This window comes from Mauremys mutica, chromosome 5, assembly GCF_020497125.1.
Source record: "Mauremys mutica isolate MM-2020 ecotype Southern chromosome 5, ASM2049712v1, whole genome shotgun sequence".
NCBI classification, from domain to species: Eukaryota; Metazoa; Chordata; order Testudines; family Geoemydidae; genus Mauremys; species Mauremys mutica.
Window position 1 is genome coordinate 87,667,629 of NC_059076.1, and position 216,040 is coordinate 87,883,668.

Sequence of the window (216,040 nt, forward strand, 5' to 3'; positions counted from 1 at the left end):
CAGCGCTGGGAGTTACAGCGCTGGTCGTGCAGCTGTGCAGGGCCAGCACTGGCGTGTGGCCACACTCACAGCTACCAGCGCTGGTGTGTGGCCACATTTGCAGCATTTACAGCGCTGTTGGGAGTGCTGCATTATGGGCAGCTATCCCAGCATTCAAGTGGCAACAACGTGCTTTTCAAAAGAGGGGGGTGGTGTACTGTGACAGGGAGCGGGGAAGATAGAGAGAGTGGATTTTTGGAGCCAACACTGTGTGTTAGCTTCCCTGGATTGAAAAATCACAAAATGTTCGCGAACCCTTAGTCTTAATTGCAAACAGCCTGCATCCAACGCTGTTTCTCTGTCAAGCAAACTGCTTGCCTTTCATTTGATCATTCACAGCCAGGTACAGATAGCTCCTGTTTGCTGTGATCAGTGTTTGTTTTTTAGATAAGCAGTTCAACGGAGCTCCGATCGGAGTTCACAACAAAACAAAGAGAGGCTGCATAACAAAACAAAGGAAGTAATTTAGTTAAAAGCATTCTGGGATATCTCCTTATTCCCTGGAGGCCAATAAAAGCGCTGGTGTGTGTCCACACTTGATGAGCAGCGCTGGATCACCAGCGCTGCAATCGCTACACCCCAACCTGGCCAGGTGTACAGCCAGCGCTGCAGCCAGGGAGTTGCAGCGCTGGATGTGCCTTGCAGGTGTGGACGGTTACTAATTGCAGCGCTGGAAAGCCTCTACCAGCGCTGCAACTTGCAAGTGTAGCCAAGCCCTATGGGTCTGATTCTCCTCTCACCATCTGAGAAAATCAGGAATAACTCCACCGAAGTCAGGGGTCCGATTGTCTAGTGCCTTGCATTGTGAGCATGTTTCCCTGTTGACCAGCTACTTATGTATAGTCATATGCACATGGTGCAAAACAAGTGAAAAATGGGTGTAAAGTGTTGGCATTCTGATTTGATAGCATGTTACACCCACTTAACACTGATATTTATGGCTATACAAAGTGTATGGTGGAGAATCAGTGAAGTGACATTGATATAAGTGAGCAAAGAATCAGGCAAAACAATGCTGTTTTTGTGTTGTTTTTTCAATGTTGTTGAGCCTCTTATGCTTCCATAGGGGAAAAAATAGTTTAAAAAGTAGATGGTATCCATTGAGTCACAGATACTACAGTGATGGTGACCATATAAGAAACTATTGCATAGATAGACTTTACAGGACATTAATATATTTGTTACCTATCTTATTCAAATTAATTTAATAGGAAGTAATGAATACCATATGGTAAGAAAACCCCTTTGAAAAACTATTGAACAAAACTGTTCTTAAAAATTGCACCAGACACAATATAAGGAGAAAAGCAGATTATTTTATATGCATTTAAAAAAAATAAATGGAAGGAATAAATATTTAATGATACACAAACCCATAGACTGTATGTAACAGATAGTGGCCTAGGAAAGAAAAAAGGTTTTGTTACATTAAGGAATCAAGTGAACTACAATTAGTCTAATGGTTAAAGCTTTAAAGCAGTTTACTTTATAGCTGTTCTTCAACAATGCTCTTACTGGATTTTAATATAAAGGACCATAACCAACCTTGGTGAAAGCTAATTGAAGTCAATAGATTTACAGATGGGATGAATTTGGTCCAAAGATCTGTTCATCAATATTTTACCTTTGTGGGTATATCTTTATTCTTTGTCGGGATGCCTTTTCTGCAGAGTGCTCATCATCATTAAGAAAGGATCAATTCCTACAACCCTTACAAGAGCACAGGATCAGAACCATACTGACATCTACCTATGCTTTCGGCAGAGTTGGTCTTACCAGTTTTCTTTGGAGGCGTTAGAATTGTCCGTATGTTGGCAAAGCTGGAAGCATGCAGTTGTATTTAAGACAGAAAAAGGTCTATAAGTAGACAAAGAAATCACATGTACATAGGCCACTACTTGAAGTGTACTGTAATGAAATACTAGAGAAATAAAGATAATAAAAGTTACTAATTAACCATACCTCAGAAAATGTTGATAGCTCTGAGGTGTAGTGTTAAACTTTTATTAAAAAGGAGATTGGGGCTTCCCTCCTGGAAACTTATAAAATGCCAAATAAAAAAATAAGTTTATTCTGCACAAGCAAACAAAAGGTGAGCAATGTGGTTTGGAAAACAGTGATTAGAATGTCAAAGTGATTTTTCTCCAGCTCCTTAAAAAAAAAAATGCAGCATATATTGACACCATAGCACACTGGGAAACTTTGAGAAGAAACCAGTGCTCCTGACTGGTCTACAATACAGAGAACTAGGCCAAGCCACAAGAATATGAGCAAACCCTCAAGTTCACATTTCCCTAAGAACAGGCAGAACATGTCCAAGGTTAATAATAAGAAGTAGGTAATTACCAAGAAAAAGACAATTATTTAACCACAATATCCAAATGATGTAGCTAGAAATATTAATTTAATGCAAGTATCCATAAGCCTAAAATTTCAAAGACACAATGCCAGGAAAGAAACGAGAAGTTGTCCTTATCTTTCACTATCTGGAATCTGAAGGCTTTGCTGGGATAATAGCTACTGGTCTACCATTATTTTTATAGTCTACAGAGCAGTCCTTTTCCATCTGTAATGACTGCTGACAAACTGGCACCTATCACTTCTGCCTATTCCTTGAGTCCCCTTTAATTTTAAGTATTTTCAAAAATGCCTATCTGACACTACTCAGCACAAGTTTTCCTTCTCCATACCCTCAGATTGACAAGAATTGGGCAGACATCTGCCAGGGAAATACAGTAAAATGACCTCTCCAGCTCCACTGAGAAACCTCAGTTGCTTGTTTGAGGTAATGTTTTGTGACCTTTATTTAAAATGAGAGCTTATAGTCTGTTCAGCTAATCAAGTAATTTGACACTGATTTTTTTGTATACTATGATTTAAAGGGACACTGTCAACTTGAAATCAGATCAATTTAAAAATAAAAGATGAGCTAAGAGTAGCACTCGGGCACCTTTCCCTGAATTCACCAACAAATTTCTGTTGTAAAAACACAGTGTGATTTTTTTTTTTAAACAATTGCTTTTCTTTCCCATCTTGCTGCATGAAAGACCCACTGAAACAATAGGGGAAAGAGTAAAAATGAATATTCTCATGGGGCTGTCAGATGGGATGGCTGTAGGAGAGACTGAATAAACCATGATCTCTAGGGGAAAAAAATCAATGTGACAAGCTAACCCTAGCAATCAGTTGGTATTTTCAAGGCTCTCTTTGCAATAACAAAGATAGAACTTGAAAAAAAAAATGGAAGATGAGATTAGCCTTGATATTTATAGTTCTACTAAATTAGGGCTTGAGGTCTATGCCTGTGGGCTTTGTGAGGTCCAAAGGCTGGCTCTGCCTGCTATTTGTCACCTAGCTCTATGTAAACAGTAACTTAGTAATAACAGAACATATAGGTTTTGTGATATGTCCAGTCATGGCAGTCGAGTCCTGCTCGGATGTCTATTAACATGGGACTCTGTTTTCCAATGATAGAAATAGAGGGGTTCTTATTTGTAAACCCTGACATTTGGAATTTGCTCCCCCAATGGCCTATCAGAGACTGAGGACTCAATCCTACAAGGTGCTCACTCAGCACTGTCACTGATCCAGCAAAGCAGTTATGCATCCGCTCAATATCAAGCACATTAGTAGTACCTTTGATTTCAAAGGGCTGTGGATCAGTCCTATAATCACTGTGTAAGGATACACACAATTGGCTCATCATGGGTGGAAGTAAACTATTTTGTTTGCCTTTACTACTAAGCTGACCACCAAAAAAAATAAACAATTTTCTTTCATGTTGTGACAAAGCAAAACAATGGAGCTGCATTCCACTCATTTTTTGTTAGTTTGAAACATACAATACCCTGCTGACATGCTCAATCCTGAATTGTATTCAATGTATATAAATAGCGTGCAACTGTGTACAGTAGCTAGGAAAAAGTTGGCTCAATCACAAAAGAGAACTTTTCCTACAGAGTCGACCAATCTATACTGAATAGGTATTCCATGATAGATAGCTTGTAGGTTCTCAAGCCACTGTGTGCCAGGGGTGCAGAGGGAGAAAAACTCTGCCAACCTTACTGGCAATCGGAATCTTTAGCAATCATCTCATAAGGGAGGTCAATGGATGTAGTAGAAACCAGACAAAAGTGATCTACTGAAAATTATGAGGGACCAGTTTCACCTACTGAGATGCATGGCTACAGAGCACTATTTTTATACTGTCAGAGTGATACAATGCCCTTCAGTAGCTCTGTTTCCTTATCGTTGAAATTTACTTCACCTGCATAAAAACAAATCATGAGACATGAACCTTTGTTCCAGAAGGGGAAGAGGTCCTTTGTGGAGTTTTGGGGTTCACAGGGTGCGAGGGGACAGACTGGAGGACAGCATATTTTCCACACCAAGCCCCAACAGGGAACCCAGTGAAAAGTTAATGAAATATCAGTTCGCCTTGACACTGTTGACCCCATACTCCAGGAGACAGGTAGGAGGGGGAAGAAATCTAATCAGTACAATTCTGTTGGGAGCCTGGGAGTCTCCACATCAGCCCATGTAGGCCAAGTTGGAGGGCAGCAATGAGGGCAAGCTAGGATAGTGGTCACAGGATTCACTGGAGGTGTGCTGCTTGGTAGTCAAGGGGATCAGGTAGCTCTAAAGCCAGGGCAAAAGCACGGGGCCTAGGCATAGATTCTCTTTGCCTCCTTCAGGCCCCATGGGATTTGTACATTAGGGGGCCGAACTCTGTTCATTTCACATGGGTTTGGGGGCAAGTGAGGAAGGGGAAAATGCTGCTCTGTTCTCTCTCCCCTACTGAATAATTTTGGAGAAATTCTACTAGGGGAATATCTCAGTTTTCAACCTCCAGGCCACCTCTCCGGCACATTTTTCATGGGGATAGGGTGACTGGTTCCATGGAGCCAGGTGACAATAAGAAGGTGTACATTAAGACTGAGTGAAGGATTTGGTGATCAAATCCAAATGTGAGCCACAGAAATGGGGTTATTTCTAATAAAGAAGTAGGAGCTCCTTTAATCAGATTTGGATTTATTCACCAAACTCCTCCCCCGGGTCTAATTTACATGAAACCCCAGCAAATGACTAAGTAGTTTTTTACATGATGCATAATTAATCTGTGGAACTCACTGCCACAGAATATTTTATAGGCCAAGATATAGATGGATGAAAGGAGTAGACAATTCTACAGATTCTCAAACAAAAAAAAAAAACCCTGCAACAATATAAAAAAAAATACAAGGGCTATAAACCTATGTTTCAGGGCATAATCAATCATTAACTACTAGTTCTTGTGTTCAATCCCTAGCAATGAACAAGATGATTGTAATTTCACATCTTTGAACATGCATTTAACTACACTTATACATATTTAGGTCAGCATAAGATTGACTAGTGGCACATGAGAGACGTATGTTTTAAAAGGTTATAATAGTGTCCATTTCTATTGCCCTTTAATTTAAGGATTTCAAATCAATGTTATTTCAATTCCCATTTTTCTGATAAACTATACATTTTATCATAACATGAATATCACAGATCATACAAGATGTGCAATACAGATGCGTTAACATTGCCATTGAAACCTTTGCTCATGATTTCTTGAGAAGATTGTTTGATCTATGCAACCTTAACATTGAATTAATACAGTACTTTGCAATTATATCCTTATTTATTTCACATATGTACTAACATTAAGCAGATTTAAAATAATTCTAATTCACACTTATATCATGCTTTTCCCCATTCATAAGTCTAAAAGCACTTTACAGAAATAGCAGGATGACCTTCCTCCTTTACAAAAAAAAGCAAGGCAAAGATATCAAGACCCAATAGTAGGAGGTGCAGAGCACTTCCTGTGAAATGCTGAATATCCTCAACTACCATTAAAGGGAGTACTCAGCAGGGCCGGCTCCAGACCCCAGCGCGCCAAACGCGCGCTTGGGGCGGCATTTTGCCGGCAGGGCGGCAGGCGGCTCCAGCGGACCTTCCACAGGCATGACTGCGGAGGGTTCGCTGGTCCTGCGGCTCGGGTGGACCTCCCGCAGGCATGACTGCGGAAGGTCCGCCAGAGCCGCCTGCCGCCCTCCCAGTGCACCCTCCGCAGGCACGTCTGCAAGAGGTCCCCCGGAGCCGCGGGACTGGCAGCGCGCCCCCTGCAGCATGCCGCCGTGCTTGGGGCGGCCAAATTCCTAGAGTCGCCCCTGGTACTCAGCACCTCATGTGATCAGACTAAGGGTGGGATCCACAAAGGAATTTAAGGGTTTCAACATTGAGCATCATATGGGTGCCCGAAAATTCATAGGAACAACAATTAAATTACTAGGAATTAACTAGTAGTTAATGTCATCCACAAAGCCTGAGTTAGGCTCCTATACAATGAATGGGGAGAGATAGGTGGCATCAGAATGTGATCCACCAAAGCTAGGATACTAGGCAGAGAGCCACCTAAGCTTGGCATTCCCATAGGCTATGACAGGGTTTGTGCTAAGCCCCCAGCCCCCTCAGAGATGGGCATCTATCTCTGCTTAATGACCCACAACCTGGAACATGCTGCCTAAGCCACTCTTGTGGTAATGGCTTAGGCACCTGCCTCACTCCACACATAAAATGGCAGAGGAGTCACTGCTCACCTTCTATCTTTTACCCCAGATCACTCACCTGTGATGTGGGAGACCCAAGTTCTGTTACCAGATGGGAGAATGGACTTCAAACAGAGGTGTCTTACCTCTCAGAGAGGTGTTCTACCCACTATGGGCTATTCTGGCCCAATGACTGTTCCATTGTGGATAAACAGTCATTGGGTGTGAGAGAGACTGGAAATGACTTTGTAGTCCGGTGGTTAGGCCACCGACCTGGGAGGAGGGAGACCCAGGAGCCAGTCCCCATGCTTCAATCACTCTTTCATTATTTATCCACAAAGGAACAGCTTCAATAGAGACTGAGGAAGTACATCAGACTCTTACATAACTCAGTGGTTAGTGTATCCTCCTGAGAGGTAGGCAGATCTCCTGGTCAAATCTTTCCTCCCTTTCTTGCAAAATGAGGAGAATTGAACCTGGGTTTCCCACATCCCATGCAAGTGCTTTAACTACTGGGCTAAAAGTTATGGAGGTGGCCCCTCCACCAGCCAGATTTTAAATGGGAGTTATCCAGTAAGTGGCCTCTGAGCATACTCACTGTATAGGGCTCCACATGTGACTTAGGCAGCCCCGGTTTGTGAATTGCTCTGGGGCTTAGGTGGGAGACCAGAATGTCTTAAGTAGGGCAGCAGCATGCATGCCCAGAGCCTGAAATATAGGTGCCTAGGGAACTTTTACCTTGAAAATGTAGGCACTAAGCATGTTTAGGCACCTACAGCATTTGGAGGGAGTTTGGTGGATCACAGTAGAGCCAAACCTGGGACTTAAGCACCTAAGTCTAGGGTTTAGGTGCCTAAATACCTTTGTGGCTTTGGGTCTAAGTGACTTGCCCAACATCATGCAGCAAATCACTGACTCAAAAGTCTCATAATGCTCAGCTCCATGTGCTATGCTTTAAGCTACACATACAGTACTCTAAAAACAAGGTGAAATAAAATAGGATTATAACTAATAACTATAAAACCTAACTAATACACCCAGCAGCTATATAAAAGGTGGGGCAAGTCCAGTAAGGTGACATGGGTAACAAAGGTGCAAAGCTAAGCTTGCATGTGAGAGCTACCCAAACTGCAACTCAGAGCATTGCTAATTAGTCATCTAACTTAGAACATGATTCAAAACAGCTGAAGACCTGTGACAGTAATGTCAGATCTGTAAATTACTCTTATGCCTAGCCTTAAGAACCTCTCCAGGTTATAAACTTGTAATGGATGATTCTCCAACAACAAAGATGTAAGAACTCCATACCTCAAACAGTGGAATGTCTGTCACTACCCTTGGCAGACACTTTCATAGTGTAAAAGGCAGATCCTGCAATGGATGCCATATGGCACACCCCTGTGCCTATCATACTACAGTGCAGGATTGGACCCTAAAAGGCCTCTAGGTTAGGATGATTTTCCTGATATTCCCTTTTCCTAGTTGCATCCTGTTACTCCTAGTTATTGACCGATTAAGCCACTCTAACAGCTTCCTCTCTTTTCCTCGAGATTTGCATCTGATTTCATGTATTTAAATCAAATGAAAAGAAAACAAATTTGTACCTCTATAGCTCTTTCAGGCAGCGGCTCTCAAAGTACTTTGCAAAGATGGAAACACGTTACTAGCGCCCCCATTTAACAGTGTGGGCAACCGAGGCACGGAGAGTTCAAGTGACAAGCCCAAGGTCACCCAGTGAATCTGGCAAAACCAAGCACAGTATTTCCGTGTCCTATCCCCCAATTTCCTGATCTAAGCACTGTCTCCTAAGATCGGGACCAAACCCAGCCGTCCTAGCGCCCACCCGCCTTTACAAATCACTACCCCAGACTTTCTCCCTCAGTGGTGGGTGCAGGCAAGCTTTCCATTACCAGGGTCCGTGTTTGTCTATTGCACAGGCAGGTGAGAGCGGTTTGCAAGCGGCAGCCGGGACCGCTCCTGCGGGAGAGGGAGACTGCAGGGAGGGGGCTCCTTGCCGGCCAGGTGCGCTCCTGTTGGGGGAAGGCGCTTAGGTGTGCTGACGTCACAAAGCAGAACAGGTGCCGCTAGTGCCCGAGGCAAAAGAAGGAGGGAAGGCGCGAGCCGCCCTGCCTGGCTAGTATTGAGCACGCGCGCCCGCGAGCCCCGGGGAGAGCGAAGGCGCGCACGGAGCCAGCAAGGGGAGCGCCCGAGTGCAGAGCAAAGCGCAACTGCAGGGGGAGGTGAGTGGGGCTGTGCCACGCCGGGTGGGCTGTTGTTCAGGGCTCCGGGGTGGGGGAGTTCTGAGAGGGCCGCTCTCTTCTCCCGCCCCATGGCGCGGCTCTCTGTGAATTGCCGGGGATGGGGGCTGGAAACTTCCCAGTGCGAAGGGGGCGATAGGGGCTGGTGCAACTTGTGCGGGGTGTTCCGCGGGCCTTTGGGGCTGGGCTGCCAGCCGCCCTTCTCCGCCCGTTGCAATGCAGCTGGCTGTACCTCCAGCAACTGCAGCGGTAGAGCGCCGAACTTCTCTGTCCAGGGGAGTGGGACGGGGAATTGGGAGGGGGGTGGCGAGGACCTGGGGCTTTGTGAGGGTTGGGGGATGTTCCTTTCTGGCGAGTCTCCCTCCCCACCCCTTTCAGAGGGCAGTGGAATGGCAGCAGCAGCGGCGAAGGAGGTACAGTAATGGGAGCGTGGAGCTGGGTTTCTCTCTTGGCCCCTCCAAGCTGCGTTCTCCCTTCTCGTTAAATGTCTTGGGCTGCCTGCGACGCGGCTCCATGGCCTCCAAGGGGCTGCTGCAGCGACTTGTTCAGCTTTTCTTCCGTGCTTGGCCGCGCCGGACCTGCAGCCCCGGTGGCTGACTCAGAGCTCCGGCAGCTGGGCTTGCGGTAGGTGATTCTCCCAGCAGGTAGAGCTTTTCCCTCCTAGTCACTGCCAAGGACGTAGCGAAAAAGTTGGCCAGGTTTCCTGGCGCGGCGCGGGGAGAGGGAGCAAAGGGCTGGCTGCGCCCGGGGCTGCAGCCTGTCCTAGCTGATCGGGTCAGTTCCCCCATACTGCGTAGCCGAGGCTGGAGAGGGAAGGTAGGAGCTCAGTCGCTGACAAGCACCCGGCGGGCTGTCACTTTGCTGAGCTACTTCTTGACTTCGCCGTGAACTTGAATAACTAGTTTTCATTACCACGGCGCTGCGGCTAAACTCGGGCCGTCTCTGGAAGGGAGGCAGTGCCCGATGGAATCCGTGCATGTCCCATGCCTGCGCTTGGGGGCTTGGTCAGGTGACTGTTTTTGTGGCAGCCGCTGCGGATAGCAGTAGCTAGATGTGCTCTCTCGCCCTGGGTCATGCGACAGTCTTTTCTCTTGCACTTCTAGCTGCAGTCTCCTGCTTTTAGTCCTTGCCATTTTAAACAGTGTCTGTGGTCTTGGTATTACATCCTGCCTGTGTGTGTGGGGAGGGGGAAGATGGACAGGATGACCTCCTGAGCTCCTTTCCAGCCCTATATTTCTATTGTTCTATATTACTGTGAGAGGTAAATGTATGGGGATATTGGTTTGATTGTAGTTCCCAAGGCAACCTACTTTTGATGCAGATTATATTGCATAAAGCAACACAATGGTGGTTATGTTTGTCAGTAATGCATGTAAAGGTATGTTTTAAAAAAAGTAACCCATTTTTGACAGGGTTTAATGTTTAAGGGACCTTCAAACTGAGCTGTTCTAGTTGAACTGGATAAAACAACTTTAATGGGACGCTCTCATCTTGAAATCTAGGCAGTTTCAAAATGAGTTCAAAGCAATCTAGGTATTACTCCTGCTGATAAATCCCTTTGCTGATTTTTATGTTCTTCAATCCACATTTTTCCTCCTATTTTTGAAATATTTTTTCTTTGTGGGAAAAGTACCCCAGACAATTTTATATAGTGAAATATGAAATTGTGTATATATACAAAGTGCTGTCACATACATTAACGTGGGGGAATACATTTTTCTCAATTTACACAAGTCTTGGGTGTTAATTGTAAAAGGAAACAAAATACTCAGACAAGTGATTTCTTCATTGTTGTTGTCCCATTGATGTCCTTTGTTTTAATTTTGAGTAGCTTTGTGCTGACAGAACAAGGGATTCAGCAGTGATGGACCAGAAGTCATCTGCTCCTCGCTCCAGGGATTTACTTCCATTTTGTGTTACTATATTACTGTATAAATGACCTTAGCATTGATCCTGGAGGACTCATCTACTTTCTCACTGTCTGGTAGAGTTGGGTAGTGAAGTCCTCTTTAGAGGATTAAAATCAGTGTTGACATTTCTTTGGAGCATGTAGTTAAAGTAGTAGACTATGATGAGTGTCTCCAATTAAAATGGAATTTCAAAAATGTTAAAACAATGGTGACATTTTTAACTACTAGTAATTGCTAGCACCCACCTTTATCAATTTAGTGTAGGAATAAGAGCTATAACATTCTTGCCATATTTTTTGAAAATATTTTGAATGTTTACACCTCCTTTTGTTTCTATTTATACAACACAAAGTTGGCAAAGAGAAGAGCACTAAAGTTTGAAAAGGGCATTGAGCTCAAATTTGACACCATTGTTCTAAGGCCAAGCAGGGATTGTAGGTTTAAAAAAAAAATCAAGTTCACTATCAAATTGAAGAACCAAAAGTGCTCCGTAAATACTTGTTAAAGAAAGCTGCTTTAATTTAATAAGTATGCATGACAAAATGTGCTATTGGGACAAAGATGATGAAATCCCTTCATAGCTTGCTTCACAACACAGGCTCATAAAGTACCACTAGGTTAAATATTTCTAGGGTTCACTCATAAAGGTTTTTCTAGAAGATCGGGTTACGCTATTGCAAGTATTTAATATGCAGTGCGTATACAATGACAAGATTCAAGTTTTACCTGCCTTAAGGAACAATGGTACTTTTCTCTCTGATGTATCAAGGGTTTGGCTAGGCTAGTCTGACATTTATTTTGTTTTAGGATACTAATACTGTTGAAGGAAGAAAATGTACTTAGTTTAACAACTGTACTTGGTGAACACTTAAGCTATATTGTATAGCATGATGTTGTTGGTGAGCTGAGTTATTGATATACAGTAGTTGCTTCCAACTTTCTTATGGGAAAAACTTGTCATGCTGTTAATGGACTTGCATTTATGTGAGTAGGAAGGCTTTGAGCTTGCTGACTAAATCCTCAAGAATTTAAAATCAGTTAATGACACACATGGATGCAGTTAATGAGTCTGGATTACAAATATGAGCTGACTTTATTTACTGCCTTTTCTTGACTGTGAAATATAGTATGTCCTAAATGTCCTTTTCCTGTATCGCAAGTGATAAATTGTAGTGGCTGGCTGACCACAGATTCTGTTGAGATCTAATAAAAGATGTTTAACTCCAACTGTGTTCTCTTAGAGTAAAATACTGAAGATTAATCTTAGTCTTGCTTTACAGTCTTCATTGTACCAAACATATAGGAAAAACAAACAAAATGTGAGGGATGTGGTTTAATTTACTTGTCTGGGAACTATCTGGCAATAACTTGTCCATTCAGATCCTCATTACTTCCTTGCTCATTACTACCTCTTTGCTCTTGTCATCGAGGCACCCATTGTGGGCCCGCTTACCCTGCCCAGATTTTTCTGTTACATCAATGTGGCATGAAGAATGGTCTGCATCAGAAACAGTCTCTCTTATAAACTGACCTAATCATGCAGGTACCCAGCTCTGATTTGCCATGCCTTTCTGAATCGATTCTCGATGGGTTAGGGTCAGTATTCAGCCAGCCTCAGACCTGGGGCCAACAAGAGGACCCCACATGCAGCTGTGGCAAAAGACATTGTCACATCACTGATGGCTGCCCTCTCACCAGATTTGATGGTGGTCTGAGAGCTCTGCACTTGGCTGATGGGACTGCTGCAAATTGGCTTGGCAAGCTGTATCCTATAAGAACCACCTCTTCAAGGAGTGCTGCTGTCAACCACCACCCTGGTGCTGGGATTCCACCACACTCCTGTGTCTGAGGGTTAAGAGGCTAGGGAAGGGGATTGTCATCTTGCTAAGCCAGATGTTATGAGCCTGAGCTTAACCCCATTCCCTAGCTTCATTAGGGGATGAATTACCTAAATCTGCTTCTGAGACTGATTTACTAGGGAACCGGACCCACTATGAAGTGAGTTCCTGCACTTGTTACCTGCCTCCAGGAGGTGCCAGCTATTAACTTGGCTGCCACCAACAACTGTCACCCAGGTTCCCAAATAGTTAATTGCCTCCCTAACATTGGCCAAAAAATCTGCTCCCTAGTTGAACAGGTCTCTTTCTTCTTTCCTGAGTGACTCAGCTATAAAATATGTATATTTTTCATGGGTAACTACCAATCATCCCCATTTATGTACAAATTAAGTTGCTTCCTGATTTGCACATTTTCTGGCCTTGTCAATTTGTGGAGGCCTGGCAGCTCCCCACCCTGCTCTGGTGCAGCATTTTGGAGTTTACAGTTGCCCCTGGGAGAAGGCCCTGATGATTGTCATAAAATTCTAAATTGTCTTCACTCAGGTGCACTAGAATCCTGTCCAGTGGCTACTGCCTGGATGTCTGAGTGCAAGAGAAGCATCAGCTAGTCCCAGAGCAGCTCCTTCTTTCATGCCAACTCAAAATTGCCTTGCTTGTGAACTTGCAGGTGAACTAGCAGCCCACCAGTGGAGCCAGTGCACAAATCATGTCTGCAGATCCATGCATCAGTTCATGTGACCCACTCCTTTGCTCTTGAAAATTGAATAGATATTAAAATTAGCCATTCATGCTGTTCAACTCTGATTACCCACTGGAGGCGTCACATACATTCTGTACTCCATTTGAATGCCAATGCCCAATTGTCTGCATGCCTCATGCCCCTATTCTCTGTTGGGCAGGGACAGTGGCAGCACCAAACCTGAACAAAGGGGACCTAAATTCATTAGGAGGGAACTGTCACATTATTAAGCCTCCTTGATTGCCACAAAATGGTACTCTTTTGAGGTAACTCCCATTGCCCTGAAGAAAGGCAGGCCCATTCTTAGCTGGTCTCAATGCTATATAAACCCTTAATCTCCTGACCAGAAAATCCCTGCCTCACCACCCTCTTGTAGCACTATGGACTCAACTTGTCCTCTCTGATTTATTTTTTACATCCACAAAGTCAAGATGACGGCTCACCATCCTGAGACCCCTAAACTCCAAAGGCCTCCCTGAAGTATCCCTTGCTGCCCCAGGTATTGGTTCACTGGCTCATAATGCTCCAAAAAATGCCATCAGGAATGTGGTCTTGAACAGTACTGCCTCCTGGCTGCACTGGCATATCTAGTGGAGAACTTGTACCAGATATCTAAGAATCTGAATAATGAGTTGGGGATTTTCTCTTGGCCCTCTATCTCAAGAGCACTCCTCTAACATCTTAACTAAACCTGCTGCAAGGCTAGAGTAACCTTTTATCCTGCTACAAATGATGCCTGGTAAGTGACCAGATATGGTTGGCACCAGACCATGGTGTATCAATAATACCATATGCCAAAGTAACTGATCTTTGGGAATAGGGCAAATTGTAGGAAGGTCTATTCTTATCTGATTTTGATCAAATTTCCTAATCCCTCTCAGAAACCTTAGATGTTTGAGATTCTACTGATCTTTGGCTAATCCAATAGCAGAAGAACTGCTTAAGCTTGAAAGCTTGTCTCTCTTGCCAACAGAAGTTGGTCCAATAAAAGATATTACCTCACCCACCTTCTCTCTCTCTCTCTCATCTAATAGCAGTCATACTCCAAGTTTCCAAAGGGCCAGTGGCATCTGTATTGTTTCTTCGTCTGTCCTGTCCACTTGAAATTGAGACACAACATCGGCTATGCCATTATTAATTCCAGACCCAAGTTTACCAGTAAACCAGAAGTTATTAATTGAATGCTGTAGGACAAGTGCCCTTGCAAACATCATCACACTGAATGATCTAGAGGACTGTTGATCAATAACATGCATCGCTCCTGGATTGTCACTCCAGAAATGCTTTGGTTTGTAAACTCCTTCTCCCAAATAGTCACTGCAACTAAAATGGGAAAGAATTCCAGGAATTTATTATCCCCTTTTTGCATTTGGTCAGCAGGCCATTTCTGAGCACACCACCTGCCTTGGTTTTAAAAAAAAATTATCCTGTTGCATCAGAGCCAATTTTTAGGTCTGCCTCTAGCATATCATCCATTCCTCTCTCTGAAAGGAAACTCCATTAAAGTGATTTAGGAACTGTTCCCATATCCATAAATCTTCCAATTCTTTACTCATTCTAAAAAATAATTGGCCCACAGTACCCTAGCAGTAGCAGCTGATGGCCAAGCACAAAGTGCTCATCCTGGGGCCGTGACTTTGTATGCAAAAGTAGGATGACCAGTAATAGTCTGCAGTTCATGTAGTGCAAGCTTATTGACTGCCTTGGCCCTCTTGATTAATCCTAAAAGCTCTGCCAACTTATTTCTGGAGTGTCCAGAGATCCCAACTTGGCGATTTAACACAATTCTTAAGTAAGTGACCTTAAAGGCTGTCTTCTGTTCTGCTAGTGATGCTCCCAACCTACCCGCCATGGTCTGGAATGAGGCAGATACCTAATGGAGCATGAGTGTGCATGGCAGGACATAAAGATACCCTCCCACTGGCTTACCTGAGCCCCTCTGATCAATGCCTAGCTCAAGTGATGTCACTTCCCAACCCAAAAGAGGAGGAACACTTAAAAGAGCTATGACCCCTTCTTCAACCAGACAAAGGCTGCCAGCTTTTGGAGTTGGAGGGGGTCGCATTGGGAACATGAGATTTAATTTTATACCTAATAAGCCTAAATTTATGTTGACTCATTTTAAAGTGTATTTCACAACTCTTTACAAGTTACTTGTTGATAAGGTTGCTTTAAAACTCTTGATTTTGGTTGAAAATAAAATGGAGCAGATAAACCTGCAGATACAATTCAGTGCAGTGGTTTCACCAGTTACACACGATCGAGCACATGAAGAGTCTACAGTTCATAAATACCCAGTGAACAAATGTTGAGCTCAAACTAAAAATGGCATACAAAATAGTGGCTGCTGGGCATCTTTGTTAAATAACAGCAGAATATTACTCTTCATTTTTTGAGAGCTCAGATGATTGAGTATATGGTGGTACTGTGTAAAGAAATGTTCTTTCCGTACAAATAAATGGCTCACATTATTCTTGGATGCACAGATTTACTTTTTCCCCCCCTTCATTCTACTTAGATTATAGATCAAAAGAACAACTCTATCTCAGCACTTTTGAGGTAGCGATTTCAGCCGTAAGCATAGACCTGTAGTATTTCCAACCCTGAGTGTTATGTAAAGTCAGGGCCCCCAAATTCATGAGTGAAGAAAAAATCATAGGTTTTTAATTGCCTTCTGAGCTTTAGGGCACATGGTTTCAAGCTTTTCTCTGCAACCATGAGGGCTAGAAACATTTTTATAACAGCAGAGATTCTCATGTAGTCACAGGACCACAAGGGCAGGGGACTTCAGAAACACAAAGTACTATGAGACTCATGATAAAATAACCAGAGTTGACAAACTAGATCTGTCTAGTTGAATGCACAGTAGCTGTTTGATCTAAGCATTATGAAAATATTGTAAAAGTTAGAACTGAAGGCTATGGAATCTAACCTAGCCATCCAGTAAATAATGGATAACAGCAACTATAGAACTGAAAGCATAGCACATTCCTTTTTTGGGTGGGTGATGAGGATGCAAGTTTCATAGTATGAGCAGAGACTCCAAATGCCATGTGATTATGAGACCTCCTGCTTAAGTCCCTAATGTTCACTTCCTTCTATAATATATCATGGTTAAGGCCCTATTTGAATTGTGGGATGATTGTCAAATAATTATGGCTGAGTTGCAGAGAAGACATGGAAAATCCCAGAAAAGTAGTAATGGACCTTTTTATTAATTGCGGTAATTTGGAAAAGCCAGAGAAAACCCATTTGTTTAAGAAAAATTTGCTGGAACAATATAAACACTGAGGTATTACGTTATGCCTGATAATAGTTTCTGGTTACCAGACATTTTGCTGCAACTCTATTACACTCATTAATGCCCAGGGCTCACAGTGGAAGCCTCATCAGACCCAGACAGCGGGAGCCCAAGCCACTATCTGCTCAGATAAATGGGGTTGCACTGTACCAAAGGGGGGGAAGTGTGTTGCAAACCTCAAAATGTATGCAAAATTGTGGACTGGGCAAAGTAAGCTAATTAAAATCAAAATTGCTGTGGAAACCTAGTATTGTGGGATCCGCAATTTCTGCAGTATCACAAATTAAGTAGGGCCTTAATCATGGTCACTATGGTAACTGTAAGGCCAAGAACTCTGCAAGTTCAACTTAACTCTACAGGCTTAAAAAAGATCACTTGAAAAGTTACTGGAATTGCCAGGTTTATGGCACAAAGAGGAACTTTTTTCATCTATCAACAAATACAGCTAACTGTTCACTGGAAGTGCATTGATCCAGTCTTAAAGTACCTTTTGAAAAGGTCAAGCTTTAAGTTCATATTCAAGTTTTAAGTAGTAGAAGAACCTACAGAATATTTCACAAAGCAATACTGTATATGGAACACTATAAATGGAGGTACCTCAATGTGTGGTGAAAGGTGAAGTGTCTCAAAATTACTTGAACTAAAAGGGTATAATGCGAAAAGTAATTTAAACAAAACTGTCTAGGGAAGTTGTTTGCCGTATGTCTCACAACAGAGAAATTCATTTAGTTCTTCCGAAATTGTGGTACCAAAGTAACTTGACTGTTCCGTTTTTCTGTATCAAACTTAATATGGAGCACCAATTAGGATTTCCTTAATGTAATTACATCTTTATTGGGCAAAATTACATATCAAATACACATTAGAAGTAGCTTTGCAACTCGGTTGTCATGTTAGTTTGAAATAGTCATCTAAAGTATAAACTGTTATGGCAATTATTCAACCCCTTAATCTATAAGATTCAAAACTTCATAAATCTAATGCCTGACATACAGAACAGGAAAACTGTTTTTACTACTTCCTAGCCTTAAGACCTTTTGTTTCTCAGTGTTTAGTATTGTTTGATGCAAACAAAAAGGTAAATTAAACAGCAAGAAAGTTGCCAATTTAAGACCATTGACAGAACTTCTAATAGTTAAGTTTGCTAGATGCTGAAAGTCAATGCTAGCTAAATAAAACTGCTGTACTCCAGAGTCTTCAGAACTTTGTAAGATTTGATGCAAAGCTCTCAAAGCTTATTTGAAATAACTCCTTCACTGTTCATGAACAAAGCAGGAAAATGAGGTTGTCATAGGAATAAGTACCAGATGATCTCCCCACTTTCCACCCGAAAAACTGTTTTTACTACTTGACTTTAAAAAACAAAATCTAATCAGGTAACAGCAACAGTGACCAATAGCACTAATTATGATTTTAGCAGTCAGTTTGTCCATCTTTCTAAGGTTTTTCTAGTTCCAAAAAGTTGCCCAAAGATTTAAAATAGCTTAAATACTAGTGTCTTTTAGCAATAGAAAGTAACCTTCTCTTCTACTCTACAGTACAACCCACCCTTCCCCCACCCCCAATATTAGCCATTGCTTTGGCACATTTTTTTCACTATTTTATTCTTCTTGCTCTGGGATGAGTAGAGTTATTCTAATTTCTCCTTTAGCTAGAGAGATAATAGTTGATGTTGAGTGACCATCTTTATTTCAGCTATGGTTGCTGTTTACCCAGTGCACTTAAGGCAACGCAAGCTCAGTCAGTGTAGTATTGACTGCTTTCCTAACATCATTAAGGAATTTGACTGTATTGATACTCCAGTGGCTCAGTTCTTGCCATTCTAGTGTAATTTAATTTTTCTAGTTCTGTGTGAGTTCATTGACTTAGTGATGCTTGATTTTTTTTTTTTTAAACATAAACTCATTTTCAAGTTACTGCAGTCTTGGGACTATGGTGCCAACTGCCATCAACAAATTGTAAAGATTGGTTTTTGCACTGTCACTTCATACAGATTCAAATAGCTTATTCTAAAACAATGGTTCTCAAACTTTTATATTGGTGACCACTTTCACACAACAAGCCCCAAGTGTGACCCCCCCATTATAAATTGAAACCAATTTTTTTTATATTTAACACTATTATACATGCTGGAGGTGAAGCGGGGTTTAGGGGTGGAAGCTGACATCTCGTGACCCCTCACATAATAACCTTGCAACCCCCTGAGGAGTCATGACCCCCCTGCCATGCTTGATCCAACCTTAATAGTGACTTCACCAACAAGGAAGGTGGGATGAGGCCTTTCAGATGCAACTCTTGTGCGAACAAAGAGGTTGTAAAAAGAAGCAAGCAGGAGACGACTTAAAGGGAAGTCAGGAAGCTGTTGAGAGGATGTATGAAATAACTGTGGTGTTCAGTGATCCCCTAACAACTGAGGGGAGTACATTTGTTTATCTAAACTGAGGGTGTACGTTCTGTACAGCTGTGGCCAGGAGGAGTTTTTCAATATGTACGGGCAAGTACAGCCTCTGCTCCTGGTGTGGGCCTTGTTAGTTAGTCATACCTCTGTCTCAAGAGTCAACCGTAATGTGTTCTGCATGGGGGCTATGCCTTGAGAGTGCAAGGAAGTCGGAGGATTTGGAGTGAAGATGCCAGCTGTTTCATGTACAGAGTGCATGGCACCAGTCTCCTGTTTGCATTAGCTATCAGTTTTGGGGTGAAATCAACTGTTGGTTTAAAGTCTGATTCAGCTGAATTACCAGCTTTTCTAGCTGCGTGACTTTTTAGCAGTTGAAATCAACAGGGATGCTTGAGTTCACAGTCACATAGCTTTGGAACGAAGGAAGGGAGGTGATGGCAGGGCACTTTTTATGAACTTGCTCCTTCTGCTCTTGGTCTACCAATCCCTGTCTTAATCTCTGGGTACTCTGTAAAACATCTCTTTTTGTGAGGAAGGAACTACTTGAATTATTGGGGGAGGGGGCAGTATGAGATTATGAACAAGTGGTATTGTATAGGAGTTTGCACATATTCTGGATTGTAATTTTTGATATTGTGTATATACTTTAGGACAAAAAATCTAGCGCTTAAATTAATGGATAAGTTCTTGATTTTGAGGGGGTTAATTTTGTACAGAATTTATCATCCAGTCAGTGTGCAGGGCTGCTGTACAGTTGTTGACCTGTAACTGATTACTTTCTTCTCAGTTATGCATTTCCCTGTATTCGGATGTTCAGGTTTGCATAATGACAGTATAGTCTGTAAATTAATAACTCATCATATAAATCTTTGCAGTCTGACTGCTGTCCTCAGAATGTCTCATATGCCCCCAACTAACACAGCTGCTTCCCTTTCTGACCTTCCCATCATCTTAATATAATATAGGGAGATATATCTATCTCCTAGAACTGGAAGGGACCTCAAAAGGTCATTGATTCCAGCACCCTTCCTTCATTAGCAGGATCAAGTACTGTTTTTGCCCCAGATCCCTAAGTGGCCCCCTCAAGGATTGAACTCACAACCCTGGGTTTAGCAGGCCAATGCTCAAACCACTGAGCTATCCTTTCCCCTGTTTGACATTAAATCAAACTTCCTTAAAAAGGTTGCTCTTAGTTGGAGGGGGGGATGCTAAACTTCTGAAGGGGAAAAAGGAGGAGTGGGAAAAGTGACTTTTTAAGAGTAGAACTAGGTGGGTGTCTGGTTAGTGAGGCAGACAGAAATTGAAGTGGACCTTTATAGGCATACATATCAATAATTACAAGGATAATAGTCATTTGGAGTGCTGGGATGAGGAGACAGCACACTCAATCATAGTTGATGGACCACTTTGTAGCAACTGTGCTGGCATACTTTGGAGTTTTATTAATCCAGGTTAATTTTTACTGCATGTACAGAAGGGAGCATTCATTAGTTACCATTTAAATATAAAATTGGATGTAACTCAGACTAGTAGAAAGGTTTACTTTTTAAAAATAATTACAATACGCCTTTATAAAGCTGGTGCGTATTAGGACATCTAAGCGTCTGTAAACTTCTGTTATTTTAGCAAAATACTATAGTAGTTTTGATATTTCCATGTTTGGTGGAAATTAAATTGTAAATGTTAAATCTGAATAATCACAATGGTCAAAAGTTAAATCATCTATTTCTCCTACAATAGAAAATAGTTGGGTGACCAGCTATGAACAGCCCAAACATCAAACTAGCTTCAATATCCATTAGCAGTACCTTTTTCAATAATCTTATATTAAGCCACTTCTTATAAGCAAAGCAAAGATATTTTATGGCAAATTTATGGATTGTGAATATTTGTTTAGGAGCTTCTTCTTTAAGGGAAGATGTGGAGAAAATGGTGCAGTTAATTCCTTTTGGGAGACAACTGTGTCAGCAGATGCAATACGTTGCTTGTAGTCCAGGGCTATGTAAAGACAAGTTTCTTTGTTAAGGGTCTCGAAGCATTGTGAGCTTTCCATTGATGTCGCTTTGGGGAGAGTTAAATGAATAACTTGAAGTTAGGTTACTTTTCTTTTTTAAATCTGTCCAGACAAATGTATAATGTCAGTGATAGATAATGTTAACAGGGATTTCAGTGCAACTTAAGAAGAAGAATATATGCACCAATTTTTCCCTTGTCATATAGCTTGACCTTCAACAGCTCTGAATTGCCTTAATCTTGCTATCACTAGCATTTGTTTTAATATTTAATATATATCCTGAACTGATTTGTACAGTTCCTGCTAATTTTAAAGTATCTTAGCATTTGGGTCACTCGCAGTCCAAGAAATCTTTGTTTTCAGAATATACGACTTGCAATGAAAAACATCCTTATTCAGGGACTGACAATATAATAGTGGAGAAACCGCTGACTGAAGACACTGGAGCAGAACTAAAACAAGGTGTAGCTATGTGGGAAAGGCAAAGCTGTTCTAACCACTGGGGCAGGACTCTGGGGTCAAATGTGTATCTAATATTTGGATTGGCAGTGTAGAATATAAAAACAGACATACTTTCTGTTACTGGTCTACACCTTCATTATAAGATTATGGGCTTCCACACAATAGGATTGAACAGTTAACATGGGCAGAGTGGGCCTCAACTTTGTAGACCTCTTTTCCTTTTGAAATATGCATGTGGGTTTGGGTTTCCTTGGTGTTCTGTCTGAAGTAATGTGTAGAATTAATCCATGTCTTAATACATGAGCCATGAGTGATCTTTGTTTTTACAACTTTATAATACTAAATCCCTCAATTATAGCAGAGTTAATTAAGCTTTTCTGTGTCCTGTATGTACTACTTGATATTTCATGAGCATATGCCTTTTAGTGCAAGTGAGGCCTCTAAATGTTTCCCATAAAGAACTCCAACTAATTAAGGGTTGAATGTGTGTATATACTGGACTCAAAATGGACTGGGTGGGTTTCCCCCCCCCCTCCTTAATTCCTTGTTATAACATATGGGGTGGGACAAAAAAGAAGAGTCACAAATACTTGATCTTTGAGTGATCCCCACAGACAGGTAACATGGCTTTTGTAATGAGGATAAAACAGTGTGGTGGAGGTATTCTGATTGACTAACATTTTAAAGCAAAGTGTTACATGTGCTGAACATGAGTTTGATATAGGATTATCCATAATGGCTGTATAATTAGAATGCATTAATCCCTTTTCTATATATTCTAGTTTCAAGGTTTCTCATGATTCTTATAATTTCAGTAGATTCCATAGTTCATACTATGCTGTATGCCTCAATTCATTGTTTCCTAATAGAGCAGTTAAATGGAATATTACTTCAAGGCTTTGTGCAGTAGCATCCTTGCATAAACCTTAATGTATACCAACATGCATTAGGAGAATATGCATTTATACAAGTGTACCTTCTGTGTCCATGCAAACTTATGGATTGTAAATGGGCACATATTAATTCATATGCTCCCCAGCTACTTGACTGAGAACAATTCAATTCAGTGAACTGAGCTAAGTTCTTTTGATTAATAACGCTAACAAGAAATATTAACAAAAAATCTTGCCTCATCATCTGAGATTTGTCAAGTGGGCAGGCCCCAAATTGATACAGAACATTGTTTTGTTTTTTGTTTTAAACAACCTCCTCCCCTGCCCCCCCCCAAAGTAGTAACATTCTTTTTTTTTAAATGGGATATTTTCAACTTTATGTAGGTTGGGAAGCAAGCCTTCACATGTTACTAATGGTTTAAGGTCTCCCAGTGAATAATAGTTCTGCCATTGACTGCAGTGGAATCAGAATCAGGCTTTTTTGTTGCATAAACTCTCATAGGATGTGTATCATTGATGAGAAGTCTGTTTGTTTCTGTGGAGGTCATTCCATAGTACTAGCTTAAGTTAAATTTAGGGCTTTTTCCTGATGGATTCATTTCAAAGTAAAGCTACTACTATGTACTGTTCATTTATAAATAAGCAGAACAAGTGAATGCCAACTTCCTGTAGTGAAGCAGCATGCATCTTCATTCTTCAGAAAAAGAGGGCAGGAATAAAAAATCAGTTGCAGTGTTACTTTTTAATATTGTTTTACTTTGGCAGCAAGTGACCAAATGTAAAATTGGTTCTAACTTTGCCAAATTTAAAGTATAGGCAACTGCTTTAATGAAATCTAAAGACTAAATCCTCAGATGCCATTTTAAAGCAACCCAGCCTGAATGAGTAATCATGTGGGTTAAAAATGTTACAGGGGAAAAGTAACTTGCCCTGCACAACTTTATTTCACTTTCAGTAGTTGAGTATGTAGGTTTCTTTTCATAAATGAAATATTGAGTGAGGAAATGAGCCAATTACATAGACTGTGTCTGCTTTATTCATTATTAGGAAAATTCTAAAAGTAGTGTTTCAGACTGCACACAATTCTGTACATAGAACTTGTCAAACTAGTGACCAAAAGCTCTGAATACATGGTTATTGGATTAGGATTGCAAGAAGAAAGTACTTTAGTCTGGACTCCTGTTCAAATTTTTCAATAAACCATTTCCCTTTCCTTTAAGGTTAGTAACTTAGTATGAACATGTAACACATCATCTCAGTGGACTTGTGCAGCAAGGTAACACAAGGGGGGCACTTGTGTAAATCTGTAAATAAACAAGTTATGTTCTGCATGTGAAAATGCAAATAAGTGGTATAATTACTGTGAGCATGGAGTATAGTAAGGGTTTCAGAAATTTTAAACAATCCTTTCCATGAACTTGAACTCTCCCAGGATTTGTGTTTTCCTGCCAATTAGACAGTGTCTGCTAGTTCCTGTCACTGGGAAAGGGATGGAAGCTTTAACAATGGGAGTGCACATCCAATCAGCCTTTTCATTATTACCTCAGATGGACCAGGTGCTCCGCCTACCCATGTAAAGACCAGCACTGCATGCCTACCACTGTCCCTTAAAAGGGACACAATTCTTTTTTTTTTTTCCTCATCCTGCTTTGTGACTTGCAATGTTTCCTGAACACTTCTGTGGATATGGAAATTAATCCTGAGACTTTGTAAAAAGAACCCCAAAATACAGCCAAGTAATGTCTAAATTCTGTAACTACAAATTTCTTCAATAATAATGTACTTAAACATTCCAGGATATGAACTCTTGTCAATTAACACTGATTAAACTGTATGATTTCTGTATTTCTTGTTCAGCAACTAGATAACCTTCTGGATTGCTGTTAAACAAAATTAATCTCTTGAACTCATGCCTAGTTCAGCCAAAGAATAGAAAAATATTGCAAATGGCCAGCACTGAATTAACAAATCATTCACTGTATCACTTTATATGCCCTAAAAAGTGGTCTAAGACACTGGTATGAAAATGTAAGCTGTGCCAAAAAATACTATCTTGTGAATACTAGTCTGATTGTTACAGTTGCTTTTAAAGGAATATAAACAAGCTACTTTATTTCTTTCCCCTCTGCTGCAACCAAAAATATAAAGGTAGGGAAAATGTAGATTTTGCTCTGGTTTGGTTATTTCTGGGGCTTCTAATATAAATGAAGTCAAACTCTAATTCGTGGTAGTAGCTTCTCTCTTCTCTCAGAAAAATGAATCTGACATTTCGTTCAGGGTGAAGTGGTGATGGGCACCAGGTCAAAAGCCTAAGATAAGTAAAAACTTAAATATCACCCCAGTTGAAGTGTATTTTGAAGACACTAATGCAAACACTTCATTTCTATTTTACTATAAATATTTTCCTATGAACAATTCTATGCAGTTATTTAGTCCCAGCATTAACTGATTTTTCTAAAGCAAGTTTAAAATATTTTAGAACACTTTCAATCTACATGCGTCTAAAGAAAACTGTACTGGTGAAGTTAATCTTTCTAGTCACAAACAGACTAGAGAGATTCCATCTACAGGTAATGGTTATTCTAGTGGCTTGACGGTTCCGTGCTGTATATGAGATGCTGATACATGGGCAATTTACATGTGGAGGTTTTTTGTTTGCTCCAGTGTCCGCAGTTGCAATACTCAGATAGTGTAGGTAAAGGGAAGAACCTACATTTTGTAGGTATATGAACATAAGTAGTACATGATCAATGCATGCTGTTATATCTAGGTGTTCTGAGGTAGTCAGTTGTTAGTGCCCAATGATTTTTCAACAGATACTGTATTTTAAAACCATTCTCTTGTAATCTAAATGCTAAAAGCAATTGCAAAAAGCACAGAGTCAAAGAAATTGTCCATTAGTGTTGGAGTGCAGCTGTTGGTGCTAACTGGAAAGAGGCATGTCCATCCCATGCCAACATAAATCTGACCTATGTGAAAACTAGGATGTCAGTGGGACTTTTTTAAATTCCAGCTTCCATAGATCAGGTCTGTTTTCTAGAGTAATTCAAATTGTTGAATCACTTAATGGCTGAGACTTATACAGCAGTGTACTTCAAGTGACTTGACACCAAGATATTCCAAAAATTACCCTTAGAATTTGGACTGGTAACAACTTGGAGGCTGAGTGGAAAGGTCTTGTATATTTTACACTAAAAGTCAAAATATCAATTTGGTGGTGTTTGTCTTCCTGTACTTTAACCCTCAAACCCCTTGTCAACAAACATTGGGAACATGAGGTATCGGACTATTCCTGTAGCTAAGCTATTTTTAAAAATAGACATGTTCTTTAGTTGGCTTACGTTCAGGACCTATATTCAAACAAGGTGAAAGTGATCCCGTATAAGTTGGGCCTGTGTTTTCCAGTTGTAATGTTTGGGCGGTGGGGTTAAAATCAATATCAAATTACTAAATTATACAGAGAAATCAAGCCTGATGTTGGATGCCTTACTGGCTAGCAGTAGGAGGAGTACTCTGTGTGCCACAGGGCAACGCCACCAAATGCCTCAATAGACAGGTTTCATTTATAAGACTTGAATTTTAAAGGAATAGGGTCAGGTTAAAAATTCTATTTAAGGAATTCTATTTTAATCTAAAAATTAATTTACACTTTAAATTAATCTCTCTCACTTTTTCTTAATTCCTAATCTTAATTTGGATAATGAAAACGTGCTATTCAATTGCACTTAGCTTTTAGTCTTTTGGGTTCTCAAGTTTTTACTGGGTACAGAAAACCCAGTACAGTGCTGCAATGGGTTGCTGGTTTCAAACACTCTGGGGAATATCAAATAAAAGTCGCCCTAACCTTGTTCAAGGCTCTATTGTGCTAAATGCTAGGCAAACAAGTAATGCAGAACCTGCCCAAGAGTATACAATTCAGTCTCTTGACAAGATACAAAAGGTGGATGAAACACATAGGGGAGGGGATAGAAGGACATGATATCAGTAAGAAGGCTACACTTTGCACAGAGGCAATGGTTTCAGTATTGACTCATATACACTTGGTAGGTATTTCCTGGAGACAGAACCACATGATGCTTAATCATAGTGGGGTGTATACTAACAAAGGACCCTTCCAACTCACTACACCATGATATAGGGAAAGTGCTTGCGTTGAGAAATAGCTTCATGAATACATCTGGAAGACTGCTGGAGAGTCGATGTCCTGACCTATCAGATCCTTCCTGTGAGGATGCAGAAGAGTCAAATACTGCTAGGATCACCCCCAGGTTCCAGTTCTGAAGTTACGGAGTACCCCAAGAGCTGCAAGCATGGGAAGAGCACACCTAATCATGGGGGTGGTCAAACTATTGACTATGTTGAACATGCACTGGGTCAGTCTTGGAGGCAGCAATGGTACTTGCTAACATACCCCAATGTGAATCTGTGGATATGAGGATAAACACACCACCATCAACACATTGGACAAAATGAATAATCTTAGTCCCTGATGCAGATGGACTTATTATTTGGCTCCCTTCTATCTCTCCTTGCCTTTTGGCCTCAGTGAAGGAGCATAATATGAAGACAGGCAGCAGATGATTCCTATTATTCATAAAAGCAGCAAAGAGTCCTGTGGCACCGTATAGACTAACAGACGTTTTGGAGCATGAGCTAGGTATTCTGGTTTGAATGCTGTCTAATGCAATGGTGAGAGAGACCTCCCTGATAGTGATGCAAAAGTGGCTGGTGCTCTTTGCACAGCCTGAAAGATCTGTAGCCTCTATAACTACATGGGCTGTATGTCATATGCTCAGAAAGCGTCTACCAAAGCATCAATTTACCTTCCACAATTTTCTTCATATGATGACATATTGGAATTTGTACACTCCATGTGTTGGACTGGCTTTGCTTAGCACACTGCTATCCAGGGTTTATTCCTGTTCCTTTCCAATCAAGCACAGAAAAGTGGAGGCCTGAGTTTTTGTAGCAGCAGACTGGCCTCTAAGGCATCTCTTAAAACCTTTAAGACAAAGTTACAATAAAAAGTTAATGTACTATATTTGTAAACTACTTGTTCAGGGTCAGTTAATATTCAAAGAACCTGGTTAAAGATTCTGGCTTGCTGGCTAGAGTTTTGTCGTCCTCCGAGTACGTTAAAAAGGTGATCAGATTTTAAATACCTATCCTTTTCTTGGTGCTTCTCTTTTATTTATTTTTTTATATAGTATGAAACCTTTTCCAGTACAAGAAAAGTTTGTATCTTACTATAGCATGATTCTCTGAGGAGGGATCACATTTTTCTAATAATGTGCAATAGAGTCTAGCTGCTGACACCTTGAGGCTTCTTGATGCCTAAAGGTTTATTAGCAGAGATGTCAGCATCAGGGCCAGCTCTAGACCCCAGCACGCCAAGCGCATGCTTGGGGCGGCATGCAGCGAGGGGCGTTCTGCTGGTCGCCAGGAGGGCGGCAGGCAGCTCCAACGGACCTCCCGCAGGTGTGCCTACGGAGGGTCCGCTGGTCCCGCGGCTTCGGTGGAGCATCCAGAGGCGTGCCTGCGGGAGGTCCACCGGAGCCGCGGGACCAGCGGACTCTCCTCAGACACGTCTGCAGGAGGTCAACCGGAGCTGCGGGACTTCTCCCTCTATTACAGAGACTTGGAGAGTGCACACACGCTTCTTTTCTGGGCCCCAAAACAGTATTTTATGTTCCATCTGAGTCTGTGGCAGCAGTAGGCACTTCCAAAGCTGTGTTGAGAGCAATGATGCTGGTGTGCAAAGGGTGTGTTGGCACAAGTTGTTACAAAACCATTCATTTTCCAGCTTTATTTCTAGTGAAAGGTTTTTTTATATGCTGAAAAAAACAGCTTTTAGGGGATAAATCAAATAATGGCATATTCTTTTTCCATTGTTGGCAATTGAAGGACTTTACCTCTCCATCACTAGAGAGATTTATCAGCATTCAGAAAAATAAGGGTAAAGTTGCTAACTCAAATAACAAATTTTGTGAACTCCCCATGTACTTTTTTTGTCTGACACAGATAAGCCTACAATTGTGTAAAAATACTAGTTTGCAATTTACTACCTCAACTATTTAGAAAGTCTGTCCAAATTTAAATGCCTCTTCCTTTGGGATTTCCAGGTTTTAATGTGGAATCTTAGTTTTAGAGAAACTAATATCCAAACTAAAGAATCCTCCCTCAGCGCCCCCCCCCCAATATTATCATTGAGTTTCCTTGTTGTCTTACATTCTGGCTGATCAAGTTCTCAAGCAATCGCTATGCAACAGGGAAAGCTAATTTATTCTAAGTTCTTCCCATCCTCCTATTGGACACTGATAGGCTAACTAGTTGCTCACTTTGTCATATCGAACTCTTGTCTTGTCTTTTACTGTAAATACGCTATGGAACTTGAAGTGCTACAGATGAATGTCTGTGTGCAAGTATCTTTTCTTAAAGTCATGAGATGCTTGGCAAAAATCTACCCTATGATGCATTGTTGGCAAAGAGTTCAAGGAACATTCTTTAGTTTGAAAAAGTCAAAGCTGAGCCCTATTATTGCTGCATGGCTGAGTTGATCTTTGGAAACTGAAAACTCGTGAGAGGACTTCCTATGCAGTTTGGCATTTGGATTTTTCCTACTCTAGTAGCGGCTTCTGTGCTACTGAGCAGAGCTTTTGGCAAATATCTGAATCTGATGACAACGTCTCCTTTTAAAAACGCAGCTTTCTGATAACTCTGGCAAGTAACTTATAGGGTTTTGTCTTTCATGTGGGAGGAATTATGCTGTGTTCTGAAAGTCATAAGCAGTTTTCCAAGCTTAAAAACATAGAGCTTAAAGCTGATTGTGCTATAAATATGAATTGAGGTGTACATCTCTTACTGTTTGTCCTGTGTGGTTAGCAGAGAATATACTTCCATTTCTTGAATTATGTGCCTGAATACAACACAAGGTTAATATTTCAGGAACAGACGATGGCACCATATTGATTATTGTAGTTTTTCTCAAGAGAGGAAACTTGCAAACGTCTATGTGTGACTGTCACTTAATGCTACAGTTCATTTAAGACCCTGGAAAAAATGAAATGAAGCAAACAGTTAAAACTAAGTATTAGTGGCTTTTGTTAATAAAAACATACCACACTAGGAAAACTACTAAGGAAATTGGAACTGATTTACCATATGTTGGCTGATGCACTGTATCCTGTAAAGCTGGCTGATGTGATGGCAAAAGTTAATGTGATATGCTCCCCTTTTTTAAGAGAGAACTACTGAACTGCTGCTTTTTAAATGGAGTGAGAGAAATCTGGTTTAAAAACTGGTCAGTCTTACTTTCTTCATGCTCCAGAAAATTTCAAGCAATCTTTAAATCCACTTTAATAGCCCTATGAATGTATTAAGTGTGATCTCTGATCAACTTTTGATCAGAATACTGAACATTTCCAAAGAGAAAATTGGTAAGAGTGCTTTTCTTAATACAGTAGTAATAGTATTTGTATTGCAGTAGTGTCTAGGAGTCTGTCCCAGACCAGGACCCTATTGTGCTAGGCAATGTATAAATACTTAACAAAAGACTGTCCCTATTGAAACTAACACTTCAAATGTGCTGTGAGGGAGTTTGAATGTACAATACTACCACCTGAATATGCAACAGAATCACATTTTTAATGCTCAAAACATTATTTGCTAGTGATCTGTGTCTGGCCCAGGTTTTGAGAAGACTAGAGAATCCTTACAGCTCACTGACTGATTCTCAATCTGGATAAGACTGAGGAGGTGCTGAGGAAAAATTGGAAAATGTTGCAAGGATCTATAATCCCCTTCTAAATGAGGATGTTTGCCTGTCATTTGTTACATGAGCTAGCAATGTAGAGGATAGGTTGGATTAAGGCATAAACACTATATGCCTGCACCTAAGGCCCCAGATCCTGGAGTCACAAGTTAGATTCTAAGGGTACGTCTACACTACGGGATTATTCCGAACTTACATAAACAGGTTTAGTAAAACAGATTGTATAAAATCGAGTGCACCAGCCACACTAACCACATTAAATCGGTGGTGTGCATCCACGGTCCGAGGCTAGCGTCGATTTCTGGAGCTTTGCACTGTGGGTAGCTATTCCGTAGCTATCCCATAGTTCCCGCAGTCTCCCCCGCCCCGTGGAATTCAGGGTTGAGATCCCAGTGCCTGATGGGGCAAAAATCATTGTCGCAAGTGGTTCTGGGTAAATGTCGTCAGTCATTTCTTCCTCCGGGGAAGCAACGGCAGACAATCATTTCGCGCCCTTTTTGCCTGGATTGCCCTGGCAGACGCCGTATCATGGCAACCATGGAGCCTGTTTTGCCTCGTCACTGTCACCGTATGTGTACTAGATGCCGCTGACAGAGGCGATTCAGCAGCGCTACACAGCAGCATTCATTTGCTTTTGCATGATAGCAGAGATGGTTATCAGCCGTACTGTACCATCTACCATGCCATTGTAAATTGGCAATGAGATGACGGTTACCAGTCCTTTTGTGCTGCACCATCTGCTGCTGTCATAGGTGCCCCTGGCTGAGATCGGCTGGGGACACAAAAGACAAAAATGGGAATGACTCCTCGAGTCAATCCCTCCTTTACAGTATCTAAAAATAGAATCAGTCCTGCCTAGAATATGGGGCAAGTGTATCAGAGAACAAGAGAGCACAGCTGCTCCGTGTCAGATTCCGCAGAAATGATGAGCTGTATGCCATTCACAGGGGGTACCCCTGCAACAACCCCACCTGTTGATTCCCTCCTCCCCCAGCCTTCCTGGGCTACCGTTGCAGTGTCCCCCCATTTGTGTGATGAAGTCATAAAGAATGCAGGAATAAGAAACAGTGACTTGTTAGTGAGATAAAATGAGGGGAAGGCAGCCTCCAGCTGCTATGATAGTCCAGACAGGACAGAATCTTTTCTTTACACATGAAGGGCGGGGGCTGATGGAGCTCAGCCCCCTGTTGCTATGATGAAGACGGTTACCAGTCGTATTGCACCATCTACCAGGAATGATCAGGAGTTTTTTACCCAGGCGCCCCTGGCCGACCTCACCGGAGGCCAGCCAGGAGCACTCACAGGCTGATGACAGATACCAGTCCTTTTGCACTGCACCATCTGCCAAAAGGCTGATGATGACGCTGGATATCAGCCATATTGTACCATCAGCCACCCATGGGAGGGGGGGGGGGGAGAATGCTGCTGTTGACTGCTGCAGCATCGAGTCTATCAGCAGCATTCAGTAAACATAGGGTGACATTTAAAAGACTCGAGAGGATTTTTTTCCCTTTTACTTCTGGGGGTGGGTGAGGGGGGTAAATTGACGAACTATGCCCTGAACCACTGTGAACAATGTGTTTGACACTACAGCCATTTGGAGCTCAGCCAAGTATGCAAATGATTTTCGGAGACTGCAGGAACTGTGGGATAGCTTGAGTCCTCAGTCCCCCCTCCCTCCCTCCATGAGCATCCATTTGATTCTTTTGGCTTTCCGTTACATTTGTCACACAGCAACGTGCTGAGTCCCTGCTGTGGCCTCTGTCTGGAGATTTTTTAAAAATGCTTTGGAATTTCGTCTTCTGTAACGGAGCTCTGATAGAACAGATTTGCCTGCCCATACAGCGATCACATCCGTACAGTCCATGCTGGAGCTCTTTTTGGATTTGGATTTGGGACTGCATCGCCACCCGTGCTGATCGGAGCTCCACGCTGGGCAAACAGGAAATTATATTCAAAAGTTCGCGGGGCTTTTCCTGTCTACCTGGCCACTGCATCCGAGTTCTGATTGCTGTCCAGAGTGGTCAGTGGTGCACTGTGGGATACCGCCCGGAGGCCAATACCGTCGATTTGCGGCCACACTAACCCTAATCCGATATGGCAATACCGATATTAGCGCTACTCCTCTCGTTGGGGAGGAGTACAGAAACCAGTTTAAAGAGCCCTTTATATTGATATAAAGGGCCTCTTAGTGTGGATGGGTGTGGCGTTAAATCGGTTTAACACTCCTAAAACCGGTTTAAACGCGTAGTGTAGACCAGGCCTCAGGTTCTCATAGTTGTGAAGAAAAGTTGTTTGTTTTTGAATAATGACCATAGTGTAACCAGTGTAATGATGTTTTCTGCAGTCTATAAACAGTCTCAAATAATAGCTGTCCTCTGTATCCCAATAGGATGTTCACTCCAAGACACTGCTCTGGGTGTTTTTTCAATTATTCCCCAGCAGTGTGGCAAAATGCAATGGACCAAACTCACAAAAGCAGATACCCCACCACCCCCAGTAGGGGTGTAAATATTGAGGGTCATCCTACTGTTGCATAGGTTTGCCAAGTTCCCTATTGCAAGGGATGTCCCTTATTTAAATAGAAAATCAGTAAGAGGTACCTTTTTATCCTGTATTTCAACAGCAGGGGGCCAGTACACACAGATGGATCTTTCTACTCCCCTGTGCCCCTTCAGTGATGTGCAGGGAAAGCAGACAGGGTTGTGTTCAAGGGCCAGGGTCAAGAAGGGAGTGGAAAGATTCACTTGTGCATATTGGTTGCTGCTGGACAGGGCCTCCTGCTGACGCTAGTGCTTGAGCATGGCCCCAACTGCTTTCCTTGCACAGGCTGTGTCTGGTAGGGCAAATGGATGGGGCTGCGTGCACTGGAGCTGTGCTGAAGGGCCAGGTGTGTCTCTCTCCTCTAGTTCCGTAGCAGTCATCCCCGAGTGCACATGTGAGCCTAGCTGGAGCCGCCACCAAGCTTTCCTGTAGCAGGATGCCAGAGTCCCAGCTGCTCTGAGGCGCACAAGAAGCTCCACATACTCTGGGGCGGTCATGGGAGGAAGCCAGCAGGGAAGTGGTTGGGGCTGGATTAATCAGGGCAGCATGGTGTCCTGGTGGAACAGGTGGCAGACGCCTGGCCTGGCCCAGCAGTGGGGCTTCTGCTGCTTGGTGCTAGGCTCTTGGAGGGCTTTGCTTGCCTGCCCCGTGCTCTGCACATGCAGTGCCACGTGGCTCTGTTGCAGCGAATCAGTGTCAGGCATTGTCCTTCCCCATCTTGGAGAGAAGTGCTGAACATGAACCTCAGACATGTGAACAGCACAGAGGCTGGGCACTGGCTGTTCCCTTGGGGAGAGCCTGGAGCTACTGGTAGGGGAGCCTCCTGGACACCGGGTATCTGGGCAGAAACTAGGAGAAATTTTGGCAAACATGGAGGGCTCTGTCTGTCTAGACACCTGCTTGATTGTGCCACAGAATGTCTGCACATTATTACACAATGGATTTCTCACTTGTTGGTTTTGCTCGTTTCTTAACTGATGCCTGAGTGCCCTGGTTTGATCACAAGCACCATCAGCATGGTCCTTACATTGAGACATCCCCAGGGCCACGCACTGTACAAGTGAGCGAGCCCCTGCCCTCAGGAATTTGCAGCTGATGGTGGGAGCGAAGCCAGGGTGAGGAAGTAGCGTTGGGCTGTAGCCTCCCCACTTGCAGAGTTTCTGCCAACATCCCCAGCAGAGGTGCATAACTGCTGGTCTGTGGCTGCTGCAGCAGTGGAGAAGCAAGATGGGCAGAGAGCCTGGTCCTGACAGCCAAGACCACCTTCAAAAAGCAGCAAGAAGTACCCCTGGCAAATGTAGGTGAGTACTGCTTATTATTAAAGATATCAGGAGGAGTGGTGGGGTGGGGCATGGTGCTAAAAACCTAGTCCCTTATTTTTTAAATACAATGTTGGCAACCCTACTGTCACCTCTCAGTTTCTGGATGTCATGGGGGGGGTGGAGACTGCTGGTTGATCATAAGGGGCAAATACCTCTGCTGCTTCTTGGGAGAAGAGGGTGTAAGAGGGGCTTTCCTGGGAAGGCAGGGGGCATTGCTACTTCAGATGGGGAGAGGGTGAGGCAACAGCAATGGGGCAGGAATGTGTAGGGACCCTAGAGTTCCTTAATCTGGCCCTGATCTATGAATATGTTGGATCTTCCCTGTTATGTGATTATCTAGGACTATCCAAGATCAGTGTCTAAGAGCTAAGCTGTTACTGAGTTATGTTTTTGGTATATCAATTTTCAGTTACTGCAGTGAATTCTTTGATAGCTACATCTTAGCCCAGAAAACTGAGATGGTATATGAGGTGACAACCTTCCAGTTAACATTGCTTACCAAGTGGGCTATCATATCAGCACTCTGGTGTACACTGACTCTCAGTTTGCTTCCAGGTGTGACGCAGTGTGGATTTGAACCTATATAAATTGCTTTGGCACGTGTTTGAGACTCTCTCTCCTGGTGCCATAGTGTAGTCGGTGGAGGCACTTGAGTTGGAATCACATCAATGTAGCTGCCAAGTTTTGTTGCATGTAGAATGCTATTGTTATCCATTAACCCAGGCAGTTAGCTAATAGTTGGGGTAAAAACATAAAAACAGCTGTACTGGGTCAGATCAATCATCCATCAGGCCCAGTGTCCTGTTTTCCAACAGTGGCCAATGCCAGGTGCGTCAGAGGGAATGAATGGAACAGGGCAATTATCAAGTGATCCATTCCCTGTTGTCCACTCTCAGCTTCTGGCAATCAGAGGCCAGAGACAGCCAGAGAATGGGATTGTATCTCTGACCATCTTGGCTAATAGCCATTGATGGACCTACGGATGCTCCCCGATTTACGCAAGAGTTCCATTCTGGAACACCTTGCGTAACTCTAATTTTGGGTAAGTCGGGAACGCATACCCAACCATTACGCCGCCAAAAAAATCCCAACTTTCTAGCTTACGGCACTTATGGAACTTTTCCCATAAATGTGGGTTTGCGTAACCCAGGGAGCGTCTGTATCTTCCAAGATTTTACAGGTTTTCTATTAGGAAAAGAAACTCAGTCTGATTGGTCTTGCCTGTGGCCTGTGTGTGGGTAGGGGCTCCTATTGTTTCAGCTACTTTTACTCCTGAAAAGAGCTTAACTGCCTCTTACATTTAGCCTGAATGAAGAGCAGTTTTCATGCTCACCAGCTTCAATGAAGTTTTGCCCAAGCCCCAGCCTATTGCTAGTCAAATTATTCAGTGAGAGAACTTGCAAATAATCCAATTTAATTTATGATCAACACACTCTGCCCTGAGCAATGATGGTGGGGAGAGAACATGGAGCAGAACTTAACAGCAGCTCTGTCTGGGCTAAATGCTGAAGAGCTCTGAAAGGGGGAGGTAACTGGGTGGATGGTTTATGTGACTATTGGCTCTGCTGTAGAGAAGGTGGTTGCTGAGGGTCTGGGGGAGGGGTTCTAGGTGGAGCATGGTGCAGCTGGCAGCAGGAAGGAGAGCTTGGGACCAGGTGAGGTCCTTCACCTGTGCTGCTGCCCAGAGCTTTATCCTCAGTTGTTGCCATCACTCAGCTGCTCATTCCTGGCTCTGATCCAGCAGGGAAAAGAGGTGCATCAGCAGTCTCTAGCAGCCAAAAAGTGCAACTTCAGGTAAATGCCTTCAGCTTTCCTCCACCTTAACTGGCTGTGTTAACATTGCAGCCGAGAAGTGGGAATGCATGACTGGACTGCCAAATCCTCATGTGTCACATGAAATGCATATGCGGCAGTCCTGCCTTAAGTTGAGAGGGGACTGATGACTCAGCATTCATCAAAGAGGGAGCCAGTAACTTGAAATCCACTTTCCTGCCCAATCCAAATAATCTGAGTTCATTGTCCTCATGGACATGTTGCAAGATCAGTCTATCCAGTCAGGATGTTGGGGAGGCAGTGGATTGATATCTGGGAGCTGCTGGTGTGCTTGCTGCTGTTATAATTTATCAAGGGCACCAAGGCACCTTTTTGCATACTTCTGTTTAAAATCTGGAGTGACACTTAATGGCTTCCTATGACCGCAATTCAAGGGACACTATCAAGTCAAATGTACAGTAACTTCCATTTTTAATTATTTAAAAGCCAAGGCAAATTAATGAAAACATTTGTTTAAAAACAAACCAGTGGAAATTTTTCCTGAAATGTCAAACCTTAAAGATTGCAAGTTTCTGTTGTTGTTTGAGAACCTGAAAGTTAAAATATCAATACTGAGCATTTCTTGTCTTGGGCAAATACCAACTAAACAAATGTAAAAGGCTAGTCTACTTGCATGATGATTAGACTGTTCTGCAAAAATCTGATGTAAATATGTAAGTGAAGCTTGTACTTTAGAAGTGTTTATTGAATTTGTTCTTTTTAAATCTTATTCTGGTATATTAATAATGCCTTTTGCCCTGCTGTGTGGTGGTGTTGGTGTTCAAGCTATTACTTAATTCAGTTACCATAGGTGCTGTCACCTCTCTAATGACAAGCTTAGAGCATGTGCCTCCACTGTTTGTTTCGGTCACAACAATGGAAAGGCTTCACCTATGCTTTATTTTAAGATCTTTAATATAAAGTATGCTGGTTCATACATCTTGTACACGGTAGATACTTGTCAAGTGCTCTGCTTTTTTAGGTTACATATTTGGTGTCGTCTTTAGTATTGAGAACTAGCAAATTTTGTCATATATTCAAAATTTCTTGTGTAAAACAAATTTACTTACCCTTATGTGACATCATGTTGCTCTGTGGTGGGATACATTTGATTGGTTCTTCATGATCAGCATCACTCCCATAACCATACTGGTCATTGGGGCACCATCATTGATGAGCATCTATCCCTGATGATTGTGTGTCAGTGCTTGAGTCTCTGCGAAGTCCATTCCTGTCCACTCTTTTATGTTGTCAATCCATCTGTTCTTCTGTCTACCTCTTCTCTTCCCCTGTATTGTCCCTTGGAGGATGCTCTTGGATAGGCCAGATCTTGTTATATGGCTGTACTACTTCAGCTTGTGCTTCTTCATGGTCGTCAGGAGATCTTCATATGATCCAGCACATTGAGTGATGATGTTGCGGGCCTCTTTGTTAGTGACATGGTCAAATTAGGAGATGCCCAGGATTTTACAAAAGCATCTCATCTCTACTACGTGTATTTTCCATTCAAGTTCTGCCGTAAGGGTCAATGTTTCGCACGCATACAGAAAAATTAAGATGACCAATGCTTGCAGCAGTTTCAGTTGGGATTCCAGGGAGATGTTCTTATTCCTCCAAATTGGCTTTAGCTTTGCCACTGCTGCTGTTTGGTTAACCTACCCTAAACAGTGGACCTACTGTTTTGATACGGCATTAAAGTTGTGGTGGTTATGATACTTAAGTTTAGAATAGCCTTCACTTTTTTTGTTAGAAACTATTTTAACAGGTGGACCTATTGAATATGTATTCTACTGACTACACATACCAGTAGGCAACATACAAATAAAGCTGAATAGTGAGGTATGTTCTGTTTAATTTTGGCATATAAGAGAGAGCACACAGCAGGCCTTAGTTAGCAGGCCTGTATAGCATTACAGCATCCAAATAGGTGCTACATCTCTTTTCTAATCTATTTTATTCAAGATTACTGTGCACTAGTCTTTGGTGTGACATGAGAAAAGAATATGTGGAGCAGTTGGTATATTTTACTCTTTGTTTAAAAAAATAAGTAGAAAATAAGCACTAGTTCATGGAATGGTCTGGTTTTAGTAGAGCCTTTTTGGCTTAAACAACCAGATTTTCTAATTTACTGGAAAGTTAATACTTACTGAAGTTAGTATCTTACTGTGTGGTCTACAGCAAGTTCTTAAGGCATTTAATCTAAGTTAGAAAGAGACCAGTAAAGACAATAATCAACTTCTTCTTTTCCCCGCTTTAATTTATTTAAAATTTGGCTACGTTCAAGCACTACTATAACTAGCGTAACACAAGCTATGTGCTCTGTGGAATGATGGCTGTAATGAAGTGAAAGTTTTGGTTTAATAAAGCTGAAGGGCAAACAAAATGTGCCAACTTGAATCTTTAAACTTACATTACTGTTTGGGAGACAGAAACAGGGATGCTAAAAAAAACCTTTCTATATATGTATTGCTTAAATCCAGACGTAAGATGAGGTATTTGTATACATAGACACAGACTATCATAATGGGGTGGGACACAAACCAGATAGTGCATATGACATAATTGTCAAGAACTGGTGATGGGGGGCAAACCATTAGTGGACATGTAAAATCCCTTAAGAATTGAGGGCTGGGGGAGAACGGGACAGAGTTGTGCCGGCTTGAGACTGAAAGTAGGATGAAAATAAGAAATCTGAATATGTGAACTTGAGCATGCTAAATGGGCATGTAAGGTGTGCTTTGTTTGTAGTAGAGGGGCCCCTAATACTATAACTTTGCATTCTCCCCTGATAGGCGTCCAGGCTCTTGCACTTCTGATGTAAGGAACTATAAATGTTTCAATGAACTACCACAAAAATCCTCCCCAAAATACCTTATCAGAGTGAAGAGAAACTTGTGCATGTGAGGAAGAGAAAGAAGCTTGTTAATATCTTAACTTTGGCTAAACTCACCAAATCCCAAGATGTCAGATGGAAAAAGCCACTCACCAGTAGCAAATAGTAACCTTTCTTCAGCATGCGTATGAGGAATCAACTTCTTTCGTATGGCTTAGGTAGGTAGTAACAACTACAAATTTATATCTAAGTTTGATAGCCAGCACGTTGCTGCAGCAGTGAGCTGGTGAATGTCCTTCAGGCTCCTGGCAAAAGAACGAAGGGGACATGCAGATGTTATGTGCTCTATCGTTTGTGCCTGGTTACCACAGTCGCATACAGGTGTTTGCCTCATTTTCCATTTAAAGAGGGTTTGTCCACATCTCCCATGAGATGTCCTGGTGCAGTTCAATCTGCACCAGTCTTCCTGATATAAATCAAAACCCGGGGGTTCCTCAACAGGATCAATGATGAGCTGTTTGTTTTGAGTGGTCGAAGTGCTCCATGTGAGACGGTGATACGGTTCCATAGAGGGTTGCTGGATTTTAATCTCCTCTGTGGTGGGTTCTGCAGGTCCTGGGGCACTGGGATCCTTGTATTTACATTAACATAATTATGAAAGCAAGATGTCTGAGCAGCTCTTCTAATCTGTGGAGGCTGGATGTGCGATACAACTGGGAGCCAGCCAGCTGGAGTACATTTGACCATCCCCCAACACTATGCACGTAGTTAACTTTATTGAGTTGAGTGTCAAGGAATTTAGTGTGACTGCTATGAGACTAAACTGTTACATGATATTCAGAGGCAGAGTATACCAAGGCAATTGTTGTGGCCTGTAAGGTCCATGGACTGTTTCAGCCTATTTTCTGATAAGCGTGACACGAGACTTGACCTTATCATGGGTGTTCTCAAGATATTGTCATAAGGTCAAACTCCTGTCCAGTGTATTGCCAGGATGCTTTGGAATAGCTTTGTGGCTGACGCGCTCACCGCAGAACTGCACATCAAGTTTGGTATTAGCCATTTTATTGTTCAGGTGGAAAGTAGTTACCGTGTGTGTGTGTGTGTGTGGTGTTTTTTGTTTTTATAATATATATAATATAAGGCCTAAGTTTCCAGCATTGGAAATAATCGGCCATTGTACTAAGATCTCGGGCTAGGTTGCACCTAGTGGTATGGAGGCTTGGGCAATATTATTTGCCTACATGAATTTCCTTGACTCCATCTCTGTTATGTCCATGATGTATAGATTAAAAAGTGTTGGGGCTGGGACAGAGCTCTGAGGGATGCCCAAGTTAAGAGTTCTTGGTCTAATGATCTGACCATTAAGGTGTACCTTAAAGCGGCGGTCCCCAGTCATTGCCACCAAGAGGTGTATCGTTTACCGGCAGTAAATGACGCAGGAGACCTTGAAGAGGAGGCTCTGTCTCCAGACAGCGTCATATGCTGAGGACGAATCAACAAGGGCAATTCCTGTCTTCAACTTGCATTGGAATCTGCCTCAGCATGGTTGGTAAGTGAAGGTACTTGGTCACAACAGTTCCTCTTCGGGTGAAATCCTGCTTGCTCTGCTGGGAGGATGTCTTCAATATTAGACAGACGGAGGAGTAGTGCCTGTTCCATGAGCTTGTTGGTGGTTGAGAGGAGAGAGACGGGGCGGTAGCTGGCTGCATCCTCTAGGGGTTTCCCAGGCTTCAGTAGGGCAATCCACTGCTGCAGGTCGCCAGCCTGTTGGCACTTCTCTGGTTCTATGCACGACAGACATTCCTGTCACCGTTTTACAGACCTCCTAGTAAACGTAGGAATCAACTGATGAAGAATGTTAATAGTTCATAGTGGAAAGCCACAGTTCTTGCCTTTTGTGGTTGTGAAGGTAACACTGAATTACTGCTAATGGTTTTCAGTGCCTCTGCTACATCCTCTGCACGTTAATTTATTTTGCAGGAAATTTGTCAATTAAAGAGCTCAAATGAGTGAATTAAGAGACTTTTATTGAATTCTGCAAATAAAAGTCAAGTATGTTCTAGATTGCAAAATTGATTTAATGTTTGTATGCTCTGTAGTCTGAAGCCTATGAGAGAAGGGAAGTAACTCAGTGAGCGCACTGCTGGAGAGCAAGGGGAGTTGACTGAGAAAGGCATACCTTGTTTACATATTAAATACAGATAACTAAATTATACCCCAGTGTCCCCAAACTAAGTTTTGTACTTGGGTAATATACAAAATATCAGCACCTCTTGGGAACCACCTGGACAATGACTGGGTATGGGATCACCCTGATGAAGACTGATGCTTGCTGAGATTGGGTAAGAGGACCTGTAGAGAGCTGAAGTTTTACGGGGAGGAGACTACATTTCTGGTTTGCTACTGGGACTACTTTGCTGGGTGAGAGAGATTCTCGTGGTTATTTTATGCTACTGATCCCTTTGTACCTTAGAGCTGAGCTGAAAACTGTAGCTGCCTTATGTGGGTAGAGCTCAGCAGCAGTTTGTCATTTGGCCTGTGGCAAGTAGAATGCAGAGCCCAGCAGCAGTTCTGCTCATTTGGCCAGCAGCAAGCAGAGCAAAGAGGCAGGTGGGTGCACTACAGCCTCCAGCAGGACTGCAGCAGACTGAGAACAGTTATGTGGACTAGATAGGAGTGGAGGAATTGATAACATCAGTCTACACTGGCCTGCAGGCTCTGGTGAGGCCTCCCTCTCCCAGTTGCTGAAATCATTATAGCAGGACAGGCAGTAGAGTCCTAGAAGCTGCCAAAAAACCTGGGACCCTAATTTTCCTGGGACTCCTGGAACCACAAACTGAGTGGGGGCTAGGAGGCAGCAAAACTGCATCAGCCACTCACGGTCTAATTGTTTGGAGCTGTGACTTGTGCACCCTATAGTAGTAGGTTGTAGAAAATGTTATATTGCAAGCAAGGCTGTCTGTATCCAGGGCAAAAATTCAGGCCAACTGGCTAAGCTGACATGCCCTGCAAGCAGAGGAATGGGAATAAGATCAGAAGATCCTCAATTGGCTAACAAGTGGTCCCTCCCTTAGGCAGACCCCCTTGCTATCCAGTCCAACAGGAAATTAGCAAAGCTTTCTTCCCAACGCTTGCACGGAAAGTTGAGCACTGTCAGTTCTCTTGGCAGGCTTTTTGGCTTATATGTTGCCTCTTTTCTCTCATGTCCAAGGTGTCTAGGAAGATAATTCAGTACCAAACAACAGTAGTGCCCTGGCCCAGATACATGTTTCCTCCAGGCTATTGGGATCTCATTTATCAGAGTGCTCTAAGGTACAAAGGGATCAGAGTGCCTGAAACCTGAGCAATCTTTCACCTGTATGAATTCTGTTCCAAGGGGTGAGTAAATTCTTAACTCAGATCCAGGAAGCCTTCAAATGACTCATAAAATAGTTTGGACAATGTGGTGTGTATGAAAGAAACTAAATGTCATATGCCTTAAGGATATAAATGTCAAATTTTAATTCTACTTAACTTCCTCCTGTCTCTGGTCTAAAGGATGCTGCAATGGTGAAATGTGGAGTGTTGACATCTTGTTCCCACTGATACAGAATCGAATTTTTTCTAGTGGTAGGAATAGGAGAATCTTTCATCTTTCTGACTTAACTCAACCACTTCTTAATAAACTCACTTTCTTAATTTCTTGGGCAATAGCATGTCTAGCTGGGTTGATCTGGCCTGGAACACTTTTGTCATCAGTAGGGTGAACAGATAGCAAGTGTGGGGGGAAAAATGTGCCCCTTTTTGGGTGGGGGGGAGGAAGGGGAAAAAGTTTTCATATGTATATATGACACCGCCCCTAATATTGGGATGGTCCCAATAATATCTGGACATCTGGTCACTCTGGTCATCAGTCACTTTAAAAGTAGGTAGGTAAACAAAGGATTACTTAAGGATAACCAGGTTGTCTAAACAATCACTATACTACTGTTACTTATAACTCATCATTTTATTCATAAGCCTTGGAAATCTAGCTGGTGCAATCATGTCGTACAAAGGCATGTTTTTAACCAATATACAACTCAAAAGGGCTTCCAAGGATTAGTAAGATGCGGACAGCATTGCCATTAGTAAGAAAATGGCATAAAGTTCCAAGGATTTCACTGAATCCAGTTGCTGCAAATGAGTGAATTACTTGGCACCTGCTTGACTTGGGAGTGGGGATGAAAGCTAACTGAGGGTCCATTTCTTTTAACCCGGGGAAGACCAACCAAAAAGATGTCAGAGAGCTGTCACCTGTTAATGATATTGGCAACTTAGTTGGGGTCAGTCTTGTTGGATTGTTGCATCTTCCAGTGTGTGTGGATTATGGCAAAGAGTGCTTATTTGCTTGATCTCAGAAAGCAACTTTTATCATCTTAGTATGTGGACCTTGCCATGGTTTTTCATGCTTTTGTATTCATAGTAATCCAGTCGTGAGTTAACAGCTAAGGTTCACCTTATTCAGCTTCTTTAGAACATGGCTGCCCACTTAAGTGACACATCATACAGACAGCACATGACATTTGTGTATGATAACCTGCACTTGCTTTGAATCATTCTTCAGTTGAAGTCAAAGGAATGTTCTGGCTTTGACATTCAGGGCATGCAACACACTGAAGCGATGGCAGGGGGGAGTGAGTGGGGTTACGGGTGTTTAATTTATGCTCCATTGGAAGCTGTTGACAGCTAAGTGCTTTGAATAGGAGAAAAACTTGAGAAGCAAAAACTTGAATGTGAACCTTGTATGGCTTTTAAGGTATTGGAAAGCCTAGAATTCTGATCTAGAGGCTAGATAAACTGGAAATGGTAAGCGGTTTAATAAAGTTGGTGTCACTTCTTGCAAAACAACAAGCAACGTTTATTTTGATGTATAATTTTTAGAAAATTCTTCTCCCTGGATCTAGTTGCTTAAAGTAATTGAAACAGATACTGATGCAACTATTTGCCTATTAAAATACAAATTCTAATTATCCTTTGGTGGCACAGCACAGGGTTTTCTAGTCACTTCAGGTAATCTAGAAATGGTCTTGTTAGATCTTAACTTTTTTAGACCTTCAGTATAAAGTCTGCATGTAGTGCACACCACAAGACTGCAGTTCCTCCAGTTCCCCAGGGCACTCTTCTTCATTCAGGGTTGTATCCCCTTGAACTGAGAGGGAACCACATTCAACTAGCAAACCTTAAGACATGATTCCAGAAGGCTGAACTTCTAGGCCGATTCTGAATCATGTGGGTGAGACACAAACACAACCTCCACCTGGCATTGTGTTGAGTGATCTATACTCGGCTTCTTTCTTTAAGAGTCCATTGGAATTTTAGCCCTTGGAAGTCTGCAGACAGGCTATCAGCATTCACTCAACTAGCAGTATGGAGAATCTCTGTTTTAGGGCTAGAGTAGTGTTGTCAGGCAGCTTCATGCTGTCACAAAATAAATTGGGCTGTTCCTTCAGATCTGCTCTGTACAACTTTGATTAAATACTATCTCTTTATTTAGGTAGCTCATCTTCTTGCCCTGGGATGTGCTAGATAGTACTATACCATACTTGACAGATTCTCCTTGTTTTGGGGAGTGAGTAAAATAGTGTGTGGTTTTTTTTCTCCAATGAGATGTTGTGTTCAGGGGCTAGTGTGCTATTATTCCATGGTCATGGAATAAGCTTCAGAATTCACCTCTTGCTTCAGAATTTTTCCATTTTTTCCTGAACAGTGTAACTGGAATGCAATGCATCAGAGTTTAGAGTCTGCAGCTATCCCATTACACCCTTTTTTTATGTTTAGCATGAAAGATGAAAACTGGAATATCAACACTATTTCACTACTTATCACTTTAGCTGAATGTTTCTGCTAAAATGTTTCTCAAAATCTCAAGCAACCTACCACACCAACTTGGATGCTAAAAGCCTCAACTGTCTTACCAATTTGTGAAAACCTCCAGCCTCCTCTTGCAACTTCTTTGATGCAGTTATGCTAGCCTCTTGTGTTCACAATGTATAAAACAGAACTTTATGTCAAAATATACTGGAACTATTGCACTGATGTCACCTTCATATTTAATCAATGAACACTTAAACTGGAAATTTAAGTGAGGTTCCAGCAAATCTTCAATCTTTTGCATCAAAATACAGCAAGATTGCTGGATTAGTGGCAAAAGTTAGTTTTCCCCTCACTATGGTCGTGATCTTTCTGGAGCAATAACCACTTCTTTTGTACTGGCCATATCTTTTTAAAGATCACAGTGGGATATCCTATGGATCCTACTGTTTTTAATTCATACCACATAAAGGATACATTAGCAAGAAGTCTTATTCCATATTGCATTTTTGAGTCATTAGAAACTCTGCCCCAGCTTACTTGACTTCTCTCTTTCAGGCAAGAATTAAATAGACTCTTGGTAAGTTGTTATATTAATCCATAATGCTAAATAGTAATACTGCATTTATTTTATTCCATTACAGAGTCTGGATTATCAACTTTAAAGACTTGATGTCTTTCTAAAATGTATGCTGAAGTTCAACCCCATAAATTCTGCTAGTTGTGGTAATTAGTGGGTGAAGTTCTATGGTCTGCTGTACACAAGAGGTCAGTAAATGATTGCCTTAATCTATGAAATTGCATTAACTCAAGCCAGTGTGTTTTGCCGAACTCTATACTGCTGTGCTGACACTATACATTACTATTGGATTACATAGTGGTCTATACTGTGGGTTGGAGGGTAGGGGCATATAATTCAAGAAAGAGGGGATTCCACACCCGAATGTGGTAATGCCAAGAGTTTCAGGGACATGACCTGATGCTAACTGACTTTTAACACCCATTGTTTGTAGTGCAAAACATACTATACAATTGTAATATGTTTTTCTGATGATAAAGTAGAAATTCTAGTACTATGAATGTGTTTGCATTAGACAGCTAAGGCCACAATTTTGCCTTGATTTCCAAATCTAATGGCATAGTTACAAGCTTATGACTTGGAAAATTAAAATCTTTTTCTGGGAGTCATGAATATCTTGTGCTACTTGAATGACACTCTCTGGGCTCTCCTTCCTTGCCTGCAACCTGGTGGTGTTGGTGCCTTCTGTGCTGTTCCCAAGGTTTATATTCCTGTTTTATGTATTCTCCTTAACAGTCTCTTATGCAAAGTCTTAAACTTGTCATTCAAGAGGAGACTTGTAGCAGGCAGCAGCTCCCACCTGTTGAGGAGCATATGTCATCAAACAAGAAGTGTCCCTGCAGTCATTTCAATTTCACTGAGGAGCTCTGCCATGTGAGTGGGAGTTGAGCATTTATTCAGACATCCTTCATACTTCGTAGGGCCTCAGAGGAGAGTTCCTTGTGGCTGCTCTCCTTCCCCATGATCCGATCTGCTATAGAAGAGGAGACCTTAGACAATGCCTCCGGTCTGGCTTTTGTTGAAGACATAGGGACCCCTTCTCCTGACAGAGGCCCTCTACTCATCCAAAAGGAAAAACAAGAAGTACTTGGACTCACCTTGGATAGGATGAGAAGCAAGTGGGGGCATGTTTGGAGGAATTTTGTGATGAGTGGGAAGAACCAAGTGATTGAGGCAGGAAGAGCTAATTGAGAAGGGGTTAGGATAGATCAAGTATCCCAACTAACTTAACAATATTCAAGGGAAAAATCAATAGGGGAAGATTTGCATTAAACAAGCTGAAAAGACGGAATTAGAAATGTCCTTCAAGGCAAAAATGACTCGTACAGTATTTTTTTCCAAGTTTAAACACAATGTTTTTTAACGTAGTGGAAAACATTCCAAGAAATGGAGAGTGGAAAAACAGAGACAAAGAAGCTATCAGCTCCCATGTAAGCAAAAAGACAGCTGTCTCATGAGCACCAAACTTCTTTCTTTCTCCATTAATGAACCACTAGTTGAAAGAGATGGGGGGGGGGGGGAAAGAGGGGTAGAATATTTGTTTGAAAATAGACATACGAACATAAGAGAGGCCGTACCGGGTCAGACCAAAGGTCCATCTAGCCCAGTATCTGTCTACTGACAGTGGCCAATGCCAGGTGCCCCAGAGGGAGTGAACCTAACAGGCAATGATCAAGTGATCTCTCTCCTGCCATCCATCTCCATCCTCTGACGAACAGAGGCTAGGGACACCATTCTTACCCATTCTGACTAATAGCCATTTATGGACTTAGCCACCATGAATTTATCCAGTCAGGGCCGCCCAGAGGATTCCGGGGGCCTGGGGTCTTCGGCGGCGTGGGGGCCCTTCCGTTCCGGGACCCACCGCCCAAGTTCCCCGAAGACCCGCGGCGGGGGACCCCCCCGCCGCTGAAGTGCAGCCCGGTCTTTGGCGGTAATTCTGCGGCGGGGGGTCCCCGCCGCGGGTCTTCGGGGCACTTCGGCGGCGGGTCCCGGAAGGGAAGGGCCCCCCGCCGCCGAATTACCGCCGAAGACCGAGCTGAACTTCGGCGGCGGGTCCCGCTCCGTCTTCGGCAGTAATTCGCCAGCGGGGGGTCCTTCCGCCCCGGAGCGGAAGGACCCCCCGCCGGCGAAGACCGGGAGCGAAGAAGCTCCTGCGCCCGGCCCCGCAAGAGTTTTCCGGGCCCCCCAGAGCGAGTGAGGGACCCTGCTCCAGGGGCCCCGAAAAACTCTCGTGGGGGCCCCTGTGGGGCTCAGGGCCTGGGGCAAATTGCCCCTCTTGCCCCCCCCTCTGGGCGGCCCTGTATCCAGTCCCCTTTTAAACATTGTTATAGTCCTAGCCTTCACAACCTCCTCAGGTAAGGAGTTCCACAAGTTGACTGTGCGCTGCGTGAAGAATAACTTCCTTTTGTTTGTTTTAAACCTGCTGCCTATTAATTTCATTTGGTGACCCCTAGTTCTTGTATTATGGGAATAAGTAAATAACTTTTCCTTATCCACTTTCTCAACATCACTCATGATTTTATATACCTCTATCATATCCCCCCTTAGTCTCCTCTTTTCCAAGCTGAAGTGTCCTAGCCTCTTTAATCTTTCCTCTATGGGACCCTCTCTAAACCCCTAATCATTTTAGTTGCCCTTTTCTGAACCTTTTCTAGTGCTAGAATATCTTTTTTGAGGTGAGGAGACCACATCTGTACACAGTATTCGAGATGTGGGCGTACCATGGATTTATATAAGGGCAATAATATATTCTCAGTCTTATTCTCTATCCCCTTTTTAATGATTCCTAACATCCTGTTTGCTTTTTTGACCACCTCTGCACACTGCGTGGACATCTTCAGAGAACTATCCACGATGACGCCAAGATCTTTTTCCTGACTCGTTGTAGCTAAATTAGCCCCCATCATGTTGTATGTATAGTTGGGGTTATTTTTTCCAATGTGCATTACTTTACATTTATCCACATTAAATTTCATTTGCCATTTTGTTGCCCAATCACTTAGTTTTGTGAGATCTTTTTGAAGTTCTTCACAGTCTGCTTTGGTCTTAACTATCTTGAGAAGTTTAGTATCATCTGCAAACTTGGCCACCTCACTCTTTACCCCTTTCTCCAGATCAGGGGCAGCTCTACGTTTTTGGCTGCCCCAAGCAGTCATGCCCGGGAGGCGCCCCGGAGCCGCGGGAGCAGCGGACCTCCCGCGGGCATGACTGCGGAGGGTCCGCTGGTCGCGCGGCTCGGCTGGACCTCCCGCAGCTGCGGACGGTTCGCTGGTCCAGCGGCTCCGCTGGAGCTGCCGCAGTCATGCCTGCGGGAGGTCCAGCCGAGCCGCGGGACCAGCGAACCGTCCGCAGTCATGCCTGCGGCAGGTCCGGTCGTCCCGGGGCTCCGGTGGACCTCCCGCAGGCATGACTGCGGCAGGTCCGCCGGCCCAGCCTGCCGCCCCCCCCGGGAAAGGGCCGCCCCACGCGCGTACTTGCCGCGCTGGGGTCTGGAGCCGGCCCTGCTCCAGATCATTTATGAATAAATTGAATAGGATTGGTCCGAGGACTGACCCTTGGGGAACACCACTAGTTACCCCTCTCCATTCTGAGAATTTACCATTAATTCCTACCCTTTGTTCCCTGTCCTTTAACCAGTTCTCAGTCCATGAAAGGACCTTCCCTTTTATCCCATGACAGCTTAATTTACGTAAGAGCCTTAGGTGAGGGACCTTGTCAAAGGCTTTCTGGAAATCCAAGTACACTATGTCCACCAGATTCCCCCTTGTCCACATGTTTGTTGACCCCTTCAAAGAACTCTAATAGATTAGTAAGACACAATTTCCCTTTACAGAAACCATGTTGACTATTGCTCAAGAGTTTGTTTTTCTATGTGTCTGACAATTTTATTCTTTACTATTGTTTCAACTAATTTGCCCGATACCGACGTTAGACTTACCGGTCTGTAGTTGCCGGGATCACCCCTAGAGCCCTTTTTAAATATTGGCGTTACATTAGCTAACTTCCAGTCATTGGGTACCGAAGCCGATTTAAAGGACAGGTTACAAAGCTTAGTTAATAGTTCCGCAACTTCACATTTGAGTTCTTTCAGAACTCTTGGGTGAATGCCATCTGGTCCCGGTGACTTGTTAATGTTGAGTTTATCAATTAATTCCAAAACCTCCTCTAGTGACACTTCAATCTGTGACAGTTCCTCAGATTTGTCACCTACAAAAGCCAGCTCAGGTTTGGGAATCTCCCTAACATCCTCAGCCGTGAAGACTGAAGCAAAGAATCCATTTAGTTTCTCCGCAATGACTTTATCGTCTTTAAGCGCTCCTTTTGTATTTTGATCATCAAGGGGCCCCATTGGTTGTTTAGCAGGCTTCCTGCTTCTGATGTACTTAAAAAACATTGTTATTACCTTTGGAGTTTTTGGCTAGCCGGTCTTCAAACTCCTCTTTGGCTTTTCTTATTACTCTCTTGCACTTAATTTGGCAGTGTTTGTGCTCCTTTCTATTTGCCTCATTAGGATTTGACTTCCACTTTTTAAAGGAAGTCTTTTTATCTCTCACTGCTTCTTTTACATGGTTGTTAAGCCACGGTGGCTCTTTTTTAGTTCTTTTACTGTTTTTCTTAATTTGGGGTATACATTGAAGTTGGGCCTCTATTATGGTGTCTTTAAAAAGGGCCCATGCAACTTGCAGGGATTTCACTTTAGTCACTGTACCTTTTAACTTTTGTCTAACGAACCCCCTCATTTTTGTATAGTTCCCCCTTTTGAAATTAAATGCCACAGTGTTGGGCAGTTGTGTTCTTCCCACCACAGGGATGTTGAATGCTATTGTATTATGGTCACTATTTCCAAGTGGTCCTGCTATAGTTACCTCTTGGACCAGCTCCTGCGCTCCACTCAGGATTAAATCTAGAGTTGCCTCTCCCCTTGTGGGTTCCCATACCAGTTGCTCCATGAAGCAGTCATTTAAAGTATCGAGAAATTTTATCTCTGCATTTCGTCCTGAAGTGAAATGTTCCCAGTCAATATGGGGATAATTGAAATCCCCCACTATTATTGTGTTCTTAATTTTGATAGCCTCTCTAATTTCCCTTAGCATTTCATCATCACTATTACTGTCCTGGTCAGGTGGTCGATAATAGATCCCTAATGTTATATTTTTACTAGAGCATGAAATTTCTATCCATAGAGACTCTATGGAACATGTGGATTCGCTTAAGATTTTTACTTCATTTGAATCTACACTTTCTTTCACATATAGTGCCACTCCTCCCCCTGCACGACCTGTCCTGTCCTTCTGATATATTTTGTATCCCGGAATGATTGTGTCCCATTGGTTGCTCTCAGTCCACCAGGTTTCTGTGATGCCTATTATATCTATATCCTCCTTTATCACAAGGCACTCTAGTTCACCCATCTTAATATTTAGACTTCTGGCATTTGTGTACAAGCACTTTAAAAACTTGTCCCTGTTTATTAGCCTGCCTTTTTCTGATGTGCCAGATTCTTTTTTATGTGACTGTTTATCATCTGATCCAGCCCTTACATTATACTTTTCAGTCCTCTGCTCCTGACGAAAACAAAGTGCTTGTGCCTGATCTTAGCTTTTATGTAAGTGTTGGGAGGTATAGGCAAATGGCTGGCATTGGTTTCTTTTCCTACAAAGCTAACAAAGGCAACTTCCATTAGCACACAAAATAAATCACTGCTTAATGTGACTCGGTATTGACTGTGTAGTTACAGTATTATGATACAGTAACACCAGTACAAAAGTACTTGAAAGTACAGCATTTTAAGTTCACTCAGTACCATATCTTTGATACTACCATATGCCTTGGCTCCTAGCCAAGTCATTGTGTCCATCAACTTGAGTGCTGGCTCTTGCTTCTCTAAGCTTCATCCCTTGCAAAAGAGAGGGTATAGGAAACACTGGCTTCTGAATGAGTGGCTACAGGAGGCCTAGGGAAAGTAGCCAGGGGTCTCAAGATGCAATATTGAAAATCAAGGCCAGCCCAAATGAGGAGAATCTAGAAGAGAGATTTCAGAACAGATATGTCATGCATGGCTGGTTGGTCAGACCTATCCGTTCCAAAAGGAGTCATTTTAATTTCATCCTATCCTAGTTATATCCTCATACTACATTTAATTCTTTCCTTTCCTTCATCTTCACAGCCTTCAAATGTGATAACTTATGTTGCCCATATCCTTGGCAGATTTATGTTATCGTCTCATAATCTGAAAATCATTGAATGTATAAATGTACACCTCTGAATTAAGACAAATAGAGAAAATCAACTTGTTCTAGTCTCTGGTTCCTTCATAATATTCAACGCTTAGGGTACATCTATGTAGCTTAAGCATACTTAAGCTAGCTGTAATCTAGTACAGTGAAGATCTGTATTGATTCAGCTAGTTTGCATTAAAGCTACACTGCCATTATCTTCTCTAGTGTTGGTAAACATAGGTAGATTAAAGTGAGCAAGTGTACACTGCCTCTGCCCCTGCCCAGAGCACTGGCTTCGCAGCTCCCATTGGTCGGGAACAATTTATGAAGGGTTTTAGTGGATTCTCCATCACTGACAATTTTTAAATCAAGATTGGATGTCTTTCTAAAACATGTGTTGTAAGAATTATTTCGGCAAGTTCTACAGCTTGTTACACAGGAGGTCAGACTTAGATGATCACAGTCATACCTGCTAGCCCTAGAATTTACAAATCTACAATAGGCCACATATGTGCCGTTATGTGCTATTTGTATACTTTAAAAACTTGATCAGTTGCCACTTTGTAACACCAACTGCTACATGAATGGAGCTGCTATTGAAGGCCTGGAACATGGGCTTAAATTACTGTTACAAGTGAGACAAACTCATCAGAGCTGAATGAGAAACTCAGTGTACTTTTTTAATCAAATAATTAAATATTGTTGTAGTAGGGACTTAAACCTGGGTGTCTCAGATTCCAGGTGAATATACCAACCACAAGGCTCTTTTAACTGAAAAACTCCAAGAGGTCTCAGATTCATTCTGATGAGGAATGCAAGTTTATTTTACATTTCTGAGAGACAGGAAATGTTTCCTATTCAGCTCTACTCATCATAGTCTGCCTTTCAATACACTGTTTCAGTTTCATTCAATGGTGCATTGGATCTCAAAGAATTAATTTCTGCACAGATACACAAGTTATTTGTGTGCTGTTCTGCTTTAGTCAGTTTAATCTTGTTTCCTATGACTTCAGCATTAAACTGGTTGAATTGAATATGGTCATATACTGACTATATTGTTTAGCAGATTTCCTGTTTAATAAAGTTAGAATGCAAAATCACTCAGTGCACTCTTAAATTAAGACAGTAAAATAAAATGTGTACATGCTTTACCAAATGCATTTCTTAGGACAATATCATGTCTAACTTTGTGTGGATATTTATAGCAAGCACTAGTTAATACTGTCATTAAGGTTATCTATGCATTTCTGATATGACCTTTTCAGTCACTTCAAACTCTACTGTTGGTCTGAAAACTTCACGTCTTGTAGCTGAGTGTCAACTCACTAAATATTGCAGCAAAAACAGCTCAGCCTCTAGTGAGAGTGGAAAGAACACCTTTATAGGAAATAACATAACATAAATCTTCACAGTTCTAATCAGAATTTGCTGGAAGGGGTAGATACTTATGAGTGAAATTTGTCTTCTGAGATCATGGGAAAACCAGTTTTGATATGATTGAGTATTTGAAAAGCATCCTTTATGCATGGATGTAAACGTTACTACTGTAAACAGTAAAAGGGTTATTCATCAACAATTGACCAACCTTACTCAGGACTAGTATGCATGATTAACTGTGCAATGACCACTTCTTCTGTTGGATCCCTGTAGCTTCTAGTCAAATAGCTACCCAAAAAAATCCATAACTGGATCTAAAATTAAGATTGCATGCACAGGTAAGCATTCAAATCGGGAAATAACTTTGTTTTGCTATATGATTGATTGCATGCTACTTTTTTAACAAACTGTTTTTTATAGTTTAGTAAGGTATCAAGCAAATTATGCGGGGAGGGGTAGCCCTTACCTAATTCACTGTAACTATTGTATGTGAGGTCTTTTTTAGAGACTGCTATTCATACTACACAATAGTAGATGCCAAGAATTTACATTAGCATGGTCATGTAAGTCTGTAATCTAGACTACAATGTAGTCACAACACAGCCCTGTAGTACAATTTACACAGAGAGAAAACTTAAGTTTATGTATGCAACATTAATTTAGTCATTTGACTCAAGTGACTGACAGCTATGTAACCTTAACATTCTCGACACTGCTCTTTTGATGGATTATATAAGCACTGCAGCTATCTTCTCATCTTATGTTAATACTAATTATACTTTCAATGGTTGTGCAATACTTGATGAACATGAGGACTGCCCCCAAGTCATGTCTGTCAAAAAGGAGGGTGTGTTCAAATATTTTTGCTCTTAGTACAAAACGTAGCAATGTAGCTGACCAAGGTTTTTGTGTGTAAACACTTTGATTGTCTGGGGGGAAGGTGTATAGTTACAACTCATGCTAACTCAGGTGACCTTCAGTATCCTATAGAAACTTGCATACAGCAATTCTTAAAAGCCTTATGAATAGAGCCCTACCAATAGGGCCTCTCCTCAGGGCCTCTCTGTCCCTTGCTTTGCTCCTCTGTGCTTATGGTGACTATAAAGAGGTGAGAAAGGAAGTCCTTGTGACGTTCTATATACTAATCTCCTCCTTCCTCATAGCAGGTATTTTATACTGATTAAGTTGGAACACGCTTATAACTCATTGCAGTACTGGTTGACAAGTTTTGACCTGAACAGTTTGGGACATCCTATAAAAAACTTAAGAGTGAGACTTGTGGTGGTTCAGAACTCTCCGGCTACTTGCTGAGAAATACTAACCATTGATGCAGCAAAGAATCCTGTGGCACCTTATAGACTAACAGACGTTTTGCAGCATGAGCTTTTGTGGGTGAATACCCACTTCTTCGGATGCAAGATGACCATTGATGACTCTACTAAAATATTCAACTGTATGACTCTTCAGCAGAGGAGACACATTGTAGTACAGCTCTAAACAGCTGATCATTTTAAATGCAGAATAATAAAAATGAAGGATGTGTATAGGCAACATCTTCACTGATTTTTTGAGTTACTCAGTTTTGTTTTCTGGCTTCCAATTACCACGCAGTTGCTTTTCAGTTTCAGAAAATATTGACACATTGTGGACAGCTACTTGACACTTTCTCTCTCTCCCGTTAAATGCAGGAGTGGTACTGGAGTTGTGGGGGTGGTGGGGGGGTGGAAATGAGGGTTATAATCTAGATTTACTTGTTTAAAAAGTTACTTTTTTGTTAGCAGATACTCTGAACTGTTTATCTGGTAGGACTGTTGAACATTTCAATTTTGATTAATTTTGAAGGCAAAAGGATTTCCATTTGTAAAAATGTACAAATTTGTCAAAGACTAAGAAGCCTATGAAATGTCCGGTATTAAATTCCGGTTCAGCTAACTTTCATGTCTTTTTTTTTTTATTTTAGAATACATAAGGGGTTCAAGTTGTAGAACATTTGTGGATCTACGTGAAGAGCGTGTAAGAAAGAAGAACTGAGTGTCTTATAACAAAACTGAACTGTTCTGGGGCCAAGCTTTGAATTCGCCAATACTCAGAAGAATCTACGTTTTCTAGAATTTTAAGTGAAAATAAGATGACAAAAGTTTTTTAAATTAAAACTCAGAATGAATGTTGAAAAATCAGAAAATAAGGCAAAGAATGGCTTGCAGTCTCCCTTATTTATCAGCGATGAAAATGGAAATAAATTTACATGTAACACAACTACACCACTCTCAATTACTCATACCACAAATATAAATGGAAATTCAGCTAGCCAATGTAATAAAATGGCTGAGCATGAAGATAACATGGATTTTAAGGATGTAAATGATTTCACAACTATTTCTTTAAACCAGGAATGTATTGGAGCACTTGATCTACAAAAGACTGGGGGTGAATTTATCTGTAGGGGGGCTTCATTGAGTGATATTGATGCCACGTGTGTGTCTTCGGCAACTGAACACACTTGTATTTATGTCTTGAAGCATAACATAAAGGAACCAACCAGCCTCCTAAAAGAGAACCTTGCTCTAAAAGGAGTGCAGAATCAAAGTACTGATCAACCAGTGCCTTATAGACAGATTGACTGTAACTGTACAATGCACCTTACCCCTTTGGAATGGAGCAAAAACTCTGACATCGAAAACGAAGTAGGTTTTGCTCATGTGGCATTAGAGGTCACTGGTGTCAATGAATCTCTTCATATGGTTAAAAACTTGGGGAAAACTATGGGAAGTGAAAATGAAGATGCATTTCTCCCTCTGACATTCATCTCTTCTGATGAAATGCATATGAGAAAAAGTTTTGAGACAAGTAGCCCTGAAAAACCTCCTAGTTCATCTGTGCTGGAAGCTTCAGGGGGCCCAAACGCATCAAATAATTGTTCAGATTTGGTAGTACCACCTCTCCCTTCTCCAGATGTTGGAGGGGTTAGTGAACAGTCTTTAAAAGGCACCAATTATGTTGATGTAGCACCACAAAATAGAGAGTCCCAAGAAATGGAAAATCAGTCCTTAAAACTAGTTGCTGAATGGTTAGATTGTCACTCTAAGAATTCGGTGTCACTAGAGCAATTTAATATGGATAAAGATTCAAAAAAGTATTTGCATAGCACACCTGAACATGCCGAAACTGACATATCTCCAACCAAGATGGTAATTAATTGCTCTGTAAATGATTTATATGCTCTGCCAATACAGAGTTTTGATGCAAGTATAGACCAAGAACAGGTGGTAAACAAAGTGAGTGAACATTTAGCCAAAGAACAAAATGTCTCAGCTAAAAACACTGCTTTCCAAGATGTACCTAGCTATTTTGCAGTGTCTGAATCAATACAAAGCAGTATACCAAAACCAGAAGGGGCTGCTACAGCTGAGCTGAAATGTGAGGCAACTTTTGTGGTCTTCAGTCCAACAGCTGGTGAAACCAGTCCTGATTCATGTATTTCTACGTCTATGACAGGATCAAAAAAACCAAAATTTTCTGTTTCAGCTTTGGCAGAAGCTGGAGATGGACCTTCTAAATTGGGAAAGAATGATGCATTAATGAGAGGATGCAACAGAAAGATTTCACTTAAAACTAGTTCTGAACAAATTGCAGTGAAACCAAAAAATCGGTCTCCTATTGTTTCAACAATAACCAAAGCTAGAAAAGCTGAGATTGTTAGCTTTCCAAAACCAAACTTTAAAAATGTGAAGCCAAAAGTTATATCAAGAGCTGTGTTACAGTCAAAAGATAATGCTTCATTAAAAATATCTCCGAGATCCCCTCAACTCTCTACTGCCTCATCGTCATCACCAGTTTCTTCTCCAAGGCAATTGCCCTCTTCCATCAAAGCATTGAGGGAAAAACGTGATTTAAACAGCGATACTAAAGCAGAAATACCAATGACTAAGCCTCATAAGCAACCTCTTAACAAACAGCTCTTTCCTAGCCAAGTTTTACATGCTACAACTCATTCAAAGAACACTTCTCTCAAAATTCCAAAAACACTTTCTATAAAGCAGACTCCAGAAGACATTGACAAAGCAAGCTCCTCCAATTCAGCATCCTCCTTTGTTTCTGCTGCAGTTGTAACATGTGTACAGAACTCAAAAGGGAAGTTAAATGAAAAAATGGAAAGCAAAAAGTCCTTGGCGCAGCCATGTGTCACAAGCACCTACTGGAGTGGAGCTGAAAATGAGCAAAATTGCAATTTTGGAACTCTTTTGGAAACGGAAGAGCTAATAAAAGATCCAGCAAATGAAACTTTTGAAGTTGACCCTGTTCCCTTGGTAAGTTTTATGCATCTGCTGTTCAATTAACTGATTTGCATGTGTTAAATCTGGAAACGGACATTGTACAACCGTGAATGGAAAGGTGAGATTTTTTTTTAATATGTAAATCTCAATACAACCTTGACTATGGAGTTAATTCTGCCTCCATAATACTGAGGGAGAGGGAAAATCTTGAAAGGAATCCTGCCATCTCAGTTGTTTGCTAACTACTTAAAACGTGCATCTACTTAACTTTTTTTTTTAAAAAAGGCCATGTTCATCTGTTCAGACTCAGTCCTGTTCTACTGCATGTAAAAATACTCTGAATATGACTAGCAGGCATGGATTTTCAAAATGGTGTATGAGAATCTCTGATATAAGTGAAGTTCTACAGTGTGACTTGTATTTTTAAAAGGTTCCATACATCTTTATTTCTGTGCACTTCATTATGATATGCACATTAACTTTTTGAGTATCTTCTCACACTAACACCTACCAACATTTTAAATGAAAAATATTTGGAATATAAAGCTCAAGATAAGTTTCTCATACCAGAAATTAAATTACTTGGTTATAAAATTAGATAATATCCAAATCAGGATAATTTATGGGAATTATGTAATCCACACTTACATTGTATGCTTGGTGTACAAGAAGTTCAGGATACTCATAAACTAGCCAAAATCAGGTATCTAAAACCAACCAGGAAAAAAAACTTTTTTTAAACACATTTTTATTGTTTAGAAGTAAGAGTCACTAGTTACACTACCTCAGCTAAACAAATATCAAGTCTAAAATGTATCTGCCATGACTTCATTATATCACTGATATTGAGTGTGTCTGCCTTTGTAATATTTGCCAGCATGAACCTATTGAATAAGTCAGGAGAGGTATAATCTAAGTAACTGACTAGGAGCCAGGAACTCTGGTCTAGGGTGAAATGCCGGCCCCATGGAAGTCAATGACAAAATTCCATTTGACTTCAATAATGCCAGGATTTCATCTACTGTCTCTTTAGTTTCTTATGCTGTACCTATGACCATGTTATGGTTTAATTCCTTTGGTCTTTATTGCCTTGAGTAAGACTGTTAAACTGAGACAGAGTTTATCACCTGTAAAATATGCTGGCAGTTTAGTACATTTGATACTTGGATGAATTCAAGGCTAAAATAACGTTCTGTTATGAGTAAGAATTCTAGCTGTTTAACAAATTTGAAATTTTGATTTCTCATGGTTTCACACTGTCAAGATTTTAAGATTTAAAAGTCCTAGGACTAAACTCCCTCTGTTTAGATGGAATAATTGGAATATAATAATAATAATAGGTATATCTACTATTATTATCTCCTAGAACTGGAAAGGACCTTGAAAGGTCATTGAGTCCAGCCCCCTGCCTTCACTAGCAGGATCAAGTACTGATTTTTGCCCCAGATCCCTAGGTGGTCACCTCAAGGATTGAATTCACAACCTTGGGTTTAGCAGGCCAATGCTCAAACCACTGAGCTCCCTCTCCCTCCCCCCCCATATTGCACTGGAGTTTCTTTAATCAGGTTCTCATGGGGGCGGGGGGGGGAAGTGAGCTTGTCTTTAGTAAAAATTTCTGGAAATGAGTCTGAACTATGGCTCAAGTACAAGTGGGTTGGGTTTGGTTCCCCTCTTGTACGATTAAATCATTGTGAACAAAAATCCACAAAATGTGCAGGAGCATGAATAGGTGCTTATATTTTGATACCTATTCCTATACTACATGTGCTTCTGGCTTATGCTTGTTAAAAATGAGAGTTCTGTGGTGAAACTAGCTGAATGCCAAATATGGCATTCAGCTTGAGCCAGTGCTACTTCTTTAATATGCCCTGCATCCACTCCTTAAAGTTGCAATAAGTAATACATCCAGTTAATATCCTTATTGAGATTCTGATTGCTGGCAACTTTTCTTAAATGACCAAACTGGGAATCTTTTATGTTAAAGTAGCCATGAAGACTTGTAGGATGTCACTAATTGTATTTCATTCAGTTCTTTAGCCCACTTGTGAACTACTACTTTACCGTGAATGTATTTTGAAATAAACTACTTGATTCCTATCTGTACCCAAACAAACCAGACATTCAGAATTTGATTTTAAATTAAACCTGAGTTGGAGCCTTTTTTTTTTTTGCACAGACTTTAATTTAGGTGTTCATGACAAATTTGGAATTTTGTGTCACCTCATATCCCAACCCATTATGTGATCTCTAAAAATGAATTTAGCAGATGCACATAACTCTGAATTGCAGTGGATAATGTTCAACTGTGTTTCTTCCTTTCCTGGACCAAATGATAACAAGCACCTACTTGAAATCACTTGCTTTGTGACTACTTTTTTCTGGTAATTGATGCTAAACGCCCCCCACCTACTTTATAGGCTAGCAGTAAAACAACTTGTTCTTACAATAACTGTGTTTTACAGGTTTCTTCAGCTAAAACTGGGGCAGCACAAAGAAAAAATATGCACAAGGAAGGCCCTATCACTCTAAGAAGTATACCTGCTCCCAAGGTGAAAGTGGTGCCTTCTGTGTTTCGCTCTAGGCGAGGAAGTGAAAATAAAAATGTGTGCACAACTAAAATGTCATCTCCTCAAAGAGCTGTTCTGCCATCGAGTTCTGGTAAGAGAATTTCTATTAGAGTAACAAACTCCTTAAAACAAGGTGTTAAACTTTATCATTATTCCAATAGTTTAGTTTTATAACATTAGTGACTAAGACATGTGACAGATCTGAACCCAGTCAGGAGTGCTGGAATCCACACAATGGTTAAAGCAACAACAGTAACAGTCCAGCATCTCAATGTGCATCAACATTCTGGAAGCTTCTCTTTTATTTGGTTTAGTCTGGGTTTCCGCATATCAAAATGTCATAAAAAATGCTACTTGTGGTGGCTTTTGCCAATGCAGATACTAGTGCATTAAAGCTGAGGAAATTGCTCTGTTTTTCTGGACAACAGAAAAAAATGTGGGAGGGCAGTCACTTTAGGTTGCTCTTGACCTGATTTAGACCTCATCAAGTGGTCTAAAGGAGTCTCTGGCCCTAAATAACTTCTTCCCTATCCTCTTTCCTCTAAGTAGGAGGCAGAGGTTATATGACAACCCGTGTCTACTAGATTTCTATCTTCAGTGTCCATAAATCTAATATAGAAATGAGAGGCTACTTGGATGAGTCTGAACAGTACAGTATTTTCATCTTTCACTTGGATGCATGATGATATAATAAAAGGAATTCATTTCAAAAGGCAAAAACAGTTTGTAGGTTCTTTAGTCCCCCAATCTCGTAAAGCCCTAATTATTAGGAACTCCATTACAAACAATATCTACAACTAGCTCTCACCAGCTTCAAAGCAGAGTTTTCATGACACTGGAAGGGCACCATTTTTAGGGTTAAACCTGATTTCTATCCCAACTATAAATCTGATTTAGCCGTGTTCCAATTAAATGTCTTCAAATCTCATTCAGTAAAGAATGCCTGAAGGAGGGTGTGGCAGTACTGTGAGGAAAATATATTAAGATTAAATATGTATCGGTGCTAAGTGAAAATAGAACTGAAATAGTTTGGAAGTTGTGAAAGCCAGAGAGAACAACTTAGGATACCACAGATATGAAACTTCATGATAACATTCAGCAACTCCCCGTGTGCATCTCAAGAGATTTGATAGAAGCCCCATTGCTTAGACTGAACAAAACATTAACAGGTACAATCCTCCACTTGCAAGGAAAGGGACTGGGTGACTTGATGGAATGAGGGGCTCGAATTTGTTGGCCTCTGGCCATTCAGACTCAAACTGAATGTTCTAGTAAGTGACACAGTTGATCTTACTTGTTGCAATAATGTAACTAATTACAAAGATAGTTTGAAAATAAATGACAGAACTTGTAATATACTATCATTTGAAAAGCATACACCCAGAAAAACTTGCTCTGCATTTTGCTTGACTTTTTCCCACCCAATTTGATGTGTAAAAGCACAAAATGCTCCCCTTAATTATACATGTGGTGAGGCATGATGAAAATCCTTCTCCACGGCCCCTTTGAAGGAGAAAATCAGTCAAATCAAGTGAATAGAACTTATTTCTGACTTCCCTTGCCCAGTATTACATCAAATATTTTTTCAGCTTTTCATAGTTTCCCAAGGAGAACAGTAAGATTCTTTGATCAGCTGCAGCATGCTCTAATGGTATAACAGAAAAATTAATATGAAATCTACCATCTGTTCAAACAGCTTTCCCTACACAACAGTGAATATTTTTTTAAAACAGCTTTATTAGAAATGTATTTCAAGAAAGCTTCAAATGACAATTGAAATATTGACCCAGTCATTCATTCATAATCAAGAAATACTTCCTTTTTAATTAATTTATCACTACTCATTCATGGATAAAGGGAAATTTAGAAAAGGATCCAATAATTAAAACTAGAACAGAAACCAGGCTATAACAGTACAAGGCAGTCTTAGATCACTGAATGTATGCCATTTATTGTACAAAGAATGGTTTGTCTAATAGAATTTAAACCAACTGAGTTTCCGTTGTCCCTATGCACAACTGGTAAAGCTGGCAGGTAACCAGTCTCTACTATAAACTTTACATATACTTCCCATTTTAATAATGGAGGCCAACCTTATTTCAAAGAACCATGCACTAAAGAGCTGGAATGATGAGAGCCAGGAAAACCTTTTGCAGCAAACAGTGTTTAATGTACCTCTTTTGTGTTCAATGTCTGAACAGAACTATGTCTACAGATTACCTCTATTTCAGATGGGTGTGTGTGTGTGTGTGTGTGGTTTTTATTTTATTTTATTTTTTAATTGGAGAGAATCATAGAATATCAAGGTTGGAAGGGACCTCAGGAGATCATCTGCCTCATTATTTAGTACTATGCAAGTCTTTAGTAAGTATTAAAAAAAGCTAACATACCTCCCAGGTACTGATCTGAAAGCATGTTTTCAGAAGCCTAGCAGAGAGGGTTCACACAAATATGCAACACCTCCACCCCAAATGCTTGCACGTGCTCTCCTGCTAAAAATCTGATGTGGACAATCCAAAAGCAGAAGGATCAATGCCAGATTAGGCGTTGCAATGGGTAGATCCTGTAACTCTTGCTTCCTTTTTGAGAGGTAGAAGCTACTTTAAAGATCCATCTTCATCCCAAACCAGCAGTGCTCTGTTTTATGGACAGGCTTATGGAAGGAGTTTCATTAACTGTTTTCAGTGGAGTCCTCTGTACTCTACCGAATTCCCATAAACACCAACATAATTTACAGTAGAACGTGGGTTGTTCCTGTGGAATGGTGTAGAACTTGCCAGGCACTAAAGGCTATACATTCTGATATAGTTCCTCCTGGATATCATTAATAGGGTTTTCAGCTAGCTCCTGTTTGGGACAACTCTTGAAGTCCACTAGGAGTGCCAAGTGTAAGGGGGCTCATCCCACTTTGGCTAGGTTCTTAAAGGTTATAACCTATCTCAGACTTTGCACTCTTGTCTTTGGTGCCCTCCAGTATGCTTTCCTAGAGTGATTTTACTTGAAGCAGTCACCTCATTCTAGATGGTGGGTTAACTCATGGCCCCTTCTTCTGCTATATCTTTTCAGTTCTCTATACTTGTTATAGTTTTCACGTCAGCAGGACTTCCTCTTTCCATGTCTAATCAAGTTATTTCTCTTCCTAAATTCTGCCCTAAAGCAAGGCACAGAATATCTTCCTCAGTATCTGGAGGGTTCTTTGCCTAACTCTGTGTGAAGTGTTCAGGTGACAATTTTTGTCCTTTGAATGCCCTTGCAAGGGACTTAAAGCCTCCTGATCATTCATTCCTCCTGAAGCTTTATTTCTTATCAATACATTGGTAAGTCATCTTTACCAGTCCAGCCAAACTTGTTCCCTCAAACTAATGATCACTTCTTGGTCAACCCTACATAGACATGCTTTGCTGGGCAGCTCTCTGGAGCTCTGTCCGTGCTCAAAGGACTGCCCTGAACCTCTGCATCAGCCAATGCATCATTTGGACACAGAATGGTCAGGAAATCAGACTTTATGGCTAGAAAGAAGCATTTTGATCTTTCAGCCTGACCTCAGCATAATGTAGGTGATGGAGTGCAACCAGTCATTAGTATTAAACGTGCAGTTGGAAGGAGAAATCTCACTGGCTGTGTATATTACAGAAGGTGCTATATTTGACAGGCCCAGTGACAAACACGAGGAGTTTTCATTGTGTATCCAAATCAGACATTTTCTCTCTGCTCTCATGTGTTAATGGATAACTACTACTGTTATCCAGAGTCCCTGTAAGATCTGCAGATGGTAGGGTCAATTAGAATAGACAGTTCACTGTTAGCAAGAGAAACACAGGTAAAAGTTAATGGGTGGTAAAATTGCTTTCTTTGTCATATGTCTCAAATTGTCTTAAAGCTGGAGTAAGTCACTCCATGAAGCTGTGCCTGGTATTAATTTGGTAGATTAGACTTCCTTTCTTCTTGCCAATGACTCTTGAGGCCTGGTTTTGATGCAGGGGATTGGGATAAACCTGACCCATAACCTTAGCAACAGAACTTTTAGAATGAAGGAAGAAATAAATAAATAAAAATACACCTAGACATTCAGCTTCTTAAGGTGAACGTTCTTCGATCTATGCAGTTTCATTTTTGGCACTATGGGGTTCAGCATATCCAGTCCTTTGGGTTTCAAGGCACACTCTCTCTTGTTTTTAATGCATTGCACCTGAAGCAGGACGCATGTTGTAACAATGCTTGCAGAGACTGGCTTTAACAGTCCAAATATCAGTGTTGTCTGAAATGTATCTACACCCATGAGAAAACTTTCCTCTTGGAGTGAGGTGTGTACCAGTTCCTGCAGGGCAATTTCTTGATACTAGAATATAACTTGTAAAGACTTGCTGGGATATTTTCATACCATTCCTCAACCATACTCATTAGCCTTGAATTTTGTTGAATATTTTCTCTGAGAAGACCAAACTAATAACCTTTTTTCTCTTCCTGAACTAATTATAAGGAGAGAGACTATGTAGTCTGCAAAAATGAATGCTTTTCCTCATGCAAGTCAGTGACCATGTAGTCTAATGAAACAGAAATTTGACAACTGGTATGTATAATATATGTAAGCAAGTACACAACATTACATGCTACCTGCAGGCTTCAATCCTATTGATGAACAAAATGTTCCTAAAAACTAGCCAGCTACTCACGCTGCTGAATTTGGGATGGGTCTTTTGACTTAAAGAAAAATTCTTTATAAAGTCTTCGTAATGCAAAGAAGCTTGGCAACTAGATTTGCTTTGAAGTCGGATCTCCTGATTGGAGGGGTGTCTTTCTCCCTCCCAGACGAGTGAAAATCCTTAAGACAGATGTTATGTATAGATGTGGACAACAATAGGAGAAAGCACAACGGGATCTGGCTTTATTCTGCATTCCTTGTATACCATTAATCTTTTTGTCTCCCTACAGTGCTTGTCATTACAAAGCCAGTGCTCCAACAGTGTTATGTGAGACTGTTTGTTTTTGACTATTCTTGATTAAAAAAAAGGGCGATGTTCTATTATCATATGATATTTGCAGGTAAATGTTGACTTTTAATTAACTCGCATCTGTGCATCGGTGGACTATTGCTGGTTCTACTTGTCACAGCATTGATTTATTCAAAACTCATAGCTGTGGAGCCTGCCCAGATGCACTGCAAAAACCTGAACAGCACCAGGCTGTAGCGTAGCGCTGCTGATACTCCGAAGCCTTCCAATCTCTGCAGCAAAGATTGTGCAGGATCATGGTATGGAGGCCAAAGCTTAAATTGGGTGAGATGACAGGGACAAAAGCATGGAAACCAGAATATGAAGGTCCTATGATTGCCTATTGGCAGAAGTGGAATAGGCAGGCCTTGCTACAGTAATGTATGTTGCCACTGGGGAAGCTGCAGCTAGCCTCCTGGAGGCTGAAGCACACCTGGCTGCTACCAGTACTCCTTAAGGAATTCTGCACCACTGCACAGGTGCAGAGTTCATGTCTCCTGCAGATATCTTTGCTTCCCTGCAGAAAAATTACTTTCTGATGGGGAAGCAAAGGGAAGCCGCAAGAGGGGTCATGCAGCCCTCCCCAGCAGTGTTTTTGGGTGCCTGGAGTAGCCAGCAGAGAGGTAAATAACCATGGGGGAGGAAGGGGGACACAGTGCTGGGGACACCCCAGCCTATGGCTCCTACCCTATGCTGGGCTTAGCTCCTAGTCCCGGCTTGGATGGGGGTTGGAGAGGATGGGACTTCATCTTCCTCTGCATGGAGCAGCCACAGCTAGGTCAGATCCACCCCCAGAAATCTTCCCTGGCTGCAGGAAGCTCTGCACCCTCCCCTGCTTCCTGCTCCCATTGCTCCTTAGCTGCAGGGGGAGGGGTCACTGTATGGGGAGCTGCTCCACTGTTCTCCCAACCTCTGTACATCTGGACACCCCCCACTCCCCGAACTCCTGCTGAGCCTTACCTCCCCTCCACCTCACTCAGCTGCAGCTAGACCCACTGCAGAGTCCTGTTACTCCTGCATTCAGAACCCAACAAGCCCCTGCACCTAGATCCCCACACTGAGCCGCCCACACCCAGATTGTCCCACACTCAACCCACACATGGATTCCCCCCCACTAAGCCCCTCCACACTTGGATCCTGTTGGGCTGAGCCTACACCTGGTGTGGAGGGGCAGGCCCAGTGCAGCCCTTGCACTGTGTCAGGGCCTGGTGCAGCCTTACTGCTAAGTCCATATCCTGGGCAGAAGCTGTAGCGTGATCTCCAACTCCATGCAGCCAGTGGCCCATGCTCCCCACTGCCATGCTGGAGCCTCCACCTTTATCTGACAAATAAAATTCGCAGAATTTTAACATGATGTTGTGGGAAGAATTTTTATTTTTTGTTGGTGCAGAATTCCCTCTGAAGTATACCAGGGGACTTCTGGCCCTGCAGCACAGACTGCAGGCAGCAGAGGGAAGAGGAACAAAAGTAGGGAAAGCAATCCTCTGTGGGACTATTTCAGTTCAGTCCCACAATGGCAAAGCATAGGTTGTTGGCACAATTCTGCTGCCTCTGTTTGGGCCCAGTACAGCAGTGTCAATGGGGTGGCTCCAAGCCTGCTGATGCGTTTTGGGGGAAAGTGGAAAGTCTGGAGAGTTGCATGGGAAGGAGTGTTCTGAGCCTCTCAATGCTGGGTGAATGAAGGTTCAGTGCAAGGGGCATATTTCTGAGCTATGAAGTGGTTAAATAAGGAGCCCCACCTTGGATGGTGCGGGGGTGGACAGCATGTTTCTGCTCAGGTGGGGGTTGACTTGGAGGGAACTGAAGGGGTTTGGAAGGTTCTGGGCAGAGAGTAACAGTCACTTGACATTGTGAATGAATTGGTGCTGTGGAGAATAGAGGAAAATAGTAAGATTCTAGAATAAAAGATGAGATTGGAACTGAACAGTAAGGAGGTAGCAGAGATAATACTTTCTCATGCTCTGTCCCACTTGTTCATTCTGGAAGGGGTGGTGATGGACAGGGAATAGTGAAACTATTTTCTTCTTGCTTCCAAAATATTGCTGTGTAACACTCATGACAGTGCACTAGTTTTATTTTGAAAATATTAACTTGTAGGGAGAGGGGTGTTTGTGTATACACAAGCTGCTGCTTACAGCTCCACCATATTTTTGGCATGTGCTGCTACTGGATCCTAAATCTGTGCCAAGGAGGAGCACTTTCATAATGACTTGTGGATAAATGAACTAATATTATAGAATACCATCTCACGTATGGAATGGGGTTTTGCCTTGAGTCATGTTACCCCCCAATCAGAGTCTCAACCGTTCCAGACTACTGTACCTCTTTCAGGAATCTGATTTGTCTTGCATATCCCAAGTTTCACTTCATTTAAAAACTACTTGTTTATGAAATCAAACATAAAAATACAAGTGTCTCACAGCACAGTGACTGAAAAATTGCTTACTTTCTAATTTTTACCATGTTATAAAATAAATTGCAATATAAATATTGTACTGGCATTTTTAGTGTATAGAACATAGAGCACTATAAACAAGTCATATGAAATTTTAGTTTGTACAGATTTCGCTATTGCTTTTTATGTAGCCTGTTGTAACTAGGCAAGTATCTAGATAAGTTGATGTACCTCTGGAAGAGCTCTGTGTACTGCCAGGGGTTGAGAACCAGAGCCCAATGTAAAGAGAAGTACTTAAAGGGACAGCAACAACCTAACTCACTTGTCTAAGAACTCAACACTATTATTAGTAATACCCAAGACTATCATAACGAAAACTTGTCTACATTTTTATTTTGCTCATTTTGTATATTTGACAGATGTTTGTGAATTGATAGTTTAATTCTTTGCCCTTGATAGTTTGCCAGTGTACTGTTAAACCCACAAATGGAAGAGAAATATTGAAAAATAAATGATAAAATTTAATTGGTAGTGGGACTTAAAAATATGTGTAGCACTTCATCTATTCTTTGTGTGTAGTTGCTCTGATAAGCACTATAAAAACAGAGGCAGGATTGATAAATTTCTGACTGCTAGCTGAGCTAGAATGTAGCACAGTCCACTTGTAGACTTAGTAGAACAATCCTTGGAACACTCAGCTAGATTTCTAAAATTTATTAATCCTGCCTCCTGGTTTTATAGTGCTTATCAGAGCAACTACACATGATTACAGAAATGTTTAAAGATGAGTCTGCTGGGAACAATGCCTTTGTGCATCTTTTCCCATGATTTACTTAATACCCTTGACATCTGCTGAAAATGTCTCGTATTAGAAAACATAGTCAAGGACTGCATTTATCTTAAAATGGCTAAAACTGCCTTCTCCTACAGATTAAAACTAAATAGATTTTGTCATCTCTCTAAAATTCAAAATATCCTCTTAAAATCATTGAACACGTGTAACTCTTCCAGGACGGGGACAACTACTTTTTTCACTTGCATAAAAAAAATAAAATTAAAAAAATCTAGGAATCCTGACCTGAATCTTAGAGGTGTAAAACTATCAAGATTCAAAACTGGTTCTTTTTCATGCGGAGTTTTTTTTCTCTGCAGCTCTAAGAGAAACATTCCCAACAATCTTCCTTTGTGCACTTTTATCTACCCAAATTTCCAGCTGGGAAAAGCCAAAAGGTTTATTCTCTGTATGTCGCAAAGCTCCATGAATTGTGGAAGCTTTTCAATCAGTCCTAAACCTGAAATATTTAAATATGGCTTTGATAAATGATGATGCTTTACCCTCAAAATTGGAATCTACTTCTAATCCTAGTGTTCAATTGACAAGTATGAACAGCAGAATTATAAACACACTTCCACATTGATTAGAGAGCTATGTGAGTACTGAGTATCTTTTTTCATTATCACTTTTGATGAGGGCTGGGATTTGATATGGGGAGGATGGAGGCATAGATCTGTCAAGAGACAATCTAACTTCTGACAACTTGATTTTTATTTATTGTTTTTGTCTCAAGCATATTTTCCCAGTATGACTTCTGTTTGAGCATTGGCCTGCTAAACCCAGGGTTGTGAGTTCAGTCCTTGAGGGGGCCATTTAGAGATTTGGGGATTGGTCCTGCTTTGAGCAGGGGGTTGGACCAGATGATCTCCTGAGGTCCCTTCTAACCCTAATAATCTATGATCACGAAACTTTTAAAGTTATTTTAGCCCAAGATTCACAAGTGAGGTTGACTTTTTGGTTTAGGTCATGAAGTTTGAGCTTAGCAAGTCTTGATAAATGAACATCATTATGTGAACGTTTTCATTCTGGTACAAGAGGTATTTTTAGCCTACTTGACACTATGTAGTACATTCATTTATTTATTTTTATTTATATATAGTTCTAAGCAGTAGTCCACTCATTACTCCAGGGATGAGGAATGCAGTACTTCTCACTCTGCATGACAGTAACTAGAATAAATTGATTCAGGCTTATTACACTGACAGGACAGGTGACTGCTTTTATTCTTTATAACACTGCTTATTCTTATCTGGCCTAGTGTCTTCTGACTGGCCAGGCTGTTCTTCCAGTGATACTAATGTATATGCCATATCTGCCTGTTTCTCTCTCAATAGTCTTGGGACTCTCTCTTTTTCTGCACTGTTCCCCATCTAAGGAACACCCTTTTTCTGATCTGGTTTGTAAAGTCACTACTATCCTTCTTCAAGAGATATTTAAGTTCCACTTCATTATGCCTACAGAAAACTTGTCAATTTAGCCTTCTACTTAATTCTCTATAATTTAAAAAAAATCACTTAAAAAAAAAACAAAACCCTGTTCCCTCATGCTATGCACTAGACTTTGCTAATTAACTGTATAATCTTAATGAGCTCCTCCTTTTTGTTCCCCAGTCTTATGTCATATCTGAAATTGGTCTAACTTCTAGGGGCAAGGATCCTGTCTTACCAGTATTGGGAAGCTTCAGCACATAAATGGGGTGCTGTTAAAATAAAACAAACAACTGTAGTAACATGAGGGAATTGAAATGGCTGTATTTTTAAGCGTGGGAGACTTGGATTGAATTGGTAGTTGTCACAGACTTCCGTTGTGAACTTTGGTAAAATAACTTCAGTGTATTTGTTCCCTTTGGGGGTACCTCTCTACTTTTACAAGGGGCCTTCTGAGGATAAACTATAAATGGCTGGGAGGTGATTCTGATACCAGCACAAGAGAGGGGATATATAAGCATCCAATGCCATTAAATTAAGAATGCACTTGTAGTATGTACTTGAGGAAGCTCTAGGACAGGGGTCAGCAACCTTTCAGAAGTGGTGTGCCACGTCTTCATTTATTTACTCTAATTTAAGGTTTTGTGTGCTGGTAATACATTTTAACATTTTTAGAAGGTTTCTCTAAGTCTATAAACTATATTGTATGTAAAGTAAACAAGTTTTTAAAAATGTTTAAGAAGCTTCATATTAAATTAAAATGCAGATAGTGCAGTGGTTCTTAACCTGGGGTGCATGCACCCCCTGGGGCAGGGTCGGTGCAAGGATATTTTGCGCCTTAGGCGAAACTTCTACCTCCCCCCCCCACACACACACATCAGCTCATTGAGGGGCAAATCCCAATGAGCCTTTATAGACCCAGGGCCAGCCATGCCCAGGGGCTGCTCCCCAGACCAGGTTTCCCCCTCCCCACCCCCTGGACTCCCCTGGAGGGTGCACAGCCCCCACTGCAGGCTTCCCCACCCAGGTGGCCCCTGCCCCGAGTCCACTCACTGGCTTTGCCAAGCTTAGGCCATGCAGCAGCTCAGCAGGAAGGAGCTGCCATCCGTAAGCACCGGAGAGCCAAAGCGTCCTGCTTGCAGCAGCAGTGAGCCCCAGCCATGGAGGAGCTGGCGCAGTGCAGCGGGGCAGCAGCCCTGCAAAGGCGGCGGCGCCACTAGCAGGGGAGTAGCTGTGCCCTCCTGCCCAGGCTGCGGCCTGGCACCCCCCGAGGAGCTCCTGCAGGCTGCGGTAGATGTAGGCGGGTGCCAGCCCCCATGCGCGCCCCCCCCTCGACTCCCCCCTCACCTAGTGTTACTATATTTCAACCCCCAAAAAAGAGGGGAGAGCCCTACCCTAGCCCCGGTCCCATCCACTCCCTCCCACTTCCCACCCCGACTGCCCCCATCAGAACCCCCAACCCCCCCCGCTCCTTGTCCCCTGACTGCCCCAACCCTTATCCACACCCCTGCCCCCAGACAGGCCCCCAGGACTCCCATGCCCCATCCAACCTCCCCCTGCTCCCTGACTGCCCCCCGGGACTCCCCTTACCATGCCCATGGCAGTCAGACGCTGGCTCCACGTGGAGGCCTGGGGTTCTGTTCACTCAGCCGGCAGCAGACTGAGCAGGGCCGACGGCTGGGATCCTGGCTGGCAGCCACGTGCCAGACAAAAACGGCTTGCATGCCACCTTGGCACACGTGCCATAGGTTGCCGACCCCTGCTCTAGGATTTTAATGAAAATTCAAATAAATTAATGTCAACTTGAAACGATTCTGCAGGTGAGAGGAATGAAATGGGTGCCCTAAAAATACTGAGCAAGAAATTAGTTACGATGATGCTGAGGAAATACTTAGCGTTTATTCATAGATTCTAGGATTGGAAGGGACCTCAAGAGGTCATCAAGTCGAGTCACCTGCCCTCATGGCAGGACCAAATACTGCCTAGACCAGGGGTAGGCAACCTATGGCACATGTGCCGAAGGAGGCACGCGAGCTGATTTTCAGTGGCACTCACACTGCCCGGGTCCTGGCCACCGGTCAGGGGGCTCTGCATTTTAATTTAATTTTAAATGAAGCTTCTTAAACATTTTAAAAACCTTATTTACTTTATATACAACAACAGTTTAGTTATATATTATAGACTTGTAGAAAGAGACCTTCTAAAAACATTAAAATGTATTACTGGCACGTGAAACCTTAAATTAGAGTGAATAAATGAAGACTCGGCATATCACTTCTGAAAGGTTGCCGACCCCTGGCCTAGGCCATCCCTGATAGACATTTATCTAACGTACTCTTAAATATTTCCAGAGATGGAGATTCCACAACCTCCCTAGGCAATTTATTCCAGTGTTTAACCACCCTGACAGTTAGGAACTTTTTCCTAATGTTGAACCTAAACCTCCCTTGCTGCAGTTTAAGCCCATTGCTTCTTGTTCTATCCTTAGAGGCTAAGGTGAACAAGTTTTCTCCTTCCTCCTTATGACACCCTTTTAGATACCTGAAAACTGCTATCATGTCCCCTCTGTCATCTTTATTACAAACTAAACAAATCCAATTCTTTCATCCTTCCTTCATAGGTCATGTTCTCAAGACCTTTAATCGTTCTTGTTGATCTTCTCTGGACCCTCTCCAATTTCTCCACATCTTTCTTTAAATGCAGTGCCCAGAATTGGACATAATACTCCAGTTGAGGCCTAACCAGTGCAGAGTAGAGCGGAAGAAGGACTTCTCGTGTCTTGCTCACAACACACCTGTTAATGCATCCCAGAATCATGTTTGTGGGTTTTTTTTGTTTTTTGCAACAGCATCACACTGTTGACTCATATTTAGCTTGTAGTCCACTATAACCCCTAGATCTTTCTGCCTTACTCCTTCCTAGACAGTCTCTTCCCATTCTGTATGTGTGAAACTGATTTTTCCTTCCTAAGTGGAGCACTTTGCATTTGTCTTTGTTAAACTTCATCCTGTTTACCTCAGACCATTTCTCCAATTTGTCCAGATTGTTTTGGATTATGACCCTATCCTCCAAAGAAGTTACAATCCCTCCCAGTTTGGTTTCATCTGCAAACTTAATAAGCGTACTCTGTCGTTGATGAAGATATTGAACAGACCCGGTCCCAAAACAGACCCCTGCAGAACCGCACTTGTTATACCTTTCCAGCAGGATTGGGAACCATTAACTACTCTCCGAGTATGGTTATCCAGCCAGTTATGCACCCACCTTATAGTAGCCCCATCTAAGTTGTATTTGCCTAGTTTATTGATAAGACTATCATGTGAGACCGTATCAAATGCCTTACTAACGTCTAGGTATACCACATCCACCGCTTCTCCCTTATCCACAAGACTCGTTATCCTATCAAAGAAAGCTATCAGATTGGTTTGACATGATTTGTTCTTTACAAATCCATGCTGGTTGTTTCCTATCACCTTACCACCTTCCAAGTGTTTGCAGATGATTTCCTTAATTACTTGCTCCATTATCTTCCCTGGCACAGAAGTTAAACTAACTGGTCTGTAGTTTCCTGGGTTGTTTTTATTTCCATTATTATAGATGGGCACTATATTTGCCCTTTTCCAGTCTTCTGGAATCTCTCCTGTCTCCCATGATTTTCTAAAGATAATAGCTAGAAGCTCAGATACCTCCTCTATTAGCTCCTTGAGTATTCTAGGATGCATTTCATCAGGCGCTGGTGACCTGCAGGCATCTAACTTTTCTAAGTGATTTTTAACTTTTTTTTTATTTTATTTTATCTTCTAAACCTACTCTCTTCCTATTAGCATTCACTATGTTAGGCATTCCTTCAGACTTCTCGGTGAAGACCGAAACAAATAAGTCATTTAGCATCTCTGCCATTTCCAAGTTTCCTGTTACTGTTTCTCCCGCCCCACTGAGCAGTGGGCCTACCCTGTCCTTGGTCTACCTCTTGCTTCTAATATATTGATAAAAAGTTGTCTTGTTTCCCTTTATTCCCGTAGCTAATCTTGCCTTTGCATTCCTGTGTTGTTTGCCTATATTCATCCTTTGTAATTTGTCCTAGTTTACATTTTTTATGACTCCTTTTTATTTTTTAGATTATGCAAGATCTCGTGGTTAAGCCAAGGTGGTCTTTTGCCACATTTTCTGTCTGTCTTACCCAGCAGAACAGCTTGCTTTTGGGCCCTTAATAGTATCCCTTTGAAAAACTGCCAACTCTCCTCAGTTGTTTTTCCCCTCAATTTTGATTCCCATGGGACCTTACCTATCAGATCTCTGAGCTTACCAAAATCTCCCTTCCTGAAATCCATTGTCTGTATTTTGCTGTACTACACTTCTACCTAGTGTACTTTTTCACTAGGAGGGTGGTGAAGCACTGGAATGGGTTACCTAGGGAGGTGGTGGAATCTCCTTCCTTAGAGGTTTTTAAGGTGAGGCTTGACAAAGCCCTGGCTGGGATGATTTAGTTGGGGATTGGTCCTGCTTTGAGCAGGGGGTTGGACTAGATGACCTCCTGAGGTCCCTTCTAACCCTGATATTCTGTGATACCCTTCCTTAAAATTGTGAACTCTATGATTTCATGATCACTTTCACCCAAGCTGCCTTCTACTTTCAAATTCTCAATGAGTTCCTCCCTATTTGTTAAAATTAAGTCTAGAATAGCTTCCCCCCGGTAGCTTTCTCAACCTTCTGAAATAAAAAGTTGTCTGCAATGCAGTCCAAAAACTTATTGGATAGTCTGTGCCCCACTGTGTTATTTTCCCAACATATATCTGGATAGTTGAAGTCCCCCATCACCACCAAATCTTGGGCTTTGGATGATTTTGTTAGTTGTTTAAAAAAAGCCTCATCCACGTCTTCCACCTGGTTAGGTGGCCTGTAGTAGACTCCTAGCATGACATCACCCTTTTTTTTACCCTTTTTAGCCTAACCCAGAGACTCTCAACACTTTAGTCTCCTATGTCCATCTCCACCTCTGTTCAAGTGTGTACATTTTTTAATATACAAGGCAACACCTCCTCCCTTTCCCCCGTCTATCCTTTCTGAGCAAGCTGTACCCATTCACACCAACATTCCAGTCATGCGTATTATCCCACCAAGTTTCGGTGATGCCAACAATGTCATAGTTTGTATTTATTTATTAGCATTTCCAGTTCTTCCTGCTTATTACCCATAGTTCCCACATTTGTATATAGGCATCTAAGATACTGATTTGATCTTGCCTCCCAGTTTTCCCCTGATCCTCCTTTCTCTCTGCCATTATGGCCCATGCTCCCTTCTATTTCTGACCCATCTCCCAGGTCTCCATGTTCCCCACTTACCTGTGGGCTTTGCTCACCGGTCTCCGTTGAACCTATATACTGTCTTCCATCTAAGAGCTCACTGTAGCTTCAGAATGCTCCTGGACGTTAGATAAATATTCTACAGTTGGAAAACTGAGTTGGAGGTTAAGTGATTTAATCAGTTTCCAGTAGAAATCTGTGGCAGAGCTGGGAATAAAACACAGGTCTCACGACTCCATCTTGTGCTTTGAACCAAATACCATAGTCCCCCTCTGGAAGAAGTATGTTGTCCTACAGTTAATATTTTTTTAGCCACTAGGTGAAGTGGCTGAATTAATTAACCACATTCCAGAGTGTAGGAACTAATCCAGGAAATATTTTGAGATGTAATTATTCAGTTTTTTCTTAGCATTTATCATTCTGCTCTTAATTTTGTAAACTAGAGGAAGGAACTTTTTTTTCCAGCTTACACATGATACTTGGTTTTTATGGTTTCTTCTTGGAATTAGCTACTTAATGGCCTATGGCCACTGCTACTTGGAGATTCCTCTCCAAATTAATTTTTCTAAAACTGCAGTTTGGTGTTTATTAGTCACTCCTTATGAGTATTTTCCAAGAGAGCACTGATCTCTAGGGAACCAAAAAAGAACATGGGTCACCTATGAACAGGACTCGTACTTGACGTTTCCAAAGCTGGGAACTCAACACCATTGACTGGCTATGTTTTTATGTAAATTCTCAATTACTTTTGTTATAAATCAGCTGCATTCTTAAGACCATTGTCTGAGCTTTGAAAACAAATGAAGGGGTCTGGAGATATTTGCAGCTGTTAAGTTCAGGATGTGCTGTTCAACCAGGGTTTCTTGAAGTCTTTCTCACACTTAGCTTCCAGATCTCTGGAGTGGAAGTTCATGGAAAGACTGAATAGGCCTCTTTTTGTTTTGCTTTTAAAGATGAACCCAGCAACATCGTTCAATGCCTGGCATCCTCAGTACCTAGAGATGTGTAACAGGTGGCTAACTGAACAAATACAGATTCTTATCAACATGAAAATATTGCAGATTCAGCTTATACTGTTTCTATACTACCTGATTCTGGAAGTTCTATAGTATTCTTACTTTGCCAAGCGTCTAACGTAGACTGTGAAAGAGGAGTAGTGTATTTTTTTTTTAAAAAAAATCATTTTACTAGATCGATTAGATCAAGTCATTCTGTAAAGTAAAAATTATTCTTGGCACTATTCAAAAAAGTGGTAGAGGTTGCTTTGTGGCTTTGAATTTTCTGTTTTTGGAACTGTTTAGCTTCATATGTTTTAATCTACACCACTCACAATTTGTACCAGATAGTGGTTTCTGGCCTCATGCAAGCTCCCACAAAAGATCCAAACACTCAAGAATGGATTCTAAATGTTTCTATGATTGCTTAAGTACTTCATTACCTTAGCGCAATAACTTGCAAACCAGAAAATCGCAGAAACCTGGCTCTTTATCAGGTCTCAGATTTAAAACTAGAGTGACAGTGACATCTTACTCAGATCAGTTACTCTTAAGTTACAAAATGTACACTTGTCAAAATAAGTAATAAAACAGCACTTGGTAAAGTGTTTCTTTTCTGGTATACTTGTAATGTCACTCATCTAATTTGCAGATTACTGAATTTTGCAATGAATCTTAATGATCAGGATGACTAATGAGGTCCTGCTACACATTTGTAACGTGCATATATAAGCGGAACATGCATTTATAACTGCTCTTTTGTATAGCTCAATAGTAAACCAATAAATTACTTTGCCTACCCTTAATTTTTAGTATTAAACAGGCCGGCATTGCCTATGAGCAAAACTCAATGAATTGTTAGTCTTTTGGGCTTGAAACTTTATGGACATAGTCTTACAGCACCATCTGGTGTTGAGAATTGTATTCGTTTATGCCAAGATGCATATACATTCATGAAGCTTCTTCCTTCCTAAATCTCCATGTAGTTGTCCTACTTTTTAAGACAGCCTAAAGGTTTTATGACCTTCATACAAATCTTATGTCTTTACAAAGATGTCACTTAATCCCTCATGCCCAAGAGTGAGAGGGAACTATTGACATACCTATATGAAAACTAATATGGATAAACTGGAGTAACTTAAATACCTGGTTTAATCATATTGCAGCTAAAGGATCTTGTGGGTCTAATACATGGTATTAATCTGAATTATGTGGTCATGGCAAGTGGAATGGGGAAAGTCCTTTTTTCTTGGTGAAACTGATGTGCTATATTTTAACATTGCATGTTTCCTAGAAAACCTGGAAGTCTATTTAGCTAAACCATATATTTAGTTGCAGATACTCTGGCTTAAATAGTAAAGTTGTCCTGTTAATTAATACTACAGTAAATGTCATCTGAAAGTGACAATAATACCTCCATTCTATCTCAAATAGGTTATATTTAATACTTCTCACTTTTGTCACTTCTGTTTACAAGCTCCAATTGACAGGACATGGTAAACTATGCAAAAACATCTTTGTGCCAGTATAACTGAATGACAACAAAGTTCTGAGAATACTATTTATCCAATCTTGCAGACCCAGAAGTCTTTTGAGCTATCATTTCAAGTATAGTAGAACTTGCTGCTCTTGTTCATTGCTTGTGCTCGTTCTGCTCGTATATGGTGCAATTTACTTTCCAAAAGAAATTTCATATTGGTGCTATTTGTCCCTCATCTGAGAATCAGCATGCATTAGGCTTCAGCTATCAGCATGGAAATAATTTCTGACCCCTTACGCTTTCAAAAACAGGAAAGAATCTGAGTGCCTTTTGAGCTAGAGGTAGTATTTGGAATTGCCAGTACAGAGAACTGTAACATGTTTTGTCCTTGCAAGATGAATTTTGACTTTCCCAAGTCAGGCACTTGCACAGAAGCACTGATTTGTGGAATCTGGGCAAATCCTGTTTTGATCATCGTATCCACAGTGCACAGATAAAATTGGATACTTTTGAATCTTCATAAATTCCTCATTGTATTAAAGCAGTCTTTGCAGGGTAAGTCAAATCTTGGACTTAAACCTTTTAAGGTGTTGTTTTACTACAGTCTTTTAAAATGTCTCCTAAAATTCTTTTTATTTATATATAGTAAAAATGTGCCTTTCTTCTTTGGGCCAGACTATATCCTTATTTGTACCAGCAGTAAGTGTCTTTTTAAAGTTCTATCTTTCTCTCCCTTAAATTAACAGGAGTGGAAACTTCTTCCAGAGGGAAGCCTGCCTCTATGAAAACATCTCTAGCATCTTGGGCCAGTTCTGGCAAATCACTAACTAAATCAAAAGTGCCCATTCGGAGAACTGCTAGCATCTCTTCAATCAGTAGTACTCAGAGTGAGCAAAGTACTTGCAGTAATAATTGTAAGTATCTTTGTCAGAGTTCTCTGCTGTTAACCATTGTTCTCCAGGACCAAATCTTTCAGTCCTTAGCTGGGAAAAATTTATTTGAACGGGATTATTGCCTAGCTAAGGATTACTGGTTTTGGCTCTTAAGAATGTTGCCTTTTTACACGTTTTTCTTCCTAAGAGGCACATCCTGTAGTCTTCTCAGTTGAAGGGTCTTGAGAGTTGGTGCCTGACTTAGCAAAAATGAACTTCTTAAAAAAAAAAAAAAAAAAAAAAAAAAGAGAACTTTCTACACTCTTGGTACATTCTAAAACTTCCTGGCATTACTGAGCATGATGCTTTCCTTGAAAGGGCTTTTTGTATATGGTGTAATAAGTTGAGAAAGTTTGAGCATTGTGAATTGGATGTTTTGTGGTAACACTGAGAACAGTGCAACACAGCCCCTTTGTACCCATTTTTTGATGAACTATAATTCATATGTTATCCTGGTGTGTTCTTAATGAAATCTACTATATAGATGAGACTTGAAATTTCATTACTTTCTTGTTTGAAAGTTCTGAATATACAGTTTGAAATTACTAAAGTGAACATCATCCGTACATTTGGGTGTACAATGTAAATGTAAAAACAATGAATTCCTGATAAAACGATGACCAGTCTAAATTACATATTGTTTATGTCCTTAAACAGTGGATAAACGAATGAAAACTCTCGTATATCAGTTGCAGGAATGTTAGGGAATGAAAAACCATGCAAAAAGCAACATAAATTAACCCATTGATGGGGAAAGTGATTCTAACATTAAAGCTATTTAAATTCAAATATCCTCTTACTATTACATTGTCCTATTTTATCTTTGGGATTGGGGAGGGAAGTTCACTTATGCTAAATTTATTTAAACACAAAAAAAAGTTGCTGGATTGAGGATGATCCATAGTACACTTTTCTTTATCACTGAGTTGTCCTGTTTGTTCCTGCTATTTTTCTTTTCTCCTGAAAATAAAAACCTACCATGAGCTGAAAGGAATATGTATTTTTTTGTATTAAAATTTGCAACATATTTCTTCTATAATCAGATTGCTTCTGTTGCCCTGACAGCCATGTTGACTTTTGCTGTTCAATTTTAGTACCATGACTGAAATTCCTAAGGAGGTTGTAAACGCTTTGTGCTCTCTCTCCTAACAAAGAAAGGTTCATCGCTTCATAACAAAGAGATGTATTCCTTTCAGATTAAGCATCCAAACCGATGACTCTTTCTTAGTGTGATTTGCTAGCTGGTTTAATCTGTTTTTGTCCTCTGCCTTGAAGCTTACAATTCTTTCCACTCTAATTCACTAAGAGCAAGCATGAGGAATATGAGAGGATGAACATGGCTGCAGTCTTTCTGGCTTTAAGCTTGCTTTGATTCTTTTTAAATGACTATACCAGGAGGACTCCGCAGTTGTACAGAAACTGATTTTTCTCCTCGTATTTTCATCAATTCTACACTAGCACCACCGACTGATTCAGGAAGCCACTATGATATTACCTTATTGACATTGCTGGTAGTGGGATCTTACAGCTTTTTTATTATTCCTTTGTTAGCCACGTTTACTGGGAAAAGAAGTAGGTCATTAGCCTTTTTTAAATAAAAGCATGTTTGGTTTCTTGTTAAAGTTGGTAAAATCTATCAAATTAAATGCTTTAATTTGCTGTTTTCCCAAAGAAAATACTTTTCTTAATTTAAATTAATAAATTTACAAAAAATGTTCAAACTAAATCTTGACTTCAATGTTTTTGTGATTTGTAATCATATTTGGATTACATGTGGTTAATATTTTCTGTGCAGTGCAATTTTTTGCTGACCTTTTTGAACCATCTTGTCAGGCGAATCAGTACCTTTTTTTACTTTTTTTTTTTCTAGAGGTATACAGAGTATTTCTTCTTGTCCTTATGTGATAGTTAGCTTATTAGACAATGGCATCAAAATAAAATCATAATTGGCAAAATCTAAAATTCTTCACTATCAGATTACTGGGACATTCAAAGGTCAAGATGGGATACTTCAGTAAACCTAGTGTAATGTAAAATTTAGGATAATATAGTCCTGTTTAACATTAAACTGACAAATTGTTTAGCTTGATATTTAAGATGAGTTGATATTTTTCTGTAAAAAATTAATGGAATATAACCTTCCTGTTGCTGCCTGCTCAGTCCTTTGTTGTGATTCTCTTAGAGGGTTAAGTTTCCTATGATAGTAATATTTTGCTTTTGAGTCTAATTAGCACTTCAGTTTTATGACGGTCTTCTATCTTCTAAGAAAACCGTGTTTGTGAAATTTTGGCATAATGTAATTGTGTATAATAAAAAAGAAAAGTATTATTTGCACTAGTAAATGTGGCTGAGGATTGAAAAATTAGAATTGCAGCACCCTGACCTTTTTTAGCAATTGTGTAGTGTGCACATGGTAAATTGTATTATGATGTAAATAAAGATTGAGAACACGGGTGTGTAAATCGTAAGGCTTGCAAGTATGAATTCCAAGTGCTATTTTTGTCCTTGTATAGAAGTAATTGCATGCAAAGAAAATAAAGCAAGGTGTAGTATTTCAGCAGTAAGATGCTGATCTCAACAATTCACCTTGAGCCATAGGAATATAAACCAATCTGCTTTCACCTTGGCTTGACTTGCATGATGCTGTTCAGTAACTTGGTGGGGCTATTTTACATCTTCTATTACTGTATATAGAACAATTTGGGGGTGTCTGACTGGTGGAAGTTTAATATATAACAGCAAAATTATTTTTGAGTAATACTTTGATATGCTATGAAATTCTCAGGAGTATAATCAGACAACTATAACTCGTTAGTCTGAACTATGGGCTCTAATGTCTAAAGTACATATGCATTTTTTGCACATGCCTGACTTGGACTGTGTGAACAAACCAAAGCTGCAAAATTTGGGCTTTGAAATGCGTACAGTGAGATTAGTCTTGGTGAATATCAGACAAAGCTTTGTGCCAATTTATCCATGTGGACAAGATGGAAATACAGAAGCCTATACTCAGCTATTTGTGATTATATTATAAAATGTTACTAATTAAAACTATAGGAAATAGGACCATCAGTAACTTACACAAGAGACTTAGTTTTTTATAAAACATCTAGCTAAAAGTGATAGGCTAATTCTCTAACTCTCTCTCTATACATGATTTTTGCAATAGCTACAAGTGCCACAATCATCATCAAGAATGGAGAATGGCCTTCAAAAGCTACGTGTCAAAATGGCATTTCTGGATCTATCTCTTTGAAGCCAGTGCCCAGACCTAGAGTGTACTCCTTAAAATCCACTCCAAAAGGTATCTGAATCTTTTTGTACATAATGAAACTAAAGTAATTCTTTACTAGCTTACTTTGTTTTACATTACTGTTTCCCAAAGCAGTGGTCCAAGAAACACTTGTTGGTAGTTTTGTGGAAAACTGGCTGATTACATGATGGTGTCTTATTTCCAGCTGTTGATGTTGCATTAAGATGGCCAAAAAGATATTCTTTCTGCTGTAGTTGCCAGAGGATTGCTATGCTGTTGCTAATGGGAGAGAAGTGGTCCACTAGATACTATATAAATGTATGTGCTCCAGAATGACCTTAAGACTACTTCCATTTCCAACAGATATTGAAAAGTAGTAACTCTCAGCACCTTCATCAGACTCTTACAGAAAGTGTGATCTGACCTCATACTCAATTATATCAGTTGCCACATATGACTGTAACAAAACTCACACATTGAATATTATTCTGCCTTAATGTTGCTAAGTTTGCCATTGAAGCTATTTTTGCATTAAGCCTAAGTTTGAAGTATTACTGTTGGGTATCTGTCGGAGATGGAGATGGAAAAGGGCACTTACCAATGGTTAAGTAAATGGTCTATCTGGGTGGCTGTCTTTGCCCGACTTGTTACCCGGTAACAGACCACAACATGAAAGAGCAGGGGTAAGGCAAGAAATACGTATAAAAGGAGTTCATGTCCTCAAGTGGGCAAAAAGAACAAGTGTCTACAAAGCAGAGACACCTGTGGCTGGATCGGGCTCACAGGGCTGTTTGCGTTGTTGTGTAGACTCCTAGGCTCTGGGACCCTGTGGCTGGGAGGGTCCTAGAGTCTGGGCTCCAACCTGAGCCTGGAAGTCTACACAGCAATGAAACAGCCCTGCAGCCTGAGCCGGAGTCAACTGGTACCGTCCAGATGTGGGTTTTACTTTGCTGTGTGGACATACTCCAAATATGGCCTCAAGAGACCATAGCCAGTCAATACACTGTTCACATGAACACTTGATGATACAGGGCCTGGGTATATCCCTACTGCTCCCCAAGCTAGACAAACTCAGATTGGAAATAAGGTGTAAATGTTTAACAGTGAGAGTGATAAATCCTTGGAACAATTTACCAAGGATCATGGTGGATTCTCCATCACTGACCATTTTTAAATGAAGATTGGATGTTCTATATAAGATCTGCTCTGGGAATTATTTTGGGGAAGTTCTATGGCCTGTGCCATACAGGTCAGACTAGATAATCGCAATGGTCACTTCTGGCTATGGAATCGATGAATTCCCATCCCCACTCATAAAAATGCTACTTTTAAGACTTGACCAGGATGAATAATAAGTATGTATGAATGTAAGGTTTCCTTCCTTATTTTAACTTCCCATTTTAAAGCTCTTTGTAAAATGCTCCCAAAACTAATTTTAGATGACGAACCTCCTGCCAGTCAGAGTTGGCAGTAACAAGGGCTGGGTTCAGTATCTAGGGGTTCCTTTTCACCAATACAACACAAAACAGTCTCAAGCCCCAACCCAGTGACTGGGATAATTATTATCCCCCTACCCCCGCCAGGTGCCTCTAAGAGGTTATACTTCCCCTCTCGTAAGCAAAGAGTCTGAGCGGAGCAAAAAACTTTTAAGAAAAGGAGGGAAATAATGCAGCATTAATTTGGGAAACACCACAAATGGGGTTTATAAACACAAATCATGTGCAAAAGATCCACCACCAAATAAGTTGGGCAGTGTCCTTTTTCCCTCAGGGTCTGAAGTCCAGTAACCCAAAAGTCCCTTTAACATGCCCATCCCTTCTCTGCACCCCATTCACAGTTGCTGTCCTTGGACAATGCAGACCACAGTTCAGAGGTGCATCTGCAGAGTTCACATCCCACCCTTGGTGGGGGAGGGGGGAGAGAGAAGGCACCTTACTTGCCCCACTGCTTGGGCATGCACTCACTGCTCCTCTCTGTGGGGCTCTGCTCTGGCACCCTCCAACAGCCGCCTTGCTGGCCCCATCTCTCCACCAGCTGCCCTGCTGGCTGCACCAAGATGTTTTCAGTGCCCCTCCTCTTAACACAGCTCTCAGTGATTTCATCTCTCAATGGGAGATCCTCACTGCTGGTGCACATGGGGCAGTCTCTTGCATCAGAGACACTGTTCCAAAGGAGGTCTAATACTTTGATCTAGGTATCAATGATTTCAGCTCTGCAGCCTGTAACAAGACTCTCAATTGAGTCTAAACCAGCTCTGTTATTACACAGTGGAGAAAGGAAGGGTCAAATGATGTCTGGGGCCCTTAGGCAAAGCTCATACCATCAGATACGCGTACCTGCCCCCACCCCCTGCCCTGGGCTTTGGAATGCATATCCCTTGCCTAGCAACTGCCATTTAGTTGAGGACGAATCCCTCAATTAGGAAATACCAAATACAGTTCTGCTTCCCTTGATTCACACTGCAAGGATAACAATGCTTTATTACTCCTGCCCCAATAACAAGGAGACTGGGGATCCTGCACCAGCCAAAAGTGACCATTTGCAAGCAATCCCATCATGCTGAGCACCTAGGCAAGGTGGGTGTGCCTATGCAAACGAGATCAGCTCCTGAAGTCCTTTTCCACAGCTCACCACTAGATGTCAGGGAAGAGCTCATTCGGACTCTACTTGCATGATAACATTGCAAGAGACTTCTTAATGCAAAATCTATTGTCACATATTATGTAACTTCACCTCATCCCTGACCTTCTCAACCCACAGAGGAGAGGGAGCTTGAGGAAAGGTAGTCGTCTAACTCTTCCAAGGGTGAGGGGACCATGGAGAGAATGCGCAGTCATTGAGTAGGGTACCTAGTGGCTGAGATACGTAGCCTGCCCTCGTCAGATGTTACTGCCCCACCTTCCAACAGGAGCCCAGAAACTCCTCAACCAGACACTAGCTCCTTCTGCTGCCCTCATTTCTAATTCCTCTTACCGGCTAAGGAGAAATCAGAGCTCTGCTTTTGCTTTTGCTTTTGGCAGAGATTGGTTACTTGTGCTATAACCTCTGCTGCTGCAAGTAGTTTATTTTAAACACCATCTCCTGTTTCTTGTTAAACATTTCATTCTGGTTCCTCTCCACTTACGCAGTGTCTGTACTGCAGCTGGGAAGTGTAATTCCCAGCTCCCTTAGGCCTTGTCTACACTACAAGACTATTTCGAATCAACTTAGTTCGAATTTGTGGCTTCGACCTTATGAAGTCGAATTTGTGTATCCATACTAAATACACTAATTCGAATTTCTGAGTCCACATTCACGGGGCCAGCGTCGACTTTGGAAGCGGTGCACTGTGGGAAGCTATCCCGCAGTCCCCGCTGCCCATTGGAATGCTGGGTAGAGCCCCCAATGCCTGCTGGGGGGAGAAATGTGTCGAGGGTGGTTTTGGGTAAGTGTTGTCATTGAACCGTCAATCACAACCTCCCTCCCTCCCTCCTTGAAAGCGCCTGCGGGCAATCTGTTCGTGCACTTTTCTGGTCAGTGACAGCGCGGACGCCACAGCACTGCAAGCACGGAGCCCGCTGCGATCATCGCCGTTTTCTCCTCCTCGCACTTTATCGTCCACCTCTTCCACAGTCAGCTGATGAGAAATTGGGCTACTTTTCAATGGTGCTGCAAGCACTGGGGGACCATAGGGGACGTTTTACAAACATCAACGTCGGGTGGCCGGGCAAGGTTCATGATGCGTGTGTTTTCAGGAACTGTGGGCTGCTCAGACGCCTGCAGGAAGGTAGTTTCTTCCCGGACCACGAAATAACTGTTGTGGATGTGCAGATGCCTATAGTCATCCTCGGGGACCCAGCCTGCCCGCTAATGCACTTGCTCATGAAGCCCTATACAGGCGCCTGGGACAGTGACAAGGAACTCTTCAAATACCAGCGAGCAGCGTGACCTGTGACTGTTCAGTGTCTTTACAGAGAAGCTGAACCTGCCCCTGTTTCTTTACCCAGTTACTGTTGACTTTCCTCTTCGGTTACATACCCCGGTACCCCCACTTCCAGCACACGTGTAAAAATAAAATACATGTCCCATTATTACTTAACAAAGGTTTCTTTATTCATGACTTTTCGTGAAAGGGTTGAAACTGGGACGCAGGCTGTGCTGGGTAGGGTGTACGGTGATGTAAAGACCGCCTCTAAACTCAAGGAATGACAGGCTCCTGCTCCTAGAGCGGTCCGCAGTGCCGGAATGCTTCTTTCAACGGAGCCTGCCATCCCTCTTTATGGAATTCTGTGTGCGGGCGGATATGTGACCTTGTGGTGGAGGAGGACGGATACAGATTCCTCAGCTGCGTGACTCAGCGGTCCAGGACAAGGACCGCTGTATAAGATCTGTAACCGCCCTCCCCCGCTGCAATGTCACATCTCCCCCGCCCACACAGATCCTGGAAACCACCATCAAAAACCGACCAGGGTGCCTACTGACTACACCGTGTGTGTGACCCGCTGCTGATCCTGCCCCCGTGTCTGTACCCTAGGAAAGGTGACTGTCCTATGCAATTAACCACCCCCTTCCCCACGCCCCCCATTCAAACACAGTCTTCTTTGAAAAAACATAACAGAAACAGTAATTAACAGCAAAGCATTTTTATTAATTAAGTAGACAGTTAGGGGATGGGACTGGGATTGGGACTACTGTGAGTCTGGAAGTGAAGGACTTCGGCAAATGTAGGGTATGAGAGCTTTTGGGTACTTGAGCACTGTGCTGTGGTGCAGTGACAGTATTCATGTCCCCGGCCGCCCCTCCTCCTGATTATTTTCGGTGAGGGGGGTATGGGACTTTGTGGCGGGGGAGTGCGGTTGCAGATACACTGCAGGGTGTGTCTGTCCTCCTGCAGTCCTGCAGAACATCCACAAGGCGCCTGAGCGTGTCCGTTTGCTCCCTCACTAGTCCAAGCATTGTTTCAGTCGCCTGCTTGTCTTCCTCATGCCACCTCTCCTCCCGTTCGCTGTGTGAGCGCTGGCACAGAGAGACGGTCTCCCTCCACTGGCTCTGCTGGTCCGCCTCTGCTAGGTAGCAGCCCATACGTTCCTCGAACATCTTGTCCCTTGTCTTTTTCTTTCTCCGCCTAATCTTTGCCAGCCTCTGCGAGGGGGATGCTGTGGCAGGTCTGGAGACAGTGGAAGCTGTGAGATGGGAAACGGAGTGAATTCCTTGCAAAGATACATTTTTACGAACAATTAACTGAGTCTAGGCTGTCTCTGTGAATTCTGGGTTGAGACCCCTGTGCCTGCTGGGGCAGAAATCATTTTCGCGGTGGATTCTGGGTAAATGTCGCCAGTCATTCCTTCCTCCGGGAAAGCAACGGCAGACAATCATTTCAAGCCCGTTTTTTCCCAGATTTGCCCTGGCATACGCCATAGCGTGGCAACCATGGACACTGTTTTGCCTTTTGTGTATGTCACCGTATGTGTACTAGATGCCGCTGACAGAGGCGGTCCAGCAGCGCTACACAGCAGCATGCTTTTGCTTTTGCATGACAGCAGAGATGGTTACCAGCCATATTGTACCATCTACCATACCATAAATTGGTAATAAGATGGTAATAAGATGGGCATGGTTACCTGTCCTTTTGCACTGCCCCATTTGGTGCTGTCATAAGTGCCCCTGGCCGAGCAGCCAGGGGCGCAAAAGCAAAAATTGGGAATGACTCCCTGAGTCAATCCCTCCTTTTTGGTATCTAAAAATAGAATCAGTCCTGCCTAGATTATGGGCAAGTGTACTAGAGAACCACTGTATCATAGAACCAGAGAGCACAGCTGCTCTGTGTCCGATCCTGCATAAATTATGAGCTGTATGCTATTCACAGGGGGTGCTCCTGCAACAACACCACCTGTTCATTCCGTTCTTACCCCAGCCTTCCTGGGCTACCATACCATTGTCCCCCCACTTGTGTGATGAAGTAATAAAGAATGCAGGAATAAGACACAGTGACTTGTTTGTGAGAAATGAGCGGAAGGAAGCCTCCAGCTGCAATGATAGTCCAGGCAGGACATTAAGGAGTGTGGATGAAGGAGCCCATCATCCCTCTGCTAGTCCAGGGGCAATTGAATCTTTTATTTACAATGAAGGGTGGGGGCTGATGGAGCTCAGCCCCCTGTTGCAATGATGAGGACGGTTACCAGCCATATTGCACCATCTGCCATCAAAAATTAGGGACAGGCGCCCTTGATCGACCTTACTGATGCTAGTCGGCATGGTTACCAGCCCTTTTGCACTGCCCCATGTGCCAATAGGCTGATGATGAGGACGGATTTCCATCTTTCTGTACCATCAGCCATCCATAGCGTGGGGGGAGCAAGGATGTTGGTGTTGAGTGCTGCACCATCGCGTCTATCTGCAGCATTCAGTAAAGATAGGGTGACATGTAAAAGAGTCAACAGAGGATTGTTTTCACTTCTGGTGGTGGGTGGGGTGTGTGCGCAAATTGCCGAACTATGCCCTGACCCACCGCAGACACTGTGTTTGACCCTAGAAGCATTTGGAGCTCATCCAAGAATGCAAATACTTTTCGGAGACAGCAGGAACTGTGGGATACCTTGCGTCCTCATTCCCCCCTCCCTCCATGAGCGTCCATTATATTCTTTGGCTTTCCGTTACGCTCGTCACGCAGCTGCGTGCTGAGTCTGTGCTATGCCGTCTGTCCGTAGATTTTTTAAAAATACTTTGGACCAGGCGTAAAATTACAGTAATTACCCTAATTAGATGCAGGAGTCTCCGAGCGAGATCACCCTGAGGAGGGTCACTGAAGGAGATAGAGAGCGCATGCTGCGTGAAAGCTAGCACGAACCAGGGCCCGATGCAGCCGTGCTCGGGGAGGCAGTGCTCCCTGAGTACCTCATGAAAGCCTTGCGCGGAAAACTGTGCTACCACGGAGCACCCAATAAGGCAGCTCTCCCCAGGAACCTCCTGCTGATGCTTTTCGATTAACGCAAGGAGAGCTTCGTGGAGATCTCCAAGGATGATTTCTGTTCTATCCCCATATCTAGAGAGACCTCCTTTTCACACAGTTAAGATTCCTGTTATATTAAGAATAAAAGTTAACATGGTTAAAGCACTTACCGACTGCTCCTTCCCCTGATTCAGGGTCCGGGTTAATGGCCGGGGAGGGTTGTTGGGGGATCTCCGTGACGGTGATGAATAGATCCTGGCTGTCGGGGAAACCAGCGTTGTAAGCGCTCTCGCCTGCCTCGTCCTCCACAAACCCTTCCTCATCTTCCCCGTCCGCGAACATCACCGAGGAACTGGCCATCGACACTGTCCCATCGTCAGAGTCCACGGTCACTGGTGGGGCAGTGGTGGCAGGCTCCGTAGCGTCCGTTTGCCGCTTTGATTTTTTGGTAGCCTTGTCGGGGGTCCTTGATTTTCACGCGGCGCTGCGTTGCATCCCGCCTGTATCCTCTGTCTCTCATGGCTTTGGAGACCTTCTCGTAGGTCTTCGCATTCCCTGTTTTGGAGCGCAGCTCCGAAAGCACAGACTCCTCGCCCCACACACCGATCAGATCGAAGAGTTCCCAGTCAGTCTATGCTGGATCCCTCTTTCTATTCACAGATAACATGAACTCCTCTGCTGGAGAGCTCTGCATCGTTGCAGGTGCTGCGGAGCTCGCCCCGATGTCCAGCCAGGACGTCAGATTCAAAGTGCCCAGACAGGAAAATGAATTCAAATTTTCCCGGGTCATTTCCTGTGTGGCTGGTCAGAGAATCCAAACTCCGACTGCTGCCCAGAGCGTCAACAGAGTGGTGCAGTGTGGGATAGCTCCCGGAGCTACTAAGTTCGATTTTCATCCACACCTAGCCTAATTCGAGCTAGCCATGTCGAATTTAGCGTTACTCCACCTGTCGGGGTGGAGTACCGAATTCGAACTAAAGAGCCCTCTAGTTCGAATTAAATGGCTTCCTGGTGTGGACGGTTGAGCGGTTAGTTCGAATTAACGCTGCTAAATTCGAATTAAAGTCCTAGTGTAGACCAGGCCTTAGAGACCCACATTCTAGCTCTCTTTGAGCTAGGGTACTAAAAATAGCAGTGTGGCCAGGGTGTCTTGGGCTAGCCATGAGATTACAACCCCATCAGAGATTCTAAGTATGTATTTGGGGTAACAGCAACTTCTATTTTAGTGCTGTAGCTCAAGTGGACCTAGAGTGTGTGTCTACCAGATCTAGGAATCACACCTTCTAGTTGCAGCATAGACATACTCTTAAGTGAGTTTATGTAGGACTTCTCCATCAGTTGACAAGCTTAATAATGCCGTTCATAACCATAAAATGCATCTGACCAGGTGCAGGTTTTTCTTAAATCTTTCTTTGTACAATATAGCATCTGAACTACTGCCATACATGGTATGAATGGAGTAGCAGCTTCATTCAGTGGCCAAAATCAAGTGGCGTAATAGGAGATGGCTGAAAAGCTTTCTCTAGAATACTTGCTGCTAAAATGCTTCTGTCAAGCACATTTTGGGCTAACAGGTTACTGAATTCTGACATGTCTTAAGTCAGGAGTGGTGGTGGTGTACATTATTGTATTTCAGTGAAAAGTAGGAATTTGAGATAATTTCATGAAAACCACTACACACAAAATTGGATTTAAAACACTGAATAACTAACAGAAGTAATTAAAGCTTTGAGAGGATGACAAGCTATAAAATAACTTGTATCTTTAAGTATGAAAGGCAGGGGCCTTGAGGTGGTGGTACTTTGCTGCTGTTAGTTGCAACTTCTATATTTAGATGTAATAAGGTAAATTTTTAATTTTGGAATACATCTGAAAATGCATTTCCTAACACTCCTTATTAATTTAAAACTATTTTAAGTATCTTATTTTTTCCATTCTCAATTTTCAATAAAGAAAATTGACTTAAAGTAGTTTTTATTCATCTAAGTCATTGTTCTGCCATTTTAAAAATCTTTCTAAAGGGGACTGTAGTTCGGAATCAATTTCCTCTGTAACTGTATGTTGATTCTTAAAAAGAGTTAAAGTTCAGGGTTTTAAATGATCAGCAACCTTAAGTTATTTTCTTAAATTGGACAAGTTCTTATCACTGATCTAGTTTTAAATTTAAAAACCTAATCTAAGTCTTTGGTTTTTTTAGGAACAAAGAACAAGTCTGGTTCACTGAATCAATGTATACCAAAATCAGCTGGACCATTTCTTCCAGCAAGGAAAACCAGTGAGCCAAGAGGCAACCAGATATTGGGTAAAGTCTTTCTCATTTACACTTTGCAGTCTTCCCTTTCTTTAGTGAGAGCTCTGCTGTTCAATTTTGAAATGCTCAAGATTGCCAGTTCTAGCAGAGCTTCAGCTGTAGCTGAAACTTTGAAAGTGGAGATGGATTTCACAAATCTGTCCCCAATACAGAAATCCCTAATTTACTTTCTTTGTCATCAGAGTGAAATACTAACCTTTCATTTTCTGGAAAAAAGATTCAAGGGCCTGTAATGTCACAAATTTAAATGTAGATAAACACGTATTTATAAAAACAAATGTTTTATAAGCAGGATTTGAATAATGCTTGCTTAGAGTATACATACAAGATGCAGCCCAAATTTAGCCCCTTCTTGGAGTTTTTGTTTAGCTTGGAGTCCCTGCCAGAGCTTGCTCCTGAGCTTGGCTATTTCTAAGATAACACCTCTGCCCCCTTACCTCCCTGCCTCAGATACTCAAACCCTTTTAAATGCTGAATTTAATTGTGGGGACCTCACCTGAATTGTTGGGTTTCAATTCTGGTGAGTTCTCAAATCTGTTTTCTCCCCCAAATTGTTGTTAATGGATAACAAGGGGAGGTCCCCACAATTATATATCCTTATATGCCATCTTTAAGATTCTTTTGGTATAGTATCCTAGTGTTTCATTCTTAAATTAAGTAGCCTCACAAGAAGTTAGTATGATGTAACAAACCATGAAGACTCAAGTTTCAAACATACAATTTTACCTTTTTCTCTGTGCTTTAGTTCTGTGCTATTAGACCATCCAGCTGCCAAACTGTAGAGTCTGTACTAATATTTGTTGTCATATGCTTTGTAGACAAAATGGAAGTTTTTAAAAGCAACATACAAGAAACATGTGGGTACAAATTTGGATATAGTTACTTTGCAGTTTAGTCATGTGGCAATAATTTGTTAAAACAAACTTGATGTGGTTTGGGAAAAATAGAAGATTCATGCTGAACAGAAGCTTGTCTTTTTTGATGGCTTGTGCTGACAAATTCTTGACTTTTATTTTAGTAGCAGCAGCCTCAGCATATGTTACTGCATGCTGTGCTTGAATGGTAGGTTGCAGTTAACTAGAAATGTTGGTATCAACTTGTGACATTGGGAAGAGTGACAAGAGGTTAAAAAAGTGGCTGATATTCTAAATAATTCTGTCCTGAGGCTTCTGTTTTGTATAATAGTTCTTCTCTCTCCTATATTTCATACCAGTCCACAAACCTGGAGCTAATTCTTACCCAGCCAGTTGATAGAGGCAGAATAAATCTTGGATGGACATTCCCTTGTACATAAAGATCTTTCCAACTCACTTGAACAGATTAATGGGGTCTTTGTGAAAAGAGATAAAAGGTCTGTGATAGGAATACTAAACTTGCCACTGGAGCATTAATGTGTCCCTTCACTAGAACTAGAAGCTTGTTGGATGCAACATAGGGTGGAAAGGTGCTACATGTCTCTGGAAGACACTACTACCTCCAAAATGAAGATTGGATGTCTTTCTGAAAGATGTGCTCTAGCTAACCAGAAGTTATGGGCCTAATGCAGGAATTACTGTGAGGAATTCTCTTGTTGTTCAGGAGATCAAACTAGATTACAAATCACTTTTGGCCTTAATTTGTGGATCATATTGGCTTTTACTAAAGCAATACAAGGATTCCAAGTGTCTGGAATTTGATCTTGTACACAGGAGAAGAGGTTTTGTGTGTGGGGGGGGGGGGGTTTGTTTTTGTTTACTTGTCTGCTTCCTTTCTTTGAGATTCATAGATTCTAGGACTGGAAGGAACCTTGAGAGGTCATAAAGTCCAGTCCCCTGCCCTCATGACAGGACCAAATGCTGTCTAGACCATCCCTGATAGACATTTATCTAACGTACTCTTAAATATCTCCAGAGATGGAGATTCCACAACCTCCCTAGGCAATTTATTCCAGTGTTTAACCACCCTGACAGTTAGGAACTTTTTCCTAATGTCCAACCTAAACCTCCCTTGTTGCAGTTTAAGCCCATTGCTTCTTGTTCTATCCTTAGAGGCTAAGGTGAACAAGTTTTCTCCCTCCTCCTTATGACACCCTTTTAGATACCTGAAAACTGCTATCATGTCACCTCTCAGTCTTCTCTTTTCCAAACTAAACAAACCCAATTCTTTCATCCTTCCTTCATAGGTCATGTTCTCAAGACCTTTAATCGTTCTTGTTGTTCTTCTCTGGACCCTCTCCAATTTCTCCACATCTTTCTTGAAATGCGGTGCCCAGAACTGGACACAATACTCAAGTTGAGGCCTAACCAGCGCAGAGTAGAGCGGAAGAATGACTTCTCATGTCTTGCTCACAACACACCTGTTAATGCATCCCAGAATCACGTTTGCTTTTTTTGCAACAGCATCACACTGTTGACTCATATTTAGCTTGTAGTCCACTATAACCCCTAGATCTTTCTGCCGTACTCCTTTCTAGACAGTCTCTTCCCATTTTGTATGTGTGAAACTGATTTTTCCTTCCTAAGCGGAGCACTTTGCATTTGTCTTTGTTAAACTTCATCCTGTTTATCTCAGACCATTTCTCCAATTTGTCCAGATCATTTTGAATTATGACCCTGTCCTCCAAAGCAGTTGCAATCCCTCCCAGTTTGGGATCATCTGCAAACTTAATAAGCATACTTTCTATGCCAATATCTAAGTCGTTGATGAAGATATTGAACAGAACCGGTCCCAAAACAGACCCCTGCGGAACCGCACTTGTTATACCTTTCCAGCAGGATTGGGAACCATTAATAACTACTCTCTGAGTACATATCCAGATCTTCTATTACAAGTTCATACCCTTGCCATGATGCAGCAGTTTAGCACAGTGACTTTGAATAGAGTTTTACTTTGGTTTCTGCAGTCACCTATGTTTTGCTAGTACTACTTTTTAGTTTCAGTTCAGAGAAGCAGAAAGGGTAATCTCACCAAGATTTAGCTATTTTGTCACCATTTGTTGGCAATGGGCGCAATTAAACCTATGCATCTGGACTGGAATAGAGATCTCGGGGGGGGGGGAGGAATGAGTTTCTCCATTCATTTGCTAACAAGTGAGCCACACTTTATACACTGAAATGCATAATTCATCACATGCCAGTGAAAGTTGATCCTCAAGTTAAAACACTTTATTTCCTGCCCTTTGGAATTATGGACCATGCACCATTTTATGCTCGCAAGCTATTCTAATGAATTTTTTTTGCCTTTTCAGAAGCTTACTTTTTTTGTTTTTCATTCTTATTGATCAGATTGCATAGAGCTATATCAAAGTGAAAAAAAATTGTGAGGAATACCGAGGGGTTTTGTTTTGGATGTTCTGCAGTACGCTTCAAGGAAAAGTCTGAAGAAAGAGATCATGTGAATAACTGAATGCTCAATGCCAGATAGTGCCGTGCAGAATGAGGCCCTGCAGTTCTTAAGTAAAGCTTTTGTTTTGCCATTTTAGACCTCCGTCCTTGACTCGACTGTGCGGGTGTCACTCTCAGTGAAGACGAAGTAAAATTTTTATTAATTGTCCATATGCTATATCTATGGCAGGGGTGGGCAAACTTTTTAGCCCAAGGGCCACATCTGGGTATAGAAATTGTAGGGTGGGCCATGAATGCTCACAATATTGGGGTTGGGGTGTGGGAGGAGGTGAGGACTCTGGCTGGGGGTGCAGGCTCTGGGGTGGGGCAGGCGATGATGTGTTTGGGGTGCAGGAGGGTGCTCTGGGCTGGGACTGAGGGGTTCAGAGGGTGGGAGGGGTATTAGGGCTGGTGCAGAGAGGTTGGGGTGTGGGGGCTCTTGGCTTGGGTGCAGGCTCCAGGTGATGCTTACCCCAAGCAGCTCCTGGAAGCAAGGGCATGTCCCCCGTCTGGCTCCTACACAGAGGCAGGGCCAAGCAGCTTTGCTGCACGCCGCCCTGTCCGCAGGCGCCACCCCTGCAGCTCCCATTGGCTTAGGTTCTTGGCCAATGGGGGTGGCGCTTGGGGCAGCATGCGGAACTCCCTGGCTGCCTCTACATGTAGGAGCCAGAGGGCAGCCATGCTGCTGCTTCCAGGAGCCGTGCAGAGTGGCCCCCGACCCTGCTCCCCCACTGGAGCACCGGAGTGGGGCAAGCACCAGACCTCACTCCCCAGAGGGAGCTCGAAGGCCAGATTGAAATGGCTGGCAGGATGTATTCAGCCCACGGGCCATAGTTTGCCCACCCCTGATCTATGGCATAAGGACCCTGTAATCTGCCAGATTCACAGAAAGTCTCCTACTGATAATAGAAAGATCACAATCAACCTGTGGTAATAAAACTTGTACTTAGGGAAGTTATTGCTGCATTTAACGTCGCTGGAGGAAAAAACTTTTAGAATAGAGTTTTTATCTTCTGACTATTTGCATATGTAGTTCATTCATGCTCAGATTGGGGGCATTATTTAGATATAAACTAATTGTCCTATCATCAGTAGGGTGTTGATATCTGAGTTTCAGGCATTCTACAGATTTGAGAAGACATCACTGCACTGGTTTTGCATTTTGTTCATGTTTGGAAGACTTTTTTACAATCATAAGAACTAAATTGTTTTCAAATGAGGGTTTTTCTCTGAAATCTAAATCAGTCATGATGAGCGTCAAACAAACTGGATTTTGCCTGAAAGCCGTGTTTTACAACACTGGCTTATTACTATGCCGAAAATAAAATTTACGTTCATTAAAGGAAGTTGTGAACTTGAGGTTTAACACCAGTCTCTGCAAAGAACACAGAGCTTGTCAAATCTTTCAACCTGCTGAACAATTTAAAGCAAGAACATTATACAAATAATGTTCTATTGCTAACGTAAATACTTCAAAAATTCTGAACTTGATTTAAAAAAAAACAACAATCCCCCTCCGTGTAACATGAGATGGAAATAGGATGCAGCTAATTGAAAAGTACATTAACGTGGAGCATGAGTAGTGGCAAAATCCAGGGCTGGCTTGGATTCAGGTTCTGTTTTATTCAAAATTGGAACAATTGAGTTTTTGGCCATTAGCTAAGAACTGTTTTTCTAGGACTCAGCAAGGACTTAATCTCAGGGGTTTATGGGTACAATATTATGAATTTATTAATTTGTGGGGGCTTTTGTGAAGGGCAGAGGGATTTGGCAATGATTAATTGGATTCATATAGTAATCACTGATATTTTACAGAAACTATAAAACCTGTTGCATTGGAGCTTAGCTGTGGGTTATTAAGGATGGTGACTGTTTTGAAGTGTAACTTGCCTAGATATGCTTATTCACTCATTAGCACAAAAGGTCTTGCTTATGTTTTAAAATCTGCGTTCAGAGTTCTTATCTGCAGCATGGCCTAACTTTCCATTTAGGTATCTATTTGTAGGATTAACAGACCTTTAAATATTGTGAGTGAAAACAGCCGTGACCTTGAGTTGTCCACTCTATCCACACTGATTGGTAGACCACAGCTGAAATGCTGGATTGGTGAAGGATACGTAGAAGGAGGTACAGTATTTTAAGCCAAAACACTGTCTACAGTGAAAGTGCAGTTAAGGCATGACTCCAGTGCTATTTTTGTGTATGTGGTGTAGCTACTGATTTGAGCAATTTGTTTTAGAAATCCTAGATACAACTTAAAAACCTAATGTTAGTTCACAATAGCAATTCTGCAGATAGGTAGACTGCTATTGTGCCAATAATTGAAGCTGAGGTTCTGAATAGAAAGTGCTGGCATTTAAATTTAGACACCACTTCCTATATCAGCATTTCTCAAATGCGGCCACCATGGCCACATGCGGCCACCAGGGGGGGCTTTTCGTGCAGCCACAGCTGCCTGGGCTGTGATGGTGGGAGAGGAGGCCTTCAGTAGTGTTTGGGCCCTGCCCCCCTCTGGGGAGACAAGCTGGAGGAGCAGGCAGCCAGTGAGTTCCTCACCTTCCCAGGGTCAGGATTCCGCCCTTGGGTGATGGGTGGAAGGCTCCAGCCCTCGGGCTTCAGGCTCCATTCCCAACAATACTCCCAGTCCCAAAGAACCAGTCGCTTTCCCCAGGTCTTTTGCACCTCTGATCACACACCAAAGACACTGCTTGTAGCCAATACTACAATTAACTAACTAAAGATTTATTAAGAAAAGGAAATGAGAGATTTACAATGTTAAAGGAGGTAAACATATACACAAATGAGTTAGTCTTAAGGTCCAGAAAGTAGTAGAAGCTGTTGTGATGTGCAAGCTCTACAAGTCCTTTAGGGCTAAGCAGCTTGGGGATCCTTTTGCTTGGAATTATTGCCCTCTCCAAATTCCAAGCAGCATAATGGCAATTTCTTCTTGACAGGGATTTTTGTTCCTTTTCCGCCAGAGTTCAAGCTGTCATCGGATGAGTATTTGTCCCCTCTTCATGGGTGTGGGGAAAAAATAGTCTTTTTTCCGATGATGTTCCAGAGTGGCTTGTCTGGTGTCTATAGGCCTTTTATGGGGCAGGAGATGACACCTCTTGCGGTAAACTACTGTGGGGATGTCTAGTTTCATAGTAAATACTTTCATAGTAACAGAACGAACAGTTAACAATTACCTTGTAACATAGGATACAGATATAATAAGTGAGATTAATGTATGCAGCAACTCACAAGCATTTATTAAAGTCCAAACACTAAACACATCTCTATGAATCTAATACCAGTTTTAACAACACTAGTGCACAGGTGAGCCGATTGAATATTGACAAATGCATAGCTGGAAACCATTGAGGTCTAGGGGCTTTGACATAAGATCTGCCAGCATCATAAATACCAAATCAACATGGCGCATGTTGAATGGATAATAGTGGCTGAGCGATCTCAAAATGTAATTGTAAATGGAGATTCATTACATAGTTGCTGGCTTGAAGTGGTTTCCATTATATAAGGGGTATACACTTTGGTCAATGGTTCTCATCACAGCCACTATCAAAATTGTTCCAGCATCCCTGAATCATTGAGTAGTGTTGGGAGTGGAATCCCAAAGGGATTGGTTCTTGACCCTTGCTGGGTAATACTTATCACTGACCTACAAGAAAAGAGAATAATTCATTTATTATAGTTAATACACAGATTGGGTGAGTGGTAATCTGCAAATAACAGGGACAGGTCACTGGTGCAAAGCAATCTGGATTGCTGGGTGCACGAAAACTGAGTTTCAGTAAACCCAAGTGTAAGCATGCAGGAACAAAGAATATAGACCATACTTGCAGGATGCGGGACTTTGGGGAAACAGTAACTGTTGAGGAAAAAATTGGGGGGGTCCTGGCTGAACACGAGTTTCCAGTGCAATACTATGGCCAAAAAGGTTTAATGTGATTCATGGGTGTATAAAAAGGGAATCTTGAGTAGGAGTGGAGAGATTACATTACCTCTGTATTTGGCACTAGTGTAATTGCTATTGGAATGTGGTGTCCAGTTCTGGTGTCAAGAATGCTGATAAATCGGTGAAGGTACAGAGAAGAGCTATGAAAATGATTAAGATTGGAAAACATGGCTTACAGTGATACTCAAGGTGCTCAAAAAAGACAGTTAAGGGGTGATTTGATCAGTCTACAGAAATTGGGGAACAGAAATTAGAGAATAGAGGGCTCTTCCAGTCCAGCAGACAATAGTATAACAAGATCCAGTGGCTGAAATCAGACAAATTCAGACTCAAAATAAGATTTATTTATTTTTTTAAAAGGGAGTGTAAATAATCATTGAAACAACTTACCAACGGCGGTGGAAGATTCTCCATCCTTGGAACTTTTAAATCAAGATTGGATGTTTTTCTAAAACGTGTGCTCCAGTTCAAATTGGAATTGATTCAGGGAAGTTTTATGGTCTGTTATACAGATGATCACAATAGTCTCTTCTGCCCTTATCTATGAATTGAGATGGGGAAATAATGGATTAATTCAGTTCACTGGCCATTTTGAAAATTGAATAATTTTGGTTTGGGTCAGCAAACTGAAAATTAGTTATTCACACACATCTGCTGTGTGGTACAGCTTGTGTTGTGAGTTGCAGAAAAGGCTGCTGACCCAACAACTTCTGGAAAGACTGCAGCTACTTTAGTCCTACAGGTTGCAGTATATCTGGCTGTGCAGCAGACCATACATGGCAGTGGGGAGAAGTTGCAGAGAATACAGACTGTATGAGGCTATTCAGGTCAGCCAGCCCAGAGTCAGAATATAACAGTATCTTTGCACACTCCGTTGTGCTTCTGCTCCTGCCTTTCCAGACCCAGCTTCAATTAAAGACTACTTCAAAACTGGATTGATGGGTGCTGATTAGGCAAAAACTCCCCGGGCCCCCAGCACAGTCAGGTGGAAGGGGACTGGCTCTAAGTAGAAGGTGAAGAGCATGGTGTGTGGGTATATGAATGTAGCAGGGAATTATCATTTTGTGAATGAGGTTGTGGGTTAAACTGGGTATGTGAAAGGAGATGGTAGTGTAAGAGGGAGGACAAGGAGAAGGGACTTAGAGCAACATCCTGCCCTTGAGTGTCCCAATTTTTTATACTCAAAGAGTACCCCTTTCTCTTCCCACTTCACCAAAAATACTTGTGTGACCATCTTGTCCCAACCAGTGCCACAATTTGAAAAAGAGGATCAATCTGCAAGGAAGGGTATGGTAGAATACACATTGCTACCTGCAGCTCAGCTCCGCCACATATTTTGGGCATCAACCACCACTGGGAAAGACTTACTTTTCAATGGTAAATAGATTCTTTGTTTGAGAGAGGGAGAGCTAAGAATTTCTGCAGAATTTAAGCTTTTGTTTTAAAAAATATATATATTTTCTGCCTTATGGATGTAATAACTTTCCAAATGTAAAGTGATGCAATGATATATTTCTGACCATGCAAATAGCTACAGTATCTCAGATACAGCTTAGCTTTCAAGTAATAGTATAAAATTGTGATACTATTCAGAGTTGTGGGTCTCAGTGAAACTGACAAAAATTAACCACACTTTTCTTCTGCTTAGAATAGCAGTGAGCTGTTATTTTCCATGTACAATTATAGGGTTCCCCCTCAAACTGCATGTTTTCTAAATTTCTATGGGATTTCTCTGGAAGAAAGAGTGCTGTGTATACTAAAACAGGCTGAAGCACTAATATTAGGAGATTAAAACATGAAGCTTGCACAATTCAGCTAGAGAAATCTCAGAAGAATTAAGACAGAGCTCCTGTTATTGCTAGGGAATTAAGGCTGTCATAGTTACCAAGCTAACTGCACCTCTGACTCCTCCTGGTCTCTCCAAGTGCATCCTATCTCCAATCTCAGGCTTCTTGTTTCTGTTGGGGTGGAATAGTATGACTCTCCCACTCAAACCCCACCCTGGATTGCAGTTACCTGTGTATCAACCATAATTTACTTCAGTGGGTCTGACAGGTATCCTGACCATGCAATTCTGTTCCCTCCAGGGCAGTAACAGTGGTCATCAGCAACTGAACAACCTCCTTAAAACCAAGTACTAAGAACAGAAGCCTCTTGGTGAAAGCAAATGTTAAAACATATTATATGAAACTGTAGCTTTCCGGGTGTGTAACCATCTTCTGCATGGGGACTCTGGTACAACTAGCTCCCTATAAACTTCTCTCCTTGTTAGTGCTCACTGGCAACTCCCTGGACAACCTCTGGCAATTCACTCCTCTTTGCAGGGCTCGAGCTACCTTTTGATCTGGTAACTCCCAGCTCTGGCAAAATGTTTGCAACTGCTTGGAGATAGCTTCAAGGAGCCTATCTGTGTTACATTGCCTTTCAGGTGTGTGTTTGCATGTTTTTATCTGAACCCTGTGTATTGCATTTGTGCATACACCCCACTGAATTAGAGAATAGATCAGTGTAGTAGCACATGAAATTCTAATAAACCAATATACAGTAATGTCCCTTCACTGATCTGGTCACCTACAGTTTTTATAAAATTGTGACATCTATGTATTCATAACTTTCCATATCTCCCTGTATCTCACAAAAGTGTCTCCATGCTACCTCTTTCTAAAAGAGGTGGACATCTTAAAATAATATCCTAAACAAGACTAGTTGGAATATGTCCTCTGATAGAGGGTGTATAAAGCATGTGTTCACAATTATGACCACTTGGCTGCTTTTGAGACTACATTGAGATTAGAGGATATTAATCAAAATCACTTTGCTCAAGATTCAACAATCCTCAGTTTAGCAGCAAGCTGCCTTTTAGACATTTCTCTTAATTAAAGTTGCATCAGTGTAGTTAAACCAGTGCCACTTTGTACATCGACTCGCAAGCAGATTTAAACATGATTTAATATTTCACTTGTCCAAAGAAATTTAATTTTTAAATTGATGTAATGTATCCATATAAGGGTTTGCAGTTATTTAACTGTACTGATAAGAGGGAGTGTAGACCAGCCCTTGGTGACAGCAAAACCGAAGGTATTGTTCCCCACCAGCAGCTATGTCAGGCGCACCTACCAGTAATTAACTTCAGAGGGTCAACACAGTTGAGGGAGCTCCTTGCTCCTGAATTCCACATGTGGATTCAGGTGGAAAACCTTGATGGCATCTTTAATACTTCCCTACCTCACAGGGTGTTGAAACTAACTTTGTTCATAAAGCATGTTGAAATCTATGGATGGAAGATGAATCCATTTACCCCTTGGGACTTTATCCTGAATATTCAGTTTCAGAATACTTGATAACAAATCACAGCTAACAGAAGCCTTATTTGCTTCTATATCAGCTAGATATCGCCAGTTAGGTTTACGTAATGCTAATAACTTGTTTGCAAGTTAAGTGTAGTTGATGGCTTTTTAGTGAATCTGTGCTCTTTCCTTTCCCAATTGTAAGTTTTTCTGTTTTTTGTTTTTTAAAGTGATAAGTGGAACACAGTTGAGAAACACTTTGCCTGGCTCCACTACAGTTGAGGTGGTGTTGGTAGCGCCTAGCCCTGTTAGTCTCTAATAACCAGCTACTCTACCCAGGAAAAACAGAAGCAAGACTTGCTGGTATTTCTACTGTCCACCTCAAGTCAGCAGCCCTGTTCCATTTTAAAGGTTTTTGTTCTTACATACTTTCTTTGCACCTCTTCTCTGGTTTTGGTTTCATCCTCTTTGTTTTTACCCTCTGCTGTGTCCTGTACTTCTTTTTTTATCCTGTGTCCTGCTATATTTTGCTCCTTATCCTTCACTGGATAGCAGAGGGCTGCTCAGTAATCCTCATGGGTATCCTTGGGTGTAGACTGTGCATGTTCTTGTCACAAAATGCCATCTCTGTTTGTGTTCCTTGCAAGTGAAAGGTGACCAGTGTAAATCTAGTACTGAGCAGCATTCAGTTTTAGAATTCATGTTCATATAAAAATGTGCTGTTGCAAAAGGAAACTGACTGACAGTCAGGGTCCAAAACACCCCAAAAGGAGAACAGGGATGTTGAACCCCTAAAGAATAAACAGTTGAATCAACTGATTGTACAATGTTGTTGTACTATTACAATAACAAGTACAATGTTATTGTACTATAAAAGTATATCAAGCAATGTCTTTTGCTGATTAATATAACTGTGAAATATATGGATTAACACTATATATGAGGAATTATGGACACTTACAGATACTGTGCTTTTAAAGTCTCTGATCAAACAAGAAAAACAGGATTTTTTTGTTTGTTTTTCCCCAGTCAGATGGAATGGTAACTATCTCCCTGTCTCTAATGTAAATTAAGCAATGGAAGCCCTATTTACATACAGTCAACAGGAAGAGAACAGTAATGAGTCATCCTGACTCTGGGGACAAAACAGTGAGTTTTCAGAAATACAAGGAGAAGCATAAAGCTATTTTGGCATCCATCTCTTAAGAGACAGAGGCCATTGCTCTTGGAATTCTGTGAAAGGCGCATCCCTCAGCCATGTGGGCTGAGGATGCTGAAAACTGATTGTGAGAAATTGCCTGAGACCAGTAGTCTAATCTGTTAAACTTTAGACACAAAAAAGCATGTTTTATTTTTTGTTTTGTTTCTATTATCCTGATTTCCTAGTAAATCCCGTTGGACTACTGTTCTTTGCTTTCTAGCTTTCAACTCCAGATTTTAAAAATAATAATTTTTTTTTTCCTGTTTGGCTATGTTACGGTCCTAGAAATCTGACGGCATTTCTTTCTACTTAAAGGTAGAATGATTTAATAACTTGCATCATAAATGAGTGGAAAAATATAAACCTTTTGAGTTATTTAAATACATACTAAGTCAGCATGTTGTGCAAGGACTTGCATAATGGTGGTTTACAGTACTGTTCGAATCAATCAGTTATCAGATTACAGCCGAATCTAGAAATACTGGTTTCTTGTTGAAGTCCAGACTCTGTCATATACTAAATTAAGATTAGTACTCCCTTGATCTTATCCCAGTACACTGAAATTTGCAGTGCCAGGCCACAAAACTGAATGATACTTAGCTTTCTAAATATTATTCTGTTTGTACAGAATAGCATTATTTTATGTGGACTTGTAAGGATTGATGTATGTTAGAAAACATGAAACATAATTAAATCAAGTTGTTGGGATAAATTCAAGTCAATTAGAAAATGGTCAGAATGGAATCAGAATTAGATGAGATGAAACAAGTCTTGATGATATTGAGTGGGGAGGAGAACTAAAATATGCCTTCAGGAATATTAAAGTAATTTTTTCCTTAACAGTCTCTGAAGTACAATTACATGATCTGTGACATTATTGGGTGATATTCAGCTTGGAGACCACCTACTTTTTCCTCCTCCTCCTCCTGCTAGGTCTTCATTCCCACTGAGTCGGGTAACAGATGAAGCATGAACAGTGTGATGTAATTCAGAGGCTGCTGGTCTTCTGAATCACTAAGAGAAGGTTTTATTCTGAGGACAAGCTTTGTTTCTGCAACATCTGGTGTGGAGAGAGGCTGCCAGCAGCATTTGCATTGTGGATATACGCTTTCTCACGTTCTTATTTTGTCTGTGAATATGGAATGACAGTGAAGGAATGAGGAATATTTGCTTTCTAGTCTTGTTTTCCTTGCCAAATATAGCTTGGCCTCAATCAGTGGTGAATTTAAATATATAGTATGACACAGTATATGGAGGCTGTTTCTTTCTTGTTTGTCTTCCAATTGCTCTGAAGACATGTTATGGTCCCCGAAATTTTCCTTATCCAACATGCATGTGCAACTGACTGCAAAGGGACTGCTCCGAAACCTTCGACTTCCTTCTGGGTATAGGAAAAGCACAGTTATATTTCATACAGGTTTGTGTTTTTAAACCCTGTACTTAGTGTGTGCTTGGGGGACATCTTGTTTACCTCTGCAGCTGCCTGTTAATTAAAATATATTCTGGGCATGAAACATTTCATTTTTCATAGAAACCTATAGCTTTTATAGAAATCAAGTCCTAGTTTATAAAAGTGGACAGTTTGATATTGGATTTTTCGTGTGTGTGTGTGTGTGTTTGTGTTTGTGTTTGAACTGCTCATCTAGAAAACATGTATTCTATTTGTTTATGGAATTCAGAATTGGAACTGACACGCTTCTCCAGATTCTGAAATAGAATCTGGAAATTGATCACCATTAGTGTCTCTGTATTTACTCATAACATAAAAATAATTACTGTGATATTTTCCCTTCTCTGCCCCTTAAAGGGGGGGAAAGAGTACATAATCACATTGTGTAGCTTTTTCTTGAGAGTTATGTAATTTTGCCTGACTACAATGTATCTTAATATCCCTGTTAGATATAAAAATATTTTAGATATTTCATGGTTTGTAAGTAGGGAGAGTAAATTTCATGCTTAAAGAAAATCCTTTTTAATTTTAGCCCTAATATCAATGTGATTGGAAATACAGGTGTTTTCATTTGTTATGACTAGCTACAGTATATTGTAGCAAAAATACTTGAAAATTTTCTTAAAGAAATGCAATCTGATTTATCATCAGTGAATTGTCTCCTAAGCAATAAGTCACATGTTTTTTATCTAGTAAATATACAATATATAAATGATTATGGATGCTGTTGATTTTTTTTATGTGAAATTCCTTTTGTGGAACAATTGCTATATATGGGGTCTATATTAGCCAGGGGAAAGTTAAATAAATAAATCTTCTCCCACCCCCACTTTATTTGTCTGACCTATCTTCCTTTCCCCTTCCCCCCAAATATATGTTTGTGCAGCTGCCTGTGTCTAGTTTTGCCTCCCAGGCATCTCCTTTCTCTCTTGGCCACCATTCATCTCTTCTAACATCTCGTGGAATCTCTGGGTCTCCTTGACAGGCCATTTAGCTCTACTAGTCACTGTTTTCTCATATCTCCTGGCATTTCCTATGTCTGCTTACATTTTATCATGGCCTCTTTTTCCTCCTCTATCCATCTCTTGGCAAGTTAATGTCTGTCTCTCTCAGCTCCCACTTAATGTTAAAATGAGTTAGGAGGTTGAATGCAACATAAAATCTCCAAGCAGACTTTCATGTGTGTAATGTAAATCACAAGATAACTTTAATGTAACTTGATGTTGCAAAACTCTTAATGGATAAATTTCCATATCTGTTCCACGTATCTGAATGTTACAGTCTGGTGTCTTCACAGGCAGCATGTCTCCGGAAGTATAGGTCTAGCAATAATGCAAGAAATCAGTCAATCTTAAACTTATTCTTTATTGGTTACCTGAATTTGTATATTTTAACATAGTAAAATATACCTAAGCTCTTTTGTTGGTGGTTTTTACTTCTCTTCTCTCCCCCCTTAACCCCCCCCCCCCCCGCCGGAAACTTCCTGGGTTTTACAAAAGGTATTTGCTTTTACTGATTTTTTTTTTAACCTGAATTTTGGGATTCTTACTTGTGGACAAGAAAATCCAATAGATTACATTAGATGTTTATATTAATAAATTAGACTAAGTGTAAATGTAAGGCTGTCCCTTTAAAGTAAGGCAATGTAGTGTAAGATTCTTACACATGTGCAAATGCAGGTGTGCATACTGTTAATGTAGAGTTCATGGGGGGAAAAAAAGCAGTAAACTGATTTTACTTTAAATACACATTTGTTGCTTTTTTGTCTTCCTGTCCCCCAATATTAACCCTAGTATTTATGCAAATAACTGAGTTTTTTTCACTGATTTTCACTAGTTTCTTTTTAATAAATACTAATAAATTCCCAGGAAACATTAAACAATAATAAAGGGCCTTGAATATTCCCAGTGAATCTATAGTTGTATATAGTTGTAATCAATTTAAATTTCCAGTATCATATTGCAGTCTTAAAAATAATCTTTAATTAATTGTTAGCATTAAGTGGACATCTGAATAAAATCTGCCTCCAGAGATTCCTATTCATAAAAACTATTGAATACAGTACATGAAATATATTGCTGGCCACATGTCCTAGTTAAACAAACATCCCTATAAAGAGGTTCTGTCTGTCTAACTTTCATGCTTTCAGGTATGACCCACAGCCCTTGGAATGGTAGTCAAAGTTCAGCTAGACCATGCTTCTCACTTTTCTCATCTCTTGTCACATCAGTGCTTCTGAACAAACAGCAGAGCATGTAACTGCACCAGCAGAAAGGGTGACCAGTGCTAAATATGTATTAAACTAGTTCACATTCAATACTGGGTGGTAGTAGTATATACATTCATCAGCACTTTACCACTGTTAACACAGCATAATATATTGACAATTATGTTTTTATGCAACTTGAGAGCAGATACAGTTTGTGTGGGCCACTTACTCTGAAATAAGGGTGACAGCATAATAAAATTCATGCACATGATCATCCTATGCATAACACTGATTTTTCAGATAATTGGGAATAAGCATATTTATACTGCTGCAGCATCAGCAAGTATGTCTCCTAATGCAGTGATTTGATTGCATTAAAAAAAAATAGTTTCCTCCTTGGGTCTCACAGTATGCCCTGGTGATTGCACTATATTTTCATAGAGTGGACTCTGTTTTAATAGAGATTATCATGGACCCTTCCCAGTTGCAATTGCATAGATGGCTTTCCTTCCCTTTAATGAGTGCAACATTCTTGTGACAGCTATGCTAATTGCTTATACAGCTGTAGTAATAAAGTAATATTTAATATAATTTGGCAGATTGAAAATAAAGGAGACAGTACCGGTTGATATGCCACGTCTTCACAGACCACCAGCAGTTCACAGATCAGATTCAGAACCTCTGGGAAAATAGGATTTAACTTCTGTCATAAGGAATGGTATCAGAACTTATTCACAAATTTGTAATGCTGTATTTTTATCCTCATTTTGTGAAAGTCTCTCAGCAAGCCATTGTTCTTTTGACAGTATGTATACCTACTGTAGAAAACTTAGAGATAATGTGAAATCTGAAGTCTACATGCGTAGTGTGACCTTTTAAAACATCCTTGAGTTCTCTCCCTCAGACATTCTTATTTTAATATGTCCAATTGTTAGCTTACTCAATCTTAAATAATTGCAAAAAAAGTCTTAATCGGCATGTGTAAGTGAAGAGGAGTTAAATGTGAATCATCCTTTTGATATTTTCATCAGTGAAGAGGGAAATGTATTTTCTATATTACATGTTTAAGAACATGTATACCAAAACGGTGAATAGAAGTGATCTTAAATACTTAATGCTCTTCATGCATGATTGGTGTGACAGATTAGATCAGCATCTCTGGGTCGCTGTCACCTTAAGAATGTTGGAGAAAGACTGTCTTGCACCATACATATATTCTCCTTCCTTTTTTACTGAAACATATAAAGCAATAAATTTGACAGAAGGACCTAATTATGGTACCTGAGAGCAAAACTACAGTGGTTTGCAGTGCTATAATTTTTGAAGGATTGTGGGTAAAACTACACAGTTCCTTTTATTATTCATATACTTTGAGTCTCGCAAGTCTTCACAAAACAAAATCTTAGTATCCTGCTTTTGGCTTGCTTAAAAAAAAAAAGAGAGAGATAAATGGTATGTGCCTGATTAATTGACCTGGAAACATGACATCTCATATCAAGACAGCCAATGCAGTCCTATCATGACAAGAATTTCAGACCATTGCAACCCCCGAAGCCTTTCCCCCTCAAACTCTAAAATAAGCAAACAAATCAGTATAGACCTAGGATCTTTTTAATTAGGCATATACCATTTGTTTGTACAACTTAGTTTTTAAGACCACTCCAAGTGTTGTGGTCCATGTGATGTGGGAATCTATCAAATTATTAAGGGTAACAAAGCAGTCCCTTCAAAGCACAATAACACACAATCTCCAGAAGGCTCATACCTTGAAATTGTTGCCTAATCTGAATATTTTTTTAAAATCAACTTTCCTATAGTACTGTTTGTTTTAGAAATAACTAAAACACAGGATAGTCAAATGACTGCAAAGTCATTTGATACAGTAGCAAGGAGCTATCAAAAATGCCTCTGAAACTGCTATAAGAAACTAACTAATCCAAAAGCCTACCAGAGACCGATTTAGTTTAATAAAGCAGAAATGATGCAACCTGTACGTAATGATAAATCTTAATTTCACAAGACAAGGAATACCACTCTAGCAGTAACTATAGAGCAAAATCTTCAGTGTAATCAGTATGACATACTTATTTGAACTCAAAAGTTAGTATAGCATATTCCAAATTATTGTCATACACATCTGTTTCAGAGTGTCTCAGCCATATTTATTGGCACTGTATTGGGTAAAAATCCTATGGAAACGAATACTAGTTATTCTTAAGACTAGTATCATATATTCTATTCTGTAATGACAAAAAAGCACCAGAATAACTTATGGTGAAATCTTCTCAGCACTACAGATAACTGCCAGTTCTGATCATCTGTTTTGGCAACCATACAGAACCACCAGTCCTTTAATTTCAATCCCAAATGCTTGATTGAAATGGACAATGCAACTTGATGCTGTTATCTACTAAACTTAATGTTTTTTATCCTGCCTATTTTAACTTCCATCCATACCTTCAAATTACTTTTAAGTCTGTGCTTAGTCAGTTTAAGGTCAGCAGGAACCACCCCATCATCTAGTATGATCTTCTCTGTATCTCAGGCCACCAACAGCACTTGCACACTAAATCAAAATTCGACCAAAATATTACAGCCCACAGGAGACTACTGTGCTGCAGGCAGAGAATGGGGGGGGGGACCAATGTGTGAAGCCCTGCAGTGGCAGAGAATTGGGTATCTCTCAATCAGACCTGCGCTCCATGCTGCAGAGGAAGGGGGGGAAAACCTCAAGATTGCCCCCAGATGAGACTGTTGGTAAACTTCTTCCTCACTTCCCCCCCTACATGGGGCGATCAGTCAGACCCTGAGTATATGAACAAGAGCCAGCCAGCCAAGCAGCTGAGAGAGTGCTCAGAGCACTGGGCTATGCCATCCAATGTCCCATCTCCAGCTATGGCCAACTCTGACCCTTCAGAAAAACCCAGAATACATGAGGCAGGGAAGGGGAGGAATCTCTGCCTGACTGCTAGAGGTGACCCAACCTGATTTCCTAACAAGCTGCCTAAACATGAAATGACTTAATCAGTTATTTATTTTATATAAAATATCTGATCTTTCATTGTACTATTTAAGAATTCGATGATGGGCATGAATGCCCCATTTAAGCTTGAGGTTTAATTGCAGTAAACTGAATTGAAAGCTTTGCATAGTGTTGTGGAGAGCTAGTAACTTTCCCATAGTTATGGTTGTAACAGCTGTTCATTATAAACCCTATTTTGCATCTTTCATAAATTTGGCTTGTTAAACGTGTTTAGATTAAATTGCCATATTTACTATGGCAGTAAAGGAGTGTGTTTCTGAAAACTTTGTCAGGTTTTGTTCCATCTCTTCAAAGAATTATTTGAAACTTTTGTTTTTGTCTGTCTCCTCCTAGCTCCAACAGCTTGTAAACTACCTCTTCAGACTTTCAATATAGTCCCATCTCATGCACTGGCATAATTTGAAGAGACTAGGTTGTAGTAAAGGGAAGTTTTTTGTAGTGGAGAGTTTTGGACCCAAGCTTATTCCTATTAGTCAATGGACGGTTTTGGCCACAGACTTCAATGAGCCCCAAATTGGGCACTACATCTAAATATAGTCCTTAATTGGTTGGTTTCAGCTAAAAGAACGTGAGCTAAAGGAAGATTTCATTAGCTGTCACCTATAGATTTATCCTCAAGTGGTTGGAGTTATAAATTCATGACCATTTCCATTGACAGCTGTGGCTTTTTATGGAGAGGAGCTGACCCCTTTCCATAATACTTTAAGATTAGAGCCACCTTCCCATTTTAAGGCTGACTTTTGTTTCTCTCTTCTCCCCCATAAGTTGAAGTACTGAGTTTCCCCTTGAACTTCTGAAAACTGAAAGGAAACGCCAGGATTTGCCAAATTACTCTTCTTGCTTTTCCTGCCCACTTTGAGTGCCACTCCCATTTTGGCAGTGGGAGAATGTGCCCAGGCCTGTTGAAGATGAGGTCACCGAGGAAGTTTAACCTGCGAAAGGATTATGTAGACCATTTGACACTCTCATAAATCTGCTCAAATTCCTGCACTTAGTTACACTAGTAAGTTGGGGGATAATGCTCATCTGTGTAAAATGATTAAAAGGCTATAGAAAAAAGCACCAAGTGCATTACTAGCTGATTTTTTCAGATGAGGTAACTAAAGCAGAGAGATGTTCAGTTGCTTAGCAGGAAGGTCTAGTTTTGGATGCTGGCTATGGAACAAATGACAGTGGGTTCTAGTCTGTCACTTAATGGGTCATGATTTTTAGTACTTCACCAATATTGGAATAAAGCAAAGCTGTCATACGTCTGGCTAACTTGACTTCAGATGTGATGTACACTTCTCCATTGTGCATTGAATGAGATGAAGAGCCACAATTAATTATCAGCAGCACTCAGACCTTTACCTTGGCAATATGGTGATGTGCCAAATTTAAAAAAATGTTTTGTTTTACTTGCATAAGGAAACATGAAATATTTAAAAGAAAATAGACACTACAGCAAGGCAGTAGTTCTTAATCAAGTATGACTTACTGTGTGTGTAAAAGTAAAAAAAATTGATTTTTCTTATCGCAAGAACCTTAATTATGACCTTCAACAAATATACACCCATAATTTCAAAATTCATTTTGTAAAGAATGTAATTATGCATAGGATAATGACACACATTGGTCAGCCTCGAATGTAAGCCTTGCATAGTTGGTTGTTTAGCTGAGGCTGTGGGGTTTTTATGTCTGGGGAGGAAGAAGTGGGGTTTTGAGAGAGCAGAGATGGGGAAACTTATATATGCGGCCCCTTTTTGTCTGTGGTACGTGGTTGGTTTGTTACTGTGGCTCTTAGTTGGGGTGTATTTTTAATTATCTATGAAGTGCACCTGAAGCCTTCTTTGATATCAAAGTAAAAAAATTAATAAAACTGATATTTTGCACTCTACTTCCTAAAAGAGTAACTTAGGTGCTAAAATCAGGAAAAGAAAAATACATAAAGCTCCAGTAATCTGGGGATTCTAATTAGGGTTATTGTGTGCACCAAAATGCATTTTGTTTCCTTGATACGAACAATATATATGTGTTTAAGCAATATAAGATTTATTATATAACTCTGTTTCCTTGCTTTCTAGCATTTGGGTTTTGTAACAAAGAGGTAACCATACCACTTAGCAATCTTAATGGCTTTTAAATAAAGGCTTTTAAAATTTTCAAATTCAAGCCTTTCTCATGCCAGTGGTGAAATCTGTACAAGTGAGCCTGGTATCAAAGGGCAGATGACTTGTGGTATTAGGAAAACAAAGCATTTCTATTACCAAACTGCTCATTTTAATTTTAACTTTCTACAGCACAAAGCAATAATTCTTTGAGGAAAGTGATGCCATTTAGCTTCAGTGCTGGACCATGATAGTTTCGGTACTTGTAGCTTGATTTCAAGACTATGATGAATTGGTTCATTGTTTTGTACTGTACTGTTAGCAATTTGAACTTTGTAGGCACACAAGCCCTTGCATTTTGAAACGTGTAATACTGGTAGAGGAAGAGAGTTGTCAGGTTACTTGTTGACTGAAGTAGGTTTAATTTGACTTTAATCAGTCAAAATCTTGCTGCATAGTGTCTTCTCCACTTGTAGTACTGTGGGGCTGTTACTGAATGAAATGGGACCATATGAGCCATTACTTTTGTTACAGATTCATGTCACAAGTGCAAGAATCACTGGTGTTGTAGACCAGTGTCATTCATTAGGTACAGAGGTTTTAACTCACAACCTGCAAAAGAACACCTACCCCTCATCACTGAAGAACATCAGGGGGTGGGGAGGGTATTGGTTTTATAGTCTACCTTTTAATGCCTCTATGGGTAGACAAGGTGCCAAAGCTCAAAATGTCTTCACATGGATCTTCAACAAATACCACGCTGTATAACTGCCACTTTGGGGTAAGGTGACCTAAGAAGACCGTGGAAAGGCAACAGATTTGCAAGTTGGACTCTTTTGGAAGAGGTAAAGAAAATCAACCTGGCTTATGCTTTGGAGACTAGTGGTTCACAGAAGTCAGATGTCCATTCTGATTTAGTCCAGTTGCCTTTGATAGATGACGGAAGTTTTGTTCATACTTGTTACCTGTAGCTGAGATGGAAGGAATCTTATTTCATTAGTTCTATTCATTTCTCTGTTGTGAAAGTCATATTGGGTCAACTGTTAAAGACCAGTGCCCTCAGAACAGTTTCAGGTGTGGTTCTATGGGGTTCTGTGCTACATCTTTTCAATTCAGCATGTATGAGGCTACTAGAGGAGGTACTGCAGTGTCAGCAGTATGATTGATTAGATGGATGAAGTGGTCAGCATAGGCTCTCCGGGGCTGGAGAACCCATGGGGAAAAATTGGTGGGTGCTCTGCACCCACCAGCAGCCAAGCTCCCCGCCCTGTCCCCCCTGCCCCAGTTCACCTCCACCTCTTCCCCTGTGTGTGTAGTGTCCCCGCTTCTCACCCTAGGTCCTAGCGCTTGCTGCTGCAAAACAGCTGTTTCATGGCAGCAAGTGCCGGGATGAAGGGGAATGTGGCGCATTCAGGGAAGAGGCGAGGGCGGGGATTTGGGGAAGGAGTCCAATAGGGGCAAGGAAGAGGCGGAGTTGGGGCGGGGACTTTGGGGAAGGGGTTGGAATGGGGGGCGGGGTAGCGACAGGAGGGGGTGTGTCAGGATGGAATCGGGGTGCGGCTGGGGGTGATGGGAGGGTTGAGCACCCACCGGCGCTGGGAAAAGTTGGTGCCTATGGTGGTTGGTCTGTTAGATTGACCTGCAGATCTAGATTCTACTTCGATCAGACCTGTATGGTGCATAGTTAGATGGAAGAAAAAACATATTTAAAATATTCATGAAAACAAATGCAGAGAATTTTCACATTTGGTGACATTAGCACTATCAGGCTAACTTAAATTGTGACCCCAGGACCTCTTGATGCTAACTGCCAGAGGGCAAAGGAGAATGTAGGGGTGCAGGGATCCCCTGGGTTCACCAAAAGAATGGTCTCCAATGAAAGCCTATGTCACACCAGTGGTCATAATCATTGCAAGATGTATATATGGAAAACGTGAGCAGGGGTGTGAGTCTGTAATAGTCTTTGAGTGATGCCACATGTCCATTCCACTGTACGTGTGTATGTGCACACTTGTCAGAGGTTGTTCCCTTAGGTGATACCCGTCAGAGTGGCACAAGCACATATTGCAAGCAGGCATAAAGGGTGGAGCTGCCCCTGACCCTCTCCTCAGGTCTTTCCTACCAGCTGTTGGACTTCTGCAAGTCTTGTGGTCTAGTGTGAAAATAGTGCCCTTTTAGTTTCTGTATGGTTGGTTAATGTAGTTTTAAAATTTGTTTGGGTGCCAGAGCCACATCAACTGGCTACTGGACCTGGTACAGGAGATATGCTGCATGCTCTAGGTTTTGAGTCCTGCCACTCTTGTGGTTAAGCAATGCTATCAGCAATCCGCACCCCAGCTACCTTAAGTACATGGGGGAGGCTCATGTAAGTGATAGATGTAGTGTCTGTGAAGGCTTTAAGCCCTGCTCCAAAAGGAAAGGGCAGTCTGACTTGGATATCTCCTCCTGGAATTGGCTTTCTGTGCTCCATCTTGAACAATCTACAGTCTGGATACCAATCACCTCTGCATCAATTAGGGCTTGTCAAGGTTTAAAATGCTGCAGTGGTGCCAGCGTTCTCCGATTGGTGTAGCTATTTCACTTCCCCAACCAAATTCTCCTATTGATCTAACGCTGCCTACACTGCAGGTTAGGTCCATTTAACTGCATGGCTTGAGAGGGGTGTATTTTTCACACCATAAGTAGTATCCTAGCATAGACCAGGCCTCAGTAGTGCTCCTCCAGCGTTACTGGTACCAAAGAGGAGGCACTGTAAATCAGACTCAGACTACAGTCATCAAAGGAGCTGAAGAGGTCAATTTCCTCTAAAGACCTGAGTGCACTCAAAGAGGACACTTACTGGAGTGTACTTCTAAGCAGGGGCAGTTGTTGACTCCAGAGCCTAATATGGGCCTGTTGATGCTGACTCTTGAAATACCATCATTGGGATCACATCATGTCCCAGTCCTGCAGGCTTCTTTTTCAATACCATCTACTTCAGAGGCATTTGAGGCTGCACGAGAGTTGTTGAACCTCTTGGTATCACCATCACGGGCAGTTCAGGAGTCTTCCCTGGCACCAGCACCCATCTACCAACATTACCGGCTTCACATCTGCACTGCGCAGGTCCAGCAGTTTTGGCTGTTAGTATACTGATTTTAAGACTGTACCATCACAGAGAACCACAGATGATCTCTCTTTCTTCATAGTCTGAATCTACTTCACTGGTACCAACAGGTACAGCCCTACCAAGTTTGAAAGAAGAGGATTTTTCTTCATCAGACTCTGAAGTGGACTCCTGGGTGTCCCAACCTAGCTGTTCTTTCCATCAAGAATATACTACCTGCCCACCTTGGTTTCAGCCTCAACATCAACAAGATGCTTGCAGAAAGGACCATTGGGCTATGCACAGTTGGGGACTGAGGCCACCCACAGTGGTCCTTTTGGAACCCTTGAGGGTTCCCACTCAATCAAGAGTCTCCACATCCATCTCAGCCAGCTATCTCCTGCCCTTCAGGAACACTGACTCAGTTAGCATCCCCACATTCACAGGGGCCAGCTTCTAACTTCCTCTGAGGTGCTCAACCCTCCCTCACCCCGGGCCCTTCACCCAAGGCCCCACCCCGCCTCTTCCTGTCCCCACTCTGCCCCTTCCCTACTCTTCCTGTCCAGTTCCGTCCCCTCCAAGAATGCCCCGTCCCTGCTCCTCTCCCTCCCTACCAGTGCTTCCTGCATACCATGGAACAGCTGATCCATGGCGGGCAGGAGATGTTGGAGTTGATCAGCGGGGGGAGCTGGCTACCAGTGGATGGTAAGCACCCACTCATTTTTTCCCTGGGTGCTTCAGGGCTGGAGCACCCACAGAGTTCACACCTATGCCTACATTGATGCTGAGCAGATTCAGGAGAAGAACAGGGACTGGACCAGCCACCAGTACAATTGGCATCCTTTTCATATTCTCCTGATGAGGCAATTGTGGCAGATCCTATTTTCTCATTTCCTGTTGGTTTCAGGCCACATCAGAAGTTGTTGAAGTGGTTGGCTTTGACCCTGGATATTCACCAGGAAAAGTCCAACAGTCTTGTGGGCATTTTGTCATCAGTGGTCCGGGGTAAGATAGCCTATTATGCTATTTTAGAACCCACCGAGCTTCTTTGGCAGACCTCTGCTTCCCTGCTACTTACAACAAAAAGGGTGGAAAGGTGGTGCTATGTCCCCTCGCAGAGGTGCTTGAACCCTTATCATTATCCCCCTCACAGCTCCCTTCTAGTGTTGGCAACCAATGAGAGAGAGAGGAAGAAAGTGTGACACAGGGTCCCCAGGCATGAACCCCATTAAAAAAGCCAAAATGCTGGACTTATTTTGGAGGAATTTTCACAGGCAGGTTACAGCTTCATATTACAAACCAGCAAGTTTAGGGGCACTATAATTTTACCCTGGGATACAGTTCAAAAGTTCAAAGACAAGTTCCCAGATTATGTGAAACAGTTTTAGACACAATCAAGGAGGATAAGGTGGTTGCCAGAACAGTGCTGCAAGCTGGTTTGGATGCAGCAGATTCTGCAGCTCGCAACATGGCCTCCACCATCACAATGAGGTCCTTCATTGGTTGCAGAGTCCAGGAGCTCCCATTTGAAGAGGCTTCAGACAATGCAAAGTTATCGTTCTAGGCTTGAAAGCTTAACCTCTCATGGTAGAAGCCTTAGTTTTATTGGGACACATGGCAGCATGCACTGGTGCAGTCCAATATGCCAAGTTGAGTTTGACTGCTACAAGGCTGGTTGGCTACGGTATATTCTCCAAGGAGGCAACACAGAGACATGCTAGTGCATGAGCCATAACAGATCTTATTCTTCCTAGATTGGTGGATGGATTCAGCCAATGTCTGCAAGGGAGTTCCCTTTACCCCACCTCGACAGTCCCTTACATTAGTCTCTGATGCCTCGGACCTGGCTTGAGGGGCTCATTTGGGCCCCGTGCAGGACCAAGGTCTCTGATCTCCCCAAGATCTCAGACTACACAGATATCAGGGAATTGCAAGTTATCCTGTCAACTTGCATGGTGTTCCTTTCTCACATCAAGGGAAGAGGCGTGTTGGTGCTGACTGACAATACAACGGACATATTTTATGTAAACTAATGGAGGGATGCCCAAGCTTCACTACTCTTTCAGGAAGCAATTATGCTTTGGAACTTCTGCATCAGCAACTTCACTTTTGAAAGTGGCCCACTTCCCAGGAGTTCAGAATGTGGTGGCTGATTGCCTGACTAGGCTGTTTATCAATCCTCACAAATGGTCCCTTCACCCAGACATAGCAAGGTCCATTTTCCAACGCTGGAGAACTCAAGTGGATCTGTTCGCAACAGAAAACGTCAACAGTTTTTTGCTTCTGAGCAGGCCACAGCCTGAGTTCATTGATGGATACTTTTCTGCTATTGTTGTCAGTGTTTCCTGTACACTTTCCCTATCCCTCTTCTGCCTGAGTTCTGTGCAAGGTCAAGAAAGACAGGCCCATCTTATGCTGTTTGCCCTGGCATGGCCCTTCAACTACTAGTTTTCAGACCTCTTACACTTACCTATCAATCCCCACTGTCACTCCTGCTTCACACAGACTTGATTTCATAGACACTCAACCACCTCCTCCACCCTTCATCTGACAGACTGGAGGATTCATGGTTAGCATCAGCAGAAGAGTCCTGCTTTAGAGAAGTTCAGGATGTGCTGCTTACCTAGTTAAATACCAGAGGTTTTCCATCTGGTCCAGATTGAAAGAGGTTTCCTCAGTCCTCATTTCTGTTGAGCATGTGCTGGACTGTCTTCTGTCCCTGAAACACCAAGGACTGGAGGTCAGTTGGATCAGAATACACCTAGTGGCTATATTGGCATTCCGTCTACCTACTGATAACCATTCTATTTTTCCAACTCAATAGCTAAGATTTTTAAAGAGCTTGGACAGGCTATTTCCATAGGTACATATCCCTATATTTCCCCCATGGAGCCTGAATCTAGTCTTAGCAAACCTGGTGGCTACCCTACCACCCTTGAAACTCTAGCAGCTTGTTCTCTGTTGCACGTTTTGATGAAAATACCATTTTTAGTAGCCATTACATCATTCAGCAAAGTGGGGGAGTTGAAGGCACTAGTACCAGATCCTCCATATACAGTTTTTGGAGACAAAGTCTACTTTCATTCTCACCCAAGGTTTCTTATGAAGGTGGTTTCCATTTTTCATATTAACCAAACCATCTTCCCAAAGTATCATGGTAATAAGACTGAAGGGAGACTGCACTCTCTGGAAGTTAGAAGAGCTTTAGCATTTTTATCTGGAACAGACTGAAACTTTCAGGTCTTCAACTCAATTGTACATTGCTTTTGTGGACAGAATGAAGGGCAGTCCTGTTACCACTCAAGGGATATCATCTTGGATATCCAGTTGTATTCACCTATGTTACCATTTGGTTAGTATGATGCCACTGAATAGAGTGTTGGGTCATTCGACTAGATCCCAAGCAACCTTTCTAGCTAAAGTTCCCCTGTTAGACACTTGCAAAGTGGCAATCTGGTCATCACATCACATGTTTGAGACGTAGCATAGTGAGAGGCAATCTAGAGATGATTCTAAATTTGAACAAATAGTCCTCCACTCCCTGTTAAAATAGACTCCGAACCCACCTCCAGTTGGGACTACTTGTGAGTCACTTACAGTGGAATGGACATGAGCAATCACTTGAACTGTTACTAACCTTTTTTGTAACTGTTTTTCGAGATGCGTTGCATGGGTCAGTTCTACAACCCACCCTCCTTTCCCTCTGTCTTCCAGTAGGAAGGAACTGAAGATGGTAGGGGGCAGCTCTGTCCTTCCTGTCTGAGCACAGTGTGCAAGGCAATAGAGGGCGCTTTTTCCACCCTGACAGGTACCGGTAAGGGAAAAACTGACAAATGCGCACTAGAACGCATGCACACACCTACAGTGGAATGGCCATGTGCAACCGTGTTGAACAGTTACGGAAAGGTCAGTAACCATTTTTACTAAAAATTACCTTCTCTAGATTTGAGTTAAGACAGATCACCAAAAGGTAAACCACATTCTCCTGCCAGGTGTGGGGAAGAAATGCTTATCTCACTCGGGCTGGTCACATGTAAACGAAGCATTGTATCATTCATGATAAAACCCATTTACAGTCTGAGTAAAATGCTAATCAATAGATTACAGGGGTTGGAGGTAAAAAATGCAAACAGCAGGAGCTATCCTGTTTACGGTAAGATGAACTTTTGAAACTATCTCTGGAGTACAGATGAACCCTCAGGTATTCCTTCAATCTGTGAGGAAAAGCAGCCAGTTGGCTTGATTTTTATGAGAAGAGGTCAACCAAACTGGTTGAAAATGCTGGAGAAAGTACTTAGGGATAAGCTGTTTTGTAGGAGATGAGGGAAATGCCGCCATACAAGTTCAGTCTCAAGAAAGCATGTTTTGGTTACCATTTGTTTCCAATATTTTTACTCACTTCTACTTGAATCTGGTTTTGCTAATGAACTTATTGGAAATTTTTTATTAAGGAAAACAAAAGTAAGTTCTCGGAATCTATTGGGGGCAATTTTTGTTTCAGAAAATGGAGGAAGTAACTGGGAGACAGCCATTTTAGACTTGATTCTAACCAACAAGGAGGACTTAGTAGTGAATCTGAAGACAGAAGGCAGTTTGGGTGAAAATGACCATGAAATAATAGATTTCATGATTCTAAGGAAAGGAAGAAGTGAAAGCAGCAGCAGCAGAACAATGGACTTAAAAAAAAAAAAAAAAAAAAAAGCTGACTTGAACAAACTCAGAACTGGTAGGTCCAATGGGAAGAAAATCTTAGGAGGCATTGGGAGAGGAGTTCAGAAGAGCTGGCAGTTTTTCAAGGAGACAATTGAAAACTATCCCAATGCAAAGGAAAAAGAGAAGACTTGTAAGAGGCCCACAGGGCTCCATCAGGAGCTCATTAATAACCTAAAAATAGAAAAAGTGAAAATTATAGACAAGTTAAGGAAGCATATAAATTAGTACAAGAATGTAGGAACAAAATCAGAAAGGCTAAGGCACAAAATGAGTTGCACCTAGCATGGAATATAAAAGACAATAAGAAAAGGTTTTTTTAAATACGCTAGGAGCAAGAGAGAGACTAAGGGCAGGTCTACACTAAGGGTGGGGGTCGAACTAGGGTACGCAAGTTCAGCTACGTGAATAGCGTAGCTGAACTCGAAGTACCCTAGTTCGAACTACTTACCTGTCCAGACGCCGCGGGATCGAAGTCTGCGGCTCCAAGGTCGACTCCGCCACCGCCGTTTGCAGTGGTGGAGTACCGGAGTCGACCGGAGCGCGCGGGGAGTTCGAACTATCGCGTCTAGATTAGACGCGATAGTTCGAACTCCGAGAAGTCAAACTCACCGCGTCGACCCGGCAGGTAAGTGTAGACTAGCCCTAAGGAAAGTGTAGGTCCTGGTGGGAAAGGAGAGCTAATAATGAATGAGAGCCTCAAGAAAGCTGAGGTGTTTAATGCCATTTTGCTTCAGTCTTCACTAAAAAGGTGACCAGATACTCAACATGATTAATATTAATAAGGCGGCAAGAATGCAAGCCACAACAGGGAAGTAACAGGTTAAAGACTATTTATGATAAGTTAGATGTTTTCAAATTGGCAGGGCCTGATGAAATTCATCCTAGGGGATTTAGGGAACTAGCTGATGCAATCTTGGAACCATTAGCAATTATCTTCGAGAACTCCTGGATGACAGGTGAGGTCCCAGAAGACTGGGAGAAGGGCAAACAGTAGGGACCTGAGGAACTATGAACCACTCCGCCTAACTTTGGTAAATGGAAAGATACTGGAACAAATTATTAAGCAACCAATTTGTAAGTGCCTGGAGGATAAGAGGGTTATAATGAATAGCAAGCAGGGGCGGCTCTAGGCATTTTGCTGCCCCAAGCATGGCAGGCAGGCTGCCTTCGGTGGCTTGCCTGCGGAGGGTCCGCTGGTCCCTCAGAAGCCGTGGGACCAGCGGACCCTCTGCAGGCAAGCCGCTGAAGGCAGCCTGCCTGCCACCCTTGTGGCGCCGGCAGAGTGCCCCCCGTGACTTGCAGTCTCAAGTTACGCGCTTGGCTTGCTGGGGCCTGGAGCCGCCCCTGATAGCCAGCATGGATTTGCCAAGAACAACCGTGCCAAATCTACCTCATTTCCTCTGACAAAGCTACTGGCTGTCACATTCTGGGGTGCAATCCAGACCAGTAAGGGTTTGTCACTTGCCATGTAACCCTGGGTGCTTTTAAATGCCTCAAATGTGCAGTCCCCTCTGTATGTCTGTTTTGTGCAACCCTGGTTCAGCACCTACCTACAACACTGAGAGCCCCACTGTAGTCTCTCTCACCCATTACATGATGCAGGGGTGACCCCAAACACACCCCCAGTGCTGTATTTCCCCAAACCCTTTCCTGGTACACTTAGAAAACTTACTACGTTTGCTATTCCCTTTAAAGAAACAGTACGTCAGCCTCTTACCACCTTACTGGAATTCACAAACACTCTATTTTAATCAAAGTACTGGGTTAGTTTATAGTTAAAAAGTAAAACAAGTTTATTAAACAGAACTAACAGGTTAAGTGATGCCAAATAAAAGGAATCAAGGTTAGATTTACAAACAGTCAAAAGTAAGAATACACTTGCAAGACTAAAACCTAATTTCAGCCAGTTACTGTCTTTCCCTAAGCAGGTTTCTCACCTATAATCGATTTCCAGACACTTCAACCCCTTTGGTTGAAGGACCAATCTTTCTGTAGTTGCAAGAGCTCTGGCCTCTTTAGTTCCCCAAATTATGGATAACTTAGGGGTTCACCACCACTCCCTTATAGTCAAGTCAACTGTTGAAAAGCATATCATTCATTGACCTTGCTTCAAGAGGAAGGAAAGCTTCTTGGGGACACAGTTTCCATCCCTCATCGAGATTGTGATCATCTTTTCCCCACTTGATCTCCTGATGGCTTTGTTTACCTTGCATGTAAACATGTCTTCATTGTCTCTGCCTGTTGACCAAGTTTGTCAGATAAATGTATAGACTCATTTGTGATGTAAACATTGTGACTTCCCAAGTAATCCGTAAGCTTTGGGTTCTGTTTACTGCTTGTGTAAATTGCAGTGCCACTGTCACTGGTCAAGCCTACTTTATTTGTATTCAGGACCTGCAGAGACCTGTTTCTAAGTGGTTTGAATACAGACTTTAAAACATAACATCAGAGGACATCCATAATTCCATATATAGTATTAATACATACATTTTACAATATTAACAACCAGTGTCATTTTTTCTAGTGATATATTACATTACACCAATGAACTGAGATACTCTCAAGCCAGCTGAAACTCATGGCTAGATACTAGGAAGCCACATGCCCTCTGGCCTTGGGGTACTGTTAGGGTCAGACAGGCTTAGTGGATAGTGGTGGTGAGGAGGGGAGCAGGAGATGGGATACATCTTGATTTTTAGTGAGACGTGAAACTGTGTCAAAAGCGACATTCTTATAAGTATATTAGGGAAATGCTTTTTAAAGAGAGCTTTACATTTTAGGTTCGTGATAGAGATGATGACCCTGAAGAGACAGGCCCAAATTCTCCTCCTTCCTTCTGTCACTAGAAGAGTCAAGTTTGGTGTAGGGTGGGCTACTGTGTCCTAGGAGGAATTTCCCTGCCAAGATCCTACAACTGTTTTCTTGGTTCTGCAGCCTTGCTTTGTGAAGGGAAATGGACAATGGATCTGTGCAGTTGCCTTGGCAACATGGGTCCCAGCATGCACCTTCCTTTTGCTAGACTTCACTTTATGGGAATGTCTGCAACCCTTTCATGAGCTCCACAGTTTCTGCCAAGCACAGCATGAATGCATTACTTCTGGTGTTTGGGAACCCTGCATGGACAGCATGTGGCCCTAATGAAATACAGAACAGTACAAGGTATTTTTAAATCTAAAAATCTTAAGCCTCCAGCTCAAATTAGCAATATGAATATTCACAAAGAGAAATAATTCACCTTAAATAACCTGGTTGGTATCTGTGCAAGGTGTTTAATTACCATAGCTATTTATAAATCTTCCATTGGTAGCAGCATCTTGTCAAGTGACATCTGACACTGGTAGTACAGGAGTCTCTAAGCTTGTGAATAATCTTCCATCCTCCTTTACAACAGACGCCTTATTTTTTAACTACTTTTCAGTCTTCTAGGGCCAGTTGTTGTCCATTATCACATGCTATTTCTGAGATAACTGTCATAAGTAAAGTGTTCAGAAAGTACTTGTGTGAACACTCAGTTATTTTTATGAAAGTAAAATCTAGGGAAATGGGAAGATCTCATTTCAGTTAGGGAGGAAATAGGAAAACTGGAGCATCTGCATTGCCATTGTTTAATGAAATTCTGTAACAAAAGGTCTCTAATCTAAATTTTGGTGAAAAATCTTAGCTAAGGTTTTATAGAAGACTTTTTAAAGTAGAAAAACACAGGAGTTGTGATTGTCACACTTATTAGGTAACTTTGTCTTCCTTCACTTTGTCTTTAAGCATGCAGGCATCTCTAGTGCACCTTTCTTCTCCCCCCCCCCCTTTGATTTAGTGCCAATATCAGAAAACCAATTTAAAAATCTCTGTCTTGTCCAGGGGTGTGCAAACTTCTTGGCTCAAGGGCCACATATAGGTATGGAAATTGTGTGGCAGGCCATGGATGCTCATAAAATTGGGGGGGTTGGGTTGTGAGAGGGCTCCAGCTGAGGGTGCGGGCTCTGGGGTGGGGCTGAGGGGTTGGGGGTTCAGGAGGGTGCTCCAGGCTGGGACTGAGGGGTTTGGAGGGCAGGAGGGGGATCAGGGTTGGGGCATGGGAGGGGGTCAGGGGTGAAGGCTCTGGGCAGCGCTTACTTCAAGTAGCTCCCAGAAACAGCAGCATGTCCCCCCTCTGGTTCCTACCAGGAGGTGCAGCCAGGCAGCTCTGCACGTTGCCCTGTCTGTAGGCACCGTCCCTGCAGCTCCCATTGGCTGTGGTTCCTGGCCAATTGGAGCTACGGGGGCAGTGTGGAGAGCCCCCTGGCTGCCCCATGTGTAGGAGATTTAGGGGGGACATGCCGCTGCTTCTGGGAGCCATGCAGAGTAGGGCAAGCCAGCAGCCCTACTCCCCAGCTGGAACGCCAGAGTGGGGCAAGCCCCGGACCCCACTTCCCGGCAGGAGCTCGAGGGCCAGATTAAAATGTCTGGAGGGCCGAATGTGGCCCTGAGCCATAGTTTGCCCACCCTGATCTAATCTATTGGAAGAAGAGCAAGTTAATTTTAGACTAAATCAATTCAAATATTTAAAATGAAAATAATGAAGATAAATTGGGGGATGTTTCCTGCAGAAAAATAAGCAGACTTGTTCTAGTCCTAGATGCAATGCCAATCGCAACCTACACTGCTTCATTGATCAACAAGGTAGTCTAGAAGACTTTTTGTCTGCTTTTCTTAAGTGTAAGTACACACTCATGGTATACAAACTACATATCTGTGGCTTTCTCCTTCTGGACCAAGAATTACTATTATCAAAGTTTCTGAGCTACACACTTTCCTTAACAAAAGAGGACCTGGTTATTCAACCGAGTACAAGAAGAATACAGTTTTCATGTGTTTGATACTACTGTTGCATGAGGCTAACTACAGCAAGGAAACTTCAGATTTCAGTATCTGAAACATAATCCGTGAATAGGTATACATCTCATTTCATGTATAGTAGTGGCACAAGTAGTCATAACTTGTTTTCAGACACTAATCCTTCTTAGAATCACAAAATAGAGTAGAGGATAGGCTTGTCCCTTGTGAATATGGATATTTAATAGTTATTAAAATAAATGTAACGTTTTGGTATTTAATTTTTAAATACTTGGGAGGCAGAGAGATACTTGGCGGGGAGGAAGCATATGAGTACCTAGACAAACTTCAGAGTAATAGTAACTGTTCATGATAGGTACCATAGTGGTGGTGGTGCATGTCATAGAAAACAGCAGTCAGATACTTACATGAGTTTAGGGAGTCAAAGTTGCTCCCTTGCAGCACTTTATTTGTGGAGGGAGAGAGGAAGATTTAATGAGGCTCAAGCAGCACAAATTTCTTCCCTTTTCCTCCTATCTGCTGTTGCTGAAACTAGTTTGGCCTAGTTCATGTTCCCCAGCCTCCTTAACCATTTTCCTTCTTGTATTCCACAGCTTTTTCTGGCAGTGTGTGCATTTAGGGATCACTCTGGTCAAACAGGGAGTTGGAAGAGATAGGGGAGAAGACCGAGCTGGAAGAGGGAGAGGGTGTTCAGGAGAGTAGTCCCCAGACACTGGAGGCTAGTGAAAACTCTGCTGACTGGTGCTGAAAACTGAAGGACATACTCCTGGGGGTATTCTACACCAAACATTTTGGGCCAAAATATTTAAAATTCTTCTCACACTATTTAAAAACACTATACAATTCTTCATATTTTATTTATCAAAATAACACAATATAATCACACTAGTTTCAATCGTTTTTGTAATTTATTTCAAAATACCCGTCAACAAGTATGTCTAACAAGACAGAAAAAAGATTCAGGAAATGTGTTTTGCCATAGATTCTTTACTAGGTATATTAATACAGAACTTTGAGTAATAATCCATTTAAAGTACAATTCAGAAATGCATTTCCTGTGCCCTTCAGAAGCAATGCAAAGGCTCGGGGGAGTTGGGGTAATGGAGGAGCTCAGGGAGAGGGAAGTAATTGTTGGGAAGGAGCCTGGGTGTGAACCTGGAGGGGTGGTTGGGTGTGGGTGGGAAAATTATGGAACTGGGTGGGTGGGTGTGTGCGGGGGCAGGGAAGGATTGTTGGGGAGTTGGGGAACTTCCCCTATTCAGACCCTGGCTCACCCCTAGCCTCTCCCATTCAGTCAGGCACATCTGCCCTGTCCATGTGTGTCCCTGCACCCCCACCATTCCCGTGTGTCCCTGCACCTCCACTTAGCTACCCTTACTCCCCTTTCCCATGTGTCCCTGCCCCCATTGTCCCTGCATCCCCACTCAGCACTCCTGCCTTGATGTGGCCCTGCACCCCCACTCCCATTCAGCCCTGCCACAGTCTGTCCCACTCACTAGCTCTTCTGAATCCCAGTCCACTTTGACCCCAGCAGCTCCATGTGCCCCACTCTGTCCTCCCCCCCCTCTCCACCTCCAATAGCCTCATGCCTCCTTGCCTGGCCCTGTGGGCAGGATTCTGTGAGGAACACAGTCTCTCATCCTTCGTATTGGCTGCTGACTGCTATATCTGGTGAGTCAGATGCCTCAGTTCTGGTGTCATAGCATTTCCTGGTGGACAAAATGCATAACTGCAGCGCCTCTCCAGCAGAGTGTATTTTCTGTGGAGAGAAAAAAAATCTGCAGGGAACATGAATTTTGTGCGAGCACAGTGGCACAGAATTCCCCCCGGAGCAAGGACAAATGTTGAAAGTAGCACGTGCGTGTAGGAAGGGAGAAAGGATGTCTCTCCCATGGCTGTATAATATACAGGGTGCTGTGCTGTGTCATCTTGGCAAGACATTTCAGAGGGCTCTATTGTGTCACTATTAGACCACATTCAGCAGAGAGTAATTAAAAATAATGGTCATGGAATGTTCTGAAGACATCCCCAGAGAGAAGTGCTTGTTAGTTTGTAACCTGGAGAATACTTCTGGTGTATCATAACAGGAAATACAGAAATAATTCTTTTTCCTGTAGCTACAAAATGGTGGGTATCAGTAACTGTATAGTAATAATTTGTGTGCTTTTTTTTAAAGGAGAACTTAATTGCCCCCTTTTAGAACTGGCACCTGGCTTTTGAGACCATATTTTTTGTAAATATGTATTAAATACTGACATTTTCCTTCTCCCCCGCATACTCTCATTAGGCAGCGTTGAAGACTGACTGAGTTCACTTAGTTGACTTTCTAGCCAGCATTAATCGAAGTGGTGCTATTAAGATAGGGTGTGTGGAAGAAAAATGTAATCTCATTCTGTTGGCCAGAAATTACTATGGTAACCTGGAGGCATGCTCTAAAGTACTTCTTAAAGTACATTTATGGAAGCTCATTCAATTATGTGGTGGTGGTTTTTGGGGTTTATTCTGTTTTTATTTATTTATTTCATATAAATGATACATCTGCCTGAAAGATACTGTGTGCTTGTATCCCTAAGCAGTCAATGAGGAATGAAATTTGAGACAGATGACTTAAATTTTAAGTCCCCAACTGAAAGACTTCATTTCAAATTAATATTTACTTTTGGAATGCTAAATAGGCGCACACGTTTTAACATTTTACTCTGATATAATTTTACTGAGAGAAATTTAACTTCCACTGTGTAAATGCTTCCAGATACTGAAACTACATAAGAGGGGGGATATGTTTAAAAGAAAAATGAGGGGGAAGCCCCCCAAACCTAAATTGCTAGGCAACTTCTCTGTAGTCTGAATTCCTCTGAAAGACCAATACAGTGTTAATGTAAGTACTACTAAGAGCACTCTTTATGGGACTCAAATCAAAAAGGCACCACAGTATTTAAGATATGCATATGAGGGGTATTTCTATGTTGGCATCAAAGCTGCGTCATAACTTTCCTTCTGTTCAGACATTTATAGAACTTTTACAAGATGGATATTGAGGGCAAAAGTATGATACAGTAACTCCTCACTTAAAGTCGTCCCGGTTAACGTTATGTTGTTGATCAATTAGGGAACATGCTCATTTAAAGTTGTGTAATGCTCCCTTCTAACGTCATTTGTCAGCCGCCTGCTTTATCTACTGCTTGCAGGAAAAGCAGCCCATTGCAGCTAGCTGGTGGGGGCTTGGAACCAGGGTGGACCAGCAGCCCCCCATCAGCTCTCCACTCCCCTAAGTTCCCTGTGCAGCAGCTGCCCAGCAGGCTAACAATTGCAGCTTACTCTTCCACTGGAAGAGTAACTATTGCTGGGGAGTCAGAAGGAGGCAAACTGAGGCAGGTGTGCCCATCATGCCAGGGCCTGCTGCAGGAGAGCACTTCAGGTGGGGCTTCCTTGTGTTATCCTTCAAATGTGCTTCAGCAGTTACCTGGATGTGAGAGAGTTCATTCCCAGTCTACGTGAAGTCATTGATTTCTGCTGTAACTGCCAACAAGGGTGTTAGTTGTGGTGCGGTGGCATTGGGGATATGAACATCTGCTCACAGGGAACTCAACTGACTATGAAACTCCTTCTACATTGGCTACTGAGCAGCCATCAGATGGTCACAACTGCCAGTTACTACAAATATAGAACAGATTTTAATTAGCAACTGGAGCCTTTGGATGTTACTACATTACATATAATGTTGAAATAATACTAGCAATTCAGGGTTACCTAGTCTTTAGATTTTAAGAGCTCGGTGTTAGGTCACTAACTTAATGGGAGAAATTCTATTTGCTATACCTGACTTATTTCCCACCCAAAAGCTTTATCATGCCTGCGTCCTCACTGCTAAGTGTTCAAAAATGTTAGTTTTAATCTATAGCCTAAGTAGGTCTGTTGTAGACTACATACCCCAGTAATTTCTCCTGGCTTGTCCCTGAAAGACTACGCAAGGGGCATGTGTAGTGTAAGCAAAAGGGAGACTATTTTTGGCAAACTACTTTTCATCCTGAATTGCAGCAAACTATATCAGGGTGAGTATGTGGGATTGAAACTTCTGGTCCTGATATATGAAGCACAATATCTACATAATGGGAGATTTCTTAATGTGTTTAATTGTAATGCTTCTGGTACTCTTTCAAACATTTTCACTTACAAATGCGGAAATTGCTCCTTAGCTTTTGAAGGAGCCTCTCTAGAACTGAGTTGCATGCATGCAACCAAAAGTCTCTAGTGCAGATTATCTTTGAGTGCACTGCTTATTGTAAACTAGGAAGCTAAAGTTGGCAAACAAATCTGGGGATATCATCTTGGCACCACCTAATACAATGATTTAAAATATGGTTCGGATAGGTTGAGAATTAGAATGGGTCTCCAATGCACTACTTTAGGACTTCCAGTGTGTCCTATATACAACGGGCCAAATTTAAGTTCAGTCGCACTTGTTCCAATAATTCAACAATACCAAATTGCGCTAGTATGAGTTAAATAGCTAATGGTTTTAAAGTACTTTTAAGAAAATAACCAACAATGTCTAGTTATAGTAATACTTTGGCTCAATTAAGTCTTTGATCCTCCCAAGTAGCTGTGGGTATGGTTTAAGAAATGGTGTTGGTGCATAACCTCTGATTATTTTAGCTTTTTGACCACAGTGGTACTTGTGGTGAGGTATGCGGGAGGTGGCACTGCTCTGGAGGAAAGACTGCAGCCCTCTGCAAGCCCTTGGGCCTTACACAGGGTCTCTTTCAAAAAGTTTGGGCAGTTCAGACACATTTGAGGCAAATGTCAGAACTTGTGGCTGTATGATTAAGTTGAGTGGACAAATCTCAGTTATATTGTTTGCTAATCCATTAACTAAATGTTGGTCATGTTGGAAGAATTGCTTCCCAGTAAATTTAGTGCTTGGCATAATTGCTTACATTCTGTTCAAATGTCTCACTAAGGAAAATTATTAAGACTGTTTGTCCTGTTGAATTTTTTCTAGACTTCACTTTATTTGGGAGTGAATTCAGTCTTGACCCAGAGGAACTTATTCCTTCATATTTCTGTTCTTTCAGTAGTTCATTTCTACTTGATTGTAACACAGGAAGGGGAGGAAAAAAGTGTGGAAATAGATTGTGTTATCCAATGTGGTCATAAATTTCTTAAAACCTAAGGTTTTTTGTATCTTTTTGGGGAAGAGATTTAATTTAAATATGGAGATTTGACATCTGCTGCTGATTATAATAATAATTGGAGATATACCTATCTCCTAGAACTGGAAGGGACCTCGAAAGGTCATCGAGTCCAGCCCCCTGCCTTCACTAGCAGGACCAAGAACTGATTTTTGCCCCAGATCCCTAAGTGGCCTCCTCAAGGATTGAACTCTCAACACTGGGTTTAGCAGGCTAATGCTCAAACCATCTTCTACAAAATTGTTCAGCCATCATAGAATCCAGGACCAGAAAGGACCTTGAGAGGCCACCCAGTCCAGTCCCACAGCAAGACCAAGCATTATTTATCTATCCCTGACAGGAGTTTGTCTAACCTGCTCTGAAAAATCTCCAACGATGGAGATTCCACAACCTCCCTATGTTTTACATCACACTGTCATTCAGACAGTCTCTCCCTAACACCCTCAACTGCATACGTGCATGTATCCAGAATTATTTTTGTCATTTGGCAGGCATTGCAAGTATTGTGTCGCATATTCATTAAGGTACACATCTATTGTAGAGTACTCACATTAAAGAGAAAAACAATTGTACAAGCCAGTGAAGTTTTGATTAAATTGGTAGGTGTTGCTTCTCCTAATACATGGCAAATACTGCCCCACACTGTCAGTGCGAACTCTGAAGTGTTTTCTAGGTCATGAAGATGTAACCGTACAATGGCTTTCTTACTGAATCCGTGGTCTCAAAACTCCTTACACTGTCTTCATCCAGTTAGTGTGGCATACTGCCCCTCCATTGTGGACAAGAAGCCCCGTGGACCACAAGTGGTCCCCACATCACAGTTTAAGACCCACTTCTATAGAAGAAAATTACAATGCTTGTTCTGTTATGTTTTCCTGCATAACCATTTTAAATCTCATAATAAATGTCATCTTATATTGGAAAGAGAACTCTGTACACAGCCAGACCTTCCCTGTGTCCTGCTGGATTCTAATTCCAGGCCGACATGACTTGTAACAGTAAAATAGATCTTGTCTCCTCCCCTACTTTAAACAGAGGTGTGTACTATTTTACAGCTCAAGAGCGGATGTTGGACTTTTATCCTTGTGAACAAACTACAACATTTTGCACCATCAACTTTCATTTAAAAATTTCAAAAGCAAATATATGGTGTGTCTAGAGAACACTTTCTCCTATGTTTATATATCCTTTTGTAGAAACAAGATTAAAACTCTTACAAACTGGTTTAATTTAGTTGCCAATTATCTCTGTAGATTTGGTCCACACCTATTGGAGTAGACTTATTTCATAAATCCATTCTGTACCTCTAACAGAATCAATTTCAATTCTAGCTGTTACAGATCCAGAATGGATTTTTGAAGTAGGTGTAGTACAATAATTAACACTATAAAATCAGCCTGTCCTGCCCGCCTCATTTCCTTTTCTAAGGTAGGCACATAGACTATTTGCCATGGGTGTAGTACAGCAAGCTGGACAAGTACCAAGCTGGGTTTTGCTTATAGTATTTGTTAAAATCTCTTAATTACCTAAATAGGCAAGTAATTGTCTGCTATATTAGTTACACATTCCAAATCCAAATCTGGACACTAATTTAAGTGCTTGTTAAACATGATTTATAAAGACTATCCCTTAAAATTGTCCAACAGACTGGAGCATTAAAGGAAAGTCTCCATTTCTAAGGTTTTCCTGATTTCTTCTCTACTAATACAACCAGCAGTGATAGCATTGATGGAAGCGCTAATTGTAGACAAAACAATGGCTTCTAGCATTTTACTATTGTGTAGTCTACTCTTGCTTGTTGGAGGACTAGTAGTGACAGTAAAACAAGTTTGTGGTTACTGGTAGAGCTATAGCAATGATAGGAAGAGCTGGAAGTTGCAGAAGAAAGTCTAGTGTATCCAAAGACTGAGTGCAGATTCTAACAAACTGCATTCCTCTTCAAAATGGTGTAGGAAGGGAATGTCCAGGAGTTGGAGTAATGGGGCTGGAGTCTGCAGATCTTATTCCTAGTTCTGTTGCTGACTTCTATGTTTGGAAAATTACTTATCTTATTGGGCTTAGTTTAACTACATTTAAAATTGGAGTAACCTATCTCTGTAAAGGTGGAAGGAAAGCACAGTGTAACTTTTTAAAACTATACATGTTACAGCAAGAGTTTAGAAGCTTGGTAGGAACAAAAATAACATGAAACACCAGGGAGCCAAACCACAAATAACCATGCAACCCTGAGATTTTGACTTGAGAAAAGTGGAGCCTCTTGGCATTGAAGACTGGAAACTAACTGTAGATGAGAAATCTTCTCAAATATTGTAATTTGCTGAAATTGAGTTTGTCACCTAGAAAGTGTTTTGTTTTTACTTGTTTTTTTATTCTTGTTTATCACTTAAATCTCTGTTCTTTGTTAAACTCATTCTTGTTTTATTACAAAACCATCTCAGTGCTGCATATTAAAGTGTAAGTCTTCAGATAAACAGGCCAGTGTGTGGCCTGTCTCTTTTAGAGGCAGAGAACGTAACCTCTGAGCATCCAGTGAGAGGGCCTGATCATTAACTGCAGGCAAGATTTGGACTGGCAGAGTCCTGAAGAGTTTGCTGGTGGATCAGGGGGCTAATAGCTTAGCAGCGGCAAAACTCTCACTTGCTGAGGCTGAGAAGGGTAATGGTGTCTCACATTTCTAGGAACCCCAAGCAGGACGTTGCACTTGTCATGCAGCAAGCATACTAAGATGGTCAAAAGCAGGAGATCAAGGTGGCTAAAACTCTTACTGCTTCAGTGTTCAATAATGTGTGCGCTTTAGTGGAAAACTGTTTTAAATGACAAAATCTTTACCTATATTTGTTTATTCTGTGAATGGTATCTGCAAGAGGAAAGGAATACTGGGATCAGACCTGTCAGCTAGTCGTGCTGTGCCATTTGTCTTCTGGGCGTTGCTTGTGGAAGGAACAGATAAAAATATGTGGAGCAGAAGATTTGGGTAATGCTATGCTCTTCAGGCTCTAATCAAACAAGTAGACCTCCCAATTTGCCTTCTATATTGTGCTACTTTCCAAACATATTTGGAATTAGTAGGCTTAATCCAGACAGCGTTTTCTTCAAAAAAACAAACATCACTGTTTAAAAACTTTCAACAGAATAGAAAAATATTCATACATTTCACTATTCTGGAAGAACAGGCAGCCATCCTTGTCCTAGAATGTTTTTGCTCTTGCTAGTAAAACAAAAATCTCCATGTTCAGTGCACTGACAGGATTTAATTATTTCATGATTCAGTAATTCTTTAAACACAGTTGAGGTTTTAAGTCTTTGGACAACTAATACTCTTCCCAGTGTAGGTATTTAATGACTGTTTGTTTTTCAATTTTTTTAGGCTAATATGTGAACAGCCAAGTTAAAACTAAAATAAGTCTGCAGATAGGCAAATGCTTGCTTGGGTAAAAGAGATGAAATAAAGCTCCTTTTCGCAATCTCCTGATCTAGCCAGTCCCATTTTCCACTCCCTTTCTGGCTTCTAATCTTTGTCTACACCAACCCTCTCCTTGCACAACCAGTCTCAGTTTCTTCCCATCTCTCCAAACCTCCCAGAACAACCTTGCTCCCATTTCCCATGCAAGTGCCAATCTCCCCCAGCTGCTATTTCTGCCTATAATAATTATAAGACCTTTTTGTCGTCTTTCCAAAAAATTGGTGAAGTACTGAAAAGATTGGTTGGTTGAACATCTTTGTTTTCCTCTTTTCCCCCACCCTCAATGGTCACCTGTTCAATTTCCATCTCCCACAAGTAAGTACATATTTTATTTATTAAGATATTTATTTTGGCTTATTACTTTAAAGGTTCATATACCATGTATAATTGAACATGGTACTAAATAGCAGTAACTATGGCTATTGAAGGTTTGCCCACATAGAATTACTCTTCAGTTCTCTAGTCAGTTTATTTTTGTGTAAACAACTTCAAAATGGTGCCAGTCTGACACTTGCTTGGACTCTTCTCCTTCCTAGATTTATTGTTCTCATATTTGTAGAAATAGGGATGATCTGTTTTTGCTTTTAGTTAGACTATTTAGGGTATTCTATACAAATACCATAAATGCTTTGTGACTAACTTAACTATTTTTACATTTTATGATCAAGCAAAACATTGCCAAATATTCTGTACAATTGTTTTTGTTTACATATGTTGACTTCCTGTTTGATCTTAATATCTCATTTGCCTTTGAGACTAGGTAGTCTGAGTGTGACTATTAGTCCAGGATGGCTATTTCATAAACAGGAAATATTCTCAAGTAAAGTAAATCCTGAGATATGACTGAGTGAGTCTGTCTCTCTCAAACTGGAATAGAAGCTAAATAATTTTATAGTAGCATAAATGGATAAATGAGAGCAGAATGTAAGAAAAGGTATAAAACAAACTTTAGTTAAGCAGTTTCATAACTGAATACCTATACCACCTTCCTTAGGGGGGTTGTTTTTATTTTTATTTTTTTATATTTTCATGGCTTAACTAAAGGAAAGGACTTGAGAGTTGAATTTAGTTTTATAAAGTTTTATTAAATATCCTTAGCAGTAACTAATAGTATAGGATATAAGAAGGCAAAAATAGTATTGGACTGTGAGTTGGCTAACTAGAAAATTGGTCAATATAACCATTCACGTTTTCTGAACCAAATCTCACACCCACAATAACAATTTAGAGGCTGAGCATATCTTGGGAAGGAGCCTTTGTTTAGATTTTTTGATAGTCCCTCAGAATAGGGCCTCTCTTGTGCCATTTGGTTATCAACTCCAGTGTTGCTAACATAACAGAGGAAATGCAATCCAAAACTAGATCACAAGAAAATTTGGTCAGTTCTTCCATACTAATTAATCAAGACCTCTTTTTCTCCAATGGATTTATAATAGTCAACCCCTTGTTACCTAATTTCCAATGAATGTTACCACCAGGATCTGATTAGCACTCCTAACTACCTATGATCAACTCCTACACTTTTGATGGACTGCATAGACTGGGTGCAGTTCAAGAGGCTTGTACCTTGATCAGTTTTATGTCTGTAGCCACCTAAACTTGAAAGGCAGTATGAAATCATTAACTTTGGTAGACATATGTACAGTGTCCTACAATCTGAGTTAACAGTAATTTGTTAATTCCAATTCTAAAGTAGCTTTGAAAAGGATGGACACTACTATAGTCCTTCTTTTTCTGGTGCATTAGTGAGCTACCCAAACTGCTGGAAAATGGACACTGTTAAAAGTACCTATCTGAATTAGATACTTGATGTCAGCAGGTTGCTTTATCCCATTTCTGCTGGGTGGTCCAACTTGGTTCCTGTTCTTGGAGGTGCTGGTGTGGACCAATCAAATGGTGATCCATACTTCTGAAGATTCAAATGGTCCAATCAAAATAAGTGGTCCTTTCTCACCATCCAATCAGGGAACAAGGTATCACCTTTGAGTTCTTGCAAATGAGGCTGGAATTTTCCAGTATCTTCGTGTAATGCATCTTGTCAAACTACCTTGTATAAGACAGGTTAGGCCACAGCTATTGGTACAAACCATCTTGGGACATACCTTCAACTTTGGCTGGCTTGCTCCAGACAACAACTTACCTCTACAAGTCACTTTCTGTAGGACCCTCTATAGTTCATCTCCTGGCCAACGTTGCAATCATGCTTGCCCGAGTTGCAGTTTCGCCAACCCTCTGCTGAAATGTCCATTATGAAGTTCATATTATGTTCATATAATTTGTGCAAAGTCCCTCTGTTCTTTGATGCTCTTGAAATTTGTTTGTACAATCCATTGTACAATGCAAAGTCACTTCAAGAGCTGCTGTTCTCCTGTGTAACTCTTCCATTTCTTTTCCTCTTGTTTTAACAATGGTCTGAATTTTCCGTATGGCTGAGCTGAGTCTATGCATTATTAATCAAACAGTTATGTTTTGATTATTCCACTCTAAAAATCAAGTGTCCTTATCCATGCCTTTTCCACCATAATTAGATTACTGTATTGCACTCTATATGGAACTATACCTTTAAACCCATTTTGAAAATAAAACTGGTGTAGAATGTGGTGGCTTTCTTAAATGAATGCGTACTTTTGTGATCATAAGACATGAGTGCTGCAGGATCTGTTTTGTCTATCCTTGTTCTCCAGGTGAGTTTAAACTTTTGGGTTTTAACCATAAAACCCATAAATGGCCTTACTACCTAACAGAAAACCATTCTCTGAATGCAGCCCCATCAATATCAAAGGCCGGGGGGATTCTAGCAAGGCATTCTTTTTCAGGTTCCTTGGCTCTGGAGCTCTCCTCCATGGTCCCAAGATGCTGATGCTTAGGACCATTGTTGATCAGGATTTTTAGGGAGGGCTGAGGGTATGGGATGTTGAATGTTAAAATGGGGTGGAATATCTCCTGTTTCCTTGAATTACTTGCTGGTTAAGTTCACCCACCAACCTCCATCCACAAAATTAGGTTGTGTACTGCCGAATTCTTATACTTATATGGATTGCTATCTTTAATAACTGTCAGGATGTCTAGATTTGATAGGTGTCCTTCTGACTGATGTTTGGTTTCAAAATAGCTTCCATACAGTGTATTGTATGTACCTTTTAGTGATTAGGTGGTTACCATACATGTATAGGAATGCTGACGATACATCAAGGAAAACCTACATTCATCAGAATAAGACTAAACTGCATCTTCCAACTCTCCTAATGTAGATGTATGGGTTTTGAAGACTGAAATGTGAGGGTATGCTGACCAGAAACTGCGAACAGCTCTTATAGGGTGGTGTTGAGCGTGCTTATACTTATGTTTGCTCACTATTTTGAATTGTGGAAACCAGTCACCTTGTTCCATAAGCAGTCTTTTTTTGTTTTTGTTTGTTTTTTTTTTTTTTTTTTTTAAGTCAATAGTAGGATTCTTGTGCAGGTTGCTTCAGGGATTCTTGATGATTCTGCCCACCCATAGGCAGCCAGGATGGGGTACTGTCATTTTGGACAGATCACCATCAGGCGCTCTACATTATTTGAGGGTTGTTTTGGCCCCCAAAATAGCATTGAATCCTGAGAGAACAAAATTTTGTGCTGCATTAGAATCTCACCCCAAATATCGTGCGCTAATTGAAGCTTCAATACTTGATAGCCTTCAAAAGGAGATGGGGGTATTTCATTATCAACTCCAATGTGCAACTTGTGTTAGTGGTTTTCAAAATCAATGTGCAGTGAGTAAATTCTCATGCTATATCCAAATGGCTGGGCAGTCAGGTATCTAACTACTTGCAAATAGGCTTACCTACAATTATTATGACGTCTATAGTTAGACATGAAACCTAGCCTTTTAAAAGCAAAGTTAACACACCACATTTTTCTGGGTTGCTAAGCCTACTGAATGAAGACTTTTTGAAAATAAACAATATAAATACGTAATCTTCCCCATGCTACTCTGCCACTGGTCCTCAACTGTGAACTAGAGGACTTAGCTCAGGGATGAAGATAACTGATGTTCCATTATCGGTTAGTATGTGGCCGTCTTGAGACTGTTCGGAGGCAGTACTAGTTGTAGTGATGGTGTTTGTGGCAAAGGCACTCATGGATTTATTCATTAACATCTAATTAGGAACATTACCAGAAGGACACTGGAGAGCCACCCAGTTCAGCATAGTATTGAGGCCATTAACTGAGAAATAAGTGATTTCAAACTCCTATGTGCAGTTAAAGGCATTCATTTGAGCCCTTCCCTTGAAGAGAGAGGGTTTTCGAGTTCTCATGTATGCCTCTTATGTTGCAAAGAAGCCAAACATACTGGCAACAACTCCCACTGGTGCTTTTGATTGACACCTGGAACAAATGACTGTTGGGAGTGACTTTCCGAGTGACATCCCACATACGTGGATGACAGCAAAGGATTTAATAGGTTGGGTGTGGCAAAATCAGGCAGTTGTTACACTAACCAATACTCTTGTTGAAATTTGGGACTGAACTATTCCACAGCTCTGTAAGGTGTGCTCTGCTTCTATCTAGTGTCTTCAGTCAAGTGTACTGACTGTAACCTGAAATAGGATACTTCACCAGAGGGCTACCTGCTTCCTTCTCCACATAAGTGGTAACTAGCGGCTGGTGTGCTTGGAACCTGTGACAGTTGTTGTCACTGTGGAGTAATATATCCAGGAAGACATCTATGGCTCCTGCTGGAGCAGAGAGAGAGGGAGTTAAGCTGCCATGATGGCAGAAATTAAAGCTAGCCAGGAGGCAATGAAAGCTCGCCAAAAGGAATTACGAAATGGCATGGAAATTTCCCAAAAGGAAATCAGAACAGTTCTTGATGCACAGAGGAGCCAGCAACAGATGAAAGACTACTTCAAAGCAGAGATTAAATCCAGTCAATTGGAATTAAAAACTGTAGTTGAGGAGATCCAGACAGTGAGGAAAGAAATGGAAGTTCAGTTAAATGCCCAGGCTGATCTGGTATATTTGATTGAAGGAATTACCAGCAATTTGACCAATGTTGTTAAAGTTTTCCAGAAAATGGAAAAAAGTCAGAAAGCTTTGACCAGCCTGGATCTTGCTAACAGAGAGGATCAGAAGCAAGGACTTAAGGACAGCAACAAATGCTTGGATGAGGAAGTTAGTCTTCAAACCACTCTAGAAGCTAACCGTTTGGTGAAGGAACATGAAAAGAGGATGGCTTGGGGTAAGAGAACTTACCTGATCCTCAAATTACAAAGCTTGGAGGTGAAAGGTTTGATTGTTTCTGTTCCAGTTCTTTCTTTCTTAGCTTTGTTTGGAACACTTTTTTAAAAAAAATTCTATCATTCATATTTAAAAATCCTTTTTCTAAGGAAAATAACCTCAGTTTAAAGTAGAAGGGCATTAGCATGTACTCAGATATAAGGTTAAGATTTTGTCACAGGTATTTTTAGTAAAAGTCACAGGCAAGACATGAGCAATAAGCCACAGAAGCCCAACTCCCCTGGCATGGCGCTGGAGTTTCTGATGCCACAAGGTGAGCCAGCAGCTCGGAGCCCCACCTCCACGGGGTTGAAGTCACGGAGGTCTGTTAAAGTAATGGAATTAGTGATCTCTGTGACTAAATCCATATCCTTACTCATAGGGTGTGTCTACATTGCAATAAAACATCTGCAGCTGGCCTGTGTCAGCTGACTCTGGGGCTGCAGGGCTATAAAATTGCAGTGCACACATTTGGGCTTGACTGCAGCCCAGGCTCTAGAACTCACTCCTCACAGGGTCCCAGCGTTTAGGAGTTGGGATCTTGCAGGGAAGGGTGGGTCCCAGATCAAGCCAGAATGTCTCCACTGCAATTTTACAGCCTGATCCCTGTGAGCCTGAGTGATTGCAATGTAGACATACCAATCAAGTCACTTGGGGTAATGCAAAAGGTTCTGGTTTAGTTCTATAAACTCAAGAAAGCAGTAGAAATTCTCAAGGGGATAAGCTTTGGGATGTGGCAAAGGTTAGTTATTCATGGGGGCAGAATTTCAGTTGCTGTTCAGCAACTAAGTGCACAGATGTAGAAGCTCAAATGGTTGTCAGGACTGAATGTTTTGTTAAAGCAACGTATGGACCAAGCCACTCCAAAGTGGCTCAGGTAAGGCTTTACAGGAGTGCTTACATTCCTTGTAATATCTAGGCTCTTAAATGTAACAAGTATATGGGATACACCCTACTGATAGAATAGCTCTTCATTTTCTCCTCCTGCGCAACTTCATATCAGATTGGTCAGACTCCCAGTGGAGTCAGGGGAACCAGTTCCTAAATTTAAAAAAAAAAAAAGGCTTTTACAAAGAGGTTGGTCTGGCTCAGTGTCAGCTGAATGGCAGCTGCATTCATTCAGCCAGACAATTGTATTATAGAACCCCAGGGTGTCAGGAATCTGAGTCTTCAGCAGAGCCAGTCTCCAGGCAACCTTAGGAGCTGGTCTGTAGTGTGCTACCTGATAGGCTACACCTCCTGTTTGGTTGGAAGAGTCAGCAGACAGGCTCTTAAGCCCAGCTGCTGCAGTTCAGTGGCTGCTCTAAGTATTTGCTTGTGTGGCTATATTAGCTCCTGTCCTTGCTTTGGTGCACTCCAAGTAACCAGATTCTGACCCTTGGCTCTGGTTCCTGACTACCAACTCCAGCTCTGACCACTGGGCACAACTGCCCATATCCTGGTCATTGGCACAGGCAGGGGCGGCTCTACAAATTTGGCCGTCCCAAGCAGTCATGCCCGGGAGGCGCCCCCGAGCCGCGGGAGCAGCGGACCTCCCGCGGGCATGACTGCGGAGGGTCCGCTGGTCGCGCGGCTCGGCTGGACCTCCCGCAGCTGCGGGCGGTTCGCTGGTCCGGCGGCTCCGGTTGAGCTGCCGCAGGTATGCCTGCGGGAGGTCCAGCCGAGCCGCGGGACCAGCGAACCGTCCGCAGTCATGCCTGCGGCAGGTCCGCTGCTCCCGGGGCTCCGGTGGACCTCCCGCAGGCATGACTGCGGCAGGTCCGCCGGCCCAGCCTGCCGCCCCCCCCCCCCCCGGGAAAGGGCCGCCCCAGGCGGGTGCTTGCCCCGCTGGGCTCTGGAGCCGGCCCTGGGCACAGGGTAGATCTCTGAGGCTAGGAAGAGTTCTCAATTGAGGACTGTCCCAAGTGTGTGCAATGCACTTTTTCCAGAGATAAAGGTATTTGGAGCTCTAGCTAATATGCACTGACCAGATGGGTGCAGTTTAATAAAATATCCAATTCCTTGTATGTTGACAGATGAGCACAGCGGTCTATGTAATTATGAGGATGACTCTGTCTGGTACTGTTGCTTGTGAGATCTGGAACAGTCTGCAGTGTTTAATCATCAGAAGTTAAATGCAATGGCAGTTAGGGTGACCAGATGTCATGATTTTTGGGTCTTTTTCTTATATAGGCTCCTATTACCCCACCCCACCCCCATCCCAATTTTTCACACTTGTTGTCTGGTCACCCTAATGGCAGTAGACACTGAATTTAAAAATGGACTGGATGGCATTTTGTTATAAAGACTGTCACGTTAGGCTTAATTTAGAAAGGATTTGGGGGACATGATTAAGGGGAATAGACTTTGTGTTCAAGATGGTGACTCGCTGTACAAATTAGTCTCACCAAATTCGTTTTACTCTTTGGCGTATCTTAATCCTCGTTTTGGTAACTGAAGTTGCTCCCTCAATTTTGAGGGCCTTAACTGGAATCTATGCTAAAATGTTGTTTCATGTTTTCACCCTTTCTTCATACCATTGTTTCAATGCAACTGTAATTTGGCTTTCTCTGTTTGAGGTTCAGCTCTTCCTGTATAGCTTTGGAGTCTTAGGAACCTTTCTCTTCACAAGAGGAACAAGTAGAGGTGACCTGCCCAGAGGTACATAAGGTCATAACCAGGCAGAGGAGGGACTGTGTGATCTTTATCTGTAGAGGCATCTCACACCATTGATAATGGTTCATGCTTGCAGAAAAGCCTTGAACATTAAGGCTGTTGTACGGTGCCCCTTACATAAGAACATAAGAATGGCCGTACTGGGTCAGACCAAAGGTCCATCTAGCCCAGTATCTGTCTACTGACAGTGGCCAATGCCAGGCGCCCCAGAGGGAGTGAACCTAACAGGCAATGATCAAGTGATCTCTCTCCTGCCATCCATCTCCATCCTCTGACAAACAGAGGCTAGGGACACCATTCCTTACCCATCCTTGCTAATAGCCATTTATGGACTTAACTGGATAAATTCATGGTGGTTCTCTTTTAAACGCTGTTATAGTCCTAGCCTTCACAAGCTCCTCAGGTAAGGAGTTCCACAAGTTGACTGTGCGCTGCGTGAAGAAGAACTTCCTTTTATTTGTTTTAAACCTGCTGCCTATTAATTTCATTTGGTGACCCCTAGTTTTTGTATTATGGGAATAAGTTAATAACTTTTTCTTATCCACTTTCTCCACATCACTTGTGATTTTATATACCTCTATCATATCCCTCCTTAGTCTCCTCTTTTCCAAGCTGAAGAGTCCTAGCCTCTTTAATCTTTCCTCATATGGGACCCTCTCCAAACCCCTAATCATTTTAGTTGCCCTCTTCTGAACCTTTTCTAGTGCTGGTATATCTTTTTTGAGGTGAGGAGACCACATCTGTACACAGTATTTGAGATGTGGGCATACCATGGATTTTTATAAGGGCAATAGTATATTCAGTCTTACTCTCTATCCCCTTTTTAATGATTCCTAACATCCTGTTTGCTTTTTTGACCGCCTCTGCATACTGCGTGGACATCTTCAGAGAACTATCCAAGATGACTCCAAGATCTTTTTCCTGACTCATTGTAGCTAAATTAGCCCCCATCATATTGTATGTATAGTTGGGGTTATTTTTTCCAATGTGCATTACTTTACATTTATCCACATTAAATTTCATTTGCCGTTTTCTTGCCCAATCACTTAGTTTTGTGAGATCTTTTTGAAATTCTTCACAGTCTGCTTTGGTCTTAACTATGTAACAAAAATGCTTGAAGGAATGTCTTTGCATTGAAATGGGCTACGTTTTGTGTGTGAAAGCATTGTCACAAGTCCCCAGCGATAGGTTTGACAGATATTTGTATAAAGTGACTAGGAAAATTATTGGGCAGCCTGAACACTAGGGTTTGATCAATGCTTTAATGGATTTGTGTGATAAATTCAGTCTTGCTGAATACTGGGAATATGGATATGGCTGGAATCCTGTGTCACATATGGTCTCCTTTTGCTTTGTACCTGTTTGAAATTAACTCAGCTATGAGATAGAAATTATATCAGATACTTTCTCCCAAAACAATAACCCCCTCCCCACAACCCCACTCTTTGCAAGGCAAGAGTGAGTTTTTGTTTTATGGCAGATACCTGTTCACTAGAAGGAACCCTGTCTGAAGCCATGAGCTAATTTAATGTAGCTCCCCCAAAAAGCCATTAAACATATCAGCTGCGGCAGCATTTTAACATGCCTTGTGTGGTTGCGGTGCAGCATTGGGAGAAAGCATCACTACTCTCCCAAGACTCTTAAAAAAAACCTCCTCAAAAAGGGGTATAGCCGTGAGCACTGGGGCACTATTTACACTGGTACTTTACCTTGGTGCAACTTGCTGCGCTCAGGAGGGTGGTTTTTCTCTCACACACGAGCAAGAAAGTTGCAGCACTGTTAATTGTCAGTCTAGACAAGCCATTTAGTCATTGATAGGAGTTAGATTCAGGTTATGAACTTTTAAAGTGAGACTGATTTGTTATCAGTGCATTATCATTTTCCGAAGTGTGCGGGGTATGTCCCTGTGGGGTGTGAAAGACTGGCTGGAAGGGACCTGGGCAGACCTCTGTTATCTCTGTTATGGTTTTGAGGAACCTTTTGAAAGGTGACCAGAGAATAACAGAAGGAGCAATCCTGAGTTCTCTGAGACACTGAAACTATAGTTATAAGGTGAAAACTAGTCCACTCATTTAAAATGTGGTGCGCTAATGCCAATGACACTTCAGTAGTCAGTGTTACAGGCTTTGATGTGCAGTGAAATAGCCACGAAAGAAGCATCATTAGGAATGTTTACACCAATATTTCCTGAGGGTGGGGGCAGCAGCACTTAAGGACTCTTAGAGGGTAGAGTGTGTGTGTGTGTGGGGGGGGAAATGTATACATTACCTTGAGGAGACCCTTAACACATGGCAAAGGAAAAGGGGCATGACTGGTTTAATTTTCCTGAATGAGGACTCTGCTTTCAAATGTTTGGGTAGTTGTTGTAAGCCACCCAAGGTTGTTACTAACAATATTAATACATTAGGCTACCAATTCAAATGCGTTGGTTCTCACCCTCCTTTCAGTGATATGATAGGAGGATATTGATGTACTGAATGTATCAATGTTATTTCACTGGCCTTTAGAGCTTTTGAAGGACTTTATAAACTACTGATTATCATGCATAAGGAATTTTGGACTTTTATTTTTTCCATCAAATCTCACCTCTTTCAAATTGTTACAAATTTAGTTTCCTTTGATTCTCAGCTTTAAATTCAGTGGATCTTGATAGTTAATCTAAAGGCTCATTTGTCTTGATGTTTTCATTAAACTACCTTGGGATATCTATATTTTGCATCAGATTATGGTTGCTATAGGATTTGTTCACTGGCTGTGAGAACTATCGGGAGACACTGGCCCTACTTGCACAGCTATACATGGCTGACTTTCCAAATTGAAGACTATAGAGAAACCTTGTACACCTGGAAGAATCAAGTATTGAATTTAGAAATGTTGGTCTCTTCTGATGTGACGTGATCTAGTTGTGACACAATGCCCCATATTCTTCAGAGATATTATTGTGATATGATTATGGCATAACTATGATGTACTTTATGCAAAATAGGTCATGTGAGATATTGAAAAGTTATGACTTACTGAATGTCATTATCCTATTTGAATGCATGTACCATTTTGGTATCTGAAGTTAGGAATATTGGCTATGCATCTATTACAAATGTGTCTACACCCAGGGGACACTCACTAGGCAGAAGACACTCAGTTTAGATGGCTGGCTGAGAAGGGCCATTAGGGAGAACAATAGGGTTTAGAAGATGCTAATCTCCCACCGGGAAGCCTTCCTGAGGATGCTACAAACAGCCTCTGACTCACGGCTGCTATGACACTATGGGATCATGCGACCAAGTCACCTGCTACTGGACTCCATTGTAGAGTACTAGTGTTTATACACTGAAAGGCATGGGAACTGAAGTTGGAGAAAAAAGGGTTCCTGCAATATACAAAGCTATTTAAGGCAGGGGAGTGACATCATCCTGGGTTCTTTACTGACTCTGCCCAAAGGAGATGCTTGGAAACATCTGAGAAGCTAGGACTAAACTTGGGGAGAAGGGCTGAACCCAGGCTGGAGGGATTTCTAATCTGTGGAAGGTATACCTGGGTTTTAAGTGCAGCTTGCGATCAAGAATCTCTGCAAACTGCCTAAAACAACAATAAGGGTGAGAATTTGCTACTCGTATCCAGTTTCTTTAGTATATTAAGCTTAGATTGAGTTTTTGTTTTATTTGTTAAGTAATCATCTTTGATCTCTTTGCTATCCCTAATAATCACTTAAAATCTATCTTTTTGTAGTTAATAAACTTGTTTTGTTTTGTCTAAAACCAGTGTGTGGAAATCATCACTTGGGGCAGAAAGCTGTATATATTCCTCTCCACATTGAGGGAGGGGGCGAATTTCATGAGCTTACGCTGTACAGTTCTCTGTACAGTGCAAGACGGTATCATTTTGGATTGCCCTCCAAAGGGGGGGGGGTGCACTTGAGTACGTGGCAGTTCCTTAGCTGAGCCTTCCCATGCAGAGCTGATCTCAGCATCTGTGTGTAGAGCTGCACCTGGGTGTGTCTCTACCTGTGTGTGGGCCTGTCGCAGCAGTACACTGTAAAGGAGTCCAAGCTGGTGGGTCAGGTGGGCTCAGTGGTATCCCAGTTCCAGGCAGCACCCCAAGGTTGGGGCGGTGGGGGGGAATCAATCACACTAGTGCTGTTAAGTGTCAGTATTTGCCATGTTACAATATTAAAGTAGGTAATCCTCAGGCTGTGCATAAAGGGATAGGGGAAGCTTGGAGTGTATTGGATGTTTGACAGCTTTAGTAAGTACTTGATCCATGACAGATGTTATTAATACTAAGAAATGTGCTCCAGGACCTTTCGCTAATAAAAGGTAAATGTGAATTGAAGATGGTGGAATCTTGCAGTGGAAATTAAAGCATGAACGGGATCAAATACATGTAGGGAAAATGCTTCAATAGATTTTGTAACTTCCAGTTCAGGAAATGTGAAATTGTTGCAGACCTGGAAAATAGATGGCATTTAATGTATGAAAATGAGACAATTCACTAGATAAACGTAGAGATGAGGAAAAGCTTTAGAACTAAAGAACCACTTCAGTTCTTTCAAAATGCTTATCAAAATTGCAGTGTAAAGAGTTAGCTAAAATGCACTTAATGAACAAATGTAAATGCATAATCATAAAGAGCAATTTGAGTTGTATATGGCTTTTGTGGTATGAGAACTCTGAAGCTGTTGTATGGTCCCTTACCCTCAAGACCGTAATGCCATTAAAAAGTAACCCTTTTGACCCAGTCAAAGTGGCTCAGGAAATGTTTTTTAAATATGTGTTTCTATTTCCTTTGTGTTTTAACTTCTAGCTTTGGTAGTTAGTAAAACTTCAGAAGTGAATATTTTAATTAGAATGTCTCTTTTTTTTTTTTTAATTCCAGTTGAGAGAGGCAAGCAGAGGACTCCTAAAAGTTCATGCATACACACACAAACCTCTCCAGCTGTGCATTCAACTGAAACAAAAACACGTGAATTGGCACAATACAAAGCAAAATGTGAGAACCAAAGTGAAATTATCCTGCATTTGAAGAAATTCTTGGCAAGCAGTAATCAGAAGTTTGAAGCATTAACAGTTGTGATCCAGCACCTACAGTCTGAGGTAAGGCTATCCAAATGCAGTAGTCTTTGCTTGAATTTGGTGTCGTCTTCTGAATCTGGCAGGGCCTCTGGATATTTAATTTGTACACATAACAGGTCTTCGTTTGACTCATCTGGTGAATCTATGAAGCCCACTCAAAAAAAAAAAATCTGTGGCAGCAAGTCGTGGAGCCCAGGTGAAGTGGCTCAGGCTTATGCTGTTGGGGTAAAAATAATAGTGTGTTTTGGGCTCTGAGACCTAGCTCTAGGGAGGGGGGACTCTGAGCCCAGGTTCCAGCCCAAAAGTCTACACTACTATTTTTATCCCAACAGAGTGAGCCTGAGTTACTAGACCCAGGCTCTGAGACTCACTTACACAGGGTTTTTTGCTGTGTAGATCAGTGTTAACATAGACTTGGCAGTTCAGAGCTCTGACATCAGTGGGCTTGCCATGACAGTTATGAAAGGGTTTTTTGGGGTTTTTTTTTAAATTGCTTGAGCTCCGGCATCTTTCATTACAAATTAAGCACTGGTGTAGATGTACCCATAGGAACCTTCCAGTAGGAGTGCTTTCTTTTTTTCTATAGCATTCATTTTTTGTACACTTACCTCTTGTTTAATCTCTAAACTATATAGATGTTGTATTGTGTATCTCTCTTCCTATGGGGGAAGTCTTCATAGAAATGTAGGCTGTCAGCATTTGTTACCCTTCTCTGGGCTTTTTTTTCTAATAGAACCTTTAAGATATGACTACAATTGAAAACAGTATCCAGGATGAGGTTCTTTGCCTTCAATGCCTTCACAGTGTTAATTGAAGGCCTTCAATTAATCATACTCGATATATGTCAAAATACCATTAAACTGTCCCTTGCTAATATATCCTAACATTATTGACCACCTGCATTGAGCAGGTGTTCATTATTCTGTTTACCATAATTTGCTGATATCTTCTAGTGACTTAATTTACTTGACAATAAGTTGTGTACGACTAGTTCATAGAATCATAGAATCTCAGGGTTGGAAGGGACCTCAGGAGGTCATCTAGTCCAACCCCCTGCTCAAAGCAGGACCAAACCCAACTAAATCATCCCAGCCAGGGCTTTGTCAAGCCTGACCTTAAAAACCTCTAAGGAAGGAGATTCCACCACCTCCCTAGGTAACCCATTCCAGTTCTTCACCACCCTACTAGTGAAAAAGTTTTTCCTAATGTCCAACCTAAACCTCCCCCTCTGCAACTTGAGACCATTACTCCTTGTTCTGTCATCTTCTACCACTGAGAACAGTCTAGATCCATCCTCTTTGGAACTCCCTTTCAGGTAGTTGAAAGCAGCTATCAAATCCCCCCTCATTCTTCTCTTCTGCAGGCTAAACAATCCCAGTTCCCTCAGCCTCTTCTCATAAGTCAGGTGCTCCAGCCCCCTAATCATTTTTGTTGCCCTCCGCTGGACTCTCTCCAATTTATCCACATCCTTCTTGTAGTGTGGGGCCCAAAACTGGACACAGTACTCTAAATGAGGCCTCACCAGTGCTGAATAGAGGGGAATGATCACATCCCTCGATCTGCTGGAAATGCCCCTACTTATACAACCCAAAATACCATTAGCCTTCTTGGCAACAAGGGCACACTGTTGACTCATATTCAGCTTTTCGTCCACCGTAACCCCAAGGTCCTTTTCTGCAGAACTGCTGCCCAGCCGTTCAGTCTCTAGTCTGTAGCAGTGCATGGGATTCTTCCGTCCTAACTGCAGGACTCTGCACTTGTCCTTGTTGAACCTCATCATATTTCTTTTGGCCCAATCCTCTAATTTGTCTAGGTCCCTCTGTATCCTAGCCCTACCCTCCAGCGTATCAACCACTCCTCCCAGTTTAGTGTCATCTGCAAACTTGCTAAGGGTGCAGTCCACACCATCCTCCAGATCGTTAATGAAGATATTGAACAAAACCGGCCCCAGCACCGACCCTTGGGGCACTCCACTTGATACCGGCTGCCAACTAGACATGGAACCATTGATCACTACCCGTTGAGCCCGACCATCTAGCCAGTTTTCTATCCACCTTACCGTCCATTCATCCAGCCCCTACTTCTTTAACTTGCTGGCAAGAATACTGTGGGAGACTGTATCAAAGGCTTTGCTAAAGTCCAGAAATAGCACATCCACTGCTTTCCCCTCATCCACAGAACCGGTTATCTCATCATAGAAGGCAATTAGGTTAGTCAGGCATGACTTGCCCTTGGTGAATCCATGCTGACTGTTCCTGATCACTTTCCCCTCCTTTAAGTGGTTCAGGATTGATTCCTTAAGGACCTGTTCCATGATTTTTCCAGGGACTGAGGTGAGACTGACTGGCCTGTAGTTCCCTGGATCTTCCTTCTTCCCTTTTTTAAAGATGGGCACTACATTAGCTTTTTTCCAGTCATCCGGGACCTCCCCCGATCGCCATGATTTTTCAAAGATAATGGCCAATGGCTCTGCAATCTCATCGGCCAACTCCTTTAGCACCCTCGGATGCAGTGCATCCGGCCCCATGGACTTGTGCTCGTCCAGCTTTTCTAAATAGTCCCAAACTACTACTTTCTCCACAGAGAGCTGGTCACCTCCTCCCCATACCATGCTGCAGAGTGCAGCTGTCTGGGAGCTGACCTTGTCTGTGAAGACAGAGGCAAAAAAAGCATCGAGTACACTAGCTTTCTCCACATCCTCTGTCTCTAGGTTCCCTCCCTCATTCAGCAAGGGGCCCACACTTTCCTTGACTTTCTTCTTGTTGCTAACATACCTGAAGAAACCCTTCTTGTTACTCCTAACATCTCCGGTTAGCTGCAACTCCAAGTGTGATTTGGCCTTCCTAATTTCACTCCTGCATGCCTGAGCAATACTTTTATACTCTTCCCTGGTTATTTGTCCAATCTTCCACTTCTTGTAAGCTGTTTTTTTGTTTAAGACGAGCAAGGATTTCACTGTTAAGCCAAGCTGGTCGCCTGCCATATTTACTTTTCTTCCTACACATCGGGATGGTTTGTTCCTGCAACCTCAATAAGGATTCTTTAAAATACAGCCGGCTTTCCTCGACTCCTTTCCCCATCATGTTATTCTCCCAGGGGACCTTGCCCATCAGTTCCCTGAGAGAGTCGAAGTCTGCTTTTCTGAAGTCCAGGGTCTCTGTTCTACTGCTCTCCTTTCTTCCTTGTATCAGGATCCTGAACTCGACCATCTCATGGTCACTACCTCCCAGGTTCCCATCCACTATTGCTTCCTCTACTATTTCTTCTCTGTTTGTGAGCAACAGGTCAAGAAGAGCTTTTCCCCTAGTTGGTTCCTCCAGCACTTGCACCAGGAAATTGTCCCCTACACTTTCCAGAAACTTCCTGGATTGTCTGTGCACTGCTGTATTGCTCTCCCAGCAGATATCAGGGTGATTAAAGTCACCCATGAGAACCAGGGCCTGTGATCTAGCAACTTCTGTTAGTTGCTGGAAGAAAGCCTCGTCCACCTCATCCCCCTGGTCTGGTGGTCTGTAGCAGACTCCCACCACGACATCACCCTTGTTGTTCATACTTCTAAATTTAATCCAGAGACTCTCAGGTTTTTCTGCAGTTTCATACTGGAGCTCTGAGCAGTCATACTGCTCTCTTACATACAACGCAACTCCCCCACCTTTTCTGCCCTGCTTATCCTTCCTGAACAGTTTATATCCATCCATGACAGTACTCCAATCATGTGAGTTATCCCACCAAGTCTCTGTTATTCCAATTACATCATAATTCCTTGACTGTGCCAGGACTTCTAGTTCTCCCTGCTTGTTCCCCAGGCTTCTTGCATTTGTGTATAGGCATGTAAGATAACTCACTGATCGTCCTGGTGTCCCAGTATGTGGCTAGAGCCCTCCCCTCTTGCACTCACCTACTTGTGCTTTCTCCCGATATCCCACTTCCCCACTTACCTCGGGGCTTTGGTCTCCTTCCCCCGGTGAACCTAGTTTAAAGCCCTCCTCACTAGGTTAGCCAGCCTGCTTGCAAAGATGCTCTTCCCTCTCTTCGTGAGGTGGAGCCCGTCTCTGCCTAGCAATCCTTCTTCTTGGAAGACCATCCCATTGTCAAAGAATCCAAACCCTTCTCTCCGACACCATCTGCGTAGCCATTCGTTGATTTCCACGATTCAACGGTCTCTACCCCGGCCTTTTCCTGCCACAGGGAGGATAGACGAGAACACCACTTGCGCCTCAAACTCCTTTATTCTTCTTCCCAGAGCCACGTAGTCTGCAGTGATACGCTTGAGGTCATTCTTGGCAGTATCATTGGTGCCCACGTGGAGAAGCAGGAAGGGGTAGCGATCTGAGGGCTTGATGAGTCTCGGCAGTCTCTCCGTCACATCATGAATCCTAGCCCCTGGCAAGCAGCACACCTCTGGGTTTTCCCGGTCAGGGCAGCAGATAGATGACTCAGTCCCCCTGAGGAGAGAGTCCCCGACCAGCACCACCCTCCTCCTCCTCCTCTTGAGAGTGGTGGTCGTGGAACCCCCATCCCTAGGATGGCGCATCTCATGCCTTCCAATCAGTGGAGTCTCCTTCTGCTCTGTTCCCTCAGATGTATCATCCACTCCACCCTCTGCACTAGTACCTGCGGAGAGAACATGAAAACGGTTGCTCACCTGCATCTGTGTTACTGGTACATGGACGTTTCTGGTACTCTTTGCTCTTCTGGAAGTCACATGCTGCCAATTATCCTCGCTGGCCTTCTGTACCCACTCCGTAGCCTGCTCTGAATCTTCAAAACATTGTGCCCGCTGAAGCTGATCCTGACGTCTATCCAGGAAATCCTCATTTTCTTTTATGGAATGCAGGGTTGATATTTGTTTCTCCAGACCTTGAATCTTCTCTTCCAATATGGAGATCAGCTTGCACTTTGTACAGACAAAGTCGCTTCTGTCCTGTGGAAGGAAGACGAACATGGCGCATCCTGTGCAGGTCACAACAGCGGATCGCTCCGCATCCATAGTCTCTTCCTTCTAAGAGCTTCTTTACTTGTGGCAGAAGCTACTCAGAGACACCTGCGAGGGGGGGCCTCACCAGGCTCTCGCCAGACAAACTCCTTCTGTTTGCCTCTCTGCTGTTCGCTGCTCAGCTGGTTCGCAGCTGACTGCCTTTTTATAACAGTCAGGCCCAGCTGGAACAAAGCACTCCCAGGTCACACTGGTCAAACAAGCAATCAAACAATCAAGCACACGGTCAAACTGCCAAACTGTCCCCTTAACAGACACTCAGATACTCACCAGCGCAGTCCCCCTACTGCAGCACTTAGCGTACCTTTCTTGTTACATCAAATTATTACATCCAATATATACACTGTACGATCTCCTATCTACTATCTTGAAAACCTTCTGCAAATAACATGCACATATATAGAGAGATCATTGGGTCACTGCCATACCCCTGTTTTTCTTCTGCTTTTAAAGTACAGAACTCTCTTTGCAACTCTTAATGACACCCCTGGTATCAGCCAGTCAAAAGCTAAAATTTATTGTAAATATTTTCTATTTGGAGACTTGTCTCCATAGCCCTTACTTTAAAAAGGTTTGTTTTTGTAGCATGTAAGGATGGTGTTACTCTTGATGAGCAATCCAGTCAACGCTTAAGGACCCTTTAAACATGGTTTGCTCTTGTACAAAAAACCTAGATTCAAATTATTCAATTTATTTCAGCTAAGGAATATTCTGTGACATTGTTCAGCTTCTGTGTAAAGGGTAAGCATCTTACTCTAAAAGTGATCAGGAAAGGCGAAGGAGTAGATGTGTCACAGAAGACCCAGACAAGTGTATTACCCTGTATCTGACAACCTTCTCAATATTTCACCAAAGGGAGTCGTCATGTGGTCTCTGCTGAAAGCTAAGAACTAGCTAATTGTCATGGTTTATTGCAATATGTTTGATTGGGAAACAGATTGAGTTATCTAACATGTAGGATATTGTATTCCAAATCTGATGGGAGTGAGACCTGTCACCTGAGGAGAGGAAATTGAGAGCTAACCCAATTATAACATGAGAACAATGGACATCTGTCAACTGAGCCAGTTTGTGTTTACACTTTGGGCCAGATGCAGGGTTCAGAGTTTACAAGGACAAAAAGAACCCCATTAAAAGCCTCTCAATAGGGACCTCTAAATTGAAGGACGTGAGTCTGTAATTGTATAAAAGAAAGAGGACAAGAAGACTGTCAGTAGGGCCAGGGGGTGGGGGTCCCATGAAAAGTGGATCCCAAATTCTTTGGACTTGCCAAGCTCTGCAAAGGATAACCTTGAGGTGAGAAATACTTTATTAGACAGGAAAGTAATTTATTAACAAGTATAAGCTATAGATTGCATTTTGTTTTTCTTCTACCTGTAACTTTGTTTCCAAATTTATGCTTGCTTGTATTTGAATTTCTACCTCAAGCTCTGTTAACTAAACTGCAACTGAAGCCAACTTAAATTTCCCTTTGAAGTCTGCAAACTGATTAGATTGGAGTTTGAGCCAAATTTTCTTCACGACGATGCCTGCCATTAAAAGCTATACTATCAAAATTAATTATTTGTAAGATGTGTTGTCGCTCCTATTCTCTTGATAGCCATAGTTTAACTGAAGTCCTAGTGCCTAGTAAACTTCCACATGTTTGAAATAACTTACTGCATTTTCCTCCGCTAAAAATGGACTCTATGGTGTTGCTGTTAACTAAAATTCTTGGCAAAACACAGACAAATCCATCCAGCCCCATTGGAGTAAAGGAACAGGAGGGCACTCTGTCTATATATTTCTTTAATTAGATCTAGTAATGGTACAGTACTGTTTTTCCTAATCTGACACAGGTATTGCCCCCAAAGTTGTGTTAAACCCTAAATCTACCTTTACTGTATGCATGTAGAAGCATTATCTTGTATTTGTCATACTGTATTAGGAAATTATCGGTCAACCATTAAACTCTTTAGCTATCAGAATTTGCCCAGATTTCTACAGTTAGACTTAAGATTTATTACGGGTAGTCTTTATAAATGTGATATGCTTGAAGTGTGGATAACCAGTTTAAGATTTGAGAATTCTTGACCTTAAAATTCTAAAATCCAGCTTTTACTTACCGGGAATTCAAGTAACTTTCTCTCAATTATTGTTGTAATGTTGCTACAACAAACTAATGAAAGATAGTGATCTTCTTGGCAGCTAGACTATTTATTGGAAATGAGCAAGGCATCTGACATAAATGTCAGAAACTGGACTGACAACTGTTAAATGTGTGTGTGTGCACTTGCAGTGTTAAAAGGACACATCAAATTGAAATCTAGTCAGTTAAAAATGTTGCTGTCATTATACCTGTTCTATTGTCCCTTGCCAATATTTTGTGGCTTTATATCGTGCTTTCCTGTTTTTAACCTCAACAAGCAAGAAGGGGAACAATGAAACTCAGAATACTCAGTGTTATCAAATGCAGGCTAAAACTAAAAATTCTTTCTTCTATTGTAGTAATCTTGGTAGGTGATGGTTGTAACTGTATCAGGTTTTAAAAAAAAATGGAGCAGTATGGTTTTCAGTTGATTGACTTTAACTCTTCGATATTTCTTTTATCAACTTATTCACTATATTAATCTTCAAATGTATCATATTATTAGAAGTTATTTACATTAATGGAAATCACAAACCTAGTTTAAAAGATCTGGCATAATGTGTCTGTAGTAAATTCAGTAGGAACCAGAGTTTGTTACATTAAAACAAATCTGAACCCCAGATTATACTATCAGTGAGAATGAGGGTGGTCCGTGTTGCAGACAGCGTCCTGAAAATCTGTCAGTTTTACCCTCTTAAACCTTCCCAGACAATACTGAGACCTCCTGCTTGCTCTCTAAGATTGTAACTGGGCCACTTTTTGTTGTAAAATAAAAACTGATCCATACTTTGTGTAGAAGTAAAACTCTTAGATATTGCTGTTTGTTCAGACAAATGTTAAATATTATGAAACAGGTTTTTCATCCACTTCGAATTAAAAGTCCAAATGTTTAAAATCAAACCCAACCACTGAAGTACCAATGAACTCACTTTAGCTCAAAACAATAAGTTAGGCTTCACCTTTTGAAATTCAGTGCCAATAAAAAATATATTTTTTCACACTGATAGAAATAGAGTAACTCTAGACATGTTGGTCTTCTCCACAGTATTAGCTAGAGTACATCTTCTTTCTTAAACTTCATACTCTGAAGCTATTCTGTTGAGGCTTATCTTTTAGGTGAAAATGAATTGCATGGTGGTAGTGGCTTGAATTAAGTGACATGGCCACTGCAGTGATATTAGCATAGATCTTGCCTAAGTCATGTTTTTTTAAGTAATACATGAATTGTAATTATTGAACATTTGTGTCCTGTTTAGAATGAGGACGATTGTACCTAAAATAGAATATCTTATTTGGACTACAAAATATTTATATGCCCATTATATGCAAAATGAACTTAAGGATAAGATACTTAAACTGTGCTTTAGAAATAAGCTACTGAAACTTTGAACAGAGAACAGAACAGCTTAGAGAAATGTTGGATGAGAAGCACACGTTTGGAGCACTGTCATGGGTGGGTATAAACTGTTTAAGAAGGAAAGGCCGGGGAGAAAAGGTGGAGGAGTTGCACTATATATAAGACAGCAGTATGATTGCTCCAAGCTCCAGTATGAAACTGGAGAAAAGCCTGTTCAGAGTCTTTGGGTTAAGTTTAGAGATCAGAAGAACAAGAGTGGACATCTGCTATAGACCACAGACCAAGAGAAGGAGGTAGATGAGGCTTTATTTGGACAACTAACATAAGTTTCCAGATCACAGGGCCTGGTTCTCATGGGGGACTTCAATCACCCTGACATCTGCTGGGAGAGCAATACAGCAGTGTACAGACAATCCAGGAAGTTTTTGGAGAGTGTTGGGGTCAACTTCCAGGTGCAAGTACTGGAGGAACCAACTAAGGGCCATGCCCCTCTTGACCTGCTGCTCACAAATAGGGAAGAACTGGTGAGGGAAGTAGAAATGGGTGGCAACCTGGGCAGCAGTGACCATGAGATGGTCAAGTTCAGGATCCTGACAAAAGGAAGAAAGGAGAGCAGCAGAATAGGGACCCAGGACTTCAGAAAAGCAAACTTTGCCTCCCTCAGGGAACTGATGGACAGGATCCCCTGGGAGGCTAATATGAGGGGGAAAGGAGTCCAGGAGAGCTGGCTGTATTTTAAAGAAGCCTTACTGAGGGCACAGGAACAAACCATCCCGATGTGCAGAAAGAATAGCAAATTTGGCAGGAGACCAGCTTGGCTTAACAGAGAAATCTGTGGTGACCTTAAACCCAAAAGGAAGTTTACAAGAAGTGGGAACTTGAACAGATGACTTAGAAGGAATATAAAAATATTGCTCGAGCATGCAAGAATGTAATCAGGAAAGCCAAAGCACAATTGGAGTTGCAGCTAGCAAGGGATGTGAAGGGTAACAAGAAGGGTTTATATAGGTGTTAGCAACAAGAAGGTGGTCAGGGAACGTGTGGGATCCTACTGAATGCGGGAGGCAGCCCAGTGACAGATGATGTGGAAAAAGCTGAAGTACTCCAGGCTTCACGGACAAGGTCAGCTCCCAGACTGCTGCACTGGGCAGCACAGTATGGGGAGGAGGTGAGCAGCCCTCAGTGGTGAAAGAACAGGTTAAGGACTATTTAGAAAAGCTGGACATGCACAAGTCCATGGGTCCAGATCTAATGCATCCGAGGGTACTGAGTTGGCTGATGTCATTTCAAAGCCATTGGCCATTATCTTTGAAAACTCATGGTGATTGGAGGAGGTCCTGGATGATTGGAAAAAGGCAAATATAGTGCCCATGTTTAAAAAAGGGAAAGAATAATCTGGCTAACTACAGACAAGTCAGCCTCACCTCAGTCCCTGGAAAAATCATGGACCAGGTTCTCAAGGAATCCATTTTGAAGCACTTGGGGGAGAAGAGGGTGATCAGGAACAGTCCACATGGATTCACCAAGGGCAAGTCATGCCTGACCAACCTGATTGCCTTACTTGGTGAGATAATTAGCTCTGTGGATATGGGGAAAGCGGTGGATGTGAGATATCTTGACTTTAGCAAAGCTTTTGATATGGTCTCCCGCAGTATTCTTACCAGCAAGTTAAAGTAGTATGGATTGGATGAATGAACTATAAGGTGAGTAGAAAGCTGGCTAGATCATCGGGATCAACGAGTATTGATCAAGGGCTCGATGTCTAGTTGGCAGCCAGTATCAAACGGAGTGCCCCAGGGGTCAGTCTTGGGCCTGTTTTTGTTCAATATCTTCATTAATGATCTGGATGATAGGATGGATTGCACCCTCAGCAAGTTCACGGATTACATTAAACTGGGGGAAGAGGTAGATATGCTGGAGGGTAGGAATAGGGTCCAGAGTGACCTAGACAAATTGGAGGATTGGGCCAAAAGAAATCTGACGAGGTTCAACAAGGATAAGTGTAGAGTCCTGCACTTAGGACAGAAGAATCTCATGCACTGCTATGGGCTAGGGACCAACTGGCTAAGGGGCAGTTCTGCAGAAAAGGACCTGGGGATTACAGTGGACAAGAAGCTGGATACAAGTCAACAGTGTGCCCTTGCAGCCCAATATGCCACTAGCCTTCTTGGCAACATTAGTAGGAGCATTGCCAGCAGATCAAGGGAAGTAATTATTCTCCTCTATTTGGTACTGGTGAGGTCACATCTGGAGTATTGCATCCAGTTTTGCCCCCCCTCACTACAGAAAGGTTGGGAACAAATTGGAGAGTCCAGTGGAGGGCAATGAGAAGGATTAGGGGGCTGGGGCACATGACTTATGAGGAGAGGCTGAGGGAACTGGGCTTATTTAGTGTGCAGAAGATAAGAGTGAGGTGGAATTTGATAGCAGCCTTCACCTACCTGAAGGGGGTTCCAAAGAGGCTGGAGCTAGGCTGTTCTCAGTGGTGGCAGATGACAGAACAAGGAGCAATGATCTCAAGTTGCAGTGGGGGAGGTCTAGGTTAGATATTGTTGAAAAACAATTTCACTAGGAGGATGGTGAAGCACTGGAATGGGTTACCTAGGGAGGTGGTGGAATCTCCATCTTTAGACGTTTTTAAGGCCCAGTTTGACAAAGCCCTGGCTGCGATGATCTAGTTGGCATTGGTCCTGCTTTGAGCAGGGGGTTGGACTAGATGACCTCCTGAGGTCCCTTCCAAACCTAATCTTTTATGATTCTATGACATTGCTGTCAGTCCTCAAACAGTGTCAAGAAGAGGATTGGAATTTTGATTCACAGTATCCAGGAACGTTTTACAGTGAGATGCATCCTGGTGAGATAGCCCAGGAGAATTTGCTGGCTGGAACCCATGTGGTTGAGAGGATGATGAGAAACTAAACTCCAGAGGGCATGACAACTAAGAAGCAGATATCATGATGTCAGACTGTGGAATAGGAGAAACAATTATGAGAAGCAATGTAAGCATGAGTTAAAGGAAGTGTGATTTAAAACATGTGTGGAAGTGGGTCATCAATCTATGAGCAGCCATAGTTCTGGCATTTCCTGACTGAGTGTTTAACTCTGTGCAACTATAACATTCTCAAGTTAATTTTCTATTATTGGAATTTCTTAAGATTTTAAAAATCTGAGGATTTAGAAATCACTGTATTTTCAATGTCTGTCTTCAGTGAATGGGATGTCTTGGTGAGCATGGCTATATTAACAATACAGCATTTTTTCCCCAATAAAGACTCAGGAAATTGAAGTCCCACGAGCTGCCATTGGAAGCAGATCAGTTGAAATTGCTTTAAGACTGGTCACCAACTGGTAGATCGCGATCAACTGATTGATCATGGAGCCTCTGACATTCAGTCTCAGTCACCGAGACTGATATGGTAAGAGGCTCCACAAAGGACCAGTCGATCAGCAGTGCAGCCAGTGCCCTGGCCCCGCGCTGCTCCCAGAAGTGGCTGGCATGTCCAGCAGTGGCTCCTGGAGGAAGGAAGGGGACAGGGTCTTGGTGTGCTGCCCTCGCCTGCAGTCCCCACCGTGTATCTCCCATTGGCCAGGAGTGGGGAACTGCAGCCAATGGGAGCTCTGGGGGAGGTGCCTGCTGCAGAGGGCAGAGTGCAGAGCCACCTGCCCTTCTGTCCTCTTCCCCCTTCTCCCCCCCGCCCCCAGCTGCTGCTGGACATGCTGGCTACTTCCGGGAGCAGTGCAGGGCCAGGGCAGGCAGGGAGACTACCTTAGCTCTGCTGCACCGCTGCCCGGGAGCTGCCTGAGGTAAGCGGCACCCTGCTGGAGCCTGTACCCCGAACCCTTCCTGCCCCAGCCCCCTCCCAGAACCTGCACCCCAACCTGCTGCCTGAGCCCTGAGTCCCCTCCTGGAGCCAGCACCCTGAACCCCCTCTGCACCCCAAACCCCTTCCCCAGGCTCAGCCTGGAGCCCCCTCCCACTCCAACTCCCCCTCCCCCATCCCAGAGCCCACTCCCCCTCCTGCACCCAACTCCTGTCCCAGCCTGATGAAAGTGAGTGGCGGGGGCGGGGGGGAGAACGGGGATGGAGTGAGTGGGGCACAGCCTTGGAGAAGGGGCAGGGCAAAGGGTGTTTGGGTTTGTGATTTTACTGTTGTTTCTACATTTTCTTTGAGGTAGAATATGAGTTGCACTTAATTCAAAAAGTGATCTTGTGCTTAAAAAGGTTGGAGACCACTGCGTTAAGGTTATGTCTATAACTCAAATGCTGTGGCTCACTGACCAAAAAGCTTTACCCTTGCTTGTGCATGCTTTAAAAATTTTAGTCAATCATATTGAATATGCAGTATGAAATAGATTATTTAAATTGATTTAAATACAATGAAACACTACGTTAGTGAAATGACTGATAAACGAGTTATTTAATTGAGGTGGCCTTCTATTGTACTGGATACGCTGGGATATTTCAGAGTGGTCTCAAGGCAGAGAAGGTTGCCTAATAAAAGGGCTCTAGTACAGGGTTCACTGTGAAAGGTACTGAGAAAAGGTGCTTTTACTGCAGAATGTGTTGGTTATCCAAGTAGTCGGAATCCCTAGATATGCCTTAAAGAACTTTTCAACACACATGATTTCTGATTATTTCCTGGATTATCTATGTGAAAATGCCAAATAGTCGTCAAGAAAATGAACAGACCCTACGCTAATAAACTCAAGGTAAAAGGCAGTAGATAGTGAAAGAAGGAGTCTCTTGTCCTCTCCCCATAGGGCCACCTAGATGATTCTATAAAGTCTATTTCACTTATCAAGCAGGACCATTTTGACCATAATACTTCACACTTGACAATGCTTTTTATGCTTATATTTCAGATACCTTCACAAAAGTGGTTAACACAGTTTACACAGGAGACCAGAGGCACAGAAGTGTCACTGGCCCAAAATCAATGAGTCAGTAACTGTGAACCTAGATCACCTGACTTTCATGTGTTCTAACAAGATGAAACTGCTTCCATGTTAAAAGAAATCTTAGGGAAAAAATACTAAGAAATATATAAAATCCCTGCTGAAACTATGAATTTGAGTCAACTGTGTCTTTAAACCAAAATACAGATTCATGATGAGATGGGAGAGAAGAATAAACCTGTACAGCAAGTAAACCCCAATATAAGAAAATGGATGAAATAAGAAACCATCCAACTATCATTTTCTACATCACTTTCAAGAGGCAAAAATTGTACTGAATAGGGTCTTTAATACATCTGTGATGAATCTACTACATCTCTTGTCTGAAATTTAACACTGGCATATTCAGGTTATGCCTGAAGTTGGGGAGCAGGAGAAAGAAATATCCCATACAGAGTAAGAGCTTGTCTACACTTACAGAACTTCAGCTCCGCCAATGTAGCACTTAGTGTGCAGACACTACCTACCCCAATGGGAGAAACTCTCCCATTGACATAGGTACTCCACATGACAGGGATGTGGAAGAGCTATGTTAATGGGGAATCCCTCCCCTGGATATAGTGCTGCCTACACCGAAAGTTAGGTTGGGAATTGGGTTTCCACATCCCTGAGTGACATAACTATACTGACATAAGTTTGTAGCATAGACCAGGGCTAAGTCAGACCTATTTTGAATTGTAATTACGCTTAGGAATCCTGTCTGACTAGACCTACTCAGTTCAGTGTCTCCAAAGGAATGAATAAACATCCGATGGTTCAGAACTTGTATTAAATAAAGCCGTTAAACCATTAGAGACTTCAGAGAATATATACTGAAGACATTTAAATCCCAGACTACGTATTCATGAAGTCTGGAATTTTTGTTTTACTAATAAGCCAAAGGCAAATGAAAATTGATTCCCTAGTAGACGTGTTCTATTAAAAATGGGGGAAAAAAATTAACAGAAACTGAAGGTCATGAGTACCATGCTTAGAAAACACTTAAAAGATTGTGTCAGAAGAAAGGCACTGCTGAGACAAATGAGTGTCTTGTAAGAAGTTTGTTAGCTGTAGTATAAAAACTTTCTAGTGCCCCGAGGAATGTGGTGAGTCCAAAAAAGGTTCTGGAAACAAAACCACCAATAGTATTTTAGTGGTCCCGTAGTGAAATTTGCTGCCTCAATTTTGTATTTGAAGTAGGATAGATAAGATGGCTCTGTCACTGACTCCTTTTCTTAAAGCATGAATCAAAAAAAACATTGCTTCTGGACTCTTTGGAGATTCACCACAATGGTGGTGTTAGTCTAAGTTGCCCTCCTACACCACCCTGTTAACACTTCATAGCTATTCATTATTGTGTTTGGAATGCATTTTGGAATGTGTTTTGTGAACGGCACTTTGTAAAAGTAGAATATCAGCTGATTTCACCAGCTCACTTTGCCTCCTAAATAAGGTGAGAGAGAAACTTTTTGGACCGCTTTCATTTAGAATTCGTATTTTGTTCCAAATCAAAGCATTTGCTTTTATTCATAAATCCTTTAGGACCCAAACTGATCTTGTCTGTCCAAATATTGAGACTTAAATTTATAAAGGGTCAAATTATGCTATCCTTGCTCTATGAGACTACTTGTGTATGTGTTACTTGGGTGTATAAGGAAGCAGAAATTGGCCCAAACTATCAAAGTATATGTAATACTGATATGCAGATTTTGGAGGAGCAATGCATAAACCTCCATAGTTATCTTCTAGGGTAGAGTTAATGGTGCAAGAATGGGTGACCCAAGAGCAGATTATAGAAAAATGTCATTCACTGGGTTCTACAATGTGGCCTGTGGCCAAATTTACCTCTGAATCAGAGGTGTAGTCTTATGAAAAAAAACAGGTCCCAATTTGTGATGCTTCCTCTTGATAAAATGAGCCTCTGCTTGGATAAGATGGTGCATTGCATGCTGTGAACTGTTACCATCTAAGGCTGCATCTTACAGTTAAAAACAGGATGGTTGCAATCTAGTCTTCTGCAAATTGAGTATAGCCCCTAGCAAACTGCTAAAGTGACCTTTTCCTGGCAGATTTGGATGCTTATATTGTAAGAACTATTTGCAAGTAAACAAAACCTTAATTTATTATACCTGCCTATAGTTCCTAATGTTTAACATACCTTTTGCTCTTTGATTTTTAGGAGTAGGGAACGACAAGTAGACAGCAAGACTCACTTGTCAGGCTTTCTGTTTTAATGGTAAAATTAAGATCACCATTTATACAACAGTAAAAAATCATTTAAGTACTTGCTATACTAATGAGATTCTATTTGATGCACTCAATTGAAATAATTAACTTTTTGCTCAAATTCATAGATTCAAAACCAGAAGGGACCATTGTAATCATATAGTCTATGGTCTGTGTTATATAGGAAGTCGAAACTTCCCCAAAACAATTCCTAGAGCACATCTTGTAGAAAAATCCAATATTGATTTAAAAATTCAGTGATGGAGAATCCATCACAACCCTTGGTAAATTGTTCCAATGGTTAATTGCCCTCACCATTAAAAATGTACACCTTATTTTCTCTCTGAATTTGTCTAGCTTAAACTCCAGCCATTGGATCGTGCCATACTTTTCTTTGCTAGGCTAAAGAACCCATTATATTTGTTCCTCAGGTAGATACTTCGACTGTAATCAAGTCACCCTTTAATTTTCTCCTAAATACATTGAGCTCTTTGAGTCTATCACTATGAGGCGTGTTTTCTAATCCTTTAATCATTCTCATGGCTCTTCTCTGAACTCTCTTCAATTTATCAACATCCTTCTTAAACTCAGGGGGTAGTATTCCAACAGCAGTCTCACCAGTGCCAAATATAGAGGTAAAATAACCTCTTTACTCCTACTTGAGATTCCCTGTATTGCATTAGCTATTTTGGCCACAGCATCTCCCTGGGCGCTCATGTTCAGCTAATTATCCACCATGACCCCCAAATATTTTTCAGGGTCACTGCTTCCCAGGATAGAGTCCTCCATCCTGTAAGCATGGCTTACATTCTTTGTTCCAAGATGAAGACATTTACATTTAGCTGTCTTAAAACACATTGCTCTGTATCAGTGACATGTCCTCTTCATTATTTACCACTCTCCCAACTTTTTTCTATCTGCAAACTTTCAGTGACTTTTTTTCTTCCAGGTTGTTCGTAACTCTGAACAAGAGGTTATGGGATGCTCCTCAGGGTGGACTACTCAGAGTGGTGGCTCACAGCTGTGCCTGTGAACTTCAGCATCTTCACCTCCTACCTTGAAGTGGCTGCCCAGCTGCAGGTGTGCATAGGCAGCTGGTGTAGCCCCCTGCCTGCAAGGGTGATGAGTGAGGAACTTTGGGGCACTGCAGTGTCAGTGGGCAGGCAGTGCAGGCTATGGCCCTTTAAAACTGAGCTGCTCCTCCAGAGTTCAGCATGCAGGAAGGAGATTGAGCTCCAACTCCAGCAGCAAATACTCCAGGCCAGGTTCCAGCAGGAGCTCAGGAAGTCCAGCACTGCTCATGCTCTGCCTGCTCACAGAGGAGGTACAAGATGTGCTGCACAAATTCCTAGATGTTTTACACTCATTAGTACTGAAGCATGTCATGATCCTGATCAATGAGGGATGTTTGGAACCTGCAAGGATCCTCTAGCAGACTCTGGCATCTGTGGCACTCATGTCAAAATGAGCAGATAGGCAGTATCAGGTCCCGGCGATGGGATATGAACAGTTCTGTTCCCACCCAGTGCTGGGGTCCCTGGTGGTGACAGCAGCTAATGAGAGAACTCACTAGGGCCACCAGAAGTCAACCCCCAAGGAGAAGGAGGCAAAATGCCTCGACTTGCTCTCCAAAAAGGCATACTCCTACTGCAGCCCCTCCAGATGAGGATCTCCAATTGTCAGTTTGTCCTAGCAAAATATGATCACATCAAGTGTGTTGTAACAATTGATTGACAAGCTAGACAGGACTGCAAGGATGAATTCCAGATGATCCTTGAGAAGGGGCGTTGGGTAGCTAGAACCACACTACAGTTGGCCCTGAATGCCCCAGATAAGGCAACAGCAATTACCATGTGGCAGCACTCCTGGCTGATTTCAGCAGGTATTGCTGGAGAACTGCAAACAACAAATGAAGACTTGCCATTTGAAGGCTGCTCACTTTCACAAGAGAATAGATGGGGTGATGAAGTCCCTCAGACTCTAGGGCCACCCTCAATCATTAGGAATGTATGCCCAGACCTCTCTAGGTTCCAGCCTGATCAGTGGCACCAACAGCCATGCTCCTATTTCAGACAGCCAGAGCTATCTGGCCTCAAGGAGGAAGCATGCCGTAGGATCTATCTCCCAGTAGCACCATTCTGCATTAGTGCTGACCATGCAGCAAGTTTGATGTGATATGTGAGGACAGCATACCATCATCCCCTCCTTTCAGGAACCTGAGACACTTCCAACAGGCCTGGTTCAGTATCACCCCAAGACTATTGGGTGCTGGGGGTGATCCAGAGAAGTTACACCATTCAGTACCTTTCCCTTCTCTCAACTGTCCCCCATTCTCATCCCTATTCAGGGACCCTTCCCATGAGAATCTGCTTGGACAAGCACTGCAGTGCTTTCTCACTCTTGGTGCTGTTGAGGCTGTTTTCCATCAACAGAGGGAAAGAGACTTCTATTTGCATTACTTTCGTATCCCCCAGAAAATGGGGGCAGGGTTCAACCAATACTGGACCTCAGATATCAGTGTCAAGAAGCTCAGGTTCAAGATGGTTCTCTTGCATCCATTGTTCCCTCCTTGGACCAGAAAGACTGGTACATTTCCCTCAATGTCAAGGACATGACTTTCACATCATGGTTCACCTGGTGCATGGGCTGCTCCTGCAGTTCATTAGACAATCACTACGGACACTGAGGTTTGCCCTTTGGTCTGTCTTCAGCATCCCACAGACTAACAAAATCTGATGGTGGCAGTTTAACTCAGTTGTTCCCTTAGTTCTCTTTTCTAAATTGAACAGTCCTAGTCTTTTTAACCTCTCCTTATATGGAAGCTGTTCCACACCACTAATAATTATTGTTGACCTTCTCTGTCCATTTCCAATTCTAATATCTCTTTTGAGATGGGGTGATGAGTACTGCATGCAGTTTTCAAGGTGTAGACATACCATGGATTTATATTGTGGTATTATTTTCTGTATTATCTATCCCTTTCCTGATGATTCCTAACATTGTTAGCTTTTTTTGCCTGCAACTGCATATTGAGTGGATGTTTTCAGAGAACTATATCCATGATGACTCTAAAATCTTTCTTGGCAGGTAACAGACAACTTAAACCCCATCATTTTGGACATATCATTGGGATTTTTTTTCCAGTGTGCATTATTTTGCACTTATCAACACTGAATTTCACCTGCCATTTTGTTACCCAGTCACCCAGTTTTGAGAGAGATTTGTAACCCTTCACAGTCTGGTTTGGACTTAACTCTTAAGTAATTTAGTATCATCTGCAACTTTTCTGCCTCACTTGTTACCCGGTTTTCCAGATAAATTACGACCATGTTGAACAGCACAGGTCACAGTACAAATCCTGGATGGATCCTGCTGTTTACCTCTTTCTAGTGTGAAAACTGACCCTTTTTCGTCTTATCCTTTGTTTCCTATCTTTTAACCAGTTATTAATCCATGAGAGGACTGACCTTCCTTATCCTATGGCTGCTTATTTTGCTTAAGAGCCTTTGGTGAGGGACCTTGTTAAAGACTTTCTGAAATCCCAAGTACACTATATCCACTGGATCACCCATGTCCATGTACTTGCTGACATCCTCAAAGCATTTCTAATAAATTGGTGAGGCATGATTTCCCTTACAAAAGCCATGTTGACTCTTCTCCAACATACTGTGTTCATCTGTGTGTCTAATAATTCTGTCCTTTCCCATAGTTTTACCCAATTTGCCTTGTATTGAAGGTAGGCTTGCCAACCTGTAATTGTCAGGATTGCCTCCAAAGCCTTTTTTAAAAAAATGGTGTCACATTAGCTCTCTTCCAGTCTTCTGGTATAGAAGCTGACTTATTACTGTTAGATTTATCAATTTGTTCCAAAACTGCCTCTTTTGACACCTCAATCTAGGGCAGTTCCTCAGATTTGTCACCTAAAAAGAATGGTTCAGGTGTGGGAATCTCCCTTGCATCCTCTGCAGTGAAGATTGGTGCAAAGAATTAATTTAGTTTCTCTGCAGCAGCCTTGTCTTCCCTGAGTGCTCCATTAGCACGTCAATCGTCCAGTGGCCCCACTGATTGTTTAGCAGACTTCTTGCTTCTGATGTACTTTAAAAAAACAAAAACAAAAAAAACCCCACCCTTTTTTTGCTGTTTATTTTTTGCATGTTTTGCTTAGTTGCTCTTCAAATTCTTCTTTGGCCTGCCTCATTATGCTTTTACACTTGACTTGGCAGAGTTTTATGCTCCTTTCTATTTTCCTCGGTATTTAACTTGCAATTTTTGAAGGATGTCTCTTTGTCTCTAACTGCCTCTTTTACTCAGTTAACCTCGGTGGCATTTTTGGTACACTTACTGTTTCTTTTTTTGATTTGGGGTATATGTTTAGTTTGAGTCTCTATTATGGTGGTTTTAATACATTTCCATGCAGCTTGCCAGCATTTCCCTGTTGTGACTGTTCCTTTTAGTTTCCATTTAGTTAGCCTCTTCAAAAACAGGGACAACAGAAAAATGAAGTTAAATGCTACTGTGGTGGGTTTCTTTGGTATTTTCTCCCCTAGAAGGATATTAAATTTAATTACATTATGGTTGCTATTAATGAGTGGGTTCAGCTATATTCACCTCTTGGACCAGACCCTGTGCTCCGCTTAGGACTAAATCAGAATTGCCTCTCCCCATGTGGGTTCCAGGACTAGCTGTTCCAAGAAGCAGTCAATAACGGTGTTTATCTCTGCATCCCATCCTGCGGTGACATTTGGGTGTAGATGAAATTCCCCATTATTGGGGTTTTTGTGGTCTCTCTAATCTCCCTGATCATTTCACAATCACTGTCACCATCTTGGTCAGGTGGTCAGTAGTATTTCTCTACTGCTATATTCTTATTATTCAAGCATGGAATTTCTATCCATAGAGGCTCTATAGTAGTTTGATTCATTTCAGATTTTTACTGTATTTGACCCTATGCTTGCTTTCACATATACTGTCACTTCCCCACCAGCATGACCTACATCTGTGATTCCTATACGTTTTGTACCTGGTATACCTTGTACATTCCTATACATTTTGTACCTGTCTTATCATTCCACCAAGTTTCTGTGATGCCTATTATATCTGTATCCTCTGTTAATACCAGGCACTCAGGTCCACCCATCTTAGTATGAAAAACTCCTTGAATTTGTATACAAATGTTTATAAAATTTGTCAATATGTAGTTGCCTGCTTTGAAGTGCTTTAATTGAATGGGACTCTTTTGACTTTCTCTTCAGTTCCTACCTGTATTTTATCAACTTCTATCCTCTTCTCTTTACTAGGATATACAGAAACCCCTTTAATAAACCAATCCCTAAGGAATGCCTGTCTGAGCTGTATGCTCCTCTGTACCTGTCAGCTTTCCCCTAGCCCTTATTTTAATAAACTCTTCTGACCTTTTTAATTTTTGCTAGCAATCTGGTTGCATCTGAAGAAGTGGGTTTTTTTACCCATGAAAGCTTATGCCCAAATAAATGTTAGTCTTTAAGGTGCCACTGGACTCCTCATTGCTTTTGTGGATACAGACTAACCCCCATACTATTTTTATCTATGTGTCCCAAGAGGTCCACAACCTTTGCACCCAGCAGTCAATTCACCATGCAGTTCTCCCAGTTATCACAAACCCAACTACCTATATTTCTAATAATCAAATCCCTGCATTATTATTGTCTGTCTCTTCCTAATAACTGGGGTCCCCTTCCCTGGAGAGGGTTATCCTTGGTGTGAGAGGATACCATGACATCTGGAAGGAGGTCCCAGCTTTGGGATCATTTACATCTGCTCCAGTTTGATGATCTTTCCCAGGAACTTTCATCCTCCTCAACAACATAGAGGCTGTCAGACTGGGGGTGGATCATAGAATATCAGGGTTGGAAGGGACCTCAGGAGGTCATCTAGTCCACTCCTTGCTCAAAGCAGGACCAATCCCCAACTAACTGTGTTTCTGAAAGCCTCCTCAATGTACTTGGTCTCTGAGGGCCATGTATTGCTTTTATGATATGCACACATGCCACCTGCCCACAAGGCAGGCAATCATACATGCTGCATTCAGTGCAATAAACTGGATAGTCCCCATTCTTCTGCTGGACTTCTGCTGGCATTATTTTTATTTTGTAGGATTTTATTGTTTTTGTTTTTTTTTGGTTTGGGGGGGGGGGGTTGATTAACCTAAGTTTAGTGTGTATGTTAGGCGTATCTGTGTCTCTGAACCCCCACACAAAAAATGCCATTTGCTAGCTCCCCTTGTTTCCTAAAAGGGTTTGAAGAGGCAGCTTTCTCCCTCAGTTAGTCCTGCCCTGCTTGTCTAGCGATCCTAAAGGGATTAAGGATCAAATGACAGCAGGCTAGATTCTCGTCAGTAAGATTTCAGCCTAGCCATGCAGGTCACTTGGCGCAGTACACAGCTTCCAAAGCAGACCACACTAAACTGAATGCAAGCAAGCATCCAGCAAACTCACCCCCCAGGTCATGTAGTCTCTCCTCCTTCACCTGGAGAACTCCCTTGCAGAAAACTTCCATTTGCTACTCCTGTTCACTCTGCACAGTCAATATCAAACTGATTTCAGTAAAGCATTTGATATGGTTCCACATGGGGAATTATTAGTTAAATTGGAAAAGATGGGGATTAATATAAAAATTGAAGGGTGGATAAGGAACTGGTTAAAGGGGAGTCTACAACATGTCGTACTGAAAGGTGAACTGTTAGGCTGGAGGGAGGTTACTAGTGGAGTTCCTCAGGAATCAGTTTTGGGACCAATCTTATTTAATCTTTTTATTACTGACCTTTGCACAAAAAGTGGGAATGTGCTATAAAGTTTGTGGATGACACAAAGCTGGGAGGTATTGCTAACACAGAGAAGGACTGGGATATCATACAGGAAGATCTGGATGACCTTGTAAACTGGAGTAATAGTAATAGGATGAAATTTAATAGTGAAAAGTGCAAGGTCATGCATTTAGGGAGTAATAACAAGAATTTTAGTTATAAATTGGGGACACATCAGTGGGAAGTAACAGAGGAGAAGGACCTCAGAGTATTGGTTGATCACAGGATGACTATGAGCTGCCAATGTGATATGGCCGTTAAACAAGCTAATGTGGTTTTAGGATGCATTAGTCGAGGTATTTCCAGCAAAGATAAGGAGGTGTTAGTACCATTATGCAAGGCACTGGTGAGACCTCATCTGGAATAGTGTGTGCAGTTCTGGTCTCCCATGTTTAAGGAGGATGAATTCAAACTGGAACAGGTACAGAGAAGGGCTACTAGGATGATCCGAGGAATGGAAAACCTATCTTATGAAAGGTTGGCTTGTTTAGCCTAACCAAAAGAAGGTTGAGGGGGGATATGATTGCTCTTTATAAATATATCAGAGGGATAAATATTAGGGAGGGAGAGGAATTATTTAAGCTTAGTACCAATGTGGACACAAGAACAAATGGATATAAACTGGACAAATTAGACTTGAAATTAGATGAAGATTTCTAACCATTAGAGAAGTGAAATTCTGGAACAGCCTTCCAAGGGGAGTAGTGGGGGCAAAAGACACATCTGGCTTTAAGACTAAGCTTGATAAGTTTATGGAGGGGATGGTATGATGGGATAGCCTAATTTTGGCAATTAATTTGGCAGCTGATCTTTGATTATCAGCAGGTAAGTATGCCCAGTGGTCTGTGATGGGATGTTGGATGGGATGGGATGGGATCTGAGTTACTGCAGAGAATTCTTTCCTGGGTGTCTGGCTGGTGAGTCTTGCCCACATGCTCAGGGTTTAACTGATCGCCATATTTGGGGTCAGGAAGGAATTTTCCTCCAGGGCAGATTGGCAGAGGCCCTGGAGGTTTTTTGCCTTCCTCTGCAGCATGGGGCACGGGTCACTTGCTGGAGGATTCTCTGCAGCTTGAGGTCTCAAACCACAATTTGAGGACTTCAATAACTCAGACATAGGTTAGGGGTTTGTTACAGGAGTGGGTGGGTGAGATTCTGTGGCCTGCATTGTGCAGGAGGTCAGACTAGATGATCATAATGGTCCCTTATGACCTTAAAGTCTATGAGTCTAAACTGGATTGCCCAGTGCATCAGAACATACTATCAGCTAGCAGGTAGGTAAACATCCAACACGGTTCGGGCCCAATCCACTAGACTACAGTCTAGGGCCGCCAAAAGGATTCAGGGGGCCTGGGGTCTTTGCCGCCGAAGACCCAACACATCCGTGGTGGGTCCTGGGGCAGAAGAACCCCCCGCTGCTGAATTGCCGCTGAAGACTCAGCCCGGGACCTGCCGCCGAAGTGCCGGAAGGACCCCTGCTGCAGGTCTTCGGTGCACTTTGGCGGAAGGACCCCCTGCCGCCAAATTGCCGATGATGACCCGGAGCGGAAGAAGCTCTGGGGGCCTGGGCACCATGAGAGTTTTCCGGGGCCCCCAAAGTGAGTGAAGGACCCCCCGCTCCAGGGCCCCCGAAAAACTCTTGTGGGGGCCCCTGTGGGGCCCAGGGCAAATTGCCCCTCCCCCCCCCCCCCCGCCGGGTGGCCCTGCTACAGTCCAGCTCTGTAGTCTCCCTAGCAAGACTGACTAGCAGAGATGCTTGCAAAGTGGAAACCTGGCTGTCAAGTATATGCATTTTCTAAGCACTACACAGTGGTGCAAGCAGCCAGGGGTGTGGCAGGTTTTGGGAGATTAGTTCTACAATCAGTATTCACAGAAACTCCCAATACCCCTGCCACGAGTGAGGGTCATAGCTTGGGGAGTCACCAGCTGTGGAATATGCACACTGACTAGCACTTGAAGAAAAAGAGGTTGGCTAGCTGTACAGTAGTGAATGTTCTTTGAGATGGTTAGTCCATATACATACTCCACATCCCACGTGCCACCCTTGCTGCTTCAGAGTCTAGATGTTGTGAGCTTTTGTGGTGGTGAAGGAACTGGGTGTGGCAGGGTGGTTCTGCCCTTTGTACCCTCCCATAAGAAAGGGAGGGGGTCATAAGCTGCCCTGAGGAATACTGCCAACTGGAACATTCTGATGGGTGCACACTGGATGTGCACTTAGCACCTGTGGACTCTGTACATGGACATTGTATCTCAAAGAACATCCATTTTGTGCTGATAGGGGAAACTAAATCAGAAAAGGGTGGACATACTTACTCACACAAATTAGCAATAAATACCCACTTCTCTTGTCTTATAGACCAGTATCCTCTCCACTAGACCATGCTGTCTGTGTATGACAGTTACATTTATCCCACAGGCCAAGGATCATCAAATTTCATCATAATAGTATCTTGTGACATACCCACCTTCGATTTGCAGAGACCACTTCATATCCCATCCACATTGTAAAACATCCCTGTGGCGACTACAGCCATTGCTTACATTGGGAAAGAACTTTGTGGGGTTTTAGATGTCTTCAAGTGCAGTTTAGCAGCAGAAAAGAAAGGAAGATAATATTTTAGCACCATGTAACCAGCAAGTGCTCTGTGGACCACCAGAGATCATGGACCATAATTTGGGAACTGCTACTCGATGCTATTTATGGAGTAATGTAGGTGTGTATGATACTTAAAAATAAACTGGTAGATCCATACCCTAAGGATTTTACGTTCCAAATTAGGTGTAATACAGCAAGAAGTGATAGATAAAAGCTACAGCGGTTGAAAGGTCCTGATATATTGATGTTTATGCCCTTCTAGACACTTCTGTTTTTGTAGTTAACTTAGTTTACATTTAATGGTCAGGATATTATGAGCATTGAGTGCTGAAGAAAATTTTTTTGAAATCCCCTGAGAGACAACGGGGGAAGTCTGAAGACCTGATTTGTTAATCATACAGTTAATACACTTTTTAGGAAGGGTATTTAATTTGATAAATACAGCTGTATATAAATATTGTGATGCCTGTTTCGAGATGCTGGTTGCATCTTGCTAGAAACTACAGAATGAAATATGTATATTGTGTATATCATTTCATTCAACATTAATATGGACCACATTAGTATAAAATATTGGTGCCTATTTGAGATGGCCTTGTTGCTTCAAAGTGGGAAGCAGTGTGTTATACAGATCATCCCAAACAAGTGTCAATAAAACACTTATTCACATTGTTTTATATAAGTATATTAGAAATATTTGGAATTTTAACAGTTTTATTGGTACTGTTTTTTCATGTCTGCTTTTCAAGGCAGGATCCCTCAGTACCATGAGGCTATCTGTGCAGGCTTCCAAGAGCAAACTCATAACTTTAGAAACTTCTAAATATGACCTCCAGCCAGCTTTTCTTTACCTATATTCTCTTGACTTTAACAGGACCTTCTAGGGCTAGAAGAGTTTCCATTGGAATATTGGTATCTTCCCTTTCAAGTGGTCTGAAACTCCCATATCCAGCCCTGATGGGTTGCAATATTAAACTTTAAACCTGTAACAGTGACACGCTTCCCAGAGGTACTCAGTGTTTTGAGCCACCTCATTACCACCTAACCTTAGCGTGAGGAAATCTTGTCTGTGCCTGCTGGGCATTAGCCCCCTAGCTCCAGCAGCCACAAACAACACAAGCATTCCCCCCTAGGCCTTGCAGGCCCTGCTGTCTCTGTACTGGTTAGCATCAGGAACAGCTCAAGCCCTCCAAGCATCAACCTATTCCACTGGATGCTCTCAGTATTCAGTTTCACTGCTTCCAAAGAAACAGTACCCCCCAGCTTACCTGTTTCACATCAGATCACTGTTCCACTTAGCACACAACACTTAGATCTGAAACTAAGTGTGTTTATTTAATCAACCACAGAGGTTCAAATAATAGCAAGTAGAAGTATTGAAAACAAATGGGATGTGGGGGGGGGGTACACATTCATAATATGCATGCTAGAACCTAGGCTTTATTAACTAGATACTCATGTATTGTGTTTTATAGCCAGGTAGGCTGTTAACCTCCTTTCATAAGACAAACATGCTGTTAGCTTGCCTCTTTGGTGAGGGATCCTTTGTGCTTCCTTGTACCCCTAGATATCCCCTAAGAATCCTTTGTCCTTAGTCAGGAAGAGGCCACCCCTGCTCTTTTGTCCTATAAATTTCCTCTCCGCTAGATTTTTCCAGTCTCTCTCCTCCCCACCCGCATGGCTCAGTATGCAAATAGGTATACATTGAGAGGCATACGATGCCCATATGACCAGACAGGCAGATAAGCATCAGTTACTTCACGTCTGAAAGGAACATATCTGAGACATGTCACTCCTGGTGACCTGCCTTACCTTTAAGACCTTAAGAACATAATTTTCTGCATCAAGGTATAACTTCTTAAATATTATCCTTACAAACATTTAGCAATGATCATGATACGCAGCGGGCTACAGCTCTTGGTAGAGACCTCACTCATCACCTTTTCGTGAACTGTGATGCATATATCTGACTCAGGAGATTCCTATAAAACCCTGTGCACCTCTCTTACCCTTTGTCAGGTTGGACCAAGAAGTTCCTGGGTCACAGGCAGTACAGACTATTATAAGCATGGGCCTCAAACTAGTGTGATTCTGAGGGAAATTTGGAAAACTCCATCTTTTTCATGGATGGAATACCTCTCTTCCTGGTGTGGGCAGCTGTTTGTGGTTTTTTTGTTTTTTTTAATGGCAGCTATCTGAAGCTGCTCAGATGTTTGGAATGTTACAGGTAGTCCCAGTGGAGATGAATTTGTGAGCAGAGTGTGGGTGAGATGGTCAAAGGTGCATGTAAAATGGATATTAGCACAGCACATGTACATAAAATGAGTATTAAAAAACCCCAGACATTTCAATATATAAATGTAACTTTTCCATTGCTGATTCTTGGAAACTTTCCATTTAGCACTTTAAATACAATTTCAAAGGATTTTGTTTCCAGAGGAGGAAATAAAATTTGTTTAGAGTTTATACTACATGGCACTTGTAACTAGTACCAGACTTAGAGTGATAGCTTATTGGGCAGGTATGCCTAACTAAAGCCAGATTTACCACTTCTGTCATACAGTCTTTAACCATAATAGCTAGTTGTTGAGGGAATTACAGTTTTACACACATCAAGGAATGCCACAAAGTAAAACAGGACTTACACTTTAGTTTCAAGAGCTGCAAGACACACTAGGTATAGAACTATATAAACTTTGTTCATTCTATAGTTGGGACTAGGATTTACTCTGGTATAGTCCCTAATCCCTTCCCATCCCCACACAACCCTCAAAATTATAAGAAAAACGTTGACTTGGACAAAATTTCTATGTATTTTTGTGCCATTAAAACAGATCAGTTTGAAAAAAGGGCAGACACTAGTTATCCAGCCTTCTTACTTGATCCGGCAATGAGGTCATAATTGTGTTTACAACCTACCTGTTGCCATTGAGATAACATTTAGAATGACTACTTCTTGAGTGTTCCATGAAGTTTGAGTGGGATGATCCTTGCTTAAACATAGATCGTTCATTAATACCAAACAGCTGGAAAAATGAACAAATCTAAACTAATTTATCTTTGTAGATGACTTTTAAAGGTGCTGCATTAATTTTTAGTCGTATTTTAAATTAAAATCTTGCAAAGCATGTATTTATTTCTACTTTGACGCTCCACCCTGAAGTACTACAATGTCATACTGCATAAAACTTGAAATGAAATGCCTATGATAGTTTTGATTGGACCACTCAAACTTAATCACATCTTCATATTCTTTAGTGTATTATCATATTTCAGTTTCAAGTCTTGCAAGTTTGGTTTTATTTTGTAGAACTCCATATATGTTTAGGACTACAGTTGCCTCAGCACCTAGCTATTGCATTTAATACGAAGCTATATGACAGAGGTGGTAAGTCTAGTTATTGTTTAATGTATCTACCTAATACGCTTGCATTTTAAGTATTGCATTCAGATTTTACAAAAGCCTGGAAAGAAACTGAAGGAGCCCTTATTTTTCTACATCTGGAAACAAATGTTTAGTGTCTTTGTTTTCCTTGAAGGTTTTGTAACTAACAAGGAAATTCTTTAAAGAACCAGAAAAACTCTTTGACAATTATCTGACTTAAATTGTCTTTAAAATGCCTGTCTGTTTTTAGTTTATATACAGACTTTTTTTAAAAAAAGTCTATTCTATTTTACAGTGGGTCTAGTGATGATAAATGTATGAAGAGGTTTTGGTAGAGTTCAACAACCATGGTTGTAGTACTACTTAATTTTCTGCTCTTGTGCTCTCAATTTTCATTTTCCATAAATCTGTCTCTGGGAAAAGCTAATTATTTGTCTTCAGTGTAACTGACATGCAACAATTCAGCTAATGTTGGTAGCAGTGAATTTTAAACAGGCTACTTGAATTTGGATGTGTTGGTAACTGGTAAAGCCCAAATTTACCATTATGCTAGGCACTGTTTGAATGATAAACTCAGTGCTGGCTTTTAGCAAGTGGACAGTACAGGGTGGATTTCTACCCAAGGAGATTGTGCCCAGCTTCCACTCAAAATCAATGAGAATTACGTTCCTAGCTCAATTAGGTGCTTTTGAAAATCTAACATATCTAACCAGAGCCAGCATACGCTGGGCAGATTAGGGCCCTGGAAGTTCAGTATGGGTACACAGAATGCCCTTTGTGAGGACCTGATATTCTAGGAGGCGAGCAGGCCTTGGCTAGCCTGTCCCAAAACACTGTTAGCAAAGGAGAATGCTGCTTACCCATATGGCTGACTTAGAAGTGCTCATTCTCCCTTTCATTCAGCACCATCAGTCCCATGGAACTTGGAGGGAAGACAGAGTCTTGGCTGGCTGGCTGCTTTGCCCTGTGGCATTGCTGTAGTGGCACTGTGGCATTGCAAGAAGTATACTTAGGCTCTGCTCACCTTTCAGATGGTTTACTGCCTCTAACCATCCAGGAATTGCTTCTCCCTGTGACCAATGCTGATTCTCAGGCCTTGTCTATACTTAAAATTTATATTGGCATAGCTATGTTGGTTGGGGTGTGAAAAAATCCTATCCCTGGCTGACATAGCTATGTCAGTAAAAATGTTAAGTGTCGAGTAGCTTTGCTGACGGAAGAGTGCTTTTGTTGGCATAGCTAACATCATTTAGAGTAAGTCTACACATAAACCACTATGGTGGTGCAACTGCATCACTGGAGCACTTTAGTGAAGACACTGTCTACACCAACTGGAGGGGTTCTCCCTTTGGCATTGGTACTCTACCTCCCTGAGAGGTGGTAGCTAGGTTGACGAGGAAATTCTCCTGTTGACCTAGCACTGTCTACCCCCAGAGTTAGGTTGGTTTAACTACATCACTCAGGGTGTGGATTTTTCACACCACTGAGTGACACATCTGTACCAACCTAATTACCTAGTGTAGAAAGGGTTGCTAACCCTCCAGGATTGACCTGGAGTCTCTGGGAATTGGCATCATTCTCCCAGTGACTACTGAAAGCAATCCGGGGCATTTGAATAGGCTATTTTAAAAAAGGATATTGCATCATGTTGGAAGGGAAAAAAAATCTCCCAGAATACCTTCAGTCAGAGTTGGCAACCCTGAGTGTAGACCAGGTCTCAGAGAGATGGTGTTCCCACACCAAACAGGGAAAACTCCTCTTGGTTTATGCTGCGTCTACACTAGGAGGCTATCCCAGCACAACTCTGCAGTGTAGACATCATCTTACATAATGTAAAGACAAAGGGTGCAAAGCATTGATTAGAAGTATTCAGAGCTGGCTGGACTCAATATAGGTCTACACTATAGACCTATATTGGTATAACTGTCGCTTGGGTGTGAAAAATCACACCCCTGAACAACACAGTTATACCGACCTAACCCCAAGAGTAGACAGTGCTATGTTGCCGGGAGCTTCTCCCGACGACATTACTACCGCCTCTGGGGCAGATGGTTTAATGTGCTGATTGGAGAGCTCTCTCCCCTCAGTTTAGAGCATCTTCATTAAAGTGCTGAAGCAGCACAGCTGCATCAGTGCAGATGTACCAATACAGCATTTTAAATCTCTTTGGGAAGCTGAGGAAAGAAAAAACTGCCAGGTTGGAGATGAGGAGTCAAATAGCACCAGTAAAGGGAGAAGAAAGGGAAATAACACCACGAAAAGGCCCAAGAGAGCTTGGAGACCTTTGGAGGTAAAAAGGAAAAACATTGGTGGAGAAAGTAGCCGGAAAGAAGAATTGGGTAGTCATACAAGCAGAGTTAAAGAGGATTAACTAAGAATTGGAGTGAAGTTTTACAAATGAGAAGTTTGTAACATTGGAGGCAGGGAGGAGGAAAAACAAACACTCAGAGATAAAACAAATCACAGAACAAATATATGCATGTATAAATTTAATTTGGTAGAGAACAAGGATCCTGAAGGTGGCTATGGAAAACTGCCTCAAGATAATTAAACAGAAAAGGGAAAACAAAATACAAGGTAGACTAAGTCTTAGTTTGCATAGTTCAACAAATGATAGTAAATAGTACTTAACTATGTACACAGCACTACAGTGAGATCTATTTAGATAATAAAAACTCTGCAGTATTCACTATTTCATTGTCAGATCTGTACTGGGCACTGATGTTACAGTGCTATGACTCATCCTTTCCTCACACTTTTCTCTTGAGGAAAAACTGCATCCTGGTAAATTCCATTGAACAAGTATGAAATTCTAATACCCTAAAGAGCAACTTATGACTGTGGTTTTGTCTTGATTGGGAGAAAGTGTAGTTTTCAATCCTGTTGTTCAAACAAGTTAGAAAACCCCTCCTAATGCTTATTAATATGAGGCTACAACAGTCATCTAACAAGCCTTTGAATATATTAGCATGAGTCTTAACCAGCATTGAGGAGTCTTCAATTAATTGAGTTAAACTAACTTGATTGAGCTAAAATGAAAGCATTGCACCTTTTTTGCCTTTAAGATAGGTCATATGAATATACATATGCTGTGCCAGTCTGCTCAGTACATAATCTCTCTAAATTTAAGGCCAGCCCTATAGTTCAGGATCATATATGGGTGTCCTTCACTTGATTTAAACTAGACAGGAGCAGACTTCTTCAGCAACACTTTTACTCTGTCCCTCTAGGCTCAACGTAATAACTTCACTTTATTTTCCATTTGTATCAAAAGAAGATGTGTTTTAAGCAAACTTCTAACCTTCATATGCTAAATCTTTTTTTTGTATTAAATTGTTATAATTTAGGCAAACGAATCTGAAGAGAATGTGTAGGTAGGTCTTTATATGAAGCATAGTCAGTGAAGGACTTTCCTGAAAAGTCCAAATGTTACACCATATGAGTTGACAATTTTTGGAAAAACACTCACTATTTACTCATGAACAAACTAGGCATTACAGCTGTGATATCAAAGTAGGAGATGGATGAAATGTTGCACTTAATGCTAAACGAATGGCTACCTAACTAATGGCTACATCTAACTCCTTTGGGCTTTAATTGTCTTTAAGAGCAATGTCTCATAGGGTACGTCCAGACTGCCCGCCAGATCGGCGGGTAGCGATCGATCTATCGGGGATCGATATATCGTGTCTCGTCTAGACACGATATATTGATTCCCCGAATGCGTTCCCGTCGACTCTGGAACTCCTCCAGGGCGAGCGGCAGTAGCGGAGTCGACGGGAGAGCCGTGGCCGTCGATCCCGCGACATGAGGTTGGGAGGCAAGTTGAAATAAGATACGTCGACTTCAGCTACGCTATTTCCATAGCTGAAGTTGCGTATCTTACATCGACGCCCCCCCCCTCCTGCCCCCCCCCCCCCACACACACCAGGCCATAGCTTCACTCACTCTTCAGTGAGTGAAGGAATTGAGATTTGGAAGGAATATTTGCCACCTCCTTTATCCTCCTCTAAGTAATCTGATAAGTGGGTTTCTTATCAAGAGTCCTAAACTAAATTGCAGTAGGAATAAATAGGAGAGAAATGTATTCTAAAGGTGGGGTTTTCTGTGAGCACTTCTCCACCCCGGCTCTAAGCATGGCAATGTTAATGTTTGAATTTAACTACCATAGATGTTTGTGTAGTTGCTACTCCAAAAAAAAATCTGAATGGTTTTGTACAACTGTATTATGTTTCTAATATAGTACAGGTGAGAGCAAAGGAGACAATGTTCACAGTGAGGCTTTTTGCAAGTGATGGGTTCATTAGAAATGCAAGTTTGGGTACTCATCATGTTAAACTTAATGTTTACATTGCATTCTCACTGGTGCATAATTTTGTTTTTCTATCCAGTTCAGGTCTCAGGTCAATTATTTTTGTGTATACAAATTTAAGTGAAGGCCTGGTATATCTAGTTCAGAAAGCTAAAAATACACCCCATTATCCATGGAGAATTCCTTTTCCTTTACTGTACCAGCTGATATTTGAGTAAGTGGCAATCGATCAGTCTAATGTCTGCGTCTCATTTTTCATAAATGAAGGGCTGTGGCTTTAAGTAATCACTGGCTGCTTGTGCCAAGTGCAGAAGCTGCAATATCTGCCTCTGATGGGAGAGAGCAGTACAAGAAGTACGGTAACCTGCAAAGCTTGAAGTAAGGCTGAAGCAAGGTCCAATGGAGCCCTTCCTAGTAGTGTCTTATATCTAGCTAGACCAGTTTGGTTTATGGTGTTGCCAGTACCACCTGTATACCCTGTTACATGTGCAGGGGGGAAAGTGGAGAGACAGAAGCTGGAAAATGGGCTGCTCTAGCAGCAAAATGTGCCTCTATTCTCAATGTGCTGCAACAAGGGTAATTAGTATTTGTTTTATAGTGCTTTTCTGGAAGAATGTCAGGGAATTTCAGCAGTGGCTGACTGCAGGGAAGGTGACATGGCTCCAGCAGCAAGCAATTCCTGACGAGAGAGCCTGAATCTTATGATCTCTGCAACATTATGCTCTCCACAGCAGTGGTTGCGACTGGAGGATTCTGTTCATGAAGTGAACATTGAGCTGTGAAATACCTTTAATGTAGTTATGCTGTGTATGCTGTGGGTTGTCTTTCTTGAATCTGATTCTTAGACTGTGTTCTATGCAGCAGCTAGTTTCAGGTTTTTTGGCTGTCTTTCGGTTGTGGGCAGAATATAAGGGGCAAAAGAAGTAGTATTTTTTTCCTGGCTTTTAAGTTGAATAACAAGCTGATTCTTGCTTTAAAAAGCTCTAGTTAGTCTTCCTGAATGCCAACACTACTTTCTATATTTTTATATATTTTCTTTCTATTCTGTTTTTTAAGCTAGAAGTTAAATCTGAGTATTTTAGCAGTCATTGAATGTATAAAATCTATTAATGAAAAAATGGCGATTAGTTTTAAAAGTGGGTTTTAAGTTTCCTTCATAGAAGATTGAGCCTCTAGCAAAGTTTAGCTTTGTTTATATTCAGCACAAAGTACATATGCTGACTAGATCGTAGTATAAATATTTAAGTTTGTGTTTGAAAGAGGCATGCATCATATGTCCTATGCATGCATTAGTTGAAACTTTGTGGATCAATATACAGTTACACCCATGAGGGGGGAAAAATCCTAAATACTATCATTTAATTGCTGCAAACTAAGATTTAATTGGATTGTTAACTTGGGAAAACTAGGGAGGCTGTTTTAAAGAATAACTTCCATAACAACTTAAACATCTCTGTGTTTGTAACAGCAAAGCTGTTACTCTAAATGATTCATTTCTTGGCTTCTCACTCTTGCCTTTTGTTTTCCTACAGATAATGTGAGTTAATTATTGGAAGGTGCTCTATTCAAAACACTAGTAACCAAGTTTTTTTCCTTCTTTTTTTTTTTTTTTTTACAGAGGGAGGAAGCACTAAAACAGCATAAAGAGCTATCTCAAGAATTCCTCAACCTTAGAGGAGAGCTGGGTAAGAAGTTATTTTCCCAATTTTAGGGGGGAGGGGAGGAAATGCGGCAAGAGTTGTTTTGTAAAGACAGATGTCATGGTATTGTTACAGAAGTCATTAATTCCCTGGCTGAATTCTGTTCAAATGCTTAAACGCTGCATTACTCTGGAGTCTTGACAGCATGACCCTGGGTTCACTGAATTCCTGGCGCTGATCTGACTAAGCCTGCAGGGCCTCCTCAGGAAGCATGTATCTGATGACCAAAACATTCACTTTCCAAAGAGGGGGGGATGTCTTACAGTATGCATATTCCTGTTTGATACCTAAATTATTTGTAAATGGTTTCTAAAGACACTTTCTAGCAAAAGTCCATTAAAACTAAAATGTGTCATATATTTTTTCTCTTACTGGCTTGTGGGCAAATGAGTGTAAAATTACTAGAAGGAAATGCCATAAATCTCATGAGATTAAATGCTTGAGAACTCATCTTTGTGGACAGCTAGAATATTGAAAATGAACTGTAATGTGCAAGGGATAGTTTTGCCAACTTTGAAGTTGCATTTAACTGTGTTTAATAGTGATGTCAGTTTGTTTTGCCTTGATCTTAAAGTGGTATTTTGCTCAGAGATTTGTGTTTGAAATGAAAATGTAACTGCAGTTGAGGCAAATGGATCTAATGCTTATACAGTATCAGCACATTTTTATTGTGATAACCTACGACCGTAGCATTCTGAAAACACAAATCACCTCTGTGTCAGTTTCAGATACATCATCATCATTATTGAAAAGTTAGAAAGTAATGTGAAAATAGGACCCGAAAGTTGTAAATGGTCTGTCAAAGTTAACAGTGTGTATAGCTCTCCTTATTTGCAGCAACAGCATTAATTGAAGGCTTATTTTCCAGTAGTGACTGATAGGATAGGCATTTGTTGGCAGCTACCAACTAACTGAGTTAAGAGCTTAGCTTTCCTTGGGCCCTTGACTCTCTCCAACCATTAACTGTCAGGAAATGGCTTCCCCATCTGTCACAACTGCTTATATCTAACTTAGTTTTAAAAAATGTAATTAAACTTTCTGCAACAGTGTCTCTTTGGTGTTGTACACAATTGAGCAAATTCTTTCTTTGCTGCCCTTTACTTTTATTAATTATACCGAAGTAATTCTGTAGTGTAGATCAGAGCTTAATAATGAATAATCCCCACCCACGAGCAACATCGTTTTATACCGACCTAACTGCCAGTAGACAGTGCTATGTTGGCAGCAGGTGGATTAACTAAGCTGACAGGAGAGTGCTCTTGGAACATCTTCACTAAAGCACTTCAGCAGCACAGCTGTCTGGGTGCCGTGTTAAGTGTAGACCTGCCCTTAGGGTACTCTTCACACAACTTCATCAGCTAGGTGCTGCAAAGTCAAAGGTGCAATAGAGTACACTGGGGTTGCATACTTCATAGTTTGTCTGCCAAATTTACTGCACACATCACGGGTTCCATGCATTCCTTAAGCCTCTGTGTGCCATCTCCTTGTCCCCCTCTTTCAGAAACTTCCTGAAACTTCCCCACCCTTTCCCTCATGCTAGAGGTTCTGGGGGCCTCCATATTAGGGTGCCCTATTCTCTCCATGCCAAGGTGTGTGTGCATGCCCCCATTCCTCATTTTGTCTTCACCAATGCGTGCCCCCATACCTCTTTCTATCTGGGAGTGTCCTCCAGGGTGTCAGCTGAGAGGATGAGCAGGAATATTGTTATGCTCAAAGATGTTAATGGGTGCATCAACTAGTTTGCTCTATAGGCAGTTGCAAAGGAGCTTGACGCTGTGGCTGTGTTAATTAGATGGGAGGGGCTCTATGTCCCCCATTTCCCCCTTTTGTTATGATTTTCTCCATAATTAACATAGCTCTAACCATTGAAGCCTAGAATTTTCCCTGAGATTTTGAAATTGATCAGATGTGGTAGACAGAGAGATGCCTTTGAATTGAGTATAAAGTCTGTGCAATCTTGGCCAATAAATGCCAGAAATTTTAACTTCAAATTTCCTTTTTCATCTTTTGCATGAAATGTAATATAAAATGGCAAACTTTAAGAGGTTCTCACAATTTAGAATTGTCAACGTGTCTCTTTAGCCTTCCTGTTGCTTAGTATGGAAATACGTTTCTTCCACCTTAGGGAGGTTATGGAATCTCCATCACTGGAGGTTTTTAAGAACTGGTTAGACAATCTTTACCTGTCAGGGATGGTCTAAATCAGTGGTCCCCAACCTTTTTGTCTGGCGGGCACCAGACGAAGGACCGTGGCGGTGGTCGAGCATCCACCGAAATGCCGCCAAATTTCGGCGGCATTTCGGCGAATGCTCAACTGCCGGCCAGGACGCGGGCGCATTTAGATGCCCCCATGGGTGCTATGGTGCCCACGGGCACCGTGTTGGGGACCCCTGGTCGAGATAATATTAAGTCCTCTTGAGGTCCCTTCCAGTCCTACACTTCCATGATTCATGAACACTAAAGAGCCCTATTCCCAAAATAAGGCTATGTCTACACTAGAAATGCTACAGTGGCACATCTGCAGCTGTGCCACTGTAGCACAGACACTTAATACAGCGACAGAAGGGGTTTGTCCATCGCTGTAGTAAATCCACTTCTCTGAGAGACGGTAACTGGCTTGATAAAATAATTCTTCGTCCTACACTGTGTTAGGGTGACCAGATGTCCCGATTTTATAGGGACAGTCCCGATTTTTGGGCCTTTCTCATATAGGCTACTATTACCTCCCACCACTGTCCCGATTTTTCACATTTGCTGTCTGGTCACCCTACACTGGGGCTTAGGTCAGCTTAACTACATTGCACAGGGTGTGAAATTTTTCAGTCCTGAGCAATGTAGTTAAGCCAACCTACCTTTGTCACGTAGACCAGCCCTTGAGAAACTCTTAATACTGGAGTTTTTGTACATTCTATTCATGTTTGTACATTCTATTAAGTATTTGCTGTTGTCATTTGCTCTCATTCCCATTAACAAACCTATTAAGATGTACCTAATTCACTATGCTAGTGTCTTGCTTTTGGTTACTGCCTGTTAAGGTGCTCTCTGAGTACCTATAAATCTGGCACAGTAGTGGATCCTCATGAGAATTAAGTAAAGTAAACCAGTAAATGACCATAATTTCCTGAAGAAAATGATTTTTGGTTTCAGTCATAAAATTGATAGCTTTTAGTCCTTAATTAATCAATGAGTTAATATACTTAAAACTGTGCTCATAATGGCTCTTACTGGGACCAGAAGAGAGGCTTGAAAAATACTTGCATGAAAACATCCTATGACTTAGGCACAATAGCTGAGTAAGTTCAGTTATTATGGTCTGATATATATGGAGGGCAAATTAGATTTTATAATGTGGGGATCCAGTACATAATTTGTAAGCATTTATTATTTAAATTATTTTCATTGAAAACATGAATTGAATCTCTGTGTAAGGAAGAAGAGTCATTGGCTTTCACAACAGCTTCTTAATGTAAAATCCATAATGGCTGCTGCAGATTATCTGATTCACTTGTCACCTCTAGTAGGCAATATTCATTTGGGAAGGGAATATCCTGAAAACACTTAAGTGTGTAATGCTTAGTTGGAACCTTGGGATTGATATTCCAAGATAACATTTCTCAACCTTTTCAGGTTGCCAACATCTTAAATGAAGTAAACTTTCACATCTCCCTTACATTTGCTATCAAAGAGCAAAACAAAAAAAGTATCCATAATAAACCTATATAATTTGAATGTGTTTAGAGACAAGTTGGCAGAGAATGCTTACCCTTGAAAGGTGGGTGGGGGGAGGTAATATTTTCTTTGGTTTAGATTATAATCTCTTCAATGCCTTGTGACCTGCCTGGTTGCCTTTTGTGACTCAGAGCCATGAACCACTAATTGAGAAACACAGTTCAAAAACAGTAGCCATATCCCCAAGCTTATACACCCCGTGGGATACAGCTGTGAGGAAGTGTAGACGAACCAATTCTTGCCAAAATCTGAAAACATCCATAAGTAAACAGAATATGAGGCTCCTCATGCTCTGAGCTTCATGCTTCCTTCCTTCTTAACTCCCTTCTTGGAAACAAGATACCATGAATAAAGCCAAATAGTTTGTTTACTTTCCAGTACTGCCAGCCCTAAACATTTAAAAATTCAAGAGTCAGGCCCTCAGTTATCCTAGAGGTGGAGCAGATGAGCTACTTTTGTCAGTGTTAGATTAAGACGGTGACCTCCAGGAAGTGGGAAACTCCTTCCCCACATAATGCCTCAGAGAGGGATAGGATACAATGTTGGAGATGTGTACTGGATCCGAGTGGTGTGAAAGAAAGGGGCAAGAAAAGCTTGCTGTGAACAATGGAGGTATGAGTGTTCTCCCTCCCTCCCCCCCAAAAAAGTCTACAAAGATTTCTTATAATGGGAAAATGTTAGGCAACCTAAGTATAGGGGTTGATACCAGTTCCCCTTATAATAATGGATAGGGTGTGGAAAATTGTGGAGAGTGATCGGCACTCTTAAGTGGCAGAAAACATTAATGGATTTGTCTATCTGAAAAGTAAAGTATATTTTTACTTCTAGTTGCTAAATTTAGTGTTCCCTATAACTGCTGTGTCTTGAAGGCTTAAAAATAATTGCCTTAATGTTACAAATGAAATTGAACTGACTTAATGGATAAGTGGAAAGCACTTCCTTTCATCTCTAGAAGCAGCAAAGAATCCTGTGGCACCTTATAGACTAACAGACGTCGTCTGTTAGTCTATAAGGTGCCACAGGATTCTTTGCTGCTTCTACAGAACCAGACTAACACGGCTACCCCTCTGATACTTGACACCTTTCATCTCTGGGTTTTGTGGCATTTATCTACTGTTACATCTGTGCTCTGTGGATTTGTAACCATGCATAGTTCAATCTTTTATTGAATGTAATGTGTTAGCATGGTTGATGTATGGAACTATGGTGGGAAGTGCTTTATGTTGGGGAGAGAAGGAGAGAGGAACAATGAAACAAAGTGAAATAGCAGTGAAACATGACAATTGTGAAGCATGCACTTGTTGAGGCAGTGTACTTGATAAGGGGCTGTGAAGTGCAGGAGACGCTCAAATGGGCATTTTTTATTCATTTATTTTTAATGCTGAAGCTTATTCTACCAAAAGAGAGCATCCTCCAGTTAATGAAAATTTATTCTTCAAATCTAACTTTAAACACCATTTGAATACGCAAAACATTTGAGTTGAACAAACTTCTCCTAGAGCGTCTGAATTAATAAATAATCTTTTCTATGTCCGGCTGGGGAATTAATTGGCTCTTTTTCACAGTGTGCCTCTTGTATTACTTTTGCCAGATAATATGCTGAAGAACTCTCTACTTTTTAATCTTGTTTTAACATGGTAGGGAATAGGGCTGTGCAAACCAGCCCCAAACAATTTGAAGTCTTGCCCGTCTTGTTGGCAAACAACTTAAATTTTTAACAATTTACTAGTTTTAAAATTTTGATAAATTTCAATCAGTGGATTGCTTGAAACACTGTTTCATATGCACTGTTCAATGCATTATTACCTTGGTTGATCACCTTGATCATACGGTACTTCTGTTCCTCTAAAAGACAACAGTCAGGGATTATACTGTGACTGAAAACATTGTAGCCTGAGAGGCTAGCCTTCACTTTTCTCATCCAATTAAAACAGGCAGTATCTGCCCTGGTCTATTCTACAAACTTATGTCAGTATAACTGCATTGTTCAGAGGTGTGGAAAATCCCTGCCCCTGAGTAACAGATCGACCTAACTCCCTGTGTAGACATCACTATGTCAACTGGAGGGCTTCTCCCATCAATATAGCTGCTGCTTCTCGGGGTGGTGAAGTGCCTATGCTGATGGAAGAAGCTCTCCTGTCAGCAAAGGTAGTGTTTTCACTAAGTGCTACACACTGCACTGTGTGAGTCCCCTTCTTCCAAGGTCACCTGACCTTCTACAGCACACTTTGAGCAGAGGAAAAGTCCTAGAGTTCTTCAGGAAAAGAGCACCCAGCCCCTTCCTCCTGCTGCTGCTGTTCTGGGGGTGGCTGCTCTACCTCCTGGTAAATGTTTCCTCTATCAAGGCCTCCAGGTCACACTTGTGAAGAGCCCAGTATTTTGAAGTGCCCACTCTATCCTCATTGTTACCTGCCTTTAGAGGGGTTGCATGGCTAAGGTCTCTACCCCATCAGAAGTGAACACTTCTGTCAGGTATGTCAATTTTAGGATGGCTGCTGCACTGCTTCTGCCTGAAATTTATTTTTGTAAGGAACCCAACAAAATCCTAGACTTTTTTTCAAAAACCTACGTAAAGAAAACTTCATTCCTATGAAGGTTTGCAAAAAGCAAACACAAAAGGTACATATATAGCAAATAGGTATTTGGTTTCTAAATCACTGCAGTGTTGGCAAATAGCTGGGATAACAGTTGGAAACCTGTGGCAGTGAAAATACTCAAATCACATGCAACTCTCTTGCATCCGACGAAGTGGGTATTCACCCACGAAAGCTCATGCTCCAAAACGTCTGTTAGTCTATAAGGTGCCACAGGATTCTTTGCTGCTTTTACAGATCCAGACTAACACGGCTACCCCTCTGATACTCTCTGCATGGTGCCCAGATTGATTTGTAGTCTTCTGTCATGTTTCTTGTTACTGACTAATATATGCCTATCTTGCCCACTTCTTCCTGCCCACAAAGCTACACACTCCTACTCTATTAAACAACTCTTGGACACTGGAAATAAAGTGAAGTTGCATTATGTGGGGGATGTATCTCATTCATTCAAACATCTTCCACAAATGCGCATTTATGGATTATCTCAAATTTCAGTGTGAGCTCTTGGTCATCTGGTGACTACTATGGCACTTCCACTTCTCACTAATCACTTGTGTTCAAGAGTGAACTTCAGGATGTATTCACCATACCTTAATTTTTTTTCTGATTGCTCCTGTAGTGTCAAATTTGCAACCCTAGAAAATTATTATGACCTTAGCGTAAGAGATTTACACCAAGTCAACTAATGCAACTTCCAAAGGTTACTTTTGGTCATAGACATCCAGAACTCTAGTACTAGGATCCTCTCTTAAATCCAAATTACAAACTGGCTGAACAGGAACTAATGTGGCTATTCACTAAAGGTGTGGGGGTTTTCTTTGACTTACATACTGTTTAATAAAACAGAGGATCATCCAAAATACTTGAAGTGGCAGTTTAAAACACCAAGTGTCCAAGGAAATGTATGGATGCTTTTGATAATATGCAAGTGAAGACCACTTCTTTACCTAAATAGAGACAAATGAATACCCTGGACCATTCAAATAATGAAGCTGGATGGGTGTTAAAAGTAATGGAAGAACCAAAACAATGGATCATTTGAAACGCTTTGCTATGATGCTCTCAAATTAAATAATCCTTGTTAGCGATGACTGCTTCACGGTTATATCTCTCACCACCATGCTATAAACAGAGATCAGAGTTCTGCATGCAGCTGTATCAGTGATGTTATCCACTGGCTCTCTGCCTGATACTTTGTATTGTTTTAATGACAGTAACCATCACTACTTACCCTTCCCTCAAAATACATAACTATGCCAGGCAAATATATTCAGTGGCTTGCAGCTGACATGATATTGGAAAAAAATCCCAATGTTTAGCTTGGATTGCCAAAGGAAAGGGCTATTTTGTAACTTAGGAGGAATAAAGACAGATTTAAAAGAACCCTAATGCTGGTAAATGCTACTTTAAGAAGAAAGTTGTCATGTGAAATCAGGGTCAGTTGCAAGCAATAATCAGGAATTTTTATCCATTTGGGGCAATTATGCAGTGTTGTAGCCATATCAGTCCCAGGATATTAGAGACACAAGGTGGATGAGGTAGTATATTTTAGTGGACCAACTTCTGTTGGTGAGAGAGACAAGATTTCAATCTTACACAGAGATCTTCAGATGAGTTTGTGGCAATGTCTGTCTGAAGGTAAAAAGCACTGCTTTACCGCGTTCTATCTGAATTCATGTTATATCTGGTTGCGTTATATCGGGGTAGAGTGTACTTAGTGATTGGGCCAGTAGTACACTTATAACCCCCATGCTACTGTTACACACTCTGCCAAGAGCACAAATTTTTGGGGAAAGAAGGTATTTAAATCAAATATACTTTCTATACACTGACATTCAGTTTCTCATTTTCTGTGCTAAACTGTGTGTGTGTGTGTGTGTGTGTGTGTAAAGAAAGGGCACAACAGTCACCAGCCAACAACTATGTCTTGTCCAAAATTACACCTGTCAGTTCTGTGGGAAAATCTGCAGGGCATGAATTGGGCTCCTCAGCCACTTAAAAGCCCACCAGCGAATCCCCCCTGGCAGACGACGACATCCTCACATTGAGGGATAGCGGAAGAAGATATAAAATTCTTGCCTCCAGTTAATCCAAGGTTATAGTATCCTTTTAGCTAGGTCTCTGTTTAAATGGCTTAGATAAGCCTTTAATTTGCTTTAATAAGCCTTGAGACTGCATGGAAATGAAACCTTATACAACAGTCTCCAGTGGCCAGCCTTCACTATCTGAACTATACTTTGCTGCCATGACTCAAATGTACTACTGGATTTTCCCTTATCAGTCATACTACTTGTATGCAGATGAAGGTGTATAGTGCAGGGCTTGTTCAGCCGGTCATGCTACCAATGGAAAAATGCATGTGTGTGTGGGGGAGGTGTACGTGCCCTTTTGCTCTGAGTTGTGAACATTTATATACAAATTTGCTATAGTGGAATTCATAAGTAGAGATACTGGAATGCAAATCAGAAGTTCAAAGTACCTTTTATATGAGTGGGGGAGAGAGAGCAATTTAGTTTTGTTAAACTGGATTAATGGAAACATTTAAGAAACATTCTGTATTCTCTAAAAGATTGCTTTCCATTCTCCATGCTGCCTGCAGCAATCTCATAATATTCTTATTGTATTTCTGCTCTATTCTTTAGAATGTAGCCTAGTATACTATGGGTTTCAAAAATCCTGGATTGACAGGCAATAAAGCGGTCATGTAACAGTGAGCATAACTAGCAACACAGTACTCCATTGCTGAAAGTACACAAGAATGTATGTTCTAAGTTCAGTTTTCTCCCATTTCATTTCTTCTTAGAAAACATAAAGCGTTTACACACCTGTTGCCATGCATGGTTCACTGGGAAACTGCATATTAGCTGCTGGAAAATGTATCTTAAATGATTCATAGAATGTTACCAATGATTTCTAAGGGGACAAAAGGCTACGCTGTAATAGCGGGTACACTGGAAGGGCAGCATACAGAAGCTTGTCCAACTAGCATTTTGATGATATTGTGGAGAAATCACTTTTCTCTTGTCTATTATCTCCGTGTAAGTAACGTGTTAAATAGGGATTCTTTTGGGACATAGGACTGTAACACTTCAGTTTATACATTGGAAAGCATAAATAGCTGAGTTTGAACTGACATATTGCTTTGAAGAATCCAGTAGTGAAATAAGATCCCATTAAGTGAAGTGGTAAATCCAATTAAAATCTTCACAGGGCACTCTGTAGTGAGAAACAGGTCATTGATACGTTTTCTGTTGTGAACCACTGTCACTTTTAACTGTAGATGAAGTGCTTTCCCCCTTTCTCTCTGATTTAGGGCCCCATCTATACTTACAGAGCAGCAGCAGCGTGTGTGGTGAAGATGCTCTATGCCAATGGGGAAGAGCTCTCCCGTTGGCATAAAAAACCAACCCCCTGAGCGGCATAAGCTGTGTCGGCAGAAGCTCTCCTGCTGACATAGTACTGTGCACATGAGTGCTTACGTCAGCGTAACTTACGTTGCTCAGGGGTGTGCATATTCCACTCCCCTCCCCCCAAGCAATGTAAATTTTACCAACGTAGGCTATGTCTATACTGACATCTAACTCTAAACTTAACCCTCAGCCTGAGAGGCACTGAATTGTCACTGTAATACTTTCCAAGAACTCTAACAGACAGCAGATTGCCTCTTTAGGCAGCCTTAGAGGTGGCACTCATTTTACAAGTAAATTATATTTTGTATCATAATCCTGCTCTGTGGAATTTCCACTGCTATCTTTAGTACCTATAATGTAGACAAGCTCTGTGAAATTATGATTGGATTTAACAAGTCAAATTACTGACTCTTTTTAAATCTTCAGTAACCACTTCTGCAGCCTGTGAGAAATTGGAGAGAGACAGGAATGAATTACAAGCTGCTTATGAAGGGTTCGTGCAGAAGCTAAATCAGCAACACCAAAATGATCTGACAGAGCTGGAGGAAAGACTTAAACAATTTTACACTGGAGAGTATGAGAAACTACAGAGTATCTGTATTGAAGAAGCTGAAAAATATAAAGCGCAACTTCAAGAGCAGGTCTGTGGTATTTGATTTAGAAGAGTTCTCTGGGGCTTTTGAAGTTCCTTTAAGAGATGTTAGTAACCCAGCTACATCATTTCATCTTGTACAATTTAACAGAAGCAGCAAATGTGCTTTACCAATAATTAATTCCTTTCTATGGTAAACAAGTTTCAAAACGTTCATGTTTTTATTCTATTAATGTTACCACTTACATGATTTACCTTCATCTAAGATTATACTCAACTTGATCTTGTTAACAAAATGTGTCTCTAAAATGTTTTCTGATGCTTAAATATTAATGAAGTACTTAAAATACAAAGGATAACTAGAAATATGTTAAATTCAATATCGGGCTTTTGTAGCCTTAATGGTCATTTAAAGATTAAAGCTCTGAGATGCAGCAAAACTGATCTAGTGTCATCTGAACTACTTATACTTTCAGGCTGGCAAAAGTATCTAAGCCTGCTAAACACCTCACTGCTTTGATCAAATGTCAGGTCTTTCTTACCTACAAAACACTGCACATGGTTTAGTTCCTGCTATCTTAGACTATTTATCTCTGCTTTTAACTCAGGTTAGCAGCTCAAATTCACCCCCAGGCTCTATTATAGGTTTAACTTGAGCTACCAACCTGAGTAAAAAATTGTGCTCCCTATGCTATTTTAATCTAAGTTAAGAACACACTTTTTTGCATTGTAGACATACCCTTAGTGCTACATACACCATTTTATATGCTATTGCAACAGTTGAGAATAGCTGGGACATTCTAGTTCAGTTACCAGATTTGATTTGATTTGGCAACTGAAGTTGGGGCTATTCTAAGTGAGGAGCCTGTTGGCTTCAGAACTTTGTTGCTCTGTTTGGTCTGATAGTTTTTCACATTCATAGCACCTTCCAAGGTTGATTTAGTTAGGCTTTGTTTAAAGAAGGTTCCCTTAAGAGGACATGTTTTTATTTACTTGGTGAAAGGGGAGTGGGGGAATGTATTAGGTGACTTTTTTTCTTTTTTTTTTCTAATAGTTGGATATGAGTTTTTTTTTTTTTAAACTTACTATCATATTGCAGGTGGACAACTTAAATATTACGCACGAAAACTTCAAGTTAGAACTCGAAAACAGCCATGCAGAAAAAATAGAAGAGCTGCAAAAGGAATATGAATCATCTCTTTTAGGCAAGTGCTTTGTGTTCCTTCATGAAGTGGAACATACGCTACCAAATAATTCTCTAACTGTGCTGTATGTTAAGAAAAGTCAAATGATTTTTATTGTTTTGAGAGCAAACATATCCATTCAATATCCACTGTTCCTGATAATAAACAACCTTTGAAACTGTTAATCATCTGAAGTTCTCATGTTGGGACTCCATAATCTTAGTTATTCCTATATGTAAAATAAATCTCATTGAGTTAAAAATTAGGGTGAGATTTGAAAGCAGTCTAAAAGATTTAGAGACACATTTTCCAATTCTTTAATGAAAGTGGTGTCTAAATTTTCTAGGCTGCTTTCAAAATCTCAGGTTCAGTAACTTAATCGTTCTATAGTTTTTGTTGCTAAGTGCTAAGGAGCCCCATAAAATTGGCTTTCTTTAAAATCCAGATAAAGTGAAGACGGATATTCTCTGACCCGGAGAGGCCTCTCTTTGGCTGAGCATTATTCTCCCTAGTAGCTCAGAAACTATGTCTGGAATTCAGTTTTTCTGAGGGGGAAATAAATGTCTGGTCAGTATTTGGAAATTCTTTAAGATAACCTGCAATACAAAGTAGTTTTGAGCCTTAACTTAGTCCTTAAAAGACAATACGTGTGTTTCATCCCTTAACCCATTTTATAATGGCTCAATTTTACATACATTGGAATCAGTGATAAAACTCCCATTGACTGCAAAGGGAGCAGAAACAAGCCAAAACAATCTATCTTTGCACCATTTTATACTTCTGTGAAATATTGTAATGAGCCTCTTCCTTTAGGAGTTCTTCATAGACAAATATTTCCATTACAACTTTTGCTTTTTGTTTGTCAGACATGCATATTTAGTTGAATGCCAACAATGTGCTCAGCTATATGCAATGAAAAGCTATTGGAATTGCATACACTAAGTACTTTCAAAGCTGATATTTTAGTGAGCAAACTTATGTATAGTGTAACAGCCATGTGGGGGACCAGTCTATAAATGCCTAGAAGGCAAATCACTTGGACATGTCATCTGTTTTCAAGCCAGACTAATGATGATTAATATTACTAGTTCTATTCAACATTCTTGCTATTGACCATGAGTGCATATATCACCTTTTAACTATGAATTCTCTAAAATATGGTTCACTTGTTATGCAATGTTTTAACAATCTGCAAATCTGGTATTTATTTCAGAGCTCAAGAATGCCCATGAATTGGAAAGGAATTCATTTGAAAACTCATTTAAAGAGAAACAGGAATCATTAGAGGTTTGTTATGGGTGTGATTTACAAGACTTTACAACAATTTCAAAACCGGGGGACAGATGTTTTTGAGGAGAGACGTACCCAATTTCTGGCTTCACTCTTATACTGTGTTTTTGTTTCAGAAAAGAATTGATGAATTAAAAAGGGAAAATGATTCTTTAAATGAAAAGTTGGAAGAGCAAAAACAAATAGCCAAAGAAAAAGCAAATCTTGTAAGTATTGAGCTTAATTTTTTTAATTCTCAAATGCCCAGCATGATCAAGTCTATTTTTCCTTGTATACAGTAACTGACTTCATACACTTTTCAAGGAATTTATGTTGCTGTTTGTTACATGGTTCCATCTCTCTGGATGGATCTTGAGACGTACTAAATTGGTTTAGTTTCCAAAAGCTAATGAAAATATATATGGGATTTCTATAATTCTTTTTTGGAGGAGGGGGTATTCCTAAGGGTTGCTTACAGGTAGGGTCACTATCAAGTCTTCAGTTAGTAGCAAAGGTACATATGCCAATAGAAATACTTGAAATTAGATGGGTAAATGGATAGTAATCAAAATGTAACACATTCAAAGGTACACAATTGTTGAATAACAATTTGTACACAAGTAGAACTAGGTGTTCTAGTTCCTGCAAAGTTAACTGTCAGAATTATGAACTGTTTTGTATAAGTAGGACCACCGTATACATCTTCCAGCTTAAGGTCCAACCTGCTTGACTATTCCTAAAAGTACTGAGTAACTGGTTGTGATGGGTTAGACCCCCTTCTGGGATGCCACTTGATGTACTGGGGTTTCACTGAGCCCCTCGTGCTCCACCAGTCTGGATTCCCTCTCCCTGTTTTGCTGAATTAGGCTCTCCGGCCTCTTGCAGCACACACACACACAGGTAGGGGCCTACCCAGCTGCAGACACAGACTGATGTCAGCTCTGTGTGAGAGGATTCACCCAGCACTGACATGCACACCCCCTTTGGGGAATAAACCCAAAATAATACTGTCTTGTGCTGTATAGAAAGATCTGCACAGCACAAGCTCATAAAAATTCACCCACTCACTGAAGAGAGAGATGCACAACTTCTTGCCCCCCTGTTCCGCAAGTTAGAAATTGCACAAACTGTGTTTAATAATAAACAAAACCAATTTATTAACTACAAAAGGCCGATTTTAAGTGATTATAAGGGATAGCAAACAGAACATTACTGAGCAAATAAAACAGAACACACATACTAAGCTTAAGATCTTAGAGATAGGTTTCAAGAAGTAATTTCTCACCTTAAATGTAATTTTAGGAAAGCTGCAGAGTTTCTGTAGCTTAGAGTTCCAGTTATTTCTTCTTATAGACTGGATCCCTGTCTCATGTCTACACTGGCACTTGATCGACAAAACTTTTGTCTTTCAGAGGTGTTAAACCCACCCCCGAAAGGCCCAAGCTTTGCCACGACAAGTGCCAAGGTGAACAGTGCGGTGTCGGCAGGAGAGCCAACAAACAGCAGCTACACTGCCCGACTTTTAGTGGCACAGCTGTAGCGACACAGCCATGTCGCTAAAAGCTGTGTAGTGTAGACAAGCCCTCAGTTTGGACTGACCCCAATCTTTCCACTCAGGTGAGTTCCTTTGTCCCTTCCGGTACTTTCAGCAGTCTTTCTTCTTGGGTAGGTAATGGAGGAGAGTAGATCAGTCCCCTCCCCAGCCTTAAAAAGGATTTACCTAAGGCTTTGTTTGATCCCCATCCCCCTACAGATGAAAAGTACCAGCAGTGTCCAAGGTGATATTTTGTATCAGGTGATCTTATCACCTGACCTTGTAGTGTCACAGCTACATCCCAGGATGCCTCTCAGAGGGAGAGGGATTAGTATCTTCACAGTCTTATTATTTCTTCCTAATGGCCCATCAAGGCTGTGCTGGCTGGTTGTCTGGTGGGTGTCTACCAAATACACACACAGTTGTAATTGTTATAGTCAATATTCCTAACTTTAGATACAGAAATGATACATGTGTACAAATTGGATAATCACATTCATTAAATTGTAGCCTTTCCAATGATGCCTTACATGAGTCATCTTGCATAAAGTATCTCTTAGTTATGCTATATTCATATCATAACCATATTTCTATGATGAATATGGGGTGCAATGTCACACTGGTGTTCCTTGAAGTGGTCATGAGATTGACTGAAAGTAAAGACTTGTTCAACGTTCTAATATTCTTGTAACTTATTCATTGCATGAGTTGTTTTGGGGGTGTTTTTTGTTAGCCATAGTATTGCAATGTATGTCCTAGAAGCTACAGTTAAATAAGTGTCCCTTGCTTGGTCAGAAGGACAGCAACCAGAGCACGGTGAAGTGGGTTTTATCAAATAGTTAACTTGAATATTAAAGGTTGAAATGTTTCTAAACTAGGGAAAACATTACTGTTGGAGGAACAAGTTAAATTTAATATCAGGATATGAAAACATCAAGCATATTTAAAGGGATCTTGTACTTATGGTTGAATTCTAAATACAAAAATGTATACAAAAGTCTCATTACAGATAATATAAAATATCTCCAAGAAAGGCAGTCTTGTTAAGAATTTTCTGAGTAAAGCTACTACAAGAATGAACCTTTAAGAGCTCATTCTTTGAGAAGTATTTAAGCATTGCTTGATCATGTCTGTGATGAAATACACAACCATGATATATCAGCATCTTTCCTTTGCCCTTTCTCCTGTGGCTGGTGTCATAATCTGTGATGTTCCTCCTATAAGTGTGCTCTGAATGATATTTTTTCCTGCAGTGGGATAGGCATGTTTATCAATATTTTCAACTTGGCCTATGGTCATTTCTTCTTAGAAGACCAATTCAGACTCCAAGTTTTTCAGGCTATGCTAATGGTGGTAGACATCAGACACTTCGGTCTTTTCTGTGGGGATGGTTCCCCTGGTTGTCACTTTAGCTGTAGCAAACTATCAATTTGTCTACTTCTTGATATTTGTAACAGGCCTGCTTCTGAAGGTTTTACACAATTGTATGCGTGTGAATATGCTGTGTTCCGGCAGCCACTGATGTATGTGCATCCATAGTTCATTTATGGACACGGAATAGAGACTTCTAGTCAATGGATGGTCTCCTATCTCCAGTGTTTGGCTTTTTGCAAAGCTTTGTCTGTCCTGGTTAAGATTTACTTTGAACATGAAAGCTAGAAAATAAGGTTAAAGGGCCAGATGCTGCCCTCCCTTTACACACTGTTCAGGAGACCACAGGACTAGAAAAGTATGGTGAGAGAAGACCCGAAATCAGTTTGAGGGGAGTGAAGCCCAAGCAACATGCATCCTAGCAAGACAAATAAATCATAGAGATAAACAGTGTTGTGGAAGAGTCAGAGTCAGTAAGTGGGAGGAGGATTTTCTATGAATTTTTCTCTTGCAAGTGCAGAAATACTGCTGGTTTTATCTAGTGGAAATCAGTGTCACTTGCAGCAGCATTTATTTCCTTCCTTCCCTCTCTCTTGCTCTGCCTCCTACAAGTGCAGTGGGAGGAACCAATCGCGGCACATTTTCCTGAGCTGTGTGGCTGGGGAGGGAGAGATGTAATGCAGACCAGAGAGCAGCATGGATGGACTCTGGGGTCGGGACCATATTTTTCCACAAATGTTCAGGCACAGAGTAGTTTGAAAGGGCAGTAGGCTCAATGTCTTTTATGGAGCTGGAAATGCTTCTCCCAGCCTGATAGCCTGAATAGAAGAGAGTGGCAGTAATTCATGCGATGAACCATGGGCTTGAGACTTCCCCGCTTCAGATTTTATAGTGGGAAGGATTAATTGGCCAAAGCAGTTTTCTTCTGTGGCATATTTGTAACTATTGTTTTCATTTAACTTTTGGAGGTGGGGGAGGAGGAGAAAACTTGCTTGCTGACACACATGTGGTTATGACTGTGGTTTAATAACTTAAGTTTTATACCCAGACTTCTGGTTCTCCCTCCCAAAAAAACAAAAACAAAACAACAACAAAACCAAACCAGTAAAACTTAGGGAGACAGACTGACACCTTTTTTGTCATTTATCTCCCAGCTTCCTCACAGCAGTATTTAGGGAAGGGATCACTGCTTTTTATCTTTTGAGTACACATTATTTCATTCCTTACTTGGCCATCTCTGAGATCAGAGTCCAAATTCTCCCTTACTTACTTTTTGTCCAATGGTCCAAACTGAAAGAACCACAAATTGAACAGACATTAAACACAGCTGCACCAGTCACTCAAACATATGGCTTGTTAGGCTCTCACCTTAATTGCAATATGTACTGGTTGTCATCTGAAGACCCTGAATTTACCAAAGCCCTCCATTTTTAGTCTATAAGGCTGTCACCTCAAGTTTCAGCCTGCCCCTCTGTCTGTGTGGGCTGTATCCCACAAAGTTGCATGTCATCTGGGGGTGGGAGGGAGGGAGAGGAGAGTCATTTTCTCTTTGATGTGATAATGAAGATACTACTCAATTCAATACACCATTGTTTGTTCCAAATACACACACCAACTTTCATTCCAGTAGCCCAATTAATTTTATCTTTAAAGATATAGACGTGTTGTTTCAATGGTGTTGGCTTCTTTCTCTTCTTGTTCCAGTTTCTACCTACATACTGACTTGGATTTAATAGGTCTTTTTCTTCTTATTGCCTGTGACTTCAGTTGTGAAGCATAAACACTTTTACCGTGGAAAAAGAGGCCCGGTAGAAGTTAACTTTACAAAATAACTAGGGCTGTGGATTAATCTCAGTTAACTAAAGCGATTAAGTAAAAAAAAATTAATCACGGTTAAAAAAATAATCACAGTTTTAACAGCACTGTTAAACAATAGAATACTAATTGAAATTTGTTAAATATTTTGGATGTTTTTCTACATTTTCATATATATTGTGTTTCTGTGTTGTAATTGAAATCAGTGTATATTTCAATTCACCTCATACAAGTACTGTAGTGCAATCTTTGTTGTGAAAGTGAAACTTACAAATGTAGATTTTTTTTTGGTTACATAACTGCTCTCAAAAACAAAACAATGTAAAATTGTAGAGACTACAAGTCCAGTCAGTCCTACTTCTTTTTCAGCCAATCGCTAAGAGAAACAAGTTTGTTTACATTTACACAAGATAATGCTGTACTCTTATTTAAAATGTCACCAAAAAGTGAGAACAGGCATTCGCCTGGCACTTTTGTAGCCAGCTTTGCAAGGTATTACATGCCAGATATGCTAAACATTTTGTATGCTCCTTCATGCTTCGGCCACCATTCCAGAGGACATGCTTCCATGCTGATGACGCTCATTTAAAAAAAAGAATGCGTTAATTAAATTTGTGACTGAACTCCATGGGGGAGAATTGTATGTCCCTGTTATAAATATAGGGGGAAGGGTAGCAACCTTTATGTATGTAGTAGCATAAAATCCCTTCTTGGCAGCTGTACTGGATTACTTTACCTGTAAGGGGTTCAGCAGTTCAAATAACCTAGTTGGCATGTGACCTGAAGGACCAATGAGGAAAGATACTTTCAAATCGGGGGGGGGGGGGCAGGGGAAGGAAGGATTTGTTGTTCTTTTGTTGTTCCTTCTCCGGACGGAGGGAGAAGCCAAGCAGGTACAATATCTCTGGAAAATATACCTGGAATAATCCATCTAAAACCACAGAAATTGTAAGTAGGGCAAGGACATGCATTAGGTTATCTTTTGTTTTGGCTTGTGAATTTTCCTATGCTACAGAGGTAGTTTTATTCCTGCTTTTGTAACTGTGAAGCTGAGTCCTGAGGGGAATCCTCTGTGTTAAATCTTTTTATTACCCTGTAAAGTTACCTTCCATCCTGATTTTGCAGGTGTGATTTTTTTATTTTTTTTAAATAAAGTTATTCTTTTAAGAACCTGATTGATTTTCAGTGTCCTGAAGACAAGGGGTCTGGTCTGGTCTGTACTCACATTGCTAAGGCTGGTATATTCTTCTCAAGCCTCCCTAGGAAAGGGGGTGAAGGGGCTTGGGGAGATATTTTGGGTGAGAGAGGGATTCCAAGTAACTCTTCCCTGAATTTTTATGTAAATTACATGGTGATGGCAGCAATACTGTTCAAGGACAAGGAAAGGAATTTGTGCCTTAGGGAAGTTCTAACCCACACTGGTAGAATATAAGCTTAGGGAGTCTTTCATGTGGGTAACACAGAGTTCACTGTGTGTGTGTTGGTCCCTGATAGTCCCCATCTCTGTTTTACCCGCATTCTGCCATATATTTCATGTTATAGCAGTCTCGGATGATGACCCACCACATGTTCATTTTAAGAACACTTTCACTGCAAATTTGACAAAACACGAAGGTACCAATGTGAGATTTCTAAAGATAGCTACAGGATTGGACCCAAGGTTTAAGAATCTGAAGTGCCTTCCAAAATCTGAGAGGGATGAGGTGTGGAGCTTGCTTTCAGAAGTCTTAAAAGAGCAACACTCCAATACAGAAAATACAGAACCTGAACCACCAAAAAAGAAAATCAGACTTCTGCTGGTGGCATCTGACTCAAATAATGAAAATGAACATGCGTCTGTCCTCACTGCTTTGAATTGTTATCAAGCAGAACCCATCATCAGCATGGATACATGTCCTCTGGAATGGTGATTGAAGCATGAAGGGACATATGAATCTTTGGCGCATCTGGCACATAAATATCTTGCAATGCCTGCTACAACAGAACCTTGAAAATGCTTGTTCTCACTTTCAGGTGACATTCTAAACAAGAAGCGGACAGCATTATCTCCTGCAAATGTAAACAAGTTTGTTTGTCTGAGTGATTGGCTGAACAAGAACTAGGACTGAATGGACTTGCAGGCTCTAAAATTTTACATTGTTTTATTTTTGAATGCATTTTTTTAGTACATTTGTAAGTTCACCTTCCATGATAGAGATTGCACTACAGTATTGAGTATTTTCAATTCACTTAATCATTTCTTTTGTTTTTTTACAGTGCAAATACTTGTAATCAAAAATAAATATAAAGTGAGCACTGTCCACTTTGTATTCTGTGCTATAATTGAAATCAATATATTTGAAAATGTAGAAAACATCCAAAATATTTAAATAAATGGTATATTAAGTGTGATCATCACAATTAAGTTTTTTAATCGCTTGACAGCCCTAAAAATAACCCCTTACAGATCCACATCACTTACTAACCAGTAAATATTAAGCTTGCTATAGCAGATACAAGTCATACCATGGGGCAAAGACAATGTTAGTATAGATTAAGAATATGTAACTGTATGTTATGCAGCCAGAAGTAGTATGAAAGCTGCATAGCGGAATTATAAAGTGCTGCCTTCAAACTGGAAACTGTGAGGATTAACTACTTGTAAAATTCAAAGGTTTGAAGTTCAGCTTTTGAGTTACTCATATGCAAGAAAAGTTGTTTGAACTCTTCAAGGAGGGTAGAAACAAAATATCCAAGTGACTCTGTGTGCATGCATATGTACATATAAATATATATATTTTAATTAACCTCCTCTTGGGCTTAGTTTTGACTAAGAGGAAATAGGTTTCTGGAATTCTTGGCAGCCTTAACTATTAGGAGGCCTCAGGACTACTGTAAAATGAATCAGTTTTACTGTGCCAGCAATAATGTATAAATTTGATCCACAAGGGTTTTTATCATTTATACAAAAGCAAAATGTTTATATGTTTGGCTAGTCATCCTATTTCTTTTGAATAGGGTTCTACATGTTAACCTTTTTATAGAGGTTTCTTAAATTACATTTTCAAAAGGGATCTTCAGATCTTTGTACTGAGACACAAATGAAATTAAGGAAGGGGAGAATAAATATTTAGGAGTGGGAAAAAAATCTTGGTTTTGAGTCAGAAGGAAAAACTATGTCCCACTCAATTTCATAAATTTATTACAAACACCTAATTTACAAGTGTTTACTATATACATTTGTAAATGCTATTTAGATTGTTTGAAGTTCTGAAAAATAAGCAAACCTTTGTGGAAATCCTTTCAGAAAAACCCTCAGATGATGTATCTGGAACAGGAACTGGAAAGTTTGAAAGCAGTGGTGGAGATCAAGAATGAGAAACTACGTCAGCAAGATATAAAGCTGATGAAGACAGAAAAACTGGTGAGCTGCTGTGGGGGCTGTTTTCTAGTGATCAGATTTTGAGAGTGAATTCATGCTGATCAAGCTTAAACACTAAGCTAATAGTATACGTGAAAAGCAAACAAAAATTTGCAAAGGAGCACAAGGTACCTGTTAATGTCACAGGTACAATTTTACCTGTGCTGGCCTGCAATCTGGGGAGAGATGTTTCCTGAATGATACAATAAGAGAAACAAACAATGGAACAGAGAGGAACAAATTTCAGCCGATTTTCTGAACCACATTTCTTCTTTACATGCAATTTAACTTGTAAATCCTGTAAATGATAACTTTCCAGGGGCTCTCTGTAAAATGCTAGCTATTTGGTATTCTCTTTTGACTCAAGTGGGAGAGGCAAGAAGGGAATCACTAGGTGGCATAATTAACTTTTTAACCTCTAGACTTCTGTTCAATTTTGTTTTGGGTTGTTAAAAATAATCTGTACTAGTTAGTTACTGTCCACAATATGCAGTCCCCACTCTTGACAAATATCAGGTTAAATTTCATAGCATTTGCCCACCAGCACTATAAATCTGCTACATGAGAGATTCTGATTGCATGGCAGAACCTCGTGGGGAAGCTTACATAGTCCTGGCTTGCACTGTATCACAGTGCCCCTTAGGCAAAAAATGTCAACGGTCACATAACTGAGTTTATTGAAACAAGAAAGGAAGTAACCGACTCAACATGGTACAGAAAAATAAAATCATCTGAATATGTTGACAGTGAGTAAATTAAGTATTTCCTTTCCACATAAAGCCTATGTCAATCCGATGTATTGAATACTACTGCCTTTTAAAATTACTCACTCCTTGGCACCTCCTCCGATTTCTGTTGTGTAACAGTGGAAGCTCTTCAGGGCAGGAATTCCTATGATGTTTGTAGGGCTTGTAGCATGATGGAGGCCTTGATCCTGGTTGGTGCAATTGAGCACTTCTGGAATACTTCAGCCATCGTCCTCATGGAAATCTTGCCATTTAATGCAGAGGAGAGAGGCTTAAGTAACAGAGACCAGGGTCTCAGTCAGCTATTACATTTTGTCTGGGAGCCAACTATTGCCATATACCAGTGATGATTTACAAGTCATTATAAAATCCTAGACACTTCAGAGTAATCATGGGCTCTAAAGGCTTGGTGCCCACAGGTTCGCTTCTGACTAAAGATGTTGACTTTTGGAAATCCACTGAACGTTAACCCATTTGAAAGTTGTTTTGTTTTTAAAAGCCGCTTTTTTTCCCCTGTGATAACTAATTGGGAAATGCAGGTGTGTGGCTTTTTTAGATGAGGATCAGATCACTTCTGCTAATACAGAATAGATTTTGTGGGTGGTAGTAAAGGTTGAGGGAGATCTGGTTATACATGGAGAATATTTTTTTTGAATTTGTTACCTTTCATCAAGTTATTCCTAGACTATATATTGCATGGTGATATAGTGTCTCAGCCATCTGTTATGCTATATGTGAAGAGACCTGCTGCCACCAGCCCAGAAATTAAAGTAGCAGATTCAGCTTTTAGTGGGCAGCTAATCAAGCAAAAGTGGCAAAATGCCAACTCTAGAAGAAGCAAAAAGTAGACTTGCCTACTAAAGATGAGCAATAAATCATTTTCACGTCACTTTTACATTTTCTCAAGATCATTCTATGTATTGTAAAATAATCTAACTTGTACTTACCTGAAATTGAATTTGTTTCACTAAGTAATGCATATAATGGGTACTTGCCAATGCAATTCTGTATTTTTTTTAAAAAACGGACACCCACACACAAACTCCAACAATTTTTTCATTTGTTAAAGGTGGAAAAGAACACAGTCTTAATGGATAAAATGAAGAAGTTTCAGCAGGAAAATGAAGAACTAAAAGCTCGGATGGACAAACACATGCAACTTTCAAGGTAAAACATAATCCATGAAATGCAGGCATTTTTATTAACTTGTGAAAACATGCATTTTATTCTGTCAATGAATAATCAGCATCTTGTAGATTTTTAAAAAGCCCTTACCGCTGTTAGATATCATGCCTGGAATATGGAAGCATGGTACTCATTTTTCCATCCTCTCTGTGTGCAATTCTGAAATCCTGCCTGAGCAGGAATGGGTATTGTGTGGGGGTGGATGCTCCTTGAAACAACTGGCAGGGTAGTGTATAAAAATCATGACTGTTCTTATCAAATAAGGCTAGCTCTGTTCCCCTGGAAATTACAGCCCACGTTACTGTCTTGAATGCTCATTAACATAGTTACCAGGGAAGTAAAGGCTACTCAGGAGCACCATCTCTTACAATTTGTTGTTAGATTCTTTTTCCCCCAGAGTGAAGTGCTGCTGATTTTAAAAGAACTGCTTGGGGTTTTATATATTAAAATGTTGAAAAGAAATAGTTAAGAGTAGTTTTAAACAGCTTGTTTAAGCAAAGGGTCAGTGTGTTAAGCCTCCTGGTTCTAGATATACAGACTACATCCAATCCACAAATGGGGTCTGACTGTTAATCAAGTCTCCTAATTCTGCATATGTTGCAAGAAATGAATGGGCAAACCACTGTAGATCATACAATAAAGGACAATAGGAAGTTCAGACAAATTCTGCAGGTCTTGCACTGCAAGGAGACACAGCTATGACATGACTTCTAACAGGGAAGATGTGAAAACACTCTTCAGCTGCCTTCATTAAGGTCCTCTTAAAATTCAACTCTTATTAAACTACCCAGAATTTTGTAGAATGACTGGCTCATGCAGTAATGCAAGCAAAAATAGGCAGCTGCTTTTATGCAGGATTTTTTTTTTCTGACTAGGGCACATGTCTGTTACATCTGATATTCTGTCTTCTGCACAAGCTGACAGCTTAGGGCTTGTCTTCACTGCAACAGTTAGCTCAAGTTAGTACATTTGAGCTCCTTCACTAGAGCTAGCCTAGCTCAAGTTGAGTGATCACACTGAAACATTTGAGCAGGGCCAGCCCACAACAGTTTGGCACGTAAGGCGGGGAGATCAAATGATGCCCCCATACCCCCTTGCTTGGGCCAAAACTTTGAAAGGTCTCAATTCTGCCTTCTTCCTGTTCTACTCCTCTCATGGTACTGCTCTGCTACCTACCCCAATAAAGGAGAACAAACAACTTAAAATGCCTTGTTCAAAAATTTTAAATAACACAACTTTCAAACTTCTAAACAGCAAATGTAACTTTTCTTGTCTGCATAGTAAATACTGGCATTTTATCTGTACCTTCTTGGTTGCAAAGATTTGAACTGCTTCCTGCTGAAGGTCCACAGCATAGGCCAGCTCATGCTCTATTGAGATGGTTGCAAGGCTGACCAGCCTCTCCTGTGTCATTGTGGAGCGTGAATGTGTTTTTAACTTCAGCTTGGAGAAGCTGAGTTCTCCACTGGCAACTGTTACAGGAAGTGTTAGAAGTATGTGCAGAGCAACAAAAGCATTTGGAAAGAGGGTGGTCATCTTATTTGTGCGCACATATTCCAGAACAGCCTTTGGAGTTGATCCTGCTGAAATGTATCTTGAAATGGCTTTCAATTCATCACCTAAATCACTCGCATCAATAGCGCATATGTCATCATGTGTCACTGTCTCTAGTGCCCTGAATTGCTGTGTAGGTGGTCTTCAGGTATAGTGAGGAGTTTTGGAATATCATACAACATACCAAATATACTGCTGTGTTCTTTGAGCTGCATGAAATGTTCTTCAACTGACTGTATTTCACTATCTAGCACCTGGTTAAAGAATTCAACTTTGAATTGTTGCTTGGGGTCTCTTATGGGATTATCCCATGCTTTGTAATCAAAATGTCGTCTTCTTCTTCGGTGACTCTTGTATTCTTAAATGGGGGGGGCGGAAATAGCTTCAGTGTCAAGTTCCTCTGCCAATTTCTGTGCACTCTTCAGAACGTTTTGAAATCCCTCATCTGACCAGTAAGACTGTAGGTCTGACTTTGCTTTGTCCAGCTGTTCTGTCACTCCAAATATATCAAGGTCAACACCTTGGAGTCTCTTGCTTACAACATTAATTTTAGACAGTATGTCATGCCACAACACTAAGTCACACAGAAATTTGAAGTTATGTATGATTCTGGTGATCCCATTTCCCTCTGCCACTGTTCTCCCATGAACAGTTTCTGTCATAGCATTATCCTCCATAATGGCAACTATGGCATCACCTATCTTCCCAATTTGGTGTTTGATAGGCTTTATTGCCTCCACTCCACTTTCCCATCATGTGACACTCAGTGATTTCCATGTCAGAGAGGATGTTCCCAGATGTTGCTTCAAAATTTGCCGTTGATGCAGAGAAAAATACACAGATGCTTTGAATTACATTAAAAAATTCAGCAGCCTCACTAGAAGCTGAAGCTGCATCACTAACCAACAAGTTCAGTGAATGAGAACTGCATGAGAAAAGAAGCTCGAGGGTTTAACTCTCGGATCCGTGTCTGCACTGCTCTGTTCTTTCCTCTCATGTTGGCACCATTATTGTAGCCCTGACCTCTCATGTCAGCTATCGCAATTCCCGTATCTTCCAGCTTTTTAAGAAGCACATTTGTCATACCAGCTCCTGTAGTATCATCAATGTCAATAAATTTTAGAAAATGCTCTCTAACAGTCACCATTGCAGGGACATTTTCACTAGGTTCTGTTACAAAATACACCATTAAAGTCATTTGTTCAGTATGGCTGATGTCAGGTGTACAGTCCAGAATAACACAGTAATATCTTGCTGACTTCAGATCTGCCGCAATCTTCTGTTTGACTTTTGTTGCCAGTAACTGTATGATCTCATTTTGAATTGTTTTTCCAAGGTAGTGGTGTATGTCCATTTCTTGGGCGGTGACTCTTCTTAGGAGCTCCTGGAGTACAGCATCAAACTCAGCCATCAGCTCCACAATTTTAAGGAAGTTTCCATTGTTTGGCACATGCAGCTGATCTGAAGTACCCCGCAGTGCTAGGTTTTGGGTAGCAAGCATTCTGACAATGGCAATGAGCCTTTTCAGAACATTTTGCCAGTAGAGAGACTCTGATGCAATCTTCTCTTGATGCTGATCTATGGTGGCCTCATCTCAAGCTCTTTCCACCTATGGAATGCTCTCTGGTGATTTGCTGCCTTCTCATGGCATGCCAGATTTCTAGCCAGATTTTTCCAGTCCTTTGTTCCTGTACAACCCAATGTGGCTGGAACATTAGACTGGAAGAGTTTTCAACAACAGTATGCAGCCTTCTGGGTTTTTGAGTACATAAGCCATGGCCTCTCTACTTTGTCATCATTGGGATTTCATGCCAGTAATGTGTTGGATGGAAACTTCTATTTTCATTGTCTTTGGGGAACATGAAGTTTTTCACTTGCTGTGGCCCATGCAGTACAGGGAAGTCCCTCAGGCTACTGCTCAAGTGGGTCCACAGTCCTGGATCCTCTAGACTTAAGGAACTAAACAAAGTAGCAGCTGTTTCTTACGCCTCCACCACACTCTTCTCTGATCTACACTTTTCTTCAGGAATGTACATGGTTACATCCATTTGAGATGGAGATATGGATGCTGCAGTAGCTGCCAGGTCACCTGCACTCTGACTAACTAGAAGATCAGGCATCTCCTCACCACTCACATCCTCATTGGGGCTGGAAGGCTCACTGTGAACATTTGTATCTCTGTATCTCAGGAGAGCTCCTTCCTGCTTAGATAGAAAAGCTTCCTTTGCTTGCTTTCTTTTTCTGAATGCTGCCCCAGAGGGGCGTTTTCGTCTTTCACTCATGACTGCTGTTCTGTGCCAGCTATAGTGGCTCTCAACACTCAATTGAAGGACAAATAAGCAGGCTGGTAGCAGGGCCTGAGTGAAGGAAGATGTCAGTGTCTTAAGGGCCTAATTGGCTCCTACTACTTCAGTTGACTACCTGTTCTCCTCAAGTGGGTTCAGGGAAGCAGCAGGCAACAGGAAGCTCCCTGAGAAGCTGGTGTTAATCTGTCCAGGCTCCTGGGGGTGCTAGAGAGTTATATAAGAGGCTTCTCCTCCTTCTCTCTCTCCCTGCAACTCCTGCTGCTTTCTGTTATTCCCTCTTGTCTTTTCTCCTGCCTGCCTGTTATGTCTCTTGTGCCCTCCTTCCTCCAGCACAGCACTCCACCATCTCTGTGCATCCAGAGCAGAGAGAATACATATGCACCAGCAGCAGACCCAATTTGCTACACTCTGGGTCCTAGTGGCACCCCCAAAAGTCTGGCACTTGAGGCGGCCGCCTCAGTTTGCTTCATGGTAAGGCCAGCCCTGCATTTGAGCTGCACAGTGGCTTGAATAGCAGTGTGATTGTATTTGGAGCGAATCAGCTGTGGTTCCTGGAGCTATTGCATCTCCACTGCATTACTAGCTCTAGCTTTAACAGCACTCCAGCTTCAACACCCACTTCTTTCAAAGCCCAACAACCTGAGGTTAAAATACCTCTTAATTCAAGCTAGAGAATTGTGTGTGGATGGGAGTCAAGTTGGGGTAAAACTAAAGTTATAGCTCCAGCTCACAGTGCAGTGAGGGCAAACCTGTAGAACCCAGCTGTTACTTCTTGGGAATATTCCCAAGAGAACAAATGCACTAAATCCTGATAAGGAATGAATATATCTGGCCAGGGATTTGTTACATAATTTTAAGAGTTAAAACAGCTATAAGAGGCTCTAACTTTCAAATGGAATCATGTCCACTTACATACAATTATTTTTTCAGGCAACTTTCCACAGAGCAGGCAGTTTTACAGGAGTCTCTAGAGAAAGAATCAAAAGTAAATAAACGTTTATCAATGGAAAACGAAGAACTTCTATGGAAACTACACAATGGGGACCTGTGCAGCCCTAAGAAAGTGTCGCCTAGTTCTCCACCAATGCCTTCTCAGTCACCAAGGAATTCCGGCTCCTTCTCTGCTCCTACAGTAGCACCAAGATGACATCTTTTATAATGAGGGGGAGACCCCATAAAAGCATTTCACTTGTGATCTGCAGAACTGATCCTAACTCCAATCATGGGAGCAAGAGCTATATTAGCTGAGTGTGATGACTGAAATATAACTGGAATTATTGGTGTGGAAAATTGTTCTAAGATACTGAAAATATGGGAGTAAGACTTTCTATTTCTCCTCCAAAAAAGACTTCAGTAATGACTATAGACATTGTTGCACAAAGCACTTACAGAGCAAGGGAAGTCTTGTTCATTGCCTTTTTCACCTAACTCTAAGAAAAAAGCTCAGGGGCTACAGATATAGACCACAACCTCTATAATGTGTTCCTTATCACAGACACCTTTTTGAGACTGTGGATGTGTATGAAGTGGATGTAACACACTGTGTGTGTGTGTGTGTGAGTGTGTGATGCTGCCTTCTTTGCCGTGTGTGTAATAAAGGACAAAAGCTAAAGAATATACATTGACATGTACTTCATTAATAATGTTGTCAATATGCATGTTTTATCCAAGGTTACCCTTAACTGCGGGTGAGGAGAAACTGCCATTTGTATTATAGGCTAGTTTCCACCTCATCTTTCTGCTTCTGTTTAAGAGGATGGCAGGAAATGTTTTATCTGTTGACTTGACTTGTCAGTGTCTCTACCTACCTTTATAGTGCAATTGAGTGATTTTTTTTCTAAAAATTGTCTGATCGTCAGAGTTGAAACTGCAGCCATACTGTCTATGAATTTTTAGCTTTTCCATTCATATGCAGCACTGGTAGCCATATCACAGTCTAATAAGATGGTAGCATTGCATTTTTTCAGGATACAGTCAAGTTTAGAACACTTTTTGCTAAGATGGAAGTGGAGAAGCAAGATGATGATTCTGGAACATTGAAATTGACACTCTCTGCAACTCCCTTACTTCTACTGTAGTCAGAGGTCAAAACATTAAAATGACTAGATTTAGCATAAACCCCCATACTGCAGACATGCAACCGGACCCAATCCCCTTGTCTACTGAAAACAAACTCCCAGACAAGCAGCCATTACTTCCTAAGAAAAGCCTGGTCATTGCGAAGGCCACCATCTAGAGGGTCCTGATCTAATCGAAGATACAGGATTTAAAAGCCAAAAAGGGAGAAATAAGTAGGATGACAAAACATTATTTGAAAGGGGAATGAGAAATGCAGCAAGATTCATAAGAGTCTTAAAAGCAAGCAATACAGTTTCTCTGATTTTGACAAAGTTTTGATTTTTAAAATGTTGTGCCCTTATTTTAACTTTCAGCAGTGTTGCCAAGATAACTGTATGGAGGGGTGGGGAGAAGAACAAGTGGTTCGTCTCCCCAAAGTTTCCAAATTTCACTTGGCGGAAGTTTCCCCTTGAGTTAGCAACACAAACATGTTTGTTCTGAAGATGGATGTAACATTTTACACTATGTTTCGAATTAAGGTAGTCACAGTGTGTGTCTGGTCTTGTTATTGTTTTGGTCCACACTTCTTTTAAAGATCCCATGCATCCTGTTCTGTGAGTACAGTTTCAATTTCTAGTTATGGTTACAGAATGTCTGTGCTTCTAATTAGGGGTTGTTTTTAAACCAGGAATATTCTACTGTTACCTTGTCAACAGTGTTAGCAATATGGTAAATCTTGTGCTTCAGTGTATTTTTCCAGCAGACTGGGAAAGGGAGTCCAGTGGATGGGAGGGGCAGAGAGGAGGAGGAGTAGGGAAACTAAATTTGAAAAACACTTCAAACCAAACATTTCATCTAGGATATGAAAATGCTGGCACTTCAGAAAGTGCCTGGGTGTACAAACAAAGTTGTAGCAGTGCTCATTCTGTAACTATGAAATTGTAATATATTCAAACTTGTAATTAAATTTCATCTACACAATGTACAAGTGAAGTCTGACTCCTCTATGGAACATTTTGCTTAATTTGCCTCTTTTTATCCCATTTAAGGCGCTGTACATGCCACTGTAGTTCAAGTGGTGTCAGCACTTATACTGTTTTCCACGGATTTATAATTTAACTGTAAAAATCTGTTGTGGGCTGAAACTTGGCTTAAACGTATTTCTTAGAGCATTCTTTGCTTCGATAAGGTTAAGGAAATTGGATCATGCGTATTTGAGATGAGTGTTTAAAAATAAATTTTTTTTTACTGGTTTGACTTTTTGCTTGTGTAAATCTAAAAAACTTGAAACTAAGAAGGAAAGTTTTCCAGGGGCAAGTATTCTAACAGTTGAAATATTGAAACTTTACAATGGCTTGTTCCTTCAAGCATAGAAGAGCTTTTCATCAGTGTTCAGATAACTTATTAATTTTTTTATCCCAAACCTGCACCACTATTACAGACAGAACTCAGGATAGCAAACTGAGTTTTGCTTGTGTAGTTTGCAGATGATTATTGGATCCAGGAGAATCGTGATTACTCAGTTTCAGGTTGAACATATGTACATGAAGATGCACATCTAAAAATAGCCAGGTTATGTAATTATCCATGAAGAACTTAGCCAATAATGCTTGAAAAAGAGTTAAGAACCACATTAGGTTCCTATTTTTTTAGCTCAGCTGGAAGTAGTTACATTCGAAGGGTAAGTGATGTTGCTCAGATACTGTGTATAGGCAAATGTTGACTTCCAATTATAACCACTGTGTGTTTAAGGAGCCCTTCTAGCCTTACCAAAACATTTACTTTTAATAACTTATTCAGACATTGATCTATTTTACTTTCTCAAGAGCAGGGGTATTTAAAGTCTAGCATTGTTTCATTTAGTGACTTTTCTCAAACTCCTTGGATAACAGGTTAGTAGCCTCCAAAGACTTTGCTATCTCTGGTCATTCTAGCAAGTGGCTTCAGAATGTACCATGGTTCATGTGAGGGAATTCTTGACATGGAGAGGGAAGCGGAATGGAGATTTTTAGTTGACATTTAGAAAGATGACCCCAACCTTAACTTGAGCTAATTGTAAAGTGTGTGTGTTGGTGTAATTAGATCCTAGAGAACAATTAATCTATTTAAATTGAATGTAGTTTCTCACATAGGCAACAATGCAGGAGACATTCTCAAAAATGTAACTGTTTTTAAACAATTTCATGCTCTTATTCCTCTCTGTTATGAAGAGGTGGGAAAGTTTGTGTGTGTGTGTGTGACTTTTAAAAATCAAACTGCAGATCCTAGAAAGGAATAACCTTTCTTTTTAGAGTCAGTCCTTTTCTGGCTAACAGCCAGATAGAACTCACACATCCTGCAGCTGTTGTAAACTATGTCTGTTCAGAGTAGGACAGAGTGCCACACTGACAACTGGCTAGGCCAACTCAAACTTGATGAGCCTGCCACAGCCTTGGCCAAGAGAGAAGATCTTTTAGTGTAGGCAGTAGAGGATCACGTGTTAATATCCAGAGGTCTCAGGTTCGATCCCCAAAGAGGATGACCCAGCTTTCATGCAGCAATTCCAGGATTAGCCATAACTGCCTCCAGGCCAGTAACTTTAAAGGCAAAAAATCACTAGCCTGAATGCTAGAAGCCTGTTCATAAGTACGGTAAATAGCCAAGAACTCTGACAGTGTTCCTTCTCAGTGACAGTAGTTTTTGCTTTACTGGAAAATAATTAATCTTGGCAAGTTGAGAGGCAAATGAGTAAAACATTATCTGAAGCTTACTTTCAAAAAATTTTTTTACATCATTAGGGTTGAGTGTGCTCCAGAGAACAGTTTACAGGAGAAAATGTACGTACTTGAATTTTGAGAGGCTCCTTCTCTCCTCCTTTAGGCTAGGTCTCAATACCAAGCCCCTTTTGGAAATGGAACTTCATCTTTCCAGTCAATAAGCCAGTTGTGAAAATTTGACTGTGCTGTGTTAAATAGGAGTCAATCTACTGTAGAAAAAAGGGAGGAAAAATGTACACGGTAGCTAATAAGTCCACACTTCAGTCTGGCCAGATGCATGGAACCTGAATGTTTTCTGATGAGCTGTCACTTTGCTGTTGCTAATCATAATTTGTCAAAACAATTGGATAAAAAGAAAAAGAAAAAACTAACAAATTCCATTCTAAAAATTAGCTACCTGATTCAACTTACAATCTAAAATCATTGCCACCTATTGATACTCTGAATAAAGCCAGAGCAATCAAAACAGTAGCATATGTTGTAATAACCATCCTCTTAATCTAATGCTTGAAGTGAGGTCTTCCTCAGGTGATCAGAGTATTGTTTTACCACTTACCAAGACTATTAAGTACACCTCTACCTTGCTATAACGCTGTCCTCAGGAGCCAAAAAAATCTTACCTTGTTATAGGTGAAACCATGTTATATGGAACTTGCTTTGATCCACTGGAGTGTGCAGCCCCACCCCCCTGGAACACTGCTTTACTGTGTTATATCGGGTCATGTTATATCAAGGTAGAGGTGTACTGTAGGATCACATCTGAAAAAATTCCAGAAGTAAAAATAAGAGGGGCTTTATATTTTGGAGACAAAGCCACTCTTCACAGCAACATTAACAAATCGGAGAGAAACCTATCATATAACATGCTGCAGTATGTGAAGTACTTACACAGGGATGGTATGTTCACATTACAGTCGTAGTGGTGCCACAAAAATAAACAATTCTTCCCCATCGTGCAGCCAACCTCTATCACAAACTATTTTTTACTTAGGGTGCCTGCCTTATTCAGCATAATGTAATATCATACTACATCCACACAAATGAAATGCCAGAATTTAGGTTGCTCATAGTCCAAGTTTTGTTTTTAACTTTGCACCATAATCTTTTAACAACATTAAATCTCCCTTTTTTTAGGGTTTTTTTTTTTTTTGGTAAAGATGCTTACCTTCTATGTTACAACTATCACTTCCTGTTCCTGCTGACCTCACCAAGCAATGCATCAACAGGGTTTAGCACTGTAGTACAGAAGACTATCACTTCAGCTGGCAGCAGAAGGCCATTATGTAGGGGCAGATGGGATACGAGCACCATGTGTCAGAGGTCTTTCTACCCTCTCAATCTCTTCATCCCCTGAGTATGTGGGGTGGGGGTTGCTGCTACCTTATATTGTCCTCAGAAGTTAGGTGTGCTGCTACAGCAGTATGGGACCAGAACTTTTGCATGCTCATGCAATTCTCTGTGGCAAGTCCCTTGCATGTCTCAGGAAAAAGTTGGCAATGGCAGGGATATAGTACCTCAGCTAAATAGAATTTCATGGATTTAAAACAAAGTATTTATCTAGCATCAGGGCTTGCCTCTTGCTGAATTTCAAAAGCCGACTGCAAGTATTCCACACTCAATCTTTTATAAATGAAAGCATTGGCAACTTCTATGCTTAGGCTGTCTGCCTGCTACCCCCATAATGAAAATTCTAAACACAGGAAATTACAATGATATTCATCTACATCAACTATTTTTTGTAATCTTCATGCCAATAGATGACACTATTTGGGTGACATCACCCCTAAAATTTTTCTCTGTTAAAATAAAATGTTTGTCAGTAGATGTGACAAAACTCAAACTCACAAAATGAATAATTCCCTTATGTTGCTTACATGAAGAGTATCACCTACACTAATTGAAGACATTTGTGTTCAGAAACACTTCAGTTGCCTGAGTTTCTCTAACCAACCACAGACATTTCATCTTTAATGAGTATCACACAATTCAGACAGCACACTGTCAGTGGATGATAAATGCTGGCATTTAAACCTACAATTGCTGTATGGCAAGCCAGGAAATCATCTAGGGCTGCATGGGATAAAAATGGTCTGTTGAAAGCTAACAGAACAGCACCATAAAGTCAAACCTATTAGAGAGAGAGAGAATACCTTGGACAGCTGCTGCACTATGGTCTAATCTCTTCTCTAGCTCGGATACTCGTCTTAGAAAAACACCAAGCACTAGTAAGTATGACACCATTATCTTTTTTTCCCTCTGCTTTTTTTAAGAACATATTTGCTCTTCAATGTCAGTGACTGCACATTTGGTAAAGAATGGGAAGAACAATTGCCTTGTGGTTGAGGCATAGGACTGGAAACAGTAACATGCTGGCAGAGTTGGGGATGTATTCTTGGACAAATTACTTATTTAATTCTGAAGACCTGATTGATTCTCTTCTCCTTTACACAGCTGTGACTCTCTTCATTTCAGTGGGATACTTCTCAGGGTGAGATAGAAAGATTAGGCCCTCCATGACTCACCTTCCCTAGCAGTTAAAAGGGGAAGAATGTATTTACTTCATACAAGGGTGTGTCAGGCTTAATTCACCAATATGGCCTAGCAATTTAAGCTCCTCCTATGAAAGGTGCTATATAGCACTTACTTAGATAACAGTACAGCTGCTGTATTTGAGGATTTGCATCTTATTTCTTATTGCCTGGAGAATTGTCACTTAAGGCAGGTGGTGCTCCCACACCATTCAATGTGTTACTGAACAAAAAATCTATTTAGGATAGCAACAGAGTCCTGTGGCACCTTTTAGACTAACCGATTTATTGGAGCACAAGCTTTCGTGGGTGAATACGTCTGACAAAAGCTTATGCTTCAATACATCGGTTAGTCTATAAGGTGACACAGGACACTCAGTCCGGATCTGTAAAAAGCAACAAACACGGCTACCCCTCTGATACTGTTTAGGATAGGTGATGCTGTCTCACTTGCTAGACATTTTAAGGAAATGAGTTAGCTAATGACAAGGTTTGGAGGTACTGAAATGACTTTGAACTTAAAGGTGGAAACCTCTAGTGTTCATCAGAGGGAAATGTACAGTATTTTTCATTGATCAGAACAGGGAGGAGAATGAAGACTTTGGATTTTTAGAGCAGAAGCTGGAACTTTACCTCCTCCTCCCACCCCACCCCACCCCCACATGAAATTGGTGTGCAGTGCAATCAATATTCTCCATGCCAAATAACCAGTATTCAGGTTTAACTCCTAGGGTTCAGCCCACCTCTGAATCCTCTCTTACCCTCTGTGCAAAAAGGGAAATAATGGCACACAGGAAGGCTGGTGTACACATACATACACTAGCTCTCATCTGAACCAGTATGCTAAAAATAGTAGTAGAGCCAGAGTCGTACAGGTTAGCTGCTCTGACAAACTGACCTGGACCCTGTAGGTATGTACTTAGTGCAACAAGTCCATGCTACCCCTACCTATGCTTCCATTTTTGCATGTTACCTCCGATGAGAGCTGGCATGAGTATGTCTACACAAGCTGGAAAGCAGAGCCAAAGCTTGTTGAATAGACATACCTTATGTCTTTGCAGCCTGAGGCTATTCTGTTTTCCCTCCAAGCTGACGGGTACATCAGGCATCTTCCAGGTCTCATGGTTACCTGTTGGAGCTGGCCCTGGCCCTTTAGAGCTTCTCACCCAGGCTGGACATAGGCAGCAAGTTGCAATGAAATTACAAGCACAGGTGCAGCTGCTAAATCCTGGCATAGCTCCTTATTAACCTAAACATAGGCCTCCAGGAAAGTGGAGGATAAGCCCCCTAGGTATCTTGTTAATCTTGATGAGGGAAAAATTATTTCCTGATGCTAAAAATGGCTCAGAACCCACAGCAGTTATGAAGCACTGTTCAACCTATACATCCACTATAGGGGTGGATGCATGGGTCAGTAGTCACAGTAGCAAAGCTACTGCCTGCCATGAGCGCTTCAAACATACAGGAAGGGCAGGCACCCAACAGGCAATTAACTCCTCCTCCATCTACACAGCTTAGCCTATGGCACCGAGAGAGAGGATTCTTTCCCCCTCCACCTGGCCATGAACTTCAACTGCATTTCTGAGAGGGGTGTGCAGAAGGTCTCAGGGCAGGGGGTTATCTTCCCCTGCCAGTCTAATCAGACAGCTCCCTTCCACTAGAAAAGGGGATGGGGCAGGGGTGCATTTAATTAAGACTTACTTATGTTACTAGCTGATCTGAATGAAGATTACAAACTAGCATTTCTGATGAGATGATGCATCTTATTGTTTTGCATTTTCTTTATCATATTCTCCCTTAGTGGATATCCCTTATGCACTATCCTCTCTGAGATAGTGAATTGAGTGGTACGGTCCAATTTTTGTATTTAAATGGTATTTTGTTTAATATTAATGTCCAATTCACAGGTATGACTAGTCTTCCAATATGGCAGTAGCCATCAATGTTACTAGAGAGAGAAGGTGGGAGAGATCATATCTTTTATTGGACCAACTTCTGTTGGTAAAAGAAACACGCTTTGGAGTTTACACAGAGCTCCTCTTCTTCAGGCAGTTGATGGTTTCCTTCCTGCTGTTCACTGATTGAAAAAGCAAAGCACTACTGCTTAACTGAAATGTCCTATCCTTCCCTCTGACTTAATCTGCTGTTAATTATCCTAGAGTGATGATTTTTATTTCTTGTTAAGGGGTGGGCTTTTCCACGGTACAAGCAATTATATTCTTGCTGATGTAAATGTTTGT

General features: G+C 41.5%; 1 protein-coding gene and 1 long non-coding RNA gene across 7 annotated transcripts; one reads left to right on the forward strand and one right to left on the reverse strand.

The window, feature by feature from the left end:
* The first annotated feature begins 8,714 nt into the window (after window positions 1–8,714).
* On the forward strand, window positions 8,715–209,774 carry MTUS1 (microtubule associated scaffold protein 1). Of its 6 annotated transcripts, XM_045017624.1 has the most exons (17): window positions 8,716–8,860; window positions 38,675–38,933; window positions 45,195–45,318; window positions 54,689–57,035; window positions 59,465–59,660; window positions 77,742–77,909; window positions 81,097–81,231; window positions 90,306–90,410; window positions 145,094–145,311; window positions 179,685–179,751; window positions 189,929–190,143; window positions 191,194–191,299; window positions 192,492–192,565; window positions 192,685–192,774; window positions 200,554–200,670; window positions 202,483–202,580; window positions 207,389–209,774. In XM_045017624.1, exons 4-17 carry the CDS (start codon window positions 54,888–54,890, stop codon window positions 207,603–207,605), a joined length of 3,954 nt encoding a protein of 1,317 aa, XP_044873559.1. In that variant the 5' UTR covers window positions 8,716–8,860; window positions 38,675–38,933; window positions 45,195–45,318; window positions 54,689–54,887; the 3' UTR covers window positions 207,606–209,774. The 6 variants fall into 6 exon arrangements, with proteins under 6 accessions (XP_044873561.1, XP_044873559.1, XP_044873560.1 ...); XM_045017626.1 differs by lacking the exon at window positions 77,742–77,909 and having other exon boundaries at window positions 8,715–8,860; XM_045017625.1 differs by lacking the exon at window positions 38,675–38,933.
* Window positions 106,512–167,481, reverse strand: LOC123370809. Its single transcript, XR_006579562.1, has 3 exons — window positions 167,406–167,481; window positions 116,728–116,823; window positions 106,512–106,570 (listed from the first exon to the last, which is right to left on the reverse strand). It is a non-coding gene; the product is annotated as an uncharacterized LOC123370809 (long non-coding RNA).
* Window positions 209,775–216,040: the final 6,266 nt, after the last annotated feature.

Coding starts and splice junctions, on each gene's coding strand:
- MTUS1 (XM_045017624.1), top strand. CDS start 54,888: ATGAATGTTGAAAAATCAGAAAATAAGGCAAAGAATGGCTTGCAGTCT. Junction 179,752..189,928: donor CAACCTTAGAGGAGAGCTGG/GTAAGAAGTTAT, acceptor TTAAATCTTCAG/TAACCACTTCTGCAGCCTGT. Junction 202,581..207,388: donor AAACACATGCAACTTTCAAG/GTAAAACATAAT, acceptor TTATTTTTTCAG/GCAACTTTCCACAGAGCAGG.